The 260,378-nt window shown below is 38.8% G+C and overlaps 2 protein-coding genes and 2 long non-coding RNA genes across 4 annotated transcripts; 2 read left to right on the forward strand and 2 right to left on the reverse strand.

Moving 5' to 3' along the window:
* Positions 1-72,100: 72,100 nt before the first annotated feature.
* STT3B (STT3 oligosaccharyltransferase complex catalytic subunit B) lies at positions 72,101-121,971 on the forward strand. Its single transcript, XM_035318296.1, has 16 exons — positions 72,101-72,447; positions 92,391-92,499; positions 94,188-94,475; positions 96,197-96,262; positions 99,832-99,931; positions 103,918-104,016; positions 105,644-105,790; positions 108,418-108,466; positions 110,115-110,269; positions 111,977-112,188; positions 112,971-113,158; positions 113,637-113,808; positions 115,616-115,789; positions 116,829-116,942; positions 118,035-118,247; positions 120,274-121,971. The coding sequence occupies exons 1-16, from the start codon at positions 72,161-72,163 to the stop codon at positions 120,352-120,354; spliced, it is 2,454 nt and encodes an 817-aa protein (XP_035174187.1). The 5' UTR covers positions 72,101-72,160; the 3' UTR covers positions 120,355-121,971.
* LOC118162235 lies at positions 76,922-87,387 on the forward strand. Its single transcript, XR_004748351.1, has 2 exons — positions 76,922-82,949; positions 84,805-87,387. It is a non-coding gene; the product is annotated as an uncharacterized LOC118162235 (long non-coding RNA).
* Positions 102,971-106,920, reverse strand: LOC118162234. Its single transcript, XR_004748350.1, has 3 exons — positions 106,795-106,920; positions 103,469-103,553; positions 102,971-103,206 (listed from the first exon to the last, which is right to left on the reverse strand). It is a non-coding gene; the product is annotated as an uncharacterized LOC118162234 (long non-coding RNA).
* Positions 121,972-123,959: 1,988 nt separating the features above from the next.
* Positions 123,960-236,798, reverse strand: OSBPL10 (oxysterol binding protein like 10). The gene is made up of 12 exons (XM_035318297.1): positions 236,379-236,798; positions 203,786-203,961; positions 202,278-202,357; positions 192,513-192,704; positions 173,205-173,415; positions 163,715-163,869; positions 146,449-146,595; positions 140,036-140,519; positions 131,176-131,362; positions 129,527-129,709; positions 127,804-127,957; positions 123,960-127,026 (listed from the first exon to the last, which is right to left on the reverse strand). The coding sequence occupies exons 1-12, from the start codon at positions 236,699-236,701 to the stop codon at positions 126,982-126,984; spliced, it is 2,337 nt and encodes a 778-aa protein (XP_035174188.1). The 5' UTR covers positions 236,702-236,798; the 3' UTR covers positions 123,960-126,981.
* Between the last annotated feature and the right edge of the window lie 23,580 nt (positions 236,799-260,378).

A 260,378-nucleotide genomic window follows, 5' to 3' on the forward strand; every position in this document is an offset into this window, starting at 1 on the left:
CGGGGAAGGAAGGGGAGGCGAGGCGAGGCGAAGCTAGGCGAGGCATACTTTTGCACACTATACTGTGGGCTAGGATATGAAGCTCTTATATTGACAAGTCCCAGCTCCCAAGTCTTTCTCCCCCAGACAACTAATTCCTAGCCTGAAATAAACTGCATTGCACAACTTTGTGGCAGACTAATTTTTTATTATTTTATTTTCAGTGTCTTTATAGATTCATTATGTACTGTCCCTCATTGATCCATCTGTGTACCTTCTATACGAGTAGCAGAAGAACAAAAATGGAGAATATATAGAACTCAGCTTCATGAAGGGGGGGGCAGGATGGGAACACCACAAAATGCCTTTTTGTTATTCATGAAAGGGAGCACTATTTCATTTTAAATTAAATCATGAGGCTTTCTATTTGTCTGAATCATAGCTTCTTGCTGATACCCTCACTACTCACCATGTCTAGAGTTTCTGATTTTCCATCTGGGTATTTAACAAACAACATAATTTGCCTCATAAATCTTTGTTAGGATTGTCTGAATGCTGGTTACATCTCCACACACAGGCACACAAATACATTCCCGTTTCCACAGGAGAGCACTGCAGAAGAATCAAGGAAAAATAAATAAATAAATGAAAATAAACAGCTGTAGTAAAGTCCTGAAAAAAATATTGTTAGCAAAGCTGATACAGATCCAACCTTCACTTGAACTTTGTGTCTTCTCAGAATAAACCCAATTTTACCTCCCTTGCCAAAGTACAAGAAGAACTTGCTGTTTTGAACTTTCCAAAACCTTTGTTTGATGTAGAAAGATGGATGAGCAAGGGAGGACAAAAGAAAGGGACTGTCAACTCAAAGTGTCAAGAGGAAATAAAGGTAATACCCACTTTTATTCACAAACTACTGCAAACTATTCCACAACTGCACTTGTTTGTTGTCCTCTCCCAGTCCCATTCCCAGGCTTTCATGCCACCACTTTTGAAACAAATAACAACATACTGTCTTACTGCAGAAGTTAAAATTCTGACCTTCATCTTCTTCCCCAGCAAGGACAAGCAGCAGCAGCTTTTTAGGCAAAACTGTCAGTGTACACTTATTACAGTAAATAAAAAAACACAGGATTAAAAGCTCCTAATGAGGTCTTTGAGGCTTAACAGATCGAGCTTCTCAAATTGCAGTTCTCTGAACAAAGGAGCCTTGCTAATCACAGGATTTGTGCTTTACAGTTTTGAGAAGCTTGCAGTGTTGTTCAAATGATGTGATCTGCCTCTAGATTTGTCTCTTGAGGAGCTTAACAGAACAAGGTATCCCTTCTCTTGGCCCTCCTTCAGGAAAGTATTTGGTCACATAGTTAAGTCAGCTCTCATTCAGAAAGTCACCTAGGCATGAGCTTAAAAGCATTACACATACATCCCAACAACTGCATTGGAGCTTATGTACACTGTACCTGAGAGGTAGATTTCCCTGACCCTTCAATAATAGTTTCAACAACTGAAATAACATTTTGTAGGATATGGAGAACTGTGCTCGCTGGACAAGCAAATAAGTAGATACTCTTTCAAAGTTTTTTTTTCTTTCCTCGTGCAATGTTTCCTTCCCCAGGTTCAGATATGCTGAGGTGGCAGGTCTCTAAGATGCTGGCTAGAGAGTTACAGAATTCCATTTTTCTTGTGCTTTGACCTCATCTGATTTCATTTACATATTCTGCCACTTTTCAAATTTGCCCTGTCAAATTTGTTTGACATATGCCTAACTCTCTTCCAGCCCTCTCAGCCAAGGGTTTTCTCCCTTTTGTTTACTTCAGTGCTTCTACTTCTCAACAACAGCTTGGTTCTTATGCACAAAAAGGCAGTTCTTTCCTTGGTCCTTCTCTCCAGTCCAGCTGTCCTCCATACAAGTGGGTGCTCCTGATTGTTTGAGACTTCTGCTTTGCCTACAGGAGGCTCTTTTTACACCAACAAATGCCACAAAGAGTAAATCAAACCCAAAGGGTGTTTGACTGAGCATTTAGTAAGTTAAACTGCTGAAATAAGTAGTTTATAATTAAAGTACTGAGAAAACCTTAACCAAAGAATCACTAGAGCAACACTATAATTATGCTGTCCTTCATATCCTGCCATTAGCATTTCTATAAGTGACATAATAATAATGTGGCTTTTTTCTCTTTAGGAATTGTCAGCTCTCTTTACAGAATTCAAGTAAGTTTATAAAGAATATCAAGTTCTTAAATGGAAAATGCAAATGATGATTTTTCTGTAAGAGACATGACAGTCACATTAGTAAGCTCATGAAATTCATGCCCATATATGTTTCAAATCAGTATGAGTAGAACACCTTTTTCCTTCTTTTTCCCTTTTTCTTTTTTTTTTTTTTTTTTTTTCCACTCTCTATTCAGGGTTCAAGAAAGAAAGACCTAACAATCTCTCTTTTGAACTTTCCTGTTAACTGGCCTATTTGCAATGATCAGTGCACCCCTCAGGAGAGGTAATTTGATTTGCATCCTGACATATCCTCACACATTCCAGAAGAGGTAAAAGAAAGCACGTGTGCCCATGTAACTACATTGGGAATGGTAGTGGTACTTACTGCTGATTCTGAAGGAGGGTAAATACACTTTCAAAGCACAAGCCATAAGAGTCATGGCTCCCAACTGGATGTGAGGCTTTGGCAACCGGTTCTGTTCTGCTGATTCTGAGTCAATCATAAGTGTTGATAAAAGGAAAGCGTGTTTAGGAAAAACGCATTTTCTGTCAAACAAGCAGCACAAATATAATGGAGTCAAAATGAGAGACTTCAATGTTTTGAATCTTTTGTGGAGTGTGAAAGTGAAATAAGTACTAAAACAAATCTAAATGTTTTCTCTAATAGATTCTAATTATTGACTACTTGAAAATAAGTTATAACATTCAAAAACCTACGTGATGTTGATTAAATTGCATGAAATTATATGGCTAGTATAGTGCCTGTGGTGTAATTTACTGACCTTTTAAGACCATAACATGTTAGACTGAGGGCAAATAGATCTCATTTTAACAGTTCTGGGGGCAGAAAAATATCTCACATCTGACACAGGCAGATAGCAGCTACCTATTATATATATGTATATATAAGATACTGATGTACTACAGACAGACAAGAATGACAGTGAGATCCTGGGAAGATGTGAATGACATCTGAACTAAATCTGCATTTACCAAGTTAGTGCAATACCAAACCCATCTCATAAACTTTACAAAAGGCAGCGTGTCGTTGTTTGAGTTTAGCATGACTTATACGTGCCTATACTTCTTTCAGGGATCCTTTTCCACCAGCTCAGAGCAGCAATATAAATAACTCACAGCTGCCAAAATGTGCCAGGAAAATTGTTGCTGCTGAAACCTTGAACCTTCATTCCTTTTAGAAGCCTGGTATAGAACCTGTGTAATGCAAGGTGGCCAGGGGTTCTCACTCCCTGTCACATTTCTCTTTCCATAACTAGGATCACACTGTAATCCCTGTGTAAGTCTCTTTCAGGTTGTATTGAATAGAAGATTTGTCTTTACACCAAAATTAAATCAAATTGTGGCACAAAAATCTCCTTTTCCTGTACACAACCCAAACCTCCCTTTTACCTAATATATGACAAAGGCTTAGAGCTCAAGCTGACTGGCCTGCAAGATGAAGGAACTAGATCAAATCACCACAACTCAGTTGTCCACCCAATCATTCTGTGTAGCATATTTTGGTGTGGCTAAGGGTTGGTCTACATCAGAATGGAGGAGAAAGGGGGATATCTGGGATGTTCTGTTGTTTTTTTCATTGTTGAAAACACCACAGCCTCATGATGGAATTCTCCCAAGTGAACTATCAAACCTCTGCCAACTGTAGAAACTCCTCCACAAGCACATTGCATTCATTTCATGATGAGTTAAGGCAGGGAAAGGAAAAGCTCACATGGCTGCATCTGTATTTCAGACATCCTGCTTCAGACTTTGGCAGTCTTCCCGCTTCTGTCTTACGCTTTGCTGTCTCACACCATGACCAGTCTACCAGATTACCTAGCCGTCCTCTAGTGTGCCAGGGTCAAGTTGAGCAGCTGCTAACTCACTCCTTTTGAAAGTTGGCGTCCAACTTAGAGCACTTCACTGGTGATCCCATGCTCCTAAAAGCTATCCTACTCCTACTCAGCATCATAGCAATCATGCACTGTATAACTGCTTAGCACTAAGCAATGATCCCAAATTTCTCTGAAGAAATTATTGTCCTTTTAAAGCTGCCAGCGTAGTGCTGTGAACAAGAGTAATTAAGGGTGGAATAGGGTATTTGCCTTGGATGCATCTCAAGGAATGTCAAAAAGAGGTGCAGCTTTTTAAACAGCGCAAGAGAGAAAGATAATTCTGCAAGTCCTCATCTTTACTCTGGATTAGACATTATAGAAAACACTGAGACACTAATGTTGCCAGATACAGACCTCTGGTGAGTTAGAGATGAAAGTTAGAATAATTTCCCTGTGAAGGAGCCAAAGAATGAGAGGTAGAGGGAGAGAGAGAGGGAAAGAGCAGGGAGAGAAGAAGAGAGGCAGAGAGGGGGAGTCCCAAGATCAACAGGGTTAAGAAGGAGACCTGACAGTCCATGCTATATTAAAGTAAGTGAATAGATGATCTAAACAAAGACAGATCTCAGTGCCTGACAGAGGCTACGTTTTAAGCAGTTGTTAGCTTAAGACCCTTTCTGAGCCTATTTGGCTTCTATCCATGTATTCTTGCATGTGTGCTGTGAAAATCACATCAGCAGCAATTATTTTCCTTCTATTTTCAGATCCCTCAGCCACTTTGGCACTTACCCCTCAGCTGTCTCCTTTCCTTTGGCTGGCATCAGGGCTTATTCCTTCTGTTCTCCAAGTGCCCTGTGTAAGGCTTCATATGACAAAGCAACTAAGAATAACTTGGAAATCTCAGCATCAGTGATGGATTAAGGGCCTTTGGCAGACCTTTGTACCTTCTGTTTCAAGTTCAAGACAAATTCCTTTGATCTCTCCTTATCTACCATATTTTTACACAAGCAAGTAAATGAAAGAGCAAATAAGTAAAGTCTCTTGGGGTCACCAAAATTATAGACCATATTGAACAAGTTTTCCCTCCTAGAAGGAGAATGTGAGGAGGCTCTTTTGTATCACAGGGATGAACGTAGTCTAACAGTCTACATAAAATGGAATTATCCTTGGCAGCACAACTGTGCATGTTACCTTTCGACATATGTTATGCATATGTATATTAATGTTTCTTTGCTCCTATTTAATCATTTTAGGTGTGATTTTTCAAAATTGAGTAAGTGACTTCCCACCCTAATGTAATTTAATTGCATAATTACTGAAGATGACAGCATGGGGCCAAATTCTACCCTTGACATCACTGACTTCTCTGGGAATTGTGTACACCACAAACTTTTGCAGAGGCTGAATATGCAAAGTTTGCATAATTGTAGCAGTCTGATATGGCCTTTTGGAATAGAGATCAAAATTACTGCTGCCCAGGGACTGCTGACAAAGCCTTTGACACATACATCATTTGAAAAACAAAACAAAACAAAACAAAACCACAGAAATGGTCTGTTTTTCCCCAAGTATCTGTGCTGGACTTTTTCTAGTACTTCTCTGTAGTTTGGAGTGAGTGTTATGGACTATTTTAGGGCAGGTGTTCCATTGCAAAGTTGTAAAATTTCCTGATCACTGTCTTCTCTGTAGCAGTGCCATTTCCAACTCGGTGCCACCCACACTGGAGAAACACTCCCATGGGCTGTAATCGTGATAGTTCTACCAAAGTTCACAGAACGCTTCCTTCTGGCCATCCATCCAGGTAGCTTTAACAGATATTAGCCCAGAAGACTTTTGTGCAGAAAAAGATGAATGTCTCATGATGGTTCCACTTGGATGAACTTTTCATGAAGTTGCTTTACTAAGTGAAGCAACATCTCTGGGTGGGAAGCCATCAGCCTTCTCTTGGAAAGAATGGTAATGTGATCATGGTAACAGAATCAGCTAGAAGGAGATAAACAGATTTTGTCTTGTATGTGCATGGTACCATGTATCTACTTGTTTATGAATTTCTTAACCTGCTTTAGCCACAATAACCACCAGAACATAAACAGTTTACATCATAAATTAACTAGATTAATTTTGATAGAAGACGGTTAGGCATTGCTGGCAGCCCTGAAGGAGCGATAGCATCTCACACCACAAAGAGTGGTGATAAGCAGTTGTGTTCATATCCACTTCCTACTGCAACCGAACACATCTCTTCATACGTTTAACAGATAGCCTATTTAGAACTGGGAAATGTGTAGTAATGCTGTGTTTTTTTAATGTGAAATGTCAGAGCACAAAGCTGATACCTTCATTTCTGCAAGCCAGTGGTATGAGAATGAAGTACAAACCCACAGGTTACATTAAATTCTTGTATACCACCAAGGTGGGGGGAAAAGTGATTCTAGTTTCTGAAGCATCTGATAATAGCATTTGTGGAGTCTGAATGGGAAACAAAATCCCAGCTTCTTTTACTCATGTGAATAGTTTTGTGCTAAGCTATTTTCAAAATAATCATCAATTCCCACTTAGCGCATCCCCCCATAAATTAGTTCCTATGATGTATAACAGCCACTGAAAGAAGAATTGAACAGGGGAAATTAACTTGCTTTTCAATAACAGAAATTTATCAAGGCCAGAGTTTTTACTGGGACAAAAACAATTCATTTAAGCCTTGTCAAGATTCCTAATTAAAAATCCTCTACTCTCAATTGCAACTTGCAAATACTGGGCTTAATTTAGAAGTTAATAATGTTTCCACACATTTGTGCTAACTCTCCTATAGTAGCCATGACTCTCATCTGATAACTAGAACGCTGTGCCCAAGCCAGCAGTAAATGACTTCCCTCATTTCCATTTAAAAATTAAACTTATTCTGCAGAAGGGGGGTGGGAGAATTTGAAGCTGTATTTATTGTCTGGATTTCAGCTCCATTGTATGAGTAAGATCCCTCTCTTTTAGGCTTAGGCTGATGCACCAGATATTGCAGGCCTGAAAATCTCTGACTTTTTATTGTGAATCAGCTCCCACCAGGCTACTTGCTGCCTGGAAGGTCTCCAGTGGTAAGTTTGTGTGTGAACAACTTGGATCCCAGATCACACTTACAGAAGATCGAGCTGCCAGCCATGAGTTGAGCTCAACTCTACTTTTCATTAGTTGTGAGCTGAAGGAGGTTTCTTCTGTCAAAGTCTTCGGTAGTGCAGGCCTTCAGAATGTTCAAGGATCAATTTTCTCTCTTAGAAGATTATAATTAAGATTATTCAGTTCTCTGCTAGTAGATTATGATTTTATAGGTAGTCATTAAAGCTTATTGCACGCTGACTGGATTTTTTTATTCAAACTACTGTATAAACTTGAAAGAAAAACAACTCTTGATCTTCACTAGTGCATAACAGTTTATCTTCTACTTATAGAAGGATATTACAATGAAAAACTTGACACATGACAAATATGCAGTAAGTCAAAACTCAACATCTGTTACATGTCTCAAAAATGTTTTACTTGGAAGCAACACACATTCTGCCTGCACTCTACATCACTAGCACTATTTGCCTGCACCATCTCATCTCTCTTTAACAGTTGCCTCCTTGCTTACAATCTGTGAGACGAACATGCAGAGCAAATCATCCAGTGAGGGGCCCGATCCTTGATTTTTTCTATCCACTAGCAATCTCATTGCCTCAGTGGTCAGTATGTTGCCAAAGTTCTTGGGGATATCACTTGAAAGTAGACAGTTCTAAGAACAGATCTGAGAGAGGAACAGGAGGCAGCTTTTCTGCTATTTATAGGGAAGGGTTTTCTAATCATAAAACTAGAAGCTGTGAGTTTAAAAAGTCAGACTGGATGTAATGGAAGATGTGGTCACTGGCTGGCCGCAAGGCTGTCATGAAATTTGAACTAAACTATATCTTCTAACAAAACCAGCTGAAAAACAGACTTTACTTTCCAGATGTTTACAAATACTTTTTAAAAAGCGTAAAAACTTCTCATAAGGAGAATCCGACTTTCTGTTCTTAGTTTTATATATGTTGGATATAAATACATCCAACAGTCAAAAAGCAACTCAAGAAATGGCAATATGAAAATTAAGAGGAAAAAAAGCCTCAGTAAATTATTTTGTCCTGGATTGTTGTTGTTTTTTGTTTGTTTGTTTGTTTCTAAATTTAAATATTTTATTTGTCTTTGAAGTTTCAGAGACGTTTTGTTGTACACCTCTCAGTTTAATTGTCTTAGGAATCAGTAAGAGTCAAAACCAAGTTAAAACTAGGTACTAGTGAAACATTGATTTTTAATCCTTGAAGACTGTCATACATAATATTTTATGAACTCGAAGATGCAATGTACAAATTACCTGCCTACAGGGAACCCTCCCAGGGCCTTCCTAGCTAATACTATTTGTTCTCCCTTTGAGAATCGTTAAGAAAACTTCTCCTCATGTTATTCAGACCTGGTCTAAAACCACCAAAACCAACAGAAATCTTTTCAGTGGCTTCAGATCAGGCCGTAAGTCCTGAGATGGTACCACCTTTTGAATTTGATGAACTATGATTCCTCACCACCGGCAGCACACACTGTCACATCAACCATGAAACCCATCCAGTGCAAGCAGCCAGCCTGCCTTTAGTAACATGAGAGAAAATCCAGTGGGCTATGTGTTTTTGGAATTATCATTTGCATCCAATGCACAGGGAAAGAGAGAGAGAAGATTGATTATCAGCTTTGCCATTCTACCTGATATTCTCTGATTTATTTATTTTCCAATTTAAATATTGTATACTTTATAAGGCAGTTATTTTTGCACACTCAAATTTTTTTATTTTTTTTTTTTTACTGTGTATGGTCAAAGCCTATTGAGCTGACATCATTTGGTGAGGCTGATGTTGGAAGCCCATAGTTTGACTTTCTGTATGTTGTCATGTAATTTCAGCCAAAAGAAGGAGCAACACAGCTCTACATTTAGGGATACTTAGAATAGAATAAAACACTTGACTGTGGAGGATCTCCAGAGATGTCTGAGACCAAGGTCACACAGTTCAAACCAGTACAGTTAATATCCTGTTCCTCTAAACCACTGACAACTGCTGCTCAAGTGAGCAGCAAAATATGGAAGCGGAGACAATGCCATTTCTGTAAGGTTGTAGTGTTCTGTGCATTAATTATCACTCTCACAAAGGCAATAAATATCCAAAATTCTTCACATAGATCCAATTATTGTGTAGTAATTAATGTGTGCATGCAGTCCATTCTGACCTAAACCACAGTCACAGGAAATGCATTTTGAAACTTAATAGTCTCACTGAATTTGTATTATTTCCAATGACCATGAAAATAATCATGACTACTGACAAACGGTTCTGAAAGTCTAGAAAGGGTTTCATTATCTGTTACAGCTATTATAAAACATTAAATAAATAGATGCAAACAATCCTCCTACATAAGAGATCTCATTAAAAAAGAGCTCCAAAAGTCCTTACTTCCTCTTCTAGTATTGCCATGGGTCTGCTGTCACACATTTGGCTTCTCTAGATATACAGGTTTATCTTCTTGACACAGCAAAAGACTTACTGATACTGAAAGAGCTTTAAAAATATATAATAATCTTACTCAAAAATATACACAAACCTTCATTTATAGAAATGGCAAAAATACCTAGAGTTGCCATAAATTTTGTGAAACAATACTACACTTTCTGCTCTCAGACTTAACCTATATCTAACTGCTGCTCTAATGTAAAGAACACATTGGCCTCATTTCTATATGAAGCAGGTGGTTTCTTCCACCTTCCCTCTGAAACATCTGGTGCTGGCTATGCTCAGAGACAAGTCTGTAGAGTAGATTGATACAAGGTCTAATTTGGTATGGCAAATTCTCTGGGACAAATTCCATCATAATGTATGGATGTACCATGACTGAAATCAACAATGTTGCATAATTTATATCACAATAGATTTGTCCCAGTTAGTTGGGTCTGGGAGTTGACTTTTTGCTGTCACTGTTTGTTGTTTGTTTTCCTTTTTTAAAAGGACTTTGTTGGAACGTAACAAATAAGTACACTCAGAACTGTGTCTACTTTAGCATATACACTCCTGGTTATAGTGGTAGATTTTCTGTAAAGCAACAGAATTCAAACAAGAAAAAAAAAAAAAAAAAAAAAAAAAAGAGCCCTGTTTCATGAGGTGGTAATATTCGTCATGTCAAGAACTGCTATACTGGGAAGTATGATGGGTACTCTCCAGTTCTATACTCAACATAGTATAGCCACACTTCATCAACGAGAATGCTATTGACCACCTGCAGTCTGCCCTGACATTCAAATCTTTTACTTCTTTCATAAATGCTTACACAATTGAATTTAAATCAGAAGCAGTGACTTTTAACTGGAAACAATCTGAGAACCTGTGACCTATGCACATAGGGAGCCAGCAGATGGTTCAACAAGTCCTGGGAACAAAGGCAGAAACAAAATGAATGAATGAATAGCCTTGTCCTCATCCTCCTGTTCTCTGTCTTTTGGGAAGTCAGAACTTGTAGATCACTTGATTTCTCTCCCTTTGAGAAGTTATTTATTTTTACTCATCCCCTTCTAGAAAAAGTTGTGTTCTTGTTAGAATTAGCAGAGACTTTTTTCCTCTATGAGAACTACTATTATATTTCTCACATTTAATTAAAAAACTTTTTTCAGAATTTAACAAAATCCCTAATGGTCACACAGCCATTCCCTCTGCAGAGCTTTGATTATATTTACACCAGCCAATGGTAACACCACGGAAAGGCTCTTACACAAAGAAAAATTGAAAAATTATGAGTTTGCATAGCCAAGCTGCTGACAGACCTCTCCTACCTGATAGTAAGCCTTCATGAATATAGTTGCAAGCTGTAGACACAATTCTACCTTTATTTCAGGAACTAACATGGATTCTTGCATACATCCTGAATATAGAAAACAAGTATTCATTACAATCAATAGAGTGTATTATATTGTGACCTCTCAGCTGTAGCAAGATCTTTCACCCAGCAGAAATCATTCGATGTGAAGGGCCCTTGAGCACAAATTAAATGAAAGTAGACTGCAATCGAGGGAAATTATAGTCATAACTACCATAGAAATGAAGTCAGCTCTTTCTCTGCATGATCACAGCAAACAGTGAAGATGCGCTCTGTTATCAACATTGATGCAGGTGCCAAAATTCCTTCCTGCTAAAAGAGTTTTATTAAAATGCCTTTATCCTTAAGGGATGTGTCATCAGTGTTACACAAAAACAAAGACAGAGCCAAGCTGTGAAAATGCAATAGGAGCCCAGGAACCAATTTGATCTACTAGTGCCATTATAATATAGATGAATGTCTAATGACAGACATTACACTTCAGATTTGAGAAGAATCCATACATTGCCTGCCCAAATGATGTGTATGGGATTGTACAAAACACACTGAAAGTTTTCTGCCCCAAGAAGGTTGCCAGAATCACCCTCTGAGAAGCCAAGACCACATACTCATTTAGAAAATTGAATGTTTTCTTATACCTTCCAACAGCTTCTTCAATGCAGATTTTACAGTTGTTTTTGTTTTTTTGTTCTGTTTTGTTTTGTTTTGTTTTTTCTTTACAAAGCTTATAAAGAAAGGGATAGCCCCTACAAAGCAGTCAATAATCAGAATCCAAGCTAACTTGAAAACAGCCAAAATCTAAGAACACATAACGGAATCTGCTTGCCAACAGTTACCGATCAAATATACAAAATATTACTACTTATGATCACATTTATCAGAGAGAATTCACCAGCTGGTATAGTGTACTACAGACAATAAAAGATCATAGAAAGTACAGAGATATTGTTCTTCTGACCAAAACCACCATCTTCAGGGCTTTAAGACTTTAAATAAAAATAGGGGATATTGGAGATTTTTTTGAGATCTCCAAGAGAAGCTCTGTGCCAAATTTTAGAATAAGTGGATATTTCATAAAGGTAGAAATCTCAGAGTTTCCTAAATAAATGAATGCAAAACCCTTAATTCTCTTTTAGGATTCAAAGACCTTACATGTAGATCACTGAAGGAATGACAGACCACTGAAGCTGGCTTTATTTCAAAACACACCAGGAATAAAGGGGGGGGCAGAGGAGAAGGAGGGAAGGAAGGAAGGAAGGAAGGAAGGAAGGAAGGAAGGAAGGAAGGAAGGAAGGAAGGAAGGAAGGAAGGAAGGAAGGAAATAGAGATATTTTAGGAAATCCTGGTCATAAACTACATAAGGATACTTTAAAAATACAAATCACAAATGTATCCACTAAATCTTCTAAAATCCACTAAGGGAATCCCTTAAAGGCTAAGTTTTAGCACATGTTAATGATTAATTTATGATGCTGACTGAAAAATGCAAATACAAACAAAACATGTCGCCTTAATTGAACTGCTTGCAGAAAACATACCCATATCTATCAGTAACAGACAGCATGCTCTGGGGACCAGGACAGATGGATGGAAGACAAATAGTGAAAAGTCTGAACTGATCAGCTCTAACATCACATTAGGATTACCTTCTCTTTCCATTCTGAAACTGTTAAAAGCTGAACAGTTGGGAAAAATATAAAAAAACGTCTTTTCCCCATGGAAAAAAAAAAAAAAAAAAAAAAAAAAAAAAAAAAAAAAGCACAAACCTGGTATCTGTTTTATTTATGGCCTCAGCTCTTTATTGAGACAGCAAATATTTGCATTTTTTTGTTGTTATTAAAGATTTTGAAAAAACATAATGGAAAATCAAATTACTATTTGTCATAGTCCTGTCTAAGTCCCTCTCATAGACAATCATCAATCTGCTGTAATTGGACCCAACAGTTGCGACCCACATGTTTCCAAGACAGCTGGATCTGGCAAGTTTCCAAGTACTGTCTTTACTCTGGGTCTCTCCAACACATTTCTGGTTACCGAAATCCTGTCTAGAGCCCTATGCAAGGGATCCTGTAGCCCTACTATCCAGGGCTTAGGACAAGAGGTAAAACACAATTCAGCTCTGCTGTTAGACATGTTCTTCCAGAATTACACCTAGTTGTAGCTGCTCTGATTCATAGTTTTATATTAAAAAAAATATATTAAAAAATAAAAAAGAAAAAGCACTTCTTACAAACATGCATTTAATTTCAGCTACCTCTAGAGCATTACAGATTTTTGTAAAATATGCAGACACTTGAAAGACATTTCCCTTTGGATCATTTGTATTTAGTCTGTGTCCTTGAGGAAGGACAACAGTCCACTTGCCTCCCAGCTCCTTCAACTTTTTCATTTTTCCAGAAGTAGTTCAGACATACCTCCTTTTCTTTTATGGATATGTCTTCTTTACTATATCTGAACACCATTCCTTTTCTCTTCCTGATTTTTTTCATATCAGCCCCCTGCTTCCTCTTCTTTATAAGTAGCTGGACTGGAAACACATGAAAACCAGTGACTCCGATGGTAGAAACTGTTTTATTCTACCAAAGTGGAAACGTTTGCTAAGACCTTGACTGGCCTTAGTGCTACTATAAAATGGATATTCTTTTCTACTTTTAAGGTTATAATCATAAACGATGTTTATAAACCAAAGAAGAATTCTTGTCCTGACAAGGGCATATTCCCCCCCACTGTCACCCTATTGCTCATATCAGTACGTATTAGAAAATCAACAGACTTTGTTGAAGGAGGTTTACCATAACAGTGTATAAATACACTCACCCTTCAGAGCCCAGGACATGTGTTATACTAACATGGCTAGAATGCCTCCAGTCCTGATCTGAACTACCTGTAGTAACTTGTGGGGTGCTGCCCTTGTGGCTTCTGACCATCACACTACTGCTCCTCTTTCCGTTTTGTAATTGACATTTATGGGAAGAGAATGTGCTTCAGATGCAATCAAAGAAGTATCTCTATCTATGGCCTCACAATTGCAAACAATCATTTTGTGCTAATGGTTCTTTACAAAGGGCATTGTTGCATGTAATAATTCGTCAGTACAAAAATATAAACATGAAATTAAGGCATAAGGAGCCTCTCTAATTTAATGATCCATGAAACAGATAACTTCAGAAAATTCTGTGAAGGGTTTTCAGGCTAGAGAACACAGATACTCCTTCTTGAAACAAGAATTCAATACTTATCCCTAGGCTCTTCATTTGTCAATTTACTACACAAACAGGTCTCTTGATCCTTGTGTAGCTATAATGTGGGTCCAGTCTAATTTTGAAAACATCTTGTAAACTGAACCTTGTCTCAAGCTGAGCTCTCCAGATCGGTTAGTGAGGTCAACTCACTGAACATGCAAGCCCCCAGCTATACAATCAATCATGAAGTCAGGATTTCAGTCTGAGTATTTTAGAGTGTATTTTAAATAAAACAGTGCTGAAACTCTTCGCCTCCTGACCTCTTGGTCCTAATAATAAATAGATCTACTCAGCCAAACCCTGCTGCTACAAAGAGATCCATTTAAATTGGCATAACCCTTTCTCCCTCTTCTCATCATTTACCACCTAATGGATCAACTTATAAGACACAAACCAAAAAGCAAATCAGAAACAATTAAGGAAGATTTGTGTATTCTATATCAGAGGTGGCCGCACATGAGATCTGAGAACAAAATTCTGAAAGTTTGATGGTATCACCAATTAGGATACCTGTAATCTTAACAATATAACTTCATCTCCCTCCTTACTAACAAGCTAGTCTCTAAGATTAAGAATCATTTCTTTTTTTGAATTACATACATTATTTTTTTACCCTCCATGAATTATCTTTTGAGACTTGCCTTGTAACTGGTTTCAGTGGTGGGTTAACCTTGGTTGGCTGCCAACTCTCTCACTCCCCCTCCACATCAACAGAAAGGGAGAAAAGATAAGATGAAAAAGCTTATGGGTCAAGATAAGCACAGAGAGATAGCTCACCAATTACCATCATGGGCAAAACAGACTCAGCTTGAGGAAGAATCATTTAATTTATTGCCAACTTAAAATAGAGTAGGCTAGTGAAGAACAAAACAAAACAAAAAATTATAAACATCTTCCTCCTTGCTCCCTTCTTCCCAGGCTTAACGTCAGTCCTGACTTTTCTACCTCCTCCCTCCCCCAAAATGACAGAGGAGAATGGTGAATGGAGTGTGCAGTCAGTCTATAACAGCTCCTCTCTGATTCTCCTTCATCCTCACACTCTTCCCCTCCTCCAGCATAGGGTCACTCCCACAGGATACAGTTCATCAAGAATTACTCCAGTGTGGGTCCTATCCATGGGCTACAGTCCTTCAGGAATAGACTGTTCCAGCATGGGTCCACCAAGGGTAGCAGTTCCTGCCAGAAGAGTAACTCCTGCATTGGCTCTCCACAGGCGGCAGCTTCCTTTAGGGCATATCCACCTATTGCAGTGTGGGGTCCACCCTAGCCTACAGTGTGGATTTCTGCTCTAGAATGGTCCTCCATGGGCTGCTTGGGGACAACTTGCTTCACCATTGTCTTCTCCATTCTCAATTCTCCATTCTCAGTTCTCTGCTCTGGCAGCTGAAGCACCGCCTCCCCCTCCATCTTCACTGACCTTGGTATCTGCAGGGTAGTTTCTCTCACATTATTCACACTCTTCTCTTCTGGCTGCTGCCATGTAGTGTTTTTTATCCTTTCTTGAATGTGCTATCCCAGAGGTGCCACCAGCATCACTGATGAGCTCAGGTTTGTCCAGCAATGGGTCACTTTTAGAGCAGGCTGGAACTGACTCTGTCCAACACGAGGCAGCCCGTGGTCTCTTCTCACAGAAGCCACCCCTGCAGCCCCTCTGCTACAAAAACTCGTAGCAAGTTGCCATGTAAATGGCAAGCTCAATAGAGCTTCTTTCAGATTGCTCAATATTTGCACTGATTGTCTCCATTCCTTGCTGCTGATTCTCATGACACTTGCCATTAATTTGTTGCCTAAAGAAATCATTCTGGAAGCCTTCTGAAATAACTCACTTACTTGGTGCATAAAATTAGGCACTTCTACAATAAAGGATGTAACTTCATCAAACAGGCAGATTCTAAACAGAATGACTTGATTCAGTGCCTTTAGGCTGTCACATAAAGGAATCATTAATAAAGCAAGTATAATTTGTACACCTAGAACAATTCACTGTTCACTTGAAAAAAAAAAAAAAAAACAACCAACAAAAAAAAAACTTATCAAATCATTTGAACTAAATTCCCAAGAATACCTGGGAAAAGGGCCAAGTAATGAAAAATCCATTTCGCAGAAGACCAAAGAAAGTGAAGTAGAATAGGCTTTTGATGTTATCCTCTAGACAACAGTTGACTTACAGCTAAACAAATTATAATCACTTACAACTAATCAGATTGCTGTTTTTTTCAATCTGTCTCTTTCTTTATCTATGCAGATAAAATAAGCTGATGTAATACTGCATTTCTGACTATTGTCACCTTATCCTCCAACTTCAGAAAGAATAAGAGAACATTATTTTCGTATGCAATCAACAAAGCAATAATGTCCAGGAATAAATGTTCACCTTAGGATAGGAGAAATCTCAAGCTACCTTCTCCATGCTAAAATCAGTAAAATACTTCAGCTGGAAGCTTTGCTAGCTGACTGCTGCAGGGCAGTTGACAATTTGCTTAAATAGAGTACAAACTTATTAAGCAGTTTCTTTATATTATCCATAATGTTAACAGGCTACCATGAAAGTGCACTGTATATTAAAATGATGTACTTCGATTTAGGTGGGGTAGAGAAGTTGTCAGAAGGAAATAGAGAAATTACATGTAGTTAAGTATTAATATATTTTCATCTCAGGAAGCTGTTGATAGGCTCCCACAAATAAGTCAACATTTTTACTTGGAATGAGTTCCAGCCTCATCTGACTCCCACAGCACTGGGTTGTTTCTGGGGAATAGGAAGATCGGGCCTATAAAATTCCTTCCAGGCTGAACAGCATAAACAGCAGCTGCAGGGCGTATGAGTGGCTTTTTGGCAGCAAGGCATCCTGTCATGCATTAGACCCACACTCATTAGTATTAGTGAGCATTGCTGCAGTCAGAATTAACTATTATGCACAAGACTCTAGGATAATTTAGCCCCAAACAATAAGAAGGCATATGTATTTTAACATTAGAAACAATGGTGGCATCAGCTAAGCTGCACTCTCAATTCTTTAGAACTGGATGCAAAACTAACACAGTGCAGAAAGTCCTCTCATTAGTCTATCTGAAGACTTCTGAATTTTAAAACAAACAAAAAAATAAATAAAAAAAACAATATTTTAAAACAAAAAATAAAGCACACTCTAGTAATGGTACAAAACTAAGAAAAACTTCATGAAAAAAAATGTGCCATAATTTGGACCCACTTCTGCACAGTACAGAGCAGATGCTGAACAGCAGTTGAAGATATTAAGAATTAGATCTCATACCTTTCAGGTAGCATCTAACAGAATCAAGCTTTTCACGAGGTGATAGTATGACACTACAGAAAGGGTCATAGCAGCATTTCTCATCAATACACCTCAAAGCACATTATGAGAAGCCGGTATCATAATGCCCATTTTACAGATATGGAATTTGAGGCAAAAAGCTGTGAAGTACCTCCATCAAGATTTGGCAAGATACTATTAGAGCTGAAAATATAATCCAGTTCTCTTAAATCCTTAACTAGTCTATACATGAGCTTACCAGCAGAAAAGGGAGACAGTTTTTTCTTGGACAATGATAAAGAACTGATTTTTCAGCAGCTCAACAAGGGAGACAGACACAAAGTCTACAGAAAAAAAAAAATATATATATATATATATATATTTCTACACGTTTTATAGTCAACACAATTGACAGATTAATAAACAGCCTAGAGTGCTAAAACCATGTTTCTTGGCTTGGTTTCAGATGGCATCCAAGAAAAACAAATCCAACTGCCTTCACAGGATTGCCCTGAACAGAGTGGGATTCCTTTTAGGCAGCAAAGTTGGATGCACAAGACAAGTTGTAGGATCAAGATAAAATAGCATGCTGAATTATTAATTTTAAAATGTTTAAAATTGCAACATCCCTTTAAATATAAACTATTTCCTACACATACTCTTGACAGTACTCTCATTAAATGCTAATAGATGGTTTTGTAACCAAACAGAAGCTTAAAAATGAATCATATTTATATACCTTAGCATGTCATGATTAACAATATCGTGTAACTTTGTAGTGTGGAGATCCTTTTTTATGATGCATTGATTTCTTCTTCTTGGTATTGAACAACACTTTATAGTACCTCACATCATGATTCTGATTCTTTTGTACAAACTTTGTGGTTGTTCTATAAATTTCAAATGTTAATTGTACAATTGGCCTTTATGAGGATAGAAGAAAGTCTTATCAGATTCACTGTATTTTTATACATGCAAAGCAATCAGTCCCTTGTGTGCCATAACAATGACAAATGTGAGGTATTTTTCCTTCTGAGCTAAAAGTAATATATCACTTCTCTCATTAGAAATGTAAATATTTGGGCTACAGAGAACTATAACCAAGCAATGTGTTCAGAAGTTCACAATTCTCATGACCTACTTGTCTAATCTGTCTCTAGGTGTGCACATCATAATCTATTCCCAGCAAAGCTGCTGGTAATGCTGAGGTAACAGTTAATTAAATATTTTATTCTAAGACACTTTGAAATCCTTGAATCAAAGGCACCATGCATTTTCATACTGTTGCTTCCAAAATCACTGTTATCACTTAACATAATAACAGAAATTGCATTTATGCACACTGCAGACCTATCAGTGCAAAGAAGCTTGACTTTCAGAAGTCTTAACTTGAAATTCTGGAGTTGGGACAGAGGCAGGTGACATAGCCATTAAAAATCCAGTCCTGCCTCAGATTTTTTCTTTTGCAACAAAACCTTGGAGCCATATTATTGGGAACATCTCAATTCTGACACACACACAGAAACAAAAAGTAAAAAAGAAGTCAATAACTGTTTATTACCACTATTCATATGGCTCCAAATTCATCACAGCCACTTGCTATGGAAACCACATCATGTCTGCATATTCGTAGTATTCGAGCTGGAAATAATAGCACGGCAAAAGAAAGGTTCTTACATGAGTTTTATATTTGGAAATGCCAAGGTAAAGAAAACAAGGCAAAGAGCCACACTATTTACTTAGGTACAAAAAGATGTGACTAGAGATACCTTTTTAGCAATAAGGTAAGTTATTAACATTGCTTGTGTAGAAAAGCATATAAGCATACCAAGTAAGTTGTGCAGTTTAGTGGCAATGTTGGTTTTAATTTAACAGTTATTAATTACCTCATTTAATTATTAGTAGTTGCCTTGCATACAGGACTAGCATAAATATGAATCAGAAGACATAATTTCCTCTTTCTTTACACCTACAGGATTTATGAATGTTTATTATTCGTGATTAAACAATGGTGACACAAGTGTTACTATTGCTAGTCATTACAATACCAGCATCAAATTACCTCTTATTTATTTTTTTTGTTTATGCAGATCTCTAAAACTGGAAAAATGTAAGTTTAATAGTAACTAGCAAATTAGTTACATCAGTGCACCCTCCTACAGGCATAGGCATACACACAAATTATTGTGATGTAAAAGCAAGGTATGTATTTAGAAATACAATAGACTGATAGAGGGATTTAAATGGTATAGCTTAATTTGGGTGGATGCATGTCAACAGAAGAAAATAGCTTCTATTTAATTTGGGCTAGCATTTAAGAGGGATTTACACTGATACACAAAATAAGTTGTTTGGAAACTCTTAGAAATTGCCGCACAAATTGCAATAGGGTAACAGGCTACTGTGTATCAACTGATCCAGTGAGATAACCAAAGACAGCTTAGCCATCTTTCCATGAAACTTAAACTAATTCATATAATTTCTCATCTGTCTTGGATAGATGTAGTCACTCTAGACCAACTGATATGCAATGTCTTATCAAGCTACTACATTGGATGAGGAATAGGAGAACAGAGTATAATTGGTCCAACTTGTGCACTAGAGAAACAACTAAATGACCAAACTGAAACAGGATAAACCATACTTTGTTCTGGGGGTCTGTTGGTCTACACTGGTACTGATGTCAATTTTCTTTATCTAGATGGAATCTAGAAAGTGTGCATTTTAAATGACAATGTAGGTCAGTTTGAACCATTATATTTACACTAGGTTTATTTTAATTTGACTTAAGTTCATTAGAAATCATTATAATTAAACTAATATAGTCTTAAAACAGAATTCTGAATGAGAACACTACAGCTATGCAGCCTCTTTCACCAGCAAAAGTATATTGTTAAAAATGCTTTCTAATCTTCTCATTAGACAGGCCAAAATTAATCCTAGTAGAAGGCAGAAGAAGGTCCAATTAAGACTTCTATTTCCTGCCAAGAAACTTTTAATTGCTGTAGTCTTCTGCATCTGCAAAAGGTGGAAATATTTGTGAATGCAAGGAAATTATACATATCTGATTTACTGGTGGCAGAAATTTAATCATACCTGAGAAAATTCTGTCAGGTAACCCAGAAAGAGTTAATTGGAAAAAATTAAATATTTCTACAGCTTTAGCAATCCAAATTAAAAATATAAACCTTTTGCTCCTCAGACTCAAGGACTACAGCTAATTAGACCAAATCAAAATACTCCCTTAAAACCAATACGTATTAAAAGAAACGTATTTAAAAGACTAGGAAAAAAAATAAAAGAAAGAAAGAAAGAAAGAAAAAGTAATGAAATTAGTAAATTCTTCATGATTCTCCAAATCAGTATCAAAGGGTTTACTGTCATAATCTTTTAATGTCAAACTGTATAAAAGAGAATTTCTACGTGTTTTGAAGCAGGAACATCTCAAAAGAGATTTAGCGGGTATATTGCTTTGGATGGAAGTGCCAAAATACACAGAAAAAATATTACTGTCCAAGATGTCCAATCTGATTTCTAAATAAAAGAAGTAATAGCCTGAGTATCACCCATTACAGGAATCCCAGTGGTTTGGAAATCACTCAGTCTAAAACAGAGGAAAACATCTCAGCATACACAGGAACAAACAAGGCCCTGATCCAGGAAACTGTTCCCTGCCAAGACTACTTGAGATCAATTAGACTCAGAATTGACATGAGACATGGCTTATTTAGAGCAGTTTGCAAGACTGAGGCCAAAAATATAAAAGAAACATTAAGAGAAATTCCTCACTGCACCAAAAAAAAAACCTCCTTCTGTATTTTTTTTAATCTTCCATTTTAGTTGTTCCTTCTATTAAATTTTAATGTTATAACTTATTATAAGATATTAGGAAGGCCAAGCTGATTTTTTTTATTATTATGCTTAGCATTTTTTGTCTGTAAGAAGGGATATTAACACTTTAAAAATATGTTTGAAGCAAGCAATTTCACATGTACAACTAATACTTAGTGATGACTTCATAGATGGCCAAAACATTTCTAGAGGGCTGACAAATTTTAGGGGAAGGTGTTCTCCAAAAGTCAGTCTACACATTTATCTTCTCTCCCAGAAACAAACACCCAGATATCTCTTATATTAATTAAAAAGTTTCTCAGCTCATCCATATGGGTATAGGTGGTGTAAACTGCTGGTTATGGAGACAGGCCACTCTGAGCTGTTGTGATTCAAGTGGTGGCATAGTTTTTAAAATAAAGCAATGCTGTCAGTGCTGTTAAAGACTGATCCTCTAACACTTCTGGTTTGGCTGCCATTGAAACTATTGCTGTTGTGCAGTGTTGGCTATTCTCGGCAATTCACTAAACTTGGAAAATTTGCAGAAAAAAAAAAAAAAAAAAAAAGAGAGAGAGAAATGTCCCACTGTACTTAAATATGCACAGTATATCTACGGTTTGAATCCATTAGCTTAATAAAAGTGAATTTATTCAAAAAAAAAAATCTGATTCACCACAGAGCTTGTATGCTCTTCCTGTTTTCACTGCTTTAAGGGGAATGCAAAAGCAGACACTTATCCCAGCAGGAAATATCACCGAGATATTTCATGGATTTATAGAATTTATAGAATTTAAAATCAAAGGAGACCATCAGATCATCCCATCTACTTCATGTACATTTTAGTCCATTATATTTTGTCTAGGCATCACTGCACTCAGCCTTCTCTAACTTGTGTTGTTGAATGCCTGTCTACCAAAGTGGTGAATCCACCACTCCCCTGGGGTTTTTGTTTTGGTCACTATCAGTTAGGTGGTGGTCTCTGTGGCCCCTGCTGCAGCCAAGAATTAACCTTGGGCAAAAAAAAAAAAAAAATATATGTCACAGCTTTGTGTGGCACCTTCTGCAAGGGCATTTCAAACATGTTGCAACTCCTTGTGTTTGCATGTGAAGGTAAGACTGATGTAAGGACACAGCTCCTTCACATTTCATGGCCCTTGAGGACTCTGACATCTGGAGTGGCAGGTATGTCATGGTGTCATGACAAAATCTGAAAAGACAGCTTTTGTCCCTCAGGAGCAAGCTGGTGCAGATGCCATTCTGAGTGACAAATCTCTTCCCAGAAAGATAAGTGTGAGATGTTTTAGGATTATCAGTCCAAAAATAACTGGAGGACTCTATGACAAATGACTCTAACTGACAAAAATGACTCTAGCATCTGATCAAGCAGGCATAAATACAGATCAATTTTTAGAGAAATCAGACGGTTCCTTCACTTTGCTTCTACACAGATTTTTGAAACTAGGACATTAGTGAAGCCATTATTATCTGTGCTACAGCTCTAACACAGCTGGGACTAGCAGTTGGCTTCAGACAAACATAGGCCGCTCTTCACTGTCTCCTCTTCTGCTGTCATTTTGGCCACTAACTTTGAAAGTGCACTTCCTTCAATTCAAACTTCCATCATCACTGATACAACTAAGGAGACTGGATTAGAGTGTGTATTAATGTACTTGAAGCCATCTGAAGACAGCTGCTATCCTTTCTCAATCTGTTTAGCAACCAATATAATCATGACTAGCATAACACAAGTAGGCCCATGTAGAGGAGTATGTTCACCAACAATAGGTCAAAATGGATCAATAGGATCACAGCTGTCAGAAACAAAGTCATTCAAAGGACTTCTGAAGAAGCTGGAAGGAATTTAATGAAGGGATGTAACCACTCTATCTTTATGTTCTTGAATAAGAACATGAGGAGACACAACAGGGGTATATTTGTCAAGACTGAAAGAAGTGAATCTCCCACAGGGCCCAAAGAGTGGAGGAGCCATAATTCTGAATTAGAAAGAAAAGAAAAAGCACAGATGTGCAGATCAGGAGACCTATGTTATTCCTTCACTGAAGTGAACGGGAGCTGTGCAATGACACAGAGAAAACGGGTATATTCAGAACCACTATTACATCTTTCATTAGTGAGACAGGAGAGAGAGAGAGAGGAAAAAATAAAGGAAGGAGGGAGGAAAGAAAGGAAGAAGGAAAGAAAGAAGTAATACCTGTTTCCTTAGCATTTCACTTTCTACTTCTCATTTTCAATACTGTAATTGCAGTGCCAGGAAATTTAACAAGGGTATATCTTTTCCTTTTTTTTTTTTTTTTTTTTTTTTCCTGCAGCCAGTCATTCCTGCTTTCTCTCTCAGGTGGTACCAAATTCTAAAACTCAAGGAAGAACTTTGTGAGTGGGAAGTAGTGTAAAGGAAAGAAGGGGGAAGACAAGGAAGAGAATGGAAGAGAATCAGGTGAATGTCAAACTAAGCAAGTGAAGGAATCTATAGGACCAATATCAAAGCAGCAAAAGCCACAGTGGTTCAGAACCTCAGGCTAATGTAATTTACTTTGATGCCTTAGGACACTCAGTTCCACATAATCCACTGTCAAAATCAATTATAAATATTACAGTATCTGCTACTGAAACTGATCCAATACATTCAGAAGAAAACATCAAATACTGTCTGTAAGGTACATGAGCACTTAATGACAAGGATTTATACCAAGATACAATCAAAATGAACAAGCTGTACAAAAGAGCAAACCAAAGCTAGGTTGTTTATGTTTCTCTGGTTTTAATACATGTACTCAGTTTCTCAAGAGATTACTTTAAACTAACTTTCTTCTAATATAACAGCACTAGAAAACAAATGACAAAGGAATTATTGTTTAACACAGGCCCATAAAATTACTTGCATAAGTCTACATTAATATACCAATATAGGCAACATTATTAGATTTTTAAAACACTCAGAATCTGGCAACTTCTGCTGAAATCAGCAACACTATCTATCTCTCACCACACGACTTTACCACTACTGAGAGGATGATCCACTCTTGACTGTGATAAAGTACTGCTATTTGAAAAAGGAAACTGTGCTGGTAGGCATAGGGAAGCGCTTTAAAGAGCCTGCAATCAAAGTACGGTCTCTTTTTGTCAAAGATATACAGGCAGAACTGTTCAATTAGAGCTGTAACTGCTCCCTGGATTTTTCCCCAGTTTTGAGGAAGATGGGTGAGTAATGCTTTTCACTGGATCTGTTTGGCTAACACCAGCCTGTTAAAAAAGAGGACCTCAGCCATGTTTTCTGTCTTTACCCTTCTCAACTCATGTGTGGTTGCAATGTCCTTCAGCACACAGGCTCTAACAGAAATTCCAGTTGGCACAGAGCAGATCAGTATGTGCCCCCAGAAACACATGCTGGTGTGAGAACATCAGATCTGCTTCCCTCACTAAAGTAGCTTCTCAACAAGCAGTTTATGAGGTTCTAGTTCTACCACATGACAGGGTACCTTAAAGATCAATAAAACTTCCAAAATGAGCATTATGGTCAACATAATCCCATGGCTTGAGCTTGCTTAATGAATCATAGAAATCATTAAGACCACACTACACAAGTGCAAGTTGACTTTCTCTCACCTTTTCTTCTTCTAGCATTAACACACGACAGAAGGAATAGCATATATATATTGACCTTAAATTACAGTGCATATACCCTTCCTCTTAGGAAAATGTGGAGTGAGCCTCACAGTCAGGCAGTCAGTACCCTGCCAGGTGATCAGGGAGTATAAAGGCCATACCAAATGGTGACATGGGTGGGAAATGACTAGTGGATCACTTACCACTCCCTCACCTTCAACACAGGTAAGCAAATTGCTAAGAGGTGCCTAGAAGTTCTCTTGCAAAGCTGGTTGGTCTTCACCAAGTAGGACTTCTGAAAAAGAAGGGTAACCAACAGGAAGAAAAGGCTCTCTTTTGTCAGAAAGATCAAAAGAACCCAACTATGCCCAGTACCCATTTGTCTTAGCTGTGGACCTTGGGGTCCAGTCTCCTGAGTAGGCATCAAAAATTGCTGTAACTTTGGCACAACAAACGATCTCATCTAATACTCTGCTTGTAGTTTGGGGCTTCTGACTTTAGCACCATAAACCTTCTATAGAAAAATTTATAATATATTTATTTAAATTAATTACAGAGAAGGATCATTGAATCTTATTGTAAGATATTGTAAGATGAGAAAATAAGAGAGGAGAATGGATGTGGTTTTCATTTCTAATTTCCAACAGCTCATCAAGCCAGACCTGGGCAACTATAATTCACTGACACAAGGGTACCTCGTGGGAAGCAAGCTGGTTTACAAGATGCATTTTGCTAGTGAACAAACCACTATGGCACAGGCAGGCTCAGGGAAAACAGAGCTTGCAAAAGCAGAAAGAATGCACCAAAGTGATACTCTAAGTGACTGTGAATATCCTTCATGGAGAAAAAATGTACTTTTACTGTTCCTCTTCAAAATAGATGCAAGATTTGTTTCCAGGCCTATTCATTCGACTTGTCTTGAGTATGTTAACAACTTATTCCTGTATTTCTCTCTCTTTCTTTATAGGAAGGATTCCAGTTAAAATTGTGGTTAGCACAGGAGACTAGTTTTAGTCCACACTCTTAGCACAGTAAAAGTCTTTCTACAGTATATAATTTCATTTGCTACAATGAATCATTATAAAGTCAGCTGAAGTGCAAGATAACATATCTTCTGAACCTTCAAAGAAAAAATATAACAGTATCTACCTAATTATACATCAAAGAATACTTTAGGAATAAATTCTGTTATCTGCAATGTTAGAAATTTTTAGTGCTCTACTTTAGTAATAATATAAGAACAGCACTACTTGAATTAACCACAGATTTCTGCATAACTTTGCTCAGATATCAGGATCGTCCAAATGTCCTTTTACATGTCCACTCTATTCCTATCATTAGAGATTCTTATTCCATATTTCCTATAAAAAGGTTCAATTTTTAATGTTGAAGTGCTTCAACTGTGGTCCTTTTTAATAACTTTAGTCTCGTCACAGTTCAGCATAATATTTCATAAAGCTTCTTTTTGTGTTAAAGGGTATGAAGTTCCAATAATACTAGTAATGTATATTGCATTTGTATCCCAGTTTTCAATTATTTTCACATTTCTATTACCTTTTTCTCCACAAAAAAAAAAAAATGTTTATACAGGGGCAGTCTCATTTCACACACAAGAATACATCTAATTCTGATATCCATCTGGTATGCAGTCTGGAAACCTTTTTTATTATATTTGTCACAATATTTATAGGTAAGCTGACTCTGTGACATTTGAAGATATAACAGCATTTTGTCATGCACACTAATGAAAACTATAAAAATCTCCTACAGTATGTTAAAAATTTGCCCTAAATTGTAGTTATGATGTTTTTCAAGGTATTTTGAATCTGTGTGTTATTTTGCATCTAAAACACTTAATCACAGAATCACACAATAGCTGAGGTTGGAAGGGACCTCTGGAGGTCACCGTATCCAAAACCCCTGCTTCAAGCAGGGTCACCTAGAACCAGTTGCCCAGGACTATGTCCAGATAACTTCTGAATATCTCCATTGCTGGAGTCTCCACAATCTCTTTGAGCAATCTGTTCCAGGGCCCAGCCACCCTTAGAGTTAAAAAAAAAAAAAAAAAAAAAAAAGTGTTCCCTAAAGTTAAAATGGCACCTCTTGTGTTTCAGTTTGTGCTCATTGCCTCTTGTCCTGGCACTGGGCACTGCTGGAAAGAGTCTGGCTCCATCTTCTCTACATCCTCCCTTCAGACGTTTATACACATTGAAGAGATACTCACTGAGCCTTATCTAGGCTGAAGAGTCCCAGCTCTTACAGCATCTCTTCATACCAGAGATGATAAAAAGGAAGGATCACCTCCCTCAACCTGCTGGCATCACTATACTATTTTATTTAGTTAGTTATTTTGTGGCAAGGCCACACTGCTGGCTCATCTTCAGCCATAAAGTTTCATGTTCAGTCCCCAGGTCCTTTTCCGCAAAAGCTGCTTTCCAGATGGTCAGCCCCAAGCATACACTGGTGCCTGAGGTTGTTCATCTTCAGGTGCAGGACTGTGCACTTACCTTTGTTGAACTCCATGAGGTTACTGTCAGCCCATTCCTCCAGCCTGTCAAGGTCCCTCTGATATGCCTCTGGCATATCAGCCAATCCTCCCACTTTTGTATCATCAGCAGGAAGCACTCTGCCTCATCATCCAGATAACTAATGAAGATGTTGAACAGTTCTAGATCTGGCACTGAACTCTGGGGTACACTCTCTGTTACTGGCCTCCAAATAGACTTCATATAATTAATTCCAACCCTCTGAGAATGGCTATTCACCCAATTTTCAATCCATAGAATCACAGAATGGTTTGGGTTGGAAGGGACATTAAAGGTCATCTAATTCCAACCCTCCTTCCATGGGCAGGGACACCTCCCACTAGACAAGGTTGCTCAAAGCTCCATCCAACCCGTCCTTAAACACCTCCAGGGATGGGGCATCCACGGTTTCTCTGGGCAACCTGTTCCAGTGCCTCACCACCCTCATAGTAAAGAATTTCCTCCTAATATCTTTTAGTTTAAAGCCATTAATATTTGAACTATCACTACAGTCCCTGAAAATCGCTACAGTCCGTGATGATTCACCTCACTGCATGCCCATCTACCCGTACTTCAACAGCTTCTCTATAAGCATCTTCTGGGAGACAGTGTCAAAAGCATTACTGAAGTCAAAACATATAATATCTACTGCTCTTAAGTTTGCTAGAACCATGATTTCCTCTCATATTCTTTTACTGTTCATTAGTCCATCAATACCTCCGATGTGCTAAAGGTAACATTTCTAAAAGAGGGTAGGTCAGACATTTAGCATTTATCAATTGGTTCTATGCCCCTGAAATCAGTATCAGTGGTACATTGCTGCTTCCCCAGTTGATCAGGATTCAGCCTGTAACACTGAAAAGAGAAAGCAAGAAAAACAGAGGAACAACTTTTTTTTACTTTTTTTTTTTTTTTACATTTTTATCTTTTTTTCTTTTAAAATTCATTCATTTTGGGCATCCTTGAGGATGTCTCTGTAAGATGTATGAAAGAACAGAGAATAGTAGGCTGGTCATTGGGATGGAAGAATGTCCTATGCCCAGTAGCCCTTGAAAAGAAATGAAACACAAGAGTGGGACATGAAAAGCAGGAATCACTAATAGAACAAAAGCGGGAGGACTAACACAATATAAGACTGTTCAGAGACAACAACCTCCATTGCTCCTCAGCTTTGATTAAACCCCACAGCAGACTTATCTGTGTACTGAATGAACCTACGGGTCTTTTAGAAAAAAATGGGAAAGACTTGGTGACATGGGACTAATTCAAACTAATAGGAAACATACCACTGATGAGAATTCTTAGGAACCAGTAAAAATTGTAGATTCCTTCCTTGTAGTTTCTGTCTTTCAGACAATCATAAACAGAATAGATATATTTCCAAATTATTCACCTTTTTGCATATGACTTCCAAAATCTTTTTTAAAATCCTCCTTAAAAATTACAGTTAAAATTCCTTCTGTTTCTGTTGTTATTGTTTGTTTGTTTGTTTTAAAATGCTAATTCTCAGAGCAGAGGAGACGTAGGAAAATATTATGAAACCTCAAAGTAAAATCCATCTTTCAAAGGGTAAAAAATAATAGAGTTACATAATAAAAAAGTAGAGTAATAAAATAGTAATAACATTGGTGACTTCTTTCTAAAGGTTGCAGAAAGCTGTACAAATATTGATGAAGATGTAAGCATTAAAATTTATCTGGAAATTAGGAAATAGTTTCAGTTTCATTTCAGAGATGAAAAAATGTACACAAAGGTGGACTAATTAGCTAAGGGTCACTCAGGTATATATACTCATGGAAACAAAAAAGGGGATGCAGAACAGCTAGCTGAGCTTGGCTGCTGTTCTAAAAATATAACTGAAAACTCTCCCACGTCACATGCCTGCTTCCTAGATTGCATTCCACTTGGAAGCACTATCTATCCAGAAAATAAATCATCTTGTGCCTTACATTGGCAAACAAAAGAAGTTACAAATCTGCCAAAACACTATCTCAGTAATGGAATACATATAACATGCAGTATGGAACAAATGAAAAGGCAAAGTTCTGAAGATGTTTTGTCATTTTCCCACCTGCTTTTATTACTGCTAACAGATGAGAAAAGGGTTTTGCGGAAAGACTAAATGATTAGAAGAAATACAAAACTGAATTAACTAGATAAAATTAAATGGTAGTACAAAAAATGTCACAGATAATGAAGTGGGAGGAATAAGGCACAGGCTTATGTGCACTTTTTTTTTTCAGTGCAGGACAGAATCTATTCTACAGCATTACATACCAAGGTGAGATATAATAATAATCTATCTCAAAATTATTTCCTCTAAAAATATAGTAATGTATACATAGGACAATATTGCAATGCATCCAGCAGCATGCTAGACTGACTTCTCTGAAAGTGAAGTGTAAAGTGGAATTATACTGAGAGATTGCAATAGAGACACAAGAGAAATCAAAAACTAATCAAAAGTGAATTGTTTCCTTGATACGGCATTAGTCACTGTCTTTATCTTTAAAATAGGTGATGATGGATGGGGTGTACCTAATGTTGATTAATATACTATTTGTTACCATTGTACTGAATTTAATAGTGCATTTAACCATCACAAGATTTTTACCTTTTTTGATCATGACTCCTAGACTTAAAATGTCACTTGTATGAGTGCAAACTGTTGCTGAAGAAGCACTGCTTGTTCAGATACCATTTGTGTGGAAGTAGCTTTAAATTTACAAATCTGTTACTTCCAAAATTTCATGTATTTCTAAGCAAGAACACCATATCCATGTAATTGTACCACTTTCCCCATTCACAAGACCAAATCAGAGCAGAAAAGATAAGAGATGCTTGGGACAAGCTAAACATTGAATATCTCAGGATAATTCAGATCCTATATTATGAATGTGTTATAACCTGCCATCAACAATGAACACACAGTTCTTGCTAGCCCTGTGTATCAAGCATCATGGTTGCTCTTTTGCACTGCAGTAGGGCCAGATAACATGAGAATAGGTCAGTGGAAAATGTTTTGATTTGTTTTACAGTAATGTAAAGTTTTGAAAAAACTCACGCACCAAATCCAGAAAGGTCTGTATTTTTAGAACTTATATCAGATTTTTATTTTCAGTAGTCTATGTTTGTTAACCTTTATGTCAGTTTTTTAATCTAAGCAACAAATTTAGAAGATTATGGAACATTTACTGTGGACAGAAATTGCTTTAAGGAGTTCTGATTCAGATGAAGTATCTCATTTTGTTCTTTGACCTGGGCCAAATAAATCACTTGTGGAGGCTTGTATGGAGTATAACACACCCATATACATTCCTTTGCTATCATTTTAGCTGTTAACCAAACCAAAAAGACAGATTGTAAAGTTCACTGATTCAATTGTATACATCTCAGCAGACTCAGAAGCAACATTTTGAAAGACAAGTAATAAGGAATTAGGAAAGAGAGCTATAAAGACTTTCAATGTAAAAAAAATTGTAAATGGAGGGTTTTCTTTAAGGGTTCATCTAGAACTATGTTTGTTTTTTTGTTTGTTTGTTTGTTTGTTTTTAATTTGACCATATAAAAATAGGAAAATTCTTATTCTAAAAGTATGAACACCTATTCAAGGTGCATTTTTAAAAGCCTAGTACATGAAAGGGTTTCCTTAGCATGTCCTTAACAGCAGACCTGTTGACGCCAATTATATCATGGCACCTCCACCAAAAAAAAAAATTATAAAATAAAATTAAAAAAACAAAAATCATGTACAATCAGAAGCCATTAATAAGATTCCAGCCTTGATTTATACACATAATTGCAATTTCTTTTTAAAAATCCAACAGATTTTCATCTTTGGAGCATCTCTCATCTTTTGGGTAAAACCTTAGAAGGTTATCTAACTTCCTTTTTATTAGCAACTATTCCTTTTTATTAGCAATTCGTTATGCTAAAACAAGAATATTCTAATTTCATTACAAATGATGAAAACCAATTTGCATTATGTGGGACTCAGTAAGCACAGAATATGGGAAAATGGAAAATAGGAATCAATCTGGTATCAGACAAGGAACTAAAACATGTGATCCTCAGAACCATTGATAATCCAGGTGTTTTACCTAAGATCTCATGGAATTGGATTTATTTTCTGTTACTCTACAAAAAGCATATTGAGCATGTTGCAAGACCATTAATTAATTAACAGAATTGAAAAGCTGGAATTCTTAAAGAGATGCATGCAACGGCAAGCATTCCACAAACAATCAACATACTTCCATTGAAGGCAATACACATTTTACTCCAGCTTACAACTCTATAGAATTGATAACTAAAGCAATGCATGCATCTGATCAACAATCTTCCATATCTCAGATAAGTGCCACCAGCTACATTGCACTTGGAGGGCTGAGTCTTTACCTCTGCCTCTGCACCTGCAAAACTTCCACCCAAGAGACATTCATGGAAATGAGCATATTTCTGCAGAAAGTTTTAGTTTTACTAAATGAACATTGGTTTATATATGAATGTTTCATCAGAGAATGTATGATACGAATTCTTGAGCATCCTCATGGCAATGAATATATTCTTCTGATATAATTTTTCATTAGTTTCCTGCCACAAACAGATTTTAATAGGTTGTTAATAAAACAGTCATACAAGACAGAGAGACAAGGCACTTTAAGGAATATTAAAACTGCCTATCACAGTGCATAAAGAGGACTTAAAAGGCTACTAAGGAATATAATTCAGGAGCAATCAGTTATTCACAGTATATATTGTCCAAAGTGTTTAAAACTTGACTGTACACAGAGAGTCATCTGTGGTCCCCAAATACAGTTCTCAGTTTTCTGAATAGACTGCACAGAGAAAAAGTCTGGTAGTCCTGGACAGAACACACTGGGTCTGTCATAGCTTTCTCATTGTCAGAGGTCCACAATAAGCCTCCAAATCATTTTTGGTATCTAACTGGAATGGCTACACCTATAATGTTAATAAAAGAGCCCAGATACTGTTTGCTAGCTCTGAGACTATGTGGCAGATGCACACCACATAGCATTTGACCCTGAGTCCCTGTGGGCCCAACAAAATGTCCCTCTAACCACAAGACATAATTATTTTTTACTGTGTGTTCTTTTCAGTTCAAACTGCCTGAAATAATATAAGAGTTGCTCATACAGCTCCTCCAGCTTTGGTTTTTCTCTGTCTGCAAAATTTAAAATCTAAAAATAGGACTTGAGCATTCCTTCCATAATGATATGTCACACTGAAACAGCAGGCAAAAAATGAGTATGTATTACTATATATTACTGCTGTGGTTGGTAGCTGTACTGTAATTAAAGATTGTTAATGGTTCTATTTAAAATGTCTAATTCTCAGGTTTTATCATTTAGCCTTAAAAGATAATGGATTCATTTTACTTAATTTATTTGAGTGAGTAATCCTTACTCGTGAAAGGAGTCCTGTTAATGAGTCACATCAAAAAAGATGCCAGGCCTCAAATTGAAAATAACACTTACAGTGTAAACTTAAGCTGAAAACCACATTACTTTCCTTCCCCCTTCTACCTGTAAATGAAGAGGAACTCTTCTAAACCAAAATGGAAACCTGCAGACTAGCTAGCAGCAGATTTGTTTTCAGAATGAAATAGGAAATTTATCAAATGAGTAGTCATTCAGGGGTGTGAGTTTTTTTTTAAAGGTCTTTGAAATGGGGCTCATTTTTGCTGATAAACTCACTTCAAAATCAGTAATAATTGATCAGATTCAAGAGAAGTATTTGTTTCTGGATAATGACCACATATTATGATTTTTAGTCAACAAATACAAGAACTTTACAATGGTTATGAATATCTATTTGATCATGTAACATCTGATATTTTTCATAGTTGTCAGTCAGTCCATCTCAGTACAGAAGAAATTCAGTTTGGTGGAGTTCTTATTTGCATTTTTATGCAGTGCTTATATTGTGGGATTTCTGATCCACATGGTACTCCTTGCACTTAACAATCCATGCTCTGTAGCACTATATTTTTTCCTGCGGTGTTGTTCTTTTAGACACATACACAGAGCTGATCATATTACCACGTCAAACGGTGTGCCAGTGCATCAACGGAGATCTTGTATCACTCAAACGTGGAAATCACAGTAGAGAATGATGTTTCTTTGAGGGATATGAACTCCAGGCTATTGAGGCCAGTAAAGCAATCCAGTTTGTTTTGCAAAAATGAACAAGGGAAGTGAATGTGTAGTGCAGAAGCTAGGAAAAAGTCTGCACACCGAAACTGATGACATAAGTGTGCATCATTCAAGGTACTAACAGCACTGGAGAGCTAATTCAAATGAATGCTGAGGCAAAGGAGGCCAAGAAATTATGATTCTGCTGATTTGCTTTACATCGAGCTGCTTATTTTAATGAGAGCATGGAATCTGTAGAACTAGATCAGGGTTTATAAAGGCAGAGCTTGTATGATAAGCTATACTGCCATGACAAGCCAGGCCCACAGCTCAGTCCTTTTAGCAACGCAGGAAGCTGCTGTTATCAACACATCAGTTTTAGACCACAGAGAACTTTCAAGACAGAAATTAAACATTAAAGAAGCACAACAAACTACTGATAACACCTACAACAACACACGTTTAATATTATATTCAGCATTAAAATATGACTGAAAATGACGTGGAGGAAAGCTTGACTCAGCTCAGAGGAAGAGGCCAATAGCAAGATGAACAAAAGTGCTTAGGAGTGCTAGCAGCTAAAAACCAAGGTCAAGAGAGCAGCCACTGGAAGAAAAGCTAGGTTAGGCATGTCTTAGAAAAGCTTACCTACCACTTAAATTTTGGTGATAAGTGATAGAAAAGGGATCGGGAGGCCTCAGGCTGAGACTTACAGGAATCAAGGATTTTATTTTATTAATATATGTATATACATATATATGCACTGAGCACCTAAGAGGCTTTGACAAAAAGAAACAGAAGCTGTGCTGGCTAGAATAATTGGAAATGAGGTTTGGGGCAAGGAAGTTCTTTGAGGTCTTCAGTTACAGAGGGACCAGCTAAAATGCTCTCAGAGCTACCAGAGTATGAGAGATTGCTCAGTGGGATAGATCTTTGAAACAGCCTCAGAAGTCTTAAGGTTAGCAGTTTCCCTGGTTTGTGTCAAAGGGTTAAAAACAAGATGAATAGGTCCAAAAGTAAATCATTAATTAATACTTCATAAGGTGGAAAAAAAGGGCAATGGTTTTGACCTGTGAGCAAATAAAAGCTGGATATTGGGAATGCAAGTGTGAGATGGTAATGAACACAGAGAAGGTAGAAATAAAACTCGAGGGTCTTAATGAACTATAAGGTATCTACCAATTTCCAACCTGGTGTTCTGAAATACTTGGCACACACACTCACAAGAAAATACTTTTAATAAATGTCTCAAGTTGTCACGTGAACAGGTAGCCGCGATTATTGCACTTGTTCTTATAAAGCAGCAGGGATAAAAAGAGTAGGCCTGATAGTTATTGCACTGTTTGGACCTCAGTTGAACATAGGGCTTTTGAACTGATGAAACTGATAGACAGAACAAACACAAAATACAAAATGGATTCAAAGACAGATGTGGCCAGAATAAAGTTGACAGCATTACTTTTTAAAGAGAGATGATTTTAAAAGAAAATCCTTAGACATCATCTGTCTGGACTTCAGTAAAATAGCTGATACAGGGCTATGTGGGAAATTAATAAATAATTCTAGAGAAGAAAGAGGTAAAAGAGGAACTGGTAGATGGGTACGACTAAAGAAAAAATGGAAATAGAGTGTTGAAATGTTGACAGTGTTGAAAGAGGTAATTTGACACCAGAGGCAGCCTAATGGTAGTTACTCAAAGATCAGTCTTGGGGCCAATTCTTTTAAAATTTTCTGTTATGAACTTGGCAAAAAAATATGAGGGATATGGTGACACAAGGCAAAGAAGTATTGCCAATAAAAAAAAAAAATCAAGTCACTGCAGAGAAAAATTGGAATGATCTGAGGAGAGGAGAAATTTGGGGAGAGGAGGAGAAGAGTATGGACTGCAGCACTATTTACTAGAGGACCTTGTTGCAAATCTTTCTGAGGTAGATGTGGGGAGTCATAGAGGAAAATGACTGAAGAAGATGACCTATCTTATTCAATGAAGCACAGTTATGTCAGGAAACAAGAACCTCCTTCCTCTCTTGCATCAGCATCTATTTGAGAGCAAATGCAGCACACACACTTCCACTGCATGTGTTGCAATTTCAGCTGTTCAGCTGCCTAGACCCCAGTCAGATCAGGGTATGTTTATGGGCTGATCATAGAACAACTATGAGCAATACATCTGTGAAAAAAAAATAAAGAAAAAAATCAAAATGTATTATGTGAGCTATTTTCAGTGGACACAGAACAATGCGTGCCATTATAGAAGATGTTGGCAACCAGTGATAATTCCAGTCACCCATTTAATACAACAAGACACAAACAGGAGCAAGTGGAGAGAGGCTACTAGGAAAAGTCCAAGAATTATGGTTATAGCAGAGCTCTGAAGCTGAAGTTGCAGGTCTTGGCCAGTTCTTTTTTCTTGGGTTGAAGTTTGCCCTCTTTGTTAGCCTGTCTCTTTTGGAGGCCAAATTCAAGGCAACATAATGCCAATCCTGTACCAGAAGGAAAAAAAGTTTAAAAAATAAGTTTTAGAATAGCACAGGTATTATAACAGACTTTTTAATCAAAGCTTTAGAGTTATATTTACAGCTTTATGAAGATCCAAGATTACATAGGTATTCAGAAGACGTTTTTTTTTTAAATAATAATAATTATGTTTGCATATTTTATCATTCATGCCATGTCAGAAGATATACACAAATGTCCTGGTTAAGGCTGGGATAGAGTTAATTTTCTTCATGGTAGCTTTCTATCACTTCCCTCCCATCCCACAGGAGAAGGGCGGTGAGCGAGCAGATATGTGGTGCTCAGCTGCCTGTTGTTGCTTAAACCAAGACAACAAAGAATCATTGACTCTACTGTAGAGCAGTATATTTGTTGTGTTCTGCAAGGAGAGCAGATATCCATCATCACATCAAACTACAGTCCCACAAAGAAAGCTTCTCTCACACTGAGCCAACACACAGAAACATAATGTCTTCCAAGACTTTTTATAGCCCCATATTCTAAAATTTGCAGGGTTAAACAAAAAGAAAAATGTAAGGTAAATATATACATTTTTAATGTTCTGACTATTAAAGCAATAATAATAATAATAATAATGTGTATTTGGATCAGCAAATGGAAGGACAAAAGAGCAAAATCTGGGTTTTCATTCATTACTCTGAATAAAGAACTGTTCACTGTTGCATACTTACCACCTTATATCTTACTTAGGAAATTTTGCATCAAATCAAAGTAATAATTCAATCTGTTATCCCATCTTCAACAGTAGCCACGAGCATATAATTTATGCAACAGTTTAAACTTTCCTCCTTGATAAGTAACTGTTTGATATCATATTGATACATAAAGTTCTTTCCTCATCTCTGGCAGGCAGAAGTTAGATTACATCCTGAAAACTTACACTCTGGATGGAACCATTCCTTGAATATTCCTAAAACAAGCTAGTAGCACTGTGGTTAGTGCACTAAAAGTCCCTATGAAGTAGGAAGGCCCACCTAGGAGCATGGAACATATATGCCTTGATAAAACAATTGTTTCAGTCTGACTACACTCTTTATTAGTCCTGTGGCACAAGTAAGGAGGGAGCTGCCAGCCACCTAGGCAGTTCTACACCCAGTCTCCTTTTCCAGACTTCTCCTTCTCTTTTTAGCCCAACAGGCTAAAAAATGGGAAAATGGCAGTGAAGTACTCTTGAGAAGGAAAGCAGCAGGGACTGGGACAGATCAATGATTCTGGAGGTGGCAGCAGAAAACAACCAAGGCTTTCCTTGATAGAAATGGATAAGTATATGCTGCATCTTGCATTGGTGAATTTCCATTACCTCAGGGAAATATCAGATTTAGAAGCACCTTCAATCCCATCAATTTGGGCACGTTCAGTAAATTCAGTGCAAAGAGGATTTACCTAATTTAACATGCAAGTGTAAATCCTCTGGACATTGCATTATGTGCTGGCCACATAAACATGGAAAAGCCATGGCACATGACTCAAGGGCTTCTATATGAAGTTTTGTGGCCAACTGTATCAGAAAGACTGGTCATCACCAGCACAAATAAATAATGGCAAAAAAAAAAAAAAAAAAAAAAAAAAAAAAGATTGTCTACATATGAAGGTTTCAACCTGCCATTCAGGTCACTAAGATTCAGGAATAAAGAATTGAGTTGAAGACCACATCCAGAGAGTGGTGGTCAATGGCTCCATGTCCAAGTGGAGGCCAGTGATGAGTGGTGTCCCTCAGGGGTCATCCAGGTTTGGCGCCCCCAGCACAAGAAGGATGTATATCAGTTAGAGCAGGTCCAGAGGAGGGCCACAAAGATGATCAGTACTTAACAGGGGCTTATAAAAAAGATGGAGAGCAACTTTTTGCTCAGGCAAATAAAGATAGGACAAGGGGGAATGGATTAAAACTAAAAAAGGGGAGATTTAGAATAGAGGTTAGGAAGAAATTCTTCACTCAGAAGGTGGTGAAGCACTGGAACAGGTTGCCCAGAGAAACTGTGGATACCCTATCCCTGGAGCTGTTCAAGACCAGGTTGGACAAGGCCCTGTGCAACCTGATCTAGTGGGAGGTGTCCCTGCCCACAGCTGGGGGGTTGGAACTGGATGATCTTTAAGGTCCCTTCCAACCCAAGCCATTCTGTGATTCTATGATTCAGTTTTGCTGAGATTCTTTCCGTGTCCAGGGCAAATCATCCAGCATTCTCTAGGTGTCAGTTCTGTTCACTAGAATAGAGGCATGATAATACTTTCCTACCTCAGAAACCTCTTGTAAGGATAAATACATTACAAATTCTTAAAGATTCAGATCATATAGTACTGGGTGATTACCCAAGAAATGTCAGACCTTTCTATTAATTCTATAAAGTTCACTGCCTCAAATCTTGAAGCAGAAGCCACATTTATGTAAAAAGGATTTCCTGATACCAGTTTTACATTGAAAGGCTATGATTTCATTGTGAACCCTTTGTTCTTGTATTCTGAGAGAGTTAAATCAGTGCACCTTCTTGACCCGCTCTAAACCATTAATAATTTATATACCTCTTTCATTTTACCTCTTATTCATCTCTGCTCTTACGTAAATACCCTAATCTTTTTAATCTCCACATGTATGGAAGTCTTTCCATGCCTCTGATCATTCTCATTACTATTCTCTGAATTTCCTGTTTCACTTAGCACCCACGTGAAATAAAGTGTTGAAACTGAATGCATCTTCAAAATGGAAGGTCACTATTGCTTTATGTAAGTTGTTTATAATACAGTAAATTTATTTTGAAATTGCAGGATTCTCTCCTTCTCTCTCTCTCTTTTTTTTTTTTCACCTGTATAGATGTTTTTAATAGGAAGGTCACAATAACAGCATGGTCTTCCCTCTGAATAGCTGCTGTTCATTTAAGACTTCTCAATGTGTGCAAGTAGTTCTAATATATATCTTCCAAGGTCCACCAATGTTTACTTACTTAATGAGATGCTGTTGGAGTACTGGCTTCCAAAGTGTAGCTCCCTGCATTCTTCTCCATTGCATTCTCTGTTTTTCTCACATTTTATTTCTTCTGCCTCTCTTATGTCAGCACAGCTTTCCCTGAGATTTTCTACAAAATCCCATTTTTTTTCTTCAGTTTCATTTCCATTGTTCAAATAATTAGTATCCCACCATGTCTTGCACTGCTGCCTTATGCCATGGCTTTGCAGGAACCCAAGCCTGATCATCTGGGCACAAATAAAAGGTCTTCACTCATCTATTGGACTGGTCTGTCTGTTTAGCTTGGCATTCCCTTACCTGCTCCCATGAATCCTCTTGCTTATGTGTCAGGATCTTTTCTGGTTTGCTCTTCCTTCTGTTTTGCTTTAGATCAACACTTTCTTGACTGTCTCAATTGTCACCTATGTCAAGCCATCATTTTGTGCTACCCGTGAGAAGGTGTCCTAGTGCTCAAAAGCCTGTTGATGGTGACTTCATTAAATCCTGATACAGTGCAGGATGGACAATTGTCTGAGTCCAGTAATCTCAGGCCAGACACATACTTTGCAAAACACAGCCGGGGCTCCCTAGTCAGAGCTCTCGCCAGTGTCCTTCAGACAGGCACTTCCCAGAAAGATGTGTAGTGTCCTACAGGTTACTGTTACCAGACGTACAGTGTATTCCCATCTTCTGCCAGTTCTAACATGTGTAAACACTGGATTGCATACAGTCTTTGAATTCATCATCAGCTAAGTATATGCCCTCAATTAGTTTTTTGAGCCTACTAAGCAGACAGGCTCTCCAGCTGGTCTTACTAAAATCTATAATTGCATATGTCAAACGTTGTCCATTTCATATCAGCCCCTAAGATTATGACTCAATTCTCCATAAACAAAATGTCTCAACCACACAGCTCATCCATCAGTTGATATGAGGGACAGCTTCATGTGGTACTTACTACTCACATTCTGGTCAATGCCAGAGTATAAACTCTTACTCCCACTAATCCCGAGAGAAAAGGGTGGGGGAGAGGGAGAGAGGAAGGGAGACAGAAGGAAGAAAAGATATTGTAGCCCATTGCTAGAAACCATCTCACAGACATTGGTGCATTGCTTCTGGAAAGCCAATTCATAATCTGCAACTAGCAGTGATTTCTTCCACTTTGTCATCCTGGAGTCTTCGTAACATTCACTCATCTGAGTTTAGTCAGAAAATTCAGATTTGAGCTGCTAAAAATCTTTGCCTGCAAAAAGCTCAGTCTGTGACTCCTTTTCTGATAGCGTGATTTTTTTGTTGTTTTTGTTTGTTTGTTTTTTGTCTCTTGAGGTTTTCAAACAACTTCTGTAAGCTGCTGCCTGAACAGCCGCCAAGTCCTCAGTGTCCAGCAGGACAAATCTTTCGGGCAAATTCTAATATTTCTATAGCGAAAGCTATAATACTTTTTGTTGTTGTTATTGTTCTGTTTGTTTTTGTATTTTGTTGTTGTTGTTGTTTTTCTTTAAATGCCTCTTCTTGAGCCCATGATGCTTCTTACTTAATGCTTCTGACATTAGAACTCCTCTGAAGATGGGCAAATACTTAACACTAATCATGGCCAGCAGGGCTAGCCCAACGATGACAGTAGTTGTTGCATTACCTTGTTATGCCAAAACTTGTACTTAACTTCACCTAAAATGGAGTTTTTATGCTAAAGCAGATCTTACATCTTCAGGCTTTGGATAAGGCTAATGACTTATTTTCAGTATGACTTCAGAGCAGAGTCTGATATTGCCTGAAGAGCCCCTTATTTCTTGTGTAGCTAGATTGCCACTGTAGTCTGCTGTAAGAAATTACCATACACACTATGGTAGCTCATTGGTATGTTTGCCAGCTCCTTTCCATGAAGAGTTTGAAAACATTTCATTGTCTCATATAGGACACATGGGAATATACCTCTAGACAGTTCATTTGTCTCTTCCATCATAGATTTCATCACTATTTAGCCAGGGGAGGTACACCTGCTACTGGACTGGACTACTGGAAATTCTTATCCAATAATGTGTCATTTGCAAGGGGAATCTTAGGGACAGTCTGTATTTATTCCACTGATTTCAGAAAGGTTTTACTGTATTTCATCACTCTTAAAGTTATCCTCTTATCAGTCGCACCTACCAGCTAGTATTATAATGCAGATGGAACATAATTGGCTGCCAGTCTAATAACTGAGCTGCAAATATTATTTGACATGAATATATATATTGGTTTTGGGATCACTCGCACGTGGCAGACATCTCTTCTACAGGTTCCCTTCATTATTCACACTACTGCTAACTGTTCCTATGGTATTTGCAGTATTGGGATAAGTACTTCGAGGCCTCATTGTTGCACACAGACAAATTTTTCTTTCTGCTCTTCATGTTGCTTTCCGATGTTTATTCTAGATCACAGTATCAGCCTCGATATCTCCTACTTCTTGGATTTCTTTAATTTGAGCCAGCACATTTGTTTTTCCCTCCAACCCACTATTGCTCTGATAGTTTTCCTGGATAGTACAACAGTCTTGGTTTTTGGGAGCTTTACTATGGCACTCGATATACGTCTCTTGATAGTCTTTCCTGTGAGAAACTTGTCTCTCACCTACAAATCTGTCATTAACAAGGAATCTTTTAATGCTTCCAGAATTTCACAGGGATACAAGAGTTCTCAGCTCTTGGCACAATTATTTCCTCTGCTGCTTGGCTTTAAGTAGAAAATAACAAAAACAGCACTACACAGCCTCTACTCCATGATCTCCTTCTGTGGGGTCACATTACTCATTAAGTACTTTTATCAGTCTTTCCAGCATTTCAGGCACTACAGCATCTCACTCGCTTCCAACTTCTCCCAAAAGGATAGTAAAAAACCTTTACTGTCATTTTCTCATCTTTATTCCTTTGTGCATACACTCAATTACTTTTTTAACCACTTCCTTGTTTGTGTAGGTTATTTTGTCTGGAAATTCACCATCAGAGTTTTAAAAGTTCCTCCAGGCCATCTGTTTACTTTACTCCCAGCTTTATTTTCTAGTTAATCATATTTGAAGGGGGAGGTGTGCCTCTCTGGAATTATTGCTGCTGACATGTTTCTGCATCGTGTACTGGACAATAATGCAGGAAGACTCCATGTTTATAAAACTAACCTGTCTTTTTAATAAGAAAACTATTTACACAGATGCTGAGACTGCAATTAACACCAAAGCCATGTGCATGCAGATTAGCTTATGTGTCTTTCAAAGTCTTTCAAATCTTCTCCCTGCAACCTATGTTCTTCTCCCTGGTTTCACACAGATTGCTGTACTGAGTTATCTTTATTTATTTTCCCAGCCTAAGGAATTGTACGTGATTTAACAGCAGCTAGAGAAGTCAGATGCTGAGCACTTATCAGTAGTGGTGGCAGCTGTTATTCCAATAAATCTGTCTTCTCCAGCTTGCTATTATATTTAGGTATTCACTTAAGCAAGACTGAATCCATGTTAAACAAAATCACTTTCTAAAAAGGGAATTTTAAGTATCAACTCTGTCAACTTTTTGTATGTACTGTGAAAGCAAATTTTCAGAACTTTGTACTCTCGTTGCATGTATAATAGAGGCAGACACAGATCTAATTATCAGTTTGAGTATTGACAAGCTTTTCTGAAATCTGTCACTGGTCTTGCACACCATACCTCAGTCAGAATATGTCACCCACAAAGGATGACCAAAAAGTCTGTGCCTAAGCAAGCCGTGTATTATGCTGATAGGAAAAAAAAAAAAAAAAAAAAAAAAAAGGAACTTTAATATATTCAAATTTACTCTTTGATCATAGACTATGATGGTATTGCCAAGATAAGGATTAAAGGCACATTTGAAATTACTTTAGCTTAAATATTTTTAAATCACCATTTCTCAAGTCAAGTGTATATAGAGATGTTCTAAAACACAGGAGCTACTTGAAATAAACTCTAGCTGTTCCTTTAGCTTTTGACTCAAACAGCTAAATATGGCAAAATAAATGACAATATTTTTATAGCATATTCAAGCATGATCACTAAAATGTGGAAGCTAATTTGGAGGGCTCTTTTTTCAATAACTCCTGTGTTAATCTAGAAACACCCTGTAACAATTCAGGCAAGTCTGAGAAAAAAAAAAAATGGCAGTTCAGATCTTGTGCTCAAGCTCTTGTTTTCTTTAGTAACCTAGCAATGTAAGATTCATTTCACGTTTAAAAATTAAACAAACAGCTACAAATCCAAGCTGTAGCACCAATCACAAAATGAAGATAGCATTGCCTTTAAGAAAATGCAGTTAATTTTCATTCATCCAAATATGTTCAGTCTTATTTTAAAAGGAATATATATGTACAGGCAGATTGCATTTTTCCAGGAAAAGAGACACAGTACGCGTTCTTACTTCATACTGCAGTAGAAGTAGCCACATCTGCTCACCTCAGAAAGCAGATGGATGTTCAAATACTGTATCAAAGCATATATTTCAAGGAGAAAATTCAACTGCCAGGGTATCACAGTTTAATTCAATATAGCTGAAGCAGGAAGATTAGAATTTTTAAAAAAAACCTTGTGCTAATTGATTGATGAATAACAGTTTCCTATAACAGATTTATCTCATTTCATATACCCCTGATCTGAAATTCACTGAGATTACCTCAAGTTATAAGAAATTATAACCAAGGACAGACTGAAGTGTGCACTGTGCACTGCATACTTGAAGTTTCTAGTTTCTAGCATTTTTCTAGGATTTTAATTTACTGGAGATACATGACCAGAATACCTAATTAAAAAAAAAAAAAAATACTCCTAGAGTTTGAGTCAAGAAATATTAAGAGACAGGTATTTCCCTGCAGTGTTTCTGTGAAGAGCAGTAATGACCTAATGCCACTTCTCTCTCTCATGAGAGAGAAACTTTTTACAACTTTCAACCATACATGAATGGGAAAGCTTCCCAGCTCAGATGATAAATGATTTTATAAAGATGGTTATTGATGCAAATGTTTCCATGTTTTCTGCCAGATTAACTTTCCTGTATAACTTTTTAACTGTTAACTCTTTAACTGTTCACTTTTCCAATAGCTTATACAATTGAAGAGGTGATTGCTAAAATGAGAGCCATATAGGTACAAACAACAATAAAACAACAACAAAACGTAACAAAACAAACTGCATGTAGTCTGGAAAGTGAAATCTATACACATCATAAATTATTGTGGATCTTTCTGATTTTATCACTACTGAATGGTTTTAAAATGCTGGATTCCTTTTACTTGTGCATCCCCAGCAAGCATATAAATGTTAACTCTTTCAGTGATAGACACCTAACAGCAGGCAGCCAGATTGTCCGAAATAGCAAAAGGGAAATTTGAAGGTTTTAGGTAGGTAGCAAAACCCAATTAGAAACATAATAAAAAGCATAAAACTTTGGAACATACTTCAGATTGTATCTTCTTAAGAATGATCTATGATGTACCATATTCAGCAACTCCACATCTTGCAGTACACCTCAGGCTCATTTGACCTGGGTGAAAATTTCAGCCCTATCCAGAAAGTAGGTGTTTTTTCATAAGTATGCTATGTGAAGGGATTTTCTATACTGAATATGCATGTCACTTTCTTACTACATCTAACCCTTCATGGGCAGGGAATGAAAGGCAAGGAAATATACCTTTCTATTCATCCAGAAATGAGTAAACATTCAGTCAATCTCTGAATGACTGCAGAAAAAAAAATAAAATTCATGCAGAACTTGGGGTTATTTCTTTAGCATAATTGTAAAATGCATGCTATTCACAGAAATATATATGAAAAATGGATACTAGTTCTTTAAATATAAATAAATAAATGTTTTGCAATAGAACTCCATCATCCCTGACACTGATCAGAGTGGTTTTGTTTTGTCATGAGTGATGGAGTACAACCATTTTTAAGTAGGCCATGTCATATTATTATATTATCAACATCTATATATATTCAATTGGACAGGTAATTCTTTTCTTACTGGCTTCCATCAGCTCTATGGGTAGACCTTCTTTTTGTCTTCTGGAATGTTCATAATACTGTTGGGAAATTGATTTCTAAATTATAAATGAGGCACAGTCATTTATAATAAACAGTGTTTTTTAAAAGAACAGGGGTTTGGAAGTCAGTTTCTAATATCACTAGGAATTATCATTGCAAAGAGTTTGTTGAGAACAACTAGAGCAAACTAAGAGCAAAAGTACAGAACATAACATTATTGAACAGAACAGATAAAATGGGATGCCAAAAAAAATACATGGTGTGAGCAGTCAAAAGGCTTATGAAACTATGAACATTAAGATGATTGTTTAAGTTCTAGCTCAATAATGATAATAAATTGCGAACTAACTGGTATGACTTAAACTAGTGGCTAGCTGAGTTTACTAGCTGTATATATGTACATATGTAGGAGTTGGACTCAATGATCCTTGTGGGTATCTTCCAACTCAGGATATTCTGCAATTCTTTTATATATAAAACTCTGTAGAGATAGCCTTAAGTCCAGACTCAAGCTGAATTTGCCATTTCTCCACAGTACTTTCCTGCAGTAGCCTATTCAAGGGCCAGCTCTACAGCAACCCAGCTAGTTCACCAAGCAGAGAAACCCCACACGTTTTTGAACGCACACATGTTCTGCTTGCTTGCTGTGTGGATGTGCTGCAAGATGCTGTGACTGATTTGCCCTCAGGATAGCATCACATCATGGACATCAGCAAAATGAGATGGCTCAAGGTTCTTTGAGAAAGGCCCCTACTGCAAGGTCAGACAGAGTATCTGGGCTCAAGCTCCAGCGCAAGGAAAACTGCTTGTAACAGAGACAAACAATTTCAAGGTTTCAAAGGATTCTGGGGCCACCGAGCTCACATACAAGTTAGGTATAGCAAGAGATTATTAACATTGGTGGTATCTTTGTATCTATTCACTAAGTTATTACCACAACAAGTAGGTCATGTGGCCAAATACCGCTCTACATTTTCCAGTGACTTTTACCCACATTTGTCCTTCCTTAGCTTGTTGTTGTTCTTCATTTAGACCACAGTTTTGCAAAGAGTTCTGAGGCCTTCTCATAAGAATGTTATTAAAGGCTCAAGGCCCTACATTCAAACCCGATTGGAACAGAGACTGCCTTATGATATAGGTCTGTATAGACCTTTTCACGGTCTTTGAATTTGCTGCTAGTAAAAACAAGACAAGGAATAAAAAGACAAATAAAAAGATTTAAAAAAAAAAAAGAATAGGGGAAGGGAAGGGAAGGGAAGGGAAGGGAAGGGAAGGGAAAGTTATATTCTATACAAAAGATTTCTTCCACATGTTCAAATGAGATCACTTGAAATTAACAGGTCTCTAGGAAATATTCCTCTAACCTCCATTCTTCTTCTTTCTGTTCTCTGCTTTGAAGTTGGGAAGGTACCCAGAAGTGGGCTCCTGCGCACTTTAATCACATTGTCACTTCAAAATAACCAACATAGCTAGCAATATTAGCAAAGGAAAATAAATAAATAAATAAATAAAAATAAAAGAGTGTACCATTTCAAGAGAGAATAATCTTTCTTCTAAACCCTCGATCTCATTTCTATTTGTTGTTTGCATTCTGGAAACAAAAGCTTTATATTACCACTCTACCCTTGCAACAATTATCATCTCTGGGTGTGCTTATTTTTGTAAACTAATGTTTTTATTCATAAATAAATGATTGAATAAAGAATGCTGGCAAAGCTAGCAAAAGGAAAAGGTTTTGAGGCAAAAGTATTCTGGTCATAATTATCCTTATGACACATATTAAAGGGCTTTTGCTATATTCACCTTAATAGTGTAAACAAGAGGTATTTGTCTCAGGAGAGCAGAGCGGTGAAGGTGCCACAATATTAGGAGTATCACAGCAAACAATAGATGGGCTCTGCTGTGACAGAATAATAATAGAAAATACGTCTATGACAGGGATAAAATGTACTAATTTATAGTCTACTCCATGTGGTGGAGGGAGACTGAAAAAAAACTCCTTAAACTGACTTCCTAAGACAGAAAGTAGCATATTAGTTTTCTGACTCTCTTTCCTGAGAGACACACCAAAGTGCATTACACAGAAGAATGACAGGTGCTATTTTTGAAAAATGGTTATTAAATAACCATTTCTACTAATACTAACAACACTTGGCTCTTCATACACAGCTTTCCATGCACCAGCATCTCACAGCACTTTAGTAGTAAAAGTTGTGTTTTATTTTTCCTTTCAAGCAGGGAATTCAAAAGCAAAGCTTTACCAAGGGGGGATGCCTCTGATGAAACAACAAAGGATGAAAAACATGCCCATACTGTTTCTGTTGTTGCCAAGGATGTTCATCTCTTGCATCTTCATCCTTGCAAGATCACACCTGGAAGAAGCTGCTTATCATGTAAGCTATATAAGGAAGATGAAGGTAAACAGGCCGACTGGAAGGAACTGGTGAGGGGAAAACAGGGGCTACGAAAAACCTGGAGGAAGTAGAGATTGATAGAACAATATGGAAAGTTCGCGCAGTTGGGAGGGCCAAGACCCAGAGGTAAATGTGGTTCATTAACATTTATATAAGCTGTCAGCTACTTTGGGAGGAAGATCAGAGATATGGCAGCCCTGCACTTCACTACAAAGTTAGTTCTAGTGAGGAATGTGGCATCTGTTGCAGAATGAGTAACATTTCACTCCAATCTAGGGGACTAAATAAAGAAGAAACTATCTGAAGCTACTTGGAAATTTAGTAGACAACAGGCAGTTCTCTGAAGTATATATTTTCTTTTGCCACAACTGCTGAATGAGAAAAGGCTCTATTTAGCTCCCAGCTACATGGAAGAGTGTTAAGATTTACCTGTCTCTATAAAGAAGTGTATTTTGTCCCTCTATGTCATTATTCCTTTGGAGAGATCAAGGAATGCAAGAAAAACTCTCTGCTGTACAATTCACTAGAGTAGTATACAGAGTTCCTCTTCCAAAATCCTATAAATGATACCTTCACTTTGCATCCACAATAGAATCTATAATCCACCATATGGAGCTCTGCATTGGCTCAGTTCCAGCAATTATCTGAAAAATACTGTTTCAGACACTAAATCTACAGTTTTAATAAACTTACAAAACCAAATAATCCCCAGCAGTGATCCACTGCCCTCCTAAGTGGTTAGGCCTCATGGAAACAGTGATTGCATATTGCCCCAGAAGACCTACTTTTTCTTAGAGAGCTCTTTGCCATCCCTAGAGTCAGACTGTCCCAGCTGTTGCTTATTTGGAGCTGAATTCCTGTGAACCGTAAATGACATTGTTTATGAGACAGGAGCTGTTAATGCTCATCTGTATCATCTGATCCCTAATTTGACTGTAGACTTTGATACAGCTCCTATGATAATATGTTTTATGGGAACCCTTCTAGTATAATTGAATTTCTTGACTACTATTTCTTAACTACTATTTCCTTCACACCCAAAACAAGCAAAAAAAAAAAAAAATCAAAACAAAACAAACTAACAAACAAGAAGCTGCAAGAGGTAGTAGGGATGACCTCAGCATTACAATTTCCAGGTAATCCAACAGATTAATGAACAGCAAAACCAGAAACATTTTTTTTTTTCCTAAGATCTTTAATTCTAGCCATCTTTGAGCCTTGGAAAATTAATTGCAGATTAGAAAGAAAGGACAATACAGAAGATCAGTTCATCTTTTCTAAAGTAGAACTCTGTCCAGTGCAATGTTCCCACTTGTTTAGTAATCTGGGAAAGATTGCAATTTCCAGTTCTATCAATCCCAAAGGACACAAGCCCCTGCTAAGAAACACAAATGTGCTAAAAAATCCATGTATCAATTACTACTTTCACAGAAATAGTGTGCAAGAGCCTTGAAATTTTTAGTTACTATCTAACCATGTAAATTGTAGCACATAACAACATTGGAAACTGTAATTTTTTCACTATATGCTAACTCTTATAATCAATTATTAATTCTATCACCAGATAAAAAAGATCTTTCTGGCCAGATTCTTTGTCCCTATGCAAGGGACAGTTGTTCTAAATTAGTATAAAGAGTAGGTAGGACATTTAACATCCTCTATAAGGCTGACAGGACATTTAACATCCTCTGTAGTAACACAAGGTTTTCTATCAGGCCTATTTCTGTTCAGATTCTTAAATATGGGTACCACATTGACAAGTGATTAAAATGTATAATAAAAAAACTACTTAGAGACTAATATTTTTGCCCTAGAAAACTACAGACTTAATCTGAAAGTCTAAAACACACATTGCTAACAGCAAATCTTTGCATGTCTGCAGAGCAAACATAAACATTCAGGTAAACTCATATTTACTTTTACTATTGTTTGATGACTAATGTCACCAAGAGTCCTGGCCATGAACCATGAAGTCATATCACCTTAACTACTGAAAAATGAAAATTTACTACATAATTGAGCTTAACTCTGCATTGTCAAAGGTAGCAGAAAACTAAACACATGGATGTCTAAAGTAAGATAAATGTCTGCTGTATACACATAATAAAGTGTAATTCAAAGTCACACTTCTGCAGCTAACAATACTATGAAGAAAACAAACTGTATTTCTCACAAAAAATTGCTTTGTACCCTGTATCTTCACTGGATGTCTTGTTTGCACCCTTCTGTTGCCTTCTATAAACATACTATACCTATTTCTTCATTTTTCTAAAGACAATACATCTGGTTCTATTGCCTTCCCATCAAGACTGAACTGTCCTTAGTCTGGCATGTGGAAAAAAATTAAGTCCCTACATTTTTCAGCTGTGTTTGACATGAGCACAGACCGGGAAAAAGCATATCTTTGAAGTGCATGTGTTATCATACCATGACATTATATTACCAGGTGAATATAAAACATGACAGAATGAAATCATGATACAGCTTTGTCATGGAGGATGTTGGCTGCTTTGGAAGAGTATCACTTGCTGTTCTGAGAAAGAAAAAGCCTAAGTTATCAGGAAACTTACAGGATGGTTGCATCCAGCACTAAAGAAAATGAGTTGAAAATAGTTTCAACTTCACTGCCCAGAGCATACATTAAATGCATTATCTGAATTGAGCTCTGCTGCAGCTCTAAATTTAGTGAAACGTGGTTTTCACTGAGGCTAATGAAAGTGGTAATCCCTACGGAGAGTGAAATTTCAGCATTTTCCTTATTCAGTACCTTCTCACTTTCCAACCAAACCACCTCAGGCTGTGATTTATCAGAGCTCAGAAGCTAAGGTTTGAGGGTCTTTTTAAATTCATGGGTAGGAAACCTCTTTGGAAAATTTGTTGTTGAAGGAAGAAGGGATAATGATACTATCAGACTTAGATAAACTCAGAACCACAGTAGTAGGTACCTAGCCACTGGTATTGCTTTCTTTTGTGTGAGATCTAAAATAGGAAGTGTAATTAGCAGCAGCCTTTTAAAAGACTTTCTTCCTTCCCCCTCTCCCCATCCCCAAGAGGATATGTGTGTACTCCTGTTCCAGTGGAATATGAGGTTGTAGTTCCGCATACTGCCAGGACACGTGGCAGTAAACCTGTCTTCTGGCTTAATGGTGAGCACATAACCATATTTCTGTCAGATTTATTAGAAGACATAACTTGGAGATTACATTGGCTTCATGCTTTTGTGACAACCATATGTCACTACAGAAACACCTGCATCACCTTAAGAACGGGGTGATAAAAATCATGCATACCTACCTGCATAAAGTCAGTAGGATCAAAGCTAGACCACTGGAAATTCTCAGAGAAGGCTAACCTGGATGTGTGATTTGGGTTGCTCTTTCCTGGGGCCGCAGTGGTTTCCATCCAAGAATAACGTTGGATTTACCATACCATCAGGTTATAGATTGTACACAGATCCAAAGATCAAAAAAACATTTGATGCTCAGTAAAAAGTTATGAGGATAGGACTTACAGTTAGATTAAGTCATCTCCACATTGGGTTCTATACATGAGAATGTCCTCATACATGTCCTCATACATGTCCTAACTGACAGTGTAGCTACTGGAAATCTAATAGTTGATGGACTCCAGAAAGCGATTGAACTCTGTTCTGAAGTCTGTTCTGAACTTCACAGCTCATAAAGACTAGCCTTGTTAATGGCTCGATTTCTGTGGCCAATTTTAAACAAAATGAATGATGCGTCGTTTTCCAGCCTACTTTACTACTTCTGACTCCTGAATCTGAATGGCCAAATGGTCACATATGGCAGGGTCAATCCTACAGTTTTGTCACAAGACTGAAATTCACAGCTCTACATACTGTAAGAGCCACTGTACTTCCTATGTCATCACTATCTGTATCTGTACTGCATCTTCTACTGGTCTTTACTTCACAGCTCCCATTAGAAGCAAACAAAGCAATAGTGTAACAGCTCAGAATTGTTTTACTATCACAGCTCAAATGGCAACATTTCCTATCACCACTAAGCCCCCTTGGAGAAATAAACAATAGCACAATTTACTCAAAGCACCTAAAATTACCTAAATGCCTGAGGTACTGAGCTGCCTTTTGAGACATATACTGATCCTATACATCCTCTAGGCAGCCTTTGCTCACTGACACCTAAGAAATCTGGTACGGAATTTAAATCTCCTCCCTTCTGCAGACTTCTCAAGTTATCCAGCCAATAATTAAACCTCACTACTACAGCAGGGTTCAAGCATCCTCTCCTGCATGACGTTTAGCCAAAAATGGTTCATCCCTCAGGGAAAGTTTGGATGAAGATGCTAAAGATATCCCCTGCAGAGCAGCTTAAAGGCTTTTTAGCTTGGTTAATAGATGAGAGTCTGATTGTATTTGTATCAGATAATTGATTTGGGGAAAAAAAACTTATAGATTTCTTAGCCTGTCTTACAATTGCACTGCAGTTTGCCGGTAAACCTGAATAGTCAGGGACAAAGTCTTAACAGATGCAGCAGAGACTGGAAATTGAATATTTTCCACCTCAGCAATTGGTAGAGATGCTATCTGGATTATGCAGTCCCTTATTAAGAAGTGTCAAGGATTAGCGAGAACTAAAAACACTTGTGGGATTAGGGATTTATTTATATGAGGACAATCACAAAGTGAATTAACTAAAAATGTTACTTTAAAGAGAAGCTGTAAAACTGCATTAAACCCTAATGTGCATGTTCTCCTTTAGAATTACATTTGAATGATCTAACTTCAGTGTAGAAGTAAATTAAATTAAATTAGGACCACTTGAATTCTGGATAAGAAGGTCCTTGGGGGTTTTAATGGTGTTTAACTGATCTATTTCTAAGGCACATCTTTCACTGACTCACATTAATTTTCATGAATTGGACTGTGTAGATAAATCCTAAATTCAGAAATCAGGAAATCCCACAAAAAGAAAAGGAACTGCTAAATTAATGGCAGCAAAACATTTCTAAAAACAGCTTCAAAACAGCTTGTTCATCTGCAAAGGCAAGAGCAAGTAATCACTCTAACTCTGGGTCTGCATACTGAAATCCAAGATTTAGGAACAGGTTATCTTAAATAAGTCTTCTTGTGACAATGCCCGAGTGATGATCCTTCTATATTTCTTATATTGAAAACTGCTTGCTTTGTAATTGTTGCTTGGCTAGGATTACACCACAGATTTTAGAAAACTTGGACCATTTTGGAAGGCTTTTAGGCCAAGGTTGAGATTTATAATTGAGGACTTGTATGAGGTTAACATTTATAATTGAGAACTATGACATGTCAAGAAAGAAGTTTTCTCATTTTTTCATTCTGAATTTAACTGTTGGAGGCAAAAGAACAAAACAAAACTCAAAACTCTTTTTTTCTTTTTTCCCTCCAGTTCTGTAATCTATGTAATCCATGGTTGACAACTTCAGCTCTATCTATTTCTTGTATGCTACCAGAAACCCAATCAACAAATGGCATTACTGACCTTTCTGCCCTATGAATGGTCAATATCCTTTGTCCATAGAGGAAAGCCAACATGGCTCTGTAAAATTATTTAAATTTGAGTCAAATTATGCACCAGTTGGTTTGTTGTAAACGTAGCTAATTTACCATTGTTACCCACATATTTTGCATTTAGAGCTCTCTTTGTGCTTTAATTTCTACAGAACAAATGCTACTACAGATACTCAGATCTGGGGTGTGCATAAGACATTGTTCCCTCATATAAGTTTTCTTCTTTTTCCTTAAGAGTTTTAATATAAGAATATGTACTTAAATATTAATAACAGGCATTTTAAATAGATTTTCCTTATGAAGAGCTAGTTCCTCAAGGCCCTCTCAAAATATGTGCAGTAAGGAACACCATATCACTGTAGATGAGTTACTGTCATGCAGAGGGTACCTCTATACTTAGAGGTGAAGAAAAGGATGGATACAGACTAAAAGATGATGAACCATTGGTTCAAATCCTTTTGTCTTCACCTCTTTTTGTCTTCACCTCTGGCACTAGCTAAGGCTAAAGACATCCACATTATGCCTCAAAAGAAGCAAACTCAAAGATCTTCCTTGTCCACAGAATAATCTGTGAAGGCTTGATCTCTGCTGCTAATAGCAAACACATTTTATAGATTAAAATGTCGTCTTAAAATATCCTACTCTGGAACATGTGCACCTACAAGGATGTTATATCTAGTTTAGGCCTTCAAGGTGACTTACTATTTTCAGATCATATTTTACTGATTTCTTAGTACAGTTGCAGAAATAAAGTACAACATGTTAATTCAGTAGCAATCATGTTTCAAAAATTCCAGATTGACAGAGTGAATTCTTCTTATCCGAAAGAATAAAAGGAAAAGATACTTGGTACCAAGAAACAGCAATGCCTTTTCATTAGTGTCATTAAATATAGCCTGAAACAACATTCTTGCTACTAGAGCTGCTAAAGGAACAGGAAAACTAAAAAGTTCTGGCAGAGTTGCAGCGAACCTTAGCTTACTACCTTTATCGTTTTCCATTACGGAATTAAAATGTCAGTATTCTGATTAATAATTCCTGATGTTTTACCCATTACATTATCATTTTCAACTGAAAGGAAACATAACTCACTTATTTAAGAGCACAGAAAAAAAAAATGAAAAGAAAAAAAAGAAAAACAGAGAAAGGGGGAGAGATTGCATTTATGAACGGGGTAGAGCGAGCAGCCTGTCTCTGAATGTTCTGGAAAACACAAAGGGCTAAAAGCAGAGAGGTTAAGGAGGGGAAAGTGTGCCAGTTTTAAAACTGAAGAGGAAGCCAATTTAACCTTGACTTCCCCAGTGTTTGCGAAAACACACTTTCCAAGCAGGGCTTTAGATGAAAAAGCCTGCTTCTCAATGATTCTCAGGTGACAAGGACCAGAGAACTTCAGAAGGCATGGTTCTGAGATTCTGGGATGTTGTTGCCCATCAGAATATCCTGATTTTATTTTCTACTGGAAAAGATAATCTGATTTTATTTTTATTTTTTTGAGCCCTGATCTAGTAATGGCTTAAGTGCATATCTAAATTCTACTGATTTCTAAAGTACCATATGTTTTTCAAGACAGTGATTGTCTTTCCGTTATGTGTTTGTACAGACTGCCACGACAAATACAATACAAATAAAATTGCAAAAACCCTGCCTGTTTCAGCCAAATTAAAATAAAAACAAACAAGACACACAGACACAAACACAGCCCTGCTTTCTGCTGACTTAATGTGCTGAATCAGCTCATGAGTGCTTGAACAAGTACCAGCGCCTATAAAAAAAAACAGGTTGGACCATGGGGGCAGAAGTGAGGGAGGGCAGAAGAGGAAGTGGGGGAGAGCAGAAGCTGAAATACTCCTTTCAGCAGCAGCAAACCGTTAAACAGGCTCAGAGATCTCATCTCTACAGGTTTACAGACCCAAGTATGAAGTCTGAAAATAGGCAAGCCTCTCTGCCTTTTCTCTTCCCTCGCTTCCCAGGGGCACAGTTCTGCTAAATGTGTAAAAAGAGCTGTTAAGTCTTGCAAGATTTAGCAAAAACTTTTTTTAACTGCTGTTCAAGTATTTGTAGTAGCTCCAGTGCATTGAACACAATCTTATAGGAAAAAATCCACTTACTTAGTAATAATCCTGAAGCTTTTTCATGCTAGTCAAGAATATGAAGTCTTCAGAGAAGACATTTTTATGTCTTTTCAAAAAGTAAGGTCTTTTGCTGTAAAAAAATAAAATTTCTTTTCGGTTTTCACCCTCTTAAAAAAACAGCCTGTGCAGTTAGACTTAAGTCCTTCCCAAGTTGCGTTCTTTTGACTCCACATCACACTTCAAAATTTAAAAGAGAAAGGAGTTTTCCTCTGTGAAAATCAACATTAAAAACTTTTAATACAAAAATAGTTTTACAACTTTAACCCTGAAAATGCTATTGGAAGATTATGACATTTTAAGATGCACTGTAAAATATTTGAGTTGGGGGAGTACAGACATTTGTCAAGATTTTTCTGTACATAATCATCAACATGCACTGTCAGATTTTGCCTGAATACACTAAAACTCAGTAAAGAAAAAATGTTGCCCTTTTCTATCTCTATTTCAATTAGACATTTATTCAACAGGCCGTTTCAGATCAGATTTTTTTTTTTTGCCTAAATCAACATGGGAAGAGATCAGCTATTTAAAACAAAAATCCCCACAGAATGAAAAAGAGGTTTATACAATTTTATTTTCTAACTAGTTCTGATTAAGACTCAATTACACAAAATAAATAAATAAATAAATGAAAACCACCTTCATGCTGTCCTATGTAATAAATATATATATGAGCAGCATCTTGCAGAAATACTAAAAATATAAGTATCCCTTAATGTGTATTAAATATCACACACAAAATCAGTTTTCCAGGGTGAAATAATGCATGTACCACAAGGTCCAACATGACAGTCTTTCATGCTGTCTTCTGCTCTTTTCCTGCACTAGAAATACTCTCATGACAGGCTCTTGTAAAAAAATTATCATAAATAGATAAAATTGATGGTATTTTCATTCGGAGTGTTATATCTACACACCCACAGACCCACCAGTAGGATTTGTACTGTGTTTTTATTTAAGCAGTAATGTATACTCATATGCTAAATCTTGCCGTTGATTGGAGAAAGGAAAACAGATGTGTGTGTGGAGGAAATGTAAGTGTAGGAGGGAAGGAAAGCAGAACTGAATGTGAACTCCTGCACGCAAAGAGATGGTGGTAGCAAGTAGGGGGTGTAGCATCTGATGGCACATTAACATTCTTTGTGACTGGTAAATTCATTGCACTTAGATCAGTAAGATTATTCAGTCATTTGCAAGCAGGCACAGGAATGTAATAACTGAAAAATGGTAGGAAGGGACCAAAATTAGAGAGAATGCATAGACAAATCAGAAGACAGCAGGGAGGAATACAGAGACAATGATGGACAAGAAGTGAGGAGGAAGGGAAAGCAAAGCAGCTGGAGGCAGTGGGGTTGGCTCGCTGAGCTCAGCTGCAGTCGGGCTGTGGCTGTAGATGGATGGAGCGTATGTTGGGTATGGTATGAAACAGCTGGAGGCTCAAGGACAGAACGCTCAGATGAGGAAATGCCATCTTACTCAAATGCTGACACACTGTCAATTATCCTTCTCCGTTCCTGTTTTCAGAGTAATAAGTGATTCCCCCATTGAAGGTAACAAAGGACAAGTATGTGCCAAGAACCTGTGGAAACTGGAGCTGGACAACAGAGAATTCAGAGACCAACAGTGATGGCTGCTTTCCAAAGGGTGGCTGTTAAAGATTTTCTGTATCGGCTTATCTCTAAAATGGAGATTCAGTAGCTAGCTAGCCTACTGAAGATAGCGAGCTGCTAGCTGCAAAGCTCTTTTCAGTACATGGAGTGTTATAAAGTGTTAAATATTATTTTTACTACTACTAAGAAAAAACAATCAAATACAGTCTTAAACAAGGGGCAGCACACTATATTGTTACATCCTGCTTGAAAAGAATATATTTTTCTGTCAGAGGCAATACAAATATGTTATAAAAATGGAAACTTGTAAAAATGAATTTCAGATAAGTAATCTAAAGAGGGTGTGAGTGATATAAGAAATTGACACTGGTTTGCTTGATTGCTTTTATGCTAAATGACTCGAGGATTGGGCTGAATACTCCAGGCTGCATAAAATTCTCTGTTAAGTTTGATTTGTCCAAACCAATTGCTCTAACAGATCTTGGTCATTTGTGCATCTCTTGTGAAGAGAAATCAAATATAAACTCTCAAGACAGTGATGCGATTCCTGTGTTGTATTTTTTTTTTCAGTTGGAAACCACCTCAGACCACTGACATGTTGGGATTCTCCCAACCCCAGGGATGTGGACACACTCATCATTCTTTATACTTCGAGTGGTACAAGGAATACGCTGGTTTCTCACTTGGCAGTGTAGCTTGTGTGTACACATCCAAGCTAACTTTTAACTAGCTTGTTTGGGGACTGAGAAAAGTAAGTCCCAAAGCAGGATGGGTCCCTGCAAAGACTGCTAAAGCCTAAATATGTCAAACAGACTAAATGGAGGTCCAGGCCCTTCTCTGTCTGGCTGCACTGTGCTTGGTACCCAAGCTGGCTGCTTTAAAGCCAGCTCAGATGTCTCATGAGGAGCTACAGCTGCATTGCTAGATTGCAGTGTAGATGTATGATATGAGAGATGACCATAGATATTCAACAGCTTTAAAATTTTAAAAATGTTCAGGATGAGAGCAGGAAAGAGACAAAGACTAATTTTTAAAGGAAATAAGATTTTACTTTCTGGAAATTGCCATTTGGACAGAAAGCCTGATTAATGACAACTTAGTAATGTTTTTTAGCATCTAATCACAGTTGCTCATGGTGGTTTTGGCTCCTGCCAGTTCTAGTTATACAGTAAATTCCTAACTAGGGAAATAGATGACATTTCCTCAGTCATTTGAAGCTTTGGTGCAAAGGTTTCTCATAAGAAACTGATCCCAGTCCAAGAAGTTCTTCTCAGGAATGCACACAAATTTTGAAGATTTCTATTTTTATCACCCTGGGCAACAAGCTTATTCATTTGCTTATTTTGTGTATATTTTATAACTTCAACAAGCTAAAGTAGTAAAAGTTCCCTCATATCAGAGCACTGCTTTCCTGTGGATTCATTTTTACCCTACCTTGCATTTTCACTTTCATTAAGCCAAAAATCTCCACAGGGATCTTACACAGAAAACTAACGTCCTTACTAGAAGAGAATGTAGATAAATGTCCAATCCGACTTATTTTAAAAGTCATTAAGTACTTACAGACATTTTAGGATGGGCAAAAGTCCCATCCATACTTTTGGGAAGGCAGAAGAGTAAGTCTATTCCTGTTTCTTAAGGCCTTTAACATTATAGGGGGAAAATACCAAGAACATGCCATGTCTAATTAAGGGATGAAGGCCATAGGAGTTTCAGATCCTTTTGTTAGGTCAAGAACTGATCTACAGCTATGTAGACAATCGTGTTATTTCATTAAAATACAATTTATTAAGGAACTTCAGCATGCCAAATTGTAAGCATGAATGAATCTACTACTAAGAGCAGAAATACTGAAAGTCTCTTATTAATTGGGATTCTAACTATTCAGAAAATGAATAAAAGATTTATTTAACCAGTTTAAATATTACATATATTATTTTTTAATTAGAGAAAATACTATCCTTAGTTTGATAGAAACTGGTTTTTCAAGGTGTTTTGGGTTTATTTATTTAAACTGACCTGTGTTCGTTTCTGAGATTTCTATTAATCATCCTCTCACTGTGCACTCTTACACAGCAAGTCATTATTATCACCTAAGTTGTCCCAAAGAGATGGTGAATCATTATATTTATGGACAAATAGATGTGCTGCGATGTATTTTAGAACACAGGAAATGATTTCTGTTGCATCTTCTACAGGCACAGTAACAGCTTCATTAAAGGGTGAAACAAAATGAAAGTGAATGTTGTTAGGTTTTTGTGTTTATATAACACTCTTCTTTACTTGATCTTTAATCTTTTAGTGAGATTAAAAGAACAAGACCTGTGCAATTTGTTGCAACAATAACATTGTTAGTTCAGAAGGAATGGCTATAAAGGTCTGCAGTGGCTGGCAGCAAGAATTATTAAGGACAGTAGCACAGAGGTATAGAAATGAATTTAAAATAAAGGGGTATAATGTACAGATCTCATTGTGTTTACTCTTTTGTTTACCTGTCATTGCAGTTAGCAGTACGTGAAATAGATGTGATAAGAGATCATGGTAAGAGGGGAAAGCCTTTTTTTAATCAGGGTATATTCAAAATAATTTGTTCAGTAGTACATCCTCTCTCACTCATTAGGAGGACCGCTTACTGTAACAAAACATATATGAAAATGTAATTGCAAAACTTCAACAGTTGCTAGGGCACTTGGGTACATATAACACTGGAATGGAAAACACTTCTAAATTTTTCTATCCACCTACCCCAGAAAAGATCAGTTAACAAAATTTTGTTCTTTAAAATATATCTACATTCATCCATCTGTCTATCTACACATGATAAATATGAACTAAAATATCCCATGTTAGTTTTGAATAAACCCTTCAATAGGGAAGTGGTCAAAATCCTGTTATTTTAATACTAAATTGCATAAAGTACTGTAAAAAAATATGGTAGAGAGCCATTTTGCAGTGGTTAGATGATGGACTATGTAACCTAACAGGTCTTTCCTAGCTCTAAATTCTATGATTCATATATTATATGAAGATGACCACTGTTTTTTTTTGTTGCAATAAAACAAAATTTCTTGACAACCACGGCATCTTATGAAAATTCTCTCCTTCACTTTCTGGGAGATGTCAAGGTTGAGAAATCTGACAGGTCCTCTAATGACTCCAAAATTGTAACAAAATAAAATCAATGGCTTAGATTTAAGTACCATTTCACAACTACTGTATCATACTTACACTTCTGAATATTACACTTGCTGACATGTTTACATTTGATTGTGGTCCAGCACAACTTAATCTATGCCCAGAGCAAAGTGCAATAACAAAGTCATGCATGTAAACAAAGGATACACGACAGATATTTAAGCCCAATTTGAATTGTGAACCTACTGGTCAAGTTAGAGCAATAAATGATCCATCACATTAGTAAGAATTCCCGAAGCAAGACACAGTGGCCTGGGTTCTTCCCAGCTTGACTTGGGATATTTACTAACGGGGCTTTGAGCAACCTGGACTGGTGGGAGGTGTTCCTGCCCCTGGCAGAGGGATTGGAATGAGGTGATCTTTAAGTCCCTTCCAACCCAAACCATCCTGTGATTCTTTGGTAGTGGAACCATGCAGAGATTCTTGTAGGACAGAAAGAGTTGCAACTGGGCTGTGCACTGGTACACCTATTAGCTACTCTTTATTACAGCTGGGTAAGTCTTGAGTAACTTTGGGTTTCTTACACTCTCACCTCCCTCAGGATGCACCTCCCTCACCAAAAATAAAAACCTGAGATCCACTTCTGTGGGCTGATTCTTCCAAAGCAAACTATGAATAACTCTTACTGACAACAGCAGCTTAATCCTATTTGCAGAGTGATAATAGAGTTTCTTGAGCACAATGACTGGTATTATGTTGGGTTGGAGTAGGAAGGCAGGTGATGTCTTGCACTGTCTCTGTACTTATTTAACAGCGTGGAACAGAGCACAAATCCAGCCCTGAGGCTGTTGAAAAGAAAGGTATCTTATTATTGTTCAGTATTTTATAAATTCTTAATAAAATAGTAACATCAATATATAGCAATGATACACTCATCGAATGCAACTTGGGGGAAGGGAGTGAGAGAGGGAAGGATATTTATGGCACAATTCCTGTATCTGGGTTGCTGAACAGTAGAATTATATTAAAACTGCATTCAAGGGAAATGTATACTAAAATATACATATAGAAAACAAAAATATTTTCATCAAACCTGGGAACAATATTCATATTTAGACATACATTTTATTTGTGCACATTGAATTCTTTAGGGACTCAATCCAGCAAAACACTTCAGCATAAGATTAGCTCTATGGACTTTAATGGACACTGCTCATGTGTTTACAGTGAAATACTAGCTTAAGTGCTCACATTAAGCCTTATATATTTCAGCAATTTTAAAATGACAATTTTAAAAGAAAACACGCCAAAATAGATCTTATGAAAATGGATCTTATAAAAATACTCCCAACCTGCAAGCAACCTTCCCCTCATCATCCTGAATCAGCAGGGACATCCTCACCTTGACCGTTGCTAGAGAGACTCCTCAAATCTGTCTCTTTTTGTATATCCAGACATATAACCAAACTGCAAATGACCAAGGCAATCTGATCCTAGAGGGAGCACAGCATTTGTTTTATTATTATTTATTTTTAAATCACAGCTCTTCTGTTAATCTTCCAAGAAAAATGAGATTTGAAACAGTCTACAGTCTGGAAGACTGTCTATAGAGGGAGATGCTTTCTTGATCCAATACTGAAGCAAAGTGCTTCTGCAAAAAGTTGTTATTCTGATGCTGCTAAGTAGTCAGCTGCATCATCATCTCCTGTCTTCTAGGGAGAACATGATATAAAAGGCAAAAGTCTAACACGTATGTAACTACAGGTGTGCTCTGGCAGCACTTCACCTCACCTAGATGGAAGCCTTAACAGGGAAATCTAGAGATTTTCTCCTCTCATAGCTCCCATTATTCTGTCATGGATTCAGCCTAGTCAGAATCCAAGCAACTCCATCTACAAAAGAATTTGAGAACTCACAGCAAGAAATACTTAACTCTGTTACTCTAGGCAAGTTGCCTAGATTATCCAGGTAGCTAAGCATCAAGAATGCTCCTGCTGATTTGGATTTCCTGTGTGCTGCTTAAGGCACAAGCATTTTTCTTTTCTCTCCACCGCAGTCACAGGCTAAGAGTTAAGGACTTTAAACACTTTATGTTTCTCTATAACTGAAGAAAAGTCTTCCACAACTATATTTTCCAACCTTAATGATTCTATGATCATCATTGTTTCTTCCGTTCTGCATCAGTTATCATAGTCAGTACCCTTGCAACACAGCTGAAGTGTAGGAAACTTAGGACTAATGGTCTTCTACTGGTGTAACGACAGACGTTCACCTCCCATCAAACCAAGATACCTGTCTGCTAGCAGTACTGTTATTCAGAGCCCTAAGTCTAGATTTTATTAGCTTTAGGGGCAGATATTCAAAACAGACCATGTCTAAAAGGTAGAATACACAACAGGATCCTTATAGCTCTTTTAGTCTATGTGTAAAGTCTGTCTGCCAGCAGACAGGACTGGGGTAGGTAGCTTCTTGTTCACAGTAAGTGATCCAGCAGTACAGCAACAGTGTAAACATGCAACAAAATAGTTTACCATCCTTTTCATATTGTATACCTCGAAGAATTTTCTAGTGAAGAAGTACTTTTCCATAGTCAGTCTAAGGCCGTTGGTATTAGGCTTCCTTTTGCACACTCCTTAGAGGAACGTATGATGGAGATCCACAGACCATGCTTTGAAATCTGTAAACAATATTGTTACCAGGAACTGGCCCCTGTGATTCTATCCTTGCAGCTGGAAAAAGCTCTGCCACATGTATGTTAAGCCTAAGAAAGAGTAATTTTCCACAGATTCAGAGTTGGCCAGAGACAGGGGTAGAAATACACAGTGTTTATTTGCTCATGATGTATATATGCTGATGAGCTTGTTTTGAACACTTGACATCTCAACTCTGCTACCGGTGTATTATTTATAACTCCAGAGCATTTCTCAAGCTGTGGAGATGCCTGAAAATAAGGACTACATAAGCGCAGGAAAGGAGGCAGTGCCTATAACTATGTGCTAAGAGGCCCAGAAGAGCCATAATACCGTTCTGGCCAATTTAAATATTCATTTTTTCCTTGTTAACATAAAGCCTCTCCACGTTCAGTTTCTCAATTAAACAAGAGGTGAAGTGGTTTACATAGCAGTGCTTTAGTGAGATGGAATCTAATTACAGTTAATCTCCCAATATACAAAAAGGGTGGCTTCCCAACAGTTAATAAAAAGTGATGGTTAGGAATGATGAGAGTACTGCTTCCAGAATGGACTTAAGATAAAGCACAGGAATGTCTCATTACCACATTAAAAACCTGCATTGAGAGGTATTCATTTATCAGGCAAGGATGGATAAAACAAGTTACGATTATAATCCATCTCTCATTCTGGAGGAAAGGAAAGCTTACTGCACACATTTCTTACAGAAATATTTTGCATTGGTCTTAGGAAGCTGAATAGGGCTGTTTTCTTAGCAAGAAACTAGGTGCCATGATGTTGGCTTGTATGAACAAAAGGATAATAGCACATAGAGTCAGAGGAACTAAAATATTGATATTTCATATTGTAATCCTACTGGGGATCTGTGGTTCTTCAGATTTTTCTAGTATGTGACAGATACAGAGACAACTCTTCGCTATCATAGATGAATATGATTCAGGACTGCACACCTGAAAGCACTCAGGGTCTGACCTTGTGTTTCTGAATTTTAGGAGTCTCTACAGGACTCCAAAACATAATTGTATTATGCTGACAGACAGTACTTTTAATAGTCCAGAGTATCTGGCTGAGCTTCAGAAGTGTAGCTTTATCCCAACTAAAACAGAGAACTAAGTAAAAGATGGTCTTTGCAATTAATATCCACAGCTTTCCTGGTCTCTGCCTGTGAGAACCAGTAGTGACCATATTAATAACAATTTTCTCCCATCACATGAGAAGAAGTCATGTAAAACTTTTACTTGGCAGTTTAAATTAGGACAGTGCACACTAAGCTACACGGCACAGTAGGGCGGAGGGGACTACAATGAAATGACACTGCATTTTCCCAAGCCCCACAAAATGTCTCTACTGCTATTGAAAGAGCATTTGAACTGTGTCCTCCTTGTTGTCTAACACAATTTGAGTTAAAGAAAAAAAAAAAAAAAAAAAACAAGAAAGTCACAGATGAATACAAGTCACTTTTCTCTCCAGAAGAGTAATTGTTGCAGAAATAAGAAAAGATTATCATGCCTAATAATGCAAATGCCAGTAATTAACAGACCAATAAAAATTGCCTATGATTTCCACACAAATCTTACCATCTGCTTGCAATAAAAACCATGGAGTGTATCTCTGCTTCAAGTGGAAGTCACATGAAGGAGATATAAGCAGCAAATTAAAAGAACCTTGTATGTCAAGATAATAGTGTATTTTCTCTTTAAAAAAGAGGTTCATTAACTTAGAAATTCCTGAATTCGCTTCTTGATATTAATAAATGAGACCCTTTAAAAAGTTGTGTGACTCCATAAATACGTGCAGCCTCTGAACATACTAAATGTGTGATGCTCTTTAAACAAGAATAGTATGTATTGAAAAGATCTTCGAGTAAAGTAGAAAATTCTTGGTAACCAGCAAAAAGATATTACAATATGGATAGGCTGGTTGCATTCCCTATCCAGCCTGCCTGTGCAGGCTTGGAAAACTGCACTGGGTGTATGCAGCCAGGTTTGGGTAGCAGGGACTCCAGGGGCAGCCTCTGGGGGAAGAGGTCAGGGGCTGCCCCGTGCTGGGCTTGGATGGTTACAGCCGGCTCCGCAATGAGATGTAAAGATACAGCCTGATTTTTATATCAAAAAACATTCTGATGAGACAACATTAACCCCCATGACAATTGTATTCATCCAGAACTCTCATCATCTTTTGATGAGCTACTGAGAGTAGTTCTCAACACAGTTTGAGAGCCCGTCAAGGACAGGCAGCTTCTCTGCAGTTTAAATCCTCTTCTGATGCAGAGAGTACAAATGTTCTAGTAAAAAGCACTTCCACTCCTAGGGCTGAATCTCAACGAACTTTATATTTTATATAATAGGGGCATTAGATAGTAATGTAGCTCCCAAATTTCACCTCCTTTCAATGATGACTGTCTGGGGAAGATCCTGGGACATTTATAGCTTTGTTTTTCACATCGACTCCGATTTGTTTCTTTAAATCATAATAATGACAACAATGAAAACATCTGAACCAACCTCTCTGCTGCCACAGCAACAACTCCTAACAGTCATCCTTAGAACTCCATTGTTATAAGTAGTGCAGGCCACGTTCAAACCAGGCAGGGGATGAGATACTAACTACATACACTTGTGTACTGGGTTTGGCTGGGGTAGAGTTAATTTCCTTTGCAGAGGCTGTTACCATGCTATATTTTGGATTTGCGATGAAAAACAGTGTTGATAGGACACCCATTTTTCAGTTATTCCTGCACAGTGTTCATACAGTATCAAGGTCTTTTCTGTTTGTCACACTGCCCTGCTCGTGCATGGGCTGGAGGTGCACAAAACACTGGGAATGGACACAGCCAGGAGAGCTGACCCCAGCTGACTGAAGGGATATTTCATACCACATGGCATCATGCTCAGCAGTAACAGCTGGATGAAAGGAGGAGGGAGCCAGAGGGGGATGTTTGGAGTTAATAGCATTTGTCTTCCAAGTAACCGCTATGCATGGTGAAGCCTGCTTTCCTGGAAACAGCTAAACATCTGCCTGCCGATGGGGAGCAGTGAATGAATTCTTTATTTTTCTTTGCTTGCGCATGCAGCTTTTCCTTTACCCATGAAACTCCCTTGATCTCAATCTACACATTTTTGCTCCCTCACCCTTCTAATTCTCTCCCTCACCCCACTGGAAGGAGTGAGCAAGTGGCTGTGTGGGGCTTAGCTGCCTACCAGGGTTAAACCATAACAGCCCCTTGTTGGCACCTAACGTGGGGCTCCAGGGGTTCAGGATAGCAACAGACTCCATTGGAGCGTGCTAGGCTGAACTTAGAGCTGTTCAGCTACTAATTGGCAGGCTCCTGTGCCTGCCATGGGGCTTGCTTGTCTTACTGTACACTACTACCTAGTGCTTGTTAGTAGCTGCCTTTAGCTTTCACTGTACTTCTTACCTTACTCTGCTGTGCCAGAGAACACTGCTAACAGCTACAGCCACGCACCTTGGCTGGCGATGGTCAGGGCGTTGCTGCTGGTCCACTGCTGCTGGACTGGACACTCTGGAACTCCACGGCGAGCGTGAGTCAAAGAGACTGCGAGCTGGGGATCAATCCATAAGGGAGCAGGTACACCTCGAAGCATCTGTGACTGGGGGGAAGTCCACACCAGAGCAGGTGCACCTCAAAGCATCTGTGGCCATGGATATGTCCATGCTGCAGCTGGCACATCCCTGAAGAATTATGGCACATGGATAAGTTCATGCTGGAGCAGGTACACCTCTGAAGGGACGGTGGTCCATAGGTACGGTCACAAGACAGCAGGTTCAGGTACTCCTCTGAAGAGTGGCCATGCACAAGGCTGCACCAGAGCAGGCACCCCCCAAAGGGACTGTGAGTTGTGGACAAGCACATGTTGGAGCATTGGCAAAGAACGGAGTTCATTGCAACTTTAAAGGTGGAGATTGCAATGTATACACCTCTAAATAACTGTAATCCATGATTTAATTTGCATGTTACATGAACATACGTAGCAGGAATCATCTGAATGGACTGTGTTTTCTTTAACTTGAACAATGACTCAGGTGCTTTGGCAGAAGGATTTATCCTCTCATTCTGTTTTTTTTGCAGCATCACTTTTTACATGGTCAAAATGGAAAGCATCTTTGTTTTTGCCTCAGATTTATGTGGCTGCTTTCCTTTAAAAATTACATTCCTAAAAGAGAATTTCTGATCTGAAACACTAACTGGGTTTTTGGTCTGGGAGCAACTGGCATAAACTATCAACAAGGATTTCAATATCCAAAGATCCAGAAAAGTGGAGCAGTCAAAATAAGGAATGTAAAGGGGAGTCTAGCTGTACAGATTAACTACTACGGGATCTGTTTCCTCAGGATAGGATTTTAAACATTAAGATGCGTTATAGACCTACAGTTTAAAAAATAAATAAACATGCCATATATTTCACTGGACAACAACAAATCCAGGATGCAAGTCCTACAGTCTTTCATAAAAGATTCCTGTGGTAATAACTGAAGACCGACAGATTAGATGTCACAGAACATAGTCTCTCAGTCCACATGTATACAGAAATCCTCTTAGTAACTTTTCTTCAACACAGCAGTTTTTGCTCATCTGAGGCAGTCAAATATTTTGATACCATTGCAGCAGCCAAAAAAGTTCAAGTCCTATAAAGTCATAAAGTAGTCATTGCTGAATTTTCTTCTTGACAATGATGGAGTCCTTCGGATCTGTATGTGAGGTTGGGTTGAAATTACACTGTCCCAAAGCACCCATCAGCTCCTGTTTTGTATTGCATTGTGAATTTTGGCAGAATTCATTCCACAACAACATCCTTTAAATTCTTTTGCAATTCTGATGCAGTTATTAATGCAGCAGTTGACTAGAAGAATATCTACAAGCGGTGTAGAAAATAGCAAGGAAGACAATGATTAGTCTGAAATGCTAACAACAGAGAAACACTAGAAACAATCCTTTGCAGAATAACTTATTTCCTCAAGGCTAGGCACATTTAGACTACAAACCCAATTACAGAAAAATACTGCACAGTACTTACAGAGAAATTTTTCAGGCATGGGGAATTCTTTGCTGATATTACACTACATGATCTTCAATTTTTTTTTTCCTACTGAGTTAGCTAGTGCACTGAAAACAGTATCTTTAACACTGCTGAACTTTCCAACTTACTCCTCAGATTTATTGGCCAAAGTAAAATCAGAAGAGCTAAGCTTTGATGAAAGAGCAATAGTTTACAGACAATGTGCAAATAATACCGTCTTCCCCTGCATTCAATTCCAATCTGCAATTGTGTGCAATGTTCTGGTGAGGGAGGCAAAGAAGAAAAATGCGACTAAAGGGTGATCAAAATCCTAGCAGCAAAAAATTCCCACCAATTTCAACAGGCTTTGAACAACAACATAAAAATAATCTTCTTTCTTCTCTCTCCCTCTTTCTTTGCTAAGTTTCCACACATCTTTCTTATTCTGATGCTGTAACATGCGGCTGGTGTTACAGCTAAAAGCAGAATGCCTCTTTCCTGTATTCTGCCCTTCCCCCTCACTTTACACAGTGACAAAACTCACTTTAATTACAACTAAGCAGTGCCAGATCCCCTACATTTAAAATGGATCTCTCTCACTGCATTCCCCAAAGGCTAGCTTTACTCTCCAGCTGTGTCCTTTAGCAGCTCTGCTGTTCCAACATGATATATTAATAAGATCCAGTATCTATGACTTCTGGGGACTTAGCATTTACATGCTAAGCATCACTATTCAGCTGTTTGACATGGCCATGTAGGATGCCCCTGAAGAAAATTGTGGGTTTTGTTGTTGTTTTTGTTTGTTTTGTTTTTTTTGCTGATCACCCCAAAGCAGCACATTCCTTCTTACCAGAAGGAATAAAACATTTTGCAAAAACACTTGGCTGCAGCATTTGCCACGAACAACCAAGTTCTGATTAAGGTACTTGCAAACACTAGAGATGACAAAATAAGTCTTTGAGAATGGTGTTTCAGAGGTCCACAGGTTTTAAACGCTTCACAGCCCTTGTGTGTAGCTAAGAATATACACATATATAATGTTGAGTATGGTATTTGCGATATATTGAAAGAGATGGCCAGCACATGCTTCAGTTATTCTAACGAGGGATGGGGATTTTGCAGAGGTGGTACCAGGCTCCCCAGAGGAAAAGCCCTGGTTCTCCCCAAGAGGTGAAGACAAGGTTGATACGAAAGCTGCTGGTATCAGAAGAATATGCCAGGGGCTGGATAAGGAAAGAAAAGAGGTGTTGAGTCCTGCCTTTTCCTTTGTGCTTCCCAGCAGGCCTGCATAGACCAAATTCAGCAACCTTCATCACAGTGCAGATCACAGGAAAGGGAAACTAAGCAGGAAAAATAAGATAGGAGAAGCGGTGAAGGAACAGTAGCGTGTTTAAATACTTGGAAAGGAAGGAAATCATTGTAGAACACTATCAGGAATAAGTCAAGTTTCTACTGTTATTTTTGAAATCACTGCTAGATTAAGGCCTCGCCTAAACACAACAGTTGCACCAGTTTAATTCAAATCAATTAAAAAACTCATTAAAGTTACACAGGTGCAGAGCCCTTTGCAGACAATCTTGCATCGGTTTACAACTGACATAAGTGATTTGAATGTATCCACAGAAAGGTTGCACCTGCTTAATTAAACCGAGTTTAAAATTATTTTAAGTTCATGCCATTTTGTCTAATATGGAGTCTAATATATAGCTATTTTTAAACGCGTTAATGTTCAGATTCTCAAGGATAATTATGTGCAATAGCATTGTGTTTTCTTTCAATTAAACCCTGCCATACATTTTTAAACAATGAGCATCCAGGGATTTAACTGAGCACATCACTGAAATCGAGCGTCCTCTAGCACATTAAGTTATGCTCAATTGTACTACGTACATTGTAACATCCTTCACTTCAGGAAGTGTTGTTCCATTAGCTTACAAAGCCATCTTCAGAAACCTTTACACCAAACTTACTAACTGCTTCATCTTCAGGACCAAAGAGATGGAAGGACCGTTTAAAGCGACTTGCTTATTCACCTTAAACTTGAGCTGCTAACTGTGGCTTTCTACACCAAGATACCTACTCCCGTGAATAAACACTGCTGAATTGTGGCCGATAGTTTGGTGAGAAGCATGAAACATCTCCCCCAACCATGAGTTTGTACTTCTGGTTTTATTTATTATGTGGATGCATCTAGATTCTTCCATGTGAATTCTGTTTGACATTCCTTCAACAGCAGGCTGAATGTCAGCAATACATGGTAGCTGTCTTGAGGAAGGAGGAGCTCTCATCTGACATTTTCCTGTACACAGGTCTACAACTTTCAAGATGCTTCACTTTGTAAACCCGTTATATGACCCCTGCATTTGGCATTATCCCCATAACAATTCCATTATTAAGGAAGCATGAAGATTAAATAAGATTTTTTCCCCCCTTAACGTATTATTTTACATGCTCAGAACAGGAAACTCATTATCTGTATGCAAAATGGTTCATAATTGTTATACAAAGTCAACTCCTCAATCACTAATGTGGACACTTTTAAAGTTACTTTGTGTTCACAGGAAACACCACCAAACACAGTGAAACAAGTCAAACCAAATTACCTTAAAGCAAAAGGAAGAACACAACAGGATAAGGGGGGGAAAATTAAGAGAGAAAAACCCTCTTTCCCCACCAAGCTGTAATAAGTACGGGTTGAATGCTGTTGCTCAGCAGACATGCTTTGCATCTCCTCAATGGAAACATACTTTGCATTTATGACATGGCCGTATATCATCGAAATCACTGAATCCTTCCATCCAACTACAGGACTCTGTGAATTTTTATCTGTGTGCATCTGTTTAACCAATTTTATTGTAAGACTACTAAACCTTATTTTATGTAAAAGTTGAAAGAGCATATTTACAGAAAAATTCATAAGAGCTTTTACTAGAATGGTGCTTTTATAACCACAAAATTTTGTTATCCAAGCTCTCACGTATTCAACGGTACAGACTTTGAACAGTTTGAAAATGAGTAGGCAACAATATTGTTTGTTACCAAGGACAAAGAAGCACTTTGCCATTAGTCAGCATTGAAATAAATCAAGCTCTGTCTGGGCTTGTCTATGCTCAAAAAATTGTCACTATAGTCAGAATGATATAACATCCCCGTTGGAAGTAAAATTTATGGCTCTGAAATTTAAAGTACACGCCATGCAACTTGGTCCATACCATGATCGGCAATGATTTTTAAATAAAACACATTCCTAATTAAGGAATGATAACATTGATAATAAATTTTACATACAATGAAGATTTATATCATTTTTTCAGTGCATCATCAGTCCATTTTGGCTCCTGAATACCTAAAGAGATGGTCTTGGGTGTGGGGGAAGAAAAGACGGATGTATTCTACGTACATCGCCGCTTAAAGCAGCTCCTCTACTGCCGGATTGAAGCTTGAATTGCTGTGAACACAAGACAGGGTCCAACTGTGTGAATGGAAACACCGCGCTCACTTCCAAGCAGGCCAGTGCTGAGCCTGTCATTAAATCATTTTAGAAAACACCTGTTTGTTACAAATTTCTAGACACTTTTGCTCTTTGTTCATGAGCCAATTAAAAAAAAATGAAATCCTTCAGTTGAAACGCCAATTGGGCAGCTCATTAGAAAGCCCTCAGAGACTACACTGGAAAAGGGGCAGATGTCTGACTTAATTTCTCTTGGCCGTATTATTGATGTTTTAACAAAAATGGGAAAGAATAGTGTATTAAATACAAAATGCTAATAAAGAAAACCTACATATATGTTTTTATGAGACAGATTCAGCAAAATCGAGCCTTGTAATTGCGTGGCACTTTCCCTGAGCCGTGCTCGCGGTGAGCACACAAAATGGCGCACGGCACACGAGGCGCCTCAGCGCAGGGCCGCCTCAGGGCTCCCCCCGTTGGCGGGGCCGTTGGGGCCGTTGGGGCCGTTGGGGCCGCCCCTCGCGCGGCCGCGCCCCCGCCCCGCGGACTACCACTCCCGGCAGCCATCGCGGCGCCACCACCCGCGGCCGCTAGGGGGGGAACGCAGCTCCTGAGCAGCGCCATGTGACCCTCTGCCTCCCCTTCTCCCATTGGACCAAAGAGCTGTCAGTCATCCCCGACCCTCTCCCACCCCTGCCAATAGCCCGGCGGCGAGCCCCTCCTCCCCCCCCCTCCCCGCCCCGATTGGCAGCCCAGCCTCGCCCCGCCCCTTTTAAATACCTGTCGCTCTGCCACAGGCCGTCACGCTGCGAGGGCGGCGGCGGCGATTGGTCCCCGGCAGCCCCGCCCCTTCCCCTTAGACCCTCCCCCTCTCATCGCCCCGCCCCGCGCGGAGGGCGGCAATGTCAAACGGCGGCGGCGGCGGGAGGGGGCGGTGCGGGGCCGGGAGCTCCGCCCTCTCCCCCGCTCCCCGCCTCCATTTTCCCCGTCCCCTGCCCGGGGCTGCGAGCAGCCCTCCCCGTGCCCGCCCCTTCCCCTCCCTCCACCCCTCCGCCGCCTCCTCCCCCCCGCACACGCGCCGGGCGGGGAGGCTGCGAGGGAGCGGCGGGCGCAACATGGCGGAGCACTCGGCCGCCGACAGCGGCAGGCACAAGCCCGCCGCCAACTCCGTGCCGCCGCCGCTCAACAGCCGCGGCGCCGCGGCCGGCGGCTCCCCGCCCCCGGCGGCCAGTGGCGGGGGAGGAGGAGGAGGCGGCGGGCTGTCGGGGGGCCTGTCGCAGCCGGCGGGCTGGCAGTCGCTGCTCTCCTTCACCGTCCTCTTCCTGGCCTGGCTGGCCGGCTTCAGCTCCCGGCTCTTCGCCGTCATCCGCTTCGAGAGCATCATCCACGAGTTCGACCCCTGGTGAGCGCCGGGCGGGACGGGGCGGGCGCCCCCCTGCCCCCCTCAGTCCTCCCCTTATCCCCCCTTATCCCCCCCTCGTCCTCTTCTCGTCCCTCCCCCGGAGCCCCGGAGCCGCCCCCTCCCCGGGGCTGGGGGCTGTGAGGGACCCGCCGTGGCCCGGGCGCGCCGCGAGGGGCCGGGGCCGTGAGGGGAGGCTCTGAGGGAGCCCCCCGGGGGTCGCGGCCGGGCGGGGGGCGTTGGGTCGCCGCCAGCTGCCTTCCCCACGCCGCTCCTTTTTGTTATTATTATTGCTATAATTTCTCGGTTTTACCCCAAAGCTCCCTTCGGAGGAGCGCGGCTGCTCGTCCCCCGGCCGAGGGGGGCCGGAGCCTAAAAGCGAGCACCGAGCCTCCAGCCCGGAGCCCCCGCGTTGATCGCACCGAGAAGGAAGGAGGTGCTTTGTCTGCCAGCGCCTCGCGAATAATCCCGCGTGGAATTTACCGAAACCCACAACTCCGGCCGAAATTCCACGCTCTGCGCAAAGCACGCGCTCCGCTGCGATAGTTTCACAAGCACCACTTCCTCCTCTCGCCGCTTGCCTTCCCCTCTCCCGTGTAATCCATTCACAAACCGTGGCACAAAATAGGGGATGGGGAACAAGGAATCGCTTTGTTTTTAAACGTTGCACGAAGCGATGCACGCCTGGTGATGTGAAGGCGAAATATCTGCAAAGCGCCGCGTAATTGCCCATGATTTGCGTGTTTTTCTGCAAACATGAATGAAAGGAATGCAAACTTCAATTAATAAAGTTAATAACGGGGAGCACAGCTAAATGCATCTGCAGTGAGGCTGTGAGCCTGGGCTTGCATCCCATGGAGGAGTTTTTAAGGCTCTTCTGATCTAAATTGAAGCAAAAATTCTTTCCCTTCTGCTGTGGAGGAAACTTTTTTAAATGTGCAGATTACGTCTTTGTTCAACTTCAGCTGAGTTCTATAATCGAGGCTCATCGATGGCTGAATTGAGCTCTTAAGCATTCGGTAGCTCTTGATATCAAGCGTTGAAGGACATTGAAAACACACTGCGAGGGTTAAGTTCATAGTCCTGATCGCGGTTGTAAAGATAGCCTTCTGGTTTTAATAACGTGTAAGTTGATGCAGAGTCATCTTCCTCAGAGTGCAGGCAGAAGGTGTTGCTGCCTATGCTGCTGCATGGAGCTCTGCTAATTAGAGAATAGATGAAGTTGACAAAAGTCATTGTTTTTAATGCAGGTCCGTGGGAAGCAGTTGAAATGTCAAGAACCATGCCAGTGTCATGTTGCTGCATGCCAGAAATGGTGGAGGCACTTAAGTTAATTAGTAGGAAAGAGAACCTAAAATGGTAGAAACTAAGGAAAAAAAAGTGTTCTCTATTGCAGCAGCAGTATTGGTGGAAAGAGCAAAAAACAGTGATGTTCCTAAATACAGTTGAGTGGCTAGAAATGAGTGTTTTTTCACAGTTATAAGGGTCTTGCAAATCTGAATCTGATGTGGGAAAGGAGCTTATGGAAAGAGATTAGAAGCAGTGCCCTATTTTATTTTTTAACTACTTCTTTCGCAGCTTGTGCAGGTAAACTGCTTTCTCTTTTCTTCAGGACAGTGGCCACAGTCTGCTGGTGAAACAACTCCACGTTTTTCTCTGTTATTTTAGCTTTTTCTGTGAAACTTGTATAGGGCATAGGCCATCTATTATCTAGTATTTGTTTTGTGATGAGAGAACGCTGTGGTATATTTGATAAAATTTAGGAGCATTAAGCAAAACTGTTAATGTTTTGAATGGAAAAATACTGTGGCCTCTAAGGTGCTGAGTGCTTTATCATTTACTTAAGAATTCTGTTTTCTGTTGTGGGCATAAGAAACATAGGACGTGGGGTGGAAAGAGAGGGAGATGTGCTTTGGGTTATCAGCAGGTTAATTAAATCAATTGCTATGTTTTTTCTAGCATCACTTCGGAGTTGAATTTCTGATGGTAGGGTAAGTTTTTTATTGGAGAGGAATGGGAAAGGAACTAATTGTAAAATTAGTTACTGAGAATTTCTCCAGTTGGCATTTCTTCCAGAAATGACCTAAATATAATCCAAACAGTCCGGTGCAGTAGAGAGAGGGCAGCTTTTGCTTTTGATCTCCATTACAATACAGTGCCTGTGCAAGGAAACAAAACAAGCTGGTATTTTGTTGTCACTGTACTGCCTTATAAACTTGTCAGCATACTGCCTTATAAACTTGTGACCCATTTGTCATTACTAGGATTACTGCTTTCTTTCACGCTGAATACCTTTTTCATATAGTACGGCCGCTTTATTTCCCACGTTTTGTTTACTTCCCACGGTTGAGGTAGTCCAGAAACTTCGAAAAACGTGCGTAAGTTTTGGCAGCTCCTAGGTCAGGGGAGCTGATGCATGGAGTCAGGCAGCACTGACTTTAAGCTGTGCTTGGCTGTTCACAAAGCATCCAGCACTTAACTTCAGGGTTTCGTTATCAGGCCAAGAACCTGAAACTTGGAAAGTTGTTCCGTGGTACGCCAGGATGGACAGGTTTCATCCCTGAAGTTCGGTTCACATGGTGGCTGATGTGGCGGCTGGGTGAACCAAGAGCTGGATTTCTGTGCTACATACCTGTGAGTGCGGAGTGAAAGTTGTTCAAGTGGAAGTACAGCAGTGCGCTTAACTCAGTTGTCCTGCTGCGCCTTTCCTTCTTTCGGATGCTCCTGAAATGGCAGCACGGCTGCCCAGCCAACACACCCCAAATTACAGAATAGCTGAGCAGGGACTACCGTGCTTCTTATGTGCTGGTTTGTGTCTAAAGCACAGCTCTAGCGTGCTGCTATGCTGTCTCGTGTGGCCACTCGTATCATACCTACACGTAACAATCTGTGCCATGTGTGTCGGTATACGGGTGAGGTAGGTAAATCCGCCAAGGCAGTCACCTCCTGTCACACGCTGGTATCACTGCTGACTAAAGCAGCACCAACCTTCAGTGAGCGCTATCAGAATAGTGACACTCGTTCTCTTTGCGCGTGCAGTGCTTACCGTTGTCACGTGTAAGAAGTGCATCTGAATCATTAATCATATCCCATGACGTCAAGTCAAACTTTTGTCTTTGCCTGAGAATTTTAACAGCTTACTAAACAGCACATCTTGAAAACTGCACTTACCTTAAGAGCAAAAGAGCTGTCTTCTTTCTGCTGGAATGCAGAAACTCCTGTGCCGGCGCGTGAGGCCCCATCCGTACCAGTTTGCCCGTGCGGTACACAGCACCAGCCTGATGGTGGCAGCTAGGTTTGCGTGCCTTCTGCTAGCAGGACTGTTGTGGCACACGGTCCTGCCAGTTCTGGTGCCGAACAGCATCACAGCGATCTTGTGCGTGTCTTTGCCTCTTCCAGCCTGGCACCATCGATCCGTTCAGACTGCCTGCTTTTTAGCTGTCATCAGGATGGCCGTTGTTCATCATACCTCACTGAGGTAATGTTCTTGTGCTAGTGGGAAGTATGGTGTGGAGATAAGATAGCAATCTACTTTCTTGTCACTGATACCGTCATCTGCCGTTAGTGGACTCTGGTGGCTGGTGATGAACTGGCAGACATAAAGGTAAGGTCGGTGTGATCGCTCACATTTCAGGTGGGCAGGTTGAGGGAGATGAGGATTTTACCTTGAGCACAGCCAAAAAGGTTTTGCTTGGCTCAAGTCCAAGTCCTGTTTGCTAGATGGATTCTTGGGCTGTTAGGAACTTTTTTTTTTTATTAATGGAAACTTAAATTAACACCTTTAAAGAAGATACAAAAGCTTCATTAAAATCCAGAGTGTGACTCAAGTGAACGTGAGAAGTGTTTGGAATTGATCGAACGCTGGAGGTTGTGCAAATGTATTGATTTCATTGGGAGAGAGTAGGGCTGTAGGTTTGTGTTGTAGTTAGTGGATCTGATGGTTGTCTTTTGGAGTAGGAGTTTTCCCGTCACCCACTGTGCAGTCCTGCTTTTTCCTTTGTGCTTGCTCTAAAGCACTCGGTGAGTGGATTCAATGAGGTACATTGTCAAAATACTGTAACATTGCAGTTCTCTGAACCTGCCCACGATCAATTTTTATATTGCACTTCAGTTTCTTATTTCTGAAGAAGAATATGAATGTTAGGAAAGAAAGTAAATAGCATCTGATTTTATAGGATAAAATCAGATTGAGTGATAGGCTAGAGATGTGCATACATGTAAAAACAGCATGTTAAGAGCGTGGAGCAATTGGAGTGACCAAGGGTTAGTAGCAGCAAATGAAAGTACCTTAAGCTGATGTTCGTAAGGGGAAAGAAATCTAGTCAGGAGGATGATATGGTGTTTGTAAGTGGTTGATAATCTAAATTAACAGCGCTCAATCTGTAGGCTATAGATGCATGTGGCCCACCCAGATAGTTCATCTGGCCACTGCTAGTGACTCTTCTTGCTGGGCAGAGAGCAGATTGCATGGTAAATGTCTTGCTCCTTAGTGGTGGCAGTCACTGCCACCCCGTGTCTTCCTGGAGGCTCTCAGCCCCTCGCATAATCTTGTTGAAGGTGAGCGTGTGAATGCAGATCTGTTTTGGAAACATTTCCCACCCACTTTAACATTCTCTTCCCAACCACCTCCTTTTGTTGATGTTCTCTGACAAGTCCCAGACCTTGGGAAAACATTCGTTTCCAATCCGGCTTGAATGTAATCACTTTGGATTGATTTTGAGATGTTGGCAAATATCAGGAGATTCGTGTTGAAAACGTACTAGAGCTTCTTCGTTCACAAGCTTTTTGATTCTGTGAAATGAGAAATATTATATTTATTTCCACTTTATAGAAATATATTTGAAAATTCTCTCGGCACAGGCATGTCTTTGACTTTGGTGCTTTCTAGATTGTAAGCTTCTAAGTCCTGTATGTCCAGGGACATGAGCATCATTTTCATGCTTAGGTACTTGGAGAGTGCAGTTTTGAAGCTGAGTGAGCTTTTCTGGAAAGTTGATATGGTGTGAAGTCAAGAAGAAGGGAAATTGATTGCACTAGACTTTTTTGCTGCTTAGGAAATTGCAGAAAGCGATAAATATTAGAAATTTAATGGAAGGAGGGCAGTCTGGCAAAAGAACATTGGGCAAAGTTGGAGGTGTAACAGAGACACTGTGAGAGGGGAGACCTCGAATTTGATCGGGGTAGACCAAAGCAGCCAAAAAGCAGTTCCCCTTGTAGCCTCAACAAGTCTCTATCAATCATGTGAGAATCAAAACTCGGTTCCATCTCTACTGTAGTTTTCTACCACCTTTACTGTTAATAGGTGTTGTTTCTTTCCTCACTAGCCCAACCTTCAATTGGGGCGAAAACCTCATGTGGTTGCAGTGATGGTGAAGAGGGGAAGCGGTCATAAAACCTGTGTGTTATGTGAGTGTGCACCAGGACTGTCCTTACAGCCACCTCCTGGAAAACACAGGAGGGGAAACGGTGCTTGCAAAATGCTGACCCTTTTGTTAATTTGTGGAGAGAGGAACAAAACTGGAAAAGGAAAATATACCGGAATGGTTTCTGTAGTCTGGGGTGAACTGAAGCGACAAGTTTAGCTTTTAATGCCATGATTTTTTTAAACAGTCTTCAACAAATGCTCTAGCTAGTCAGGTGTTACAGAGGGAATGCTACGATGAAAATCCTCGAATGGGCTTTTCTTGGCAGACACCCCATTATGCAAGCAGCTTAATATGTGCTGGTTTTGAAACAGAAATGGGATTCCATTACATAGGGTCAGGGTGGTTTATAAAGGTTACCTTTTGTTTCCTATCATAATTCTCCCTAATAGTCTCTGATTATGGCAACCTGTAATCCCAATTCTCATGTTTTAAATCTGTCTCGTGTTGGATTTGGGGTGGGAAGGGGGGGAGTTTTAGACAGCAAAGCTTGCAGGAAAATTGAAAATCCGATAGGTACTAATAGCTTAAAAATGGGCTGGGGGTAGTCTAGATTTAGGGGGATGTCTGTGCTATGCCATAGGGCTCTCTCCTGATTAAATCTGATTCTTTCCCATCTACTTTCTGTCTGTGCTTGTGCCACAGAAAGTTTCCTCCTTAATTTTTGAAAATTCTGTTCATGCAAGCCCTATGAGGTACATTTGTAGTGACATTTGGAGCCAGTCCTGAGGGCTTCTTTCTACTTAGCGGAGTTGATAAAGCTGCTGCTTGTGGAGCCTGTGGAGCGCTCTGGAGCAGGGCATGTGCAGATTTCTTATTACTGTAAACTCCTTTAGCAAAACTTGTTCTAGCCATTGGACTTATCACTTGCTCAGGGAACAAAGTGAACTTAGGACACGTAAGCAGCGGGACTGTTGCTGTAGTCTTCCTGTGCTTTACATCTGCAGTAAGTTTTGTAGTATATCCAACAGACAGACTTTGGTTCTGGCCCTATAGCTGAGCACAGCTTCTGATCTTTACCTGAGCTGTTGGTGGCAATCCAGCTGGGATATTCTTAATGTCAGCAGCTGGCAGGTCTGGGCTTGAGAGGTACTAGGAAATGGACCCTAGTGTTAGACCACACCTTACAGAAGCTGAAGCAGCCCGAGGATTTAAGGTCATGGACACAGAAGCTGATGTATTTTGTTTGTATTTCTTAACTTGCTGCTGCTTTCCCTGGGTGAAAGCTCCTTTGGCATATGGAGAATTAAGCGCTTCCTACACTTCCAAGTTCTGGCTATTAAGTGAGGCAATATCGCTGTGCTTTAGAAAGAGAAATGGGCTATTTTAAACAAGGAATAACTGGGTGCTTGTGCATGAGAGCTTCTAAGAACAGGAAATGGCATTTAAAAGATCTATCTGCGATGGGAGACTCAAGTCCAGTGTCATGTGTTAAAGAGCCCGTCTGACATAAATTACTGGGATATGTGGACTGTAATGAGAATTATTTCTGGGTGTTACAACACTCTTCGTACTGCTTTCTACAGAAGTTTATTTGCAGGGCTTAAATTAGTTTGTTAGTTAAAGGGCATGTCAGAGTTGTGTTGAGCTGATAATCCATGGAGATAGAATTGCAATACACCTTTGCAAAAGTTTCCTCACTTAAACAAAAACCTTGAGAAACAATGTTGCAGTTGAGGATGTGAGTTTGTAGATTTTTGGTGGTGTTCGTAATATTATTGCTGTTTTATATAGTATTATTTACACTTACTTAGAAAGAATGATGCACTGTATGCCTCTCTTATTCATGGGCATCGCCTATCCTGTTTGAATGGGAAATGGATTTTGGAGAAAGGAAAGAAACAGCATGTCCTTATGTCATTTATAACTGTTGTAGCACACACATCTGGGCAGCCTAACTTTTGTGAGTTCTTTTGCTTTATTTTTTTCAGTCTGCTTATTTCTGTTTTTCTGTACATTGTAGCCTACTTCTGGTTTAGCTTTGAAGAGTATGTTTGGTTTTTTGTTTGGTTGTTTTTTAATTCTGTCTTTGCAGTAGAGAAGTGTGTTTGAAGGAAATCTAGGGTGTGCAAAGCACCTGTTTGATGATACAGGTGATCAGGAAGACCACATTTTTGGCAAGAATACTTGCTTGCGAAAAGCAGAATGCATTTTCTTGACGCAGAAGCAAAACAGAACAAAACAAGCCTACTTGTCCTAAATACCTTTCTTTATGTCTTCTGCTCCAGCTCTTATTTTAGTCTGTATCTTGAATGTGCTTCCTTCCTATTCTAAATTTATCCCACGCAGCATTAGGAAGTTCAGTTGAATAACTTAGGATTTGTAAATATTGTTTCAGATGTGTATCTTGGAAAAGACAGTTTCATCTTCATGGCTGAAATACTTAAAGTTTATCATTTGGCTATTAAAGGCCTTTAAAATGCCTGTAATTCTTTCTTTGGCACTAGATAAAATGCCTTAAAGTTGCAATTTAGAAAGTCAGCGAAACAGAATTGGAGCTTTGGCATTATATTGATGTTAACAGTGGAAGCAAATAGGCATCTCTTTGGCTTGCTTTACTGTAGAAGAAGAATCATTAAAGTCAATGCAGCATTCGAGTTTCCCAAAAAGTTGTGTAACGCTGCTGTGCTGTGACTGGTTTATCTGGTCCTGGTGACTACAATGATTTCTCCGATGTCAAACGTCTGAAGTAATATTTGAAAAACTGTTTTATATCTATCACCATTTATTTTACTCTGTAACAATGTTAATATTTCATTTGCCATTTAGAAAATGGATTTTGACACTGAAGAGACTAAATTAAGACTGTTGCAAATATTTAATTTGTGATAGGTCAGTGTCATTTTACTGCTGGTGATGACAAATGTAAATTTTTTCTGCTATGTTCAGGAGCCACAGAACTGGCATTGCTTTAATTTTGTAACGCACTGCTTCTTTACCAATGCTCTCCCATCCTCCCAAAGTAAAGCCTGATTTTTGCTTGGAAAAGCTTTGTTGATGTATTTTGTTTCAAGTTACCTCATGCTTGTAACTCTTGCATCACTGAATTGTATTTTCTAGTTAGTCAATTTCAGGGTTCCTTTTCCTTATGTTTCTGTCATGCTGTAGTAACTTCAGCACAGACTCGCCTATGCACATCATGTCTTTATGTTGTGTGCTCCTTACAGTGCTGTCGTCTTTCAGGGTTATCTGCAGAAAGCCACAGAACAGCCTTAAATGTTAGTTGAGTGGCGCTTTTACCCAGGGCGTTAAGCAGTGTTGTTTTCTATCTCTGTATCTGTGCTGGAGTACCTGTGGATATCATTTGTGTCCTGGGAAGCCTGTGCAGGGTGATTCCAAAGATTCCCTCAAGAACTTCCAGAGAGCGACTATGGCTGATAGGAAGGCAGTGCACCATGTTCTGGGTAAAGCCTGACTCTGGATACCTACAGTATGGCAAGGTGCTGCTAGGTGTGTCTTTACTGGAATAAATTGACCCCATTTGCATCTAATCAAGTGGGGTTCCCAACGTTCACATCATCTGTTGGACATTTCCTGGAAAAGTTCTCTAACGTTATTAAATTGAAGCACTCCCAGAGGTCTGATAAGTGCAGGTGTCAGGGTACGTGGCTGGATGCAAAAAAGGGGAGCTCCCCTTTTCCAGTGGCAGTGAGCTGCTATATTGGCTTAAATTGTACCTTGATTTGGTCTCAAGTATCCATGAGTATCCATCAACATGCTGTTTTAGTTATTCAGGAGGTGAACACTTCAATAGTTTCAGCTAAAGCTCTTCAACTGTGGTGTAGCCATTTAAATGTTCTTCCAGAAATAAGATTATCATTACTTAAATGGTTATATGGCATGTTGGACATCTGGATCTAAATCCCTTTTCTGAATCAGCAAGGCTAACTCTAGTCTTCTAATTTAAAGGCGCATTTATGGAGAGGGAGTTGAGAGGGCATCCTGCCTGGTAGGGACTGCCTGGTGAGGACATGGAAGGTCCTGAACAAGCCAGGTTAATTCATCTCTGGAGAAGGAAGAGAGAAGATCTAGGATTATGTGACCTCAGAACTATCCCTTGAGAACTTCTGCTAGGTCCTTTCCAACAACTCTCACGTATCCCCTGCCATACACCTCTTTTCTTCCCTGCCTGAACAGCAACTGATCCTCTTGCTTTAATATCCCCCTTACTCCGTTCCTTTTCATGTGCAGCCAGGTGTTTGTTTCACCTTACCCCATTTTATGTGGCATTGGGGGAGAAGGGGGAAGCATTGCACCTGAAGTTGGGACTTGTCATTTAATAAAATGGCATTTGAAATTAAACACATCCCTATTACTGTTCATTAATGCAAGCCAGAAGGGATATAACTACCAAAGAGCGTACCGAAGTAGCCAGCTGGTCAAGGAGATGATGTGTTTTGGAAAGGATGTGCTCATGGACACAGAATGGTGGGTGTAATCTGGGACTATTTCTGTAACAGCATTTGTGACAGAGAGGCATCACAGCTTCAAAGAACATCTGTGTAATCGTGAGCTTATCTCATTTAAAACTATTGTTCCACCTCTGTTTTTTGTTTTAAAAAGCAGCATTTAGGTTACTTTTAAATATGAATTGGATTTTACTAGATTTCTAAAATGACAGAGGAGCACAGTGAAATAAGTTGATAGCTATAATATAGTAAGACTAAGCAATGCTAGAAATCCATCATGTAATGAGAAAGCAAACATGTAACTTTAATTTCACATTGTATGTGGCAGGAATGTAATATTACTTATAAATACTCCTAACTGCTGAGCACTGCAGTGCACTTATCTGTAGTGTTTCTGTGAGGATACCTAATAAAAAGCAAATCACGTTTTGTTATTATACTTTTGTGATCCTTGTGCATAGTTTTAGAGAAACAATGGTAACCATTAGGTGCAATGCCTAACATGTTAAATTAAATTCAGTGAAACCTTGCATTTTTGCTTTGATTTAGACTTGTATGAAAGATATAAAGTAAATGTAGGGGAGAACAGCTTTAAATTCTGCTTGCCATACTTATTTCTGACAATAAATCAGACACTGAAAGTGGATCAAGAATGCAAAATACAGTTTGAAAGGTAAATTCCTGTCTGTGTATTGCAGGGAAGGATGAGGACCGCTTTCCATTGTTTTCCTGGCCTTTGCTTATCATATTGGTGACCTCCTATTCCCACACTGATTTCCTTCAGTGTGAGAATATGTAGTCCATCACTTCACAAACAGCTGGAACTGCTTCTGCCCTCAGCTAGAGGCTGCTGTCCCTTCTGTTGGCCTGTATTAATAGATTGAGTGCTCTTAATCTGCTTCAGAGAAAAATCAGGTGAAAATTTAAATAATCTTTAGAGTGGTATGATTTTTAGCTGTGATTCAAGGTACTTACCTGATTTGGGCACTAAAGCAGATTAGGAGCACTTCTGCACTCCTTTTAACCAGCAAAACTCAATTGAAGGGTAACTGCCACAGTTAAACATGTCTGTGTAATCCAGTACAAGGCATCCCAGAATTGTGTGTCATCTTTCTTTTTTCCTTCCTTGCTCATTTGCAGTTTGGGTTATATTCACGCCTTTTCCTTTTCAGCTTTGTTCAGTTAGGGCACGATTAAAGTTATCTCTAGATTTCTCCAAATCCTAGATTTGTCCTGCAGACAGCTCTATCTATCTGTGTCATAGATAATGCAATATTTATATGTACTAGCAGCAGGTCACTGAAGTGTTAAGCAGCATTTGAGCAGACATACATAGAGTCAAATAAAATTAGGTCTCTTACCCTGACCTCAGTCACTGGACAGAAATTGTTTGAGTCAGGTGGACCGTCTGGTTCTGCTCTGATGACGTTTTGTATTATCCACTCTGAAACATTAATTTTTATTATTGCAGCATCCATTGTAGTAAAAAGTCAGTGAGTCGATATCGCACCAGATGGAGCTGAACAGGTGCACTCTGAAAGGTCTAGCTTCTTGAACTAAGCAGAATCTACAACCACAAAAGACAACGTAAAGAAGCAAAGTCAGGGAGTTCAGGTAATTGAGAGCTGGCTGTAGAAGGAAGAATAGCAAGTGTATTAGAGATGTACTAAAGAGCAAATATTTAAGGAATAGAATATTGGATGAAACACTACCTTATGTTAACTTGCAAAATGGAGCTAAACTGCTGACATGCAATCACAACACTTCAGATTATTTCGTTTTGTGAGCTGACCAAAAAAAGTGTACTGGCATAAGCTGCACCAAGTGGTTTGATATCTAAAGTCTGATTCTGGCTGGACCTGCTCTTTGTACTGCTACAAGGCAGTCCAAGTAACCTTGGAGGCACAGCCTTTCTAAGAGTTCCATTTACTTCTTGTATTTTGCAGCGTAGGAAGGGTCTGCGAGGTCACCTTTGGGTCCAGACTGGCCGTCACTACCTTTCACTTTCTATTTTCACTAACTTCACTTAATGGGAAGTGATTATGAAATTGGTTCCACTGCATTTCAGTGCAGCTAGTACCTCCGTAGTTGCTGCTTTATTGTTGTGTCTAGGTGACTTTATTACATCTTTAATAAAGATGAGGACTGTAATGGATACTTCAAAACAGTTAAAATATACTTGAAGTACCCACAGTGAATAAGACATCCTTTATTTTACTCTACATTTCAAACTCTTGCAGAAATTATTATTTTTTTCTGAGTAGGTATTAGATCTCGCTACAGGATAGCAGTTTTAGCTCAGCTCAGTAAGAGTCCACTCTAGCAGTTTAGGTGTGAAAGCACCTATTTGTTCTGGAGTTGAAAACCATGGAGTGTGGTCTGGGAGCCATCCTCTGTTCCCAGTCACTTCCTTGGAAGCACTTCTGTTCAGCCCAGTGGTTTCTAGTGTCGTATTCCTCAAGGAAAAAATACTTATCAAAATGTTATTATTCAGCTAATTCCTTTTTGAATTCCTTTCTGCCACCTAGCTCCTCACGTACCAGCCTTTAATATGGAATCTCCTGAAGTCAAGCAGCTGTCATCATGTTAACAGCAAGTACAGCATGAATCTGCTTCATCTGGAAGAAACGTTCTTGAATTTGATGCAAAGCCTTCAAAGTTGCTTGATGCAAGGCTAATGAAACACAGAGCAGCCTGATACCACTCAGAAAAAATCAGACATAACACCAGTGCCTTTCCAGTTTGTGGTAACTAGTATTGTACTGAGCATAGAAGTAATGCCTCCTAAGAAGCTGATGCTATCAAAAGCTACGGAACCAGCATCGCCATCAGTATTGATGCCAGACACAGTGTAGTATCTGCAGTGAAGTACTTGTCCAATAGAGAAGAAAATGAGCATTCAAGTTTGCCCTGCAATAATTCTGAATGATTCTGCTTAAATCATCATTGAAACCTTTTGGGAATTTTGACTGTTGAAATAAAAATGGAATCATCACTTTCTTGTTAGGCCTAAAATGTTATGAAAGGCAGACTTCACTAGCAAAGTCTGACTTTTAGTATTGATAAAACTAACTCTTTGCTTCATAATTTGCCTTGAGACATGGAATAGTTCAAAAACAAGACAGAAAAAAGGTCATGAAAAAGCTTTTTAGGCATCAGAGGAAGTGTCTGAAACTGTAGGCAGATATACGCCCACTACAGCGATGATGGGAAGCATGCCGTGGCTTCAGATGCACTAGATTGTGTGAAAAGTATAAGGAGTGGTCATGGAATGCTTTAGAAAGCTTGCAGCTATTTAGCAAAAATATTGTAGATGCCCTGGGCTCTCTAAAAAAGTTAGAGTGTATGCTCACTGTAGCATTTCATATCATTAAGCTACTGGCAGCATGCAATTCCTGATGTTAGCATCCACTAAGCGTGACATGTTATTGCAGGCAGTCAAAATACCATGCCAAGAAGTGGCAGCAGGAATGCTATAATCTTTCTTAAACACATTAGGGATGTTCTGATATTCCTAATGGCTATTTTTAGTGGTTATTCTGTACGCATTCTGGTATTCTTCAGGGTTTACATTGAGCGTGATTGAATGTTGCACCTGAAAAATAATAGCTACCCTTTTGGTCGTGCCATCCAGCTTTGTTTCTTTCTAGGCTGTTCACTGTTCTGCCCTATCAGAGATTATTCTAATGGTGTTATAAACAGGGAGAGTTCAGTTGCTCAGCTGGATTCCAGGAACAGGAAAAAAATAAGTCTTCCTCCAACTCAGAATTTCCATCTTTTCTGAAGTTAGGTGGTCATACCACTGCAGAACTTGTCTTCATCTTGCCATTTTATTACATCAGTATATCAAACGTGAGACCTGTGGGAGACAGTTTGCAGGATGGGTATTCCTCTTTTCAGATAGTCCTGCTTACAACAAAAGCTATAAAGATCACTTGGGTCGCTAAATGTAGGACACTCTTGAGAGCTTTCACCAAATACTTGATATTAGTTGGGGCTTATCTCAGAATACAAAGAGAAATTACATATCCCTATCTTTAGAGATAAAAGACTAAAACATTCTCAGAGTCATCTTTAACCCCCCTAACATGGATAGAATTAGGACGATTTTAAACTCTACTTCAGTCAAAGCTGTTATTTTTACTTTCTGGCAGACTTGACTTAATAATTAGCATTTTCAATCAACTTCAGTAAGAACTGTGTGAGCATGTGCCATGTCTCCAGTGACAGACTGGCTAGAGCTAATGTGTTCATGACTTCTGGGTGTTTGTTTTCCAGTGAGGTGCAGAAACTCCAGCTGAGTGTGCAAAGTGATAACAAAGCTCTGGTAGGAATGCAAAAAGAAATACCAGGAAAAAAAAAAGATTTGTAATCACATAAATACTTGATTATATATAAATGTTCTAACTGGGGGCAATTCATGTAGTGTATCTTATGTTTGTATTAGATTTAAGACCTAATAAAACCATTCAGCTGACATCAGCTCTGAGTTGCAAAGAAAGGAACTCGAGTTTCTTCTGAAATAAAACTGCCTGGTTGCTCTTCCATTTTGCAGAATTTTGTCAGCCTTTGCACAGGTGAACTGAGGACCAGCCACCATCTCACTGATTCTTGCACGTGTACGTCTCGGTTCCTCCATTCTCAATGTGATGTCTGCAACACCTTGGTTTTGGCAGTAGGAAAGGCTCCTCACCTATCATAAGAGTGTTGGCCTATAGGTATTGCTGGTGCAAAATTCTGACCTTGAAACTGGCTTAGAAGGACGTATATGCTCTTTTAGGGTTATAAAATGAACACAAATAAGTGTTTTTATGATGAGAAATAACACTGCTGTAGTGAATTGAATTCATTATGTGATTCGTAGGATACTGTACTTCCATTTTAAAAAAATATGCAAAACTCATGATGATTTCCAATTTGTAGCTGAAGCCTTTGCAATAAGACTTCCATCATGATGTGCTTCTAGTATAATATGGAGGCAAGCAGGTGTTTTAAAACTTGATACGGAACACTGTGTGTATGTTTCTTCACGTCAGTGGAAGTTACTGAACTTTCTCATTAGATTTTCCATAAAAATATTACACTGAATAAATTCTTCCTTCAGATGCAAAGGATATGTCAGATTTGGAGTCAATCTGCGATAATCTTTTCCAAGAATCCAGACTTGCTGTCTCTAATTAGATGCTGTATTGCAGAATTGATTCTACATTTGCATTAAAATCTGACTCCTAGGATTGTTCAGATAGCTTGTAATGTTCACAGTTGGTTTGTATCATGTCATCTTTCTGAATTTGCAGATGTGAAAATTTTGTGCATCTGCAGATGATGACTTTAGTGCATAGAAGCCTTTATAAATGCAGGCTTAGAAAATATTCAACAAATTCTGCTGGTAAGGAGATTACGTATTCTCAGATGGCTGTAAATGCCAGATAAAAAGTCTAGATGATGGGGCAGTAGTAGCATGAAACTGGCAGTATTTAGGCAGTCAGCAGCAATCCCCCGAGAAGCAACACTGGTCTTGGCCTCTGGTGTAGTGGGAGGGTCAACTTCATTTCACCACCATCACTGTAATTTGCCTTAAATGTTATTAAGATCCGGATGAAGTAACTGCATTGCTGCGCTACATGTGCTCTCTTCCTACGTGTTCGTACTTTCTGAATAAGCTGAACTTTATTTGAACATTCACCTTAAATAGTACTTTTGTCAAGGAAGTACTAAACTTAGGAATGTCAAAGCCAAAGATTTCTCCTTACAAATATAGCAGTAATTGTTGCTGCGAAGTGCTGCAGAGTTCCATAGCTCCTGGATATAGCAAGTAATCGCTGTGAATAGCACTAACTAATCATCTTATAGCATTACTTTGTATCATCAAAAAAGCAGTTCACAGGGTGGAATAAAAATTAAACCCAAGCATGAACAGATAGTTAAGATTTGGTATTAGCAGTACATAACATATAACTGAAAACCCCAGAGGCTTTATTTTGCAAGTTGCCTAGTTAAGTTTCCAAATTAATGTTGCTACTAAAAGAGAAACTACCTTTGCTCAGTTATTTTGCTGTTACCCTTGTGCTCTGTTGTAAGCTGAAACTAAAATATGCTTTGAAAATGAGAACCGTATCTTTATTGACTCATCTTCAGTTGTCTCCTGAACCTACTGTAATATAGATATCTCCAGTAGTGCTGCAAAATTCATAGTAGCACGCATAGAGCATCTTCTTTGTGATTCCCAAAAGGTTCAAACTAGAATACCAGGCTCATTTGGTGACTGGGACTTCTTATTCTGAAACATACAAAGAGGATTGTTTGATTCCTTTAAAATTTAGCTTGGAGGAGGAGACAATTCAAACTCCAGACCTGACAGAAAGAGGCAAGGAGAACAGCAAAGCATCCTTTTCTTCCTGGAATGTCAGCTAAAATAAGAAAAGTCAGCACATGCTGGTGTTCAGACAGTCAGGTCCACAAGAGCTCTTCTTCGCTGACTGTTAGTGAGCATGCATCTTTTTCATGTCGTGGGCTGAGAATGTGAATATTCATCTCAGGCTCTGGAGCTAAGTTCTTAATTAGGCACATGCTTCACATAATTCTGTTCTTCATTCTTCTCAGGTCTGTCTCACATTGACTTGACTTAAAGGGAGGGAGAGAGCCCTGGGAGATGGGTGAACAGTTCCCATACCTCAAGATAGATGGCTGAGGGTAGGAGAACAGGGATCCTTTTCTTCAGCCTGGTCCTGTCTCATAGTACCACATCCTATTCAGCTACCGTAACCAGGAGCCACCTCCAGTTCCGGTGTCTCCTTGGCTATATTTTAGCCAGCCAGGGAGTAGGTTGGATAAAAGCCCTCTGTCTCTATTCCCATTTCTTGCTGCTGGGGGGTGAAGGAGCTGTGGAAGACAGCTGAGCAGTGCCACCCCTGTGCAGCACGGGCTGTCTTTGTCTCCATTCTGATTTCTACCTCAGCTGCAGCCCCTCGATCTCCAGGATGTGGGCATAACCAAAAGGCTCACCTGCTGCCACTTCCCAGGGCTCTTCTACCCCGCTGTGAAACCCACCGGTAGTTACAGATACCATAACAGCACTGCTGTGGCAATATGATACACAATTTATGAAGTACCAAGACAGAGAGGACGTCGTATGATGACTGTTTGCAGTACCTGCTGCTGTTGTCTCTCTTCTAGCTAACGGGGAAAAGGTTTTACAGGGTTCAGACTTGTCCCTGTAGGAGTAGCGTGCTAGGAAGTGGGTAAGTACTATCAAGCATAGTACTGACATCGTGTGCAGTTGTCTGTGCGCTGCCCATTGCTGCTGCTTTGTCAGTGCCTGAAACTGGCCCTCGTGCAGCGTTACTCAGCAGGTTTCTCCTTACCTATGCATATGTTTGCATGCATATTTCTTTTTGGTAGCAGGCTACCTGCTGGGAGGGGAAGTGAACACTTTTTCTCTGAAGTGAAAGTGAGGTGCTATAGTTAAGCTTCTAAATACTTCTTTTATTTAGGTTTCTGTGGTCAGAAGGGGCATTTCTTGGTCTACCTAGAGGTCTTTCCACAATGAAAAATTAATCAACCTGTATAATTTCTAATCATTTCTGCTATAAAGACAGTCCCAGCTGTCTCTGTAGGCTTTAAATTCATGGCAAAAGAATCAATCACTTTTCTAAAGGAGGGGTTTAATAGACTTGTATCTGACTAAAAACGGGTTTGGAGGGAAGATTAAATTCTTCCATTTTAAGTGATAAAAGTAGAAATGCTGTTATGTTGCATTTCAATTTTGAGTAGTAATTCATTCTTATTAAAGACTTAATGGGATGCTGCTAAACACAAAACAGTTGTTCACATCCCTCTGAAGTCAGTTATGAAGCTTTACTAGTTCGAAGCATGAGGAGAATGTCAATATTCTTCTTGCCTATTCCATTTAACTGATCTTTTAACATTATAAAAGTAAACGTTTAGCCTGTGTGAGTTTGAGTTAAGTCTTAAAAGGTTGACAGCAATACGTGTTAGTAAATGTTACCTTTCTTGTTCCCTTTTTAGTTTCCTAGGATAGCAGCGGTGACTGGGTTTTCGGTGTGTTTTAGGTCAGGTCCATCACGGGAGTGCGTGCATCTTGTGGTCTGTACAGCTCCTCCTTTGTCTCGCATGGTGCTGCAGGCACTTGGCACTAAACAAATTAACAATAAACCTTGCTACACTAAGATAAGGGCTAATTTTACAGGTACAGCATTTCATAAATCATATTACACTTGACAGTTCAGAACTGAAGACGTAATTAATATTTAGAAATGTAGTCAAATGGGAATAGTTGCAGGCTTAGAAGAAGCAAATGTCACATTGCTGTTTGATAAACAGATTTCTAGGTCAGAATGACTGTTGTTTATGTGAATATTCTTACACAGCTAATTACTGCTGAAGGTCCACAGTTTTATTGGTTAATATATCCTATATAACTGCGTATTTACCATGCAGGAGAGTTTTCCTGAAAATACTGCACTTTTTTATGTCACTTGACTGACGCCGTGACAATTCAATGAGTGAAACACCCAGGTTTGCTGACATCTGGACTTGAATTTCAATTCTTTTTGTTCTTTTGCTGTGTGGACAAAGTCTGCTCATAACCTCCTTGTGGTTGTAGTTCAGATATTAGACTTGTTCTGCTGATTAAACAAGTAGGAGCTTGATGGGACTTGATGTCTTGAGTGACATTAGCTTTATTCTGGTGAAATGAATTAATTTAAAGTAAACCCGCAATATTTTGGGGAGCCTAGTTATACAAAAGAGCTGAATGTAATTTTTAATTTGGTGTTAAAGTGATGCGTGTTACTGGTATAAATAGATACTTTCAGGAAATAGACAAAAGGACAAATACATGTAAGCTTTTCTAGCCTTGTATGCTGACTGTAATTAGAAGTCTTCCATGGTGGCTTACCCATCTATCCTGTTGTCTGTTACAGTATTCCATCTTGGCACCCGACTTGTACTTAACAAAAGAAATAATCTTTAATGCTTCTTTAACTAGCAAATTATATATTTTTAACTTGAATACTCATTGGAATGTCTATTAGGAGGGTCAGGTTGATGGAAGTTGCTTCTTTAGAAGTGGCATTGACCCAGGCTTTTTGAAGCTTAATGTTGGCTTGGCGGTTGGGTTTTTGGTTTGTTTGTTTTTGTTGGTTTTATTTGTTTTCCTCAAAACTGTACAGCATTACTATCAATAACCTTGTTGGTTTGGCTTTTGAACACTCATGTAAGGGTTGCAATTCTGGGTAATGTGCTGCAGTTCTTGCAGCAGTCTGATCTCATTTTACAAAATACATTAATTCAGCATAGTTGAAAAGTTTTGTTATCTGAAGTTTGAGAAACTTGGAAGAATTAACTATTTGCCAGAAAATCAGAAGATAATTGCATTGATAGCAATCTGCATATGCTTTTTGGTGGTTTATGGGTAATGTGGAAGGCTGAAGGGAAGGCACACGTGGAAGGGCTTTCATTATGCGAGGAACTTCCTGCAGCAGAGAATGTGTACAAACTGGAGGTGAAAATTCATCTACAGAGATTCTGTGTTACATAGATTCTTTCTTGATTGAAAGAAGGGATTGTGCAGGGGCCATTAGATACATTATTTATTTAAACAAATAGACTGCTTTCGTTCCATGTTATTATATTACTTTGGCTTTCAACATTACATGAAACAGAGCAGCAGCAGATATACTGGGTAGCTATCCTGTCTCAGATGTCTTGCCTTAATTCTTCCGTGGTCTTAATTCTGCTTAACTGGTATTCTGGATGTGGTAAATCATTGGTTAACGCAACATTAGTTTTAGAAGAGAATGCAGAAAATCTCAGAGCTGTGTGTCCGAGTCATAGAAAACTTTTTAATGTTTACCAAAGCAAAGGCTGTGGCATTTCACCAGTGTATGTGAACTGGCTCTAGGAATGAAGACAATATTGTGGTTAATAACTGAGAGAGCTTGGTAATTTGTTTTAAAACTCTATAGATTTAGAGAGGAATGTTGTACTTGTACAGTAAATGAAATGTAAAATTTAATTACTTTCTAGATCTTAGAAAAAATAGGTTCTTGATTTTTATTCCCTCCCCCAATTTTCTTCTCTTCCATTCTAGGTTTAACTATAGATCAACACATCATCTTGCATCCCATGGGTTTTATGAATTTTTAAATTGGTTTGATGAAAGAGCATGGTACCCACTGGGAAGAATAGTAGGTGGAACTGTAAGTATTGTAATAACTTAAAGATGACTTTGTAATAATTTTGTTGAACTTTAAATACAACTTCGATATCAATAAAAGGAGGATCTTAATGGAATATACTTTTAATTGTCAAATTGTTGCCTAGGGAATAACTATGTTTTTAATTTTTAGCTGTAATAACTAAGAGAGTAAGTCAACATGCACTAGTCCTATCCAGCAATACTGTGAACAAGAAACTGGGTTTTACCCTCTTACACATGAATTTCTGATAATAATAAATAGGGATTTTACGACTGCTGTAATTCTGATTTTCATGTCTGGGGAAACCATTGCACAAAAAGAAAATTTAAATTGAAAAACAGTTCTCTATCTCTCTGAAGACACAAGCTCTAAGCCAATTGTACGTGGTAGTTATCTGAATATGGAAAACGTTAGGATTTCACTGAAAAAAGACCTTTTGAAACTAACCAGGAGACGTATCAAGCATCAGGAGTGGCCAAGATTGGTGTCAATGCAAGTTATGAAACAGAAAAGGTATAAGAAAAAATACCAAATCACAGTACAGAGTTCAGTAGAAGAGTGGCTTTAGTAACACAGCCACATCTAACCTTGACAGTGCATTAGAACTTTTTAGTTATAGAACATACCGTTTAAATTCATTTACAGAGCTTTTTGTAACAATTAGATCACCATTCGTTTTAGTATTTAAGGATGCTTATGGCACACTTTTTTTTTACATACTTGTCTTATATAACGTAAAAGCCTTAGAGATTTAAATTAAAATTTTGACTGTATGCTTTATTTTGTAAGTCACATGGTATATTATGTTTTAATAGTTTGTCTTGAAAACCAGGTCTCCAGGATATATGCAGAAGAACATCTTATCATCTGTTAATTTAATTTAGCACAAAGCTCTTCTTTGCTTTTAAAAGAAACTAAGGCAGTTGAAGTCCATATTAAGTTTCCTGCTACATATTGATTTTTCTAAAGTTGATAAATGTGGAAGGGTAGAATTCTATTAAGAATATTTCAATGGTCTCCAATATTCTATGATAGGCTCAATAGATTTGTATCTATACTACTCTTTCCTGGAGGACATCTTAACTCAGTATTGTAGGGCTTTATTTTAATCCTCCAATGTCTCTACAGATAGCTTGCAAATATATAATGCTCAACTGTTAGTCAGTCAGCTTTTCTATTTAAAAACCTCAATGTATATTTTCTTTCTCCATGCGTAACAAGAAATAAATGAACAGCATGGTATCTTAAGGTGAAAATTGAATATGGCTAGGGAATGTTGTATGGTTTCTTGTTGTTTTGGTTCTTTCTTTTTTTTTTTTTTCCTTAAAGCTGTTAGCTGGCTTGAAATTCTCTTGCAAACTTTAGCTTCTGATTCCATACCTTAACCACAAATTCTCATTATGTGATAAATGTCAGGCAAGATTAGGATATTATCTATGTGCTGCTTATTCATTTAGAAAATGGATTATATGTAATTGTTAGCATTTGGGTAAAATTTAAAGGACCTCTGGTATTCAGCAGTGTTGTCAAAATATAATTAAAGTAATATTAAAATAATTCCATTAACTTTACCTACTCACTGCTTGTATCAGCTTAAGAAATGATTGTATTTCATTGAAAATTATACGCAAGTAAACTTACCATGATCATTTTCTGCAATAATATAGTATGTTTTTTTCTCCCTTTAGGTATACCCAGGACTGATGGTGACAGCAGGCCTTATACATTGGATTTTAAATATGCTTAATGTGACAGTCCATATAAGAGACGTATGTGTGTTCCTAGCACCAGTTTTTAGCGGCCTTACAGCTATTTCTACTTTCCTGCTCACCAGAGAACTGTGGAACCAGGGAGCAGGGCTTTTAGCTGCCTGTTTTATTGCCATAGTTCCAGGTTACATATCTCGATCAGTAGCAGGATCGTTTGACAATGAAGGCATAGCTATTTTTGCACTGCAGTTCACATACTATTTATGGGTAAGTAATTGATGAGTCTTTTGCTTTGGAAAGGTTTTCGGTGCCTCCTCCAACCAAATGACTGATTTTTCTTAGCATCCATTGAATTCTCATTTTGTTCCCTCTCATCTCTCTTCCCCTTGGCCATGAATCAGGCAAGTACTGAGAAGTCACGTGGCCTGAACCACTCCATAATAACACCCTTCAGTTTATTTATTATGTAAAAATACTGTTCAACTGAAGTATGCGTGTCCTGTAGTAAGGGCAATAGCAATGAATCTTTAAGTTTAAAGCAAACAGTAGGGTTGCTTTTGTTTTTCAGTTTGGTCATATTGGTATTATGTGAGCATGAAACTTCAGCATCTGTATTTAGATGATAAAAAGCAGTAGACTCTCAATATAAAGTCCTTTGAATTGTCATCTGGAGAAGCTGTTGACTGTATGTCTGGACTTTGACTTAGGCATCCAACATACATGCCTAAAGCTGTCCACAGAGCGAGATATTCATACTGCTTGCATGCTTAAAAAACCTGTAATAGTCTAATGTTTTTTTAATTAGCCCACTTGCTCATGCAGATTGTCTGTCATTCCTTAACCTGCATGTAGAACTGCATCTGTCATGCAGTCCTGTGTGAAGGAAGGGGTTTAGACAAAATGGAGTATTTCTGGACTGCTGTATCTATTTTGGAAATAGCACAGAGTAACTATATGGTTAATTCAGCATGGACACTGTATGGTACTGTTCCTTGTGCCTTCCTTTAGTGTATGTACTTTCCATACCGAGTGTCTCCGTGGGTAGTATGTATGCAGTCCTTACAGCTTTTCCCCAGGTTTGTCAAAATTCTAGTTTTCAGAAGTAAATACATACTTACAAGTCTTTTAGCTTTGGAGTATTTCAGAGTTGGGATATTGTAAGAAGGAATATAATAGGAATCTAAATTTTTCATTATTTAGCTACAGGTGTTAATTAAGCACAGGTTCTGAAGAAAGGTCCTCTAAAGATTTTTGATTATTTTTTTTTTAATTTGGGCTTAAACTGCATGTGTAAAGGTATACTGTTACTGATAATAGTAGCATCAACCCATGTTACTTTTTAATAGCTAAGACATAGCGGTTTCTGTTCTTACGGAACTCGTATTTAACTAGACTGCATATTGCAATAATGTTTACATAACCTCTTGTAGAACTATGTGAATCAACTATGTTTTATAGTTAACTTTTTAGCATTTTTCATTCTTCTTTTTCCTCACCGCAGTCACTGCTATCAGTTTTGGACAAAATCATACTCCTGGTCCAGTTCATGGATCTCTCTAAACCTTTAGTAATTTCTGGATGTTTTCACTAACCTTAAGTGAGTTTTTCAGAATTACAGGATAGCTCTTTAAAATTGCAGTGTTGGATCTGATGGCAGACAAAGAAAGCCATAGATGCTCTACACTCACAGTTATAATGTAGTCTGATGTCTCAGAGAAAGTAGCACAGAAGCATTGCAGCTACTCTTCAGTTTTGGTAGACAGTGGCATTGCATCCTGTCTCTGCATCATCTAGAGAAAGAGGTGTAAGCTGTCCTGTCTGTCAATGAATTGCACTTGTGGTTTGGTTTTACAGACATCAGTTTGAAAGGATACAAATATAATCTGTTTTGTACTGTAGAAGTCCTCATGACATCTGTTTTGGAATGAAATTTTGTAATAGTATCTAGTATTTGTTTAGTACTCATAAATATTTGGTTATTTTTAAAGGTGAAGTCGGTGAAAACTGGTTCAGTCTTTTGGACAATCTGCTGCTGTCTATCTTACTTTTACATGGTAAGCCTTTTACATATGTATATATAATAGCTAAACTCTTTAAGCGGGACTTAATTAATTCGTATGTTGATGAAGGACAGAAGGAGGAGGTTTAAATCTTTGCTGGGGCCATAATGTAAAATTGTTCATTTTATTATTAAGACCTTAAATATATGAGCAAGAAGACATAATAAATAATTTGAAATTTAGTTTGTCAATACAATGAAAGCAGTTTTTGAAAAACACTAAATACAGTAACTTTACTTATAAAGTCATCCTATGCCATGAATAGATACTCTTCTTCAGTGGTATTTCTGTTTTGGTCCAGATAATTTAAGGTGGAGTTTTAGTATTCATATATCTGTGTGTCATTATTACTAAAGCCCAATAATATTATAAATTTATGGACAAAGTTGTATTTATATAAATTTGAAAGCTATTTCTCCGGGTATAATTAAGCTGTAAAGTAAAGATTATCACCAAAATACTGAATTAATTCAGTGTCAAATTAAATGATCATAGTCTCTTTTTCATTCTTGATCTATGAAAATGGAGATTATTGCAGAGACGTTCCTAAGGGCTAACAAAAGGGGAAAAAAAATATTAGTAAAACTGGGGAGATAAAGCTAATAGCAAAATGCAGGGAATTGGTTTTTTTCTTTTTTTTTCCTCTCTCCTTATCTTCTGAAATGTTAGACTCAAAGAATTTTCCTGTACCAATAAGTCAAAGGTCACTTCTCCTGTAACTGATAGTTTGTGTGTGTGTGTGTGGCTATATGATAAATTAGTTTCAAAATATTAAATCAAAATTAAAATAAATTACCTTCCAATAGTGAGACAGTCAGGATAATTGCATGGTCTTGTTGAGATGGAGGTCTCAAATACTGCTTTTCCACAGCCAGGTAACTAGGCTTGCATGACAAAGAAACTTACAAATTATTTTGCATGCCTTATTTTAAAATACAGGACTAATTCAGTGGTTGTATGGATGCTGACTAAATTTCCTCTAGATTTTTTGCTGTTAAAACAGAAAGAAATAGCCCTATATGTGTCACCAAAGAGCGTAGCTGTCTCCTGTTAAGAGTACATTTATTTCGTCCCCTGTTTCTTTCCTCCCTCTCCTTCTTTCTGCTGAGTCGGTAAATAAGCAGCCACTTCTTCATACATAACATTGCTGTTTATGTTGCATTACAGTGAAGAGATCCTGTAGGTTTTGTACAGAAATGTGTGTAATACAAGCTCAGGCAAATAAGGCTTTGAATTGTTACGTTGATAGACCACGATCTTTTATATGATGCCTATTTATTGGCAAGATCCTCTAAAAATGTTGTTCAGAAATACGCAGATAATATACACTTCTTTGTTTTTACAATTTTACTGCTAAAAAAAATCACAGGATAGCAGGTTCTCCTCATCTTAGTCTGGTCTTGATCTGTGGAACCCTTTGGGAAGGAAGGGATGCAATCTAGAGTGTGTGGTGACAACTTAGAGAATCAATGTCGTCATTACAACATTCCAGTTCTTAATGTAAATTGATGTTACTGTTTTCTTTTTATCTTCCTTTCCTGTCAGCTAGAAAGGTTTTGTCCATAGACTAGCATGAGTGATTAGATGATAGAAATGTATAGTTCCCTGAGTGCACCTGCTTCATCCCTGGTGGTGGCTTTCCATAGTATTTCCTTTTGCAGAAGGGTTTTGTTAAGATGCCCTCCTAGGCATTTTGCTTAGATAGATTTTCAAGACAGAGCATAATTGTAATATCCATTATATAGTATTCATTTGTCTTTCTCTGATGGATTTAGTGTAAGTTGAAAATTAAATCACAATTTTGAGGAAGTAAGAGCCTTTCTTTGCATCGGGAGTTTGGGGAACAGCTTCTTGAAAGGCAAATGTATATTGCATGCACTGACAGATGTCTTTCTTAATATCTAAATCTGCTTAAACTGTATACCTAACTCACAGCAGTAATTTGACTCATACTATGGCATTGCATTAAGAAAGGATAAGTTTTTTTTCTTGCATTTATATTTTTAGCATTCATTTGACATCAGCTTTGTTTGCTTCTGATGTCTCTTTATGATGAGGGGGTCATAAAACAAACCTTTAGATTGAGGCTGACCTTGTAGGAGTAATGGCAGTTTTCCACTCCATTTGTCTATGAGGAAACCTCAGATATGTTTGAAAATTCCAAGGTGTATCTTCAGTCCAGTGCAATCTTTGGCATGTAGATCTAGTTTAATATCTCAATAATTAGAGAATAGGTGTTAATTAGAGATGCAAGTTTCTATCTAGCCTATACAAACTGTCTGCTACCTGCATCATTCGAACCTTTACCTAAATATGACAACATCCTAATTACACATTTGTTCTCATTCTGTTGTCTTGCCTGTCTTTGTATAATGTTTTCTCTCAGTAAATTAAATTGCATATGTAAACCATGATAGTTCATGCCAGTAATTTGGCAAAAGAATAATGATAGTCTGAAATGACTTTCTAGAAAATTAACAAGTTTTGTACTTGTTTCCAATCATTTTAATATATGAATCAGTTGCCCCGGGGTTTGAAATGCTGGGTTTTGTACTATTAGTATCAGAAAACGGCATCTCTGCCATGACCTTATTTTGTTCTGTAGAACATAGTCATTTGGGTTTCTTTCTGGATTCTAAGGCTTTAAAAATATATATATGAATCTAAGCCTTAAAGTACAATTAAAGTGGAAACCACATTAGCTGCTGCATTCTAAAAATGAGGATCTAGGATAGGCGTGGTACTGATGGGAGAAGTCTAGACTGTATTTTGATAAGAGAACATGTGTTAAAATGTAGACTTCCTAGTCAACATTAGCCCTTCTAAATGTATTAGAAATGTGGTAACACATTGTAACGGTAGCTCATTAAATCTTTATCTAAGCCAAGAGTGAAGGACATAATGATAACATTGTAGCATTTCAGTTCTAAATACCTCTTACCAGCACTTCTCAAGTAATGCTGTTAGTACATGTTCACAGTCTCCATGATGATGTTGTGTACCATGCCACAGTGCTCAGCAGTGTTCCCTGTGTATCTCCTTCCTTCCTTTTGTTTATTTCCTCACACCACAACCACCATTTGCTGCTCTGCTCCAGGAATTCTGCCGTCAACCGTGTATACCTCGCTCCCTTCCTTCTCTCTGGCTGGAGATACTCTGCCTGTCCCTGCCAAAAAGCATAATGCGTCATGCTGAAGTTGTATGTCAAAGGAAAACTTTGAATCCTAGAAGGGAGTCCTACTGCTGCCTTTTGCAGCATCCTTCACCATGGGGAAAAGCCCCCAGCATCACATTGTTGTCTGCCAGCCTGACTAGATTTGCTTGGGAGGAGGAGTGAAGCTGTAAGAAAGATGGCCTTGAAAATCCACCAGTCCATAATTCTTTAACTTTACCACTTTGGGGTATTTTTACTTTTTGTACAGTAAATGTTGAAAAAAATTCTGGTGGTATTACTTTTAGTGGGGTTTGTGTTTTCTTGTCAGACCCTTGTAAATATCCAGCACTGGCTATCTGAAGAACTTGCAGATATTTTTAGATCTGATTTCCTATTCCATTTCTCGCAGGTCTCTGCATGGGGTGGCTATGTTTTCATCATCAACCTTATTCCACTGCATGTGTTTGTCCTCTTGCTGATGCAGAGATACAGCAGGAGGGTCTACATAGGTAAGTTTTGTTCTTTGAACAATCATTGTCAAATGCTAAATCATGAGATATGAAATTACAATGATGTCTTTTGTCTTTGGTGGGAATTAGGTAACTGCATATCAGATTGCGTTTTATTAATTGGATTACTGATTATAGTCAATCACTGTCTACACCAGTGGGAATAGGAAGCTAAAACATATCATTCACATTTTCAAAATTTCAGATATGTTGCTGCTAATTCATTTTATGCTTTCTAGTGCACTGAAAAAAAAAGGAAATAATTGGATGGTTAGGTATTTTTAGCATCCTTTTAGTATATTTAACATATATATATTGCATGTGTCTGTTATAAAGAACAATGTTTCATCTTTGTCTTTTCCTAATGCATAAAACTATTAGTATTTTTAAAAAGTTCTGCACCAGTCATTATGCAAATGTTATAGTGTGTTGTGACATATATGGGAAAAGACAGGGAATTTTAAGCAGCCACGTATGTTTTACATAACCTGGACTAAAAAGTAGCCTAAGAGCCTGCCTACTCCACGTGAGTCCTTAAGATTTTATTGGGTTAATGGGTCAACCTTGCTCCCAATTTCAGGAATGTTTGGATAGTGACCTCAGGAGAATAACTTTTTAATTGATTTACCTGATATTTAAGTACTCTGTCGACAGTTTACAGAGACATTACTGGTTAGAGCAGTTGGTCACAGTGTGGGTGTGCGAATGAAATAATAATCAATTCAGGTATTCTTAGATTTATTTATAAGTTAGATAGAATACTTTTGACTCCCTAATGTGAAACATTTACAAAAGATAGTTTGAGAACACGTCTCAAACATTGAGACGTTTGAGAACATATAAATTGAAGTGTAATATCAAAAGATATTTCATATTTGTAAATATATTTTTGTTAACCCATTTTAATATTATTTCTATATTTTTTCCATGCTTTTTTTTTTCAGTGCCTGCTATGGAAATTACTGTATTTTACATTATGTATTGGAACCATTATATACTATAATATTTACTCAAGTTCAATTTTACGTTTTTTTTTATATATATACCACAATATAAGTATTTGTTTCTTGCTTCTTAGTTATTTATTTATGTGATTCAGAGTCTGAAATTATTTTTTAAAAGGAAAAAAAAAACTTTTACCCACCTTTAATTTTTAACGTTACTGTTAGTTAACTTCATTAACTACTTCTTCATAACTTCAGGGAAGAGTAATTTATCTTGTTTTGCTTTTAAAATTATTTTATTGAATATGTTCATTTTCCAATTTCTGTGAGTTAGGCAAGAGAAAATGAAATCTAGTAATTATAAAATCCAGAAATGATGTGGTAATCAGAAACAATAAAGCATAAGTGCTTTCACTTTTCCAGCTTTCAGTGAACTAGTCTTTGAAACTCACTGGGGAGGGGGGCAGAAACAGTCCTGCCAGTTCATATGAACTAAAGATTTTGTCACACATTTGCTTTGCAAATAACTACAGTGTTTTGAGAGGTTATTGTCCTTCAGCTGAGGGAGATGCATTTCAGGAGAGTTACTGGAATGAAAACGTGATTGCTGCTTCGCTGTTCCATTGCAATTCCTGGCTTAATCTAAACTTCCCTGGGAAGCCTTACACACAGATGTCTGTAGAACTTGTGTGAGTGTTCTAGGTTTGTTTAACAGGGCGTTTGTATAAACCAGGTAGGAATGTTCAAGCACTTCTGGGAAGAAATGGAATTGTGCTTCACTCCCAAACTATTCAGATAAGGGGATGGGTTTACAAAAGCTCATTGCAGTAGGGAAAGCAAAGATATTTTGCAAAGACAATATGGAATCGCTAGTGTGCGTGCAAAAAAACTACCCATGTGCATCTAATAGGTTACTTTTTGCAACCTGCTGACAGTAGCTACTAAAATCTACATCCATTTTAGGAAAATAACCTCTTTATTCGGATGCAGGATTCATAGATACTGTCTTCCATTATTGTATGTATAGTCTTGTTTGTGCACTTTAGACTTGGCAATTTTCACTTCAATCTACTGATCTGGTTTTTTCCTGTACAATTCCTAAGTTCTGTATACTTTTCAAAATACAACCAAAAAAAAAGATCTTCCAGAATTTAAAATTTAATTCAATTAGTTCTTTGTACTGTGTGTGGTATTTTATCATTTAAATAGTGAGCAGGTATATATTTTTTTATCAGCTACTTCAGTATTCTAAAATTTTAGATGATTATCTGGTGGTTATAATCCATTAATTGGAAACGTGTGTTCAAATCCTTGATCATACTCAGGAGAAGTTGTCAGTAGGTTTTTCTCGTTTTTGTGCAGTGAAATGAGTTTATCCACAGAAGGTCAGATTTTTTTTGTTGTCAGTCTCATCAAAGTTATGATCATGAGAGTGGATTGCAGGAATCAGAAAACTTCTGGCTTTTACGTTCTGCTGTTTGCATAGTCTTTGCAAAGGAGCATGGAAAGTTTGTGATGATTTATCTTTCACCTTCATGTACTAAAGTAGTTCCTTGAAAAATTGTATCAGACTACCTGTTCATTTGATGCCAGGCAAGCATATGTGATAGCTGCTTGAAAGAAGTGGGAAAAAAAGATTTTTTTTTTTTTAAAAAAGTGGGCATATGAAGTATGCCAGGTGTAGGACTGGGCTTAAAAATGATTCTTTACAATGGTCTAACAAATGTGAAGTCTAGTGATTTATGCCAATCATTAGAATTCCACAGGATGGCAGTGTTGCAACAGTTTTATGATACAATAAATGATTTATGTTGAAGTGAATTCTTCAAAAATTGAGTTTCCTGCAGCAAAAATGTATTTCAGTGACATAAAGAGGGAATAGATGAGTGGGTAGGCCAAGCAGCAAAATACAGATGCTTGAAAGCACGCACCAGCAAAGATGGCTGGAAGTGGTTGGAAGCATCGCGACAGGGATTTTTTTTTTTGTGATATATGCAAAACATATGGTACGCTGGGAGCATAATAACACAGGTGCAACAAAAAGTATACCACGGCCTGTTCTCATGGACCTTAGTAAAGGGTTGTATGGGTTCAAGGATCTTCTCAAAGGACTGAGGCCATAGCAAAGCCCGTGGTTTATGAATTGAAGGAGTTTTAAAAAAAAAAAAATCTGGGAGTTACATTATTCGTGATTGTTACTGAGGGAAGAAAGCCTCATTTGGTTTTTAAGTTGGATGGTTGCTTCAAAATGTAAGCAGATTTGTGGCTGTTCATGGTTGGTGTTTCTTCTATTCCCATCTCTCTCTTCCTGGAATATTTAGGACCAAAATCCTGTCAAGAGAAAGTACGTGAATATCACTTCATACATAATAATGATTCATGTTGTTAATACAGTTGTGTTCTTGGCCTCCACTTTCTGGGGGGTTATGAGTCCCCATGGTTTATACACATCTATTAATACAGATGCTCAGTATTCGTTTTTAATTGTGTTGCTTTTCAATTTCTTGGCATGCTTCTGTTCTGGCATTTAGAAAAGAACAAACACACATTTTGCATTTTTTTTAAGTAAGTAGTGCGCTTTTAAATGTTTTACCTCTTAGAGGTCTGGTCCCTTTAATTTCTCCTCATACAGAAGCTGCTCTTTTTACTTATCTGGGATCTCTTCTTCCACCCATATTCTGCAACAAGAAAAACAAATGAGAAGAGAGAACTATTTCTAAGCTAGAGTATCTTAGGTAGATCGTTCATTTTCCTACAAGGAAAAAGTATAATTGGGAACAACAGTACTTTGCTACTTCCTTTAAAATTGAATGCAATTTTATTTTAACTTTATTCTAATACAAGAAGGTGAAACAAGTTATTAGGATGGCCTAAATATTTTAATCAATACAGGTTTGTTTCAGTGTTATTGATGTCTGAAGGTGGGGAATGGACTCTTCTATGGAATCCATGTTTGAAATGCTATGGAATCTGGTTTGAAATGTGTGTACTCGTTTGTTTCTCACCTTTCTCTTCTGCCCTCTCCCCTGCTCTTTTTTCCAGCATATAGCACTTTCTACATTGTGGGGTTAATATTATCGATGCAGATACCTTTTGTGGGGTTTCAGCCAATTAGAACAAGTGAACACATGGCAGCTGCAGGTAAGAAAACTCAATGTCTGCTTCCAAACAGCCAAACCCTTGCAGATCTGTCTCCTTGTGTTAGAAAGAACCTTGTACTAACAAACCAAATTGTTAAAGAAAAAAGGTATTGTTTAGTATCTGTAGGGAAGTTTTCTTTCCAGTCAACATATCCTTTTTTGTGAGAGCTAATGGAGGTAAAATGCCTCCATAACCGTGGATCACTTACACATTCTGACAAGCAGTTACTTTACACATTGATAATCTCTACTGTTTGCAATATAATGTTGCCTTCGAGCATTGTAAAATTGAAACATGGTTATTGGTAAACACAGTTTTTTATTGAGCAATTTGTTTTTAGAGTTGATAATTTTTTCAAAGTGGGTTAGATACAAATGACATGCTATATATAGTAGGCTGATTTTAAATAACTGATTTTATTCTTTTTTGATTCTTTTTAAATAAGTTTATTCTCAGTAGTTATTAAATGTTCAGACATCTTGATTTCTTTACAACAGCAGTCTTTCCTAAGGCTGCTAGGCCTATGTTTATTAGGAGCATACGCCGTTTTTTGTGATGTAGCTTAATTTGTTAGATTCCTCTTTTTTAATTATGCATTGTCACTTAAGAAAATAGATTTGGGACAGCAATTGTTACATAATTAAAATTCACCAGAAAAAAAGAAAATATATATATATATATACATATATATATATATATAATTTTGAATATGACTGGGAGATTCTTATATAATTCTGAATGGAGTAAAGGTTATCAGGCCATAGTTTGCCTCCTAAGAATTTTACAGTTACTTAGTGGACAGTTTGTGCTGTTCTCTAGAACTTTGGAACTAGTGAATTTCAACATCATGCATTATGATTTTATTCGTAAATTGAAGAAATACCATACACTTGAGTTCTTGAGTTTTTTTTCTTCCTGCCAACTGCTGGTGGTTTTTCAGTTTTGAGTGGATGAATCATTGGATTGATCTGATTTTATGCATTGAAATGAATAACAACAGAAAACCATGTCAAAGTTCTAGTTTAATGTTAAACTAGGAAATGCATTTGTTGAGGGTATGGAATGCTTACCTAGTGAATTCTGTTGTTTCGACGCTAGCTTTATATAATTCTGTTGTCTGCATTCACTTAGATGTTATTTTTTTTTCTTTATTAAATCCTACTGTTTTGTTCAGTAGCTTAATTTCCATATATTTCTATATTAGTCTTGGTTTTATGTTGTCTGGGTTCTTTCCTTGCAACTCATTACTTAAGCTAGCCAAGAGCTGTATCTTATTTTTTCAAGATGTTAAACTGTGCTTTTGACAAAATACATGCAATCTAGTTTTCAGGTGATTCTCTCCCTTAACCCCGTTTATTTGGGAGCAAGGAGACGGTGGATGTTGGAGGAGTGGATATATAAGCACAGAATGTTTTGGAGAGTAGTTAGTTTCTTGCAGTGACTCAGACTATCATCCCTACGAAGTATTAAAGTCTTTTTGACAGAGAGTGATTTTATACTGGTTTTCAGATGTAAGGTTATGCATTAAATGTATTTTTCTAAGTCAAACATAGCTGAAGTATGCCAGTTGCTTTAAAGATTGTTACTTCTTTTGAGGATTTAAACAAAAACTTTTGCCTGTCTTTAGGTGTTTTTGCATTGCTGCAGGCCTATGCATTTTTGCAGTATTTGAGAGACAGATTAACAAAGCAAGAATTTCAGACATTGTTCTTCTTGGGTGTCTCCCTGGCTGCTGGTATTGTATTCCTGAGCGTCATCTACTTGACATACACAGGTAAATACACATGAAAACAGTTTCTCTTAAGAGCAGGTAACTCAGGTGACCAACATTTGGTTTAGTCTGAGTAAATGTTGGCAACCCCACAGCAAACCAATGACCACGTTGCTTTGTTTCTGTTTTTCTTACCATGCAAAAAGTCAGATTGGTACAAGGAACGTAGTAGTAGCAAAGGCATATTATGAAGATAAGCACAGTTAATCTATTCTAAATAGCATTGATAGGTCAAGATGAGATAGGTTCAAGTATTTCAGAAAGTAACCACATTTCTGTATGACTGGAATTAGTGTATGTCTGTGAGTTTTCCTTCTGTGGTTCAGTTTCGTTTCTTCAAGGTAGTTTTACCCAACCTCAGAAAAACAAGTTTGCTTTTGCTTGGTTGCAGTCCACAGATGCCTAACAGCCATATTCTGATTCCATGACATATATCCTTAGTCATCTAACATTATAATTCCTTCCTGATGTATTTTCATAGATAAATATGTCAGCCATGCCAAAATTGAATTCTGCTGGGCGTAAATTGTGTGATCTTAATATTACACCTCATATACTATTCTGTTTTGTCAGAATATTATTTTAAAAAAAATCTTTTCTGAGATTTAACTTGTTTTTATTTTAACTGAATTATTTCTTGTAATTCATTTCAGCAATGAATGTGTAGATTTAGTGTAGATTTTTCTGGTATCAGTAGTTTTAACATTTTGGACCATTTAATTGCAGTTTTATTTTTGTTATTTATGGTACCATTATTCCAAAAGAATATTTAACATCTATATTTGTCTGAAAGTCTTCTAAAACTTGATGGTTTGTAATTTGCTTTTCAGTATGTATGAGCAGGTCCTACTAATATTTCATGAAATTTTTCAGACTGGCATATTAAGACAAAATTTGGCTTCTAATTTCGATATGTAGCAAAATAAGTCTTCTGTTGCATTTCTTAGGAAGCGTTAATGTGAATTTTTGAAATTCACTGATAGTATCACTGCTTCACGAGACAGAACCTTGTTGCTTCAGCTTTTCCTGGTGTACTGTGTGATCTAGACCCCTGGCCATCTCACGGCACTCAGCTCCCTCTCTATTTTCTTAATAATCCTCTAGCAGCAGGGTGCAGCACATGGAGGAAAGAGGTTAAAGTTCTGGATGGAAGTTCTGCCTGCCATAAGGCTTGTCGGTTATTCTTCTCAATTTAGCACAATTCACTGTTTTGGCCTCTGCGATATTTTTGTTTACTAGCGAGCCACCAATGGGACACCAAACCACTGGGTGCTATTTTGAGCTTGTCAGCACAGTCAGTTTTCAATACATTGTTGTTTGTCCAGCCTATTCTTCTTCAACTTACAGATGAGAAATAAGGAAAACGTCTGAAAAGCATTTAATGATGTAATTCAGGATGCTGTGCTTCACAGTCTTTCTAGGGACTCAGGTTACTGGCCTGGAGTTCCCCGGATATTCCTACTTGCCTTTCCTAGAGGCGTAGCATTAGGCACTTCCAGGCAACTTGGGCCTTAGCACCCTGATCAAGGTCATGGATATTTACCACGTCAGCCAATTCTTCAAGCACTCTCAGGAGAATCCCATCTGATCTTGTGTTTTGGATACATCCACAGATGACCATAACCAGCTATTTCACATCTACTGGCGTATCCTCCTTGCTTGTGCATGCAACTGGTTGGGAGTAAACTTTGCATCTGAAGCCTGAAGGGAAAAATATTTCGTAGAGCATTAAACACAATATTTAAATGTCTAAACTAGATTTAAAAAAAAAAAAGTCAAATGACACCATTTGTAAATAAGTAAAAAAGTGAAGACTTACTGCATCATGCACAAAGGCTCAGATAATAATAAGTACAAGGATTCAACTTTTTCTTGTTTCAGCTTGTCTATATCTGTATGTAGAGGAAGCTGAAATAGTGGCAAGGAAAGTGGAAATAAAATGAAAGAAGAATCTTGTGGATAACTTCAGGTGTTATCCGTCATCTTATGATGTTTATATATTCTTTTCATCTTGTGATATTAAAATATCAATACAGGTTTGTTTTTTTTTATATATATAAAAAGTAAAGTTTATCAGCATGTCAAATAGTATTCCATGCCACCTGTACACTCATCAGAAGAAATACAATGTGAAACAAGTGTTTAAGTGTGTATTCGTGATTTGGCTATAGATTCTCCCCAGTTTTCTGTGTAGTAATTTGAGAAGAAATAAATACTTTGTTATCGTTTCCATTTTCTTACAGTTCTTTGCAGAGTATAGGTTGCTATCTTGTCATTCTCTGAGAAATATTTTAATTATTTTGCATCACTTTGAGTCCTGGATGTGTTTATGTCTGATACTGAACTAGTAGAGTGTGATCTTACAAAACCAGGTTTGTGGTTGGTAGACTTCATCAGCTACCTGACGCAGTAGGTCTAATACACTACAGGCTTAATGAAATTTCTTCTGGTATTTAGTTTTGTGCTATAATTTAAAGGTGTAAAAAATATATGTATATATTACATGTATATTATAAAAATATATACATATATGAAAAATATACATCTATATATATAGAGAGAGAGATTTTGCTGCCTAGGTATTTAAATGCAATATATTTATATTGCATTTTTCCCCTTCTCTTTTTCAGGTTATATTGCTCCTTGGAGTGGCAGATTTTATTCTTTGTGGGACACCGGGTAAGTAGGGATAAAGGATATAAGCATGAGCTATCAAGAGAATTCTACTGAAAACTAATGTTTTTTTGCTCTCCTCATTCTCAAATCGGTTCAGTTTTTAAGTCAAGGAGAATATGTGGGATTTTGATCAGTTACCTAAAGAGAGCATGTGTAGTAACTGTTCCGTGATCTTTGCAACCATTTTACCTTCATCACTAATTTGTTTGCTAAATTTCTTGCTTCTTTGGAAGTCTTTGAGTATCTTAATTGTATGTTTGACTATACAAAACAGCAGTGCTTTTCAGCATAAAATAACCAGAAGTTGTATCAACACTTGAGGACATGCTTAAAAATTACTAAGAGCCTTAAACTTCTGCTGTTTCCATTGCGCAACATTGCACGAAGTCACGAAGATGTTACACATGATCTTGCATGTTGCCTGTTTATTATTTTCATAAATCTGTTTTGTGTATACAGATGTCTACTCCGAACAATTTTGGTTTATTCGTGTATGGTTTTGTGAATAATTCTTTTGGTCTAGTTAACATTTAAAAATCCAGCATTCAGTTCATTAGCCAGACACTTCATGTAGAATATTTATCTGAAAAATACCTTCAGTTTTGTTCAAGTGTTTAAGATGGATTTTAATTGGTAGATTTTTAAAAGCAGGGTAGGAGAACTTCAGACTTTTATAGTTCTTTTTTTTCCTCAGGCTCCATAGTCCAGTTTATACAGGATTCTGTGCCAACCCTGTAATAAATGTAGTAGAACAGGTGTCAGTAAAGAAGCCTCAAATTTATTTGATGAACACATAGTTGTTCCCTGCCTATAGATGAAAAGGTCTGCACTTGGATATGGTGTGTATATGTGTGTATACACATATACATGTATATGTGTACACACACAAAGATTAAACTTTTGAGGGCTTGTCTACATTAGAAAGTCAATATTGTGTTCAAAACACATCAGTGCAGTTCTGAATGAGGCCTAGATCTCAGTGAAGGACATTTGTTTGATTCCTCACCATTTGGTCATACAGCACCCCAGCTGAGGCCTATGTGCATAGCTGTCTTTTAATATAGTTTTGTCCTTGTCTGCACTGAGTGTCCAACGTGCCGTTTAGTTAACCTGTATCTCCAAGTGTAGACAAGGCCTGACTTACAGCATCTGAGAGAAGGTGGGGGCATCACTAACTGGCCTGGGATTTAATCCTTCAACATGATGTACTAGGCAAATGAAGGTGTTTTGTGCGGAGGAGAACATTTGAAATACAATATTGAAATCCTGGGAAATTTTCTGGTGTGGATAACTGTCCCTACAAAATACAATGATGGTTTCCATAGCTGTATGTTTTCATTCTAGTGAATTTGGCTTCATGTCTAGCCATAATAGAACAGAGTGTCTGTAATGCTCAATCTTTTAATTAGTATGGAAATAATTATTTATATTGCCTTTTGAAATAATTCTGTACACCAAATACTTCCTAAGTACAATAAGACATGGGAACGTTTTTTGATATAAACGCTTAATCTGATTTCTGCTAAATAGAGCATTTAACCTTTTAAATAGAAATGCTTCCATTTAAATGAATTTCAGAACTCCTAATGTTTACAGGTGTTAATAATTTTATCTCTTCAAAATAATTTGAACTGAATTTTTTTTAAAAAAGGTATGCGAAAATTCACATCCCGATCATTGCCTCTGTGTCTGAGCATCAGCCTACAACATGGGTTTCCTTCTTTTTTGATCTGCATATTCTCGTGTGTACTTTCCCAGCAGGGCTGTGGTTCTGTATCAAAAACATCAATGATGAAAGAGTCTTTGGTAAGAGAAAATATTTAAAAATCGTTTTGAAAAATCTTGTCTTTGACTTGATTCTGTTTTGTTTGTTTGCTCAAAGCTGGTGTATGACATGTTCAAGAAAAGGTTTAAACATGATGTGTTTAAAGGTGAATGTTAAAAGTTGCCTGCACCTAGCAGTATTTAAAATCATCCGTAAAAAATGCAGCTCATACAGAGATTGGTGGATTGGTGATGAGGCCTCTTATCAAGAGAGGTGGGATTTGTCACTGTGGCTCTTGGAGGTGCATGTTCTTCCACATGCTGATCTCACAAGCCATGAGTGGGGGTACAGTTTCACAGCACAGCCAGGTGAATAGCTCTGTGCAGCAGCAAAGGGGAGATCCTTCCCCACACAGGCTGCAAGGCACCCAGTTCTTCCCTAGGTATTCTTCTGGAACTCATCCCACCACAGAGGATGATTCAAAATGCCTTTTCTTTCCAGATTTTCAGCTATTTTAGTGAGCAGAATCATTTGCTGTGGAGCAAGTGCTAGATACGGCACAAGCCTAAGCACAGGTACAGGGTCTCCTTGTGTCAGTGACAACAAATTTATTTGTATGAAGCTTTACTCTGACAGCAGACTTCTAAGACTATGAGGATGTGACTTCTAAGGATGTGACTTGGAGTTGTAGCCCAAAAGGAGGAGTGAAGATCGCACGGTCTTGCACTTCTGTGGCAACAGCAGGCTCCGGTCATACACAGCTGCCTCTTTAGATTACCCCATTGGCACTGGGAACATTTGCGGTGTTAAATCCCGAGACTTTTGAGTATTTAATGCTCTATTGCTTGCAGTAAAGACCAGTGCTGGGGAGCTCCCTTCAGCCTCCTACTGCTGCACCATCTATTTAAGTCAGCTTAAAGAGACCTATGAGTGAGAACTTCACTATGAAGTGCAAAATATTTGTGCAACGTAATCTGATAAACCAGTCTCCTTTGATTTCCATGGCAAATCTTTCCCAGAAGCGTGTTGTTAAGCTGTAGCAAACTAGCCATAACCACTATTACTTGAACAATAGATATTCCTAACGAATGCATGCAGGTGGTTGTTTGTTTTTTCCTCCTATGAAAAATGTTGTGAATATTCCTGCTATCCTGAAAATCTTGGGGTTTTGTGGTGGTACATTTTTTTTAATGCTATCCAGGATAACTTGCTTCAGAATAGGATTCACAGTATCACCTTATGTGTCTGTATGGAATTATAATGTAGACAAGCCCCCAATTTGTTCGGATATCTCTAATTTAAATTAAAATTTGGTACTTATATGAGATTCTAACACTAACTCTTTGTTTTTTCAGATTTAATAACTTGTTTGGTCTAGGGCTATTTGGTCTTTCTAACCAAATGACACTACCTATTATTCCAGTACTATTTTGGGTGTGATATTAAATTTCACTAATAATGTATCTTCTGACACACAATGAATGAATATGAAAGTGTGGTTGTGTTATTGTTAATAGTTGTCAAGATGAATTTCAGAAAGGGTTTGAGGCTCAAAAGGCATAAGCTTTAATTGAACTCTATCTCCATAAATTAAAAAGCAATGCAATGCAAGATGCATGTTCAAGTCTTTATAGACACCGATGCTCAGCCCACTTTTAGAAACAGTTGTATGGTGAGCGTGTATGTGTGTAGTCACAGTGATTGTTACTTTCTAAATGTCATCAGTAGATTTTTTTTCCCCTCTGCAGTTGCTCTGTATGCAATCAGTGCCGTTTACTTTGCTGGCGTGATGGTTCGTCTGATGCTCACTTTGACTCCAGTGGTCTGTATGCTATCTGCAATTGCCTTCTCTAATGTCTTTGAGCGTTATTTGGGGGATGATATGAAGAGGGAAAATCCACCAATAGAGGACAGCAGCGATGAGGATGACAAAAGGAACCCTGGCAACCTGTATGATAAGGTGAGGGGATATTTAAAATTCCACCAAAGGTCTGAATTACTAGCATTGAAATACAGAATAAGCGTTGATGTTCTCCAGTAAACTCTAAGTGATGTCGTGAAAGAAAATCAGTGTCAGCATAGAAGTGGTTGCTTGTAGCTGATCAGTGATGAGCCTTTAACGAAAAGGAGGTCTACAGTGCTGACCCAGCTTTCCAGAGGAGTGATGACAGACAGCTGCTTGCTCTCCTTAACTAGTTACAGCAGGTCTGCATCACTGAATGTCTGTGTTTCCCTCTTGTATTTCCTCTAAGATGAGGTGAAATTAAAGAATAATACATTTTTGGAAAGGTGTTGCTATACATAAACTTGTGTACTCTCCTGTTCCTGAAGAAGATGGTGTTAGGTGTTTTTAGTTTAGGCTTTGTTCTACAAGCTCTGGAAAGTGCATGAGCCCTGGGTTTCCCTCTTTTCCTCACAATAAGCATCTGTGTCCTGCTCTCTTCCACCCTGCTTTATAAATGGGTATCATCAGACTAAGCCAAACTAAATCATGCAATAGCCCTCGTGTAATAGATTTTTTTTTTTTCTCCTGAAAGGCTTCTGGGGAATAATCTTTTCATACAACTTGCTGGATTGTCAGAATATTCTTGTGCATATGTAGTTAATTTACACTACAATTTGGTCTATTTTTATAGTATTCCACAGCACTTACAAGGTGCATGTAGTGAAGAAAAAGGTATTTTGGTTCCGTTGCCATGGATGATTAAAGTTGTCCTAACAGCTATGTTTGTGTTTGTTTAGGCAGGCAAAGTGAGAAAACATGTATCTGAACAGGAAAAAACAGAAGAAGGACTGGGTCCCAATATCAAGAACATTGTTACTATGCTGATGCTGATGTTGTTGATGATGTTTGCGGTGCACTGTACCTGGGTAACAAGTAATGCATACTCCAGCCCTAGCGTTGTTCTCGCTTCCTATAACCATGATGGGTGAGTACGGTCACAGGTTTGAAAAATAATTTAAAAGTATTTCTAGTTCCTTTGCATTTGTAATCTGCTTTGCTGCCTTCTAATTATATTAGGGCAGAATTGTCACCTGAATAAAAACTCTTAATACTCTACTTCTCAAAAATATATACAATCTAAGAAAGCATTTAACATGAAAACATGAAAGTAATCCTATCCAAATCTAATGAACGCGATAATTTTTTTTAAAGAAGTATTTGAGTCATAAGACCTGTTTATGGAACTAGATTGAACTAGAAATGCATTTAGTCACATCTTTAAAAGCAGTTTCAGCTTCGGGCCATGCAGCTGTCAAAGTTCTGAGTGCAAACTGGTGACGGAACCCTGCAAAGAAGTTTAGCACATAAGAAAATCTTGATTTGTGAGCCCAGATTTATCATGTTGCAGTCAATTTGTTGCCAGCATTTATACCAATGTGAATCAAATGAACTCTCTTTTCCAGCACTCGCAATATCCTGGATGACTTCAGGGAAGCCTACTACTGGCTGAGACAAAACACAGATGAGCATGCCAGAGTAATGTCGTGGTGGGACTATGGTTATCAGATAGCAGGGATGGCCAACCGGACAACTCTGGTTGATAACAACACTTGGAACAACAGCCACATAGCTCTGGTAAGGGTGGCAGCTTTCTGTGGAAACACAGAAACATTTACATTCCATTCCAGTCAAGCATGAAATTGTAAATGTCAGTTGATAGATGGTATGGTATTAAAAAAAATAATCCCCTGGAGAGGAAAACAGGTGGAAGGAACAGGGTTGTTTTGGCATCTCCTAGAACTCTGTTATAAAGATTGGTTTGGGGCTGGAGGGGATTGATTCTCCTTTTGGGTTCTCCATTTTGTTTTCTGGGAGTTTCGAGAACTTCACTTCTGTTTCAGTTCTTTTCTTTGTGGGAGGATAGATAGCATCAAGTTGTGTAACCAGTCCTTTGTGCTTAGTACTAGACCAGCACTATCCAAATATGGACCGTTTCAGTTCAGCAGTGCTGTTGCTGACTGGATTTTGAATGGCACTATGAAAAGTGACCGGATAAAATGAATTTTTAGGTGTCTTGGGAATTTGAGAAAGTTTGAGTAAAAATAGAAGCGTTATAGACTAGATGTGATTGTCCCCTCAAATACACAGTTAGATAAAACATCTAACTTTTAATTTCTTTCATTCAACTCAGATAGCTGTGTGTTGTTGTCTGCTCTATAGATAGCTCTATTCTGCTGTTGTCAATATCTGTAGTGCAGGTGTTATGTATAAACCAGCCGGTCCCGGTAGGGCAAGGCCTATCAGGTGAATAGAGAGACCGTGGAACAGTTGCCTGCATTTCGTAAGCACAGTAACCATGCACATTACAGCAGCTAGTAATAATGTTCTTTAATAAAGAATTCTCACCAGTACGACTGCTGGCACTGTTTCCTTCCATTTCTGAAGAAAGGGAAACAAGCAGTGAGTGTGTTTTGTGGCAAATATCTGAATTTTTGTTCTGAACAAGGCATTGCCTTGAAATATTTGCCAGCTGACTTTGTCCTGCACAGGAATAGGAATCTGACGAGTAACCTCACATCAATTAGGGCAATGCCCAAGAAACGGAGGTTCTCTATATTTTTGACAGATTGCAGCATAAGCTTAGTATGTTCTAATTAAGTTCTTGAGTTAACTGAATGTTACCAGTTTGGATGCAATATTATTTATATTGTAGTTACGGCCTCCTACTGCAGTGAGACATTATTATACTTTAAGAAATTCACTGGCAAACAGAACTACTAAACTGATGCCAGTTACTGACCTAAGTGAATTCTTTAAGTGTGGAAAATGACCGTTTTGGAAGAGGCTTTAGATGCAGCTTTAAAAAGATTTTCAAGGCCAAAACATTGGCTTGCCAAAGTATGCTTTTAACTCAAGCATAGCGCTATTCTGATGTTTTCTCTGCATAAACTTGCCCTAAATTCAACACCGCTGAGCACGATGGAGCGTGGCTGCTTTATTACTGAAGGGCAGAGATCAAGGAAAGGGGAAAAAAAAGGGGGGGGAGAGGATCAGTAATATTTCAAATAATTTATTCACTTCAGATTGTCTAAAGCTTTCAAAGTAATTTGTAATTAGGTATTTTCTGCCATACTAACTTTTTGGCAATATAGCTGTGACTTGAAAAATCTGTAGCTGCCACGAAAGAAAAATGATTGATGTTATGTTTTACACAGCTCATTTCAACAGGCAGCACTTCACTTACAGAGTAGAAAATATTTCTACTTAGGTTGGGCTTTGGGGTTTCAAAATCAAGGCAATGGATTTTCTTTATCTAGAATGAAAATATGGGGTCTGCTCGGTAAATATCTATTCTTGGACTTTGGTCTTGCAGGCAATTGATCTGAGAATCTGTACAATGTGCACCTATAGAGATACTTAAGCTCTTTTTGCTGTGATACAGGTGGGAAAGGCAATGTCCTCAAATGAATCAGCAGCATACGAGATCATGAGAAGCCTGGATGTGGATTACGTTTTGATTATTTTTGGTGGTGTGATTGGCTACTCTGGTGATGATATTAATAAGTTCTTGTGGATGGTGAGAATAGCAGAGGGAGAGCATCCCAAAGATATTCGAGTAAGTGGAAAACTTCCACAGGAAAACTGAAGTGTTCCTGGCTACATGTTATTTCTGTGTTTTCATCTGTACTTTTTTATTTTTTAACCTTTATTTACATTGTTGCCATTCTGGTAGTACTCATAACAGTGGAGGGAAATGTCTACTTGTCACAATTTCATTTGAAAAACGTGTTAGGGGTGGTTTTTCTAGAATAACACTGCAGAGGCTGTAGCCCAGTTTTTATGGTTTTGAAAGAGCAATAACCTGAGAAGCTTTTCACCTTTTTGCGCGATACTAAAAGTACAGGATATCTTTTGTAATTCCTCTGTGTGTCTCATTATGCACTGTCGTATTATTAAAAAAAGTAGGAGCATTCAGAACATTTAAACAGCTGGTATTACAGCTTTCTTTAGCTTCTTTCCTACTATTACAGGGTTTGAACTATTAATATTTACTTACATAGAGTTTAAGTAAGTTATTAGAATATCTCAGAGATTGCAAAAATCTGTCATAGTATTTGCATAAGCCTAACAAAAACTCCTAGGTAATTAGTGCTGGCTTAAGGGACTGGCCTGCGTGAATAGTTCCATCTTGTACCAGATACAAAAAGAGCAGAAAATTTTCATTTTGACACTGCACGTACAGAGTATCCAGTGACAGTGTGTACTTACATGGCAGTGCTTTTCACATTTCTGAAAAATAATTTTGGTAGATGTTCTTACTTCTACATTTTCAGATTAGTTTTCCAGTAACTGCTGACTGAAGTGACAAAATTTGTAGCAAGACTGTAAAGGGGATTTAAGAACATTGTTCCATGGAGTTTTGGGTTACAATCAGGTAGTTTGTAACTAATTTTACCTTTAATGAGCACCATCACTTTCTGCTTTAAGACTGGCTTGAATCAGCTTTTAAATTGTGGATGTCAATTTAATTTTTTTTATATAAAAATATTTTTCTTGTGTTGTTTTTGGTTTGTTTTGTCAGAAAGGAATGAAAAATTACCTTAAATATGGGTTTAGTTTCTATTGACTCTTTTTATCTTCTTTTGTTTTTAAAGGAAAGTGATTACTTCACTCCTCAGGGAGAATTCCGGGTAGACAAGGCAGGTTCTCCAACTTTACTGAACTGCCTCATGTATAAAATGTCCTATTACAGATTTGGAGAGATGCAGGTTAGTGCAAAATCTTCAACTGAATCGTAATTAAAATGTCAAAAAAAAATGTTATTTTGATGCATTTTCCATCTTTTAGACTGAGCATTGCTTGTAGTAGCAGAATCAGAGGTAAGAGTTTGCTTTACAAATTCTAACATCTGCACGTGTTCTACTGCATACAGGCTCTAGCCAAAAGCACTTGTGCTGCTAACCAAGCCTTGTACTTAGCTTTTTGCTGTCCTTTGCCTTGCTTCCAATGAGCATCTTAATTCCATTATGCAGTGCACTCACTAAAGCTTTAACTCTTCTGCTTTGTTGTTACAAAAACCAAATGTAAAGCTCCCTACAACATAAGTGAAACAGTTAATTGTCAGAAACTACTTGATTTAGTATCTGTCAGAAACTACCTGATTCCTGTCCAAGTCACATCAGTGTATTAAGCAACACTACGCTATATAATAGGGGCAGGGTATAATTCTCTGAGAAAGTTGTCAGTCCCCTCTGGGATCATCAAACACATACATGGCTAAATCTGCCTCGTTTGCATTTTTTTTTCCTTTCCCATTCTTCCCTCCACGACCGCCCCCTGCCCCAAGGGCTCATCATTGTGATTTGTTATCAAAAGAATCCTTTATTCAGCTAAAAAACTTTGAGCTTAATGGATCTTACTCTTAACACAGTGATCAAATTTAACTGGTAAGCCTGATATGAACTATCTCAGATCGTACAGAAAACGTGGAAGTGCAAACTATGGAGGTATAAAAGATTGGCAAGTACATGAGCAGCTGTGCTAAAAAGCTACCATAGGCTGTTGTACCTCAGGTTTTTGCTTGAGTAGTTCCGTCTCTGAATGAAGAAGTGGTAGTTCTGTTCAGACACTAAGTGCTCTCTTCTGCATCACCTGTAACAATGAGACTTTTTTTTGTCTTTCTCAATTGTAAAAAAATACCTGTGAGAGTTTTCTGTGTAGTAATAACCAGCGTAAGGGAAGTGTCATCCTTTGACTAGACCAGAGGAAAGTGTTGTCATGCGGTATGAAGTACTATAGTTTGCAGTGATGCATGTTTTGGGTTATGTCTTGAACTAATATGCAATCTTTAATCCTTATAGCTGGATTTTCGGACACCTCCAGGATTTGATCGTACACGAAATGCTGAGATTGGAAACAAGGACATTAAATTTAAACATCTGGAGGAAGCCTTTACCTCAGAGCACTGGCTTGTTAGAATATACAAGGTGAAACAACTAGACAACAGGGAGACATTGGATCATAAACTTAGAGTAACCAACATTGTACCGAAACAGAAGTATTTGTCAAAGAAGGTGGGTTCCCAGTGAAGTATTTCAAAGGGGTCAGGAAATGGCAGTTTATTTTTAACAGTGCATCACATAGCTGGTGAATTATGTATTTCCGCTAGCCAGGATGTTATGGATACTGTTCATGTTAGTGTCCAATATCAGACCTGCCTGCTGGTAATAATTGTTAATTTACTGTCTGCTTAACTTACAAGCATGTAAAGACACAAGGCTAGATATTTTTTTAGGCAGAATGCTAACTGGAAATAGAGTGTGTCACTGGCTGTTACAATCCTAAGTCTTCATGTAACTGGAAGTATAATCTCTAACGTACATCAAATCATGTTTCAGTAACTATGGCTCACTAAGTAAAAATGTGGAAGTTGCTTTCTGACTTTGTTTGAAAGTAGTGATGCCTAGAAGTTTAAAAATGGTACTTTTGTATGAAATAAATTAAATATGATTTTTTTTGTTGATGGAATTTAGTGTCTGGCTGCTTCCTGTTTGAAGTCATCTTAATGTTTTTAACAGCGTTAGTTGTGGTGTGCTTCTTCAGCCTAGTAAGAAAGATTTGTTATCAGGGATGTTTGAGAGAATCATAGCAGCCCTGTCCTTCACAAAACCTGATCTCTATATATACTAACGTATGTCACAAAAGGAATTCCAGAATCCTGTCAGAAACAAGCATGTAACAAACTAAATCAATACAGGCACTAACCTTACACTGCGTGTCAGGGAAGTACAAATAGGGAATGCTAGAGGAGACTCCTAATGGTAAAAGTTGCTTACTTAAATGATTTGTTGGAAGTTCATAGAATTTAAGGTATTTGGGAGTTGCCAACAGAGCTAGACTTGCCTTACAAAGAAATCAGAAGTTTTACCACACCTATCAGACACTTACAGTGTAACTTCTGATGTTATATATAGGCCATATTTATCAGTGATAGATGCACTGACCACACTTAAGCTGTGGATGTTTCAGTTCTCTCTAAAGACAGGATAAACGCTGACGCTAATTCTGATCCATCTTGCAGTACCAACCAGCTTTGCTTCCCATTAAGAAATCAGAGGACTAGCAAAGAGTGTGGGGCTAATGGCTAAACTCAGATTTAAGTATGTGCTGAGGGCTCTGTAGTAGCCACAGGTTTTCAACAGTTGCTTCCTTACTGGCAATCAAGTCCATCTCGACTCACTCTTCCATCCTAAGGGTGACATTGCTCAAACTCAGAGAAATAACATTGTCTGAGTATTGTGTATTAGTTTGTGTCTCACTTAAAAATATTATTCTTTTTTAGGAAAAAAAGGGGGGAAACAGTCATATTTAATTGATATAACAGAGCCTGCTGGTAGACACAGCAAATTGCAGCAAGTGTGGGAGTTCCAGCACGTGTGGCAGACACTACTGTTCTACCTGTCAGGAGCTAGCTGTATTTACACAACTTTGAATTTACTATTAGTGAAGACTAACATTAATGCTTCCCCCCATTAACACCTTCTAAAAAAAAAAAGAGGAATCTAAAATCCACTGATAACAACACAAGAGCAGAAAGAGCTAACTAACCTACAAACAGCAGAGGACTAAAGACTAAAATGTGATTATTCAATTTCTCTTCCTTCTTGAAAAACTACTGTTTCAGGCAAATATTACTGTCTAGCTTGCTAACTTCTAAAGAGAATCAAATAGTGCAAAAAGATATAAGAAGGGATTTCCAAACAAAACTAATGCTTTCTATCACTTTTGCTCTTTGGCCTACTTGAGCTTTATCTTGTTGGTTAATTATTAATTCTGCCTCAGCACAAGCATTGAAAATAAATCTACATATCTGGTATATGGGGCTTGCAAAAGTACAACCTGTACAAAAGCAGATGTTGGGCACGAATTAACAATCCCAACTTTAAAAATAATAAATGGATAATACCTAGTTGAGGATTTACCCGTTAAGCTCTTTAAAAATAAATCTAAAGAAAGCTCAGGCATTGCAATGCACAGTATTAAAAACGCGGTCAAGACTAAATCATTAACTAATACATTGTATTCTGTTTTTCTTTTTAGACCTCCAAAAGGAAGCGTGGCTACATTAAGAATAAACTAATTTTAAAGAAAGGCAAGAGACCCAACAGGAAGACAGTTTAAATACACTGTTCTGATCGCTAATACGAAGCAGTTGTCCTTGAGATAACCAGTCTTTGCCTTTAGCTCGAGTCATGTTTCACAGCAACATGAGGGTACAGAACCATCATTGGTCCAGATTATTGTACAAATTTTTTCAGGCAATGTCTGATTAAAAATATTGGCTTATTGAGAACAGCTGTTTTAGATTTGTAATGTGAAGCAAGACAGAGCTGCTATACAAGTCTAGCAGCATTTTTTTTATTGGTACATATTATCCTTCAAATCTGTTGAGAATTTGGACTGACTGCACCAAAGAACCCTGTAATTTGGTCCTTGGCACATGCATACTTGTCAATCTTTTTTGGAAAACACTGTTCAGCTGAATAGCAGCAGTATGTTATAACTGGAATGGTCAAATCTAAAATGACTTGTTTTCAGCAATTAAGAGGAAATAGAGCTGTCTTTGAAATGAAACGTTCAAAATAAGTTACTCCCGTTATTACTTTGCAATGGTTTCTTTAAATGTCCTTTTACTCTTGGCTGCAGGCTGGTTTTGATCTGGAGTGTAAGAAGCAAAGCTGCAGTTTCCACAGGAGCTGACAGGACATATCAATTGGCTGATAGCTCAGATGGGACATGCTGCTTTGGTTTAATACGTGATTGCAGTATTGCTGCCTTACACTATCATTTCATAAGGTAGACAAGGCAAATCTTGCACATTGTAGATACAAGGGCTAAATTTGTATCCTCCTGAAAGATCTGAAATGACAGTAATGAATGCTATAGTAACGTATATCTGAGCACCATTCAGGGGCTGGTGCTCAGAATTTCAGAACAGAAATGAAACTATTTTAGGTAAATGTTTACATGGATAAAACAAGTATAGCCTATTTAAGGAAAAAAAAAGGTTGACAGGTATACAAAACCCCTTTTCTGTGGCTATCAGTAGTAGAGGGTTTGCAAACCTCTCCCCCCCCTCACTGCCTTCTCTTGTGAGGGTAAAAAAGTTTTTTTCTGGAAATCTATTTCTCTGCATTTTTATTTAGAGTGCTTAAATCAATTGAAGAAATTCCTGCTATAGCGCTATTTGCTTTGTCTGTCTTTTATACTGTTTTTTTTTTTAAGAAAAAAAAAAGTGGTGAAAACTGTCAGATTAAATGCACTAAGATAATATAAATGGAGACTGAACATGTTCACTTTCCAGCTATAGGAAAACTTTATACAGACTTGAAATTTTTCTTTTAATAAAATGAAAGAAAGGGTTTTGCAGTTTGTTTTCCTGCCACAGGTTGTAACTTTTTATAGAAACAAAACTTACATCAATAATGTGATGTAAAATGCAGAATAGTATGTACCTTTCATGAAGAAAATGTAAACTTACAGTGTTCTTATGAGAATGTTACTGCTGACTTCTTTCCCAAGGTGTAGAATATTTTTTTTGATTTATGAACTCATTTTTGACTTCAGTGGTTTATACAGACCAATACTACAGCTGCAACATTTTCACAAAGGTAATTAAATCTGGATTTCTGGCCCCTTGTCATTTGGAGATTTCATTTTATTTTGTTGCTTTAAAGCTCAATGCAGACCAGTTGTTGACTGTAGGGGAAAATAAAGTTAATTCAAGTTTTGTGTTAAGGGTGTCGTGTCAGTTTTGTTGTGATTAACTCAGTAACACGGTACTTACAGTCCTAGTAATGAATTAAGGCATTCAAACTCTAAAATATAAGTTTGCTGACCTCATGAAATTGCTGCAATGAAGCCACAGCAGCTACTTAATAAATCTAAGCTGGAAGGATGTTATATTAAATACAGGACCCCTGCTGTGCTGAAATCCGAGGTGGCTGTAAATAGTTCCAGGGAACACAGGCTTCAGCAAATGCAGCTAGCATCTTAGAAAAGTTCAAGCTGTTGTAGTTTCTTGCTTCTTCCAAGGAAATGTACATCCTGTCTCCTCAACAGCAGTAGAAATAAGCAAACATTTGAAAGAGCATCCAAAAGCCAGCCGAATAGATGCTGCTGGTCAGTCTCATTTGGCAATAATGCAGCCTTGCATGAAAAAAAGTACCAGTACCCTTCCCTCCTTAAAAGTTTTTACAGTTCTGTCAAAATACACTTCCTATTTTAGCTGTCGGTATTTTCTTTAATGGAGCAGGAATAATACTAATTTTATAGCATTTTTTAAAAGCAATAAGAAGGTAACTACAGGTATCTCAGCCAGCCTGGGCCCAAATCTGACTTACCTGAACGGTCTTAAATCTAATCTGATTTCAAGGCTTTTGCTACCATCTGCATTTAAATGAAAGTTGCAATTGCTTTGGCATCATTAACGCAGCCACTTAAAAAGAAATAAATGACAAAAAAAAAAAAAAGGCAGGCATGGTATGAGCTTCCTTGGTGCCTCACCTGCATGTAGTGTCAGTGCCTGCTTCGCCACTTGCATCCTAGAAGTACTCAGCTGCGCTACCCTGTAGCTCATCACGCTACAAGAGCTGAACTATACTTGTACCAGCAAGGGAAAATACATGTGCATCTAGCATCATTGCCCAACCTACCTTCCATACTCGGCTGTTTCCTTAGTTATAGGTCATCCTTCTGGTGCTCTACTGAGTCAAAGGTTGCAGATTTTGGAGCATAATTGCAACAAAATAGTAAAAAGCTGAAGGAAAAAAAATATCTAAGCCAGGCTCAGACCTTCAGTTGTTAAAAAACTAAGCCTGCAGTCTGTAACAGCAAGTACTGCTGAAGTTCTGTAGCTCTTAGTCATTACTCCTGAAAGCAATGAGGGCACCACTACTATTGGCTCACCCCCCAGAAATTATTTTGACATGTGGAAGTAATTCCAAAACGGGGAGCCAACAGTTAAACGTCAACACACTTGAAAAAGCATTTCACTGCTTTGACATAGCCGTCTGTACGTATCAATCCCACCATGAGTAAAAACTGAAATTAAATCCTATTTGGTTGTGTCTAAACCTGTCAGCGACAAGGTGCTTAAACCAAATGTGTACGCTGCTCCAAGCCAGGGTCCCGCAGCAATGCCGTGACAGGCAAGGAACGCAACTTTTCCTGTTTCATTTACAGCCAACATTTGCTGTTTTGCATTAAAGCAAAGTGTTCTGGCGTGACACTTTCCAATGATGTGGGTGAATGTTTAAAATAAACCAGACCCGTGTTATCCAGCGCTTGAAAAATGTAGACCAGGAAGAGTGAAGCAGATTTTTCCCCATGCAAGTGTCCAATAACACAGTCAGAGTTGTATTTTCAAAGGTACCTTATCAAGAATTAGTTTAAATGAAATTTTCAGAATCGAGGAAGCATCCTAACTTGTTTCCTTTATGTGACAAAGTAAGGAACACCTTCCCCAGACTTTCCAAAAGCGGTGATGCTACCCAGCCCTGTTATCCCGCTGTAGTGTTGTCCAACTTAAAACCTCTGAGGTGTCTGACAGCATTAACAGGGAGCTAAAAATAAAAATAACAACAATAACAATAAATAAATAAATAAAACATGAGCCATGAAAACAGATCACGCATGCCCTGAGCATTGTACTGTGCTCCCGGACATGAGAATACATGATAGCAGTTAACTACTTTTTCAGTGGAAAGAGAAAGGGCATCCCACTATTAAATGAAACAAATATTTTATTGATGAGCATTGTAATCTTAAATTCACAAATTATGAAAGGAAGGCAAATCAGAAGAGACTGCCAGAGCATCTTTTAAATGATAAAAGGTATAAATTTTCTCTCTGAACATTTCTAACTTAAGAAAAAAAAAGGTTGCATAGGCTTTCTACAGGTGTGCACACAAAAAAAATGGTCTTACATTACAGTTCCAACTGTATACATTGGCTACTTGAAAAGGAAAAGAATCACTTGCAAGTCCAAGACAACTATTGGAACAACCTACAGAGTAAGTCTTAGGAATATTTACTTTTCAGACTTGTAAAATATACCGAACACGTAACTATCAGAAAAAATGACACTTCTTCTGGCTCTTGTTCTGGAATCTCTTGCTGATAGGATCTTTAACGAAAGGGCTATTTTTATGCTCACCTCTCCCAAGTTACTTGGGAAAAGAAACAGTGGTAATGGCATCAGAGGATTCTTCACAGCATCAAAACAAGACATTTATCAGAGCACAAGTGGAATGTTCTCGGCATGCAGGAACAACCAACCATGCAGCCAGGAAAAATCTTCAATAAATTACAAACATAAAATTATTCAAAATTTGTCTTAAAAGAACGCTACAACATCTTTGTAGCTTCGACAGTCACACCGCCAAAGCTGAAAGAGGTCTGCTCTTTCAGGAGCGCAGTCCTGCATGCCTCACAAGAGGTTTTCAATGGCTGTTAGTGGGTGTGTGGCTTGTTCTTTGGTGTATGAAGTCAGAGTTCTGGCAGGAAATGTTGCATGTGTTTAATTCTGCACTTACTTAGTGTTCTTGGTGATGACATTACAAAGTCTACCAATACTTCTAGTTACTTATCAGACTAACCTCTAAACCAGTGGATCCATTGTAAAGTAATGCTTGCCGGTGATAAGGTACGCCTTTTCCTGATGATACTTGGTAGTAGTTCATGATAACTACAACAGCATCGTTTTGGTGTTGTTACACAAAAACATCAACTACCTAAAAATAAGATTTTTTCGTTTTTAAAAAAGCATCAGTTACAAAACCAAGCTCATACAGTCCGCATTTTTTTAAAAAATAGGATTTAAATAATTTATAACACGAATCTTTCTAATGTGCAAAAAAAGGTATATACAAGCAGACAAAATAGCATTTAGGGGGCACAGACCTCATTAAACAGGGATCTGAAGATCTAAATGCAAAGATCTGTTAAGTATGTCCAAGTGAAGTCCAAATGAACAACTACTGCCGTGTAGCCTTGTGTACACACCTCTGTTTAGCCTTTTGGGTTGCTTAAGAGATTTTAATATCTAGCAAAAAAATAAAGTATTAGAAAACGCAAGACAGGAGAACAGATAAATGCAGTACTTTGACTTAAATATATTAGTGTAGTATCTATAAAGCAACTGTTATATTAAGAAAGCAGACAAAAGGCACAAAATTAATCAGTACTACAGAAAAGTAAGCATCCATGCTACTGTAGGTTAGAAATAGAGTGGTTTCTTTACAGGCCGCTGTAAAAGAAGCACTGAGCAGAAGTCAGCACATTTTACACTTGCCTTTTGCTGTCACTTCTCTCAAAAACACCTTCACTTTTAACAAATACTAAAAAGCAACGAAGGTTTAGCACACGTTTATAATCCACTTTCTTAGTGTCACAGTGGTTATCTTACAAAGCAAGATCAAGCTACAGGATTGTTTACTGCTTTATTTTATGAAACAAGTTACATCCCATTTCATTTGTTTCATTAATAAAGTTCTTATTTCAGTAGTAATTTACTAAATCGTTACTTTAACATCAGAAAATCATTTATCTGAAAAGGCTACTCATAAGGAACCATCCAAAAGCAATCACCTGGGCCAAAAGCAAAAAGAAATGAAGACAGGTCTGCTCGATGCCTGGACGAGGAGGAATTAAGGGCTCTCTCATTTCACAGCAGCAATGCACAGCAGCAGCATCTCAGCCGCTGGAGGTGCAGACCCATCACAGCAGCACATCAGAGCAAGACTCCTACCCCACCTCACCTGCCTCAGTTCACAGCCTGGCACACGTGAGCAAAAATGCATCAGCAGTGGTTTAATTTTAAAGGCAAGGCTGTGAACAGGAGTGCCTCAGACACAGACAACGTCAGCGTGGAAAGCTGAGGCAAAGTAAGTTTGAATACCACAGCTACATCTGCCAGAAGGGACTTAGCAAAACGTGTAACCCAAAAGCATTGGCATGGCAATAGCCAAAGAACATCACGCAGCAAGACCAAAAGCAGCTGGCTCACAAGTGACTGGAGACCGATGAAACGTTTGGAAGTAGGACCAAACAAAAAAGTGAGGACACAGCGGGTTAGTGCGAACAATGTCTCGAGAAGGTATTGCTACTTGACGGCAGAAAATTCATACTCGTAAGTGACAGGAAACATGCTCTTAAATCAGCATCCCAAAGAGCGCGCTGTCAATGTGTCATTCTCAAGTCGAGGTGAATTATTCAATGACTGTTTAGACTGAATGACTGCCATTAAGTGACGTCACATTTTAAGTGCAAAACGTTTTTGGCAAAAGTGAAAAATAGAAAACCTTAACCAGTACTAATAAAAAAGTGTGTGTTTTTTTAAATACTAGCGTAGGGCCTGATCCTGCAAGCACACAACTCGGGGAACCCTAGCTGATTCCAGCTCGAGTCCTATGCCCGAACATTTAGAGAATAAGGTCTTCAAATCACTGTTAGTGTTTCTACTTTGTTGACGTGTAGTGTAAGTAATACACACACAAACACACATGCATACTGTGTGTGTATATGTGTATATACGTACATGTGCACATCTGTTTGTGTATCCGTACACACAAAATGGCTCCTGAATAAACTTGAGCTTGTGGTTATTTTGAGATGCGTTGTTCACAGTATATAGCTTCTCATTTGTGTCTTCTGAGAACAGAATCTTTTGAATGACATCTGACAAGTTATATACTGTTTCCTTTTAATGCCTTTAAGGTAAAGTTATAAGACATCTCCTGTTTCTTGTCAAAGGGTCTTCCAGAGAGGATTCAAGTATAGCCAACCATCGCCCTGTAAGAAAATTAGGGAGAGTTTACAAACAAGATTTATACATACTGAACCTGCGTATCTCCACATAAAAGCTAAAACACCACCATCAAAAAAAAAAAAAAAAAAAAAAAAGCCATCCCTGTCATCTGAAAATTCTGCGTTTAATGAATTTACAGGTAATTTGGGCAGAAGGGAAAAAAGTTCCCAAGGGAAAGAGAAGCAATGGGAAGATGCAACAGATGAACTCTCCGGGTTTACACAGATGTACATGCTGGCTGACTTAAAAAGTCATGTAATAATTATCTCAGTATGTCTTACTTGCTTCTCCTTTCCTCTAAGAAAGAACAAAAATTAACTTAGTAAAATCTATCTAATTTTAAGCAGATAAAACCCAAGACTGTTTAAGACATCCATGCTTACTTACATTGGACAATTATCCCCAGAGCATGTTCACTTAAATACACTAAGAATAAGATTAGTAGGAGGCGTGACTACAGAGCATGTGCAAAGCAACGTGGGTTTCAAGGTAAAAAGTCTAACATTAGATACCAAAAATTAATTGTTAAATTAAATCTAACTGAAGGAAGGTGAAGAAGTGTACAAAACAAACATGGAATAATCCACTGCTCTTCTCTAAAAGCCACGCTCTACTAAAAATAAAAAATCAGTGATATACAACAACATTAGCCCATGTTAAGAAACACGCACGTGTTAATTTGTATTAGCCCCATGCTAATTAGCCCCCACCACATGCACACAGATGCTATTGGGCCGTTAAAGAAAAGATGATACAAGTACCTCTTTGGCAAAATATTTTGGTTTCCAGGGCACTGTAAGAGCCATACGTTGCCTCTCCTCTGCTCGCTGTCTCTCTTCAAGGTGGTGCTTGTGTTCTGTTGCTGCATCAATATTACCTTCTTTCAGAGAATTGGTGACGTATTGCCAAAGGTGCCTGTGTGATTGGGAAGGAGCAAAAGCAACAGAATAAGAATATTTTTGCCATAGCCTGGTGCCTGGCTAGACCAGTAGCACAGCAAGGGTCAGACTGATGGCACATTCTCCAAGCCATTTCTGCAAGTCATGTAGCTTGTGAAGCACCACTTACACAAGGATATTCATTTGTGGGCCAGATTTTCAGATGTGCTCAGTTCCCAGGAATCTACCATGCAAGTTAACTTTCTCCATGGCTTTTGTTCACGTTCTTGACTCTTTAGGACCTGACCATTTCTCTCAAAGCTGATGGATTTTCTCTTTCATTTCCTGTTCACATTATTTACTGATGACCTACCCAAATGACCAACATCTGTTCTGCATTTATTTGGAGATAACTTTTAAATTTTAAGGGAACACTAGACAAAAGCAATGAGCACATTACATTGGGACACTCACTGACTACTCCCACCAGGTTATTATCCGAAGAGTTGACATACATGACTCAGCATGCAATAGGTCTACACTGTATTTCCAGTTGACGATAATTATCAATATATAACCCAATTTGTTTTCCACCTGTCTGACAGTATTCAGATGCAATGCCTCCTCACACTATGTTAGCGTAGCAACAACTTTGCTAAAAAATACAGAAAAATACTAAGAAAATGACTGAAAATGACTGCAACTTTCACGTATTTCCAGGGGTATTTAGATGAGTTTGTTTACAATCTGATGAGCTACATATCCTGCAGAAACACTGAGTAATTATAATTTGCTATCTAGTGTCAAAAAAAAAACACCACAAATGTATTGCAGAGTTGCTGGTTTCCTCATTTACTCCAACTCTGTTATTAACCTACACTGAAAAATGAGGTTGTGATAAACAAGCATGTCCAGAAAGTAGAAAATAACATCTGACCTTGCACAAAGGCTCAAGATGCACCTTTGTACAATAAAAACATATTTACAGATTATAAAATTAAATTTTATTCATGTTTTTTAAATCCTCCAATAAAATGTTCCTAAATTCAATAAAAATATTGATTCTTCTGAAGATAAACGTAAACGGTTATTGACAGTGAATAAAGGTTTTTTCTAAGGTACCTCGTCAGAATTAGGCACACGACGAGTTCTGGCAGCCTAAAGACACGTACGTACGTGCATTTATGTCACATCACATTTTACATATTTATACATACATATTGTGTGCTTATATATTACGTATATATATGAAATCCATAAAATCCGAAGTTCCAGCGTGAAGAATAAGATGCAAAATTATCCGTAACAATTTGACTACCACATTACAATCAAAGAAGCATGTAGAAGACCGCATCACCAGTTCCCAAATACTCATTAAAATGCATAAGAGCATTTTTTTTCCTCTAGAAAATTTATGTATACATCACAGCCATGTAATTTATATACTAAAGAACCAACACGCAGCTTCAGCTCCTTCTGCCTAGATTAACACGCTATCTGAAAGCAGGGTTTTTTTGAACCACACTATTTGTAACTGCAGTTTGTTTCACCACTCTGTTTTCATCCGAGGTTAAGCAGCACAATACTGTAATGCCTCAGCCTTTACCTTGATTCCAGTGGGCCTTGTTTTGCTATTGGCCTAATCTTTTTCCTGGTAACGGGTAATTTGCTGGTGTCAATCACTTTGGTTTCTCCATTGCTGTACGTAAATTCCAGCGTACCGTTCCATTCTCCCTGTGCCTTGCACACAATGGTATTAGTGGGATTATGTTTCACTTCGGCTGTAACCCTAATAGAAGAAGGAAAAGAAAAAGGCCACAAAAGATATAACTCTTACCATTTATTATCAGCATATAAAAGCTCTAGCTCTGCAGGCTACATGCAGTTTCTTACATCTACAAAACAGTTTTTCAAACATAAAGACACTGTCCCCCAAAAGATTCAACCTACAAGAGCTCTGCTAACAGCACTAACTTTGGGACCGCATTCTCCCAAAGCACAGCAGTAACCCAGATCCCAGAACTGCTTATCTCATCAGCCTGAAAAACAACCAAAACCGACTGACATTCATGTGAAATTATCAGTGCAAGATTTTGAAGTTCATTTTTCACACCTGAACCTAATGGTGTCAGATACCTGTAAAAGACTTCAGGTATCTTTATTTCCTGCTTTACATCTGCACGTTTAGATGTGAAGCAGTATTAAAGTCACCTCAATGGCTCAGGAACTAGTTTAAGAGTGAGCAAAATAGATAGGTAGGACTAGAAAACCAAAACGAAGGAGTTTCTTGTGTGTGTGCATCTGTATGAAAATGCACACGTGTGCTTTAGCAACCCATCTCGAGTAATCTGTAAAATCAGTTTAAGCTTTTAAATGATTAAACTAATACAGCACAACCCTCCCCCATTTTCACTTATTTTGATGGGTACCGATTATTAATCTGCACCTTTCAGAAAAATTCCTTTCTAAACAGCCCATGTTGATATTTCCCTAACACAATATTTCAAATGGTTGACACACATATGGAAGAAGATATTAGAAGATATTACATAACTGAACACACCATCCCAACAGGCAGCACAGCCATGGAAACAGCCACAGCGCACAGCAGGACTAGAAGAGAGCTCTGCGTTTCAAAGATGGGGTCACCAACTTGAGCATGGAAGTAAGACAGAAGCTATCTTGCATAGCTCCTCCTCACACCCTTATAAAGGGGAGCCAAAGGCAGATCAGCAATATTTTCACCTGTAATTTCAGTGCAGAATTGGCAGCCCCCAGCAGAGCGCCACTGCTATGGGCAGTGACATGTTCCTTATGGGAATAAAAGCTGGCTCCACCTGCAACATCAGCTCTTCTAACACCGCTTGCACAGAAGGAGCAGCTGGTGTAACACAAATATTACTTTTTATATGTATTTTTTTTGCTGATCCTGCACTGTGCATAGGTATTTAGGTATTCAGGTTATAACACAGGGCAAGCCATTTAAATACCGGACAGCAGTTTTTACAGGTGGAAAAGCCTGGAAGAATACATTGACTTTAGTTCAACAAGAGATATTTTACTGGTTAAATGACATGAAATGTGTAACTACAATACACTGCGCTGGAAAGCTGTAAGTCACCTCTGGCATTACCAGGAAAAGAAATAAATATCTTTCTACACAACAGTCCAATAGAGGAACCAAACAGATGTCAAAGTAAGTTTTTCCATTGAAATCCAGTTTCAGGTCAACAAGAACAAGAGTAATTCCCTTACCTGTGGACTTTCCCCCCATAGAAGGGTTTGGTGTGGAAGGTGACCGTAGCGGAATAGCCAGTCCTGGCACAGTTGATGTTGACTTTCCCTCCAAGCTCCACCCACGGGATGGTGAGTATCGAGCGAGCATAGGCACTGGGGAGTGTGAAAACATACTCTTCTTCATGCTCCAGCAAGTGAAGAACACCTAGGTAAGGAGGAGGTTGAAAGTGAAATGATTAAAGCTTGTTGATAAGGCCTGACAGACAGTGACCAAACACTGCCATCACACCATACTTCCACAACGTGCAACTTGCCTTGAAGGAGGGGACTGTCTGCTAGGTAAGAAAAGCCTGCTCTCTGAAAGAAGTTTCTTCAAACAAGCATTTTCAGATCACCTAATTCTAACGTGTGCCTCTGGTTCTTCATGCTGCCAAATGGCCTATCAGAAAATCTGGCTGGATTACTTATTCTGTCTCATTGCCAAGCAATAAACTGCTGAACCTGAAAACAAATCACATTCTCTTGAAGAAAACAAAACAAAAAAGCCCCCTGCCACATCAAATGCTCTGGGTGTTCATTTAGGCATGGCCAAAGGGCCCTTTGGCTCTCCATTCAGTCGGATACCACCAGCTGCTCTCTCCTAGTTTCTGACCCACTATTTGCTGGGAGGAGCAAAAGCGGAGGTCAGGCTAGGTGCGACCAGGAGCTGGGCTTAAGGAAGTCACCTAGAAATTTCCTAGAAGCTTGCTCCTTTTTTCCAAAATGCCTGGTTTCCCACGTAGCCTTTGCAAAAGTCTTGCATTATCAGCGAGGGGGCACTTCTCTGCTGCCACTGCGACCAAACTCACTACGATGCAGAGAAATTTGCTAGTAACTATTTCATTCTGTAAAGGTTCCTTACAACAAAACAAGCAGCAGCAGTAGAAAAATCCCATATTATTTGGACCTACAAAGAAAGTTCCATTTCTGATCAGAAGATCTTAGCTTCCCCTAAGGTTCTTAATTCAGCTCTTTCACACCATAGCTGTAGTTTGGTCTTTAGGAGGCAAAGAACAGGATATAAGACATAACATCAGGTACACAGCAACATAAACCCCGCACACAGAATTAGGCAATGCCAACTGTGTATTATATTTTTATTAGAGTTTTACACTCCTTTATATCCCATTTAATAACTGTCTAAAGGCAAAAATTATACTTTAATTTTTTTTTTTTTTCGCAACAGGGATTGAAAATATCCCATCCCAGAAAGTACTTAGACCCCAGAAATCTTTGCAAAATCAGGAAAATCGTCTTGACACACAAACAGTAATAGCATCTGTTTAGCAACAAGATGAGCTTAAGCCAATTTACCCTCACCCTGGGGCAGAGAGGGGAGAACTGCAACGCATTACTAGCTGTATTTATTAGTTTGTCTGTGTGTTGAAGGCAGTAACAACACATCTTGCAAATTGATCTGGAATGTAATGATGAAAAAGCACTGAACAGGAACAAGCTACTGGTAATGTCAACATAAAAATATGCCCTTAACACTGTACAGAAACACAAGTCTAAATAACACTCAGAATTTAGAAGCACGGCACTGAGAGAATCATCATTTTAAATATTGGCTCCAACTACTAGAACAAAGTCCAGGCACAGGAGGCTCCTCTGCTTGTCGTTTGTGTCTTACTGACACCGTTCCATGGGAAAACATCCCTTGCAGACCATGCTAGCTTTCTGCAGCTGCTCCCAGGATCTGTGCAACCTCAGCCTGCCAGCCACAGCTCAGGCAATGCTTCGACTCCAGCAAGTGTGACACAAACAAGCCAGAGAGTGCAAAAGCACAAACGCAGAAAAACAATGCCATAAAAGAACCTGCAATCATTTTGCCTTTGGCAAGTCACAAGTTGCTTTTGTCATGTGCTGAACCTCCAATGCCAGTGAACAGCCAGGACCCAGACAGAACAAACGTGTTTTGCCTAAAGTTTCTTCAGTTCTATATCTGCAGGTAAACCAAGCTCAATGGCAGGAAGGCTGAGCTACAAAATTCATCCAGGACACTCACCAGGAAGAATTTTTACTCAGAAGGAAAGCTGTGCTTATTGCAGAGCTCACTAAATGAACTACTACAACAACATTAAATTAATAAAGAATAAAGAAGCTTTTCACCAAGGCGATATTAAAAAAGGATCAAAGCAAGCTAATGGCTGCAAACACGCAGAAAGGAAACCTGACAGTCTGCACCTGAGCAATTTCCACCCAGAGGATTGCAACAGGTTTTAGACCCAAGTCCCTCAGCTGGCACGAGGAGGCTGGAGCCCTCCTTTTCCCACAAGCAGGGGACAGCAGCGAGGTGCTCGGACACCAAGGGCATGCCCAGGTGTGGGGCACTCCTGAGCCCAGCCAGCAGGACAAAGGGAATCAGGGCAATACAAGGAACAAGGAAAACACGATCAAAGACTAAGAACAGGGGCCAGGTTTTTCTCCTAACTGGAAAATGAGAGGAACCTCCTAAGCAAGGGCTGGAAGTGCAGCTGGAGATCTCCATCCTTCATTTAGCACTGCCACGAGAGCAAGAGGTGAGAGGCTACGAGCCAGGTTCTGTAGAAATCAAGCTTGCAGATGCCCTTTTTTCCTTTCTCCTCCATTTATTCTCTGCCTTCTTCATTACAACCACAGGCAGCAGCTGTAGCAGGAACCAGCTGTGGGAAATGGCATGGCCTGTGGTGCTGCCATCAGGTCACATCACATCAAAGCAGCTTTAATGGTCTAAGCACAGACGCAACCCTCACGCAGTCAGAAAAAACACTGAAAGCACTGGCTTTCAGCATAAAGGTCTAATACCAGTACCATGGTCAAGCGGGGTGCTCCTCACTCTATTTTAGGAGCCACAACTTCACGTGAGCTTCTGCAGAGCCTCCTGCTTCTCAGGGCCCAGCCACCCTCCTCTGACGTGAGAGGGAACTGCCGTGACAAAACTCGAGTTGGTTTTTGTCTCTCTGATGGGATTGATAGCTTGACTTCTGCATAGAGGAGTGGGAGGGATGTGGAGCTCTAATGAAAAGTGAACAGCAAATAGCAGCGGTGACCTTCACTGTAAATATTTAACAACCACAGCAGGTTAGGTATTAAAAATTGAACCAGCTCTCTTAGCAGTATTTTTGTTTAGCATTTGGTAGCATACTTTCTGAATTCCTTAAACACCTGAATAAACACATCTTTAACGAAGCGCTGTCTCCCTTGAAATATGACTCCAGCTCAATAATTGCGATCTAAAAAGAAAAAAGGAAAGATTTGAAATATCCACAGCTTGACATCCCTTTCAGCACTACCAGATGACCCTTAGTTTCCATTCCAGTGTTTGCTGAGTCCATGTGCAAAACCTCCTGTCCCTGAAGCACCACGAAGACTGGAGCTGCACCACTAGGTCTGAACCAAAGCCCGTGCTCTCCTTTTGAAGAGGAAGCCAAAATGACACAGGGACAACATCTATACCACAATTTGAGTTCACGCCTTACCCCCGCCAAATTTAAATCTCGAGACATTAAAGGGCATGGAAATGAAAACCTAACAGTTATTTTTTAAAGTGGTGTGCAGTTTTAGCATCCACTTTTAAGTATAATTTCATTGTGTCTGATAGATATTGTATAGTAGACAACATGTAGGCTATTTTTCTTCCCTTGCTCCCCAACTGTAGGGGATGTATTCATTTTTGTTTTAAAAAAATCACTATAAATAAATATAAAAAAAATTCCACTAACATTTCTTCCTCATATTAAAGAACTCTTTTGAAAACTGCAGATTCCTTCAAAAAAACTTAAGCATGTATGGGCAGCTATTACGCAAGGAGAATGCACCAGATAAAAACTCTGGGAAGAAAAGTGGGTTTAGTAATCTAGCTTATTATTAGAAAAAATCCCGTAGAGAAGGGTGAATATTTGGCAAACAAGTGCTGAATTTTGAAATCCCCCCTCGAAACATCCTCGAGACCATTTGCTCCTGCTTTTAGGACAACGTATTCACGGCCATTCTCCTTTCCATGCCTCCCCAGCCTACATGAAAGGAAGCGATGTTCGCAGCATCTAATTTTGCCCGTTTGACAATTCCATGTCCCTCACTGGCGCTGGAGCTTTGTGAATTGATTTTCCAGTAACACATATTGATGGAATACCCAGAGGAGACTCTGGATCAATAACTGCAGAAGAGGCATGTGAAATTTAATGCTTCCCATTGATTGTTTGGAGATCAATCTCAACAACAAATGGTATGTGGGTCATAAATGGCCTAGGGCAGTTTCCTGATTTAACAGGCACTCCATGCTGCATTATTCATAACAGCGCACGAACAAGTATAAGTTACGCAGGGGATGAAGCGCACACAGATGCAGTGCATCAAGAAGCCACACCAGTTCACGCAGAGAAGTACAAAACACCAGTACTGGGCCCTTATCATCTCATAAATGTAGCCAGCTGCTCTGCACTGCTCATTTTCCAAAAACTGCAGACATTTGCTAAATTAAGTAATGAGTACCATGTCGTACAGAAAATATCTGAAACCACTGAGCTAAAAAAATAAAAAATAAATAAATTAGTACTAGGGAAATATTTTGGTAGTTCCAGTTGCATGGAGCAGTCGATCTTCAGGGCTGGTAAATTAAAAAGTCACTTATGCCTCAGGAATAGAAATTATAGACCTGTACATGCATAAACACATACGCATGCATGTACTTGAAAAAAAAAATACAAAAAACACTTGTTTCTTTCATTTAGATTTACCCTGGAAAGAGCACTGAACCTTTTCCCTACCTATCAAACCTTTTCCAGATTGATTTCAATTTTTAAAATAATTTTTGAGGCCTGCATCTAAGGAGTTTTTAAAGGATTTTAAATAGTAAAATCACAAGCCATAACTAGCCACTTGATTATACAGAGCAATCCACTTAAAACTATTTTATGTTCTCTGTAAAATTAACCAGCGAATCAAATTTTGGAACAAAAATCATCAGCTGAACAGGAGCCCACGCTGAGGTGTGCTCAGCACATCCTCTTCTGCGAGAAAACCCTTATCTTACAATCAGTATGTGTTTAAAGATCCTTTGGACCATGTAAAACACATTAAATATTTACTTTGACTCTTCCATCTCTTGCTAATTTAAATCCTAATACAATTCTATTCATTACACCCTCTTCCCCTCCCTCACTCTCTCATTAGTACATAATTAACATTAACCAGAATTAGGGACTGTGCATGCAACATGAATTCTGATATGCAAAACACTCTCTTCTACCCTGCTTTCTCCTGAGGAAACTCAGCTCTGGCTGCTCTGAAGAATGTTTTTTGTCATAGAGTGAAGACAAAGTCGAGACATTTCTCTAGCAAAACAGCTTTAAGAGCTCTGGGAAGCAAAGATGAAGGGCTACCGGAGAAGACTGCTTCTCACACGGATTTCCAGCGGTGCCTGCCTACACGCCCTGCACCTCTGCAACTGATATTTACTTTCAATTACTAAACAAAAAAGCATAGGAAAAAAATCTTAGTCACTTCAAGGGGCAGCATACACTACGACCTGTGCAATTAGGATCCTGAGCTGCACCATTTGTATGACGGATCCGTACTGTCCTCAAATCTACCTGTTATTTAAATTCTTACAGAAGCCTTTGCAATTCCATTACGTCTTGTTTCGGTGTATCCACTGCTGCTTCTCACACCAAGGGATAAAAACCAACACGCTCTACACATCTAAGGACATTAAGACTAGTTAAAACAATACTTTCAAAAAGCATCACAGGAATGTTATCAACATACTCCTTACACAATATGGGTCCCCAAATTCAGTACTAGCCTATTTATGTAAACAGCCAAATGCAATATGAAAAGCTTCATTCAATTGTTTGCAGGCCACACGAAAACATTCAGGAGGGAGCAAAGTTTCAAAATATAGCATGGCTGTTTGCATCCATGCTAAGGTCACAACAAAGTCAGAGGTCAAACAAAATTGTTCTGTGAAGTATCTGAACTGGAACAAGGTGGTGGCTCCTAGCACTAAATTATCTGATACATGAATGCAGCAGTTTGTCTCTCTATTGCTCTGTTGCGAAGGATTTTTTTCCACATATATCAAATAGTACTGAACAAATACATGGGGTAATGAAACTACCATGTCAACACCAGTGTGATCTAAATGCAGTCTCAGGAAGGTCACAGGCATATTAAAGATATCAAGCAAACTGCCTTTTCAGAATCTAAAATCCTTACTGACCTAGCAAATAGTCAGAGGCATCCACATGTATGGAAGTAAACTCTACAGGTTATTTTAGACACTTGCCAGTGTCACTGAACACGTCCCACAAGAGCCAGGAAAAGAAGCTGAATGCTCATAACGAAAAAGAGGAGGACAGAAAAAAATATCAACAATAGAACATGATTAATTAGGTCATCCAATACACAGTGGCAAAACCAGAAATGCACAAACAAAACCCAGGATTTCCACGATTCATGAGATGTCTGTTTGTCCCTTATCAAAAGCAGGATCAGTCATACTTAAATCATTCTTGAGAAACTTGCTTAATCTGGTTTTAACAGCTTGAAACAGTACGGTTATACAACCTTTCCAGCCAGCCGCACTGTGAGAAACCTTCTGGTAGCTAACTCTAGTTTCTACCTATCTTAACTACCTTTTTTACACCTTCTGACTAATCACGTCTCTCCATCTACACCTTGCTAGACAAGCTCCATTTGAGATGCTGCTACATGTAAATCGTCCTTAAATAACAAGAAAATCCTCCAAATCACGTTTCACGTCAACAAATTACCAGGCTCTGCGTTACCAGAAATGCAAATACAGACATAGTTTTTCCACACTGTGAGCCCAGCTGCTACTTTTTATTGGTTCTGCGATATATTCCCCAGGATTCATGCTGACCTCAGTCGAATAAAGAATATATACTTATGTAAGACATGATAAAAAAAATGGCTGTAGCAGCTTCTCATTTTTGTGCAGCTTGACAAAGCTACACACCAACTTTGTTAGCAAGACTTCCCTTGAACTAAAAGAAAAGAAAAAAATATACATTTGAACAAAGTATAGTCTCGAGTGGAGAAACCACACTGAGAAGCAAGCATTTTCAACCAAGGCTGTCAGGTTTAGGCTGTTTTCAGACTATAGAAAATATTCAGCGGTACAACTTTCTGCCGCTTGTTACCAGTCGTCAACACACAACAGAAATACTTGGGCTGCTCTGGAGTTTTTCCATCACTTCACAAAAATGCTGTCACTGAATCTGCACACTTCTGGATTGCTTACATGGACAAAAAGAAAAGATGAGTGACAGCTATAAACTGGTAACACCAAACTTCCTCCCCAAATGCCCACCATAAAGACAGTGGGAAACCTTACAATAATAGGTTCACCATTTCAGATGTTCCCCAAAGCCTGCCTCTACTGCTGGGATCTCTCCAGGACTACGAAAAAAGGAAAGGGGTGAGTTGGGTAAGGGAGGGTAGGAAGGGAATTTGTTCTCACAAACACAAATTAAACAATCCTTGGAGTAGGGAAGCAGTTAATTCCTAGACCCTTCTCTCTCAAAACTGGGACACATCAGGACTTTGAAGTCTTAAATAATCCCCACAGTAGACATCCCCAATGCCAGGGAACTGCATGTGCTAGCAGCAACAAGAAGAATTTCCCAGCTCCTACATAATCATAAGTGGCTTTCTGTTTGATTTTGATCCCACTAAACAGCTCCCTTCACTGAAAAGAAAACAGTATCAGAAATAGATAAGTACTGGGAAAACGCGGCAAGTGAAACCACTGACTCAGGCTGGAAGCAGTACAGTAAGGAGATGGACAGAAGGACCCATCTCCCTTCTCAAACTCCCTTCCCACCTTCCTTAGCCCTGTCTAAAAAGCAGAATACCTAAATCACAGAAAGAATGAAGCAGCAGCATTGTTACAGACTTCAACTGTAACAACAATATCAGATCCAGCAGTGAAGTAGTTTCAAGGCTCTTCCACTTGCGGGTGCGAAGAAGGGAACCTACTGACACGAGGAACGAAGCATCTGTAGACATTTCCACTGTTTGAATTTGTTCTTTACTTCCAGTAGAAACAGCAGAGCCTAGCTGTATGTTTTCAGATATCAGGTGGGTTTTTTTAGTCACCATAATTGTTTTGTTCTACTTTTCTACTGTCTTCAACGCTGATAGTATTTAACATAACAATGGCGAAAAGAAGTAATTGCTCTAAGTTGTCCTGGTGTTCCTGTGATTGCTCATTAAGAGCACAGTCTAAAAACTAGTTAAGGCAAAATACAAAAGTAATACTACAGGAAATTATCTTCAAATGGCAAAAGGGACTAAGCCATTTGAAACATTAAATCAATAGATTAGCAGGCGGTAACAACACTGATCCGGGTGTGTTTAACGGTTCAGATCATTCAGTAATTAAATTGTTACAAGTCCCCGTTTTTCTGAATTCTTGCTGAGCATTCAATTATCACAAAGCAGACTGTGCATGTATGATACAGTAAGTAATGATTTATACCTCACCTATATGACCTGCTGTAAAGCTTGAGACACAACGCCAACTTAGCAAGCACTACTGAAACCATGATTCTTTACAGAAACTATGAAAAAAAATGTTAGGCTTAAGTACAAACATATTTTTTTCCTATTTCTTTGCTCCAGTTGTGAAACTCTCCAATACCAAATTAGATATTACTTTAAAAGTGAGCAAGACAATGAAAAATGTTTTTACAGAGCACAGTGTCAGCAGACATTTGCTAGTGCAGTTTAACATGTGACTGTACTTCAGATACAATTTACAGTCCCACACAAATAAGCTTGTTGTTTTGCCACCCACAACATTAGCTAAAGAAAATAAAAGCACATTTCTTACCTTCACCTACCATAGAAACACCTATCGACATGCCCATAAACTTGCTTTTGGTCCATACGTGAGCGTTCACACACATTTTCTTCTCCTTGCACTCACAGTAAAAGCAAGATACCGGTGGATGATGGGACACTTGTTCAGCCACAAACCTCAGCTTGTAGCACGTGGACTGGTCCTGGCCAAACTCCTTGGCTGGGTCCTTAGAAACCGCAGAGGCACCGTTAGTTCTGAATGGTTTCACTTTATCTTTAGGCACATCCCATGAGCAATGAAACGTTTCACCAATTATAGGGTTATAGGGCTTCTTGGCAACCGCTCCCTTTCGGCCTTCGTGAAAAGCTGTTAGATAATACTCCACAAAGCAGATAATTCTTTCCTCGGGAGTGGCTCCAGCTGCAATTGACAAAAACAGGTCTGGATGGGCCATGAAATTTGCATACATCTCCAGCAGGGATCTTTTCTCCAAAATAAATGTTGGAAGCACTACCTGTATGCAAAGCAGACAAAGGCAGATATGATTTCCCCATGATCATACTACAGCGAGGCGTAGGGGAGAGAACAGTTAAGACAGCTGCAATTCTGGCATAGCCAAGTTTCAGGATAGCATGTTTTCCTCCCCTCTGCCACAGCAATTTCCTTTTCTTTCTACTGTAAATAATGAGCGAAGGAAAAAGCAGCAGCCTCGACAGCAGTGCAGACTGCTTCCTATTTCATTATGATTCTCAACAGTAGCTCAAGCAACAGGGAGGTACTGTTCCGATCACATGAAAATTTTCCTTTTCCTCTCCTCTCAGTTAACACACAAACCATTGTTCTTATTTTTCCTGGTTTACAAGGCACAAAACCATACTTGGATGTAAAATGATTTAGTTCTACCATCAACGAACCATGCCCTGCCATCGTCTGTGTCCCCCCTACCTTGCCACCCCTCTGTTCTCCGGACACCCCCAGGCACACGGCGCACCCCTTGTGTTTTGTAGTGTACCATACAACCGTTGTGAGCTGCTGCATGCCTTCACCTTATTTCAGACAAGCTGAAACAAACAAAAACTGCACAAACTGTTACATCAGTGCCCTGGGACTGGAGAAGCTCCACAGGGCCCAGAGGGACCCCAGGGCTGAGCATGAGGCAGCCCTCTCTACAGGCAGCTGGCCCCAAGTGATTTGGGCACAACCTCGAGTGGCTCATCTAGCAGTGCAAATGTCACCTAAGTGACATTCCTAAGTCCTCCACTTAGGAATAATGCTTTGTTAGAAGCTTTCAATAAAACAATGTGAGTGCGCTAAGACAGGCAAGGGCTATGTGACCTAGAATCATTTATTTCTCTCCATTCCTTGGCCACCTCCACTCCCCCCACCCTCCGTACCTTGTGCAGAGGAGATCAGAGGTCACTCTCGTGTGACCAGCAAGGGATTTCTGACACACACACGCAGCACACTCCTGGAATCAAGTTGTTCAGTGATGCCACATGGAGAACAACTGTTGTTGTCCTCTATTATAGCAATTCTGCTTTCCTCCTTTAGCTCCCTTCCTTTTCCTCCTTAATTCTTCACTTCATTTACTCATTTCTTTTCCCAAAGGGGAGGGTTACTTTGAGCAGGCAGGGAACCACCCTTCAAACAAATACATCTGCTCCCTACTCTTGCCCTGTGTTATTATTCTAAGTGGGACCAAAGCACAGTTCAGACCTTTGAATTCCATGAATAATAGAATAGAAGCTGACAAACTTTTATTCGTGATGTAATTATTTCCAAAGAAAACTTTTAAATGTGAAAAAATAACCTAGTCACAATGGTTTGGTCTTAATATCATCACAGTAAGTCAACATACCACAGACGCGCGCACACAAAAAAACGATCACTGCTCCATTTGGTAACATTCACTCTCCTACACATGTATAAATAATACAGTCATTTATAGGCTAATAGTTTTACAAGCTTAGGCATAAATCAAGCCAAGTCCCCTCTGTAATATTCCTCTGAAAGCCTTGAGGACTCTACACAGTCTCTTTTACTAAAGTAATAAGGCCCCAAAAAGATACCAACACCTTAATCTTAGGCCACATGTGGCAAACTCCTGAGTGCTAAATACAGTCTGCAGTCCCTGTGGTGGTGTGACAGTGGGGGAGAGGGGCTGAGGAGATTGGTTTGTGAGGGTGGAATTTAAAAGTTTGGAAGCAAAAGTGGAAAGACAGGACATTTTCTTAGGGTATTGTAGGTCTTGAAACAATTCCATCTTAGCTGCAGCATTCTCACTCTGACCAAATACTCGTCTGATACAATCTTTAAAAATGCAGGTCAGCATCACCGACCCACAACACAGAATCTCGTTTTAATATGAACTGTACAGTCAAAGACCAGCTTGTTAAAGGGGAAGCTGACAGCAACACAGCCAAAACCTGTGACTTGCGTCTAGAAATACTGGCAGTGACTACCATGAGCTCACTGCACAGACTGGAAAGGGCAAGGAAACTTATCTGAATAAAAAGCACTGCATCCCTCTTCATGTCCAAGTGGCTGACTCTAAGAGTGACCCTTATTAGCACAAATGAAGAAGGAAAGGAAACCATGGACCGTGCTTAAGATGATACAAATTTGATATGATACAACATTAAGACTGCTGCGGTTTCATCTCGTTGGCTTGATTGTGGAAATGCAGCCCTCATAACCACTCTTGCAAGCACTAGCTACTTTGCAGCTACTTACTTAACACAGCTACTAAAGCGACGTTACAAACCACTGGCCATTTTTTATTATTCAGTTTCAGCAATCAATTTGAAATTTGAACTCCAGCTCAAATGATCTTGCTCTAAAAGCCCAACTAAAATGCAAACTACACCCTTACCTGTAGCAGGAAAGAAACTTCACAGAACAGAGTAATTGGATTGTTCCCTCAAAAGGAGGCAGAAGGGCATATCAAAAAACTATTCGACTTTCAAAGCTTACGCAGCTTCAGTATAATAAAAATTCTCTAGAAAACAGCCATGCACTTGTGCTAGCAACTCTAGGCTCTAAAAGAATGAGGTTTTCAACTTTTCTGCGCCAAACAGAATGCAGTCTAGAAAAGTCAATTAGGATCTGAATTCTTTATGTTGGTTTTGGACTGCGTCATTTGGTTGTGTTTTTGTTGTTGTTGTTATTACATAAAGGTCAAAACTGTCTAATATCCTTCTCCAAGGATAAGCTAGCATGACAACTAAATGGACAGAGATCTCTCCAGAATAAATACCAAATCTCCAAAGTTCGAAGCAATGAATCTTCTGATTGCACACTAAAATGTTAGAATAATCTCCATCCTTGCTACTGTCTCTCAGGCTTCACAGTGAAAAGGAAGTAGTTTAACAGGCATTCTTCCCTTTTTCTGGAGGTTCTTCTTGAAAACAGATTTTTATCACCTTTTCAACTATTTACTGTGAGGCAAAAGATGGGTGTCAGCAGTGTTACCCATTTTTCCTCAGAAACCTGACCACCATACCCCATGCCGAGATTTTCACTACCTTAGAGGGACAAAAATCTACTGTCATCTGTGGCACTGCGGGACTAAAATAAGGTATTTTCTTCCCTCTTAAGTTATGAACTACAATATATATTTACCTTGTAACTTTAAAACAGAAGACATTACGAACAAACTGCAGTGTTAATTTACACCCGGTTGCTACGCCGCAGAACTACTGGCAGCCGTTTATTTTTAGTAGAGTTGTAACTGCGTAGGGAAGGTAAGGGAATGCGTGGGGGTGGCCATCCATCTGTACAAACTGTTAGCATTCATTTCAATCCTTTAGGTGCCATTTGCCAATGCATTTATTAGGCTGGCAGTGATTTCCAGCACTATTTTTCATTTTTTAAAAGACAGTAAACAATTTAGAAGCTTGGTGTTTTCTTTATTTTTTTTGTTTTGCTTTGTTTTCCAGCAATGTCACTTTTAAGTGATGTGTAAAGTCCAACGTCTCAGCTCTGTACAACATCCTGCCACCAGGACCTGCTCCCCAACACAGCTCTTGCCAGCAGCTCTTGCAGTCCATTTAGCCACCACTAAGACTAGCCTGTTCTAGCAAATCCCCGTGAGGATTTGATACTTCATTGTGTTTGTTTTTTTTTTTTTTACTGTTTAATCTTCATTAAAAGGCACGCCAGCATGACACACTTCAAATGTGAAACACCTCTACAGCACTAAATATGGCTGTTAGCACTGTAGGAAATGCATGTCACTGCAGGCAAGGCTAACGCCAACATAAGCAAGTACCCCTTAGGAAAAGGAAAAGATGCTATTTCCTCTGATATGATACAAGAGATAATGATTATGCATCCAGAACCCAAAGCCAGCAAAGGCTCAGGAGAGCTGTTTGTTCATGTGTGTATCACCTTACAATCCTGAGCTCCTAGAAGGAACTAAAGAAACAACGCTGGGGAAGAAGGCAGAAAAAAATGCAAACGTATAAAAACATCCTCTGATGTTAGCAACTACTGTGTCACGAGCACTTCCAGCAGAAGCTGACTAGCACCAAGGCTATCTGAAATCTGACATTCATAGGAATAATGAAAACTAAGCAGTGTAGCCAACAAACCGAGCTGTGTCGTCACACGTCTGCGGCCCTAGGGGCCTCATGTCAGTAAGCAAAGTTAATAAAAACAGAACAACAAAAAAGCAGCCAGCTGTCTTGTAATTTTTTATTTTAATCCTTAAAATGGTCAGAAAAGTGATGTGCAAATGTGGCACGTCTCATTAATACTCATCATATGTGTATTCGTGCACCACACACACTAGAGAGATCTAACTCTGCCATATGCCTGTTCCTCTTTTCAGGTTGTGGGTATTATACAGACACATCCACGCATACTAATGTTTTACCATAGTACAGATCTGGTAATATTCACCGCTATCCTCAAAAACTGTATAGGAAATGCTTTGATACATATTTACCTCCTTATTTTTCATATAAATGTTTACATTTCCCTTATTTACAGGAATTAATTTTATTTACATTAATTGTGTGTCTTTGGGGTTTTTGTATCCTCTGCTGTGACAAAAACAGGACACTGGAAATCATACAAGAAAAATCTTGTTCGTTACTAAGACAGAATGTTTTAAAGACACACAGGAATAGCAGATAAGGAATCTTAGTCCACTTTAAATATTATGGACTCGGACAGCCTTAGTGAAACAAAACAGAAAATAGGAAGAGCTACTAATGGTTGAAGAACATAAGAAAAACACCAAAAATGAACTGTACCTAATGCCAGACATACTAACAAGTGACAGGTATAAATTATTCACAAATTAAATGACGGAATGTTTGTCCTATTCAGAATAAAACATTAATTTCCGTGTAGCTATTCAAAAGCTATACTTAGCAACGGAACATGGGGTTGCTCAGTCTTAAAAACGTTAGTGTTTTTAAATACTGTCGATTGTTCCAGAGGAAGCAGAGAAGACTATGTTCAGAAGGCCTTTTTACAAAAGTAACAGTAACAATAGATTTTGATTAATATATGAGATCAAGGGGAAAGCTGGTGTAACTCCTCAAAATATTAACATGCCCATGAGAAGAACCTACCATTTAGCTATTTCACATACAAGTGTAATTCTCTGGTCATCCCAAACTCTGTTGCTTGTTTGTTTTTTTCTAATTTGTGGAAGGAGCAAGTCAGAATAAGCTCTTATTTATGGGAAGTAGTTTAAAGGCTTTTTTGTTTGCTTTAGAAGTAGAAAACCTTTGTGGAAGGAACAGGTACTCCATATCTTTCAAAAAATCTCCTTGATTATGTATTAAAGCCACTGGAATACACAACTATTCAAAAAAAATGCATTTCCTGCTTCTGAACATCTGCATAATTTTCAAAAAGCCAAGGACTTATGGGAAATTTCTCAGTCACTAAAATCTCTCTGCTCATATCTGTATAGATAAGCTCATAACAATACTGGTTCCAGGACCAGAAGGATGCATGGAAGGTTGAACTGGTGAGCTGCTTAGCACAAACAAGGACTGTGGCACACTGAAGCCTAGCTTCTTTACCCTTTTTTTTTTTTTTAAGCTACCAAGTAATTAAATGGAATTCATTCCACGAAGTGGTAACTCGAACACAAATCTTCATCCATAAAATTGACATTATGGTTCCTCACACACTTGGTGCCCCCTGACTTAATGTACACATGGGATACATATACAACACATGGTTGATTCGAAAGACTTGAAAAAAATAAAAAGAGGAAAAGTTTCTAAATCTTTTTGGTTGGTTGGTTTTGTTTTGTTTTTTTGTTACAGTGACTGCTGTGGCCACTTCATGTGAAATCCTGCCTAGCAGACAAGAGGAATCCATAGCTCTCTGAAACCACACCCTTATGAAGAGGTAAACTTACCTACAAGGGCGAACACACACACACACACACATATTATAAAAAGAGATAGTGTCCATACCCTGGTAAGGTCCATGCCAAGTTTAAGCTGAGAGATGAGATGGAGAATTACACTACGCTGATCATCCATGACTCCTAAATCCTCCTCTTCATTATCTTCAGTATCTGTCATTTCATCTTCAACTAGGATCAACTCAGAAGCTGAATGCTGAAATGAAAAGAAACATCACCATCTGGACTACAAGATGCAATATGTTTTTTCCCCACTATATATGTATAAAACGGAGCTGGCTCAAGGGAATAAAAGACAGCCTCTGTTAAAAAAAAAAAAAAAAAAGTACAAATTAAAAAAAAGGCCAGTGATGGGTTCACAAAGTATTTTGATCCTATCCTCAGAACAACTGTGGTAAGTATCACTGTATGCTAATTTACACATTATCTTCCCATTAACATACTGCAGTGATGTCAGCCAAAAAATAGAATAAAATAAAAAGTCAGAGCATGTTAAAGTAACAGCTTTTCTGCTTATTAAATAGAGGTATACTATTGAAAATGAGTCTTCAAGAGTTTTTCATAATTCTCACTGAGGTATTGCATGACCTGATTTCACTTTTTCCCCCCCTTTCCTCTATCCATGTTCTGAAGTTAGATATTTAGGTAAGTCTCAAATAAAATGTTAATCGTTAAACCACTACAGTAAAGACTATCAACAGAAGAAGATAGAGACTATCGAGTACGCGACTTTGGGAAAAAAAAAGAAAGAAATTAGATAATTCGATTACTGGGGTTAAGGCAACACCACGGGTCTTCATAACATTTGCAACGTTATGCTGCTTCGCAGCACAATAGCGATGCTGCCCGTTTTCCAGACATACTAGCTGAAGATCAAGAGAGAGGCATCGTGCTATCTCCCTTCAAGAGGAACTTGACAACAGAAGGGGATAATGATTTATGACACTTTATTTCCCCTCCGAGTTTCCAATATATTAACAATAGCAAACAAAAATAACAAACAGGTGGTGGTTATTTTGTTCAGTCCACCGAAACCACTCTGCAAGCCTTCCAGACGTATCTTCAGGTAACTTTTTTGTCTTTAAAAAAAAAGTTGGGTTACGTAGCTGAAAAATGTACAGCCCAGAATTTCATTATTCCCCAAGGAGTCCGTGGTGTGACACAGTGCTACCTGCAGAAGTGGGAATTCCTTCATGCTAAGCAGCACATTCCTGCAGAAACAGCTGGCTTGCTGCATTAAAGGGGAAAATATTCAGCTCACTGAAAGTCTTTGCAACTGAAAGTTTCATTAAAAATAGCTGATACTCAGAAATAGGTTTCAAAGAAAGTATTTCTGAACGATCACATTAGAGATCCCTCAGGTGAATAACAGCTTGTGTAATGAGAGTGCTTCGCAAATTTATTTACTGCACATTTCCAAAATTTTAATTAAGTTTTTATTTCCTTTTTAAAACAAAAAAAAAATTGAAAAAATAAATACATGTTCAGGTGGCTATTCACAAAAGCGTATCTATTTGGTGAAATGCAAGGACATCTAAAAGACACTCTGCAATTACTTTTTTTTAGAAAGTAGAATATGTAGCTTACATAAAACAGAATCTGGAGAGCTGTAACCTCAACAGCTTGGTGTTTTTCAAAAGGACAAAACCGCACTTTCCTCTTCCCACTCCCTCAGCAAATAAAAGAACAGAATGATAAGCACTTTCCTCCCAAAACACACAGAAGCTGATGCCTTATTGACAAGTTCAATCAACAGAAAGCCTGACAACCTCATACAAAATTATCAGCTGGGGAGACATAAAATAGCAGAGCCCGGCCCTGTTGTAGGGGCCGTATTTCATTTGGAGGGACTGTGGAAAAAGCAGAACTTACAGCAGGCGTTTCCACAGGAGGTTTCCCTTTGATCCAGCTTGACCTCATTGAGAGCAACGAGCTACTGAATAAGCACTGCTTCTGCTACTGCCATGAACCGAGCTCACGGCAAACAAGCTCCAGCAGGAATTAATAGTGCGAGGGAAAAGCAAGGGAACCTCCCTTCCTCACTCCCACCCCCTTTTTTTTTTTCCTTGATATCCAACGAGTTTGAGAGAGCGTGCTGGATGTCAATCTGCTCCTTGCGTTTCTAGTCACATGATACTGAGATCAGGGAGCTTAACTGCAAACTGCTCCCATGGGGAAAACGTTGCTGCTGTTTCCCAAAGGATATCCCAGTGGGCTGTTCTCCAGGGTTGGACTGGGGGCAGAATGAGGGAGAAAGAGAGAGAGAGAGAGAGAGAGAGAGAGAGAGAGAAAGTGCTAGCAGGTAACAAGCTTTAAAGTTAATATATAACATTTAAGTAACCTCTATTATTAACAGCATCAGAAAATAAACAATCTACACATCAACTAGGTTACAGACCAAAAAATAGAGAGAATTTTCTTTTGCTCCTGAAGACTGCACATTCAGCCGGGGACAGAACCCCTTCTTTCCTACCTGCTAAAGCAGGTATTGCCTTTCTGTGCCTTTCAAAGCACTCCTAACAGGACACCAGCTGCCCCTGGTTGCTCCTGGACAAAATGAACACAGCAGGAGGGAGCAGCTCTAGAAGCAGGCTGGCTGCTCAGGAAAGAGGTTTTCGCATTGTTTTAAATGACAGACTTGCTGCTCATCAGGGAGGATAAGTATAATGTAACATGGGGCTCAAGCGTGTTTAATGACCACTCTGCAATAAGGACTATAGTTTTAATTGTCTTAGCTATTTTAAGATGTGCAAGGGCACTGAAAAATCCCACTCGTTACTGCGAGAGCTTTCAACAAAGTAGGGAGCTCCATTGAGTGCAGAATGACATCAGTTGTCTGCATCCTTTCTCACTTTCCAAGGAAGTAAGAATTTAAGTAGCAGGTTAAAATTTTCATCACCGTAACTGAATGGCAGTCACCTTCAGTAAGCAATGTCCTTTACATATTTTCTTCTTTTCATTTGTTGTTCTAGGTAATTCAGTAATTACCTTCTAAGAGTATAGAAAACAGAAATTTGTTTTTCAAGAAATGCAAACTTTCTTCAAACAAACAAACAACAACAACACACACCACCATGTAAGCACAATATAGAGTGTTAGGCCATGCAGCCACAAAATACAAAGCTCCTGTATCTTTAAAATGCCACAAAAGTGCAACCAGGCTTTTATTTCTTTTTCTTTGAACAGAAAATGGTATGCAGTTTAGTATAAACCTATGCGTAAGCATACACTAGAATGCAAAAGATTACACTGAGCGATTATCCTGTAATGGCAGCTTTTCTGAATTATTATACATACGACTGGTTTTTTTCCCCCTTGTAAAACAGAATTGCAAAGCTGAACTAGGAAAGCAGTGATCTGCTCCATTCCTGTGTGGCCAGTGCCTAAAGTAAAAGCCATTGAGCTGTGCAGCTCAGCCCAGGAACAAATAACAGAGCTGGGCTTGGGGGCTGACCCTGAGAATCAAATACTGAACCTCTTACGAGCAAGCACCAAAGGACAGCCTTTATTTAAAATCATTTTAATCAACACATTTCCAACAGTGGGCTGAAGTACCTAGATTCTTTGGAAAAACCTGAATGAAAACAGCAGACCATTTCTAGAAATACCTCTTAAGGTTTTAAGCTTCCTGCTTCAGAGTTTAAAAGCAGAAGACATGAAAACACACTCTAGAAGCGATCTATTATAAACAAGTCGCTTCATTAGAACTGGGTTCAATTAATTTAGAAAGGTCATCTGCTGGGATAAGAAACTGATGTTCTCGTCAGCGGTCTTCATCAGACAACATGATGATTCTTCATTAACAGATGAAATCTGTACGGGAAAGTAACAGCTTCTGAAGGAAACGCTGCATTTTTGAAACTTCTTCAGGAAAAAGACACTTGTACAAACCTGGGATAGAATCACAGAGTTAAAAGTTATGTTTCTGTCAAAGGACAAAATTCCCTCTCTTCTTCCATAGCCTCTTCCACACATTTCAGTTTTTTCAAATTTTAACTCCTGTGCTGCAAACCAATTTTAGATCATTAGTTCAGTTCTAAGGCTCGGGGCTCAGTTTCCAACATGCTTCACATGCTCTATCATGCAACAGGACTGTTGAGCACGGCATAGATCTCATCTCATTTATTTTGGGAGCATAGCGGGGGAGGACATTGGAGAAAACAGAACATGCAGAATCACTGCATCACTTCGGTCAGAAGGGATCTCTGTTACTCTAAACCCCCTGCGCAAGCAGAGCCAGCTAGAGCTGGCTGCCCAGGACTTTGTCCAGTTGAGTATTGAGTACCTCCAAAGATGCAGAGGCCCCACACCTCTAAGCAACCTGTGCCACTGTTTGAACACCTTGATGTTAAAAAAAGTGTTTTCTGATGTTCACACTGTCTTTCTCATGCCTGTTGCCTCTTGTCACATCACTGGAGGAAAGTCTAGCTCCCTCTTCTTCACACCAGCCTATCAGTTGTTGATGAGATCCCCTGGCCCTTCTCTTCTCCAGGCTGAGCAGTCTTAGCTCTCTCAGCTCCTCATGATGTGAAGGATGCTCCAGGCCCTTAACCACCGTTGTGGCCCAGCACTGGACTTGCTCCAGAAAGACCATGTCTTTCTTGTAGTGGGGAGCCCAGAACTGGACACAGCACTGCAAACATGGCCTCGTCATTCCAGGTGGAGGGTAAGGGATCATTTCCCTCTACCTGCTGGCATGGCTGGCTCATCATCAGTGTGTTGTCTACCAGAACTCCTGGGTCTTTTCTGCTGCAGGGGCTTATCCTCAGGTGCACAATTTTGCATTTTCCTGTGTTGAACTTGATGAGATTCCTCTCCATCCTTCCTGTGAAGGTCTATTTCAATGCAGCAGGACTCCACAGCATCAGCCACTCCTTCTAGTTTTGTATCTGCAAACTTGCTGAGGGTGCACTCTGGCTTTAACGAAGATGTTGAACATTACTGGCTCTAATGGTGAACATTGGTGCACGCCATTAGTGATTGGCCTCCAGCTGGACTTCATGCCTCTGATCACAACCCTCTGAGCCTGCCCCTTCAGCCAGTTTTTGTTCCACCTCGCTTAATTTATCCATTACCCTGTCAGTTTGTTTGTAAGAATGTTATGGAAGACAGGGTCAAAAACCTTACAAAGTTGAAGGTAAACAATATCCACTGCTCTCCCCACATCCACCAAGCCAGTCACCTTGTTGCAGAAGGTCATCATATTGATAAAGCATGCAAATTTGTAAGTCCATGCTGACTACTCCTGGTCATCTCTTTGTCTTTGAAAATGGTTTCCAGGGTTAGTTATTCCACCATCTTCCCAGGGACTGAGGTGAGACTGACCAACCTGCAGTTCCCCAGGGGTTCCTTCCTGCCCTTCTCAAAGAAGGAGTGACCTCTCCCAGTCACCAGGACTCTTCAAAGATAATAGACAGTGACCCTGCAATTACGATGGACACCTCCCTCCATGCTCAAAGGTGCACCCTGTGGGGCCCCACGGACTTATGTATGTTCAATTTAAGTGCTCCTGGTCCTTCTCACCAAGGGTACCTCTTCCTTCCTTTAGTACCTTCTCAGAGGCCTGGGATTCCTGAAGGCTGATCTTAGAGTAAGGACTGAGGCAAAGAAGATGTGGCATAACTCAGCCTTTCCTCCGTTACAGTAATAAGCAGTCCATCATCATAATAAGCAGAGACCATATACACATCCTGACAGAGACACAGTGAGGACTTGTACAGGATTCATAGGCAATTCTTGGCAATTCTTCGTGTAACTGGACCAAAGTACTTTAAGAATTTTTATTAAGACATAGAAAAGCTTTCATATAGTATAAGAAATGTAGTCAGGAGCAAAAGGATGACTCTCATAAGCTTTAAACATCTGCATAAAAAGACACAATTTCATAATATTGCAACACAAGTAGCCCTTAAGTCTTTCTATACTCAAAAGAATTGCCAAATGATACTACAGAGTAACACTGTACGAAACACTTCTGCATTGAGAGAAAGGTGGAATAAATTAGTTGCAGGGCTTGTTCAGAATCAACATTAAACAGAATTAGCATTCTCAGACTTGGCAAATAATGCTATATTTTCTGTAGAGTCATCTGATTACAATTAGTTCTACTAGTGCACATAAAAGTCAAAGGCTTCATTTTAATTTTCAGACTCCCTTCATAATGATATAGGTTTACAAGCATCATTTACATTTGCATTTGTGTAACTTGCGAGATTGCAAACAGGTTTTCTGTGGGTGTAAGATTAAATATAACTCTGTGTAAGGCCAGAGAGTTTTAGAATATTTACACTAATGTGACAAATTGGCTCCAGACAACGTTCACTCATCTCAACCCCAGAATTAGAATTCTCTTTGTACAGGAAATACATCAACAATCCCCCAAAAGTGGTAATAAATAATGAGCTGTTGGCTTCTTGCAGAGCTTGTCGCTGTATCAGAATTGACAGAACTGTACAAAACTGCATGTGTCACACGTCTTTTTCCAGCACGTACAACTTTGAAATATTTAATTGCATTTACTACCAGCTGTGGCATGCACCTGATAGAAAAATGGGAGCTTACTGCACCCCATCCATTACTGGCAGTGAACTGAATTTGATTTAGCTTGTCCAGTAAGTTGCATTTATTAAATTATTTTATATACAGACTAGCATATTAACATGCTGTGAAAAGAGTAATTCCCATATGAAACACTGAAATTAACAGGTATCAAATAGAAAATTTCAGTTGACATTAACCTAAATCTTGAAACAAACAATGCATTTACTTCAACCCCATGATGAAGACAGAAATCACTATTATCTAAGCACTTGTCTAACTTCCAAATGCATTGTAATTTAAAGATTAACACGTTTAAGCTTACCCATAAGGTACTGACACTTTTTTTTTTTTTTTAAATATATCCAGCAAGCTCCTGCATCTCTTTAAATAGGCTTTTCTCCACTTCAAGAACACTCCAAATAAAACAAAATGGAAAATACTTGTCGCAACAGTTACCACCACACCATTACACAACGTAAATGCACAGGAGGGGAAAGAAGAGGGTTGGAAAAGCAGGGCTAGGGTGAACTCAGGTTATTCGTTGCTTCAGCCTCGGCCTCCATCATACTTATACCTTATTTACATGTTGCTCCCAGTAACTTTTTGACTGATGATCACAAAGGAAGAGTAGCAGATCAAAGATAAAGCTTCAAATGCACCAACATCCCATATTCTGATTGTAACATGGGATATCAAAGTTCCAGTGACTTTCAAGGAAACTTAAGGGCTCCCAGTGGTCAAGCTTTTTTTTTTTTAATTTATTTACTTATTTTAAAAGTGGCTTAACAAGTGCAAATACAAAACAGATCTTAAATGGGGACTTTAGAAAGCAGAACTTATTGCAGCTCATACACCTCAATTTCATCCTCAACAAGGTCTCTGAAAAGCAGCAAAAATAGGTGATGCTCAACTGATTTTATCTATTCAGAATATTTCATAGGAGCTGCCCCATCTACTACATTTGTCGCCAGCTTTTGCTTTAATTGCTGGGAATTTTTTTCTACACTATTAATACACAAAAAGTCTACCACGGGGGGGGGGGGGGGGGGACAAAACAAAATTACTAGCATTCAATTGTTATAGCTTAGATTTAATATTTAATATCGATCAATGGAAATTAGAGTTAAGATAATGTCAAAAATATGAATACAAGTACCAGAGGATGATAATCAAATGAGAAGGATTTTATTTCTAAGAAGTAAGCATGCTATAACTTATACCTAACAGTATGGCAAGAAAAAATATCTTTCTTTTTGCTTTGCAAGTCATCTACATACAGATCCCATCAGCAAGACAGTTGATTTCTCCTTCTTCCAACTGCATGATGGAAAAAGGAGCGAACAGGCATATTTTCTACTTACCTGAACTACAGATACCAAGAAAAATAATCCATATGTACCTATCTGGATAGGTAACTGCCGCATTTGGTTTTGGAGCATGAGAGAGAGGGCTCAATATTTATATAATCCTGGATATACAGTTCATCACTAATAAGTAAAACCACAGAATATTTGGCAGAAAAAGTTTGCATCAGTTAATAATGCCTACAAAAAGCCCAGAAATTAATTTCTTACCAAAGCTGTTATTTGTGAATGGTAATTCAAATGTCCAGAGAAAATAACATTCTTCAAAACAGGACTAACAATTAAAATATCTCAATTTTTTGTGTATGGATTTTTTAATGTATTTTGTGAGTTGTTATTTTGATTTTGTTTGTTTTCATTAGAATAGGCTACAAACATGGGATGTTCTGAAAATCTCTGTGGCTAGGGACAAGCGCAAGGATGGCAGTGTGGCACTGTGGACAACCTCTCTGTCACACAAGCTTTTAGATGCATCAAGTTAGAGCAGTCATTTACTGTATCAAGTAATACCTTGCTCATTTTAGGAGATCCTCCACTACGAAAGAAGTATGTGAAGCCCATTTTGCAGAAATGCGTCTTGATACTAATACCTAGTAAATGTAGATGAGCTGACATACAGATGATGCAAGCAGTGAGAATAATCACAAAACCTGTATCTTAGGTGACAAATAGGTCTGTAATCCTTTTCCTTCCCAGCAAAAGCAATCTGCCAGGCATCTGAAGGCAAGAACATTATCTGGATATTCACTATTATGACAGCTTCACTAACACATATGCACACCCTTTATTTTTTCAGTATCTCTGGGAACAGAGGTCTTTCTCATAAAGAACAAACTCAGAAAGCTTCCATTTCCTACACTGAAGAAGCATTTCAACTCTGATCTATGACCGTATTTGGGTGGTAAATACAACAATATAACAGTGAAGAGGACCACATAAAGAGATTTAAGAATAAAAAGCTTTAGTTTGTTGTTATGAAAAATCATATGTAACCTGAAACACAGGGCATCTATGTCTATGCTGCAGTACAGCCTGTGTAAGCCTTCAGAAAAAATATACTAGAAACAAACTATGGAAGTGATTATGTTTTCTTCAGAATAAAGTAATCATCATCAGTCAACATCTTTTTAAACACAGGGATCCTCATTTGGGTTACCTACAGCACTGTAATCCTGTTATGCACTAAATCTTGTTTGTTGGACACCTTTTCTCCTTATATGAACACATCTTCTTCGTAAGGAAATTCCTCTTGCTTATCTTCACTTTCATAAACCAAAAGCAGTCAGTACTGAAAAGCAGCTCATTCCTAAGCACAGACTCCACAGAAAAAGATTAAGTATCGGTACCAGTCCATGCATCTTGTGAGCATCTCTCATTAAAGGAGAGTTACAGCACTGTTTAATGTGAATCCTAGAACACCAGAGGACTCTGTAGTATTGCATAAATTCTGTAAGAACTGCAAATAAATATTTTTCATCACTGGTATCATCAGAAAAGAGGAACAGCAACATGAACAAAAAAAAGAAAACGTTAAAAGAGAAAAGCCCCACTGACTTGTCCTAAATAGAGGCAAAAAGCATGAAGGCTAGTGTAAACCACAATAATGAATTTTATGCTAATCTAAAAACACGAGCAAAATAATACAGTATCACAAAATAAAGAATTTTAACAGAACCTATTTCTAATGCTAGAGAGTTATTAGTGAAGAAAAGCTTTCCAGAAGATACTCTCAAAACAGAAAATCAAATTTTTAGAAGCAAGACAACTGTAAATACAGCATCGGACACTACTCAAAAATAAGTTACTTGCCATCTACAAGCTTGCAGACAACAGTGTGGCAGGACAGACTCCCAGCATCAGCCAGGCAAAACTTCAGAGACTGTGAGGGGTCTGAAAGTCACATACACCTGTGACTTTTGGGGAACTAGGGACAAAAGATTGCACTGAGCTGCAGGCTGTTAAGGAAGGAACATGGAGGAAAGCATGGCAGATTCTACTATCTAGACTTCCTTCTGTATTAGAAGGCATCCTCTCTAGACCGAGATCCTTGGGAAGAAACCTGAAGAACTGTGAGCAACGTGCCTCTCACCCCCAACAAAAAAGGGAAAGACAAACACCTTTTTGGTAAGGTACTCAGCAGGTAGTGTTAGTCACCCACCATCCCGTACAGCACGCTAGTAAGGAAGGGCAGCACACTCAAATGAACCTTCACTCACATCAATAGAATCCCTAGTGCTTTAATGTTCTGTTTTGACCAGAGAAATGCTCAGGTACTTGTTACTTGTATCTGGTTACCAGAATGCAGGTCTCCTATTTGATAGTTGGAAATCACTGCCTTTACATCTTATGACCTATAAACAATACCATAATAATTAAAAAAGACAAAAAAAAAAAAAAAAAAGGAAAAGCCAAAGGAGGATTTATATTCTTTCTAGTATGTTTTCACACTACATCCATTTATAAACTTAGTCATTTATAAGCTTTAGAAAATGCAGGGAGGTCCCATGACAGAGCATGACTCTTCTCAGAGCAATAGGATGACAGGCAACAGACAAGCTGAAGCACAGGAAATTCCAGACAGATACTGGAAAGAAAACATTACCACAAGAATGGTCAAATACTGCAACAGGCCATGCAGACAGACTACAGGACCTCTACCCCTTTGGAGGTTTTCAAGACTTGGCTGGACATGACCCTGAGCAACCTGATTTGAATAGGTTTGCTTCGAGCAGCTGTTTGAACTGCAATGACTGCTGGAGAAGCCTTTCCACCTGAGACCACACATGGGTAGAATCACCACAACTCATCATCGCAGGCAGAAAACAGAACCCCCCTATGTTTTTCTAACAAGACCAGATGAAACAGCTGAGGCCAGCTGGGATGATGCTTCACTTAGCAACATAAAGCAATTCCAACCTGAGACAAAAACTCTTTGTAAAAGAGCTCAGCCCAACTTACTGAAGTCTAATTAAGTTACTGATAGCCTTAATGAGCTGGGTAAGCTTACTAATAGACAGTGTGGCCAAGCACGCCTATATAAACATGCTAAGAAATAAAACTGACAGCACAAAGCAAATCAATTAGCACACAACAAATCAATTAGTGCACAATCTTGAAATAAAATTAATATTGGCTTTGGAGCTAGCGTTGCAGAGGGCACAAGTTTTATAATGAGCAGAATAAGCAATCAATCCATTTTAACTCAGTTTTTAAACTTTACTGCAAGGGAACCTGAATTCTTTATATTCCAATGATTAATTTTCATTGAAATTCACTGGTGATTATGGAATGCCAAATGAATCAGAGCTTCGTGTTTAATCAAATTAGATGTAAATTTTGTATTACTTTAATTTTATTTTAAGTAGAATATTACTCTTAAATATATCTTGCAGATATTAGACAGAATACATGCATTTTGGGTGTTGGACTGATTCAACAAAAATGGAAGGGCTTCCGCAGCAGATTAATTTGCACCTACTATTTACATGAAAGGTTTTACTAGAGATTGTCTGCTGACACAGTAACTATTCCAGAAAGCTACCCCCCCAAAAAAGTCAAAATTAGTTAGATTATCTTAGTCATTGTCTATCAGTGCTGCTGTAGCAGGCTTAGGGTCATTTAATTCTACTTTTAGTATAATTGTACATTTAATCCCGAAATATATCTTCCCTGGAAATTTTCAATTGATTATCTCAGAGTTCATTTCTCAGATGGTCTGATAGTGAATGGATTAACTGGTAACATCTTTGCCCAGAGGTTAAATTTATCTATCCAAGTCATTACAGGCCATTTACCGTGCTCTTCAGCCCAAAAAGTACTTAATCACGCAGAAGGCAAAAAGCAGAACACGCTCAGAAATCCTGTAATGTCAGTATCAAACAATGAAAAGGGACTCTAATACTGCAAATATTACTTTCCCACCCTGATCTGTTTTCTTTCCATTACCGCATTACTTTCCATTACTTGTGGCTAGCACTGTATGCTCATCGCTAAGCTGATCTCCCAACATTAATTACACACATTTATGTCAAGGACAAAAAAGAACTAGGAAACACTAGGAAAAAAATACAGTAGGAAACAGCATCTTGGACAAGTCTGCCAAGAGACATATCTACAGAAAAGATAATATTGAATTAGGGATCACTTCTTGTATCTAGCTTAGTTTCTAAAATTACAGAAACACTTGAAATTATTTCTTAGCACCTCTAGCACATTCTGTAATGGCTCTAAAGGCTAAAGGGCTCTGTAGAAGATGAAATATCATTGTATTAGGATCCATATTAATTTAATGATAGAAAACTTCAGCCAGAAAGAGCCTATTACATGAAGAGATTGGACAAACTGGACAAAAACACATTTTTTTAAAACTAAGAACAAAGCAGTTCAGTGCCTCCTGTGCAAATAGCACAGTTCTTTCTTACAGCTGAAAATATTAAAGTTCTGATCATACAGGGGACAGAAATACCCTTAATGATCTAGAGTTGACTGCACTTGTGCTGGACTGACAATCACTATCACAATTAAAACCTGGTTAGGTAATCAGAGCTAAGCCTCAATCCTAGATAGCTAAAACTTCTATTAAAAAGACACTTCAGTATGGAACACGCGTACAGCTCTCACGCACATAAGCAAGAGGAAGTTAGGGACAGGAAAGCAGAGAGACTGCAGAGATGTCAGATCCACAGGATCGTAGGAATCAGCTGGCATGGCAAGTTAAGGCATAAAAATCACATCAAGAGAGCTAAATTGCAGATGTAGCTACAGCATGATTTTTGTAATAATTCTTAACCAAACTGTTAAATCAAAAGAAAATTAGTCCTTCCCTCTCGGGTCTCCCATATAAACAGCCTGTTTCCCATTTGTATTTAGCTGTCAGGGGAAGTATTTGGCCTGCGGTCACATTTTGTTTGCTCAAGAGGGGAATTCTGACACCCAAGATGACAATTAGTTGAACTGGAAGAGTAGTGCTCACATGGAAGTGATTCACAATTTTATTCTACTAAAGCACAAAGTTATTACAATTGAATTTATTATGAGACTCGGTATTTCAAAACTAATCAATTTCAAGGCTTTGAGAAAGAAATTGCAGAATTGTAAACCATTACATGAAGGAAGCAGGCCATCATTTGTTGCAGACTGAACCAAGTTCACATCACCATTTTGAAGAGCGTACACAGGCCTACTCGTCCTGTTCTGCTTTACAGGAAAAATCCTATATAATACCTTGAAATTATAACTTAAACCAAAAAGTCCAATCAGGTTCATTAGGGTATGCACTAAATGTATTTTAAGTAATCTCACACCCAACATAGAATAGCTCCGTTCAGATCAGCCCTTATTCCCACTCGTGCCTGATGTTTCAGGCGGACTGACCAAAAATATCCAAATGTGTAAACTAAATAAAAACTTAAAGATCTGAAGTATGAAAGCATGAAAAATGAAAGATATCTGCACTTCACTGTCAGTGGTTACTTCCTCCAGTTAAGATGTCAGGCTTTAAGCTAATGCTGTCCCATATCACAATCCTAAGATGCAATTCTCATTTGGGAAGAAAAATCAGTAACACCAAGTGACAACAAAGGAGATGATAAAATAGGCGAGGAAATACACATGAAAATCATTTCTGCTACAAGATCTTTTATTTTTTCAGTTAGTTTAAGCAATATCTCTAATGATATCCCTATACTTAGACGCAAGAAACACCCTTAATAACAAAAGCAAGTAAACACCAACATATTATTTAAAAATAAGACTATTCAGCTGCTACATTATTTCACCAGGGGAGAAATTCCAACCTGAAACCCTAATTGTGTGACCAACTAAAAAGAAATGTTTTACTTCAGTTACATATGGTATCAAAACTCAACTCTTGACATTATACCCCTCAAGAATGCTTACATATTAAAGCAAAATTGCATCAGGTGTGCCTTGTTATTCTAGAGGGGTATTCTAAAGATCCATGCTTTCTTCATAAACATATAAAAAAAACGCAGAAAAAAAACAAGTCACTGGTTTGTTAATGATGTTTCTTAATGCAGTGCTACAAAGCCTCCACATGCTGTGCTGAGAATTAACATAACTATCGCTAAACACATTCAGCAACTTGGCCATGTTGCCAGGAAACTGCTGCCAGCAGCAGCCTCCTATATCAAGGAAGATTCCCGATAGTTCCCCCCAACACAACGAACATCTCTGTTTTCTTAAGATCACTGCTGATCCACATACCTAAAATGATGATTTCCCTATAAGTAATGTTCTAGAAGAGAAGTAGCCAAGTCGGTTGTTCATCAAGGGCAGCAGCAGCTTAATGGTGTTTCCTATTTCAGACTGCAGGTCAATTCGCTACTTGTTTAGTTGGTAGATCTAATATATGATGCTGAATGCCAGCCAAAAAGCTCTCTCCCATTTCTTTGGGGTATAGCCTCTAAGGGACAGAGGAAATACCATAAAAAATACAAAATTATTATTTTTAAAAAGTCAAGGCATGATCAAAGAAGAAACCAGAATTAGTTTTGACAGCACTGAAAGAGGAACCAGCACTCTCTTGCCATGACTTCTTTAAAATTAAGGATCACTTCTTCTAGCAGGGATATTTTGAAAGCTAGCCCCATTTACACACTACCAACTTATACAGAGATGAGGACCAGCCAGGGATTAAATTGTTATTCTTTTGTGTTTGGTTTTGGTGTGGGGTGTTGTTTTTTTGTTGTTTTTTTTTTTTTTTCATTCTTTTGGAAGAAAAAAAGAGAGAACTTTCATTGAGAGAACTGAGCATCATTTGAATGACACTTGTGGATTCCTCTTTTTCTCCTTCCACACCTAAAAGCAACTACCAGATAAACAAAAATAAGTCAGGGTCTTCAACATCACGAGTTTCTTAACAATGACATCTAGATGCATTATCTCATTCTCTATTGATGTCACTGCCATTACTAACAAGGATGTATCTGGGCCAGGAAATAAGTGGAATATGGTGATTTGCAGTTGCTTTTATATATAATTTCACATACTAAGTAACTAGCACAGTCACTGCTTTTTATATCTTTAAATGTAAACTGAGTACTTAGTGCCACTCTTACTCATACACGACAGGCCAAAATATATTTGAAAATACGCTGAAATGGACATACGGAATTTTTAAAAAGTGTTAAGTTGAGGAGTCTTGATAGCTTGGAAAAATATATTTTAAAAGTCAGACACCATCTCCTGGGTGACTGTCTAGGTCAGACAGCATCCTTAGCAAGGTAACAATTGCTCAAAAGTTTTTCCTCTTCTACAAAGCCTGTTCTTCTCCAGCCCTCCATTCTGTAGTCACAGCACCAGGAAGCTCCAGCCCCCTCTTTGACACTTTGCTCAGGTTATGCTGCTGGGCAGAAAACCTGCAGCATTCTAGAAAAACGATGTCTTCTCCCAGGCAAGGATCTGACCACAGCAATCCAAAGAGGTACAACCATAACAGGGCATGATAGCTTGCTAGACCTGAAGCTGAACACGAAAACAACAAAAGCCCTAACTTAGATGCAACTGTTCACCTCTTCCACAGCTCCGGTTTTGTGCTTCAGTCTTCCAGTAGCACACTGGTATCTTGATCAAAACTGAAAATCCATCTGATACTTTTGAAAGAACACTTCAATTTCTGAGTCAACAGTATCAATCTTGGATGGCATGAAGCACACAGAGACTCTGTGGAAGGGATATAGCTTTGGAAAGAGCTTCAGGTAATGAATCCTGATTCAGGCCATTTTCTGGTGCAAACCCAAATTTCTGCTTAACAAATTGTACTACCATAACTAAAATTACATGTGCAAATCCAGATGCTACCTACTGCTTGTGCCAAAAACACAGTCCTCAGGTTAGCTTTATATAACCTAAAAATCTTTCATTTTTTTAAGGGCTAATGTCCCAGAGGATCCAAATGCAAGCTGCTGATTTCGGGAAGATGTCCCACAAAGCACTGAGTATTCTGTACTAAAAACAGTGTTATGCTCCCTTGCTCACTATATTCATCTCTCCACGGGTACTCCCTTCTGAATAAATTATGAGTTCCACGAGCAAAGCATGCATAACTCATTTCCCATTGGCAAAAGAAAGGGAGGAGCTGAGAATGAAAATATAGATAGACAGACAGTAATTGAAAACAAGTCATAAATGGCTCAGCTCAACTGCAAAATGATCCTCTAAAAAAAAACTAATGAAACAAACTGCAGCTTATCAGTGAGTAAAGAAGTAACTTTCAAAACAATATTATTAAATATCTGCTTGTCTTAAGAAGATGAATAATTGCAGTTGACTTATATGAAAAAGAAATGATACAACCTCCTCGTAAAAAAAAAAATAAAACTAAACATTGAGAGTAGTGGACATTTTAACAGAATTTGAAATTACTGTCTAAGGACAAACCTGGAAGAGTAACAAAGTAACAAGTAATATTAAAAGAAATCTAGTTTAGTCCAGGATCTTTTGAACTATAGTCAACTCAAGATACTACAAAAGAACTGGAAAACCAAACAGCTTTATTTATCTCCCCAGCCATTACACATTTTGTTAAAGGCAATATATTTTAATTTAAGCCATTCCAATTGCCAAAGAGCATTCACTTGTAGTAAAGGGTTTCTTCAGCTCTCTCAAAAACGTCTTTCCAGTTCTCCAGGTCTCATGTGCTCCAGGTGCCCAACAATCTGTGAAGTCTCAGTGTGAAGTGTTTTCCTGGTGGGCAGCACTGGTATCCAGAAGCAGACAGTAGAAGCTGGAGACGTTTGGCATGGTGAGAGACTGTCAGTGCATCAGATGCCTGATACGTAGCTATGAGCCTCCTCAAAGAGTCGATGCTTCAGAACTGCCCTTTACCAAGTAAATGCCACAAAAGCACAAATCAACAGGCTGGTGCAGGATGACATGGACAAGTTTTGCCCATAATCACTTAACAGAAAAAGGGGTCAGAAAGCAATACAGAACTCTTCAACTCAGAGAATAATCAGCTGTGCCCAGAGGCATACAAGAGCACTCAGCAACATGGAAGAACAAGTAGCAAGCAAATCGTGTGGTCATAATGTCTCCTATCTGTCTCAAACCAGCATAAAAAACAAGCAGCTCTTCCTATTACCAAGAAGATAGGTATGTATACTGACAGACTGTTAATGGGTTTTACAATTGAGAGGAGATTATATGCTTGCCACAGTCCACTGTCTTTCTCCAAAGTACCTCAGAGAAGCAAAAGCACAGAGCAATATGTAAACATTTTTTCTAGTTTTCAGTGTGTGCTTTTGCACAAGACAGCATTTAAACAACTATTCCAAACAAATATGGTACCATAAAGTACAATAAGTTGTATTAATACAAGCATCCACTGTCCCACGTGGTTTGCATCTAATCAGTGTCAAGTCTCAGATACAACAGAAATGGCCTGCTTACCTCAGTATTTGGCTGTAACGTCTGTCCATCTTGGGTTGCAGATGGTACTATGGCCCACGTAATGTTGGCACTAGCAGATGATAAGGAGCTGAGGGCACCATTTTTCAGTTGCTCTGTGGAATGTGACTTGGGCCCAGGCCATCCCAGAATACCTTCTGAAGCAGAAAACAGATGTCAACTTACAAGAAGCAGATTAATGATTTTTTTTTCCATTCCTCACATCATTCTATTCGTATTAATGAACCTGTTTCCTGTTCCCATGCTCAGCTTTACTTCAGTAACAAAAATACTCCAGCATCTTCTATGCTGATTTATCTTTTTTTTTTTTTTTAAAGTCAATGAAGGAAGATTTTACATTATTCCTACCAGACAGAATTATACGTAAAGATTATACAAACTGACACACCTTGTTGATTAAAACAAGCAAGTATACTCTACCCAGCATTTTAATAGTTAAGAAGTTATCCAAGTCGACATTCCTGCATCTAATACAGTGAAGATATTTACCATATTTTATAAGCATAGATTAGTACTAGAAGAAGCGTGCCTAACCATTTAGTTTTTGCATCAGACCCCATTCCAGGACTAGTTCAGGTAATATCCTGTCCACTCCTCCCATTTACTCTGCTTGAAATCAGAGTTTCACTTAGCAGCTGTACTTTATTTCTGAGTGTACCAGAACTAAAGCCCTTCCTAGATTAAGTGCTAAAATGTTTTACCTGTACCAAAACCACAGTTCAGAAGAGTTCTCATTAGGAAGATACACATTAAATAGAAATCAAACAGAACTAGACATCAGACCAACCTCTATTTCTGGGGACATCTGTTTCCCAGGACAGGCCAGTATTTAGGGATGGTAACACAGAAAAACCATCAGCTAGGAAGGCACAGTTCCTCCCTCACTGCTCTAAACGTAGTATCACCATTCAAATCAGTAGCCCTCAGCAAAGGGCTTAAATTTCAGCTATTAATTACATGCTGTTATAAAATACAGAGATATGGATAAGAAAATTGCAGCTTTTTAGTCATTACCATGATAAGTATATGAAAACACAATTAGTGCCACCAGGAGAATCTCTTTCTCTCATCACTGCCAACATTTTCTGATGATCCCAACGAACACTATTTACGTTAAAGAACATGCAATTTCTCCTTCTTTATCACCAGTGGTTAACAGAAGTTGCCTCCTAGTTAAGATAAATGGTTTGATCCGGTGAGATAATGCTGTGTACTGTTATATTATCTTAATATTTGCATTATTAAAAATAGGTCACAAATCCTATAGCTGATATCTTACTAAATTCCAAAGATGAAATAATTACAGAACATTCCTCTCAGCTAAAATGGCACTAAATTATGATAGCATGATAAATATTCAGGTCTACTCGCTTAGCATGATTGTGTGGCACCAACTTGTGAATAAAGTATAAGCAAATAAAGTAAAATGATTTTCAAAGATCGGAGAAAATGGAGAAAAAACTTTTTTTTTTTTTTTAATATCTATTTCACACAATGACTCAAATTTTCCACTGACAAAAGAACATCATCTCTGTGGCTCTCATATTAGGCCTTTACTTTTACATGTTGCAAAGACTTTTGGGTTACAGTAACTTTGAGGACTATGCCAGTAGATGTTTTTAAATCCAGACTAAGTTGTGTGAACCACAAGAGAGAAAATAGTCTCTTCGTCTGACTTGCCCTACACATTGATCTTACATATCATGAAGCCAACATCTTTTCCCATTCCAAAAATGGAATTAAATCTACACATGATTATATGTGGCAAGACATGAAGAGTTCAGTGACTACTCATAGTTGCTCTTTAAGTCTTGAATAATTATTAAAAAAAAGGATAACCACAGATCCCTCAAAACAAGGTCTGATTCAGAGGGTAATCTGAAGATACTTCTGGCAGATCCAAAATGGACCTTCACTGCATGGCAGGAAGGAAGCATACCTTCAGCATTTAGGGATAAAACTAAGTTAGAAAACTTCAAATAAAGAAGTTTGTCCCTTAAAGGGAATTCACAAGGCTGTACATTGCTAAACTATATTTTTTTGGTCTTTCTGATGCTAATTCATACATATTTCAGAGAAGGGACCAAAAAGTAAAATCAAGAAAATAAACTCGTTTCATTTCAACAAAGAGTTTTATGGAGCATACCTATGCTTCTCATTCTTCATTACTTTGCAGTAAGTAATCTTGATCTATTTTTCTGTTTCTCCCTGTCAAACAGCTGAAAAGTGAATTATTATAGTTATTTTCCTATTACAGAGAAACTAAAAAAAAAATCTGAACCGACTGCTCTTTATGTAACTCTGAAAATACATCATCCACTCATTTCCTTGGGCTATCTGTTTCCTCTCTTCACACACAATCTATTTGGCCTTTACTGATTAATATATATATTTTTTTTAAATAAATTCATTTCTGTAAATAGCCACAGGAAAAAGCCATTTGAATAAACACCTTGCTTCAGAGGAAATTTGCAAGTGTAAACATGTACTTAGCCATCATTTACATATTTTTTTAAAAACGCTATATATCAGTTTTGCTCTTCAGAACAAACACACCTAGTAAAAAGGCTATGTACTTTGTCATCTTTCTCCCCGCGTTTTAAACCCTCTCACAGAGATTGAATCTGTTAGAACTATGCAAGCGTGTTTTTCCCTCTGTCCCAGGGGCAGTGCTATCCCTTGTCAAAGACTATTCCTATTCAGCTTAATCAGTTTTTTAAGCAGATCTTAACTACACCTTAGGATCTAGCCAACACCAAGAGGATGCTAAGAGTTACGGTCCAAAGGATAAAGCACATCTGCTTCCCAAACATCTCTTCATGTGAGAAAAATTATTGTGTTACAGTCTGCCTGCCTGGAACTGGACTACTCTGCAGAACAGACATGTGCAGTAAAAAACATTCATATACCACAGAAACCTAAATTAAAAGTCAGCTCTCTGAACAACTTGAAAAAATTTCCAAGCCCAGTTCCAAAGTGCCATCAGGGAATACTTGATAATCTTTAATCTGCAAATCTGCTCTGAGGTGTCAGCATTCTCATTTCATCCAAAAGGGGTTGCCATATACCTAACATAGTCCCCTACTTCCCAGACAAAAGCAAAGTGTGAAGAGAATTCATCAGAAATAATCTTCAAATCAAGTTAAAATCAGAATAAACCCTCTATACATAGAAAGTGAGAGGACACAAAAACATAACTCCTACTCCACTCACATATCAGTTGTATGCCAGAAACGGTCCCATGTGTGCTAGTAGAAACTACACTTGCCACAAAATAGTATAAGTAATTATCTACTTATCAAAGTATTTTATTGGAATTTATCCTCCTTTCCCCAGCCTAAGCAGATACCTGTAAATAACATGATCCACCCTAACAGAATTGCCATCTTCACTGCTTTATGGTGTACTAGATTTTCTATCACTAGTTCATTACCATTCTTCTAAAGACTTCATGAAAAAAATAAATAAAAAATAGAGTATGAGAAAGAAAGTTTATTCTTCAATGTTCATTAAGAATGGGAAGAAACTGCTGTCACTGTCAGTTTTTAAGAAAGATTTTTGTTCTGTTCTCAGTCCTAGCCTAAGACAGCAGACAAAGGTAAATTCAATTCTTATTTGATTCATTTCATCATTCTAAAGAAGTTCTCCAGAAGGACATTCATAAATGCTACTTTATTACTTGCTTTACGGCTATAAAAAGCACCACACCAATTAAAATAAAACATCTGTTTCTGTAGTAAACTATGCAGAAATTGGAAAGGATGTACCAAATACACTATTAGTAAAATCAACCAGATCTCTACCACCTGCATGATGTTGGTTATATGGTTCCAAGGGAGAAAAACTAGGCCAACTTTCCCTGGAAGTTCAGCGTATATGTATACACAAAACTGTAGCTCTCATAGAAAGTACCCAAAAATGAGCTTTCTTCCAACCCCTCAACACCAATTTCTACTGCAATGAACAGGCAGCAGATAAACCCCAAGCAAAGTACAGCTCCCAGACACAACCTGCTCTCCTTTCCCTGTAGCAATGCTACAGTTCACAAAAAGCATCTATTTCAGATTCAGATGGCACACCAGAGAGCATCCTACCCAAGTGCCCGTTTCTCCTGAGGGTTTCCACTTCACAGTTGCATACAGCAGAAGGGAGGGAAATTATCCCCAAAGAGGAGGTTTGAAGTAGATTTTTTCAGTTAAGCAGCACAGATCATTTACTTTCTTTGATTCCAGTTTCCTAGGTATCTGGTGTACCTTCAAACTATGTTTTCCTATAATTGATGCATGAAATATGCTTAACACCCACCTCAGTTCTACAACAAAAACCTTTCTATTTTTAAGTCCTCTGGTCTTGGCTTATAGACTAAAAAAAAAAAAAAAATCCAAGCACAATCGTAACCTAACGTCTATTGCTCAGACTCTTTACAATACGCTGTAACTACACTGTAACAAATATTCCCTTAACAATTCAACACTAGTCCTCGAGGAGAGACCAAAATTAGATGTGTATTCCTTCCATGGCCAGCGATGGATGCAACAGCTTTGTCACTCTACTGAATCCTACAGGAGGCTCAACGAGCAACAGCAAGCTGCACATCTGTTTTTCAGATTAGAAGAACAATGCTGTATTTGCAAATACTGGGCAAGGACTAGAAAATAATGCTATCTGTCAAAAGAAGAAGAGCATATAAGGAATAATGTATTATTAGCATATACATAAAACAGCAAACTGTTTTGGTTAGTCTCAACAGAAGCAAATCTAGTGCTGATGCATTTAAGGGAGACCTGACTATATGGAATTCAGTAAGTTTCACAGGTAATAAAGAATTTTTTCTCCTGTCTTCTTTCCTCATCCTTTCCTGCCCCCAGGCATTTGCGAGGGAGTTAGGGGTAGCAGGAACTGAGCAAGAAAGAAGACTCCCCTGCACAATTTTCTCTCCTCTTGCCATCTGAACTACAGAAGAATCCCTATTTGTCATTTGTCTCCAAATTAAAAGCATCTAGATTTTCTTTCCTGTACATTTATTTGCTCAAAAGGAGGCACTGGAGAATCTGGTAAAATAAAGTTCAAATACATCCCCCCCCCCCGCCCCCCCCCCCCCCCCCCCCCGACTACAGAATCATCTTCTGTCTACTTCTTGCCATGGCAGAAAAAAATTTAAAAAGCAGGATTTGCACACCCAAATGAACCTCAGAATATACATAGTGAGGATGATAATCTGTTTTTATTATTTTTAGTTTACCTTTAAAATACAACAACTTCTCAAAGAAAAAAAAAAAAAACGTTCTATTACACGCTTCAGAAAAGTGGTATGTGAAAATTAAAAATATATGAGGGAATTCCTGTGTGGGACATCATTTATTCAGTAAATGAATGTCTGATGTGAAACAGTTTAAATAAAGGATTTATCTGCACAGGCTGCTGACTGAAAAACAGGATTCTATTTGCCAAGATAATAAAATAAAAAGCAGACCTAAAACACAGCATAAGGTGATAAATCAGCTTTAAAACAAATTACTTGAGTTTGCTGCATTCTCAGGTTGGTACAGGCGGAAGGACGTTAACCATAACAGTCAACGGGCTTTAGAGACATTCTTCTGCCAAAGGCTACACAAGGGAAAAAGTAACACCAAAAGTTTTAAAGCTTTACATAGAGACAAGGTTTCTCTGCTGCATTTTTATTTAAAAAGCCACCTGCTTCCTGACTGCATGCCAAGTAAACCTGATCCTCTTGCAAGGCACACGAGCATTTGTTAATGCTGATAAGCAAATACTACACACTACACTACTAGATGACATCCTTGGCCAATTGGAAAATCTTTGAAATGCTTCTTTCTCCTACAAAAAAAAAAAAAAAAAAAAAAAAAATCCCAAAAGAATCCAAAACCCCAATGAAACTTAGAGGTATAGGTGCAATCCCTCATTTTCACCTCACACTGTACATAACCAATACTTCTAGCTAATACCCTTCTCCAGCACATTTTCAATTAAAGAAAAAAAAATTACAAAGAATTTAGCCAGAGATCAATGCGTATACTTTTAATGGAGACAGCTAGATATGAATTTGACATTGTTTTACTCCAAAGTAGAAACACAGACAGAATTTTTGCTTCGCTGGCTGTTCTTGTTGATGCACTTCCAAAATTGAGTACTGACAAAAAGAAAATCACAAAAAAACTTTCCTTGAATCTTTACTGTGGAAATAAAACATGTGTTGACTACCCTTCAAAAAAAGATTGAAGATTTCAGCTTAATCTTCATAACTGCTTGTAGACTTGAGGTATAAGACTGACAACTTGCGAGAAACACAAAGAGCTCAAAATCACATCTTCCTTAAACTATTTCACGCCAAAACATGTCATAAAATATTTAAAGTCAAGACCTACACAATCCTAGATACTGGATCAGATCTATCTATTCACACTACTGGAAAACAAAACAAGAAAATGTTACCTCAAAAGAAAGGAGCATTTTTTTTATTTTTAAAAACAGTTACAGTCTACAAATCTGTTTAAAATAGTAGCTATTTAATAATTATATTTGTGAGTGCATTCTCTAAGTATTATGTCAGAAACTCTCATCTACTTTAAGTCCTTGCTGTAGAAGCATTCAGACGGCAAGGCCTACGGTGCACAGAGGAGAAGTTAACAATCCATGCACAACTGGCCATAACAACTTCAAGAACAGAAACAGTGTAAAGGTACGGAGAAAGTAGATACTATCTATTCTTCTGGCAGTTCTTTGTATTTAGGACATAATAGCATGAGCATTTGATTCTGAAGGAAGGTGAAGTCAAAGGTAAGTTAAATTTAAGAAAGTTAAATTTAACAAAGTTAAGTCACTGCTTATTTCTCACACTCTACAAGGGAGTGCTGCTCTGCTTTGTGGGACCACCTTCATGAACTGTAGGCTAGAGACAAGTATGTTATCAAATTCCTACCTTGTCTGTCTGTGCAACAGCCTCAGGATCCTGCCCCCATTGCCTTCCCACAGGATTTATTTAACTAGAATCTTGGACACTACGTAGCAGGTAATGATGGCACTTGGATGGAAACGTTTGGCAATATATTGAACAAGGCCATCACAGCATCTTGGAAAGATGTTCTAGACTTTCCATTAGATGAACATATAGCTTTTAACCTAACAAGTTATTTTCACCTGACAGGATCAAGAGGTGACAATAAAGGTCACCGTTTGGTTGCTCCTTCTGGATATGCAATTTAAAAAAAAAATCACCTGGAGGACACAGAATCAAAATGAAATATATCGTCTCTCAGAGTTAGTTTGCTAGATTACTTAAAGGCATTAGTCTGATTAGGTATGAGTTTATGCAGCTTTGATGACTCTGAAATTCTACCGACTCAGCAGAAACGTTAAGTCCATCAAAGTACGCCTGAACAAGATTAACTGTGTAGGAAAATCAGTAATCAAGACTTTCAGGCCAGGTTCTTTCAGGCAACTGTGTTGCATAACAAGTCCTGGGGAGAAGGAAAGGAAAAGAAGTAATAATTTCACAGATTTTTAGTCAGGGAGAATAGTCTAAATATTTCAGCAGCTTTTAGTTTCCCCCCTCTCTCCCTGTCTCCCTCTTTCTAAATTACATACCAAATAAGCACACCTACACACTGAAGGATTAACTGCTTGCATTCAGGTTCTCACAGTTACACTGAAGATGCTGATATGAACAAGCGCTACAGCATTTCAGTTCCTGAAAGAATTCTCGTACAACTTTAAAGTCTAAAGGGAAAACAAACAAATAAGAATACCTATTAAATTTTATTAAGTACTTTATAATAGTGTCATTCAGCATTTTTTAGTGGAGGGAGAAGGGATTAAAAAAAGGGAACCCCTTTTAGCAAGTACTAGTGTTATATTTGTTTTTCCCTGCTATTGTGCACAGAACTGCAAAAATCATTATCAAGTCAAAACACAGCACTGATTTAACAGAAGATTACTTGGACAGAGATTCAAGGACATGTACGCCTCAAGTCGTCTATCTCTGACAGTTCACTTAGATCACATGGACACAAAAACCAACCTCCAGGGACTTCAAAACTGGAAACTGACTTTTCTTTGAAGGATGCTTCTCATCTTTGATCCAACCCTTTCTCTTTTGAAATGACATTATATCAAAGAATTCAATTAAAGGCACTTTACCATTACTATTTAGATATGTGCAAGTTTTCTGCATTTTCTAAATTAAAACCAGAATACAGAATGTTGTTGTTGTTCATTTACTTTACTCTCTGAAATATATCAGAATCTGGATTAGGGAAATCACAATATGCCATAGTATAGGCATCAAAGTTTTTAACCGTTTTTGGTTTGTTTTTTTGTTGGTGGTGGTGGTGGTAGTGGGTTTGTTTGTTGGTTGGTTGGTGTGGTTTTTTTTTTTTTCTTCCTAAGGGCCCTTTTAATGTCATTTCCCTACTTGTCAACTGACCCTTTCACATTTCTATTTTCCCCACGGTGGGAATTCATCAGGATTCTTCTTACTCAGTTGTCTCAGCAGCCCTGAGGGCATATCCTGCCCTGTAATAAACTTTCTGCAAGTAAGAATGTTTTGTCTTTCTGGTTTTGGGTAGTTTTGTCATTTTTTTCTTTGTGTTTTGTTCTCTTTTAAGGACCTGCTTGAAGATGGATTTTGTTGTTGATTTACCTACAAAAAAAAAACATTAAAAGCCACCCCATTTTAGCTGCTGCTCCTCCTCCTCCTCTTATATCATGGTCCTGCTCCTGTGCTTAAGCTAGGCAGTGCAGTTTGTCCCTGGGAAAACAATGACCATCCTTTCAGAAAGGTCTATCTTCCTATATTATGGATAGAGTCCTGGAACTGTGTGAATTAAAAAAATTGAGCTGCACAAGGACTGGGAAGTTCATGCCTGCAATGCAGAAACACACAGTTTTGACTTTTTAGGCTCTTAAAAATTTGCTGCCAATTTTTTTCTTTTATTTTTTATTTTTTTAATAGAAACATGGAGTTCTCTTCCCAGACTTAAAGAAAACCCCTGACTGGAAAAAATCTACCTCAGCAGGATCACCTTTATATGTAAAAAACTAGAAATATGATTTTTCTCTATATTACTGCATTTTTATCAAACACATCTGTATTGTGATTTCAGTCTCTACATAAAAATACCAAGGAGGTTCTTCACTGTCATTAAGAGCACAGGCTTATCTTTCTGTTCTCCATGCCACTTTTTTCCCCCTCCCTGTTTTTGCTGTCTTCAAAACCTGATTTCCCCGTGAAGACTTAGGACAACATCTTTTTCACCTCTTTTCCAGTTTCAACATTTTGCAGCTTTTTTTAGGCTAAGAGAAAAATGCTGATTCTTGATGCTGCAGAAGCTTACAAGCTGCTCAATCCAACCGCTCACTTCCTCTTTGAGGAAGGGTTCGTTTTGCCTTCTTCAGTATCATAACAAAAAACCCTAAGGCACATAAATAAATACCCAAGAGCGCTTGTGCTCACCTGATGACAGTGTCCTGTTATGGTGCTGGCCCACTTGATGCATGCTTTGCTGTAATAGAGTCAGGCATTCTCCAAGGCAGCTCAGGGTGGCAGCAGAGGTAGCTTTTAAAAGCAGCAAGTCCTGATCCAAGGCAGAAATGGGTCCAGAACTTGGGAGAGCTTCAATGGCTTGTACAAGATTCTTCTGTTGTCCCTCAACTTGACTCATCATCTGTAAAGGTGCAAAAACATCTGATGTCAAGGGAAATATCACTACGTAGCTGTTAAATTCCTACAGGTAGATATAGTGACTAAATGTAAAGAACAAATGAATGTTAATGTTATGATGTAAATATACCATAAATTTACTGACAAAAACAAAGGGCTTGAGACTACCAAAGACCTGTGAAAATGCCAAGACTATGCTAAGTTAATCTGCTTCTAGATTTGAACCAACCAGACAAAGATAAAATGCACGCTTGTAGAGCAGATAAAAACATTGTATGAGCAGGCTGTTCTTTAAATAAACTGGCAAGCTTCCAAAAATCCTTCCTCTAACTAAAAGAAAAAGATGTTTAAAATTTCTGTTTTTACAGCCTTTAGTAAATTATACATGCACATGATGGGCCTCTCTCATACTTACCGTTCCTTAAGATAAGGAAACACCTTCATGTACCACGCTACACTTGGGAGTGTCTTTGAAATAATCATACCTGTAACTATAATCATACACATTTGAGACAAAACTCAAATTATTTCCGGACCTTTTCTTGAATGTACTGACTTTTGTATATATACAGCTTGTGTCTAAAGTGGCAGAGTTTATATATCTCATCTCAAGAATAATTTGAGAATTGCGTCAACCTTCTGGATATCTGGAAGTGGTACTGTTTTATTCCTACAAGTTTGTCTACTGATCAGATAGATACCTTAACAAAGACAAGTTATGGGCACACATAAAGCTGATTTTAAACACAAGATTGCAAATCTCTTATTGTCAAACGATGTAAAGTACTTGTATCCAGCTCCCAAATATCAAGCTTTCACTCAATTACAGAGAAGATTCACGCAATCTAAGTAATTACTTTGGTTAAGACATTGCAATCTTTCTTCAATAACGCAGTATCACACTTCCCTTCTATACCCTTTGGCAAGATATAGCAGAAAGGATATACACTACCAGACAGAAAACTCAGCTAACAAGAACAGAGTTGCTTAGTATCCGTTTCTCCTGCAGGTGCAAGATCTATCAATATAAAGCCAAGGTTCAATTACCCGTGGGAGTCCATGCTGAATAACGGTTGCCATGTGTTGAACTGTCTTACCTCTCTTAAAAATCTCATTTTTGAATCTTTCTATTTTCAGTACAACTGCAGGCTTATATTCCTAAAAGGCGGATGAAGTAGAAATAACCTACCAATCCTCTTGCCAGACTGATACAAGAGAAAAGTCCTTTTATATTCTCAAAAGCTTGCAGCACCCTAAAAATCAGCTTCCTTGAAAACAATGACAGATGATATCATGTGCCAGCTGTTCCACCCAAACTCCAACCAATGTGAAGAAGGGGCTGGAGGGCCAGGCAGGGCAGGGGGGGCAGAAATATACTCTGTTCTTATATGTGTTTCTAGAGTGGGATTTTTTAAGCTAAACATGAAGGTTATTCCATGTTTGTCTTCTTATTACGTCTCTCATCCTCCCCTTCTCTTTTCTCTTTTGATAAATCTGATGTTTTTACATAATCTGCTATTTGAAGATTACATGCTATGAAAAAAAAGATCAGTGTTTAATAGGTTTATGAACCATGCAAATTCAATCTCACAGCTAAAGTTCAAGCTCTAATCATAGAGAGAGATAAATCAAAGTCCAACTCCTTCAGCGATTCACATGAATCTCCTATGTGGCCGCGGTTACAGAATGTCAGCACTGATCACAGTTACCACACAATCCATCACATTAACTGCAGTGTTCCAGTACCAACTCACTGACCCCCAAAATATGTTGGCTTAATTATTACAAGGTTCATGTAACAATGTGGATTTTTCTTTAATGCAACCATTTCTAGATTAAATTCCTGAGGAAAGCTTTTCCAAAGACACTTTGGATTGGGCACCTATGCAGCACGTAACACAACAGTCATCATCGCTTCTCTAATGCAGGCAAACAATAACCCAGCCAGCTCAGAGTACACGAGGAGGCTAGTGGGGCACTGTATGATCACAAGAAATGTATAACCTGGTTACAGATATGAAAGATAACACATTGCAAACTCACAGAGTGATAAAAGGCAGTTTGTTTTGCTAAAATGTGTAATTATAACAGTGAGCTAGATGCGATCCAGAAAAATCCAGTAAACTATTAACTAATTAACTAAGATGCAGTCTGGAAAATTCAGTAAACTATTAAGTAAACTATTTTAAACATAATGTCTCCTAAACAGGATAATTTCACTGAAAAACAAACAAAAAATAACTTACAGGTTTACACCTGAGTTTCTCAAAAGCTTTCAAAAAAATCTAAACACTTTGTAAACAACAAATTCAAGCTCCATTTATCCAACCTACTGTAATGTGAAAAGTGTATGATGGACTTCAAGATTTTTTATTATTATTATTGTCTTTTTGAAGCCTGGTATGCTTCCCACAGCCTCCCTACACTGTGGTAAGGATACCAATAAAACAGTTTGTATTGAGTACACTTGAAAAGAAAGAATGGAAACAACTCAATGATGCAAACACCCATCCTTGCAAACAAGTTATAATAGAATTAAGTGAAAAGCTGTTGAAGGAAGCTACATAAGAAACTTAGTAAAATGCCCTGCTGAAGATTAAAGTGGTGAGATCTTAACAGTTAGCGTTTAAAAACAGAGGCTAAACCTTTAGAAGAAGACAAAGTGTTTTAGTTTTGGCGAGTATATATATGTGAAGTAACTGCCAAATCCAGGAAGACTGGGAGGAGTTGTGCTCTCAGGTTATTGCCAAAAACATCAATCTTATGCAGATTTTGACAGTAAGATGTGTGTGCACAGTCAATTTTAATTCCATTTGTCAGAAAAGAAAATCAGATGGAGCATGACAAAGGCAGCCACAGGATAAGCACCTTTAGGAACTGCCAGAACCTCAGGCCATGCTCCAGTTTTGAGAAGTCACACACCATGTACCTGAGCTCCAGAGCACAGACAGAGGGTCCCTTCAAAGCCAAAACAAAAAACAGACCATCACAGACACACACTCATGTAAGCATTCCTCCCTTCTCCCCTATAAAAAGGGCTCAGGAAAACAAATTGAAGGTGTGGCTGAGAGATGATGGACCACATTCTCCCTGGAAGACTGTGTAATACAATTGAATGGGAAGTTGAAACCCTTTCTGACGCTTCGAAGCAACTGAAGTATTTTGTTTTCATCTCTGTGCGATCACTTTTCATACTTTCCATTTTCTTTGTTTTACTTTGTTAGAAACAGCTTACATTTCCAAGCATTTGCTTCCACAGGAAAATAAAAATCCAAAAATAGTATTTCCGTTTTCCCCTCCCTTGCTTAAAGGACAAATATATTCTTATACATCTAAGAGAAGAACATAAGATAAACTGATCACAGAGCTTAGGAAACATTTGGAAAAAGTGACTGAATGTTTGCAGTTAGCACCTAGCCCCAAGCTCTACAGCCTAGAGTTAAATTCTTTCCAGTTTAGGATAAAAGTAAATAAAAACAATTGTTTACTCTCTCTTTATCAAAAATGAAGTATTGTTGTGGGTCTTAATATTCTCTACCTGACCTAAAGTTAGCTTTAAAGAAGCCTTTTTAATTCATCCTTTCCATGCTACCCGCTGGCAATGTTTCTATTTAACATTATAGCTGCGATAAAAGCAACTGTTCAAGGTGCCTGAAGCAGCAGAAGACACCAAGGACAGCAGCTCCTCTGTAGGATTCAAAGCATTAGAAGTTGATAAGCATTTATTGCTCAAATGTTGATCAGAACCATTTGTTTGAACAAAAAACATTTGCATGAACAAAACAAAAAGGAAGAACATCCCCTTCTCTGGAGACCCACAGAACAATTCCCTGTGGCATAAGGGAAAGGGAATAAGGTGTACTATTAAAAAAGGTGGGCTTTTTTAGATGCTTGCCACTTTATTTTTTTGTAAATGAGTCATTGACAAAATATTTTTAAAGACTTCAAATGTGGTTGCTCTAAAAAGAATAAACTAAATAGGATTTAACAGAAGAACACCAAACTACATTGAAAAAAAAACCTCTTTAAACATATTACCCCTTAATAAGGCAGACTCTGGGCCACACAGTTACAGCATTATCCTCTACCTTACTTGCAGGTCTGCTTTCTGCTTTATTGGCAGAAGGGAAGGCGACATCTCTCAGGTGGTTTTAAAAGCAGAATGGAGAGCTCTGATTTCAAGAAAACTTAAATTGTAACATTCCTTTTCCAAAGTTACATAACTTGCTTAATTTTGAATGATTCTGCTCTTGGTAGAGATCCACATTTATTTCAGTACTGTTCAGTTTTCTCTTCTCCTCACTTTCAAATACAGACAGCTCAAAGCAGTACCTCTCTACTTTTGATAGTAGCTATGACTATTTGCCCCTGCCTCCTCACCAAGTCTCAGTTCACTTCTCATTCTACTCTTGTTTCAGCTTTGGCAACCCCTCTTCACAGGTAAATAGTTTCTCACAGTATGGGAAAGAAACCATGTATTTCCATGAGTGCACTCAAACTTCACAGCTATAAGCTGACGCTAGATACAAAACAGAAGAACTGAAAGAACTATCAGAACTACATGTATTAAATGAATTGCGTGTGCACATATACCTAACATTCATAGGGCTGCATTTACCTAAGTGCAAAATTTTGGGGAAGAGGAAGCCTCAGGCTAAGAATAGACCAGTTCATGTGCATGGCTTACTCCTTTAGTCATCTTCAGCCTGCAGTAGGAGAGCTCAAGTAGACCACATTATATGTTTCCTATTAAACAGTTATTCCTGAAGCTTGAAGGAGATGCAGACCTTTTAGCCAGCCAGAAATTCTCAGATACTGTCACCATTCCTCTGGGTAACACCACCCACAAAGAAAGCTGGCACTTGACAACACCTTCACGGCAAACTGAACGCAACAGCAATTATCTCTGACATTGGCCTCAGTAGGTCACCCACTCTCTACTGCTTGCTCCAGAACAGCCACTTCCCGCTGTTGTTGCTGCCTGCTTCCTCCTCTCCCCGAACCATCCTAACACCATGTGCTTTGTGTGATTGCTTTCCTTACTTACCCCAGTCATAGCAACTGCCAACTACTCCTTTGCAGCTGGAATTCCACCTCCTGGATCTTCCTCTTGCGAACACGCTGGCAGTGTTATATGGTACCATACGTAACAAGATCCCAAACAAATGGGCAAGTAGAAATGACTCTGTTTCTCAGGGTCACCCGTGTACAGCATATTATGGGCAGATAAGGCTTTGAGATTCATTTATGTGCAAATCCAGAACATTTCAGACACATTAAGAAGAATGAAGAGTCATACAGTAAATTAGCTAAAATTAGCAACTAAAAATTTAAGAAATAATCAAGAAAAATTTAGGTGTTATTTCTGTGCTAGAAGAAAAATTAAAGTAATTCAATATTTTGTTAACATACTAGATGATATATTAATCTTTCCCAAACAGAAAAATCATATTAGAAACCTGAATAGCAATTTTGATTTAAGGTTTCAATTTGTTTCTGAAGCTACAGAGAGGGAAAATCCCAATTATGAAGTCTAATAATAAACTCTTTTAAAGACTTTTTCCTCCCATCTTAGAACAAAGATAAACTGGAACTTCAAAAGGATGAAAAATGAACAGTCACATACAAATGGAAGAGCATATGACTGCCTCTGACATGGTTTCATCTGAACTGGAAATGCTCATTATCTCCAGGACTAACAGATCTAAGTCTGTTTGTCTGGCCCAGCTGGGTATTACGATAATCTGAACATCTTTATTGCTAGAATTACTGATCTTACAGGACTTCACCAAACTAGCAGCACATCACAACAACCTTAAGAAAAAACAACTTTAAGCCATTTACGAAACTGCCCGATTCACAGTATTCTCGGGGGCATCCTAAGACACAGTGATTTCAAGCTCCCTGAAGCAAAGTAAGAATGACATCAGCTGTATTACCTCAAAGGGTAAGCAAACATTCTCCCCCCTTCTAAACAGGCCATAAAGAGCATAGAAAGAAAACAGTGTCATCAATCCTGTTTTCATTTATAAAGATTTAAATACTATTTAAATACCTCCCTTTGGAATATATAACTCGAAGAAGATTATTCAGACCTTCCCAGGACTGAATACATCATGTGATCTACACACAAGCAATTTAAATTTTAGCCTGTACAATTTTCCGTTTTGGAATTGATCTTCACACATACTGAATCATTTTATAGTAGGTATTACTATACTCCTACCCATGTGTACAACAAAAAAAAATCCAAAACACTCCAGAGAAGGAAAATATTATTTTAACAGCATTAAGAACCCACAGAAATTCAATATTGTCAAGTTGTGACATGCTAGAAATCATTCATCAAGGACACATTTAGCTCTATCAGTTAATACCACTCTTGACTTCACTATTCTCTGCGTGGGCTGTCAGTAATACCACCACTAGCAGTGCGTTGTCTGCCTAGCTGCCTATGGGCATTTCCCCTGGAAGATTTAATGCAGTAATTTTTATTTTTAAAACCTTTCCATTGCTGACTGTATGCAAGTTGAAAACAATTGTAAAGAAAACTCAGAAAATAAACACAATGCTAATATGAAAAAAAGAGCATCTTAAAAAACAAATGTTGTGGGAAAAGCTTTGGACATTTAAATAGTAACAGGAATGCAACACAAATCACTTTCTTACTGACCCTAAGTCAAGTTACGTTTTTGAGAGGTTTACTGCCTTCAAAGGCAAGGAAAGAGCCAACATGCTTCTTCATTATTTTTTTCTGTTGTTATATGAAAACATGATTTCTTGCTCTCCCTCTCTCTCTCACACACACACCCAAATACTTTCTGGTATATTAGTTTTTTGCTTTTAGAGAATCATGACAGAAGAAAAACATTTTGAAAGCCATCAGGAAAGGACACGAGTAGAGGCTACCTTTGAAACCAACCTTGAATAGGTCATAAGTGACAGGAGTGAAGACCTTGATTCTTGTTTTTGAAAAGTAAATATCACAGTTGTGTTTTTTTCTCTCTGTTGTTTAATATAAAACACTAGTTTTCTTAAAAAAGAAAGCAGACGTGTAAAGGAAGAGAACCAAGTCCACACAGAAAAAATGAAAACCTTCTAAATCATTGCAAAGCCAAATCATTAGGTTGCCACGTAAGCCTAGCAGTCATTGATTCTGACCTTGAGCAATGATTTCTTGCTTGTCCTAGAGATATCAACAATCTTGACCCAGATATCACCAATATGAACTGTCATCATATGAAAATTAAAAGCTGAAACAGACAACTAATATATGTATCAAAGCATAACGGTTTCATTTTGGTATGTACTTGGGACATGTAAGACAAACACGTGGAACTCCAATGTCACCAAAGTAACCACACTAGCCATTAATCTCACATACCATCTCTAACAATACAGCGCAAGCTCACAATTCCCACACAGAATTTCCTTTAAGCTTTCCTACTTTCAACTACTTATTCTGAAAAGGGAAAGAGCATAACCATACACGCAAAAAAATGACTAATAAAAATCACTTGCTTTTTTAGCTTGCTTCCAACCACATCTACAGAATTCAGTGCTGTCAATCACCAGCTTAGAAGGTATACCTCTCCTATTGAAAAGTTTCTCATATTAAGATAACTTCTACAGTTGCAGTAAAAGATTTTTTTTTCATCCAATTTCATGAATTTTTATTTTGAGTTAAGCATTAACACCTAACCACAGCAAAGCAAGATAATTTTTGCTTGGGTTTAATTTCTGAAAAGCGTTCTGACTTCCTCAAGGTCACTCAATACATGCATCTTACTACTTGACATAAGAGATTTCGTGATAGGGATTTATAGGCTTCCCCCTTTTCTTCAGTAAAGTCACACCCATAAATATTTTAATAGGATTCCATCAATAGTGTGCAAACTAGGAAGGCAAATTAGAGCTTAAGATATAACTGAAGTGAAAGAGATCTACACAGCAGTTGTTGCTAAAGGCACTGCAATCTATAACACCACTCTTTTATAAGGAGTATTTTGCATTTTAGCTCTGAAAACACCCAGTGTGGAAACACGTACAAGACCAGAACCACAAATGTGCTACCTCTAGGAATAACAGATTTGTACACTTTGCTTACAGTAAAACCCAAAGTTTTGACCAAAAAGGGCCTCCTTGAACTGCGGACAGAAGGGAAGTCTACCCAAAAAGCTTCAGTCTGGATGAAAGCCCACGACAGCCTCTCTGAATATCACTATGCTAATGAGAAAAAATATTTTTTGAAAGGATCCTAGAATACTAAGTGAGATACTCTGAAAGCATCTTGGAAAGATGGAACCAGATAATGACATCCATATCAATTGTCCTTTCTTGATTACTCCTTCCCTCCCGTTACAAAGAAAAAGCACGTAACTCTCTATATTACTGTCACCTCAGGGTAGCAACCGGCTTGACCTCAATTATTTTAAAGATGCAAACAATGAACAGTAAAATTGGAATGACTCTTATGTAATAGTTATTAAGGCTTAGACACACACATCCCATCAATGAAGCTTCAAAGGAGCAAGTTAATTTTCACTTGGCATGTAATTTGCAGAGCCACAAAAAGTGACAGAACAAACACAACTATACCTCTGACAATCAAGGTGGCAGCTAAGCACCCAGGCACATTTTCTTTTCAATTCTTGCCTCTTCTTTCACAATTCTATTTCTTCCCTTGGAGAAGGAGAAAGGAAAAAAAAAAAAAAAAAAAAAAAAAAAAAAAAAAAAAAAAAAAGAAAGAATAAAATAAAAAAAAAGCCTCCCTACCACCATCTGCTATTCTGTTCTTTTCCCTAACCAGAAATCCACATAATCTCTGTTAAGGGAACAACTGAAAAGCCAGTTGCTACATATCTTCATTGTCTCAGCTGACAAAACATAATTTCCTTTGGGGTTTTATTTTGTCTTTTTTGCTCAGTCTTCCAATAGTGCACTCCACAGGGTGGTTCCTTGTGAGGAAACAGAGGAACAAATGTCATTAGGACTGATTCTAAAAGCAGAGCTTAAGACAACCAGTAGAAAACACAGTATGAAGCAGGGAGCCTGGCTTAGTTGCTTCTTTTCCTTAGCTACTGCTTCCAATCTGCTGTTTCCATTGACGCTGATGCTGTTCCACAGGTCATCATCAGCGCTTCACCATGGGCCATCAGCTCCATGGGGACCTCGGCACACGATTTACACTCTAGGGAGCAGCTACATGTTAGTTAGCATCTCCTGAGATGTACCTTTTGTCTGGTTAATTTATGCATGTACTCCTATGCTCCACTCTCTGTCAGCACTACGCATTCAATTCCTGTTTTATAACTTTAAATTCTGCAACTTGGACACTTGCTGCATATCCTTACAAGATAGTATCACTGTATTTTTTGAAAGCAGCATTCATTACTCATGGACAATCTACAGAATTCTTACTCATTTGCCTACTGTCCAGTAAATTACTAGCCACACTTTCAAGCTCCCTTGCTGTTAGTTGCACAGCTACAATAATCAGACTGTATTTTGCAGGTCTTCTTAGGGATTTTTTTTTGCCTTTTTTTTTTAGCCCATGAGTGCTGTTTGATATGGAGGGAGAGATAAAAGGTGGGACAAAGGGTCTTTTTTGGAGATGCATCTGGAAGCTTTAAACATTCCCTCCAAGACTGGAGGGGAAAAAGTAATCCACTTTCCTGAGAAATTCTCAGCCTGATGCAATTCAGGTATGCATGAGGAACCATTTCCTTTCCTTCAGTGGTTTAAAACATGCAGATCAGCAAGAAAAGGAGCTGACCTAGCCACCTGTCTCACAAAAGCATGTCTCTGTTCAGAACAAAAGCCAGGATATTCTTAACAGATCTAACACCAAAGAGTGTATGAAATCCATAACAGCACTGAAACACTGGAAGAAAAAATTCCTGATTGTCAGCTATCTTCAGACTGTTTCACGGAGCCAATCAGCAAGTCTTCAGATGAGAAGGTTATTTTTTATTTATTTTTTTAACTAAGATCTGGCTTCTGTAATAAAAACCCAAGGAAAAAAGCATGATTCAGACAAGTACTGCTCATCCGTCTCCACAAATCAGGCTGAGTAGGCTGTGCTTCTCTTGGGGCCCCCCCCCCCCAAGGACTGAGTATCAATCTAGTACTGGTCATTTTGCCACTGGAGGGAGCAGTCTGGGGATCAGTGTCTGTTTTTTGCAGGAGATATAACTGGTTTTCTTATTTGCCTGTTGTACTAGAGCTCCCTGGGGATACTCCATGCATGTGCAGGTAATGCATGTAATTTGCTGCCAGCAAAAGGCTGGTACCAAAGCACAACTAGTAACTGCTGTGTTTCCCCACCAAATCTCACAAGCTCTTTCCTTGAACATTTGCTTCTTAAAGTCCCTTATTTAGACTTATGTTTGCTATTAAAGATGACTCAAGGGGAGCAGGGTATAGGGATCTTATGGTAAAGGCACAGAGAGGAGAAAAAGCTCACAGTGCCTGCCAAGGTTGGTGGGATTTTTTCCTTTTGAGTTGCTCCCAGGGATCAAGAACCTAAAAATGAGAAGCAAAAGGAAAGAGCCTACAATTTCAAGTAAATCTTGGACAGCAACTGGCTGCCATCCAGCCAGCAGGAAGCACATTGTTGTATTTTAAGCCACAGAATGCAGCACTGAGAACATGGCTTCTGAAAAGCTTCTTGTAGAAAATTAGATTGTTTAATTTTAATCTAAGGATTACTTCAATATCTGCAAGTAAAGTCATTAGTTTTAGTGATTAAAATGTTACTCACAAGTACATTACTCTATGAGCTCTTCTGAACAGCAGTTTTTCTTACATTTCAGAAGGATTACTTCAGTGCAGTTAATAGCTATAGCACAGAACTGGAAAGCATATTTTGATTATTGACAATTAAGGTACATTTGTGAGTATTAAGCATTGAAAAGAACACCTAAAAGGTTGCTGCTAGTCATTAAGTCAACATCAGCAACCACAGAAAAATGCTATTAGCTCACCACTGTATAGCGTATTATTGATAAAAGCAATTTTTTGTACTTTGAGTAAGATTAGTCTTCAGAAGATAAAAGGCCACATTTCACTGGATTATAAATCATACATTTCAACACATGGATTTTTGAGTGGGGAGCTTTGTCTCAGAATACATCACTAGCAAATGTAACACTGGATTTAAAATACATAAATAAATATATATATATATGTATATGTATATAAAATTCCACCTCAGAATATATAAACACACCTATGGCCATACAGAGTAGCCCGGTGTGCCATAAAAGTAATTCTTCTCCAAACTTCTGATGGCAATTTCCAGTGTGTCTGTATTGGGCTTATTTGGCAAGGGTTTGGTAGCATGGGGACTACAGGGGGTGGCTTCCGTGAGACGAGTCTTGGAATAGCTCCATGTCAGATAAGAGCCAGCTCCAGCCACAGCTTAGCCAGTGAGTGATGTTGGTTGTGCCTCTGAGAGAGCAGACTTAAGAAAGAAAAAAAAAAAAAAAAAAAAAAAAAACTGCTGTGCAACAGCAGCTGGGAGAGAAGAGTGAGAAAATACAGCGAGAAATAATCCCACAGATACCGAGGTGAGCGCAGCAGGAGGGCAGGAGGTGCTCCAGGCATGCAGCAGCAGTTCCCCTGCAGGCTGTGGAGAGGCCCCTGGTGGAGCAGGCTGTCCCCCTGCAGCCCACGGGTCCCACATGGAGCAGATCTCCACGCTGCAGCCCGTGGAGGAGCCCCCGGTGGAGCAGGTGGATGTGGCCTGGAGGAGGCTGCGGCCCATGGAGAGCCCCCGCAGGAGCAGGCCCCAGGCCAGAGCTGCAGCCTGTGGAGAGGAGCCCACGCAGGAGCAGGGGCTCTGGGGGAGCTGCCACCCATGGGGGACCCGTGCTGGAGCAGTTTGCTCCTGGGGGATGGACCCCATGCCATGGTATGGAACCACGTTGGAGCAGTTCTTGAAGAACTACTGTCCTTCAGTAGTCTATGGGAAGCCTGTGTTGGATCAGTTCAGGAAGGACTGCAACCCATTGGTGCCCAACGCGGGGCCCAAGCCCATGACCCTGGGATTAAGAGTGCCAAGCTCTTCCCTTTCTCATCTATCCTTAATTTGAATTCCTTTCACTCCCCTGCCAGTTAGCCTCCTAGTTTGTAGTAGGTGCAAAATAAAGTTTTATTTTATTTCTGTCACATCCCACCTTCCTTTCATAATCTGGGGAGCCACTGTGCCAGAAGATACCTAGATTTGCTTATAACTACCATGAAGTATGCTTTAAACAACTCGCACATGCACAGTATATGGTGGAATGACCTTCAGTTTTAATCAAAGTAGGTATTATGTCCCCATCTTACAATCAGTTCAGCTCATGTTTTTCCAAAAAGCAAGTGAACCATTAAAATCAGCGCTACCTAATCGTGCTGTTCCTGGGCCATAGGGGAAGCCTTGGATAAAGCGTACTCCTTTGGCTTGTGATGCAGAGACAAAGCACTGCAAATCCACCCTTTGACTTTTCCCACCATCCCAAAGCAGGCTGTCAACTGGTTTGAAGTTGACATCAGTAACTTCACATTACTGAGGTGATTCAACATACATTGCTGTGGTTTTGAGCCAGTTTGTGACATACTGTAATATGGGCAAATCACATTTATACAGCAACTTTTACACAAATTCATGTGCTTTGTGTCTGCCAGCATAGACCTACCAATAAAACTGCAATTGGATAACTGGGGATCTCTGCGAGGAAAACCTGCAAGCAGTCAGCCCAGAACAGAGTAGACATCATCATCAGCACACACGGAGCAATATGTACAAGGATGTAAGACAATGTTTCCCGAGCCAGAGACAAGTATGTGAACCGTTTTTATATTGTATATCCTCAGTCAGTTACAGGTTTCAGCTACTAGCTGTATACACAAAGCTACAAAGAAGTGTGTATCAAATTCATGCAGTGTTCAATTTACCCTGCTGGATTAACTGTTATTAGCCATAAGGGATATGAATTATATTTTTAAAAAATTGTCAGAAATCAGGATTGCAACCAAGAAGCAGGCAAGCAGCTCCTTAAAAGCCTCAGTGTAACATTCACAAGGCTTTAAAAGCATTCAAAACCTGAAAGCCAAGCATTAGTGAGGGAAATTATAAGGATGTGTTACAAAAGCTGTTGATCAGGTCCTTGTTAAGTAACAGATGAGAGCTATACTGTTTATTATTTTCTATTTGTTGTAAAATCAAAATGTTTTCAATATTCCTAGGCGCAGCACACAGCACTCTGGGTGTTATACAAGGATTTGAAGATAATATTAAGTCCCTCCATAAATGTATATAATAATGTAAACGGAATAGTACACAAAATATGAGCCATTTCTATGGTTACTTTCTCTTGGACAGCAATTGCTTAAGTGCTTTCTATACTTAGTATTTGAAACTTGGGTAGCCACTTAATATTACACTGTCATGTGTTACCGCTAACAACTCTCAAAAATGTCTTCTACTTAATTTAATAAAAACAGTGCTTGAACGTGGGTTAACAAAACAGCCCGTGTATTTTGGAAGCAGTCCTACCCATTATAAACACAGCTGTAAAAGTTAAGTGCACCTTGTTGTGTTAAGGGTTTGCTGTGAAGATCATCACTGCACCAGCCAGCCTGCACTGAAAGTAAGGCCACTGAACAAGCAGCCATGAAACGTGATCTTCTAATCTGAAAAATAAGGCTTGCATAAGCATGTTTTCTTCAAAGCTTCATTTTCAAACTGTCAACTCGAAATTTAAACTAATGCATTATCTGAGGAAGAGAACCGACTGGTAGCTTTTCAAAATGTAGGCAAATATATGCTCTGCTCTATTTCACACAGAACAGGTGAATTCTGTTTTTATTTACAAAATTAATTGAGAGTTTTGAAGGCATGCAGAAGTTGGAGACTGAATGTCCTTCAAATTTTTATTTCTCAAGCTCCTTTGGAAGCTTACTATTTAGTTAACATTTAATGAAATGCTCTAATAACCACAAATAGTAATCCTGTTTTTTCTGCAATTGCTTAAGAAAATGAATGCTGCAGCAGCCTCTAAATGTAGCTATCATACATGTATTATCCTGAACTTAGAAAGTGCCATTTATTAAGTTATTGAAAATGATCATCTTTGCACATTTTCAATTACTACTGAACTACAGTCTGAGAAAATGTTAATAAAAAGAGGCCCTGTGTACATCATTAACATTTTTGAGATTTGGAACAACAACAAAAAAACACCCAGAAACAACAAACCAGGTTCACTCTTGAAATAACTCACATGGACAAATAGTGTAATTCAGAAGAACATTTGTTCTGTGATTCCCATAGCAACCTTAATTCTCCCTGACTGTGTATCTGGTATCCAGGATGACTCAACCTTTGCTTGAATACAAAATCAAATGCACAGAACAAGGTGCAGTTTAGGAAGGTGCAACCTGTATGCATTCTTAATGACCTCAAATGTGCGTTTGCGTTATTCACATAACACAGAAGTATTCACCTTTACCCTATACAATTTAATAATTATTAGTTTATAGTACTGTAATTTTTATTAAGCACATCCACATTTACTCCTTAGGAAGGTACTAGCCCGATCGCAGGTGTAAGAAACCCATTTATCCCTTAAGGAGACATGTTTTTATTGATCTGTGCAATACCAACTTAAGGTAGAACAAACCGCTTTAGGAGATGACACTTCTATAGACAAATGAAATAGCCCCCAAAGAAACTGCCACAGTAGATACCAATTAATTTCATCTGTTCCTGTGTGGTCTAAATTAACCTTTTGTCTACAGGGGTATAGTGTGTCTACAAGTATAGCAACTAATCACACCAATACTGCTGAACAGCTAGAAGGGAATTTCAGCATGCTCGCAATGGTATTTTCATACAGTAGAAGGAACACACGTGTCTAGAGGAAACAAAGAACTTACCAGTTAGTTGCATAAGTCCCGCAGGAATCAAAAGGTAATGATTTTAAATATGCAGCATAGGACTTGCAAGAAGCAGCAGGACTGTCATCTTGCCAAAAAGCTGCCCTTTCCAAATTCTGGAACTGCCCGTTGGCACGTAAAATGGATGTCACACTGGTGGAGGCCCCATGAAATCTAGATCTCACTGCACCAGATGTTCAGAACATATGCCAATGACTAGTCTACTGGAGAATACCAGAAGCTGTAGCATATACTGCGTTTCAGAGTGGTCAGAAATGTCTCTTTCAACCTTTTAAAATGATGGAAAAAAAAATATTTCTCTAGACTTTTTTTTCTGGCTAATCCTATTTAATTTCTCTAAATTTCTGTAAATAATGTATGTTGCTACAAAATGTTCACAAGCTGCAATTCTTGGTTCTTTAACAACAGTGGTAACACTGGCAGAGGTTATACTCTTATCACTCTCCGCCAAAATAAACACCATTCCAAGATGAAGCGTGTCGCTATTATCTACTTCAATGGCAGCTAAAATGTAACGAGGTGTGATGCAGCCACTTGGCTTCCTGATCCAGCTAACTTCGACGGCCTACAGTAAAGAATTCTGCACGTATGACTCTTCTACCACAAATTGCGGAAATCTTCTACCACAGTTTGAGGAAAATAATATGCATAGTTTAAAAAACAGAATGCAACTTCAAGACCACACAGCATTAGCTTACCATAAACTCACTTACTAAAAATCAGTTGGAAGTGCTCTTTTACTGATAAATTATGGCCCAAATAAAGAGGTAGGATCTCAAATAATTCTGCATAAAATGCAACACTTAGTACAGCAGTTCTTCCAAATTAACATATGGTAAGTTATACTTTTGATAAAGCATTTCATAAATCAGTACGGAGTGAACTATTAACATCAAGTTAATAGAGGCAAAAATCTCATTTAGAGAATATGATTTTAAACCTTTAATAAAATCATAATAAAAAACAATGTTCCTTAGCTCATTTTCAACTCAGTGCTACGAAAAAATATTCTGAATATTAAAGTTTTTATAGCAGTCAAAAGCTCCATATCCATGCTTAATTTAAGCTTACCAAAATTCTGAAAAAAGGCTCTAATTTTTCATTTTGAAAAATTCTAATTTCAGAACAAAAACCCTGCATGTGTCATTTTGGCGACCTATACGGTCACTTTTACAACTTCTATGAAATTTTGCGCATCAGTTCAGTTCTAATTAGACCTTTTGCTAGGAAGCTTTTTTATCCTATAGTTGTCTGCACTGCCTTAGAAAAGGTTAAGTCAGCCATAACCAACAACAGCAGCAAATAACCTGTTGTTAATTTTTACTAAGAACATAAATGGGAAAAGAACAATTAAGTATTAGCAAATATCACTGCAATACGTCAAATATAAGAGTACATTTGTCCAATTTGCAACATGAAGACGCACTTCACTGTTTGCAAATAACATGGTCAAATCAAGACAAGTTGGTCCAGAATTGAGCAGCAATTTCCATTTCAGCACTTTCCAGGGATGCTACACAAGGTAATGAAGACCATATGATCCAAGTGAAGAAATACCCTTTTGCAGAACTCCTGTTTTTCACAGGTCTCATATATGAAGCTGTAGGATTACCCTAACATTGTTTAAAATATTAGTCCCCCAGAAAAATAAAACTACAAAAAAATGCTTCGTCCCATTTAGCAGAAGTGTATCAGCTCTTTCCATTGTTTTCAACTACTGCATATATAAGATGTAAGATTTGTTAACATAGTCCTATTTTTAGTAAATTTAAAAATGCTTATTTAGATGTCAAAGCTTCAATTACTTCATTCTGTAAGGAGAGCACTAACAAAGATCTATAAACCTTTTGCAGTCCTGTCCCTTCATCTAAATCATACCAAATTCCAAATAAAAAGCAAAGATTTGGGTGTTGAAAAGGGGGTTTTGTTTTTGTGCTTTTAGTTCTTATTTCTCCTCTGATAAAAAAGGACTAAAAAGGGATTTAAGTGCAGTTTTGTCAATGCCTCTGGCTCCATCTCTTTATTCATAAATTTAACAAAAGAGGGTAAGCCAAATAGTCACCATCTAGTCATAACGAGAACATGCCCTGAAAAGGCAGGCAAAATAAACCCAAGTCTGTCACATCTGTTCTTGAAAACAGGTGAGAAGGAAATAAACAGAACACGCCATTGAAATGAAAACTTTCCAGATTAAGGAATCAGACAAAGAGATTCTTATCTTTTCACAAGATGGAAAGAGGATCAGTCACACAGCCATTTTTTAGAGACTGGGAAAGAAGGCAGAGAGATTGATTTTTGACTCCAACATAATCTTCTTTAAAAAGCAGGAAAAAAATAAAGAATAAAAAATTCAGTGCACTGAAGGTAAACTGCACATACCTCCTCCTAATAAAATCTTACGTTTAAATTAGTTTCATTTTCTTTCTCTGAAAAATACTAATTTCTTTTAGATACAAAACATATGGTAATGTTTAAAAGCTAAAATGTATATTGTTGCCCTCTAACCTGTTCTCACAGAGGCAGTGCTCCAGCTGAGGTGTGACTCACATTAAATATAGGAAAATAATCATCTGCTATGATTACAGATTAAAATCCTATCATATTTACCTTTTAGCAATGACATCACATTGCAATAGTCTGCAAACAAATGAGTCAGCAACCACCAGGCCTTTTCTGTAGAGATGACACCTAGCCGCTTATTCTGTGTTTTACTGTAGACCAGTATTTGTTTCTGCCTTCCCAAATGTAGTTCTTTGCATTTGTTGATTTTATCTCTTTCCAACTTATTATGAACTGCACACATACTAATTCTCTATTTTTCAATTCCTTTCAGCCTCAACCAGCTTCATTCAACGAAGCTGCTACATACAACTCCCACAGTTTATTTTATTAAGAGAAGTAAGGCACTCTCTGGATTCAACCTATGAGAGCAAATACATTTAGTAAGGTAGAAACAACTTGGGGGAGATGACTGGTAGGCAAAGGCAAGATATGCTCATGAAAAACAAACAGACGTGTGTTTTCTGTAATAGTTAGCATGGGTGACAATCAGCGCGCTCTCCAGAGCAGGGAATGAGCATTGTTAATACAATACAGAATACAAGGGAAGTTCTCACTTTTAATGTTACTAGAATAAAAAACAACCATTCTTTATCAGGATGTGTAATCTGAATCCTCAATGTGAGGACATACTAAGACAATTTATTCAAATTCTTAGTAAAAGTTCTCGATTTATATAACATTCAAGGACTTTAAAGGACGTTCTTCAGACTGTAAATTAAAGGACTGTATATTAAAGAATTGGGACAGACATTTTAAACCAATGTGTTAAAAGAATGCTTTAAAGCAGTTAGGCTGCCAACAGTTTCTTTGGAGAAAAGGGTGGGAGGGGGATTAAAAAGGCACTATTAGAGAACAGCAAGAAGTTCAGACAAAGCAAAAATTACGAGAGATGAAAGAAAGATGAAAGTGAACTCTGTGAATGTGTGCCCTACTATTTAAGCTTAAAACTCCTGTACTAGTTTTTGTTTTCTAGAAGGCAGACCTAAATCAAGTTATACTTTTAAAGTATAAATCGAGTTATACTTTTTAAACTCTGGTAAACCATACATTGCAAGAAATATACTTTCTTCTTTGCTTTTCATGTGTTTAATACGAACAAAGCATTCTTCCATCACAGGGCCAACAATAGAAAATTGACAACAAAGTCAAGACCATAGCCATATAGAAACAAACTGCTGCGTGGGAGGAGCCGTGCCTTCTTTCACACTCATTCAGACTCATTCAAGATGTTGTTTTTTTCCTTTCCACATTTAAATCCTCTACGGTCCTCTTTCCAATTGGAAAGGTTTTGCTGCATGCAGCTTCAAAGAGATGTTCCCCCAGCATTGAAGCACCATTGCAAAGTCTGGGAGCTATGGCCAACCTACTTCATCTTTCAATGCTTTTGCACACAGCCATCTTCACAACCGCATAAAAAGCCTGTACACACCAGACCTCAAGCTGAACCAGAACTAAAGAGAGCCTTTTGCTCAGCAAAGGGATCAAAACAAAGCAGTCAAACAGATGAGGAAACAAAGAGAACTATTGACTTGTCACACTGTGTTGCTTATTTTAAAGCAAAATAAAAAGTTACAGCAGATTTGTATCTCTTACCTCTCTGACTTCATGGAGTTGACCGGAACGCTGGCTCTTAGCTCTTCGGGCAGCTGCAGGTGATTTGTGATGAGTAATGGTAACAACAGTTGGCCCACTTTGATTCATATATTTCTGGCCACTAGGAGATGCAGAATTAGCTGTCCCAGGTGGCAGCAGAGATGAGCTTCTACTTCGTGAGGATGAAACGCTCTAGAAGAAGCAACAGAATGCTGGTATTAGCAACCTTTACACAAAAATAATCTGCTATTCAGGCTACAGGTTTGCACTATTCTACTTTCCTCACAAACCTGAACCTGGAGATCTAAGTGCTCAGGACTGGTTTATTCCTTCTGAAGATCTACATTGCTCAGCCAGGATCTTCTCAGAAATGAGAGGCAACTACCCTTGTTTCTTGGATTGTCTGAAACTGGCCTCCTTAGAAATCTCCACAAACTCCTGTATATTAACATGCTGTTAAATTCCTACAACCATACTTTTTAGGAAAGATAGGAAGGATTTTGTAGACAGATTAAAACAATGCCACCACGAATATCTTTAATGAACTCACTGACCTATAATTTGTCAAATGGTTCGGTGTGAAAAGAAAGGAAGAAAAAAAAATCTTAATGCTTTTACCTGATGAACATCTGAAACAGTACAGTGCTGTCTTTTCACTGTGAACAGAGCTGCAATTTTGGCAAGGCCAATCCACACACCAACTTAACATTACAGTCTGAACCAAAACATGGCTTAAATTGTAAACAAGTTTTGGAGTAATCTTGGGATGAACAGTAGATACAAAAAAGGCTAAAAATAAATATCCAAAGGTGTCTGCAACATAAATACTCTTCACACACAACCTATAAATTTAGTCTGAGTGTTAGATAGGAAGGAAAAAAGCTCTTCAATCATGTATTGGTGTTGCTACCTCAGTTTGTTTTTTGCAGCCAAGCTCCGATACGCATTAGAACACTGTGACATATCACATATAATAAGTGCAATATAAAAAGGCTTTTCTCTTCTATTTAAACTGCCAATTGCACCTGCAAGATTAAAATTGAAACAGAATAATTCCTACCTCATAAAACACAAACCAATTCAGAGAGTGACATTTAGTAGCACTTTAAGGAAGCGAGGTAAATACACTGCAGGTTAAAAACCATTTCATCTCTCCTACAAACTCTGCACAAGTAATGATGACAGCTTTCAATATTTCTGAGAGTTACTGTGAATGTGGGGGACTATTCTTAAGTCTAATGGCAAGAGCACAAAAGTATTATGTGAGTACAAACTCTCTGCCTATCCCTTACAAATCACTCTCGAGCTTTGCAATTCTGTAGTTATTTCATTTAATAAATAAATAAATACAAGGTGGACAAGCTCCAGCTAGGACTAGAATCAAAGTTAGGCATTATGTTACCAGTACACTGCCTGTAGATGATAAGGCAGAGTATCTAGCACTAACAGAATGGATAAGTGAAATATGGTCTAGGTTCCCCCTGCCATCCACTTCCAAATTAGACTTTGGGCTTTTTGAGGCATTGTAAGTTTTTTTTTTTTTTTTTTTTTTTTTAAAAAAAATGGGATATCAAAGTCTCAGTATGTGAAGTGCTGCTACTGCAGACATACTAAGTACTCAGAGAAAAAAGCACTATTCCAGTGGCCTGGATTTACGTTTGCAAACAATTGCAAGAGTGATGATCTGACTCTGTTTTTGCATTCGTTGCTACCATAACTATTAAGATTATAAAAAACAGGCATCCGCAGAATCAGGCATTTATACAACTATCCATTCTGTCTGATAATTTACAACTGCATTGAAACTGGATTTGACTCTAAGGCAAAAGATATCTATATGGCATGGGGGCAGACTTTGTTCTAAGGGCACAGAAGTTTGCCGTTTTTTTTTTTAATTCATCTTCCATTTGAAATAGCGTTGGTTAGACTTAAGTGCAATTTAAAATAACAGAGGAAAAGGTATTTGGGAGAAGGGGTTGAGGGAAACTGGATGTGACTCAATTTCCTTTTTAAATAAGTTTCACAGAAAAAGGTTATCCCTAGTATGATAGCGGAATATATTTACTGTTTTTTCTTTTCTAAATTGACTAGCATGAGAATACTCCTAAATGAAATTTTGGGTGCAGAGAAAGAATATAATAATTTCATTTTTTCAGCATAAGATAAACTTATCCCCCAGTTTAATAAAAGTTATTTTTAGAATGAAATCTTCTGAGGATCGCTGAGGTTCTAGTATCATGCAATCACAATATTAAAAAACCATGACTGCTACCTTCATGTAGTTAAATTGATCATAAAACACAGATAAACAACAGCAATTTAAAACAGTGAGCCCATCCCTCAGTTTCACTTTAAGGAAAACAACATTATCTGAGAAGTTTAGTTTTATTACATTTTGATTTTCTTTGGGAAAAAAATAAGTTACAGATCTGCAAATAATAAAAGTAATATAAAACAAATAAGGAAAAACCCACGCACTGTTTCTCTTTAAACATAGAATCAGGAAGGAATGCCAGGAGAAAAATGGCTTTCAGAGAAGAATAGCTGTCAGAGTTCTCTCATGTAACTTGCACATTTTTGAGACATTCATGAATTGACCTGTATATGTATTTCAAGTTAATATCTGTAACAATTATGTTATTTTGCAATTCAATGCTACTTTGCTTCAAGACGTCATTTCAAACTGCAAAGAACTGCTTGCAGCTCACCTACAGATCACAACAGACTCAAAGTGCCCCCAGATCCCCCGACTGCAGCTCACACCTCCCATTTTCTCTGCCAGTGTCACCTAATACAATATGCCTTTCACCAAACCATACTTACACCTCTGGGAGTCATACATCTGATACTGCACCATTAGTGCACCATTAGCTAGCTACATTTTTTTAATTATCTTTGTATCACAAATAAGTAATGAACACATTTCCAAGAAGCAGGTACGCCCATCATTTTAGAACTCTCTTACTCCAGGCTAGTGTTTTTACTGCCAGATTTATTGTAGTGCATACCAAGTCACTGGGCTACATAAACTACACTCAAACTGTGACCTGAAGCAGACTGAACAGTCTGTGGGACCTTTGTGGCAGCTTTTCATTATGTTTTGTAAAGGCATGTGGCAGCTTGTAACAGCTGTTGGTGGTGGACATTCACTGGGGGCATGGAGTTTGGGAAGCAGTGGAGCAGAAGAGAGAATCAGGAAGACCAGCCCATCTATAGTTCTCAGTAGCAAATGGTACTGAGAAAGGCTGTCCAGCCACAGCGACAATAGGTAACCCCAAATCTCTCCATATACAATTTTATGACCCAGCAAGGGCTGAACGTATCACGCTGCCAGGTGTGCCTGGTGTTCAGCTGAACACCTTACCCTACAACAGTGTGATGGGATCTATGGAGAGAGCTCACCTCTGCCAGTGAGCCTGTCGTAGAGACCTCTCCCCAGCTCAAGGTAGTTATCAGTCCTATACAGCACACCAAGTCAGAAAGGTTAGCCATCTAGCATCAGCACATACAGCCACAGCCTGTGCCACGTGTCAGAGCAAAATACATTGGTTTGAATGGCTCCTACAGTTTGAAGGGCTCCCCCTGTTTGTAAGTTTTCCTCCCCTCTCCTTTTTCTGTTCCTTTACACCTTACCTCCATGCTTTTCCAAGCAGTGTGCCATAAAAGTCAACCAGCCCACTACACAAATCCTCTCGTATCTAATTCGGTATTACTCTTCTTAGAGGATGTCCCTAAAATACAAAACCCTGATGAACTCTGCACTAGGACCTCTGGCTACCCATAAAGCTAGCCCTAGGCAAGCCCCCAAGATAAATATAAATTCCCAGACAGATGAAACCGTTCTTCTTTGCCATACCCTCACCCACCAATGAGACTGGGGCAAAACCTGAACACTGACTGAAATGACACAAAACTGCAAGGAATTAATGCCAGTAAGGGGGAAGCACTTGGAGATGCAAAAACTAGTAGCGCACAAAATGTGGACAAATGTTTGCAGTAGACAGTTTCTACAACCACTCAATAAGTCTTTTGAAGTAGGGCTCCGCTCCTCAGTGCTTTCTGCCAGATTCTTCCTGTCACCTCCAGAAGGGACCTCTCGTGGACTGACACACTCAGCCCTTTCTGTACTTTCAAATTTTACAACACGTTGTCAACACCTCTACCCCAGCCAAATACTTGACTCTTCTTTCACAGAACTTCTCTGAATTAAAAACTGAGAATGGAAAGCATCTCTTCTGCATTTAGACACACAGCTGTGTAAAAATCTTTTTTCTTTTTTTTTTTGTTAAAAATGTTAAAGCCAACATGATGTTTTCCATAGCTAAAAGCAATCTAATTACACACCATACTACAACAGCCATTTTCCCAAAGTCATTTTCCCAGGAAATCAAAGCAATGACAGTAAATGTCAGAGCTTTACTCCTAATTTCCTGCTCTTCCCCCTAGCACTGCTTGTATGACTGATCTGGACCTCTATTATCAGATCTGGTTTCCCTTGGTCCGACTGCTTTTTGCTTTGCACATAGAAAAAGAAAATAATGAAAAGACTAATGAAAGGAAGACATCAGCTCTTCAACAATTAGTAATTCATGGTGCCAATAATGAGTCAGGAAGCCCACAAGCTGAAGCATCCAAGAGGGATTAGAAATACTCTTTCCTGAGGCTACACTTTACCATAGCTCCAGCTTGCCTGCTAATAAAAAGAACCCAATAAAAGAAAAATAAAGGAGACAATAAAAGAGTAATTTGTAACTTGAATTCATCCTTGCTTTATGATCTAAAATAATGCCTAGCTAACACAGACCTGGGTTAAGATCTTTATTTTAATTCATTGTCCATCTCCAAGATTTAAAAAAAAATGATATATTGAATGCTTCCATTTGGATACCCAAAATCCCAACAATTAAAATAATGTAACTGCAGTACAGTAAGTCCAAACTATACTGATGTTTCATGACTCATTTTCCCTGGAGACTGTTCTTTCTGTACACAGAGAAGCTGAAGTGTTTTTCACCATTTACCAGAAGCAAACAGTTTTGTTTATTTTCAAAAGTAAATGCAATGTTCCAGAGATCAATAAACTAATTTCTGAAGTGATTTGTCGTATCTGTTTATGGATGTTAATCGTCATCTCCTTCACAGGCACTGTGCCACAGATGTTTTATACAGGAATAATAAATACTGAAATGACATTCCTTTACTCCTCTGCATATCTATATAGCACAGCACCAATCCCTGTGTACAGCTTTAGAGCAACGAGAAGTCACACACTGTCAGAAAGTAATTACAGCTGAGACACCACCATTCAGTATTTTAATTCCTATCTTTGTCTTTTCCAATGCATCCTAAACAAGCAAATACTGAAGAAGATAAATATGTACAGATCTGTGTAATTTACATTTGGATCATTCAGGAATATTAAAGCTCAAACAACCAAATCTACATAACATCCAAACTGGAGCGTTGCAAAGGGACCAGCTTATGATATGCTTTGCCCATTTGCGCAAAGCTCCATCTACAGCACTCACTTTTCTGATAGATTATTACTGTGCTTTATCATCTTTACGTAAGGGGATACATTTGTCTCCTTTTAAGCAAGAGACTACAAATGCTCATAAGTCTTCTATTTGTCAAGAATCATTTAAGCATATTCATGTTCAACTCTAAACTGACTTCACTTTTTCCCCTTTTTTGTAGAAAGGCTTTGAAACCAGAGATGTGAGCAACTATCTTCATGCAATTTCCAAAAAGAGCAAAAAAAAAAAAGTGTCAAACACATCCACAGCCAAGCAATACATCCTTCTCAGCCTCACCACTGTGAGGGTTTCCAAAGCACATTTTAATTAGAAGCACCATACTTTATTTGGCTTCTACAGGTCAAGAAATAGAGTAAGTGGAAAAGCATACCAAAGGAAGGAAGAGTAAACTTCCTCAAAAAAGGGAAAAGGTCCAATGTTAAGAATCAAAGCTTGAAGCTTGTACTAGTCCAGCTTTCTGTAAAGTTATCTTGTACATGTTAAAAAACCTCAGTGAATAATCCATTTCGAAAGTGAAAGACAGCTCCATGGCCATTCATTACTAAAGGCAAGAAGGAACTCAAGAAACTGAAGAGGGGTCTCCAAAGATCCATGAGGGACATTTTTTTCCAGCTGTGGAGAAGAAGTACTCATCTGCCTCAATGATTTGAGAAAAGTGCTGACTTCCAGGCATTACTACAGGTGCTGTTCCACAATTACTGAGAAAATGCTACTGCAGTCGCCACTGAAGGGGCAGTTTTGGTCTTCATTCTTCACCATCTCTCCACACTGGCTCTGAGGCCCATTTGACCCTATTGACAATGAGTTCAGGGAGTTAAATCAGAAGAGAGATAGAAACACAGGCACAAAGAAGGGCAACAAAGCTGGTGAAGGTTCCAGAGAACAAGTCATAAGAGGAGTGGCAGAAGGAGCTGGGCTTGTTTAGCCTGAAGAAAAGGAGGCTCAGGTGAGACCTTATCACTCTCTGCAATTAACTTAAAGGAGGCTATAGCGAGGCGGGGATCAGTCTCTTCTCCCAAGCACCAAGTGACAAGACAAGAGGAAATAGCCTTAAGTTGTGCCAGAGGAGGTTTAGGTTGGTTATTAGGAAAATCTTCACTGCAAGGGTTGTGAAGTATTGGAACAGGCTGCCCAGGGAAGCAGTTGAGTCACCATCCCTTGAGGTCTTCAAGAAACATAGATGTAGAGCTTAGTGACGTGGTTTAATGGTGGACTTGGCAGTGTTAGCTTAGAGGACTAGATGGACTAGATGATCTTAAAGGTCTTTGCAAACCTAAATGATTCTATTATATATAAATTTTTCTATTCTTTTAGCTCACCAAACTGCGTCTCCAAAGGCTCTGATGACAGTCATAACAGGCACCAGAAATACTGCTTGAGGGGAAAGAGAACAGGACAGTCCCTCATAGAGAGAAGCAGTCACCACATTGGCTCAGTTTTAAACATAAAGCCTGAAACTAAACCAGTAAAGATAGCTTTTGGCCAGATCCATTTTGGCCATTCTCCATCCAGGAGGGTTTTACTCTGTGGTGCTGCTGGAAGCAGAGTCATGTCTCCAGCTTCCCTTATATCAACACGCATCTGATTCCTCAGTGAGCCAGCTGGGGAACCAAGTACTTTTTAGCAGGATGGGGCTTTTGCTGTTTGATGCCCAAGCTACTACAGGCCAGAAACACAACATAGCCTGCACCAAATGTGGCATCAGAAGGAAGGGAATTGGACTGCCTCATATAGCTGCAGGGAATCAGCAGATGGGTTGAAGTGAGACGTGAAATCACACTATTCAGTTTTAGCAGCTCACTGGCCAGCTCCGAGTCGGAAGCTGGAACAAGGAGTCATCTAACTTTTTATTCTAGCACAAACCTAAGCTGAAAGTTTCCATCTCACCACTATTTAAGACACAAACTACTTCACAAGATAAAGATTTTTGTTCCCTAATATGTTCCTGATACATGCTGAGAAATACAAGGGTTATATGCCAGTCCAGCAACTGATACATATGCTGAAATTAAGAGCTCATATAAAAAGCTCTCTGTGTGTATTTAGAAGAGGTTTTACAGCCACCATCAGTAAACAGTGAAGAAGAAGGGATATGAAACAGAAAAATAAATGAGCTTTTGAAAATTCATGGATATAAAATTATTCTTGAAAGTTACTGGAAAAATCATGTATAGGGCTACTACTACTTAAATTTATTTTCTCTCTGAATTCCAATTTGACTAACACTTTTAATTAAGACTTAGACAATCAAATTGACTTAACATAGTCTTAAAAACACACACACACACACACAAACATGAAACAGCAATCCTATCCAGACACAGATGACTTCTTCCAGTACAGTGTGATTTGGCACTCTGTGGAGGTTGAGCATTCTGTAATTAAGCAAAATGAAATTTGTATGGGAATACTGAGAACATTAAAACTATCCTACAGCATGGGTATTATTTGCCAGAGAACATTATCCTTTTACTACTTTTTTTTTTTTTAATCATTAAGATGTAAAATTTAATTAAAATAAAGTGACAGGCTTAGCTTGTTTTATATATGCTTGTCAGTTGTATAGCTCACTTTTTGACCATATTTAGACATTATTATGCAAGCAACATTTTCATACAGCTTTTTTGTTTTCACTACTCTGCTTAATGTCCTCTACCATTCCAGTCCCTAGCAAAAGCTTTAAAGATTGCAAGTCATACAGTAACATTGCAATAAATTTTTTTTTAAAAAAAAAAGGAATGGCGAAAACTTTTTCTTGAAAACTCTCCCTGAATAGTATTTTGCTTTACTTGACTCAAATATAAGCATACAAAGAAAACCCGAATAAGCTTATTTGAAGTATAAACATTACAGTATTTCTATTTACAGAATGCCAATGTTATTAGCGTACTATAAAAACTGATCTGTGAAATAAAAGCACAACATATAATTATACAAGAAGGTGATAAAAGTCAGATTCAGATTTCACTACATGGCTGCTTACACCTGCAGGAGTTCAGAGGAACTTCTGCAAAGGATCACATAAGTTTTGCAAATAGATTATGAAGATTATTGTAGGATATTGTTATGATGGCATTACATAGTGTATATATAAACAAAATGCATTGTGGTGAATAGTACTGGGCCACAGTTATATAAAAAAAATATTTAACTGTCCAGCATAAGAATGGAAAGAGACTACTGAAACATTGACATTATTTATTTTCCTCAGAAAAGGCTCTTATGTAACTAGAATTGCTTCCTGACAAGTCATCATCACTCAAAAAGAAGAAAAAGCTTTTATTTTACTTCAGACACTTCAGTGAACGTTGGTCCCTTAAAAATACCATCCAGTTGTTCAGTTAACATATAATCAATATCCTCAATATCTTGGGGGCTGAGCAGGCAGGAGTCCTTTCCACCTGCAGTTATATGCATTTATTTCTTTATTTATATAGCAAACAATTTGTCTTTCTTCTTTATTGTAAAGATGTCATTAGAAGTGTTTAAAAGACTGAAGATGAGAACAGGAGTTTTGTGTTTGTTTTTAAGTGATTTTTAGTATTAATGCTAGAAGCGCACACAAAATAAATACAATAACGACCTGTTCCTCAATGTGTTTTGTAATCCCTTCCACCTTCAAAGTGCATTCTCATTTAAACAGATTCATGTCATTTCTACTTGGAGGCAGGGAACGCCCTCCACTCATCATTCTGCTATTTTGAAAGTACTTGTCCAAAATACTTGTATGTTTGACAACAAAAATTCAGACATCACTTGTAAAGAGAATAATATTAATCTTCATATGATGGCCTCTTTCAGATTTGGTAAAGATGTTGTAAAACTGACCATTGCTAACATCTACCTGAAGTTTCTATGGTAAGAGCCATTAAATCTTACAAAATTAAATAAAACTAGTATCAGTTAGCACTTTAAATACTTACCATGGCATTACATAGGTATTTATTACTGAATGGCTGAGCCAAACTTTCAATAACCATCTATTGACTTCGTAGTCACCTAATGAACTTCATAGATTTCCCATGAACTGGGCAATGTTTATTTATTAAGAAAGCTCAATTGACTTAAAGAAGTCTGTTCTAGCTATCAAGGAATTACAGCGTGCTGCTTTTATTCATAAATCTCGAATCATGAACTCAAAATATGGCTGCCACTCCATCATCCAGATTATGCTGTTCTAACACCTACACCACCTCAAACATAGTACTTCTCCCTCTTAATTATTTACCTTAGAATTACCTTCCTTGTGATGCTTGGCACAGGATCGAAGCTGAGTGATCCAGTATTGTTTCTCCTTTGCATCAGCAGCTAGAACAAAACCAAGAGAATGCAGGGGATCACAAGTGAACTGATACTTTAAAAAAAAAAAAAAAAAAAATGCATTTAGGTCTGTGAAACCTCTGCACTCAGGCTGTCAATCAGCTACCAGACAAGCTACCAGTTCCCCAGATACTTCAGTCCTTCTTTTCCAACAGAGTTCAACTAAATCTCTCTTTAAACCTGTATGTCATTCACATGCCACTGAAAGGTACAAGAATGAAAAACACATCTGCCAAACCGTCTTTGAAAAAACACGTTTAAAAAGCATTGAAAAAGTTTTCTGCACTCTATCAGGTGGCTCCTTTATAATTCTAATAAATATACTCAGGAGAGTCTTTTTTTAAAGAAAAAAACACTAATGCAGTAGTCCTAATAACAATAGTAGTACAGAAGTGGATAATTTCAGTATTTTCTTCTACTTCCTCTGCTATGAAATATCTTGATAGTTATTGACTCATCATAAAAACTATTTATTGAATTTAATCAACTTCATATATCTGACTAAATTAAAAACAGCAAATTGTAAGTGTTTGACAATCTCAAGTGGGTGGAAAAGCATGACAACAAACCACAAATGTTCATGATTTCTAACTGTGCAAATTCCAAAACATATTTACAGACAGTCTCCTTGCTTGCTTCTGTGTTTTGGTCCTGCATATAAAACGATAACATCTCTTCATTCACATTTCTATAGTTCTACCACAGGGAGTCCTGCTTAGCCAACTGAAACTGCTCAGAATAAAACTAACGTAATTTTGAAATTTTGTAACACACCACTTTTTTTTTTTTTAATTTGTCTATGAACTAGTTTAATATGAATGTATCTAAATCAATCAACCATACTGAAAATACTTTAGAATCATTTTTTTAATAATTTTTTTTCTTCAAAAGTAGCTTTTACATACCCTATAGTCTTTATAGTATTTGGGAACAAAGGAAGGCAAAAATTTATATTAAAGGTATGTTAAATTGTTCCAAGAACAGAGTATCTTAACAGCTTTCCACTGGCATCTTCCCTTCTCAAACCCAACAGCAGATTCATCACTGCACTTTATCAGGATGTGGCACAAGAGGCCAATGTTAGAACTGAAATGCTATGATGTGGACAGCAATGAAAACAGCTCCTCCTTCCTTCAGAAGCAAACTAGATGCACTGTACAATCAGCATGCCACTCTAAGAGCGTATGAAATGTATCTTGAGGTATCTTCCAGCCCTGAAAGCTTGTATGTTGTAAATTCATGTGTACTTAATGCGAGATTACTGTTACATTGTGTTTTACAGTGTAGTATGGAACAATATAGTCGTAAAACCCCTACTTTCTGACAGTACAGGGAAGAAATGGAACACCATTAAATGAGAGAAGAGACACAAGCAAGAAAGGGAGAACTCAGCTGGTACTTTAAGCAGCACTGTACCTCTCAACTTAAATATCTCTCCATTAGCTGAGTAGACCACCAGCATGTGCGGCACTTCGTCACTGGGTGATATTATAGCTCCAGCTAAAGACAAGGTTCCCCGAGGCTTCTGGTTTTTACTTTGTTCATTCACAAAATACTGCAGAATCCCCGTCTCAAAGTCCAGCACAAAGTACCTGTTCAAAGAAATTGCAATCATATAATGTTTTTGTTACAGGGTTTTTCATGCATTTACTTAGATGAGCACAAATTAATCTTAAATCAAGATCACAAACAAACAAATTAGGTTAAAGTCATCTTTGGTAATAACTCAATGTAATAAGGTACCGTTGTTTTGATTAGTAGGTTTTTTGAAGGGCATGTTTCTGAAAGAAACACGTGTTTCTTTTAGATTAATGGTTGGGTTCACACACAAGACATAAAGATAAGGAAGGGAGGTGTTCACTAAAGAGATTGCACAGAAGATGTATGAGACAGTTTCTTTTTTAATGTTTTCTTTATTGCATTTATAACCTTGATATATATGCTAATTCTCCATGACTAGTCTTTTGAAAAGGCGACGCTGTCTTTGCAGAAGGATGAGCACAATTAAAGGCATAGTATTTTCACTTCTGTGATCATACTTCACATGCAGATGTTATTATTGTAATTTTGAAAACTGACGAAGGGAAACGAACATGCAGATCCCATTCAACACCAGGTATGAAGCACAAATGACCACCTACAAGAAAACAACTAGGAGGAGAGAGAAACAGAAGTCTACATTCTGCACGGTCACTCTGCTAACAAGTTCTAACAAGGGAAAAAAAAATTACTGCTGATCACATAATTAGGAGCAGGAAACATTCATCCAGTTAAAAAAACAGTAACCACAAATATGAATAAAGTAACAAATAAAATAAAGAATAAAATTTATACTTTAATAAGTAGTTATTAAAAATAATGATTGAAATAAAATAAGTAAAATATCTAAAAAAATAAAAGTAGTTATTCAGAATCACAGGACATTGAGGAGAAAGAGAAAGGGAATCACCGATGGATGGAGAGCACAGGAAGTTCAAGAGTAGAAAGCACCTAAAAACTTTTCCAGTACATTGTTCTGTACTGACAGAGACAAGTGATGGACTAAGCAAATAAAGCGTAAGTGGAAGATACTGAGCTTGAAGATCATCTAATTTTTAAATTGGTTATGCTTGGAACATTTTTTGTAGGATTCCGAGCAAAGCCTTGGGAGGTTGAAACAGTGAAAGCAAATGCTTCACGTAAGATAAAGAGAATACATTTTTAAACAAATGTACACAAAAATCACAGTCCGTATTCATCTTTAAAATAACTAAGCCAAACGACACAGCTTGTTTGTAAGGCGCTAAAGCTTTGCTACAACACAGCTCTGAAGGAAAGGGAAGGGGCAATGGTCTCCTCTCGCTGAAGAGCAAACAACCAGCCTCATCCTGCTCCAGGCTTCACTCACCTCATTTTGACAAACACAAGCCATTCCACAGAAAGCCAGCTGGTAGGATCGTAGGATCATACAAAAAAAAAATTAAACTAACCATGTTGTCCAAGAGCACTAAATCAAAATGAAGATGGTCTGAACTCAGTGTGTCAGTCTCGTGAGACAGAGTTTTGTTTATTTTTTAAATAAATCCATCTTGCACAACAGCAACATCTTGCACAACACTCCTTTTTCCTACAGAAATCACGCATGTACTGCACAAAGCAACCATTTCACTTTTTGCCAAGAGGGGACAGCAAACTCTTGGCTCACATGAAGGACGGTTTGCTATGGTTCTCCACAGACTAGAGTAAATATGACACAAATATGACCTACTCCCTTCGTTCCTACGAAAAAGAACAGCCCTAACAAATTGACTAATACCACTAACATGGACATTCAGAACACATTACTTGCTATTGATCCTGAAGATGGGAGAGTTTGTATGAATTCTTGTACAGTATTTCAGAAACTGGGACTAATCAGACTTCTGTAACTTCACATACTCCAGAGTTGCTCAGGTTACTATCTTATCTTGAAAGCGTCGTTTCATCTCAGCCCTTTTTCAATATCCCCAAATGAAGAACACCTCTAAGGTTTCCCTCACAAAATATTTCCAGGACTGTCTTCACAGCCTACTGATGTTCTTGGTGTTCTTGCCTGCTTCTTGTTTTTCATGTTAAATGAGCCACGGCTTGATGCAAGCAATCGTTGCCTAAGACTTACAGAGCTACAGACATTTTGGCTGGGCAATCTTCCTTTGCCACCTTTATTCAGAACTCTCTACTGCCTCCACAACAGAACAAAGATCATTTTCTCTAAAAATTATTCATACATTAACAACCCATCCCAAATAATTTTAAGCTATTGTATCATTAACCCTCACTTCTGCCCTGACTCCATCTCACAGATCTCCTGTAAGTAAGTGCCCTCTGCATCCTTTCCCTCACTTAACAAATGGAAACCCTCTCTTTTTTAACACTGACACATTTTTTCACCTTCTCTTTACAGAGCTTACCTTCCCAACATAAAAAAGGACTAGAGCTAAAAGCAAGCTGAATGCCAAACACCACAATGTTTTCAACAGTAGCATTAAACATAAGGACGCCCTAAACAGGAATTGCCAAAATTTCAGAAGGTTATCTTACTACCTTTTATTACACCAGTCTGTAATCTTCATCTTTTGGTTGGCTTTTAAATTATTTTACAATACTGCTTTCCCACTTACAAAGCATTTTTTCCTCTTCTGGTCACTCTGTAGGGCGAGATGATGCACTTAACTGTCGCTGAAAACAGCAGAATTGGAAAACATGATCACAAAGTCTGACTGTACATTTCATAGTACATTTTCTTTTCACTTATCCTCAGTTTTACCTTGTCTGTTTTAGGAACAGACAGAAGTGATGCTGTGCCCCTGAAAATACCTTTGCTTGACCCTAGAGCAAGTGTTTCTCTCCATCCAGCTGACAAGTTTTCACTTTTCAGTTCCTTTGGGTGTAGCAGACAAGTCCAGGCTTCATACATAGTCATGTCCATTCTGAGCTTGTGGATATCCTCATGATAATTGTGTTGTCCTTTACTGCGACACTTATTTCAGCCTTGTTATCAGGCCACGTTTTATCAATTACTATGCTGTAAGTCATCATTCTGCTTACTGCAGTACAGCTCCACAATTAAGCGACAAGAGTAAAGAAAAAAAAATGAAAAATTAAAAAACTTTCTTTCTCCTATCAAGTCCAAGGAAAAAAGATACTTTCAGTCTATCAGAATAGAGTCTATTAAGCTACATCCACACTACGAGCACTTCAACTCAGAAATCTTTGCACACTAGACCAGCAAAGCACTCCCAGAATGAACATAAGCTCCATAAAAACGTGCTTTGCATTGCCATAAAGCTTCCCCAGAGAACGAAAGCAACCATGCAAGTACAGAATACACCTCTACCCGTATAATGACATCCTACACTAGTGACTTCTGCAATTCCGCATACATAGAGATGGCATCCTTCCACACCCTTGTCATCACAGCTACAGCAGAAGCATTAATTTGACCTCCTAGCCAACTATAACCTATTTTATGTATAGTCTCAGAAAAAAAAAAAAAAAAAAAAAATGAACAGTACCGTTGGCCTTCTACCTTCAGTTTTTTAGAGCCTGTAACGATGTCTTAGCTGCCTGTAAAAGTATGCAGCACATTTTCAGTACAACTCCGGCAGTAATCCTAAGGGGGGAAAAAAGTAACCAGTTTTCACAAGCCTCCACATTGCGCTCTCCAAGTACCTACCCTGCCTTCTCTGTTGTCCCAGATGAATCAGGTTCTATGCCTGCCAACTTTAAAAGCCATAAAAGAAAAACAGAATCAACTATAGAAACAGAAGTCCTGACTGCTCAACAAAAATTGGCTGTGTCAACAAAATAGCTTTCCTGTGATTTGGGAGAGGCCAACAGCTCAGGAACTCTTTCTTCATAGTCATCCATCCTGACCATGACCTTGTTCATGCCACAAGGAAACAAGTGGTTGCTTTGCAAGAGTTCTGGGTGGATGGGTGGATGTACAACGCCCCTCTTCACCTTTCAGGCAGCGGTATCTCAAAAAAAAAAAAAAAAAAGATAGGAAACTGCTCAGGCAACTATAGACTCAAACAGAAGCAGGGGGATAATGCAGTTTGAAAAACTTTAACAGGATAGAAAAGAGCCAGGAGAAGGAATGAGGAATTAAATGTTTGAATCAAGCAGCGTGACACTTCCACAGGAAGAAAAAAAAAAATCTGAAAAAAGATAAAAGAAACTGAAAGAGCTTCCAAAAACATTTTCTCCTGTCAGAGAACAAATGATGATCCAGTTAGACCATCACAAAAACACAGGAGAAATGGAGACCAGATTCTTTCATTAGCTGAAGATGGAAAACCTATATATAAAGCAGGATGGAAGAGAAAGAGTGGTACATGTCCCATTTTAGGAGCCTGATTGAACTGTATCAAAAGAATGGGGCTATCTTTTAACTTGAGTTCCAGAAGTCGTTTGTCCTGCACACCAGGGAAATAAAAGTATTAACTTCTCTAGAACTGATTAATCTTGCCAACTTATCCTCTATTACGTTACTGAGCTTGCTCACAGAGCACACATTTACCCAGGACACTATTTCTGTAATTAACTTACAGATTAACATTGACAAAAACTTTACTACACTGTTAAGAGAACAGCCAGGCAGGGGGTAGCGGAGCTGAGTTACCTGACAGCAGACATAGGAACAATGAGAGCCACAGAGACAAGGAAATAACTGCTACTGACACATGCTTCCAAAAGACAGTTCAGTTTTTTTCTTATGGGAAAAATCAGACCAAAATCACTGTTTGTTTTTTTTAATATTCATTAAAAGAGGCCTCCTAAAGATGAGCTGGAGCACTATCGATTTATTGCCCCAACAAATCAATGCTACTTAAGCAATGTTCAAAGCAGATACATAAACTTGCAAGCAAGCAAAAGCAGACCATTTCACAAAATAGAAGTCTCAAATAATGGATTTCTTGCTTTAACCTCAAATTTGTTCAGAGAACAGCAGCTTCCTGCTCCTCTGGCCCAGCCTCCAGCTCACCAGTTTCCCTCAAGCTCCTGGGATGCACCGCGGCTATTCCCCCGACGCCGTTCCTGAAGGGTGCCTGCCACAGACCTCGCTGCAGCCCTTCTGTTCTCCCAGCCATTTTAGCAGCAGAGAAACCCAATCTGCAGTTAATCTGCTATCACGGGATTAACCCTGAGATGTCCCCCTCAACCGCAGCATGCAACAGCACAAAACGAATTGATTACACTTCTGCATTTTGCTCCTCAGTTAACTTTAAATTCGATTGATTGCTGAAAGCATGCCTACCACCTAGAGGTACAGTACGTAACATATGGAAGAGGTAGCTTGCATTCCTGTCTCCTAGATATGATGGGGGATTTTCAAACATTTAACCTCTCATTATCCACAGATGCCTCAGAACTGAGTACATCAACCAGATCCAGATGCTTTACCAACAGATATCAATTACCAGACAAAATAATCAGCCACACGCAACTGGATTTTGCATTTATTGCTGTTTTTGTTGTTACAATTGGTTTGTTTTTAATATATATATAGTGAACAGAGGGAAGTTTCCCTTTTAGTTCCCATTCAAAAAGAACTAAGCAAAAAGCAGTAAGGTTTAAGTAGTGATAACATGCTTGTGGCACGACGAGACAAAAATGGTTTACCGTCAAGACTGTCAAAGGACAACAGCTGTGCAGTTTTCAGTGAGAAAGTTCTTACATTCCCAGTACTGTCCCAGTTTGAGGTAATCCAAAAATACCCCAAACTATCAGGAGCTCATGATGTGAACATTTCCCATATAATTTACTCACCTCACTGGTTTTAAGAAATATTATTTTCACATTTCCAGTTAAATGAGGCATTTCAGCATTCTCATATGGAAATGCATACTTAAAAAATTAAAAATCACAACATTTAAGGCATTTCAACATTCAGCTGTACATCTGTAACACGGTGCGCTGCCCACTGAAGCTTTCAGACGCATGTCTGCAGTGCGCACAGAGGTATGCTCCTAGCAGAAAAACATCTGAAATAGCAGCATTCTTTTCTCCCCTTATTCTGAACACATCTCAGAAACCAACCATCCATCTGAAAATAGGTTTTCAGTACTTTGTAATCCCAATTAGTTTTCAAGGTAATACTACTAGTTCTTCCCATTGCGCAGTGTATTTCTAATGATTCAAATTCTCCCCACACCCTTCCTCCCCAACTAAATCGGTTTTCTGGTCCAGATTTTGTATAACTTTTAGTTTGAATTTCTAACATGATAGAGATTTGGGGTTTGTTTGTTTTTAAATATATAAAAGACTTTTGCAATTGGACAACTGCTTTCCCAGTCAGAGCTTCAGTTATGGATATTTCTCAATCTGGTAAACCCTCACCCTGCCTTCGGAAAGCCAACTTGGATTAATTATTTCCCTGGGTTCATAATCTAGTCTACACTGGAATCCATACTTCATAGTTAGACTGTGTCTAATCCCGGGGGTAATCTGTTTAAAACTCACAGGACTACTGCATAGTACCATAGACAAACCCTTTAACTAAAGACAAAATCTTCCAAGATCTCCAAACAACGACATGTTACTTCATAACAAAATGACCTAACCCAGCAGCTACTTCTGGATGGAGAAGCACAGTTGTTTCTACAGCAGGACAGCTGGTTTCAGCTTTTTGGAGATCTTTTTTTCATTTACTTTACTACTCACCAATGGACAGAGGAACTTTTCTCTCTAAACTCTACTTTAGCTCTTCCTCAGACACACCTTCTCCTAAAGTCTCACTATACAGACTTTACAATCTACTTTTTATTTTGCAAATTGTTCAGATGAAATAAGTTGATTTGATGAAGCACAAAGTCTTTGCTCTGATTTAAAACCCTGACATGCAACGTCACCTTCTCTAGCATTGTTACTTGTCTAAAAAATATGGTTGTTAAAAAAATACTATGTAATAAGAATTACACAATGGAAAGTAAATGACTGTGTCAAAGAAAGGCAAAGTTTATGGTTCTAATGACTGAAAGAGATGTCATCTTGAAATATTTCATTTTTAGGAAGCTGTACCTTGTTAGGTCATCTTGGAGACATTTATGTAACTACTTAATTCTTTATTTCCCCCTCTTTTAAGCCCTAAAACTGATGGAATTACTCATGCCAATGAATATAATGTCTTTTCATAATCAAGGAATTTACTATTAAAATTCACCTCTGAAGTTATCATTCAAAGAAAGGTGGTTGGGAGAGCACGCTTACATTTCAGTAACTGTTTAACATCCTTTACTCACTGAGGTTATTCAATTTATAGTTTTCTAACAGAAAATATAAAAATTGCAGTATTCATTAAAAAGTTTACTGACTTTGAACATCTGAATAGTTTCAACATTTGAATAAAAGTGGATTTTTAAAAGTCACTTCTCTGCATTATTATAATTGTTTACTAATCAAGCTGAACTGCAATTTTCTAGATACTTTTAGAAGTGTTTTACATCTAAACCAGAGATGAGAAATAGAGGAAGTATCATCCACAGCTGACAAAGGACAGGTTGTTTTGTCATAAATAAATCTTTATTGCTTTGTCAAGTCCTAGTCAATTTCTAAACTACCAGGTAAACCCACTTTATGAACCACGATGTCACTTGCCATCTGCAGAAACTACAGTTGCTACTAGGCAGCTCATCGGTTCGTCAGCTTTGGGTTCCCCTGCCAATTACCTCCCCCCAGTTCAGCAGTCTGAAATTCTACACTGTCAGCAAACGTGTGGGCAAGTATGATGCCCAAATTTTATTTAAGTAAAAAGAGGTAACAGTAAGTATAAATACATTAACACTAGTTTGTGAATGTCAAATGGAGTTGCTTAGGGGTTGCATTTTAGGGAAAATAATAGGCTTAAAAATCATGCATCTATTTTCACTAATCAGATTCAGAATTCATAGGGATTTGTGGAAAAGTGCATTAATTGTATGAATCTATGCTTCTGCACAACAATGTCACATAGAGGGACAGCAATTTAGTGGCAAGCACACAAACAAAAGGTATACAGCTGAGGCTGGTACCACAAACAGCACTTAGAGCTCACACCCCACTGAACTGGCCGGCTGCCCCGTGCTATTTTGTGCCATTTAGCAACCCTTCACACTTTCCTTTTTTATTTGTTCTAAATTTACTACTATTTAATAATTAAGCAGGCTCCAATTCCGTATCACAGATCAGAGAGAAAAGACTAACAGTGACATAACTGGGGGAATAAATGTGCCAGGACAATCTTAATTACAATATTATTATCCAGCTCGATTCTGATCACAGATTAAAAATAGAGTTTGCAGTTAGGAAAATATATTTTCATTTATAAGGAAAACAACGATGATAAAGTAAAACAAGAACAGAGTACTTCCATGTCACTCTGATTAACCTGACTGTAAGGAAATGAAGTTAAGCTTTAAAAAGACGGACTTCCATGCAAGTCTAAAACACGCAGGAAACCTGTCCAAGAGAGAACTAGTTACAAACTCCATGTCCCATCTGAGGGGAAGGCAGGGGTCCATACTGCACAAGACTGCTGCTGATTTGATTCTCACTGAGGCCATGTCCTCAGGACAGTGGTTTGGACACCAAAATGGAGGAAACTGCCTGGCTTAGCCTCTCCCAGTCCTACATATCCACCTTATCCAAGAGCCATACTGTGCTTCTTTGAGAAAGTAAAACTTCATACAATTACAGCCTACTTTTGGTGCCCGAATGGACAACTGCTTCCCTGCTCCAAGTCTTTATGCAGTATTGGTAGCCACCAGAATCCAAGCTCTCAGCGTTCTCTGTTTTCCCAAAATCCCGCTAAAGCAGGTTTTACATTGCTTAGGTTTTACCTAGTCGTCCCAAGAGGATGCAAGGAAATACGCTTGATCTTTTTAGTGCTTGCTGTTATAACATGCACAAATCAATCACGTATATCCATCTGATAGCCTGGTTCTCCTGTACATAGTGGCAGAGTGGCAAATCCAGCCATCTTGTATACTGCCCCCACAACACACGTGCCACGGGGGTCTGGAATTGTTGGGTTTGTGCCAGCACAACCACAGAATCACACAGGTTGGAAAACAACTCTAAGACCATCTAGTCCTACCATGCAGCAAAGTTTAAAGAAAACCACATCTCACTGAATGTGTGTCTGACAACCGGGTCTAAATTACAACTTTCTCTCACAATACTCACTATCATCCATAATCCAAATCCTCTGCTATTTGTAGCTACTAAATTTTGGCGATGCCAAACATATGCACAGCAGAAAAAGGCTGCTGAACAAAAAATACCATCTATCAACTTGAAATACCCACACACCCCGCTCCTTCTTCAACCTTGGCAACTAAAGCCTGTCACCTGAACTACATTAAGAGAGACAGATACTACTCCTAGGACAGAAAAAGTACGAAGGAAGGAAACAGAAAGTCTTCATCACAGGAGCCTACTGCACAATACCTTCCACTCACCCCATCCTAAACTTCCATATCTATCTTCCTATCATTTCACATCATACTTACGGCATACCAGTGATGAATTGAACTCATATTTGCAGAGGTAAAGTTGGTTTGTGTTTCTCTAACCTGGAGCAACTTGAGGCCAAGAACTACAGGCTTTACACAGAGAAGCACACCGGACAACGACCGTGGCCCTGAGTTTTTATGCCAGACCTGATATTAGTTAGGATTTCACCTGGAAATAAGATACTTCTTGGGTCTGAAATATTAACAAATCAAATAACTAAGGCACAGAGAGTGACCCCAAACAACAGCATGAACACTGAAGCTGAGGAAGAGACAATTGCTGGCTGAGACAATTGATAGCCCAAACACCTCCAGGTGGAAATTTGGGGAAATTATTCAGGTAATCAAGACCACAAAATGGACTGCAAATAGAAGTAGCTCAAATTACAAGAAGATTCAGACTTCAATTAGAGCAGCTGTAGAGGAGTTCTGCTACTTTAAGTGCTGCTTTTTGCTCGATTTAACAGCAAGAGAACGGAAATTAGGAATACCATTCAATCATAGCTTGAGCCAATTACACCAAGAAAAGGCATCTGGTGTCTCAGCCCAGAAGTCATTTGGGCTCCAAGGTCTCAGAGTTAAAAGCCAGGGAAATTCTCTGTGCAGGTGAACCCTAATGGGTCAGCTCCTCCCAGGTGAACATGCTCCTGTGGACAGCAGTGACAGCCTGCCACTTAAAACAGGGCCAGCACAGTGGTGGGTTGACTTGTATATAAAGAATGCGGAATAAATACCAATGCAAGCAAATTGGCCAGTGGGGGTCTTGCCAACCCATTTTTGCAGCTTCCTGGAAACTGAGGTCTCTTTAAGAGAGCGTAAAAACTCTGAAGTCACAGAAAAGGTACCTTAAATCATGCAACGAGATTATAAATTGTATGCTGTAAAGTCTGCACTATTTTGTATATAGGAACTATTGAAAAAATAACTAAATAGCAGAATGGTCTTAACTCTTACTTAGTTCTTCCCTCATTTTTAAACACGAAATACAAAATGTCAGATGGGATTAAAAAATTAATAAAAGATGAAACCAACCTAGAAATTTTCAATAGAAATTACTGAAAATTAAAGCAGTCACTCACGTCATGGTTCATCAAGCTAGAACCTCTGTTTTATCATGCCCACTGTGCTGCCAACAAGTAAGGAGTAATTTACAGAGGAGAGGAAGGCAAGAAATGAAGGAATGGACAAGCAGAACAATTTGGCCACAGGATGTGCCAAGAGGTGTTCAGCAGATTACCTATAACTAAGTAAACAGAAATCTGAAGTATCATGTCAACACTACAGTCAAGAATAGCACATTATTACTCTGACTTCCAACCACCAACCAGAGCAAAACATTCTCCTTCACTGGACTATACGTACTATACGCTAATTATTAGGTTAGTGAAGATAGTATTTTTTCCTAGTTCTTACCAAAACTAGTTCATCAATATCTTGAACATATCCTTAAAGATGAGTACTGGTTCTCCTTCCAAGGCTTATTAGGTGTCTGACAGAGGGAAAAAAAAAAGCATCAGACCACATTTTGACAGTATGTTGATATCATTCTTGTAAGCTACACAGCGCACTAAACTTTCTCCTGATATCTCTGTAGCTTCAATAGACTAAGCAACCAGTTATTGGTGACAGCAAATATTTAAACTGTTATCTTTGAAGCTGGAGTACCTTACATGAAAGATATCAATATGTAATATATACTTATTTTAAGATATTTTCATCTTTTTTCGGCCAAGTTCATTTTCTGCCAATTTAGTGAGCTGAATCCCGTTACCATGAGATCAACAGGACTTCAGAGTCATGGCAAAGAGGGAGAGTGCAGGGAGTAGTATTTAATAAAGTTGCTCCCTTTTGTTGGCAACATGCTCTTAATTCAGTTCAAAAAAACTCATGAAACCATACCATCTGAGGGCTGTTTTAATGACATACTCTTTTGCTGTAATTATCAGCATGGGTAGAACTACACAAAACAATTCTGGTGCTTTTGTTTTTCTCTTGGTCTATCCAATTTCCAACACTACCAAGAATCATACATGATGGTTTGTGGTCTGAAGTTTGGGGGTTTATTCTTCAATTACAGGAGTAAACACAGTACTGTTTTTCCCTCATTCACTTATATCTTATACTATCTTCTCGAAATCTGTCTTACCATCTGCTAATCTAAAAACCTATATATACAGAAAAAGTAAACCTACAAGTGAAAAATGCAAATCTGGTGTATTCGGTATGTTCAGCACCCTCAGGCACACTGTGTAAAAAAGATCTGCTTATGTCATTCCTGCTAAGCTTAAAGGTGACCAGCAAGTAGAAAAAGCATCCTCTTAGTTTATTTGTGATGTTTGAGAGACACCTAGGATGCTATCTTCCTGTCACATCAGCCTGAAGATTTAGTTCCATCTTTCTCCAGTTTTTCTGAAAGAATAATGTGCAAGACACAGCACCATAAGACAACAAATAAATAAATACAAAAATTCAGTCATGTAGAGCAAGCAGGGAAATACTCAAAGGTAGACAGGAAGCTAATGGACTCCATAAATACATTCCATCTTGCATTCCAAATTTCAATAGATTTCCGACAGGCACCACTTGATAATACTGAAAGTCACCTCTGTCACTGAATAGCTGCAGGCTCCAAATCACAAGTGCCACTAATGCATGCTGTGGCAGGAGAAGCTGTTATGGCTTCCCATTGTCTGCTCCCTTCCACTTCATTGCCGGAGATCATCGCCTCCGTGCAGCAGTGAACCAACTGTTCCTCAGCCCTGAGCTCAATGAAACTAAAACTGATGGACTGATGGTGGATGACACTGCATCTCGTACTGATCTGCTTTTCCAATGCTGTTATTTGGAGGAAAGTCAGAGATGTCTCAGTCTGTGCAAGTTAACCGGTCTGAGACCGCAAAGAACATGACATTCTACTGGAAGCCAAAACCCTTCTAAAAATTACACTTCGTCTAATTTACATTTGATGCATTTCCATGCATGAAGACTTAAGAAATCAGCACTGACATCCTTTTAACATTGTTCATATTCTATGTGAAAACTCCATTCCAAAACTGCCTCACTGAAGGGAAGAAAAAAGGTAGCTCCAGTGTTTCTTAACACATACAATTCCTTTAGGACCAGTAAATTAAAGTGTTAAACATCCAATGTTAGTCCTTTAAACTCTGAATTACTTATTTTTAAACAGAACTACGTCTTGCACGTTTACACCACACATCACAACAATACAGCAAAAAGAAACAACAACCCACCCCCAAAATCTCAGATGATTTTTACATCAACATAATTGGGCGAAGTGAAGTGAGCTGCACTTCAAAAGCATAAGTGAAAAATCCTGGTAGTTTCTCACTCTTCCTCCTCAAGGAGGAATTGCTGCTTAGAACCTTAAAAAACTAGTTCCTCTGAAGAAACCTTCCTATGTTCAGTGTTATGTCAGAGCTACCACTCTGTCATCTAAATTTCTTTGCTCCTGTCACTGGCCAACAGCAGCACCACATTCCATGAGACCCTAAACAATAATGAGAGCTGTTGTTAGCTAGAGAATAACGTGGCCTGTAACTTGCCAGGTAAACTTGCATTTGCTTCACCAAAACAATGGTAAAGATCAAAGATCTGTCTTCGATTAACCCTATTTTGACCAAAAAAAAAAAAAAAGCCACACACTTCCTTTTTCCCTCTAAGCACCCAGCAGCATGCACTCTCACTCTCAAAAGAAACCATGTAGAAAGCAAGATTCTCAAGACTTGGCACTTGGTTGCTGACTACAAGTAGTCACAGGAATTACAGTATTTAAGAGCCTTGTCTTGTAACTTGTGGAAACGGGAGACAAGAACCTGCTCCTTGTATCAGATACCCTCATTACCTTAAGTGTTGGCAATATATGCTCCAGAAGCAAATAGCCAAAACCTGCTAAGAGAATTGGTGGGTCAGTTTGACAGCTTTGTCAGCTTGACAAATCCATTTTATTTGTCAAGCTCCGACTCTTCCATTCCTGCCGAGCCTTTTCATACTTTTGTGTTGAGTTTTTTGTTTTGTTTTCAGTTTTTTCTTTAAAAATGTTGTTTTTCTTTTCAACTTTTGAAAGGATTGGAGTGCTTGAGAGAATTAAATGCTTAAACAAGCACTTAAAGTTCTACCTCCTTGTATATGCCTTAGTCAATGCATGGGTTCTGGCAAACCACTTGGGTTTCAGAGTGAAACTCCTAACTCTACAAATCTTATTTTGATTGCTGGAGACAATAGAAACTTGCTGAGTTCCTTTGGAGCCTGTAGACATTTTTTTTTTAAAATCTATTCATGTTCATCACTTATTATAACTTTTCTCCTGGCAACATAAAAGGGCTTTTCTTAAAAGTCATTGAAGAAAAAAAATGGGAAGACATTTCAACGCTGTACTGTCAATAATGAGAATATAACAGTAAATCCAATTTCTTTTAAACATGGTGACAACTTCATGGCTTATCAATGATATTGAGCTGAATTACCTGCCTGTAGAAGATCACACCATGGAACAATAAATTAACCTAATTAGACACACAAATGATCACCTAGAGTCTGCTTCTACTACTACTAAAGTTTTTAATACATTTCCTCAGGTCAGGTTTATGCACTTTTTGGTAAGACCAGTATTAGATATTATACCAAAAGAGCAGGGTTTATTTTTTTTCTCCATGTGATGGGAAGCAACTTTAACTCTGGAGATTTCCAGTCAACTTGAAGTATGCTAGCTACACCAGCTAGAAGCCCAAATCTTGTTTTTAGTGCTTGAACATTTAGGCTACATTCTGAACATCTTCAAAACCTCCATAGTTATAATACAGAAATAGTACAGGGAGATTTGAAAGAAGGAAAATCAAGTCACTATAGCTTAACCACTTCCCCAACTAGGCATTATAAGCAGTTGGTTTTCCTTCAGTTACCAGAAATCTTCAACCTTAAAAATCCAGAGCAAGCAAAACTACTCTACTACACTAAGTTCTAAGTAATGACTTAGAATTTATTTTCTTTCCTTCAAGCGCTGTTCAAAAAACTCTTCCTTCCAGCTTTTTATTTCATCCCTAATAATGACAAAAATTAATGCTGTGGTAAGTACTTCTCAATTGAACCCCTTCTTTGTAGTCTTCTTCTAGCTTCTTCCCAAATGTTATCAACTATTTGCAAACACCCTTGGCAGATGTTGCTCCTTAGCAGTTAGTTTCCTTTGTCTGTACCTCAAACAGAAAAGATATCATTTGGGAGCTTCAGAACATATACTATTATTCCCCCTCTACTCAACAAAGTAACTCATCTGAAACAGCCATATTATAATCAGAAATGCTTAAGAAAAGGAAAGAAAGGAAAAATTCCCTAATGGAACACATGTCCCAGTTGAAAACTGAAACTATAAAAAGAGATGCATTTGACAGCCACTTCTAAAAATCATTATGTTGCACACTTACTATTTCTCACAAGAAACCACTATAAAGAAGGATTACTCCTCAATTTAGAGAACACAAACTGCAAGTCCTATTTTCCTAACAGCAATTTGATATTTGAAGGTCATTCCTGTTCTGCAGTGCTCTTTGGTACCTTACAACCTCCCCGCACCACACTTCCCCGTGCTCACACCAGTCCCTGCACTGCAGCATTGGACATAGCTGCCTCTCTGTTTTTCATTTCATTCTGAGCAGAGACAAGCAGACTGCAGGCCATGAAAAAAAATAAAAATAAACAACTAAAAACACTTGGAGAAAAAGTCCTTAATAACAGACTAGCAAATAATCTTAAGGGATTCCTAGGCTCCTCTAGTAACCTGTGCTTGCTGTTAAAATGGCAATAACAAGCTTGCCTGCTATACAGTCCATGAAACTGTGATGTAGCAGGGAACAATGCAGAAAAACATCAGGAAGAAAGCCAGGAGCAGGGGTTTCAAGAAATATAACTTCTTTTCCTGGAAGAGAAAGACATGAGGTGTTCATTTTTTCCTTGAGCAATATTAACATGCCACAACGTAAATGAACCTCTGAATTTCAGTGGAAAATGCGCGCAGAAAGGAGAGAAAAATACCATCTCCTAAATGTAAATACATCAGAACAACTAGAGATCATCATAAACAAACTGCAAAAGCAGAGCTCCAATAGTTTTCAGATTCCAGAACTAAGTTTCATAATTCTCATAGTTTCCTTGTTAAGTGTGCAATTCAGTATTCCAATAATTAAATCCAGTTGAGGAAATGTAATGGAAATCAAAACTCAACATATGAGTAGAGTAGGTATTTTCAGTCTCTCAGACATCTGTTCTCGATGTCCTGACACCATCTCAAATAAGCAATCTGTGAGAAACTGTACTGTATGTTTCCTGTACCAGCTGCTTTCTCTATTACTGCTGACAGTTCCATTAAGCTTTCCAACTCCCTTGGTTGAGATACCTATTCCACATCCCTTGTGTTCAATCTGTTCAAATGTCACTCATGAGAAATCAATTTTTAAGCTGAAGGGGAACAAAATCCAAAAAGGCTTCATGTCATTAGCCTCATCTCCAAACCATTTCAAATTTTTAGAAAATGCAACATTTTCATAGCTGATCTTTTCACTTGCAGGTGCTTTCTTCTCTTCAGTTCATCTGCTAGAGCTCCTACTCCCCTACACTCTTCACCACATCACATGAGAGATCAGATAAAGAGGGAAGAATTGGGAGAGATCCTTTGACCACAGGAAGGAAGGTATGTGGATTCATACCATTTATCCAGTCCTACAAAAAATCTTCATGTTGAGCTGCCAACCTGTTCTTTCAACGCAAGAAAGAGCAAGGCTATAATATCTGGCATCTGTTCAGCCCTTTTTCTCAAGGCTTTAATTCTTCCATTTAAAAGCTAGCATAGAGAAAAGATCAGAACCTAAACCATCAGGCAAACAGCTGTAAACTGCTAGAGTTTGCTTAGAAGGTCTTAATATTTCCTGTGGCTCATCCCTCACCTCAGGAACTCCCAGCAGAAACTGTGCCCAAGAAGCACCCACCTGAGTCCCCACCAACTGTGGCAGCCATCTGAACCCTCTAAAGAAGGGGATGCATGACGGGGACAGTGCCAGCAGACCTCCTACACTGACAGGAGCACGGCGTGCTAAGGGGAACACTCGGCTCTAGGTTTGAACAATCTGCCAGCTGCTAGCCCAAAGCATTGCAAAGACCCAGTCTGCATTTCAGGATATCTTTGGCTGATAAGATTCAAACCATCACACTGAATTAAGTAAGCTATGACAAACCTGCACCCTATTCCTTCACCACTGGGCCCTGGTGCTGTGAATTACTCCAGTTTAGCTCAACAACTAACACCTGTCTGAGCTTCCAGGCACAGGTGAGCCCAGGCCACCTAGCAGCGAGCACACCAGAGCCAGGCTGTGGGTAGCAGTTGCCTCCAGGAGCCAGAGACTGCCACCACTAAACGTCCTGGAGCACCCCAGAAGGCAGGCAGCACCTGCCAATGCCACAGCACATGTGAGGCCACAAAGGCTGGAAAAGCAGCTGATTACCAGAAAGCCACAGAATGAAGCTTGTGATTTGAGCCCTTAGCCCAGGGGAAGGACGGGGCAGCTGAAGGAGGCTGCCAAAGCCACCAGCTACCAACAGCTGCCTGCTACGATGGGTTCACATCTTAGAGCTTTGCTTCCAGAGAGTGGCTGGTCCCTTAGCTCCTTATGGCTCCAAGTCTCAGTACCTTAACTAAAAAAGAAAGGTAAGAATAGCAGTAATGTGCTATTTTCCCTGCATCATTACATTTTTACTATCAAAACGTAAGACTGGGGAGGCCGGAGGGGTTTGGAACTAGCAGCCCTGAGAGCAGTTATTTAACCAAGAAAAGAACTGAGGAATTAAAAGCTTCTACTATTCCAGTCTTTGCTTGTGCTTTTCTTGTGATTTTCTTCTCAGCACACTTTGTTTTAAGGAGTGCCAAGTGTAAGCAATTCATCTGAGCAATGTTTTATTTTGATTTTTAAACAGCAGAAGAAATTTCAAGTATTTCCAAACCTATTCCTAGTTTATTTTTAGATGGACTAGATTTCAAGTTGACATGTTTTCAATATTTTGTTGAAGCCATCTTTTTTTTAAAAAAAAAAAAAAAAAACTATCAAGAGAAAGACACTGACTGTACCGTGTTACAATAATGCAGCCCCACAAGGTTCAAAGCCTAACCACATCCCAGCAATGGTTATCACAGCATACATTTTCAATTAGCTGCCTTGAGTCAGCAAACTTTTATGGAGGTTGTATCACAGTTCACTGACTTCTCTGCCAGACTTTCATAGTTCATCCTTGTTTTGCAATGCCTTGTCCTCAGCAAGAATCATTGCCAGGAGACAGCAACTTTCAGCGTTATTCCCTAGTACGGAGCTAACAACATCAAGGAGTAAGAGACCTCAAGATGTAATAAACGTCCTGTAAGCTGAAAGACTAATGTTTCAATTTGAAGACCACAGCATCTTATAATCAATGAGAGCCGTTTGTGGTTCTCAGTGTTACAGAAAAGAAAAATAGAAGAAAAAATAGAACCTATATATTATATCTGGCAATGTTTTAATGAGGAAAAATGTGTTAATTGGGGATCAAGCACCTCTTCCTCAAACCTCAGTAGATTAAGTGCCATATTTGAGGCTTGTACAATTCTATAAGCAACCTAGGGTAGTCTCAGATAAAGTATACAATATTTGATTTTTTATTATAATTTTTAAGAAGTGCAATCGCTATAAAATAGGGTAGAAAAAGTTTTTTTAAAAAAATAAGTTGTGCTACAACTTGGCTTATTTTTACTGAGTAACATATTGCAATACTGACAAGATACAAGCTCACTAATTTAATCTATTACTGTGTGTTAAAATTATTAATAATGTTCATATTGCCAACAAAACAGGCAATTAAAACAGTTTTAAAACACATTTTTATCTGAAACATGCTTGTCTCCATCTAGATCAGAGTTACAATGCCAATATAAAAGTGGCGTATACAAGAATGTGGCTCCCTCATTTCTTCTGATAACTCTCATGTTCATCCAGCTATTTTTGGCTCGTGGACCTATCCACATTATTCATGTAATTTACACTGGAGAAACAGTTTGAAAGACAGTTAAAAACAAACCCCAGAACACATAATAAGAGCTAATCACCACCTACAGAAGCAATAAACACAAAAATTTCAAAGGTAATTTCCAGGTGCAGAAAGGCACGCACATGATGCCAGGAGACAGCAGTCCTCCTACCAGTTCTTCATCCCTCTCTTGTTCCATACTGCACTTAGACAATTCACTAAGCGTATATTCTCCAGCGCTGTTCTAGGCACAATTTATTACAATGTGTTCCAAATGATTACATGGACTATCAGATACCTTTGAGCAAACACTTCCTGAACACATCTGTTTGGTCAGTAATTTTTGTCAAACTTAAAAGCAGGTATTTTATTCCACCAAATTTGTTCTGCGTGATTACTGTACTGTTTATAGCAGGTGTTATTTTTCACTTTCAAGACAACAATTTATCATCTAGGTTCCCCGAATTGAACCTCATGAATGCTGGCATTTCTCCCAACAGCAGGGTTTATTTAAAATATTATTTCACTGACAGAACCCGTTGAACAAGTAATATTTATTTCATGCTCAGACACCAGAGGCTGAAAACTCAACTAGGATACACTAAATCCATTTCTGTAAGCTGCATATATATATTTATATATATATATATATCTACATAAAACCCCCCAAAAAATGTAAAAGGCAATTTAAGACGGTCTTGCTTTTGGAATTTTTAAGTTTCTCAGTCTTTCCTCTTCCCTTCCACTTGTTCTTCTTAGCTTTTGAGCTTTTTTTTTTTTCTGCCCAATCTGTAGTCTACAAATCCCCAGTTTGAAATAATTAACATATCCAAGATCATGCAGCATTTTCTTTACACATCATATGGAATAAAGTAAGGCATATAAAGTAAAGAACTTGCTTTCAAGTTATCAGCATGCTGGCTCGTTTCCATCTCTTCTCCATCCCAACTAGTTCAAACAAAGCTTTGCAGAAACCAGACGTTTCTCCCAAACTGGAGAGCTGGAACTTTTCAGCTTTCCATGCCGACACCTTGTACCGGCCCTGCCTTTGTCTCAGGACCATCAGTTCAAGGACTAAAACGAGAAGTTAAAGTTTCTGTTTGGGTCTTTATCCTGACAGTTGATACGCAGCCACCTTCACAACCTAGTATCTTGTCAACACTGTTTCATAGAAACATATGCATAGAATCCACGCAGTCCGCCAGAGGGTGGTTTCATCAATATGTTGTGAGATATTCAGCATATTAGCCATGGACCCCCTGGAGATAGTGTGTTTTGATTTGCAAGTAACAATTACTTCTAAAGACTTGTGTGTGTTATGCTGCTGCTTTACATCTATTTCTAAAAACATCCTTCTATTATATGCACAACAATCCAGATTCTCATTTTTAAATCAAAAATGAAGAAACAATACTTTCAACCTTTAACGGGAAAGCAGTTAGCATCATCACATATGCTTCAACTCCCACATACCCAACATTGTGTTTAAAAGGGCAAAGGTAAGTCTGGCACATTAATACATATCCAGGTGGGCACTGTCAGTAGCTTCCTCTGGCTGCTATTCGCATACCACTAGCCTGAAATGAGCTCTCCTACAGAAGGTGGTGGAGGTAAGGAAGCAAAAAGAGAAAAATCCCCACTGTCCTACACATTTTGCAACTTAGAAAAAAATAATTTCTTTCTCATGTGCCATTCTTAAAGGCAATATTAAAATTAAGAAATTAGAGCAAATTATCTCAGGTTTCTTAGACTTCATTTTGAATTCACATTATGTGGTTTCTAGACCTTCTTTTTAATTTTTGAAAAAGGTGGTAAAGGTCTATCTTTGTATCGCTTTCAGTTCTATAACTACTTCTTCCTTTTTCCACTGTTTCTTCCCCTTCCATGGTCTCCTACCCTCTATCAATCTTCCTCCATAAGTTTTTACTCCTTTTCTAAATATCTCCCACCATTCCACATCTCATCTTTCTTCCCCTATTCTGTTGCCAAACTACCCTTTCCTTGCACTTGCATAATAAAATTATAAGAAGTTTGACACGTAATCCAACAGTCAAAAATCAAAGCCTACTAACCAGGTAAGACAAAACATACCGAATGGAAGGAAAAAAAAAAAAAAAAATACACCTTATGGTGTGGAAGGGAAACCTTCCAGCTGAGAGATCTTTTTCCTCTTTTTCAAGAGCAGGAGCTTCTATAAAAAGCTTACTGTGATAAGTCACCAAAAAACAACACTTTCAGGAGAGGTTTTTGTGCCAGTGCAAAATGCCCAAATGCTTGCAGGAATGAATAATACATTTTTTGCTTCTCTACCTTGCCTACATTTAGGTAACTTATTCATGATCCAGTTCATTTTCTTCCTCCTACGACCAGAATAAAAGCAGTATAAAAAAAAAAAAAAAAAGAATAAAACCTGACACACCTCCTCTCCAATTCCCTGATGGCTTCAAATAATAGCAATAGACCATTGGCCGTTTTCCCTCTCCCCTGCCATTTTGTTACAGACTTCAGCATTACAAGTGGAAGAGTATCCTGGTCTTGTCTTCACTAGCTTAACCTAGTTTCTTTTGAGGAGGAAGGTTTTCTCCATGCTGTCGAGCTAGAAACACACACGCATCCCTCTCTTGCCAAGGCCAAACACAGGACTCTGCCACCTGGTGCCACTGGGTATTTTCCCAGTGGACGTGTCCCTTTACATAAAAGCAGCCTCCTATCTCAACGATGTAGCAACTGATAGAGTTTGTAAGTGGCAGCGTGGTTCATAATTGTATAGATAAAATAAACACTGAAGCTTTATCAACACAGAGCCCCAACTTCTATATACATAATTCCTTTCACTTATAACTATACTATTTAAAAATATTCCAGACAATTCATGTCATTACAATTCTTAACTGTGCTACAACTCCTTTCTCAAGCAAGTCAAATTAACAGCATTGACTTGCTTTTCAAAAAAATCCTTGGGAACCTGATGAAAGACACACTGTAAGGCTCAGCTCTTAATACCACAACAGGTAATCTCTGAAAAGCCATGCAGCTGAAGCAAAGCCACGTCCCAGGTCAGGGAAAACTACATACTTGCTATATGAACTGGTAGTATTAACTTATTCAAAACCATTCAAAAAAAAAAAAAAAAAAGTATTAACTTAGGGATTCAACCTACAACTATCCACCTGATAGCCTGTGAGGTCTGTTCAGTCAAATACCTTAAGGCACCTTAAAATGCTGTGAAACGCTCCAAGTGTGTGCGCTGGACTAAGAGGTGCGCGGTAGCAACTGAAGTTAGCCTGTAGGAGGGCCCTGAAATCGAGGACCCAGCATACAGCAGTTAGTAACACGTATCAGGGGAGTTCCAGTTTTTATTCTGAAAAATTGTACTCCAAATTGTGAGCTGCAATTTTATAAGAAAGATATTACCAGCAACACTGTTAGATTTCCCAAAGCATATCATGAATGATTCACAAATACTAAGGCTCATCAATACAGATACTTGGTGCATCCAGCTCCTGTCCAAGAAAAACAGCGGGAAAGTTCCCAAACCAAAGGGAACAACACTGTCAAAACATTTTTAAAATGATAAATGAGACAGACAGCCTAGTTAATTTCAGGCCTTTAAGATGTTCAATAAGGTAACACAACAGCAGGTACAGTCCCTTTTTTAACCGACAAAAACGTCTGAAGCAAGGTCATTAACACCAACCACTATGCCTTTACCAAAACCAAATTTCCTTCAGAAAGTCTGCTATGGTTTTCATCTCACAAGTTTGCTCCGTAATATTAGCGGTGTTGAAGCAATGCAGGCAGTGCTGAACTTCAGTACAATACAAAAAGGCACACAAGACATTAAATGCCTTGTAAAACAGTTAAAGGATGTAGCCAGCCTCAAAATATAACTGAATGGGGATGTTTGAGTGAAATTTCTTTCTAATGGGGTTCCTTGGCAATCAGTTCTTGGCTTTAAAGCATTTAGCTATGACCTAGATGAAGAAAAAAATCCATAAAGATTTCTGTTGACGTGAAAAAAAGCTATCCTCAGCAAATAACGTGCATTCCAATACTGTCAAAATAAAATCTTCCATCTAGTGATAAAGAAGCCATGATTACGAGATAGCAGATTTATCTGCACCTACTCAAAAAAACAGGGTAAGGATAATTTACTGGGTATTTTTTTCAAGCAATTCTTCCAACTAATAATCAGTTTCACCAACTATTTTTTTTTAAATGATTGCCATCTGTAAACAAGTCTTTGTAAACACAGACTTATCACAAGGAATATGAAAAAATAGTGCTAATCCTGGAGAGAGCATACTGCAGGGAGACAGCTCCCACAGCGATTCCCTCATCACCTTCGTATGCAAGAAAGGATCATTAAGTGCTAAGTTTTCATTTTGATGCTTCTGGCACAGTACTACCAAAAAGAGTGTTACTGGACATCAGGAGAAAAAGGTAAACCACAGCTAACTGTACAAAGTTGTGTCCATCCTTGAAGAAAAACACTGACATATCCGATAATAATCATAATGATCATAAATGATTAAAATTACAGGGAAGCCTGACTTGCAGCAAGAAAACTCCATTGGTTTAGACACCGAGACAGACAAAAGATAACCTAGCCAGTCCACAAAGACTGCACAAGGAAATTAAATTTGATAAGAGGTATCTTCAGTCTCATACACAGTATTGTGCAATAAGGATTCAGTGAAGAATCAAGGCTGACATATATTAAGAAAAACAGGCAATTTTTTAAGCAGTGAGTAGTTAAAGATGGTTCCAATGGAGAAGAATTGTCTACCACTTGAAGATAAATTCTCAGAGAAATAACCAATGCAAAACGCAAGTCTAGGTGGAATAGGAACCAAGACAAATTTCATGGCTTGTGCTGTGTAGCTGGGTAGTTAAGGACCTATATTTCTCAACTATAATTTACCCACTAATTAAATGCCATTTTGGAACAAAACGTATAGTAGCATTTAGATAATGTCTACTGCAACATTTTTTCATGCAACAGTTCAATACTAAGCAAGCTTTGCCTCCTTGGATTGGGTTCTAAGCCATGCTCAAATATCTCAGTAGTATACCCCAAAAGCCTGCAAGAGCTAAAGCACGACGACAGGACTTTTGTAAAGACAGTTTTTGAAGTTTATTAGGCCGAAAAAAGAAATTCAACTTCTTTAGTTGAACAAGATTCAATACTTTCTATCATTCATTATAAATTGATTTTTAAAATATCCTTTTACATTAAGAGACAAGAGTCACGGTGATTTTCAGCATCCTTTTCACTTGAAAGGGTCAGCCTTTTAATATATCATAGAGAGCAAGGTAATAATTTTACTGTTATTAACCAAAGAGAAGTAAAAGCCCAAATGTATTTTTCTTATTAAACAATTGCTTCAAAATATAAAACTATGGGAAAAGTCTCTTGAATTCTTCTCTTATGTACTTGCAAACAGACCCCAGGCACATTACTCAGTTTAACAACTCACTGCCACTCCTACTTGAATACAATCTGTGTTCTCAAACTGGTGCATTTTTAAGAAGAGCCAGCAAGTGCATGTGTGCTCCCTCTAACCACATTTATCATTGTGTTGCTAAGCACAGAAATCTCCATTGAAAAATATGGTAGTGAGATGAGCTGGTAATAACAAAACCCAGATAAGGGTAAGTGCTTCAGTGTTAGTGCCAACTGCCACTTCTTTTCACTGTCTGAAAGCTAAGTGTGACATCTGGGTGAAAGGAAGACCACGCTCTATTTTGCCTGTCACTTCATCCCCTCTGGTACCATGACTGCTGCTCAGCTCTGAAGAGCACTTGCAAATCCCACGGGCTGAGTGAAAATGCCTGAGCCTCGTTTATTTTAAAAAGATTTGTCCTACACTGTCATCGAGCATCTTATGCAGCAAATTATCATGCATTATATGAATTTATCCTCCACGTAGGCATAAGGAGCACTGACCCCATATGTTACAAGCAGCTGAGGAGCAAAGAATTTGGGTTACCTGACTGGGGACAAGAGAAATGTCCACAGCAGTCTCCAAACAGAACCCACATCACAAGACCATCCTTTTAAATTTCAGCCTGAGGTTAAAATTATCTTCTTCAAAATGTTTCTTGTAAGCAACACTGAAGGGCAGAGAGACAGAATGATGGATTTTTTGGCCTGCCTTCTACCTTGTTAAAAGCTTTTCTGTAACTTCACCTCCTCTGTTCGACCAGCTTTCTCCACTCTCCTAACATACCTGGTTTACAGGCAACAGCAAAAGCTATTCAAAATAAACTAAGCAGTTAGTGATTAAACCAGTTAGGTTTAATAGTTAGGTTTAATTAACCACTAACTAAACAAAGACAAATTGCATCTTAACTGAAATTTTCATTTTCCAACAAATGAATAAGGGATATACAGTTGAGGAGAGTACCTTTTTTTTTTTTTTTTTTAAATAGTGACCTTCAATGACAAATACTTAACAGCAAAAAGTTTCAACAGAAAAAGTGAAGAGGAAGAAAAAAGGAATGCTTACATTTCAATGTAATTAGCATCTTCATCTAAAACAGAACTTCCTAATAACTGATTTTGGACGTTTAAAATTCCAAGTTTTAAAATTTCCACAAATTTCCAAGTTGAAATTAGCAACATGCATCTAATTTTCAATAACAGAAGATATGCAGCTCCTGAGTGTTCAGCATATAAAATAACTTGCTCGTTTGTTCAACAGAAATGAAATACATTGTTTTTAGTTATTCTTCCTTTCCACATTGCCTCCTACTACAAACAGAACCTACATGTGAAGGGAAAAGGCATTTTATAGTAAAATCTACTTTGCAAGTAATATCTAGAATAGAATTTTAGCACAGCACTATCAAAATGCCTTGAAAATGCTGAGTGTTTCCTCAATACTTAACTATAACAAGGTTTCAAAATGTAAGGAACAGATTTCCTACAAACAGAAGAAAGAAGTTGTACCTCCTGCTCCTTATCCTGTTTCCCCATTCCCAAACTCTGTAGGTCAGTCCTGAAAGGTATTACAACACTACACAAAGCCACGTGTAGATATGCCAGAAACACACTAACTCAAAAAGATACGCAGCAGAGAGGCTGGTGTTAATCCGATTCTCATGAGAACACAGAAAAATTTCCAATACAACAAACCTCACAAATGTTAAATAAGCACAAAATTACATTCTCCTTTCCAGATACTATCTATTGTTACAGTGCTAACATCCTTTAGTTTATATAAAGAACGGTTTATTTCTTTAAGACAGACTTCCATCCCAGGAGCTACATGGGTAATATTTCTCCAATAACCACCTTCTCACTTTTTACAGTGGAAAAAGGCCAGAATCCACTCCTGGAAGAACTTGAATGGTACCAGTGAAAGAATCTGGGCCAGCTTTCACTGTCCTAGACTCTTTAATCTTTGACTTTCAACATGTTTGGCTAAATACACCTCCCTCATGACACAGAAGAAACAAATATAAAGGCTGGGCTGCAGCACTGGCTATGTAGTTGGTACCTTATCAAAGCAGACACAAAAAGATTGTAAGAGTCAAACCCTTCCTCCCTATTTCCATTTGTTTTTCTGGCCAGCTCTGCACTTCTCTCCTGGGAATTAGTAACTGCAAAAGGTGTCAACTGTCCCAAAACACCACAAAGAGATGTGTCAATCCCAAAACTCTGCAAAAGATGGGCTAGCTAATTCAGAAAGGAAGAGAGGAAGATTTTATTGAGTTTGTATCGTCTTGGGGGGAGGAATTAATGACGACATTTCAATCTCTTTCTCTATAATATATATAAAAATAATAAAAAATTAAAAAGACAAAAGGAAGGCAGATTTTTGTAGGTGGTATAGTATAAAACAGCATTGACATCTTTTGTTGACATATTTAGATGACATCTGTCCCATAAGAGCTGCAAAGAGCAAAGTGCAACCTCTGGGAGCCAAGAAGTCAGCCCCTAAAATAACACGGGTAGCAGAGTCCACTGGTTCTTCTGGCAGTACCCTCCTATTTAGGACAACAGAAATAAGGAAGGGTCATTCTGTGGTGGCAGTCAGATTGAAACCATTCTCTGTCACCAAACAAGCAAAGAGACCATACTACAACATTGTTAAGTCCACTAAAGAGAGCATGAGTAAAACAAAGCCTCAAATTGATCAAAAAACAACTTTTGTTGAGTCACAAGGAATATAGCTGATCCCCAGAAGTCTGGTGGTAGCCACGGACATGAAGCATATCAGGCGTGTTTCATACAGATCAGTAATACAACGTATTTCTCAGCTGAGAGGGGAAATGGGGATAGGCGAAAGTAATGCTTTAAACACTTGGCCTACAGAATAATCTACACAGAGCAGTTCAACTCAGAAAAGCAAAAGCAATATCCATCAGCTGGGGCTCCATTTGTTGTTGTTACAAATCCAAATTTAAGCCCCTGCCCAAAGGCGCATGATCCAGGCGCTTATACATGCTTGCAGGACAAAACCCTACAAACGAGTACTGAAAACACTTTCAAGGAGAAAGCAGGGAGCAGGAAGCAGACCATGTGTGAATTTCACACAACATTTTACTGATCTACTAAATTACTGGATAGTAATGCCACAGGCAACCAGTATTTCACTAGTATCAAATTAACTCATGCAAAACAGGTTCCAAATAACAAGACACAATCCTACAGAGACATACTTGCCCATTAAAACTACACCACTCCCATTTATAATACTGACTACTACGCACCCATATACGTAGAACACGTAAATCTCAATAGAAATGTTTTGTAAGAGTACTTCAATTCTGAGAATATATTTGTTTATAATTTCATAGAAAAAAAAGAACAAATCACAGAACAGCTGAGGTAGGAAGGACCTCTGGACCCATCTGGTCCAGCCCTCGGGTCAAGCAGGGACACCCAGAGCAGGTTGCCCAGGGCCACGTCCAGGCGGGGCTTTTGAAGATCTCCAAGGAGGGAGATCCCATGATACCCTGTCACCCACACAGTATAAAATTACTGCCTGGTGTTCAGAGGGAAACTCTTGTGTTCCGTTCATGGCCCTTTTCTCTTGTCCTGGCACTGGGCACCACTGATAAAAGCCTGGCTCCTCTTGGCACCTTCCCTTCAGGTATTTATAGACAACGGTGAGATCCTCCCTGAGCCTCCTCTTCACCAGCACAAAGTCCCAGCTCTCTCAGCCGGTCCTCATAGGAGAGATGCTCTGGTCCTTTGATCATCTTGGTAGCCCTCTGTTGGACTCTCTCCATTACATCCATGTCTCTCTTGCACTGGGGGCCCAGAACTGAACACACTCCTCCAGGTGCAGCCTCACCAATGCTAACTACAGCAGAAGGACCACCTCCCTTGACCTGCTGGTGATGCTTTGCCCAATGCAGCCAAGAGTACCACCAGCCTTCTCAGCACCCAGGGCACACAGCTGGCTCATGGCAAACTTGGTGTCCACCACGACTCCCTGGTTCTTCTCTGCAGAGCTGCTTTCCAGCTGGGTGCCCCCAGTATGTACAGGTGCCTGGGGTTGTTCCTTTCCAGGTGCAGGACTCTGCACTTTTCCTTGTTGAACTTCATGAGCTACTTGTCAGCTCATGAAGAAGGCATTCTGTACGTCAGGCCTTTCCACCGTTCCAGGTAACCAGGTCTCCCATTTCATTCAGTCGAGGGCCTGTATTTCCCCTTTTTGTCCCTGACATACTTGCAGAAGCCCTTCTTGCCCTTGACATCCGTGTCCAGATTCAATTTTATCCAGGCTTTGGCTTTCCTATTCCCTGGATGCTCACAAAATACCTCAGTATACCTCCCAGGCTACCTGTCCTTGCTTCCACCCTCCACAGGCTTCCCTTTTCTGTTTGAGGTAGACCAGGAGTGTTCTTCCATGCAGGCCTCCTGGTGTTTTTGCCTGATTTCCTCTTTGCTGGGATGCATTGCTCTCCAGCTTGGAGGAGGTGATGCTTGAAAATTAAACCAGCTTTCTTGGGCCCCTCTTCCCTCCAGGGCTTTGTCCCATAGTATTCTACCAAGCAGATCCATGAAAGGACCAAAGGCTGCTTTCCTGAAGTCCAGGGTTGCAAGCTTGCTGCATGCCGTCCTTGCTGCTCTAAGGATCTTGAACCCCACCATTTCATGGTGACTGCTGCCAAGGCTGACTTTGACCTTCACATTCCCAGTAAGCCCCTCCTCGTTGATGAGAACAAGGTCTAGCATTGCACCTCTCCTTGTTGGCTCCTCTATCACTTGGAGAAGGAAGTTACCATCAATGCATTCTAGGAATCCTGCTGCGTTGTCCCTCCAACAGATACTGGGACAGTTGCAGTCCCCCCATGAGGACCAGGGTTTGCAAACTTTGTGGCTACTCCTATCTGCCTATTTCTGCTTGGTCTTCCTAGTCAAGCGGGCTGTAGTAGACCCCCACTAAGTCATGTAGCCCTGTCTTCCCTTGGATCCTAACCCATAAACTCTCGACCAGCTCCTCATCTCCCCCGACTGCCCTCCCTAAAGAGCCTGTCTCCTTCCATTTCAACAGTCGTCATGGGAGCCATCCCACCATATCACAGCAATCCCAAGAAGATCATTGCATTGCTACGTACCCGTCTCTAACTCATCTTGTTTATTGCCCATTTATAGTGTGTGTTAACATACAAGCACTTAAGAGAGGCAACCCAGTATGTCGCATTCCTACAGAGCGTTCGGGGGATTTCTCCATAACGCTGCCTTGTAGACATTTCCTTGGTAACCAACCTGCAAGTGCTGGAGGTGACTGCTTAATCCCTATTTTGTGATCCCTCCCTATCACATCACCCCATGCCCTTTGTTCAGCAGTCCTGTGTGTCATTCCTCCACAGGGCTGCTGGTTACCCTCTCTTCCACACCTCCTTCCTAGTTTAAAACCCTCCTTAGGAGGTCAGCCATCCAAAAACGCCTTTGCCCTCCTCAGGGAGGTGCATCCTATCTCTACCAAGCAGACACTGATCCTCCAACAGGGTCCCATGGTCACAGAACCCAAAACCCTGTTGCCAACACCAGTTCCGCAGCGAATTGACCTGGCCTGACAGCGAAATGCCCCAGTGTCTCAGAACAGACACAAATGTTCTCACATCAAAGTCTGTTTTAGGTTAAGTTTTGCTCCCTACATTCACACCTGTGAAAATCCAGAGAAACAGACTTTAGTGGAGACACTTTAAATGCCCTTGATATCTTTGCAACAAACTGCCTCAAAACAAACAAACAAACATCTTTTCCTTCTGCTTGCTTTAGGGTGAAAAATCACCTCACTCATTTCCAAATCAAGCTGTTCCTGAACCTGCTACAACAGAACAAATAGATGTTTTTAGTAGTAGACATCAAACCCTCAGAAATTCTTAAAATAAAAAGTAATTAAACTCTCAAGACTGACTGAATCTGAGGCCTTCAATTATTTCAGTTACTGCTTATCAAAGCAGTGTAATACTTCAATATTCATACTTGGTTGCCTCATCCAAAATAAGAATATCTTGCATACTCCCGTTAAAAGGCAATTGATAAAAAAGCAACACCAATTTATTACAATTCAAATGAGAAGATAAGAATTTCTTTAGAATTTTAAAGTTTACTCTGCACAGTAAGTGCCGGATAAATTTGGAAAGCCTTTCTACTTCAATGCCTCATGGCAGAAACTAACATTAAATACATTTAAATTATTTAGGCTAATGGATAAGGCCCTTCAAAGAACATTCCAAATCCATGAACAGTTTCCACTTTATTTTTCCATTTTATTTCTATTCACGCCATCTGGCTGTATTGATCATGAGGTTAAACAATCTTGTGTTTTTCCAGATGAAGTAAACTCAGAACTGATTTGTACAATCACTCAGCAACACACGCGCTCTCGATCGCTTTGCACGTGCCAGCCATGAAATCAGTTACCAAATCTTATAGGCTGAGCCCTGATCCACAGAAAGCGCAGTCCATGACAAATACTCAGAAGGGCAAACAGAAAATCACCCACTAACCCTTGCAGGGCTACTTGTTTATGGGACCTTGTAATAAAACCAACTTTTGTAACCTCCGAGCTGTAACTGTTTTATTTAGAATTTGTATCAGACTCCCTGTCCCAAGCAACAGATACACAAGTAGATGGAAGGACCAAACAAACCAGAAAAGTAACTTAGCGTAAGAGCTCTGTATCATCATAAACCACTTGCTCAAATGGCCAGAGTAACACAAAATAAAATTGGCAATTGACAAAGCATTATACATAAGCAGTACGAAAAGACCGCTAAGAGTAAAATCCAAGTGCTATGGTGGAATTGTGTATGTGCCATTTCTCTCTTTTCCACAACATTTCCAGATATAAGTTTCTCAGATGTACATAGATTATACACATTATTTTAAACTCAGCTTTATCAGAGACCTAATCATTAGTAAACAATGCTTAAAAAAAGCAGACAGGCAGTTCTGGACACAAAAATGTATAAGCAAAGGCCTCTATTTTGCAACTTCATCGGATTACCTGAAACTGACCCTTAAAATAACTCATGTGATTAGATAAAGAGTTACTGTTTCTACAAAACGAAATAGAGATACTAAAGAGAAAAAAAATGAAAGTAGCTTTTAATTTTCAGTAATGCATTTTAATATCAAAATGTGTTTGTTTTTTAAACAAAACAATGGGAGGACTGCATAAATCAACACAGAGGAGTCTACCCGCAGAGAATCCACCACAGGGCAGCAGTAACCAAGGAATAGTCGAGGGCTTTCTCTGTCCCTACCCTGAAGCAGTCTGGTTTTATGGAGACAAGTGCCTGTCCATATCGCACCTGACACATTCATTATCACTCGTAGTATGCATACCTGTGGAGGCCCTCCGGTGTACGGAATTAGATCAGCTCCTAAAACTTTTCAGTCTTGCCACAGAACTCCTACACTGATTTAGTGCCACACGAGTCAGCATCATACCATCCTCGGCATCTGTGCAATTTAATTCTGTCACTTATAAAGGCTTCAAAGTTACTGTCAGGACATCCCAGACACTGCCGTTCCTATGTTGTTTATGCTGGCAATCACTTAACATAAGCAACAGCAGGTTTTTAGTTTCTTGTTTCTTAAAGGTTTGGGGCTAGTCCTGCAAACATTCTCTCTAGAGCAGTTGTTTCTCCTCAGAACCATTAATGGGATGCCTTACATTAAAAAGTTGAGTTTCACATTCTCATACTCAACCATCCAGTAAGACAAAGTTTAACAAGAAGTAAAGCACCAATACGAAATCTTCTCCCTCAGTTTCAACAGATCCCAACCCAGCACTAACTCCACAGTCTGGCTGCGTCCCTGTGTACGGTTTTGCGCTGAGGCACCCCATCTGAAACCAGACCTTCCCTGGGACTTCCACGGATGCACAGCAGCCTGTCCACACCCATCAAACTGCAGGACTAGAGCCTGCCACCATTTCAACGTAAATTAGGATCTGTCCAACGGGAAGGACACCATGACAGACGAGAGCGTGTTAAACACACAGGTAACTGTTTCCTCAACGTCCCACCCTGTAGCAAGAAAAAATACTGGTAATAACAGTCACACGCGTGGCATCGGGAGGCTCTCGCCCGGTATTTCAGTCGTTGGTTAGGCAGGCTAACTTCCCAGAAGGAAACTTAATGTAGCAGAATTTCAGCGAGAGCCGTGACAGGGGCGAAACGCAGGGACCCCTGCCTGCCCCCCCCCGCCCCCCCCCGCCCCCTCCTCACGCCCGGGCGATCTGGAGGGACAAGGCGGTGAAGCCGAAGAAGGCAAAGGGGGCACGGAGGGGCCGGGAGCCCGTCCTGGAGGGGCCGAGGGGACACGGAGCAGCCGTGAGGGCACGGAGGTGCCGTGAGCCCGGCCTACCTGCCCGCGGCGGCCGGGGAGGGGGCGGCCCGGGGCGGTGTTGCCGGCCGCCGGGCACCATCTTAGGGGCGGCGGGCCCGTCCCGCCGGTTTACCTGCTCTGCCAGCCCTGCAGGAGGTTGGTGTATTTGCTCAGCGTCCCTTCCAGCACCGGCTCCCGCCGCCTGCCTCCGCCGCCGGGCGCCTGCGCGCCCCCCGGGCTGGCCGCCGCCGAACCGGGGCTGCCGCTGCCGCTGCCGCCGGCCCCCCCGGCTCCATCCAGCCTCCCCGCGGCCGCCGCCCGGCCGGGCAGCCCGCGGCTGGCGGAGGAGGAAGAGGGCGAGGAGCCCGCCGACGTGGGGCGGCTGCTGCTGCGGCTGCTGCTGTTGCTGCCGCCGCCTCCTCCTCCCTCGCTCGCCGCCGCCGCCGCCTTCTCCATGGAGCCCCGCGGCGGAGGCTACGAGCCCGGAGCGGCCGCGGCTGCCGCCCGCGCCCGGCAAAGCCCTGACTCACGGGCGGCGCGGAGAGGGGCGGCGCCCGAGGGAGAAGGGGCCGGGCCGGGCCGGCCGAGGGAACGGCCGCGCCGCCTCCCCGCGAGGTGCCCGCGGCGGTTGGGTGGCGGCGGTTGGCCCCGGCCCAAAGAGCCGGGAGGCCGCGGCCCCTGCTTCCCCCCCCCCGGCCCCCCGCCGTGCCCCGAGGCCTAGGGGGCAGCCCCGGCGGCGCGCCGGCCGCCATCTTCGTGCTGAGGGGCAGGGGGCGGCCGGGCGGGCAGGAGATGGCCGCGCTCGCAGGGCCTGAGGCGGCCGGGGGGGTTGGCACAGGCTGAGAAGGCGCCAAGGCGTGTGCCGCTGAAGGTGTCGTGACTCAACCTGGTCCTGTCCTGACCCACTCTTCACAAGAAGTGTGGGTAGGGGTTAAGTCGCGTCTTCTGTAAACGGAGGATGGAGCCTCTGTCATTGAAGGTCACTCTAAAAAGCTAAGGGGATCCTTGTGCGGCCAGCCAGGTGCAAGCTGTGTGGTTACGTGCCTTCAAATAAAGTCTGCAGCTGTCCCTGCTGCATTAGTCGAGTGCCTCGGTTTTGTTAAAACATCTGTCTTCCCAACGTGCCAGATACATAGTTATTCTTGCTGACATATTACAACCAGAGACCTGAAATACAGAGGCACTCAGCAAGCCTCTCACCAAATGCAAACCAAGCTTAGCTCCTGCACTTTAACCCCCTGAAAAGTTTTGCACTTCCATATACTGGAGATTTTTGGAGTGTACCAGATATCAGGTGACTTCCTATGTTCTGCACCTCTGAAGATGCTCAAACCATCCAAATTCACGCATAGTGTCCTCACAGAGGCCTCAGTTCCCCGTATAAACCAGCACAGACAAGAGGGCTCCTTAACTTAGATTCTCCCAGTTTTCTCTCTGGAAAATCCTGCCATATGTGTTGTGGTTGGGTAGCTGCAATGTTGGGCAACTGGATCCTGAATTTTGGGTAGTTAAACTTCTCATGTTGTAGCTAAACACTGAGGCAGTACCGTCTGGAAATCTGAATTTTAATTTAGTATTCATTGGTGGAACTTTTAATGTACATCTCTTGCAGAACAGACAAAGATTATGAACTTAGTTATTCTTTAAAACAGAAAATGTTTGAGAGCAATTTTTCAAGTCAGAGCTATTACTTCAGATGTACATGTAAAATTCCCCAGTCATTGTTTACTACGGAAAGAAACTCCCTGACCACAATCTGAAAATCCTCGTTCTCAGAGGCTCAGCTTACTTTGATGACCACTGTTTTCAGAAGACATTGGAATGAACAAGGTGTGCTCCTTTGGAAAACTCACACCCCACTCTGGAGCATGAGATGCTCATTTAATTTTCCCTCATAGTCAGTTACAAGTACAGCCCAGAACAGTGGAACAAAAGCTTTAATGAAGTAACAGGGCCACCACCACAGTCTCCCACCAGCCACCTCAATACATCATGTGTGTATGTTCTATATTACAAAGAATGAAGATCATTTTCTGGCTTCCATAGGATTTATCCTAAGAGAATTAAGTCAGGGAAAGAAGCTTCCTCATAAAGTTATAGAGAAACCTCTCTTTATCTTTCTATACAATAAAACTCAAATAACAATGGTGTGTCCACTAGGGAGTTTTTGCAATGGACGGGACACCAGGATCTAAGTATATTATGTCCTCAGGAGAATTCTGCAAAATCTCAAACCACTCTTCAGTGCTGCTATCACATTACTGTGATGCGATAGCATAGAAGGTCCTCTTACAGATTACAAACTAGTTAACAGATGGAAAACAAAACAGAGAACTAAATGGCCATTTTTTAAAAGGAGGGAAAACACTACCCTGAGTTGGGATGTACTTTACTCAGCATCTTACTAAATCATAATTTCTGTATTCATTTATAGTTTTTTAAAAAAAAATCAACTCCAAAAAAAAACAGCAGAAGGATCTCAAAGTAGTAAGTAATTTGCTGATAAAATGGCAACTGAAACTTAATGTTTCTGAAAAACAAAGTACAGGCATGGTGAAAAAAAGCTTTTACTACATATGCATAATGTTGATTATAAATTAGCTAAGGCCTCTCAGGAAAGACATTGTGGAGTCATTTTAAACAGTCCTCTGAAAAACCCATCTCCATGTTCAAGGGTAATCAAGCAAACAGCTGTGATGAGCACACTAGGAAAACAGAAATATCAGCATGCTGCTATATAAATGTATAAAATGTACACCCAGTGCCTGTATACTCTGCATTAAGAATATTCCTCCAGAAAGGACAAAATAAGAGAGAAAAGGTATAAACCTCAGCTTTTGTACAACAAGAGAGCTAACTCAACAGGGTTTTCAGCTGGAAAAGAGATAACCAGTATACAAAATGGTATTCAGGTTAACAGGAATTATTTTTCACCGTTTCCCACAAAACAAGAACTACAGGGCAGCTGGTTTAAAATAGGTACAAGAAAACACTTTTTCATATGATTTGTAATTGTGAAACTCATTACAAGATGGTTGTGGATGCCAAAAGTCTGGAAAAATTAAAAGAGCAATTTGACAATTGTTTTTGAAGTATGTTTGAACAATGTTGACCAAAGTGTTTTGGTGGTATTTGAAGATCAGAAAGGCCCTAAACTTCTGGTGTTTTGAAGAGTGTTTACTTTATTGATGAAATAACATTTGCCCTGCTCTTGATCCTTCTTTAAGCACCTACTAGGGGAAAGAATAAGGCACTGGACTAGACAGAGCTTTGGTTTGACCTGTAATTCATATACTAAGGATTCCTTCTCCTTGGTTAATCAAAGGTCCTTTTGACTCAAACATTGGCACTTTATGCCGCTTTTGCATTGCATTTAAGCACAGGACTATATTATAACCAACCTCCTCATCTCTTTTTCCTTCCCAGTATGTGCATACTGTTGTGATCTAACAGAGCTGGACAACCTTTCATGGCAATCTTGATACCAGCGAACCCCTGTTCTCAATTTTTTAAGTCATTAATGTTCTCCAAAATGACTGAACCTGTTCTGTTTTGTTGGTTTTTCTTTCCTAGCTAATTGTCTGTACCAGTAGAGCTAGACTTCCGAGTAACATGCAATGACTTTGTCTGATGTAATACTGCATGACGTATGCTTCATTACGAGTATTCTTAATTAACTATTTATTAACAGCAACCTGCCTAATGAAGGCTCTCACTGTTTCCAAGGTAACACATCCACTACTTTACAATCCTCCTTTAGGATGTTACTTCCACTCTGTGGCCAAACCAAAATTTTGCCTCTTTCATTAAGTACCCAAAGAAGCAAAATTACTCATTATTTATCCCACCTTTTAGAAAGGAAAACATCTGGTAAGATAACACATTCATCTCTGTGTTCCCTTATCAGGAAACAGAGAAGTTTCCCCATTCTATGATCCTTTGCTAAGCCACAGAATTTTAGCTTGTAGAACAAGGCCATCTCACAGCCCATTTGCTGCTTTCTGTTTCCTGGTCATCATGTTTTGGGTTTCTACACCTTTTTAATGCTCCCCTAACAAATAGTTTTCTATAATTACTTTTCATGCTCCTTTTCTACCTCTTCCCCTCCATCCCCACCAGATTTCCACACAACTTCTAACAGTCATAATCATATTGGGCAGGGGATCTACATGTTCTACCGTGACAAGAGGGTCTACAGAAACTAGTTTTGCCTGGTCTATATTCAAGCATTGAACCTATTTCATGGAAATGACACAAGGTTTGCTCAGTTTTACCATGTCCTCCTTGCTGTACAGAATTCTCCTGAGACATTGCATCATCTCCCACGAGCTTTAGAGACTCAAGCCACATGTCACTAAACTGCAGGCAATACTTACGGCGAAAACATACCACCATGCACCTCTATCACCACTGTCTATGTATGTCAGCACTGGAATAATTCAGACACAATCCCTAAAGTTTAGTTCATAACAGTCACATCTGTGCCAGGGCTGCTCTCACTTACCCTTCCCCAGCTGTCTACAGCAACTGCCCCAGAGTGAGTGCAGCTGGCACGCATGCAGCAGGTGGAACAGCGTACAGCAACAGCATGCTCACTTGTCCCTCCTCAGATCTATTTCCACACGTTACTGGACTTGAAAGGTCTACAAGAAGCAGTGACCCCTCTAGTCTGACCTTTTTCATTGCACAGTAGAGTCGTAATACAATTAGTGTGTTCTGTCTTACATAGTGGTTTCACTGAGATTTAACCAGCATGCCATCCGTGAGTAAAGCACTTCTGACCTGAGGATTTCAAGAACATGGAGGAGCTACCATTAACTCTGCAGTCTGCCAACTTTACCATTAGCTTAACTGCATCTGTATATACTTTATCCTCCCTCCCTGGTGCCCATAAGCCTGCAGAGTGTGCTCAGCATGCTTCTTTGCCACACTTCGTCCTGTTGTCAGCAGCTTCTCATCCAAGGTTCTCATCCACCGACAGAACCACTCCCCAGTTCTCAGTGAGGTTCAAGCTGGTGACAGGGAAACAGTCAAAAGAGACATGGCATACGGCAAAAATACCCAAACTACCTTGGCTGCCAGAAACAATCTAGTCTGGGAAACACAGACTTGAGTGTAGTGTAATTCACTCTGCCACAAGGCATCTCAAATTCATTTGGGCTGAGGTTTGTGCTGCCACAGCTAGGCTTGTGATAGCTTGTTTACTCACCTACGGTGCACTGCTCTGTAATTTGCAGGTTAGACCAGTTGAAACAAAACCTGACTGAACTGTCTGTGAGCCTCTGGAATACAAAGTTTGGGGTGGTTAGGTGGAGACAATATTCGTTTATATTATGTATATTTGTATCAGATGTCATAAAATGTGCATAAGGAAGTGACCTGTACTATAACCATGATGCAAGGGATCGTCTGTATAGTTAGAGTCAACACTTTGAACTGCAACTGGAAACAAGTAGGAAGCTAGGGCACAGAGAAATGAGGTGAGTATAAATATCACTGACACTATATATACTGTGTATTTTAGCTAGTGGGAACAGCCTTATTCTGTGCCAACTAATGTTTGAACAGTTGTTCTAAGTAGTGACAAATACACTTCTTTAAATAGATTCTTTCATACACTACGTTCTGAAGGAAACACAGAGATGATTTAGCATGACCTTCTAGAGAAATGAACTCCTTTTTGGTTTGTTGTGGAATTACAGATAAATGTTGACTTATTAAATGTTAACACGGTGCAGGCATTTTTATCTGCTGTTTTTTCAGCTGTATAGTTAAACCTTTAGAGATTTGAAACATACACTGGTCCACTAAGGGTCAAATTCAGATTTAAGATCAGATTCAGTCTGTTCAGTTTTGCTTTCCTCTATCATATCTCAGACTAGTACTCAAGCTCTTTTTATACCCTTTTTTGGTTCCAGTGGAATCCGTCAGACTTCAACATTTATAATTCATAAGGCATGACGCTGTATGTCATTGTAAAATCACCCTGTCCATCGACCTTCTAAATGAAATTTGCTGTGCACCTGTAATCCTACACCTAATTTGCAGAACTATTTTTTTGGATTCTAAAAGTGTTTCTATAGAACAGTCATGTTACAGAGTGTGTATTGACTGATAATACAATGCTAGCTTACGCAGCTTGTGCTTTGATCTCATACTCCACCACCAACAATATATTTAGAGTTATTTGATAATAGCATGCAGCATCTTACAGCTTAAGAACAGTCTCATTTGAATTGAACCAGTCTCTATACCTCTTATTCACCCACAGCAGAGCTGTATTTAACTCACAACATCCTTAAAAGTATTGTTTAGGTCGTGTTAGAATCCACCTCACAATGGGATGACAGATTGCAAAAATAGGAACAAACTATGCACAACAGAAGAACGTGAACATTCAGATTTTTTGGCAGTGAAAAGGGGAGAAAATTTAAGTTAAAACTTTCTAAAACTACTTATGCAGAAAGTACTTTATATTACTAATTTCAGACTCCATTCTGCAGGCAGTTTCATCTACAGAAACCTAATTGAAAAAAAAAAAAAATACAAGCTTTGTCTGCAACGTGATTGTCTCCTTTTTAACCTATAGATCTGCATAGGTAGTTCAACGTGTGTGATAGAAATACACAGGCATGCCAAAAGACAGAGTGTATTTGAAACGCTTTCTGAAACTGCTGAACCTTGTATTAAAACAAGCATAAGTTTCAGTCCCTTTTTCATAACAATGTTTTAGAAGTTGGGCAGATTGTCAAGCTTAAGGCCTACGTTTTATGAGTAATGTTAACACAAAATGCAAGAACATTAGAGTGAATTCCCATACCTACATTTTAACTGGTTTTTGCTATCAAAATAAATCTCTTATAAATTCAATAAACTACTGAAATATATTTAGCCATTTAGTTCTAAATTTTACCTCTCGCTAATAAAACCAGTGGAGTAAGAATGTAAAAGGCAGTAAAAAGCAGTAAAAACTGCGTTTTTTTCTTTTACAGTTTGGGGATTTATAGTCTTTGGGGTTATGTTTTGATTAACTCCAGAATGTATGATGGCTGCAATTATCCCCAGCTAGGGATGACACTTTGTTTGCCAGTGTTCACCACTGAGTGATTTTAATTTATCTGAAAAAATCCAAATGATAATAGCTTGTGAAAACCAAACATTTCTTGCATATTACAAAAAATAAGATTAGTTTTCAAAACAAAACAAAACAAACAAACAAACAAAACCATGCTACATATTGCCTAATTAGTGCAATTGCTGGGCTAGATCATTTGCACTCTGCAGGTTCAATGCTGATTTAACAGATAGGCAACACTAGCAGGACCCCACAGCACAGAATTGACTATCTTCACTGATTACTAGAAATTGAAGTTTATAAAAGTCTGACAAGGTCATTTATCTAGTCCTCTTCTGGCTGCTGGAAAGAAAGAGAGAGCCTTCTTTTTTTCTCCCCCTCCTCCCGTGAATTTGCTTGTAACGCTGGCTCTCACATCACACAGCCTTGACAGGAGTATCCAGTGGAGACAACCTCAAATATGCAAAGAGCTGAATTATGATTCTGTCTCTCTGGTTTCTAAAACCCAGCTGTCAGCTTTGATCTTTGACTTTTGAGAGCTTATGCTGCAAAACTGAATGTACATTCATACATGGCTTGATATGAGAGCATTTGACTTGATTTCAAGGGTAGAAACAAATGTAATTTTTTTAGAACACGCAGACTAAAAGTTCAGGAAGCTGCCATTTTGCTGTTTAGCTTTTCCTGACCTTGGTATTTTTCCTAGAGGATGCTGAGGAGGGGCACTCCTTAGCTGCAGTTTCACAAATCCAGACATTCTAAACTCAGCTCTGCCAGCTCCAGTCAATCATAAACTTCCCCGTACTATAGTGACTGTTACAGCCTAAAAATAGGACCACGCTTGCAAAAAATGTGACAGCATTAAAGTTATGAAAGTTGATATAAAACAGATTCCAGGCACTAACAACCTGAAATGACAAAAAGAGGAAGAAACCAGGAAGATTTACACAGAGGATTTTGTTCCTTCTTTATAAGATAACACAAAAGACTGGTTAAATTTGTTTTAATTTTCTGACATCTTGTTCATGTGAAATTGGAGAAGGAATGTGTAATCTTACTGTCCTAATGGGGAAAAAACAGGGACTGATTCTGTGGCATCTTTAAATCCCAATCAGGAGAGGTCAGCCCCTAACTGACAAGACAGGCATTGGATGTCAAAAAAAAACAACCTTCTCACAAGTTTTTTCAAACTGCCATGGGAGCTAAAAATTTGAACAAACAATGGAACAAAGCTCTGAAGAGTCCAAGAACTCTTAAGAGCTGAGACTCCCCATCCAAATTAGGTTTCACTTAATCTGATGTCAGATTCAATAATTCTCTCAGTTCTCCACATAAGTTTCAAAACACCTCGTGAAAAGCAAATGGAAAAGATCTGAGTTTTTAGTAAAAATATCTAATGGAACAGGAAGAGTCTTCAAAAGATCCTGCACCTCTTTTTCTTTTTAGAAGATGCCTGAACAAAATCATCATCTAAAAACTATAAATAAATTCATGCACAGTGTGCACTTTATAAAGCGGAATAGGGTCTTATTATGGGAAAACATAGCCCTCATAATATGGATTTAATCTGATCCAAGGTTCATTCACATCAGAAATCAAATTCATATTGCTTTTAGTAGAGAAGGGCAGAGAATTCTGTTATGACAGGGGAAAATGGGCAGAAACAAAGACAAGAATCAGTCAGACAGTTTGAAAGTGTTTCTGCTTATTTCTCTGCTAACAACGAGTACTGTCGCACCACGTTTGGAGCACCAGCAAGGTCTTTGGCAGTTCCTATTACCTTCTTTTGCCAGCTAGATCTGTTCTAACCAAGTTTAGACAACACTTTAATAGCAACAGAAGAAAATGTCTACTTTAGAATTCCCAGTGGAGGTGGAGCTGCTCCAGTGTCAGCCTAAGAGTGTGATGGGGAGTTTGCCAAAAAAGGCTAGGTTAGACACAGGCTTCAGAAGCGGCACATAAACCACACGTGTCAAAATCCTAGCACTTAACTGGCAGGAAGTTTAGAACCGAGGAAGAAATAGAAGTCAAGTCTCCTGACTTAACCACAGGACTTTCTCACTCTCATATAGCTGCAGAAGGAAAATTGATGTTGCTTGGTGATGAAGCGCACCAGAAACAAGTCAGAGGTTGTCATCCACAGGCAGCGATAACCAAACATTTCGAGGCAATTTGAATCTTAGGAAAATCCTGCAAAGGGAAATGGATCTAACAAGCCAAGCCATCAAATGAAAAAACAGAAGGATTTAAGGAACGACAACACAAAAAGCTTTCTCTACATAAAAGTAAACTGGTGCGATAGGTTTTGAGGTTATTTGTCTTCTGTTTAGTATTTGTGAGCAAAAATACCACTCCCATGCATACAAATTTTATGCATAACAATTCTGATGCATTCCTTCTGCTCAAGTAATTTTCTTCATAGAGGACAGGAACTGTGTTCATTTCTACAGGGGTACTAATGGCCTTATTTATTAATAAATAAGGGAAGAAATACACAAAGCAATTTCTTTCCACTTTTTTTTTTTTTTTTTTCTAATGTTTCCTTAGTGTATAATTAGTACAGTTCTCAAAAGCAGAAATTCTATGAAGTTGTTTAAGTGCAGTACAGGTCCTCAGGCTTTGGTCTTGCCAAAAGAACAAAATTAAAGTGAAGGATAGGTGGAAAAATAATCTTGCATCAGCCTCTTTCTCAGGAAAATTCTCCATTTCAGCTCAAGTCATGTTATCGACTTCTTTTTCCTTGGCCAAGAGCAGTTTGCTTCAACCTGAACTGGGGAGGCAGAAATAAACAGTAAGAAGTATAAAGTATCAGTTTCAAAATAAAAATAAAAAGGACAAAAATCCATTTGTAACACAGGACCAAGGTAGCACATTTTTCATCTACAAACTGTAGCACACTACAAATGGTATTTCTCCCTGAGAGAATAAAGTTATTTTCCTCTCATTAATGCTGCTCTTAGCTACCCAGGAATACACCCATGGAAGAACTGACCAGGAAGGATGTACCTTCCTGTTTCAGTGGCTTCTGAACTTCCCCTCCAGTCTGTGTACTGTTAGCGGCATCCTTTGTGAACAACTGTGCCTCTGAGAAATTTCTGCTATGTAATGGAGAAGATCAAGAAATTCAGGCCCAGCTGGAATCAAAGCACTTAATGTAGTCTCTCTGTGCTATGCACCTTGTGTCCCAGAGTTTACTTAATGTTGCATAACATTCAAAATAAAATTAAAATACATATCCTAAAGGCTCAATTACAGCTCTAACTCTCTAGAAATACAGCAAACAATGAAAGAAAGTTCAGACAGCGTTATACTGTGAATACAAAAGCAATAGGTATCATCAAAAGAAAAAATGACATTGAGAAGGTCACCTTTTTATGGTGACTGGTGCTGAAATAGTACATTTAGGCATCTCCTGTCAATATAAGTCAAAGGAGGCAGAGAAACTGCAGTATAGAAACGTAACAAGTACAAATGCTGCACCATAAAATGAAACACAGAAATGTGGTTTTAACTAGGCTACATTAGAAGTATCTGTGGCTCAGTGAAAACTGAAGAATCAATTTTGTTTTCTCATGAAGAAAGGAATACTGAAATCTAGGACAAAATTAAAAGGCTTCAGAAAAGACTGGCAGATTTAGATTTAAATCTGGGCACAATATTTAGAGTTAGTTCAACATCCACTCAGTCCAGAAGAAGGCTTCTGGCAGATGGATGGCAGTCTAATACTGCAGACATGACTGAAAATTCAAAATGCCAGTAGAAAGGACAACTCGGGTATCAGTTCACATCCACAGGGTAATAAGGAATACAGAGCTCAAAATCTAAGTCAAGCAGAACCCAAGAACCCTTACACTCTGTGATAGCCAACATGATCTAGGAAAACATGTCACAAAATGTATGTATAAAGAGAAGCAAAAAAATCCAATCCATTGTGTCATTTTGCAAAGGTTTCCTGCATTAGCAGAGTGTACAACATCAGAAGGAGGTGATGAGAGCCTCATTAAGTCTGATTAATTGCTCACAGGACTTGTACTAGGAGATGAATGGACTCTCAGCTAGAAAGCAAATGGTAAATGGTTTGCTTTGTGCATCAGCATCCAGCTAAAACCTAATGTATTGCCAGAACTGCAGTTTCTAATAAAACACCGCTAATAATAGAAGATAAACAGTAGAACCTAGGTCTCACAGTGGTAAGCTTTTCTCACTTACATAATGAATGTATCAGTTAGTTTATATTTCCATAAATTCAGGCAGTAACAAAGGAAAAAAAAGCCCCAACTTCTGGATTAAAAGTAATTAACATCCTTAGTCTTACTAAGGCGGCTGCACTCAGAGGCAGAGGGAAAGTAAAATAATTCAGGACAGTATGAAGACATCTTAGAGAATGTAGAAGTCGTGGCAGAGTAGAGAACTGAGGTGGAGAAGTTCAAGCACTTCACGTTCCATGCCTCTAGGAAAGTTCTCCTTGGCCTAATACAGCAGGGGAAGAGAACCCGAGTGTGTTACTCTGGGAGTCACAGAGGAAACGGATGAACAAAAAAAGCAAATACATTTAAACATTATAGGGAAAATCACAGTTAGGCATGCGTTCCAAAGAGCTCAGCGAATAGTTTAAAAGGGAACCTGTTCCATTTCCTCAAAGGGAAGTAGTGCTCAGGGAACATGGCTGACGCTAAGGGTTTTTCTTCACTGAACACATTTTCAAAACCTTTGAGATATATCTGCAATAGCTTATCCTCAAAAGGTCATGTATTTCACTTAGCTCTTTGAGAAAAGGCTAAATCGCATTTTTATTTGTTTCACTATTCTAATAAAATCTCTAAGGTTTAAAGGTATGTCCAGTTAACGTGGTAATTAATGACTACATAGTCAATTTTCCATTTCATTATGATTTGGACAGCTTACACACTTCAGAAGTCTTGTAATTGGATTAGTGATGATGAATTTTGAATGGACAAAGCATACACAAGTTATGCGCGTTTTGCTGCCTTCAAGGCCAAGACTCCAAACAATTAAAAACTTTCAAATAAATACTCCTGCAAACTTGAAAGCAAAGCCATAAACTACATTATTAAGTTCGCTGTTATTGCAGCAGATTAATTAGTCATGCAATAGAGTTTATGGGTGCACAGAAAAAGAAAGAGAATGCTCTAGCAGCAGCAAATATGAGTGTCTGTTCCAGGAGAATGGATAATATTTATTCTAAAAAATGCACCAAGTTTAACAGCAGTTGGGAAATAAATAAAAATTATAAGAGGTATTGTCTTCCACTGCATTAATTCATTCTTCAATTTAAATGGTTTTTATACCATCCTGGTATCCATTATTATGAATTAGGTATAACCTAGAATATCAGAGCAGAGGAGACAAGTTTACAGAAGGGGATAATTAGGGGGGGGATCGTCTCTTCATGTTAATAATTGTAAGAATTTTCCTCTTTAACCAAATTAATACAAATTAGGCTATCAAACAGTTGAGAGCCTCTCCTTTACATAAAAGCCAGATAGGCTTTTAGAGACAGTAGTTTGTGACATGTTGTTGACCCTCCGAGTGGATTTATTTAAATAAAAGTGGATTTCTCTCTCTTGCATATTCAAAATTAAAACTCTCCTACTAAGCAGTATCTGCTAATATTTACTGATACCTACTGATGGCTATCTATTGATATTTACCGGGTTTTATTCCTAATGTTTCACAGCTACTTATGACTAAACTGTGAAGGAGAGAGCTTGAGAGTTAAAGTAATAGCAATACATTATTTTACCTACACAGTGCAGCTCTTTTAAGCTACAAATGTTGTTTTATCTTCTGAATCCATTATAGTTATGGAATACAATTGGTCCTTTATAGTGTTCCTTCGATTTTCCATGATCTCCTGTTGAACTACATTTTGTTTTTTGTAGCAATTAGGTTTTATTAAATACATTCCTTTGGAGATGGCTGACTTGCCTGGAACTATCCCTAGGCACACATTTACTGTTGAACACAGTAGTGTTGATATGTTTTTGTTTCTTCTTTATTTGTTTGAGCACACACAGGCTATTTTCGCAACTTCAGGAGGTTTGGAGAAGTTTCCTTGTGTTTAGCTGTTTCAGTACTTCACACTAATCTCATACAAGCCCTCACTAGAGAAAGCAATTTGTACCAAATATTTAGCATGTAAAAATAGTTGCAAAAGTAACCAATGGAACAAAAAAGCAAATGCTATTCTTTTTTATGTATTCCTTTACTATTTTCTAATTGTGTGAAGATTGGGTTCAATATTTCCTATTGATAATGGCAATTGGTTTAAAGCTTTTTGTGTCTGCGTAAGTTATGGCAGGCTTTATTTGGAAACAGTCAAGCTAAAGCAGGCCTCTGCAAACAGGTTACAAGTTCTGACTGGTATATCACACGTAGCTCAGATTGTACATCCTGTGGAACAAGATAGATAAGGCTGCAATTTGCTAGGTCCTGCTTTTTTGCCACCTAACCTAACCCATAAAAGTGGCCTAGAAGAGAGCTGGAGAGGGACTCTGTCAGGGAGTGTGGCCATGGAACCAGGAATAATGGCTCTGAACAAATGGAGGGGAGATTTAGATCAGATGTGACGTGACGAAGAAATTCTTCACTTGGAGCACAAAGCGCATGTGGGAATTAGGGCTGAAGATGCACCTTGCTTCTGTGCTTTTCCGTAAATAATGGAATGAAATTACCTAAAAAACAGTGTTAAAAATAAACCCAGGGCAGAGGATGGGAGGTGCAGGGCAGTCCCTGTGGCTGAGGGGCTGCCTTTCTCTCTGGCAAGACAAATGGCCCAGGGGAGCCCCCCAACCCTCCTCCTTGTCCATGTGAGGACATCTCCCAGGCCGCTCCCAACACAGCCGCCTCTGGCCACGCATCTGCCACTCCATCACAGAGGCCTGCTGAGGTCACAGCGGCCACCACTGCCCGTGGGCCCTATAAAACAGGCCCCCTGCAGCTGGCCCACCATTCGCTGAGCATCTCGGCCCTCTGTCTGCCAGCTTGTGCTGCAGGAAGGAGACGAGGAGAGCGAGGCGAGCAGAGGCCTCTTGGTGTGCCAGGACAGCCATGCAGTCCGGTGGTGCACCAAGAAGGAGTGCACCTGAGCAGAAGGAGAGGTGTCGTGGGCGGAGGGATGGCGCTGGTGGCACAAGAGTCACCAGTGCCTGAGGGACCTCTGGCGCCCAGCCCACAGACAGGTACAGGCGGCATCATTGGCACCGCAACGATGTGGGGAACAGGCCGGCCCCTCAAACACCCAGCAACAGGGGCCTGGGCCTTACCGTAGGAGCAACGGTGACATGGGGCAAAGGCAGGAACATCAGGCAGGCAGCCACGGGGAGCAGAGGCGTGCCCGTAGTTCGGGACACAGTGCGGGACCCAGTAATGGCCGCAAACCAGACGGCACTGTCAGACCCGTGCATGAAAATCAAGCCGACAGTGGCATGGGAGCGAGGCGTGGGACTGGCGACAGACGGAAGGCATCCCGTTTGGGCAGTCCCGGGCAAGGACTGGCTTAGCCTTCTGCCCAACACCATGGAGCCCACGGAGCTGGATCCACCAGATGTGGAGGAACAGATGGAAGTGGATCCACCTCTGCCAGAAGAGACCCAGGACTACTGCGGCATGTCTTTGTGCTCTGCCATCTGAGAGCGCCAACAGCATCACAGGAGTGCCCGGTGAGCCCCCTGCTCGTTGCTCAGGCTCCATCACAAGCATTAGATTGGAGCCACCAAACACCACGGACATCCCGCAGGCTTGCCTGCAGGATGTCCCGGCAATAAACAGCTCTTGCCCATTCTCAGGGGTTGTGTGAGTGCTTCTTTTTTGGAGGGAATGGGCTAAAGTTGCGCCAGGGGAGGTTTAGGTTGGATATTAGGAAGAACTTCCTTACCGAAGGGGTTGTTAGGCATTGGAGTGGGCTGCCCAGGGAAGTGGTTGAGTCACCATCCCTGGAGGTCTTTAAAAGACGTTTAGATGTAGAGCTGAGGGATATGGCTTAGTGAAGGACTTGTTAGTGTTAGGTCAGAGGTTGGACTCGGTGATCTTGGAGGTCTCTTCCAACCTAGACTATTCTGTGATTGCATCTTATATTCCCATCACTTACGGCTGCACAAACCTATCCAAGGCAAACAATTTGCACAAGCAGTAGGGATGAATACTTCAGACTCTAGAACATTTTTTAAGTCTGAAAACCACATTAATACACATAAGCATTATGAACTATGAAGTTTTTTGTTTTTTAGACAAAATTAAAGAAAAGCAAAACCAGTGATGAAATTGTTGACATCACCATGATTCATCCTTATTTTTCTAAAAAATTACAGAGATATTTTTTTCCTGTTGCTTCTCCCACACCCAAGTAACCAACTGAGGCATCACTCAAGAATTCAGAACTCAGAACTCTTTTGGAAATGCTTCTGTTGAAAAGGAACCTGAGATAGCTGCTAAAACCAATTAAGTTATCAATAAACTGCAGAGTTTTGGTTTTGCTATGAAGAACATGCCAGTCTTAGACACAAAGGGAAGAGACTCAAAGTAGGTTCAGGGTAGGAGATTAATTCAAATCATTGAGTAATTTTTAAAAATTGCAGTGAAAATTGGTGTTAGCTGGCCATCAGAACTTCTTTTTGTGCCACTTTTTGTTTAGAATCATTCAGTCTAATGCCTCCTTTGTCTCCATCTTGGCCTTTTGCTCAGTCAGTTTGCATATAAACTCTGTAAAGCAGCGAAGTCCCAATACATTTGAACTTCAGCTGCATGGGGCAGGTTTTGTGGCCAGGAAACAAAAACACCCTCTAGTATCAAAAAAGCTTCCTCCTTCACAGCACAATAAATTAATCTCCAGTGAAAGTCATTCTTTACTGATTAATATTGTTTTCCTGTTAGGAAGTTGCATTTGGGATCTATTCTGCTTTACTGGGCTTGATTGTACCACTGGAGGCTCTCTAACTGAGCTTTGCTAGCAGGCACTGAAGTTTAATAGAAAAATATTTCTGTGCTTGCAAATGAGGATACTGTTGGGCATCGATGATTTTTTATTTGAAACAAATGATGTTAAGCACACTGAAAAGCTTTGGTTTACATACCCAGGCCCTATCAGACAGGCACTAGAGCTGGCTAGCTGCCATTTTTGAAAGCTGTTTCAAAACCTCCTGGTCCTTCACAAATTCTGGCAAGTGTATGATTTCCATCTAAACAAAAACATTGAAATTAGTCAGAGTTTTACTACAGATGCTAAATTTGTCCTAGGTGTTGATATTCAGGGAGTTAATATGCATAGACTCTGCCAAGGAATAACAAAACTGAAAGTTGCAACACCCTCGTGGGAGTTTTTATCCTCTGCAGCTAAGATAAATAAAGCCCTACGCCCTTGAGTTAAAAACTAGCTGAGGCAGATCAGTTCCACATGGGACATTCCTTGCCGGTTTGGTATGCTGATAACAGGGTTTGGATGCTGCTGGTACTGCACATACTAGACTGCACATACTGTAAACAAAGGTCACTGAGATTGTCACACTCAATGGCTTTGCACACGTTTGGATTGCACAACTTGCATTGTTTTCTGAGGCACGGCAGCAGAACAGCACAAATGTAAGCAGCAAGGCAAAAGCAGCCCACTGCTGGTGAGAAATAAGATTGCATCTCACTAAGGGTGACCAGAGGCAGCACGAAAGCTGTCCCACCTCCACCGCAGGGATGCGACTAGCTTGCTGTGCTAGACCTCCCCTCAGTCCTGAGGCACTATGCGTGGAAAAGCCTACCAGGTAGGGTTTATAGAAAACATTGCACTAGAAACTCCAGTTGCAATACTCTAAAGCTTAGATAATGATGTGATGGCCAAAAACGTGCATTATTAAACCTTTATAGAATCGCTCATTACCACCTGTCTAGAAAAAGGCTGAACACAGGAAAGATGTCATAATTACTGCTGCTTTATCAAATTGCTCATTAAGTCACTGATGGAGATCAGCATGGCTCCATGCTTCCTGCTCAACAAATTTCCCAGCAGCTACATGACTTTGATCATTCAGCTTTCCATTGACTTTTTTGAACGCCACTATGGCGTAGTCTGTTGGTTTTCAGTTTCTTCAGGCTGCTAGTAGAGGTCAATCCTGTTCTCCTCTCTGAGCTTTTGCTCTCCTTAACGCAGGAAAATACCTCTTACATGAATATGATGTGAGACCCTTGGCAAGCTGAGCTTGACAGGCTGTCTCTGACATATCTTAATTAGTTCTGCTGCTATTACTGGAGTTCATATTGACCTCAAGGGAGCTACTTTTGACTAACTTTTGGTATAGTCCATAGATATCACAGGCACACTTCCTTGTCTTATTGGTAGTATCTTTATTAAGGACAGGAGGACTGAGACTTAATGGTGCTGGAACTGGAACTACTGTTTGGCAGTTGGGGCTTAGTGTGGACTTAACATTTTCCGCAACCCTTGCCAGAAGATATTATACAATAATACAGTAGCTCCATCAGTGCTTCTCTTCTGCCCAAACCTACTCACATGGGAATCTTCCTCTTGAAGTGTTCTAAACTGTATTGTCAGCTCCACCTTACTGTATCACCTGAAACAGCCCTGTAAAACCATCTGCTCTGCAGACTTATGGTCATAAGCTGAGGTACAAGCAGCCCCTCCCGTAGCATATGTGGTGGCCACTTACAAAGCAGATGAGCACAGGGCAGGATCTGTGCTCTGTGCAGGCTCCTAGTGGCAAGGTGCATCTCTGTGTGCTGCCACATGGCAGGGCTCTCTACAGTGCGCAAGCTAAAACAGGACAAAGCACACAGAATTAGGGTCTCTTCAATACAGATAGAAGGATGAAGACAGAGAGGCCAAAAATCACATCTGTCACAGTACAACCACCATGCTGGCTTCCCTGTGAGTCCCACAGAGTAGACCTCCTGCAGATCATATGGCTTTGCACAACTGACATCGTATAACCTGGCCTTCATCAGCCGTCAGCTTGGTTTGTTACTCAGCCCAAAAACCCCCGGACTTTGTTCCTGCTATGAAGAACCACCCATTCTGCAAATGTCACCTGAGATTTAACCAAGTAAGCAGCCAGACGGCCCAGGTGGAGCCACAGGACAAGGTGATTCTCTGAAGTTTCTCAAGAATCTCTTAAGGTGGGGTTTCTGTATCTATTATGCACTTTGTGGATAATAAGTCATTGGCTGGCACAGTTGCCAGAGTTTTTACTTTTTGCATGAAGAGTCAGTAAGCTGCTTTTTATTAAATACAGGTATTAGTTTTGCTGGGCATGCACAGTGTATTTTTAATATATAACATTATAGATACAGATTTTGTTTATCCTACCTGAATTATTTTTAATACATCTCGCATAATAACAAGATTTGCCTCGATTCTAGGGCAAGGGAGTAAGAATATGCTTTTGCTTTGAATCTTAACTGGTTTCCTAATCTGGTATATGCCCTGTGTACATACCTTCCTTGTATGAGTGACTCATGTATTAATCGTTACTTCTTATGGCCTTAGTCCCTGATCCTGCATAACTTTACTCAAATAAATTGGCTCTGCAGGTGCCAAAATGAGTGAAGTCAGACAGAAACACAAGTAAATTGCCTTTCTGTGCAGATGATCTTTGTGTTGTTCTTAGGTTTATTTCTACTCTCAGTTATGCAGGATCAGCACAGGTGCATGCTTGTAGCTAAAAATAATAATAATAATAATAATAAAATTAATGTATTTGCTGTGTTAAAAGTTAATTTTAAATAAACCTTTATGACTATAGCTTTTAAAGTTAGCATAGAAAAACATTTCTACCTTCAGCTGTCAGGTAACAGAAAGAATGAGCAGCTGTGCCAAGAAAGATGAGCCAGGATGGCAAGCAGATGGAAGCAGCGCCCTCCCTAGCAAGGGTTTGGTCTCACACAACCCGCACAAGAGCAGGTCTGGTGACAGTGGCCAAGTTCAGCTAAAAGTCCACTGATGACAAGTCTGCAGACACCAAGATCAGCTCAGGAAGCCAAGGATCAGGGCTGGCAAGTCCAGGATTACACACAAAGTAGTTCAGGCAGAAACCAACAGCAAGGCCTGAGCTGAAATGTAGCTCCTCAGCTAATGGGTGGAGTATCCATGGATGGAAATGCACATCCTCATCTCATGAAGTTTCTCACAGCTCTGTCTTGTAACCTCGCTGATACAGAGCAATCCAATCCAATCCAGCCTTACACCACACTGTTGCTGTCTGTGAAGAGACAGCCAAAGTCTGGGAGATAAGGAAGTGGTTCCAGAGGAGAATTAGAGAGAAAGATGGTTACAGGTTGGTCAAGGCAATGACCTAGGAGCTCACTGAGGGCCCTGACAGCAGTTTAAGCATGATATTATGCAAACCCTTTTTAGCTACGCATTTCCATTTGGACTTTTGAAAATAGAGTACCCTTCTCTTGTATTTCATCCTCTGCTCACTACATCAAATGTTCACAAACCCATACCACACTGAGGCTTTCACTTTCTTGAAATGAACCAATAGCTACTTTCTGATTTTACCACTTTTCATTGACTGTTTCACAGTGAATTTATGTTTATTGTTTCACAATGTTTACATTGTGAAAATGACAAATGATTTAATCAAATTTGAATGAAACAAAAAATCGATTATAGAACTGCATACAGTTCTTCATGGTCTAGGTCAATTAAAAGCTATTAAACAGCAACTAACTGACTTTCAGACACACCTGATGAGAACATCAGCTATGCATATCCTTGATCCAGCAGGAATTGTGGGGCACAATTATTTCTAAAAATCAGTCACCACATCTTTCTACGGTACCTTTATGTGCATGTTTCCTTGAAACTGCCTAAAACTGTTGAATATCTGATATACAGATAGAAATGAAGGAATACATACCTATGTCAGTGTTCACTATGTTAATGGAGCCACCTTTACTGTCCCTATCTTTATTTTGGAAATTCTATACTTCACATCTAGTTTTACTAAAAATTTCTAGGCAAAGCACTTGGGCCGTTTTTCCAGAACCTTTTCAAACTGTAAGTACAGCTATGAACCAATGAAAATTCATTCTAGGTGTTGTAAAAGTCACTGGAAAACAGCAGAGAGACTGTAAGTGATCTATTCTGATTCCAGATGACTGGACAAAGCATCAGCTGAATTATGGACAAACCAGTCCACCCAGGATAAAGCAGAATTTGCAGCACTCCATGGGATAATGGTGCATACACAGAAAAAAAAAAAAAAAAGGTATTCTTTTTGTTCCTAGCTGAGAACAGTTATGTAACATGGACGCTAGCCAGGACAGTTTATCTAAAGATCCAGATTTTAACTTCATTGTGCGTTTGGTTTTGCTTTTTTACTGTAATCCCTTAGCAGTCAACAGAATGCAGGAGAAAGTTGACACATGGTAGAAACCTTTCTGGACTAATAACTTTGCAAAAATGTTATGTAGAATTCCATGGAAATAGGGATAAACAGTAAATAAATTCAATTCACTCCTAATCTTGAATTACACTCTGTATGTGCTTGATAAGAATGCTGTGTAGCTACAGGAGTACAGTTCTGTGGGCTGGGGCTGCACAGTCATGGGAGGTTCATTTTACAGTTTTGCAAGAGACCCAGTCACGACGTTGTGTGGAGGCAGGGCAACAGTGCAAGCAAAAGTTACCTGCGAAGCACGACTCAGTGATGAGAGCACGGTTATCAGTGATGAGAGTGGGACATAGCTGCAAGAAGCACCAGAATGGAGGTACTAGTTAGCCTCTAGCATGAGGGTCGTATCAGAGACGCTGATCTATGCTTTGCAAATTGATCTCTTCAGGAAAGCTGACTTAAACAGCAGAGAAGTAGCCCTACTTTCTTCCACTATCACCATTCTCCTAGCTTCCAAAGATAAATGCATTTGTTATTGTTTGCTTTGTGGAGGAAAGGTTAGAAATAAAGCATTCCCTGCATGCCTTCAGAATGGTTCAGTGAGTAAAGCGAAATGAAGGCTGGTAAGAATGGAAGATGGAAGAGGAAGTAACTTGATGACATCTGCTCTTCAAAAGGAAAGAGAAAAAAATCTCCCCATATGTAGAAAAAAAAGCTTGCTTTTTTTTTTTTTTCTTTTTTAGGAATATCTTTTAATGCTGTTTATTTATAGGACGGAGTGATGAGAACCAATTCTTCTAAAAATAGTTCACTGCCTAGGGACTGCAGGCAAGGAATACTAACCCAGCAAGCACCTGCATTTCCCCAAATCAGTGTGGTGTATTGCTCTGAGCCCACATAATTCTGTCTCATATATAGATGCCATATTCCAGAATACAAATCTGATAGCAGTAAATTGCTTAGTGAGACATTTACTTCCTACACCATGGGCTAAGACATTTGTTCCACAAATACTTAAGCTGGAAAAGGGACAGAGCCATGGCAAATTCTCCAGTTTGAAACCTTCTGCATGTATTCTTCACAAGGAAAATTAAAATGGCTTTTAGCCCTCAAAAACCCTTCCTTTCCTCATTAACTTCTGTCCTTAAAACCACAGAATAGTCAGCCAAAGTAGAGTAGTGCTGGGAAGTCTGAGATGAGATGAGGCATAAATGAGAAATATTTGAATTAGGAAAAAGGAGTGGAGAGCTGACAAGCACAAATAAGAGGTGGGAGAACAGGCTATGTGAAGTCATGGCTGAGGGGGCTTTGATGATGGGTTGACGAAGAAGAGGAAACCTAAGTTGGGAGGAAAGTAAAATGTTTGTGCCTCTTTTCCTGGCTTTAATGTGCATTTCTTTTTAGGAGGATATTAAGCTACCCTGCAGTCACTGGGAATAATAAAGAAAAGGCTAAACCTATTTCTACTTCTGGTCAACCTTCAAAGAAGTCAGAGACTGAGGGACATACAAAGCACTTTCTTAATTCTATTATGCAGTTACATCTATGTTGAAACCAGGCAGGAACCTCATACTCATATCTGTCTTAAAGAACTGTTAGAAACTGAGGTGTCTTATGAAAATATGAATTGTCATATCTCAGTCTTCTTCCCTTTGAGGTCATCTCCTAGGACAGGCTAACCTGTGCTACCTAATCCATATCCAGAGTTAAGCTAATGAGTATATACTACTGAAGAAGTCACAGAGTTTTGCCAGTCCCACACTTACAAAATAGCCTGTGTATAAAAGAAATCCCTACAGAATCAGCAAGAGAATTTAGATTAACTCAAGGTGTGTTTCGAGACCTTAATATATTCCAGTCCAATAATTACCTAATTAAATATAAATCAGATTTGTATCTTTTATACAGAACACTGAAAATAAAAAAATGGAACTGTTATTTAATGCTTTTACATGTATAATAAGAAAACTTGTACAGTAATTTATTAGATGATACAGCATATTAAATGGAAATTTTTCTGACTAGGTAATCAGGAATGTTTTCAGAAATTTGCAAATAAAGCTAAATATTTTAAACTATTGTAGCTTTCCTGTATTTTCCTGTTGCCAGATGTTTCTGCTTTGTACAGGACTCTTTGCAGTTGTAGATTAGCACTGACATATCTTATTATCTCTGGGTACTGAGTTTTGAAAGGAGCTTGTCAGGTTTTGATAAATGCATGGATGTCAGACAAATAGAGAACTTCCTAGAAAAGAGGAACAAACATCCTAGCAATATCTAGAACAGTTAAAACAGATTAATAGATTAAACTACAAGTGCAGTGACTCTGCATATATGTAGTCTAGAATATGCAACCAGGGAATCTCAGAGCTTTATATTGCCCTTATAGGAGTTATTTTTGTTCTTCTCAATGGATGCTTAACCCATGGTATGTTTTTTATCACCTTGTGTAAAGTCAAATAAAGCAATGAAGAAAAGAATGGATCTATCTCTATAGACATTGGACCAACATGCCACTTAAATAGAGGAAAACTGGAAATTCAGAACCTAGCAGTGATCTCATTGTTTATTGCTTCCTCCTCCATCCAAAATGCATCTTTGCTTTCTATATCAGTCTTCCCCTTTTCTCCTGTAATGGAACGATGGGTTAAAATACCAAACCATCTACTTTCTGACATTCAGTAGATAAGTCAATATTGACCGAGTCTTCTGGGGAGCTGGCTGATCAAATCTGTCAAATCTTTGTGGTGGTTTAATAAGTCCAGATGCCTGTTTCACCTATCAGAAGAGCATGTACTTCTGCCATAGCAAACCTGGCTTATGGGAATATGTGTTCCTGCCTCAGCTGCTTCCATACAAAGCCCAAAATCTGAGGATTAACCTTAACACCTGTAATTCAGGCAAGCAGTTGTTTGGCTTGATATATAATAGCCCATAGCTCTCTGTCACTTCACTTTAGCTGGTTGGTTGTTGTATAAGGTTGAGCAGAATGTGTCTGAGTCTTTGTGACTTCAATTCATTGATTGTAAATGGACTGTCATGGCTGCAACATGAGGATGTAGTCTTTTACAAAAGAGGTTGCTCTTCATACATCCCTGAAACTACCTTTCAGATTGCCTTTGCTCCTAACCTACCTCATTAGCAATGTAAGGTATGATGCCAGATTGTGAACTCAAGCAAACATGTGAAAACATAAATTCTTCTACCAACTTGAGAAAAAGATTAACATCTCCAGCTGAGATTGGTACAGCCTGCTAGGAATGGCAGGCTGGTATCTTCCATCTGTATGACTAGGTTGCCTGAACACATCTGCCTGAGTCTGCAGATGAGGCCTAAAATAATATTTGTGGTGTTTGGTTTTGCTAATATTAATGATCTGACAGCACTTGTTTTAACAGTAGAAAAGTTATTTGTTGCCCTTTCTTCTCTATTGTCTGCAATGTTTTCTTTTTAAGCTTTCGGGTTATTATTAAAAACTGCTAAAGGTGTATTAGAAAGACAGCTTTGACAAAAAAGTTTACCACAGATGTCTCAAAAACACCAGTGCTTGTCAAACCAGTAGTATGGATCATCTGTATTTTTTTCTGGAGAAGTGTGGTGGAGGAAGAACACCATGATTATGGCCAAAGGAGGAAGATAAAGGAATATTTGAAAAACAAAACAAAACAAAACAAAACAAAACAAAACAAAACAAACA

This window comes from Oxyura jamaicensis, chromosome 2 (assembly GCF_011077185.1).
Source record: "Oxyura jamaicensis isolate SHBP4307 breed ruddy duck chromosome 2, BPBGC_Ojam_1.0, whole genome shotgun sequence".
Classification (NCBI taxonomy): domain Eukaryota; kingdom Metazoa; phylum Chordata; class Aves; order Anseriformes; family Anatidae; genus Oxyura; species Oxyura jamaicensis.

Bases quoted from the DNA above. Each gene is read 5' to 3' on its own strand.
- STT3B (XM_035318296.1), top strand. From the start codon at position 72,161: ATGGCGGAGCACTCGGCCGCCGACAGCGGCAGGCACAAGCCCGCCGCC. The intron at 96,263-99,831 runs GTAAGCCTTTTA...CATTTCTCGCAG, and splicing joins GTCTATCTTACTTTTACATG to GTCTCTGCATGGGGTGGCTA. The intron at 108,467-110,114 runs GTAAGTAGGGAT...TTTTTAAAAAAG, and splicing joins TATTCTTTGTGGGACACCGG to GTATGCGAAAATTCACATCC.
- OSBPL10 (XM_035318297.1), bottom strand. From the start codon at position 236,701: ATGGAGAAGGCGGCGGCGGCGGCGAGCGAGGGAGGAGGAGGCGGCGGC. The intron at 192,705-202,277 runs GTAAATAATTAA...TGCTTCTTCTAG, and splicing joins ACAAGGAAGGTAATTCTAAG to AGCGTTTCATCCTCACGAAG. The intron at 131,363-140,035 runs GTAAGAAATGTG...CTCCTTACCTAG, and splicing joins TGTTTCTATGGTAGGTGAAG to GTGTTCTTCACTTGCTGGAG.